We start from the raw sequence: 288,358 nt of genomic DNA on the forward strand, positions 1-288,358 counted from the left end.
TTTGTAACTAGTCTAATGTTGTGGATCACAGAAGCCATGCTGGACCCTCAGGTAGAATATGGATGAGTGCCTGGATCACATTGTCTACCCAATGGTAAAGCTTTATGTCTGAAGCCTATATTTTCAGTTTGTACAGTCATGGATTAATAAAGTGTGGATTCTGGATTGAATCTGGCTACCTGTTTATCTCTTCATCCAATCGGACATCAGCTCTGTAAACCCCACCCCCTCAAAGCCCTGGACTGTTGGACAAGTACTACCCCTTGAGTATGAGCTCTCCACGCCTTCATTTAACGACCCGGGATGAGATTTAGTTGCGTTCTTCTACCGGTCAAAACACTTAAAGTTAAAATATAGTATAACTCTAACCCTAACCTGTACATGTACATCACGTTCTGTGATGTGTATTTACATAAAAGGTTTTTCCATAGCGCTTTTGCGATACATTTCAATATTGAAACGTCTGAAATTCCTTCTCATGAAAGCGTAAAAACCTTTTAGCAATATTTGAGTGTTTTTTTTTTTCTAAATGCAGGTGTTTCCATTACCAGTTTTTATTGTGCTATTTAGATTTTACACATTTCCAAGGGTAATGGAAACACAGCTAGTGATGACAGATAAGCACCATACATTTACCTACGTGATGACATCACAGTTTATGCACTGGAGGTGTTTGTAAAATGAGTTTCCCTCTCCATCCCAGAATAGTGTGAACACTGTGTGGCCATACTTCTCGTCAGATTTCGGAAGCTAAGCAAGGCTGGGCCTGGTTAGTAGTTGGATGGGAGACCACTGAGAAGTCCAGGTGCCATAGTGAGGTGGCAGTATCTCTCGCAGTATCTGTTATTGTGTCCTTGGGCAAGACACTTCCCCCACATTACCTCGTATGAATGTGGTGTGTTGGTGGTGGTCGGAGGGGCCGATGGTGGCATCCTCGAATCCTGTGGCATCCCCAGTTAGACTGACCCGGGTGGTCTGAGGCCTGGGCATTTCTAGCCATAGACTATGCATTTGCGTTGGAACCTATGAGCCACTAGGGGGCCCTCAAGCTGAATCCTCCTCCTCATCTGAGAAGAATGAAATAAACTCCTAGTATAAGCGGTGGCTTGTGTTTTTAAGCCATAATGAAGTTAAAATCATGGTAGGCCAAAGCTTCACAGGATATGATGTCAGCCGACAGGTATTATGGAAACTGGTGCAGTGCCCGTAGGAAGAATGTATTGCTATAGAAAAGTGGGAGGTTAAGTAGCTTTTTCATGGATGGCCAAATGAGGTTGTGTTTGAAGGTAGGACGTCAGGGACATTTAAGTTTGTTGTGAAATGTATAGAGTGATAACTGTTGCGCTTTCATATATTTAAACGTTTAAATTGGGAAAAAGCAACTCACCAGCAATTACATAGATTAGTAATGTAGGTATTTAAACCCCAAACAGCCTCTTGAACTGAGCCCCAACAAAGTGAGAAACAGCTGGTCTGAGGCATCACAGGTAGAGCTGAGGGTCTGTTTAATGGGAAAGCACCAAGGACCAGGATGGATGAGAACAGCCTTGACACCCACTGATCAGTCTCACATCGACTCATCTCTGCCTTCATGAGCATTTAGAAGGAAAACTACCACAGAGGATTGCATGGGTCAATTGTTAAAGTTAAAAATGAAAACCAAAGATGTATTGTAAGTCCTTGTAAATGCACTATTGCAATGTTCGTGTGATTCTCATTGGTGTTTTCAAGGCCAACACACTCCCCCAGTCCATAAACAACACCACAGCCTTCCACACAGACCATCCGGCCCTAAATCCTCCTCATTAGATGTTGTGGCATAAACAACTGTTCTAACATGGCCCCTGGAACAGGTCACACTAATTAACCAGCACCATCGACCGACTATTCCTCATTATCCGCCCTCTCATCTGATCGCATATAGGCCGTCAAGACAGCTAACGATCAACAGACTAATTAATCAACTGATGAGGTGCAAGTGAAGCTCTGAGTTTCCTCTTCATTTGCCAGACACATGGGAGCTAATTAGTTCAATTATTAATGCATCTAATTAAATAGTTTCTCTGGATAATCACAGTAACGGTCTCATCCACCATCAGCAGTGGTGATAAATGGATTGGCCATGCCTTAGACCTCTTCTGTCCTTTATTTTGACATGCACTCTCTCTCCTATATGCAATGGCTATATCCAGTAGTAAACGTTACAGGCTTTTCATGGGCCCAGAATCCATTAGACTAATTGCACTAAAAGCAGTCTGTGGCTGACATTAAAGGTGAGCTGTGGTTAGGGCTCTAATTAGCAGTCTGTGGGAATAGGAAGCCTTTTGAGCCATCTGCTGCAGCTTGCCATTGTGTCCTCAGTGTGAAAAGGGCAAAGACAAATTTAGGGGATGTTTTGTTGAAGGGCTGTTTGTCTGATATAATGCCATCAGAGGCTGGGTCACAAGGGGCACTTTTCATGCAGCTCAAGTTTGAGATTTAGAGAAAGCAATACCAGAAAACTAAAGCAATGCTTGATGTTTCCTCTCGTAAGTGCGGCTGAAATGGAGCTTATTTAAGCTCATTTTCTCCCTGCTGTGTCAGAGTTCCCTTTTTTTGTTTATCTTGTTAGTGCATCAACCCAAATTGTGCCGATTCTTTAAAAACAACACAAAGATAGGAACGTACACAGTTCAATTCATCATGTGCTTGTTTGTACTGAGGTACGCTTGATTTTTGTTTGTGTGCATAGATTTTTACAACAAAAGGTGGAAGGGCAAGGGCATGGAAGTGGACCATGGGAGATTAATAGCTCCTAGTGTGGGTTGTTGTCCAACTTAGAGGTTACATCTATAGGTGTCAGTATACAAACATCTATTCATTATTACTCCACACCTGCTTTTTATATTCCAGGGCCTGAAACATTAAAAGAGCCTCACATCAGGTGTAGGGAAGGGTCGGGTACACCCTGGACGGGATGCCAGTCATACGCAGAGATAACTCACAATGTCTTTTACACAACCATTTGGTCCAACACAAACATTAACTTAAATAATTGATGTAAAATTGTCATGGTAATTAATCTATTGTTTTGTAAATCGTGCGCCAACACAATTTCCTCATGCTTTTCGTTTGTATAGGCGGAGTTTGAGATTCTGGAGGCTAAAGAAAAAATTTAATTAAATTAAATATATAAACCGTCTCAAGATTTGCACCAACCATAATGTGTTTAACATACAGTATACCATAAGGAAAACATTATTAGTAACATAATTGATATTTGACTACAAAAATGTGCGTTGAGTCGTTTAAAGCTGCTATCTGGAGTGTGTGAGAAACGTCTTGATGTCCCGCCCCTCACTTCCTCCAACTGCCTCTGCAATCTACCAGAAACCACACCTCTTCTTTTCTGCACGCGCATCGCGGAACATAATAAGGTTGCATTGATATGTCTATGGGTCAGGTAAGAGCCAAAATCATATTTACCTGTTTGCTGTTATGACGCACGGCCTTGTTTCCGTGCACAGTTCCGCATTCACTTTGATTGACAGTCTCAAAAAAAAGGAAGTCGAAGCCTATTGGCTGGGCACACTCGGCGCTCGTTCCCATTTGTATAAGGGTCTATAGGACGATTTATACATTAATGTATATGAAGAACCTTCGGCAGTAGACCATAGTAAAAGACTAGTTAGGTATTTTTTTGCATTTCAAAAGAATCATACATAAACATAGTTTTTCTCAGAAACTCCGGATATCAGCTTTAATGTTGTATATTCATGATAGAATCAGGCCGGCGGCCAATTTCTGCTTCATTCTTGCTGCAGTAACAAACATGAACTACGTCACCATTTACATCGTGAAGAAGAACGGCACAACAGAAGAAGAACCAACCTAAAGTCTCAGAGGTTTGGGGCCATTTCACTTAAAACTTATACTACACACCTGAGGTAGAACTAACATCTGTGGCATGAAACTAACAGTAATATGTGAGAATCACGTTTTTTTTTCTTTTAAAACTTCAACTAGTGTAGAATGAGGAAATTATGGTAACAGTGTTGAACAGACATGGGCAACTGGCGGCCCGGGGGCCACATGTGGCCCTCAGTCTAGTTTTTTGCAGCCCGCCAAAGCAACTCCCCAAAAATTGTAAGAAGTTGGAAGGAGTATGAAGCCCAACATGATACACAAAGTACACATAAAATTCCAAGAATTTCAAAAATTTCACAAAATGACTCATAAAACATAAAATAACAGCAAAGACAAACACAACAACCATTTAAACAAACAAAATGACTCAAAAAACACACAAAACATCATGTTTCAGTTTGGTCTCAAAAGTAAAGAAACTATCATGTAACTGGCATCAGCAGAATGTAGAGCAGACGTGGACAACTGGCAGCCCGGGGGCCACATGTGGCCCTCAGTCTAATTTTTTTGGACTTCAAAGCAAATCCCCCGACATTGTAATTCAAGAAGTTGGAAGTCCACAAAATGCACAAAGTACACAAAAAAGTCCAAAAATAACAGTAACAACCACTTAAACAAACAACACACTACAGAATAGGTCCAAAGACACAAACTGACAGGAACACACAGAAAACAACAACAAAAAACAGAAAGTGACCCCAAAAACGCACAAATTAACAACAAAAATGCAGAAAATGACAGAAAAAAAACACACAATTACACCATGAACACAAAAAATAACAAAAATACACATAATGACTCCAAAAACACACAACATTACTAAAAACTGAAAAAACATTAAATCCACAAAGTAGAAAAAAATAGGAAAAAAATCCTTTTCCCCCTGTGGTAATGTTCTGATTGATCATTATTCTAAATACTGACATGTATTGATCATGTGGCCCTTGGATCAGATACAATCACATGTTTGTGGCCCCCACTGTGATAGTTGTCCATCCCTGGTGTAGAATAAAGGACATATTTAGACAGTAAGATTTGATCTGGTTGAAAGGCCGATGTTATTTCACACTAAGGAATCGGATGCTTGTATGCATGACATGGTTGTTTGATCATCTAATTATCCTGATGTCCTGAACTTGACCCTAATTAAAAACAATAAGTAAAATGAACTCTTTCTACAGAAATAACTCCAGCTTCCAGTTTCAGATCCAAACAAAATAAAGAAGAGAAAAATCTACCGCCTAAAACATTTTCTGAGCCATGAAAGAATAAAGAAACAAAAACAAGTTCAGGATGTGTGGTGAAAGTCCATCAAAGCCACAGAAACATAAAAGAGTTGAAAATCCTTCTTTGTCATATTATGAGTCTTTAATATGTGCTGGGAAAGAATGGCCACCTCACAAATATTATATATCCACTCCAGATTTCATTCTATTCCCAGACGTCTTTAAGAAACTGTAAACTGAAAGTCTTGATAATTCAAAGCTGTTTATGAGGCCTAAAGTGACACCTACACGATGTTATGCAGATGGTTTTAATGTTGAGGCTGACTGGGGAAGTCAACAAAGCATGGATAGGCAAAGCTATACAGCACTAAATCATCCCTTGTCATATACACACATATATGTATAAGTGACTGCACACATTTCTTCTTCTTTATTGTCACATTAATCAATTGTGATGCTTCAGCTCGGCTGACATAAGGAGCTGGAGAGTCTCGCTGCGGTGTTAAATGCTTCATCAGACTCACTTTATTCGCTGACTGTTGGCAGCACCGATGCAGTCGGATTCCTACGTCTTACTAAACTGAATTCACAGTTTGCACTGACAGCAGGACTTTACATTTGGAGTAACAGGAGACGACAGGACACTTGGAGGGGCCGGATATATGGAATGGATTACATGATTTGTCCCTCAGCAATCTCCAAAAAAAATCACATTTCCTTTTTTTTTAATGTTTGTAAAAGCAGACGATCAAAATGATACCGTTTTTTAAAGTCTGGGGAATATACCCTGAACAAAAATATAAACACAACACTTTTGTTTTTGTTCCCATTTTTCATGAGCTGAACTCTAGATCTAAAACATTTTCTATATACACAAAAGACCTATTTCTCTCAAGTATTGTTCAGAAAAGTGTCTAAAAGTCAGCACTTCTCCTATGCAGAGATAATCCACCGCACCTCACAGGTGTGGCACATCAAGATGCTGATTAGACAGCATGATTATTGCACTGGTGTGCCTCAGGGTGGCCACAATAAAAGGCCACCCTGAAATGTGCAGTTTGGCTTTATTAGGGGGGTCTTGGGGTCAGTCAGTATCTGGTGTGACCACCATTTGCCTCACGCAGTGCAGCACATCTCCTTGGCGTAGAGGTGATCGGGTTGTTGATTGTGGCTTGTGGAATGTTGGTCCACTCCTCTTCAGTGGCTGTTCCAAGTTGCTGGGTATTGGCAGGAAGTGGAACACGCAGAGCATCCCCGACATGCTCAATGGGTGACATGTCTGGTGAGTATGCTGGCCATTTAAGAACTGAGATGTTTTCAGCTTCCAGGAATTGTGTACAGATGCTTGCAACATGGGGCCGTGCATTATCACGCTGCAACGTGAGGTGATGGTCGCGGATGAATGGCACAACAATGGGCCTCAGGATCTCGTCACGGTATCTCTGTGCGTTCAAAATGCCATTAATAAAATACACCTGTGTTTGTTTGTTAACATACGCCTGCCCATACCATAACCTCACCGCCACCATGAGCTACTCGATCCACAACGTTGACATCAACAAACCGCTTACCCACACGCTGTCTGCCATCTGCCCTGAACAGTAAAAAACTGTTTCATTCGTGAAGGAAACACCTCTCCAATGTGCCAGACGCCAATGAATGTGAAAAAAGACAAGATATAGGAATTTTTATAAAGTGCTGTGTAATCACATTTATTGGTGGGATTAATCTGGTAAAAACTACTTTTGTATTATCCTTTTTAATCCACAAATGTATCTTTTTTTGTTGATTCAAATGTACTGCTGTTTTGTTTGGTTTCTAAAATGCAATTTTTCTCTGGGTTTATTTTAAATCTGCTAAGTAAATCCTATATTTCGTCTGGTTTAAATGGCACAGTTTTTCATTGAACATATTTTGGAATTGTCAAATTTTCCTTGACTTTAGTCATGGATTGGTTTTAGCCAGTGTCAAACCCAAACTATTTGAGAACCTTTGCTTGACCCTGTCAGACCCCAGAAACTAACTTCCCCAATAATTACATTTATTGTAGACTACTTTGCTATAGCATCTTCGTTTGTTACAGTTGAAACTACTTAGTGATTGTTTGTGGATGTTGGTATTTTAACTGTGTGGTGTTTCAATGCACAACTTCCTATATTCTATAAACAAAAGAAAAGGATTAGAGACCATTTTTATTTTATGTTGCAGATAGCTGAAAAGAGTCACTGTATACACCGTAAATCACCCCATATGGTCAGGTTTTTTTTTTTTTTTTTACTTTACACATTGACAAAATGCACTTTTTTCTTCTTAAAACCAGTCCACCATGAGAAAAAGGTTGAGGACCCCTGACATGAGTGCAATACAACCAGTAAAAGTAATTATAACACTGAACCCAGGCAGGCCAACCTCATCTGGCCAGACAAAGCATCTTGTTACAACTTTGAGTTCAATAAAGTATCTATCTTCAACTAATATTAGAGATTTCATATTTACAAGTTTTTACATAATTTCAGTTTTAAAGAAGCGTTCACTATGATGAAGCAGCTCTTGTTTTCAGGAAGTCACGCTGCAGGTCTTAAAGGGGCATTATTATGAAAAAATCACTTCATAATGGTTTTCCTACAGTAATATACATTCCTTTAGCCTCATTCAGAGGGACAAAGTTGAAAAAGTTTGGAAAATCAGAAATGTGCTGTTCAGACTGTCTTTAACATAGACATAGGCAACTGGCGTCCCTTGTTCTAATTTTGTTCGTCCCCCAAAACAAAATTGTAATTCATGAAGTTGGAAGTTATATGAAGCACAACATAACACACGAAACTCCAGAAACACAGAAAACGACAGCAAAATGTGCAAAACGTCAACAAGACTACACAAAATGATAACAAAGAAACACTAAACAACCACTTACACACAAAATAAAGACTTCAAAGACACAAAATGCCAACAAGATTGCAAAAAATGCCAGAAAAAAGCACAAAATTACAAGAATAACATATGAAATATGACAAAAACACGCATAATATCTTGAAAAACACACAAAAAGGCAACAAAAATGTACCGTATTAGACAAAATGAATTCAAAAACTCAAAAAATACCAAGAAAACCCTTTGTTCTTTCCTGTATTAATGATCAGATTGCTCATTATTCTAAATGCTAACATAAATGTTGATAACGTGGCCCTCGAATCAGACAATTGCATTTTTGGGTGGGCCCCGCTCTGATAGAATTTGCCCATTCTCTGCTTTAACAGATCGGAAACAGGTCGTATATGGGATAGCAATAAGTTCAGGCTGCTGCAACACAGCAAACATCATGGCGACGTGTTCCTTTGTGTCACCTTTAGGTTTTGTTTTTGAAGAAAATCTTTTAATAAAGGAAATCCTTAAAAAATACTGTCAGCGACGCAAAACACACAATGGTCTTCAGCTACAGTATCTGGGGTCAGCAACAAACAGAATAAAAAGGATTAAACCACTATAACTTAGTTCCTACGTTAGGTGTACTCTCTGAACAACTCTGCTCTAAGCTCATGTTTTTCACAAATGACCCAGTGACCCCTGAGGTCTCCAACCTCATTGTGCAATTGTACAACAGTCTACAATTAGACAATCATTTAGTCTAACGGCCAATCTACAGACTCCAATTAACCTAAGTTTTTAGACTGACTGGATAACCTGCAGAAAACACATACAAGCACTGGGAGAACATGCAAACTCCACTCAGAAAGGACCCAAGTGTATATGTGACGCCTTACCTGAATTAAGTTTAAACACCAATGTCTTAGTTACAATCATTTTGCAATCATGTCCCAACTCTGTGAGCTAAAGAACCAACAATGTTAATACTGTTAGCCTGTTAGCTCGCCATGGCTAACAGATGTATTTCTCAAGACAGTTGGCTGAGTCCTTGTTGTTAGTCCTTAAAGGTGCAGTCCGCGACTCTCAGATCCCTCTCTCCCCCTCCCTCCCCTGCCTCCAAACTTTCCAAAGTCCCTCCCTCAGAGGAGCTAACATGCTAACGTTAGTCCGACAGCAACATCACAGTAATATAGCATGCTCTGTTAAAAGCATATTACTGCAGCGCTTCTCTCTCTCAATGTGCACACACCTCAGCAGCAACAACACAGTGTCACTTACAGCAGCCCACACAGAGGCTGCTGCGTGCGCATGAACAACACATGCACTACAGAGTTCTAGTGTAACAATTACAAATCAAACATAATGTAAATCAAGCAGCAGTAATTACCTTTCAACCAGAAAAGTTGCTAATTCCATGTTCTACTCCTCCAGACCGTACACTGTAAAAAAGACGGCGCTTCGGCTCCGGGAAGGGGGCGGTGCCTGTGAGCAACAGCTGTCAGACAGCCCATCAAACACAATCCTGGCTCTGAGTGGTTCTTTTTGCTCGGTCGCGGTCCATTCTGGCAATCTGCCAAAGGCTGCAGGAGCAGCAGGGGGCGGGGCTCAATGAGCCTGTTTTTTCACACAAACTACTAGTTTCATATAAAGCTGTCCTTACATAGTGACAGCTTTTGCAAATTTGCCAAAAAATCACTTTTAAAAGAGTTGCAGACTGCACCTTTAATGACTGAAAGAACAAAACCCTTCGCATTGGATGTATGAAATCACACGTCAAAGAAATATAAGCTACGCATTAGGTCGTAGAAGTTTGGGTAACACTTTATTTGAAGTTTTATACATAAGGCTGACATTACGCTGTCATTATATGTGATTAGCATGAATAAGGTGTCATGAAGGCTGTCATTAAATGTTGTTTGCTAAATTATGACTCCTTTGGAGCTATGTTGGCCTTTTTTGGGTTAGGTGAAGGAATCTAGTGGGGTTAGGGCAGGGGTCAACCCAAAGTGGGGCTGATCCGGTCAGATACGTTTTTTTGTTGTTGTTTTTGATGAGTGAGTGGAAGCAGACATGGCAACAGGTGGCCAAAGATGATCCAAAAGTGGCAAGAAAAGAGTGTGGAGTGACTAAAATGGGCCAAAAGCAGTCAAGAGTGGCCAAAAAATGGCCAAAAGCTGAGGAACCAGGTGGTCTGTAATGGCAAAAGGTAGCTTATATGGGCAAAATGTGCCAATCAATAGGGAGAAGAGGCAAAATGTAGGGAAACAAATGAAATAAGTGGTTTTTATTGAGCAAAAGTTCAATTATTTGGAGGAAAAAAGGGATATTTATTTGCAAAGGGGGAATAAAGTGTCAGAAGTTTTTAAAAATGGGACAAAGGAAGTTGTAAATAGTAAAAAGGGGTAAAAAAAAAATATTCTGGGGGAATAATAAATAAAAATTAAGACATAAAACGCCACATGTTGAGCATTAATGACTTAATAACGGCTTCTATGTGTTGTCGCTGATAATGTAGTGGGCTGTCTCTGGGCAGAAACGCCACTTAATGACAGCCTTCATGACACCTTATTTATGCTAGTGACACAACACAATGTTGAGTCAGAGATTAGCGTTAGCGTGTTAGCATCCAGGAGCCATCCTGCCACTGCTTTCAGATGCAGCTGATGATTTCAAACTCCTTAAAGCTGCCATTCGGAGTTTCTGAGAGAGCGTCTCGATGTCCCGCCCTCAACAGCTCTACTTCCTCCCCTGCCTCTTCCAATCTACCAGAAGCCACGCCTCTACGTTTGTGCACGTGGATTGCAAAACATAACAAAGTTGCATAACTACAAAAACTACACATTTATTGTTTGAGTGCCAAAACTTTTGATTAAAACACGTTTATTACCTGTCCCTGAGAAATGTCTCCAAATCCTGGTCCGTTCGGCATTTCTGTGAAGATGTACCTGCACATTTTTGTGAAAAAGCAGAAAAGGTTTAGAAAAAAGCGCGAGCATATCGCAATCGATCGTGCAAAAAAAATATTGCGATATATCGCCATATCGAGATATTGTCACACTCCTATCTGAAATAGGCTTAAAAATGACTGGAAATGTTGGAAATAGGTTCATCAATGTTTCCAAGTACCCCCTGCAATCTGTTCCAGTGCCCCTAGGGGTACACGTACCACTGGTTGGGAAACACTGTTCTATAGGATGAAGGAGGGACTTAAATTGTATATATTAATGTATATGAATGACCACCGGCAGTAGACCATAGTAAAAGACGAGTTAGGTATTTTTTTTGCATTTCAAAAGAATTATACATAAACATAGATTTCTCAGAAACTCGTGATATCAGTTTTAATTAAGCTACCTAGAAACCTTCAGTGGTGATATTGGGATCACGCTCAAAGAAATAAGAAGTCTGAAGATCATCAAACCACTCGTTGGAAGCATATTTTTCCGCATCAATTTGATGCATTTACATTCCTAAAATAAACATGAGTTTTCAGTCAGGATCCAAAGGAATCAGCTATGAATATTTGTATTTATTTTTTTACCAATCAAGATTACACGCAGTAAAGAAGTGTTTGAAGTACCATTTGATGTTGGGTATAAACTGTTCCTGCTACGAGCAGGATTCAAGTCTCTGGAAGCCCGCCAACCCTCTGTCAGTCTGTCTAAGCTGACGAGTTTTTAGATTGGAGTGGGGATGTGCTCACCAGCTGTGAGATTAAGGGGAACTGATCGATGGCCTTTCTGATTGGCTCTCGTGGTGTCCCAGCAGCCTCCAATCCCCGCGGTTTGGATGGTTGTCCACAGCCGAGCCAAAAGCAATTCTTCCTCGACACGGGGGCCAAATAAGATCACTGACCTGAAGCAACAAGGCAAGGCTTGGAAGTTCAGTCTCTATCCTTCTACACTCTACATTTCTTTAGAGAAATTGAGGCAAAGGAGAAGAGGCAGCAGGGATGGACAGATGGAATCAAATTATCTTATGTATGAAGAGATTTTTGCACCGTAACATATTTACGCACTCTAACTTTTATTTATTGTGCATTTTCATGACACCTTTATTAAGGCCCCATCGTCTGGAGCGTCTCTGCGCAGCTCTCTGCAGAAATTACCTGTCAGTCAAACTCAGTGGGGGGCAACATGATGTCTTTGTCCTTCAGCTTTCTGTTGAGTCTCTGTAGGTGGAGATCTTTTTATTTTTCCTGCCCAGCCACAGCGGTTATTCCTGCTTTTTCTATTTATTCAAAGGAAAATAGCAGCGCTGGTGCTGGGAATGTAAAATGCGTGGCTTCCCGTCAGAGTACAAAGAATTTATTTTTGAGGAGAAGGACACAGAGGAGTCTGTCCTGAGCTCTGTTGAATTACATTATGTTCAATTTGTTTAAAAACTGTTTACAGTTTAAATAATGAAGGGAGCATTAAAGGTAACTGCTGGTGTCTGGAAGTGTGAGTCAGGGAGAAGTAACTCATGGACTCTTTAGGCCAGTGTTTCTCAAATGGGGGTACATGTAGCCCTAGGGGTACACGATGGCACTACAGGCCCACTACAGGGGTACTAAATTTACAAATAAAGTGTCAGTCTTGGTCCCAACCCAGGCGTGACAAGACTGAAAATTATAAAATCTATAGCAATAAATCTATTTAGGAGCCAGTAAATCAGTATTTTTCAACCTTAGGTTCGGGACCCCATGTGGGGTCACCTGGAGTTTAAATGGGGTTGCCTGAAAATGTAAATACATTTTTGAATTTTTTAAAAACTAAAATAACACAATCTCAAACAACTGTACTTTCTATACTGGTACTTTCACTTTGTGAAATATTAACAAATGAAAGAATTAAAAATATGGGGTTTCATAATGTTTATTTTCAGTTAAAAATGATACTCACTATCCTAAATATTACCAGCAACTCACAAAACGACAACAAAGACACACTAAATGAGAGAAAAATGCACAAAAATAACCAAACGACGCCAAAAAACACACACACTGAGATAGAATAATTTAAATAATACCAACAACACAGAAAAATGACAACAAAAGCACATAAAATAAAGGAAAAATATACTGAATAATAAAAAAGAACACACAAACAACAACAAAATACACAAAATGACACAAAAAACACCGTATATGATCAAATCTATGGAAATAATACTGTTTCATTCCACTTATTTACAAAATAAGATTCTTTAAAATGTGTGTTCCACTCATTCATTCCATCATTTTGCTCTATTGTTGTTTTTTCCACAGAATTCTGAGCAAAATGTTCTCGTCGGACACAAGGGGGTAGTTGGATTCAAAAGTAAGAGAAAGGGGAACTTTAGCCAAAAAAGTTTAGGAACCACTGTATTACACCATTAGGGGAAACTCAACCATTTAACAGAATGTATATTATGTACAACCTTTACTATCACTAATGCCAGGGGGAAATACGTACGTTTGTTACAGTGGCTTCAAGTAGTATAAACAAAGTGAAAAGAAACACAAAGAATACATAGATGATTAAAAAGAAACAAGTAAACATAGAGACCAAGACCATTATTATATTAATATGGGAATAAAGTAAAGATTAAATATTAAATAATGATTAAATATGAATGATCAGGATATAATACAAGTGCAAATATGATGTAGATATTAGGGCTGGGCGATATGGCCTTTTATAAATACCGCGATATTTTTAGGCCATGTCACGATACACGATATATATCTCGATATTTTGCATTACCCTTGAATTAACACTTTGATGCACAAAATCACACCAGTATGATGATTCTATATGTCTACATTAAAACATTCTTGATCATACTGCATTAATATATGCCAATTTTAAACTTTCAAAAAAGGGGATATCACAACTAAGTCAAAGTTGACATAACTGTATTTATTAAACAGTGAGTGGCTCAAACATAAAATTGTCAACAGAAAGTGCACGTTCTGTGCAAAATTGTCACAGAGACATTTCAAAACAAGACATTAGTGCAGGATGCAACTCACATGGCATTTCAAAACACAAAATTAAAGTGCACTTTTTGTACATAATGCCACTACAATATTTTAAAACAAATAGTGCCCTTTTGTGCATGTTGTCATTAAGATGACATTTCAAAAAAAAAAAAAAAGTCCGCGAGTTTAACGGTATGGTCATTTTCAACACCGCACAGACTACAAGCTGCGATATATCGAGTATATTCGATATATCGCCCAGCACTAGTAGATATACAAATATACAATACTAATTAGGAATGTGCGATATTTTATGTCAGAAATTAGCGAGTGCCACGAGCCATTTGTCCCTCAATTTAGCCAAGAATGCTCCAACAAACAGAGTTCCACGGGCCAACAACTTATCTCTGGAGCGGAACGTTGTTTACGGGAGCTCTGCACGGTGTGCACCGCCACCGCCCCCCGCACACACCGCCGTCTGTGTGTGTGTGAGGTGTTCGTCACGGCTACCTGAAGCTGCCGTGCTGCGATACAACACGGACCGCTACTTGGTTAAGACCAGATAACAACGATTATGAACTGGAAACTCAACTAAAGCTAACTATGCTAAGCTAACACACTGAGCTAAGTGCTAACCATTGCATATAAGGAATAATAGACCAAGTGAAAAGACCACGTCTTACTGTCATCAAACCACAGAGAGACACCAATGTGTTGATGGTCAGATTTAACATATTTGTGCTTTTAATATATATATACATATATAATTTTATTTCAAGTGAGGAAATGAATGAATTACATACAATAACACTAATAGTGACCCACATGCACAAATATATTCCATAAAATATCAGCTCATGAGCTGTTTGAGTCAGCAGTTATTGTAGCCTTTTTAAATGTGTCTAGTGTTGATGTATTCACATTTATTTGTGTTTATAAGGAACCTGTTTACACTAAGTTGTGATTTTTTTATTTATTTTTTTATCTATAATTTTTATTTATCGTGATTTTTATCGTTATCGTGATAAATACTAGAAATGATCGGGATAATTTTTTTGTCAACATCGCCCATCCCTAATACTAATAACTTATTCTCATTCTAGCAGGATTTAGAAGTTGTATTTGCAATAAAAAAACGCATGTTTCTCGAGTTTTACCATGTTTGATAAACTGTGACGTGGTGATTACTCAAGGAAGTGTTTGGTTTATGTAACTTTAGCTGGTTTTGTGAGGTTAAGGTATCCGTTGCGTAGACGTACCTGTTTTAAAGTGTCTTTCCTGTTCAGATTAAAGGCATGAGTGGATTGGGTCCGTTTGACTTCAGATTAAATTGCTGTGTATGAGGCCACTGAGGTGAAATGAGTTTGACGCCCCAACATAGACAGTAAACATACAACCTAAAGGAGCCAGCGGAAATGTCAACATAGACTTGGTCACGTGACGTCACCAAGTTTATCATTCACACCATGAGTTATTTATTTAGTAAAAATGCTTTTTGTGCTGCTATTTTAAAGTGTCAGACAGAATCAACATTATGTTTCAACAATATGATGACGTCAAGGGAAGCATTGTTTCCACATTCACAGAAGAATTACATTTTGATCATTGTTTTTCGAAGCTAACATTGACATTTCAATTAATTTATATATGATAGCTGTAACAGTCAATCACGTGGTTTTACACTGTATGATCATGATCATGAAAAATTTAACTGGTAAAGTAAAATTAGCCACTTTTAATGCTACATCTGTGCTGCCATCTAGTGGAGTCTTTAGGTAAAACAAGTGTGTTTAAATGCAATCAGGTTTTTGTTTTTTTAAATTTCTAATTTCCTAGCAGGGTTGGGATTAATTAAATTTTTCTGTTATAATTACGTTTTCAATTACCCATGTTCAACTACAATTCAATTAAAATTACAGTGATCAGCATTTTTTCCAATTGCAATTAAAATGACATTTATTAATTTTTTATCATCAGAAAGTCAATTACAATTATGTTCTCATTTACAATTAATTACAATTACTGATCCTGTAATAAATAACCTAATAAAAGTTAACCTTCCTTATGTGTTAGTTTTCTGTTAGCATTTCCTATAAATCAGCTGTAAAATACACTAAAAACAAATATCTATCATCTAATTTCTTTCCTATCTATTGGTTATTTTCATAATTGTTAACTACACCTGTGTAGAACATTGTACAGTACATAGAACTGTAACATGGTTCCCCAGTTTAGTGTTAAATTATAATTGAGTATCTTTATAGAATTTTCATGGCAATTACAATTACAAAGTCAATTATCTAAACTAAATTACAACACCATCAGATTTTTAAAATTATAATTAAAACTAGGCAAGGCGAATATGTATTTGTCAAATGAAAATTGGCAAAAATGACCTGTATGTGGATTTGCTGACACGTTATATAATGCAGGAAAAACAGAAGGCTGACCATGAACTTAAATATGACCTTGAGCGAAGGCCAATGTCACACATTGAAAGGAAATGTTGTTCAATGGTACCAGTCTGAGCACTGTATCTCAATTTGTGGCCAAGTTATAGGGAAAAGGTTTTTTTTTTGTGTGACGTCATGAACTTTATCCCCTACCGATCGTTTTACAGGTAGGTCACACATTGAAAGGAAATGTTGTTCAATGGTACCAGTATCTCAATTTGTGGTCAAGTTATAGGGGGGGGATTTGTGACGTCATGAACTTTGACCCCTATCGATCTTTTTACTGATAGGTCGTACAGCTTCGGTCTATTTAAATAAAATACTCCACTTGAGATGAGATTTTCATAAATGTAAGCATCAAACCTGTACGAATATTAATGGAGATATGGAAAATTTTCAAATGCCAAATACAATTACGCGATTACAATTAAAATTCACCCCAACCCTGTCTCCTAGTATTTTTTAGTAATACACAGGAGCAATAATACACATAAGACAATGATGTAGACACTGTAAATGTACACAGTTACAGTCTTATAATTAAAGTTTAACCCAAAGTGAAACAGATGAACCCGAACCCTACAAACCCCCCAAAGCAGAACTCAAACACAGCATTTTTCTATTAGATAATGTTCAACTTTAATTAATACAAAAGCAGCATTCATCACAAGTCTTTATTCCACATGGTGTCACACTGATTTGAATCAATATAATTGATCTTTTTTCCTGCCAAAAAGGGCTTTAAGTATCAGTTCAGGATTTGAGGAGACCCAATCTAGCAATTTTTATACTTAAATAAGTCAATTCTAAGTAGAGGTCGACTGATATATCGGCCATTGGCCAATTATTTTTTTTTTTTTTTTTTTTTTTTTTTTTTTTTAGCACTTTGGAGCAGCTGTATGAATATACAACAACAAAAAAGTAATAATAGCATGTGCATGGGAGAGGTAGAAGCCAATAGGCTTACATAGAAAAAGCCGATATAATAGGATAAGGATATAATATAATATATTAGTACTGGATCAGCTTTTGAAAATCCCATATCGGTCGACCTCTAATTCTAACGTTATTGTACGTTAATTTAAATAATAATTCCTTGAAGGGTGTAAATTGATACGTGCACATAGAAATTCAGCAAAGCATTCAAACACCTGGATCTGAAGTTTACCTCATTTTCAGTGTTTTTTAACGTTATTTTTGACTATATTTCATCTTGTATTTTCACCGTCTTATTGTGAGAACACGTGATTGTGAGGAAGTGTTGGACACATTTTTTGGTTGTTGTTTTTTTTAGATAAGTGAGAGAACATTGTGAGTGTCGTTAGCTTAACAACAGCTGATCAGTCTTACTTCTTGACATGTTATGACACCACTTGGAGTTAAACAGATGAGCTGTGTGAAGAGAGAAAGATACGCGTATGACGGATATGCTGCTATAAGATACGCTCAGGCCTACGCTGTCTACACGGATGATTTCCAACATCAGGGTAAAGTTTTAGCGAAGCCTCTGCCTTCATTAAACACAATTTTGCTCATTATATGTGTAACTTTTATTGCAGCTGTATAAATCCAAAGCATAAAAACATATAAAAGTTTAAAACAAAGTTCAAACGTGCAAACTGAAGCAAAAACTCTACACAGCATATGAACAGGTTAACGTGAATACCTTGACTAAGGAATGAGGAAGGACGATGTAATGTAGCACAGTGAGCCATAAAAGGCATGGGTGACTGAGTGAATCATTACCGTTTGTTTTGTAGGTCAGAGTTAGCCTTCAGTGCTAAAATACAAACTGAATAGGATTGTTATGTTACCCTATCAGTGGTGAATCATCTCCAAAGTAAACAATAAGCAGGTCAAATTCCCTGTAATAATTAAGTAACCTTTCTCCTCCAATCAGTGATCTCCTTATAACCTTTCAATAAGTAAAGCGACTTCTTCTAACCAATGTTAAAGGTTCATTTCATTCCAGAAAGCTCATCTACTGTTACATGTTTTTATATTGATATTTTAACTGTTGCAAGAAGAACAAGGTTTTTATAAAATGAAATGTGGGTTTTTTTAATGGGAATTGTTTAGAAAAATGGCCACTTCTGCTTTTGAGCACATCATTTATTTACTTGACTGCATTTGATTAGTCACAGTGTAGAAGTTTGGAGGTAGATTTGTGTCGTTATTATTCAATAAAAAAAAAAAAAAAAACTTTTCAACAAAAAAATATATAATTTTCAATTAAAAAAAAGTTTACTTCAAACAAAAAAAGTTTACTTCAATCAAAAATAAATATTTTCAATTAAAGAAGAAAAAAGAAAAAAAAAGGTTTAAATGCAAAAAGATATTTGAGACCCAAATAATTGCATTTCAACACTTTTTTTTTTATTGAAAATCATTTTTTTTTTTTAACATTGAATTTTTTTTATTTTTTGATTGAATAATAAAGACACACATTACCCATAATATGGCCCAAATACAAAAAAGAAGACTTCAATAAAAAAATTAAGAAAAAACATTTTCAATCAAAGAAAAAAAGTGTTCAATGCAATTATTTGAGTCTCAAATTTTTCTTTTCGCATTTGAACACTTTTTTTCTTTGATTGAAAATATTTATTTTTGATTGAAGTAAACTTTTTTTTTATTGAATAATAAAGACATAAATCTACCTCCATAAAGAAGGCACTGGTAATTGTAGTGAGTGTTTACAACGTTGTCTGTTTGACCACTTTTCCCTTTATTCTGGTTCCTAAACCCTCTATTTCAACCACCCCTCATTACACTGACTTCCTCCTCTTGCCGAATACGTTGTTGATGAGCTTGGCCATGGACTTGGATCCGCTGTAGCGTCTCCTATCAGCGCGGTACTTCAGGTGGTCCATCACCTGCCGGATGAGCTGTGTGAAGAGGTTGGAAATGTCCTGGTAGCTCTCGGCTGCAGATACTTCCTGGAAGCGACAGCGGTTTTCTTGTGCCAGGCAGCGTCCTTCATCCTCACACACCTGGCGGGCGTGGCAAAGGTCCTGCTTGTTTCCCACGAGGCACACGGGAACATCCATCTCCCTGGAAACACAGTGCTAGTGAGGACTTTGAAATCTGACAGTTCTAAGTAGAGTTCTCAACATAATCACAAAGCTAGAAACGGCTCTAGTTCTGTATCTTGTCATTGGTCTGTTTAGGAATAAGTTACTGTTGAGGTTATTGATAGAACCTACTGTCCTCTCAACCCTCTACATCAGGGATGGGCAAGTCTATCACTGCAGGGGCCACAAAACTGTGATTGTATCTGATCCGAGGGCCATATGATCAATATTCATGTCAGCATTTACACGGAGGAAAAAAGTTTGTCTGTGGTTTTGACGTTTTGTCAATTTTTAGCCATTTTGTCTTTTTTTTGGTGTCATTACGTACGTGTTTTTTGTTACTTTTTGTATTTTTGTTGTTGTTTTGTGTATTTTCCTGTCATTTTGTGTAACAGTGTATCTTTGGAGCTATTCTGCAATGTGTTGTTGTTTTGTAGTCATTTTGGGGGTTTTTTTGTCATATTTTGAGTTTTTTTCTATACTTTTTTTTTCCTTTGTCAGTAGTTTTGACGTTTTGTCAGATTTTAGCCATTTTGTGTGTTTATGGAGTCGTGTTCTTTTTGTAATTTTTTGTGTTCTTGTTGTAAATTTGTGTATTTTTCCATCATTTTCTGCATTTTTGTTGTCGATTTGTGCATTTTTGGGTCGTTTTCTGTATTTTTGTTGTAATTTTATGTCATTTCGTGTAAATTCTGCTAACAATTTCTATGTCTTTGGAGCTATTCTGTAATGTGTTTTTTTGTAGTCATTTTGTTTGTTGTGTTGAGTTTTTTGTGTACTTTGTGCATTTTGCCGCTAATTTGTGTGTTTTTGTGTTATTTTGGGAGTTATTTTGTGTATTATTGTGGGTTTCATATTACAATTTCTTGGGAATTTGCTTTGGGGTCCATAAAAAATCAGACTGAGGACCACATGTGGCCCCGGGTCACCAATTGCCCACGTCAGCTCTACATTCTGCTGATGCCAGTAACATGATATTTTCTTGAGACAAACTAAAACATGACTGTAAGTTCCAACCCTTTGCAGTTGTCCACGCGTGCCTCTCGAATCTGCCGCAGGATGTTTTTGGCGTTGATGAAAGACGTGCGGTCACTGATGTTGTACACCACCACAAAGCCATCGGCCCAATCCACCGGCTCCTCCAGGATGCACCTGGCCTCTGAGCCCTGCCCACAAAAACACATGCTTTTATTTTGGTAAATGCCTTCACCCGCAGAGAAATAACTGATGCCAGAGTTTTATTAAATTGTATCTTTTAGAAACGGTGCACAAATGAAGTCATCAGCTGCAGTTTATTTTGCTGACAGTACAAAGTTTAGAAAGACTAAAAACACGTGAACTGTCAAACTTTAATCTGGTGAACATTGTTTTGACCTTGAGAAGATGCATGCTAACAGGACAAGAACCTTAGGATGTGTCTGAGTACTTTAAACCGTTGTGTTTTTATTGACTTCAGAGTTTCTTAAGCTGGTTGTGTCGGAGAGGCTGAACATTACAGTGAGTCAATAACCAGCACAGACAAAGAACGGCTCTTGTTCTGCTGAGCTTCAGGGTTTTCCAATAAAATAGTGACCCTGCAGTAAAAGGTCTTTAGTCTCCCTATAAGAGATTGGAGCAGGTTACGAGGCGCCTGTCTTCAATAGGGACAGTCGAGGTGTACATCGTCTCCAGAGACTCTCGTAAATAAACCCGTTTGGGTTTTAAACATTGTGTACTTACTGTACCAAAGGGAATGTACAAGCATGGATCATTCAGGGTTACATGCATCTATTCTACAGCATGAAAACCAGCCACATCTGTTGCTATCTTTACTCATTGTGAAGACATCAAAGGGTTAAGACAGATGTTCTCAACAGGTGGGTCAGGACCTAAAAGTGGGCCGTGGACCTGTTTACAGTTGGTTGCAGGGATTTGCATTGACACAATCACTAAAAAATTCAAAATGTACAAAAATACTGACTTATAAGAGAAGTGCATGTTATTCTTATATCTAACAGTAGGAGGCAGTAATATGGAATATGGTGCCTTGATTTTTTAAATTATTATTATGGTCCAAAGTCCCAGAATAAGACAAATAAACCTATTGTAATTGCTTTAATTTACTATTATTATAATTGCTATTGCTAGGTTAAAGCTAACACTACATTAATTTTAATGTTAGCTTTTTGCTAATGCTAAGCTATTGCTAGCTATTGCTAATGCTAGGTAAATGCTATTGGTAGGATAAAGCTAATGCTATTTTCAAGGCAAACGGTAATACCAGGTTATTGGTAATGATAGGCTAATGCTAATGTTAACCCAATGCTAATTCTAGGTCAATATTATTGTAAGGCTAATGCTAAGGCTACTTAAATGCTAATGCTCGGTTTATGCCAATGCTAAAGTATTGCAAGCTAATGCTAATGCTAGGTTAATGCTATCGCTAGGTTAATGCTAATATTAGGTTAATGCTAATGCTATTACTAGGTTTTTATTGCTAATGCGAAAGCATTTTAAATGCAATATCTCAGCTATTGTTTTTTACCAATTAGCACAAAATTTCCGCAAATTTACCACCTAACCCCCAATATTGGGTTACCAACCTCGGCCACTTCTTCAGACACTGCGACGGCCGCTTGCGGCTTTAATTATTATTTATTATTATTATGTATTTTTAAAGCATTTTTCATTATCCAACTCTTGCTAAAAAAAGATTGGAATTTATGATCTTTTTGAATTTCTGGATTAAAAATACTAATGAAAACTGTTTTAATATCAGGATAAGAGTGAGTTTTGTCAGTTTTATTTCACAGCTACTTATGTAATGCACAGTGATAATATGATACATATTTCAAATTCTTTATTGATTAAAGGATTTCTACCACTTCAAACAGGAAACTATGGAATCCTGCTGCAGCTTCTAACATAAATATTAGTTCTGTTTTTAGTTCTTCAGACAGGTTTCCATTGAGTTAGGGTGGATCACATCTGTCATAGAAAAGCTTTACCTGAGAGCAAGGGTCAAAAATTTCCAGATTCAGCTGCCGACCATCGATTGACAGTCTTTTATGGTACAGGGAGTCTGTGAGGAACAGTCAATATGATCAACAAATATGTTTATATTAGAGCAAACGAATACATTAAAATTACCTGAAAAAGTACATTATTAACATGAAATGGGCTGATAGATAACTTTTTAACCATAGTTATATTAGTTTAATTAAAATGTTCAAAAAAGTACATGAACTATTTTTAAATAGACAATACAGTAAAAAAAAAAGTAGAACAAAGAAAAAGGAGAAAAAGCAAATGTAGAAACAAAACAAAAAAATGCAGCAAATGTGGGTTGAACCGTTAAAGCTGTGAGACAGTGGTCATCCTATCGTACAAGTGTTTTAAGCTAATACTAAAAAATAAATAAAATGCATTTTATTGGACAGGAAAAAAGTTCTTGGGGCTCAAACTTCAAGGTACATTTTTGTCGAGATGTGTGACACTCACTGGCGTTTGAAGCATATTCACCAATGAAGCGTCTGGTCAGGAACCGCACGAGGACAGCTGAGGAAAGCAGAAGTGGTGAAACATATCTGCATAAATAATGGTACCATGTTACACTCAAAATAGAAAATCTTGAACTTCGCTCAAATGCTTAGATTTTCAAAGATTTCCTTGAGTCAAGGAGAGAAATTGTAGCCTAGCATGATAAAAGCTTTGCTGGCAAGGCGGTGTTTGTATTTGGCAAAGGGGACAGTTCGTGTTTCCCCCTGTTTTACCTCTGTACTTTGAGCTAGACATAAAACCCGTTCACTGGGCCAATTTTTGTCCAACAGACAATCTGTTCCAATTACAGTCTGAAGTTTTTAACGTACTGGGAGAAGCTCTTTGGTAAAAGTGGGCCTCCTGACAGAGGATATAGTTTGGGAACACGCAAATATGGATATGCACAGCAAGTTACTCATGCATGAACTCTGTAAAACACAAAAAGCTCATTCAGCATAATGAGGCCATCTGGTAATATACTTTGAAAGAGCAAAAACAACACAACTTGCCCAGAGACCAACAAGTAGAGCAGCAAACGAACAGGCAAACATAATAAGCAGACACACGCACAGCCTTCAGAAACTACAGCATCTCCACAGTAACAGCAGAGCCTTCCTGAATGGAGACATCCCATTGTTAGATGGACCGTGAATACAGTAGACGGTCCAACCCCCCCGCTGTGTGTAACGTTCTCTGCCATAGTTCAGCAACACAATGTAACTCATAGCCAACGACTACTTTATCAGGTACCCTCAGAGCTGTCTTCATTATTTGTTCCACGGATCCAACAAGTGGCTGAAAACTTCCTCACAGATGTTTGTCTCTATGAACAAACAGTATGACGTATTGGAGCTGAGTTTCTATGATGTGTTTTTCCTATTTCTCTACATCCCAAATGAGCTCCATAGGATAAAAATCTTAATAAGTAAATCAATTATTAAGAGCTCATTCATTTTAAAAGAGGTCATGGAACATCAGAGGAACTGGCCAATGGGTTGATTTTCTAGAAAGTGTCTGATTGTGGTTTGGAATTGAAAGGTGTCTATTGTCACGAATGTGTTGGAGATGTAGTCTGATAATACGTTCTTCCATTGTGGGATATTTATATTAGCTTTTGATTTCCAGTTTATGAATATAGTTTTTTGGTTATATTCTTTACCAGAGACTCTTTTTTAGTCATGAACACAGCTTTCCTACTAGACACGCCACAGCGGGGAAATTTGTTTTACCAAAAGTATAATCTAACAGTGTAAAAGAATATTTATCTACAGGAATGCATGCATGGGACATGCAACCAGAAACTTAACTGAACTGAAGATATATTAACTATGGCTTGAGGTTTGACACATAATTGTTGTATTATGCTAAGAATGTATTGATGATATATTGTGATCCAATGATATATTGTATACATCTGTATCTTAATGTATTTTTTATATGCGGACCCCAGGAAGAATAGCAACAGCCCTGCTGTGTTAATGGGGATCCCATCAATGAATAAAAAATAAAAATAAAAAATAAAGTTAGGGCTACAAGTAGGTATTTGCTCTCTGGGTGTAATAGATGATAAAAGTCTCCAAGCAGACAAAGTGAGGGGGCAGTGGGATGTGGCAGTCCAGGAGGGCAGAGAGGGATTCCATCATCCATCTCCAAAACTGGTGAACAGAACAATAAGGCGTGAATTTAAGTGTCTGTGGTGTTTTGAGTGCAGTTAGTGCATATCTGAATTTGAGTTAAAGTTTGACAGTTTTTGACCTGTGAGATTAGTTCCATATAGCATTTTGTATTGTATTAATTGTAGATTGGCATCGGGGGACATTTTGTAGATTTTTTCGCAGATTTGGTTCCAGAAGTTGGCATCAGGAGCAATTGCCAGATCTTTTTCCCATTCTTAAGTCTTAGTTCAGACCAGTGGACAACTATGGGATCATTCAATGTTCACAAAGCCAGTTGCTGCAGATTTCAGTTTTCTGACATGGAGCCATGGAGTATTCTTCAGAGTTAACCTTCAAAACTTTGTACACTGTGGTTTTAAAAGGCATGTGCATGGTCAGCAATAACACTCAGGTAGGGCCACGGTGGGCTAAATGCTGTATATCTCCAACACTGTGCACTATGTCGCCATAGGGGAATCCATGGTTTTATTGATGACAACAAAATCCGTCAATCTAAATTAAAATCAAGACAAATCTTTTGTTGGTTTGTCTCTTGTTGTCTGTCCGTGTATCCAACGTTTCTGTAACTGTAATCAAACTGTGTGAGGTTCAGACATGTTCTATTAAAGATTGTCTTTCCCATAACCAGAAGTTGTTTGGCATCAACAAGGCATTGATGCCAAGACATTAACCAGAACTTAACAATTCCAGTTGTATACACTAAAAGATGAAATTGACATAAAATAACACAGCTATTAAACCCCAACTGTCAAATGTTCTCTACATGCATTATGGGAAACTTCAATGTCATGTTTTTATTGACTAACTTTAAAGAAAATGTAAACCATTATTGAATTCTTCATGTTCTTCGACCCTAAATATGAAACATTCTGAACATCCTTGGGGAATGCTTCTGTTATTGTTCATTAATATGGAAAAAAAAAGATCTCAAAATGGCATCAAAGCATGCTTTTCATTATAACTCCAAAAGAACCGTGTGTTTACTTTTTGTGGGTTTAATCATAAAAACAGCAAAGCATGCACATCCAAATCCTAAGAATTTAACCAAGTTTTCAGAACTTAACAAAAACCAAAGACATTGCATTGTTCCTATACTCAGAGCAGTTCAATTATTATTATTTTTACTTGCAGAGGCCACTATAGCATCTAAGCAGCTTCCTAGTATTCTGAAAATTAAAATAAGCAGGAGAGGGGAAAGTAAATGCAACCATCTGCTGAGTTTATTTTACAGTTAAAGGAATTGTACCTCAGGAGGTCAGGTTGAAGTATGGGAGATGAAGAAAACTTTCCTATCTGCTCGATTTCAAGAAAAACAAACTCAGCCCATGGTCTGGCTACAAAGGATCTGCAGGGGGACCAGTAGCAGCAGCACATGGAGGAACCATCAAAGGGGTCTCCTCAAGTTCACTGTAATGGTTGTATAAATAACTGACATGTAAAATAGAGAATTCACTAGCTGCAATGAACAGAAATGTGTTTGGACAGAAACGACTTCAAGAAATGTGTTAGTATGCAGCCAGAAGTCTTAAAAATATCTGACTTTATTGGGCACATGTATTACACTCAAGGCCTGGTGGCCAAATGCGGAGTGTTTAATATTTATACAATGTAAAAATTTCCAGGGAAAGCATTGATCATCAAGTTATTGAGTTCCAGGGACTTGGGTTTGAATGTTTTGCACCTTAATTATTGGAAAGAGAGTTTTTAAAAAGGGAAATGTGATAAGTGTAATTATATTAGGGTTGCTTGGATTGCTGATAGGATTTTTCCTGAAGCTGGTTCACTTGAGAATAACTGAAGCCGACTGTGGCCCCCAGACTTAAACGAGTTTGACACCCTAGGGCCCTAGTGGGAGGATAATACCTCAACCAAGTGTGCTCAGGGCTTAGCTATGAGAGATGTAACACTTTAGCAATAATAAGAATCTAAAGCTCAGGGGTGGGGGTGGGGTCAGCTTGGATGCTTTACTTCCTAAAACAAGCATGTCAAACTAATTTCACAGACTTGAGCTCAAGTGGGCCAAACTGGAAAAATGACGACTAACGTGCATATATCAAACTCATAGCATGTGGGCTGAATTCAATCCATCATAACATCCAGTACAGTAAAGTAAACTTTTTGACTTTGATGTTTTCTTGGCAGGGTTCCTTTGATTTACATCTACATTTAGTTTCATTTAGTTTACTTTTTAAGCAGGGTTTGGAGCATTTCATTTTGATGATGTAGCAAAGTTGTTGACAAAGTTATTAAAACTGTTATTGTTTGTGTATAATGTTGGTTGGCCTGCCTGTGCAGCACTTTGTTTTTATGTTCTCTATGTTGCAAAAAAAAATGGCATTTCTTTGGCCATGAATTAAAATAAGTTTCACAAACCTTGATTTAATGTCTGATGTAATTGCTGGATGATCTGGCAGTTTGCCGATTTGGCCCAAAGTCCTTGAACTTGACACCTCTTTGCTAAAACAAGTTTGTTGTGTTATTTTTTGTCTTGCTTCTTCATTTTGTTTGTGATGTTAGGGGAAGTGTGGGAGTCTGTTGTCTTGCTTGTGTTTTTAAAGGAGGATAAGATGAACTCTGTGATCTTCTGTGCAGATCAAACCTCAATGAGTATTTGTAGCACAAGCAACAAGAACATTACACACAGTATATTGGTTTCCTCACACAGACCTAAAGTGAGTATGTTGGATCCATTACAGACTCTTAAGAGACTGCCGTATGAGTGTATGTGGACATTTCTAGCTTTGTGGGGGTCCTATGAAAGATACGGTTTGGGGGGCAATTTGCCAAACTACCTTGAGGGATTCTTAATCATTTAAAATTGTCCACGACCTGGTGAATGAAGCTGACTGATGGTACTTGTCAATGGTTCCCCTTCCACCCACTGCACAGCTTTGGGGTCTAACAGGGATGGACTGGGACAAAACTTCAGCCCTGGCATTTTGTGTCTAGACCAGCTCACTACGTTATCAATAATGCTCAACCTGTGGCTTTTTATGTCTTAATATTAATTAATATTCCCCAAAAAACTTTTAACGACTTCTGACCTTTTTCCTTTGTCCCATTTTTGCCCCTTTTTAAAAACTTCTCACACTTTTTTCAGACTTTACCTTCCTTTTGCCAATAAATACGGTGCCCATTTTTCTGTATTTTTTGTCAATTTTTGCAAGTTCTCTTTGATATTTAATCCAATTTTTGCCCTTTCTTAAAAAAATGTGGCCACTTTTCATGCCAATGAGCTAACTTTTGCCCAATAAATACCACTTGTTTCCTTTTTTCCCTACTTTTTGCCTCTGTTTGTTCCACATTTTTGCCTTTTTTCACTATTGTTGCCACATTTTGCTCATTTAAGCTGCGCTTTTTCATCACATACCACCTGGTTCCTCTTTATTTGCCCATTTTAGTCCCTTTTCACTCTTTTCATGCCAGGTTTTTGCCACTTTTGGACCATTTTTGGCCTGGGACGATGCCCAGTATGCCGTATAGCCAAATTTAAACAAAAGTATCTAAAGTAAAGTGCATGTTTACAGTTTATAATGTTAAAAATGTAGGTCAACGCTTATCCTCTGATTAGTGATGTAAATTAACAACCTAATGGGTATCATTAAGATATTTACATTTGAAGGTTGAAGTTAGCTGCACAAAAAGATTGTTGTTCAAAAAATGTTTTCGTAGAGAAACTCAAGTGAGCATAAATAAAACCTGTGATTAAATAATTTCCCAAAGCCATTAAGAACCTGATCACATCATTCACATATAAGTTCGATCAGTGGTTCTTGAACTTTTTAGGCTCAAGTACCCCTCTTACTTTTGAATCCAAGTACCCCCTTTGTCCGACAAAACAGAAAACAACTACAGAGCATAATGATGGAATGAAAGAGTGATAACACACATTTTAAAGAATGGTGGACTGACCTTTGAATTTTATGTTCATGTTCTAATAAAGATCATTTCTATCATAATTTTGTGTGTTTTTGGTGTCATTTTGTTGTTGTTTGTCTGCTCTTTCAATTATTCAGTATATTTTGTCCTTATTTTGTGTTTTTGTTGTAGTTTTTGTGTGTTGTATTTGAAATATTCTCTCTCATTTAGTGTTTCTTTGTTGCTGTCAATGTGTGTTGTTGATAATAGTAAGTATTTTTCTCTCTTAGTGCATGTGTTTTTGGTGTAATTTTGTGTATTTTGTTGTTTTTTGTCTGTTATTTTTATTATTCAGTATATTTTTCTCGAATTTTGTGTGTTTTTGTTGTCATTTTGTGAATCATTGGTAATATTCAGTGTGACTATCATTTTAACAAAAAAATATACACTATAAAACCCCATTATTTTTAATGCTTTCATTTGTTAATTTTCCACTTTTTAACTCTCTCGTATCCCCTGTAGTGCCAGCGCGTACCCTCATTTGAGAAACACTAGAAATGTGACAGAGAACTTTGTCATAATCTAATATTATTAAAATAGGCAGTTTCTGGACTCACAAACACCTGCAGGGATTCAAACATCTTTGTACACCATGACTCCTCTAGTTTATCTATCAAAGCTGATGTCTCAGCAGCTTTAGTAAATCCAGTTCTAGCCAAGCAGTCTTTCCTCTCGCCATTCCTGTCTTTCCAAATAGCTGGTATAAAAAGCAGCACTCACCTGACTTCCCAGCCCCCTGGCTTCCCAGCAGGGCCAGCTTGATGTCGTTCATTGCCTGCAGCGCTGTGTTAACTGCTCAGCTCTGCGTTGTGTCTGGTATTTGGAATGCACCACTGACTGAGTACTCCGTGAAAGTATACGCTCCGACCTCCTCCTCTTCAAAGGGCTGTTTCAATCTGAAGAGGTGGAGAAAACAAGGTCCCTCTCCACCCTTTCTCTGTCTCTGACTGGGTGCCAGGATCTTCTGTACTGTTCCTAACTCTCACCTCTTTTCACCCCCCCTCCCCTCTGTGTCCATATATTATCTCTCTGTCACTGTCGCCTCCTTTACAAAGGTTCTCCATAGGTCACGACTGACTGAACCAATTGTGCTGCCACTTTCTTAAAACACTGTTACAGTAGACCTTTTTACCATTTATCAACAGTTTGGACATTTGAGAAAAGAAGAAGAAGTACCAGCGTTCAGGGAACGGTGCACTTTAAGAACATTACTCCAAATGAATGAAAAGCTAAACTCAAGAAACACTTAACTTAGAATTTATTTTGGCATCATCTACTCTACATAATGCATAGTGAACATTCTTACCCTAAAGTTGGCTGAAGCTGTAAGAATAAATAAGCCCTAAGACAGGGTTGGAATGGGACAAAAATTCATCCCTGGCATTTTCTGTCCAGACCAGTCCACTACATTATCAGTGACATCACGTAGAAGCTGTTATTAAGTCAGTGATGCTCAACATGTGGCTCTTTATGCCTTAACTTAAATTATTATTCCCCAGAAAACTTTTTAACCCATGTTTATCTATTTCTTTTGTCCAATGTTTTCCCCTTTTCAAAAAGTTCTGACACTTTTTCAGACTTCATCTACGCTTTGCCAATAAATATCCCTTTTTTTTCTATTTTTTGTCCATTTTTGCTAGTTCTTTTTGACACTATTATCCAATTTTTGTTCATTCTTTAATTTTTTGGCCACTTTTCATCTGAATAAGCTAACTTATGCCCAATAAATTCCACCTGTTTCCTTTTTTTTCAGTTTGACTCTTTTTGTTCCACATTTTGGCCCTTTTTCACTATTGTTTGCCACATTTTGCCCATTTAAGCTACCCTTTGCCATTACATACCACCTGGTTCCTCTTTATTTGCCAATTTTTTGGCCACTCTTGACTCATTTTGGTTCATTTTAGTCGCTTAACTCTTTTCTTTCCATATTTTTGCTACTTTTGGAAAATTTTAGTCAATTTTCACTCTTTTCTTGCACGTTTTTGCCACTTTTTGACCATTTTTGCCCACCTGTTACCATGTCTGCTTCCACTCAAAATGGACCAGACCACTTCGGGTCACTGGCCCATCGGGACGATGCCCGGTATGTCAGATGGCCAGTCCACCCCTGCCCTCAGATAGAATTCAACTGATTCAGTCAAACCACATTTAGCTGACAGACACAAAATCTGAATCTTGTACAGTTCAACTACATTTCCCAGAAGGCTATATTCTAAAACAAAAAATGTAATGCACTAATAAAAAAAAAGGTATTTCTGCTCTTAGACAAGAAGTATACAAGTTGGTTATATCCATTTTTTCATTCATATCCATGTTTTCTAACATTTAAAGCAAAATAATTACATGAATTATGTTTTTAAACTTTATTTGCAAAACTGTTGAAAGCCATTTTTCATATCTGTGCCAGGAAAACTCGTGAAAACATGAGAAGGCTGGTGATAAAATCAGACGGATTATAGCATCACACTCTATGGACATCCGATAGAATTAATTCAGACAACCAATCTGTCACCTTTAGCCACAGCATCCGCTTACATACGACACTGCCAATAAATCATTGCGTTGTGGCTTGGATTTCCAACACTAAGTCCTCTGCCAACAGTTTTTTTTTCATCCAAAGCCTCATTTTTTGTCTCCACTGACCTGTTTACTGCGTGACATTTCTGGGCTGATGTCCAAACCTGCTTCCTTTGAACTTGTGTATTTTTTCCCAAAAAGTCAGAACAAATTAGAGCACTAATAGATCATGATGACTTTTTTAACTAAAGCTTTTTTTATTCGTATTACTTGACTGGCCTCTCTTTGTATTTTGTCTGCATTTATATTAGCACAGCTTAAAGCTGTGTCATAAGTTGTTTTCCCACATTTTTCTTTCTCAAACATGCAGGTGAGAATTTCCAAATCTATGTAATTTCAACATTGCAAATGTAAACAGAGATTGTATTGTTTGGACTGGTTTCTGTAGAGCAGTGACTTGACCTTGCTTAGAGTTAGTCTGGAATGGAGAAGTAAAGCGTCTCCTTCCGTCCACTAGCCTGGGTGTACGCTATGGATATAAGTGTTAGCTACCTTTTAGGTTTCCAGGTATTGGTCAAAATGACTTTGACTTGTGGGCGACTCGTGATAATCAAAGGCTAAAGGACTTAAAGCTTTACAGAAGATTCTGAATCCGGGAAGTCAGGTTTACGTCACAGATGACGTTAGTGCTAGTAAATAAATGGGAGCCATCTTGAAATGGGGGAAAACTCATCCTCCTCCTGTTCGTCCAATGACAAAAACGTCTTTATTTCAATACAGGAGTGATTTATATCTCGGTATGGTATACAACTATCAAGAAACACAACCAGAAGAGGCCAGGGGATGATATAAGGTTAAGTTATTAGTGCTAAGGATATTTGAGTGTCCATACAAAGTCCCAGCCAACACTTGGATGAAATCCTCACACGCCATTAATCAGAGTGTACTTAATTATAACGGAGCTACAGCAGATGTAAATATAAACATTTTGCCATCTAGAATGAAAACTAAAGCCACTGAGATGCCCCTAAAATCCTAAATTTTCATTTCGGATCTTAACTGTTCACTTACAGACTATGAAATGTAGAGAGCACACGTAGTAAAAGGACGTTTTTGGAGACCAGTTTTTACCTATTTCCACCCTACCATACTCCAGCATTTTCAACCATCCTTTAAATTATATCTGTATTTTTTTTTTGCATTGGACGAACAGTCAAACACATAACAGCTCTTCGGCATGGTGGAACCTTTTCTCTTACAACTGGAGTCAATACGTTATTAAAGTTGTTTTACCCCCAAACTAATATGGCGACTGGCTTTGCTAAGCAGAAACGTCACAACTTACCCGGATGCCTGACTTCCCAAATGGCTGCCTGTAGACGATCTGGTCTTTCATGTCTAGTTTCTATCAGCTACTGCAGCCAAGCTGACCCTGAAAGTACTGGCTTTGCCCTTTGTTTGGCCCTGACCATTGTGTCCAGGAGGATAGTTTTGTTGTTGGACTAGCCAGTCTTCCCGTACAACTTGCCCTGCCAGTAAGGTGCAGTTCCACCATGGTCCACCCGTCCTTTGTCGGTGCTGACAAGTGAATTATGATTTCTTTACATGCAGAACAACCATATCTGTAGTTCTTAAGGGTGAAATTGTTGCTCCACATTTGGCCTTTCAAACTTTCTTCAAAAAATATTCCAGGGGTGGCAAAACGACGAGCTGAATTTATGTACGTCGTCTCATAATGCCACAGATTTCTGTGTGTGGAGAAACCTATACGCCTGACTTCTCTTTATTTCAGAGTTGATTGTTGTCCACGTTTATTTTAGGATGTTGATTTTAACCTTTATACTGTATATGAAATAAAAAACAACTGACCTTCCAGTGTGTAAATCAATGCTCAGCATGAGACCTAAAAGGGACTTTTTTAATGTTTGCTAGCACGTGACAGTACATACTTAAAGGGGACATATTATGAAAAATACACTTTTGATGTTTTTTTGAACACATATGAGGTAACTTGAGTGTCCACCGTCACACAAAATGTGAAATAAAACCATCCAGTTGCTTGTTTGTGGTCTGTATAAGTCTTACAACACAGAGAAAAGTGCTCCATTTCAATATTTCTGAGTTTGTGACATCACAAGTTGAAGCGAGAAAGAAAATACAATCTCCTCCGCTGGTAACTCCACCCATGGACTCCACCCTCAACCTGATGAAAACTGTTATGTTTTGACCAAACCCCAGCACAGATATGTCATTTAGACCACAGGGAACTGTTAAAAGGTGAAAAATGAGTACAGTATATTATGTCCCCTTTAAGATCACATAGAATATCAAGTTAATGAAAAACAGGAGTCCTTGGGTTTTGGCAGATCAGATGAAATCGAAAACAGTGTATGTTTTAAAGCTCAAATAAATTATAGGCTAAAAAATATCACTTTGTTTCACAAACCATCCAAGCTTTTCACTTCAACTAAACACGAAAAATGGAATAGCTTTGCGACAATGAAAATTCATTTTTGATGAGTTGGTGCTGATCCCGTGGCTGTGTTTGATCAGCAACACCAGGAAAGTCTATTTTCTGATTGACACATGACTTTACTGGCATTCACATGGGACAGCATCATGTGCCTGCAACACACACACATGCACACACATGCGCACACACACACTTAAACGTTTCAACATCAAAGGGTAGCCTACTGCTTCACTATGTAAGCATCATTACATAAAGTCTGTGCTGGCCGGAAACGTCTGAGATTAACTCACATTAGTGGGTGGGGGATTTGTTGTGTTGGTTAGCTATAGTATGCATACCAAGACTTAACCATGACTGTGGAACTCAATCTCAATTAGAAACCAAGATTTTTTTTATGTTTGCCTCCTGAAATTCAAGCTTTTGATTTGGTAAAAAAATTATTGTGGAACTTGTCTTATTTCTAGGGCCAAAGAAATGTACTCTGTTATGTTTAACAGACAGCTCAAATCTCTATTGACACAGTCGAGTTCAACACACACACTCGGCCCCCTGGGGGGGTGGTTTGCTTCTGCAGTGTTTCTCAAATGATGCTACATGTACCCCCAGGGGTAAGAAATGGCACAACAGGGGGTACTTGAGAGAGAAAGAAAAATAACAAATGAAAGCGTTAAAAATATGGGGTTTTATAATGTTTATTTATTTATAAGTTGAAAATGATAATCACACTAAATATTACCAGCAACTCAAAAAACAAAAATAGTTGAAAAATATACTGAATAATAAAAAGAACAGACGACCAACAACAAAACAACACCGAAAACACATGCACTACGAGAGAGAAATACTCATCATTACCAGCAACACACAAAATGACAACAAAGACACACAAAATGAAAGAAAAACACACACCAGATCACTACAAAATACACAAAAATAACAGAGAAACATACAAAACAACATAAGAAACAACCAAACAACACCAAAAACACACACACTGAGATAGAATAATTTAAATGATACCAACAACTCACAAAAATGACAACAAAGACACACAAAATAAGAGAAAAATATAGTCTGAAAACTGCTATAAAAATATCTTTAAAATGTATGTACAACCCATCATTTAATATACATTCAGTTTTAATAATTTGTTGTAGCTTTGGTCAGAATTTACACTATTTTGCAACTAGATTTTAGTTATAGACATTTTAACATTGAATACTATGACCAAAGGAAAAATACTTACTGTGCAACAGACAAGGTGTAAATTTGAAATAGGTTCGAGAAACTCGCTTCAATGTTGTGCATTTCTGCACCAAACAAAGCAGAAAACTCCTTTCTCTGGTGCACATCAGGATCAGGATTTCCACATTCAGCTGCACATCATGGAAAAAATGACTCCATGGAAGGAAGAGAAAGATAAATATTAACAAATTATCTCAGTTGGGAAAGTTAAACACTAAAAACTCATGAATGGAATATTGGTTATATGAGAAAAAAAGTTGTGTAGCATTTTCCTTGGTTATCATTTCCAGCTAAATATATCAATGTGTCAGTCATGGTTCCTTTCAGATTACAACTGTAAACCATTACCCTGATAAGCTTTTATTTTGCTATATTTATTGTTTTTGTGGTGATTGTAACCATGAATTCATTTAGATTGCTTTTATAACATCTTGAACACGTTACTGTACTTAGTCAGACTTATTAGAGTAATGGGGACAACCACTTGATAAATGCAGAGCAGAGAAAGCTTTTATCAAACTTCCATCACTTGCCATTCTTCTTCTTCTCTTCTCCTACTTTGGGCATCTGGGCAGATGTTTGTACATCACATTTCCATTACTGAGATGTTGGAAGTGAAATGAATGATGATGGAGGGAGTGTTGGTGGTCTTTGGAAACATCATACACATGAAATAATCACAAAATCAGATGAAATGTTTCTTTTTAGAGAAACTTTATAACAGCTGTTTCATGCTGTACTAAGAAGGATTAAACTGCCTGCTTTATGCTCAGAGGTGTCCAAAAACAACCTTCCACACGACTAACTTCTGAAAAGTTGTTTCTTCTTGTACTGCATTAACTACTCACTGTTTTCTGCTTTATTTATAAAATCTCAGCTCGTACATTAGCATGATATTCAATGTGCATCACAAAAAGCAGTCAGTTCAAATTAATATAAACTAGAATGTTAGCATTTCCTGAAGAAAATGCAAGTGAGGATGCAGGTGCGTTCATCTATCAATTGCATTAGCCTAACATTACCATTAGCCTAGCATTAGCATTCATCTATCAATAGCATTAGCCTAGCATTAATGTTAGTCTAGCATTAGCATTCACCTATCAATAGCATTAGCCTAGAATTAACATTATTCTAGCATTAGCATTCACCTATCAATAGCATTAGCCTAGCATTAATGTTAGTCCAGCATTAGCATTCACCTATCAATAGCATTAGCCTAGCATTAACATTCATCTAGCATTAGCATTCATCTATCAATAGAGTTAGCCTAGCATTACCATTAGCCTAGCATTAGCATTCATCTATTTATAGCATTAGCCTAGCATTAACATTAGTCTCGCATTAGCATTTCACATATCAATAGCATTAGCATTAGTCTAGCAATAGCTTTAAACTAGCATTAGCTAAGCATAAACCTAGCATTAGCTGATTATTAGCAATAAGGTTGAAAAAAGTTGAAAAGGTTGAAATTATTCAGAGTAAAAAACTTTAAATTTTAAGTTGGATAAAATATTGATTTGGGAACAATGACATTATTGAGTCCATGTCAATTGAATCAACAGTTTTAATGCAACATATTAACTTAATTAACTAATGTAGGTGTTGCCAATTGAAATAATTAAATGAAGTCCAACTTGTATCTGATCCGAGGACCACATTATCAACATTCATGCCAGCATTAGAATAATGATCGATCTGAGCATTAATACGTGGGGGGAAAAGGTTTTATTTTTTTTTGTCTTTATGTGTTTTTGTTGTTTTATATGTTCTTGTTGTAATTATGATTTATCATTATATAATTTTCTGCATTTTTGTTGTCAATTTGTGCATTTTTGGGGTCACTTTCTAAATTTTTGTTGTTGTTTTCTGTATTTTCCTGTCATTTTGTGAACATTTGTTGACTGTGTGTCTGTAATGTGCTTTTATGTCTCTTTATTTGTTGTCATTTTGTATTTTATGAATAATTTTTTGTATTTCTGGAACTTTTTGTGCACTTTAAGTATTTTGCTGTCAATTTGTGTGTTTTGGGAGTTACTTTGTGTATTATGTTGTGCTTTGTACTCCTTCCAAATTCTTGAAATACTATTTTGGGGGATTTGTTTTTGGGCCCGGACAAAATTAGGCCCAGGGCCACATGTGGCCCCTGAGATGCAAACAAACCACAGGAAATCATCATCACAAGTCACAAACCAAACATGTAAATATAGAACTCAGAACTTAGAGCTTAGAACATAGAACGTGGTCCGTATCAATATCATAAAAGGTTGATATATAAATAATTATGGGTGAAAATTAGTCTTAGTGACTGAAATAACTGAAAGAGCAGCAGGAAACCGTGTGTTTCTCCTCTGAGATAAAAGGCAAATAAAAAGGATCCTATCTGTGCTAATGGATATGTTCGACTGTGCTCTCTAAACAATGCACGTAGGTCGTATCTTTTAGTCTCTGCTGCAGCTGGTGGTCCAGTTGCCTTTTTTTTTTTAAATTACTATTATTGTGTGCGTTTGTGCAGTAATATCTAAACGCTGTCTGCTCGGCCTTCATTTAGTAGATAAGAAGACTCTCCTGACCACCGTTTAATCTGCAACGTCTTTAAATCCACAAACCTCACTGCACCTAATCCCAATTTATATCATGAGGAATTCGATGCCCTTGTTCTGTGGCTCGATGACGGCGCTAACATCTCCTCCATTTAGCCCACTTTCCACATTAATGTATTTTATTCTAAACTGTAGCAAAGTGGTGCAGTGGTTCCATTAAAAAAGACATGTATGAAGCTTTCAGAACGCAACAAATATAACCAATTTGTATTACTATTGAAAAATGTGTAATAACAACTAGGAATGTAACGATTAATCGTAAGGAAGTTAAAAATCGATTCATAAGTATCACGGTTCATTTCTATACTGTGAAAATTGAATCGCAGTACTTTTTTTAAGCAGCAGGGGGTGCTATATATATCCTTCTCTTGTCCAGAATCCTAGGTGGCGCTCCTCTTTCTGGCCGCCTTATACTCTTAAACATGTTCATAAATGATTCCTTATCCCTTTAGCACCAAAAGAATATCTGTAATATTACGTGAATATCTGTAAAAGTCACGTTTTTCTATTAGCTCTGTGTGCTAGCATAGCATCTCTTCTTCACTGCTAGAATATCTGCATGCCAACCGACCACTGGCTTACCAGCGCCCTCTGCTGGTCCAAACAAATATCTGACGTAAATACAGTGCAATGACTGTTTTTTTTTTATAGTCTAATTGTTAAGGCACAAAATACATTTTCAGTTGCACTTTTAAAAAGAAAAGGAACTATTATGCAGTTTTGCATTGTTTACTATAGAACCAGAATTTAAATTAATTGGCTTCTTCATTTGTATTATTCCTTTATTTATTTCATACAGTATTTATATTTTGTTAAATTGCATTTTTTTGAATAGTTTATCAGGGGATTCTTTTGACAATGAAAAACAAAAGGAAAATAATACAGTATTTTCTATTTTTTTCCCAAAAAAAATAAAGGAATATTTTTCAGTCATCATTTGTCTACAGTCACATTTTGTAAAATAAATCGTGAATCATATCGGGAGTTGAGTGAATCGTTACATCCCTAATAACAACCCAAACCAGCAGTGATAAACTCAAGAAAATGTTTATTGTAAAAGTACATTTTAAAAAAAACTCATCATGAATTTTTAATGCAACCATAATCTCAATATCACCTATAGCCTATAAATCATATTGAAAGTGAAAGGTTCCCTTTAAAACTATTGGAATAAAATCATCATTTGTTGCATTTTATCTCGGTTTAAGGAGACAATTGTTGTTGTGACACAAAAACGTCAAAGTTTTAGGAAATAATTTCTGCCATGAAACATGACTTTCTTTTTCCTATGGCATTCTTTCTTCTTTTTGCAGAACCACTGGAGGCGGGCCTTGTTCGTTTTGTCCTGACTGGCCGAAGGAAACGTCTGGCCTGGAAATATCTCCCTCAGCTTGTTCAGGAAAAACACTTCCAGATTCCGTCCGGCTTGGGCCACCTCGGAGTCCGGCTGCACAGGGGACGAAAATAATAAAGTTACAAACGGTAACGGTTTATTGAGTTATTCAGTTTATCTTCAGCTGTACCATAAAATATCTTTAACTCTCTCGTTCTTCTGACTATTAGGATTAATGTGAAGCTCTGGGTCAGATTTTGGTTACCTGTACACTAATAACATAATTGATTCATTTGCATTCTAGTTCTGCTGACATTATGGAAGCTTAATGTAGAGCAGTGTTTCTCAAATGGGGGTACGTGTAGGGGGCACTACAGAAATGGCACTACAGGGGGTACTTAGAGAGAGACAGAGAGGAAAATGAATAAATTAAGTGGTAGTTTTTGTACCTCCGCAGGCATGAGATGACCGCAAATGATAGAAACTATAGAAATATATCTATTTAGGAGCCACTAAATAAGTGTTTTTCAACCTTGGGATCGGGATCCAATGCGGGGTTGCCTGAAATTTCAGAAAAATGTAAATAGATTTTTGAATTTTTTTAATTATTATTCCTTTTTTTATTACAACTGTATTTCTAAACTTTTATTTTGTGAAATATAAATCTAGTTCAACTCAAATTCAGTTTAAAAAAAAAAAAAATATATATATATATAGTTCAAACACTATATATATATATATATATATATATATATATATATATATATATATATATATATACATATATATATATATAGTTCAAACATGATATATATATACATAGTTCAAACATGATCAAAAACTAATTCTAGAAAAATGTCTTTGGGTTTGCCAGAAATTATTGATATCAAAAATGTAGAGGGTCAAAAAAGCAATAAATATAGTTTGTTTGGCCCCGATAACATACAACAACAGCAGGAGTTACAGTAAAGTAAGACAATAAGCACAGTTCACTGTAAAAACTCACGTAGTTAAAAGTCGCACAGTTCTTGAACATTAGAAGGACGTCATTCACAAACTGCTCAGCGGTGAAGTAGTGAAGAGTTTTACTCCTGTCCAGTTTTTTACGGATCACTGAGAGGTCAATGGGCTTCTTGATGATCTGGTAGTAGTTTTGAGCCTGTGGGACATAATAATTACATTTAAACAATCAGACATGTTTTACATCGCTTATAGTTTATTAAGTCTTCCTACTATATACACCTATTGTGTGTGCTGTATTAAAAAGCCAATTTGTGACTAAATTATTGCAAAGCCAGCAGTTTAAACAGAACCAAACAACGGGTGTGTGGGTTTTTGTTTTGGTTTCTTTTTACAAAAACTCTGACACCAACCTTTAAATGTTAGATTTATATTTTCACTTTTTTTTTTTGCCTTTTTGCTTTATTATTTATTATTATTACTTGTCATTGCTGTTCTAATGTATTCAATTCAATTCAACTTTATTTATATAATGCAAATTACAATAGTCATCTCGAAGCGCTATATGTGATTATATTTTTTTCTAATTTCAACTTCATTATTTTTCTTTAATAACAATATAATCATAATATATTAGAATTAATAATACAAACGTTCCCTATTAGATTATTTCTTATATTTATCTTTTTTATTGCCTTGAAGGCAACATCATTTTATGTTTATTTGAGTTAAATAAGAAGATAATACATGAATATTAATTTAAGAAGATGAAATAAAATAACTTTACTTTCTAATTATGGAGAATCATGAACACGTATGAGTGAGGGGTACTCATGGTTTGACAAAAAGGCTCAAGGGGTACACAAGACGAGAAAGGTTGGGAAGCATGAAAGACATTAAGTATTTATTTATTTAATACCAGCTGTCCACGACCCACTTTTTGGTCCCGACCCACTAGTTGAGAACCACTGCTCTAATCTGTTAGCAATTGTATCATATCAATTTAAGATTTAGCAATTAGTGTCTTCAATAAAAGCTACAAAATACCGGTAGTAGAAGATCCTGCCCTGAAAGTGATAAATCAGCATTTTTAATGTCATATACTGTATGTAAACAAACATATCACACTTACGTATGGTATTCTGTGTGCGTTGATCCGTTAGTTAATGTTAGTGAATCTGTTGGACTCACCCATGGGCTTACAGGTTCATGGAAAGGAGCGCTGAGCACGTGACAGTACAACAGCAGAGTCAACTTCTCACACCTCTGTACCGAGGAACACAAAGAAAACACAAAATAACACAATCTGGGAACATTTGTGTCAACACAGTAGTTTGTAACTTCCACTAAACTAATGGCTGGACTGGCCTCAAAGCCCCATGTAGCAAAGTAATGACAGCTGCTACTACTAATGCAAATGTGTAAAGGCTGCGCTTTTAAAAGCTTTCTGAGCAGTTTAAGTTCTTCTATACAATAAAATAAAAGCTACAATGAGAGTTTATGCCTTCTTGCAGTTCTGCTCACCCTCTGATCCTGGGAGCACAGTGTGTAAGGTACTTTGAAACCATCACAGGAGGGTATTTTCTCACAGTCGTACGCCTCTACAGGATCCTGGTCAGTTCTGCACAGCGTACACACCCAGTCGCCCCTGTAGAAGAACACAGAAAAACCACATTATGAATTAAAAAGCCCATTGTGGTTAAGAACACTATGAAATATTTAACTATAATAGAATAATAATAATTAGATATTAAAGAATAGTAAAAATAGATTTTATAATGATTTTACCTTATTTTACAATTTAATGTTATATATATTTGTCTGTTATTTATCAAAATGGTATTTATTTCAAAATGTTGTTTTTATTTATTGAATTATGAAACTTTTGGGAATCCATACTTTTAACCCTCGGGGCACATTTGAAAAAAGAATTACACTCTTACATACCAAAAAGGTACCCTTCATAAAACTGTCCTATATAATTATTTGCCCTGTTTTTCACATCAGATATTTTCAATTACTTCAAACCTAGCCATAAATATAAAGATTTTTATTATGTTTTTATACATTTTATTTTTTTTGCCCTTTTTGGCATTTTTTTTCAATGACAAAAATACAAATTATGTTGTTTGTTGTTTTTTTCCACAATTATAAGGGGCATTTTGTGTTTTAAAGGTGGAGGCTTAGATTTATTAGGTATTTATGGGAAAACCACTGTTATATGTCAGGATAACAGTACTGTATATCCAAAATATGTGATTATAATGGGAGTCACTGGGACCAAACACAGTGTTGGAACATTTTATATCTCCTGTTCTATACTTCTTGCAACTAAAGTGATGATGGAATTATGAACATGATGTTTAAAAAAACTCCTGTACAATGTTCATACAATTAGGAGATAAGATGAGATATTGAGAATTTTAAAAACTGAATAAGCAGAAGGTACACGTTTTGGTCCCCAAAGGTGCCCCGAGGGTTAATGCTGTGTTAGAAAACAAATAATAATGTTTTTAATATTCCAAATTGAAACTTTGGATTTTTACATCTGTGTTCACACAATACGTACGTTGGACAGCCAATGAGAGGAGGGATGTGACACACCAAGTGGTAAACTTTGGGGCAGCGGTCGCAGCAGAGGAGATGACCTCCATTCAGACAAACTGCACAGAAGTCTTCACTCTCTTTAGTCTCAGCTTCAGTCTCGCTTTTATTCTGCAAACAGCAAAGAGCTGTTTTTTTATCCTCACTGTCATCCATCTGAACTACAACCGTCTCGTGTTTGGCTTTAGATTCACTCTGTATGAGTCGACATCGAGCCTGGCCGGCCCCTGCGTCTGGGTCTAATTCAATCACAAGAGTCTGATCAGGGTCAGGGTCCAGATAAAATGTCTCAGAGTCAGTCTTTATGTGGTCAGACTCTGAGTCAAACAGGATGAAGGGCTGATGGAGGCTGGATTCACTGTCAAAGCAGAGCGCCTGTTCTGGTTCCTCAGGCGGGCAGATGTCAGAACTGTAAGACTCAGATGTTGCTTTGGTTTCTGTTTCTGTTTGACTGATATCAGAGCATTCCTCTGGTTTGGACTGTGGTGAAGATTCACTCTGCTGGCCAAGTCCAATCTAAAATAAGCAGTGAGAGCACAGAGATGACAAATTAAAACTCAAATACCAACACTGCAGTATAAGCCTGCGGGGTCATAGGTCAGACATAGGCAACTGGCGACGTCTCGTTTTGTGTGGCCCCTGAAACAATTCCCCAAAAATTGTATTTCAAGTAGTTTGAAGGAATAAAAATACACAAAATGACTCATAAAACACAAAATGACAACAAAGACAGACACAACAACCATTTAACCAAACAAGATGTCAACAAAAACATAAAAAACTAAACAAGACCTGTACTGGCAAGGCAAATATGTATTTGGCAATTGAAAATTGGCAAAAATTACAACCTTTATCTGGATTTGTTGACAAGTTATATAATGGAGGAAAAACAGAAGACTGACCTTGACCTTTGAAAGGAATTGTTGTTCAATAGTACCAGTCTGAGCACTGTCTTTCAATTTGTGGCCAAGTTATGGAAAAAAAAGTATTTTTGGGGGTTTTTTGTGACGTCATGAACTTTGACCCCTACCAGTCTTTTTACTGGTAGATCACACATTGAAAGGAAATGTTGTTCAATGGTACCAGTCTGAGCACTGTCTTTCAATTTGTGGCCAAGTTATGGAGAAAACAGTATTTTTTGGGGTTTTTTGTGACGTCATGAACTTTGACCCCTACCAATCTTTTTACTGGTAGATCACACATTGAAAGGAAATGTTGTTCAATGGTACCAGTCTGAGCACTGTATCTCAATTTGTGGTTAAGTAGGGAAAAAGTTTTTTGGGTGGGGTGTATTGATGTCATGAACTTTGGCCCCTACCAATGTTTTTACTGGTTGGTCGCACAGCTTCGGGCTCACAAATAAAATACTCCACTTGAGATGAGCTTTTCAGAAATGTAAGCATGAAACTTGTACGATAAATATTCATAGGGATATAGATTTTTTTGTTTTTTTACTCTTGACGTGACCTTGAACTTGACCTTGACATTTTGGCACCAAAAAAGGTCAACAAACCATGCTTGACATTGCCCTTATGAGATGATATACATGTCAGTAGTGCTGCATTAATAGCCTATGAGAAGTTCTGGGACAAAAGAGTTACGGCAGAAAAATAAGAACTCCTACGATTACAATGTATTTGGCAATTGAAAATACAATTACACATTACAGAATAGCTCCAAACTGTCAACAAAATTACAGGAAAATACAAAAATACAGAAAGTGACCCTAAAAAATGCACAGATTGAGAACATAAATGCAGAAAATGACAGAAAAATAGTCAAAATTACTACAAGAACACAAAAATAACAAACAAATAAATACTGACAAAACAGCAAAAACCACAGACAAAGACAAAAAAGACAATGACATATATATCAGATACAGTATATATATGATGATAATGTGGCCCTTGGATCACATACAATCACATTTTATGGCCCCTGCTGTGACAGAGTTGCCCATCCCTGTCATAGGGTCAAGAGGGGTAAAAATATAAAAAGGACGCTGTTAGTGCTATACGCTGATATTTTTAGTGCACTTTTTGTACAATAAAAGTAGTCTAATCTATAGGACATTCCAATATATTGCAAGTGCAACACTCACTCTGCAGTCACTCACTTATACCGTCTTTCGACGAACAAGTTTCAATGAATATCTGCGCCTCAATTTGTGCCTAGCATAATCTATGGTTAACTGAAGATTTTCTGCTGTCAGTTTTACTCGGAAGATCAAAATTTAAAAAAACCAAAAAGTCAAAATTGAGTAATTTCAGGAAACCACAAATACATTGGAGGAGATAACCTGGCCTTTCTGCCTTGGAGATCAATGCCAGGTTTGTGCAAAAAATCTTTTAAGGAAAAATGATCTAAATTACTGTCAGACTCGCTGCCCACACCATCAGCCATGGCCAGTTTATCCCTCTTGACCTTTGTACTCATGTGCGAGAACTGAACGAGAGAGAGAGATTTCCGAGAGTGTGAAAAGGCTTATTAACCAACGTTGTGACTTCCATACCTGCTCAGGAAGGTTTGTAACTGTTTTATTGTAGCGCTCAGCCTGTGTTGGACACTGCAGTCGTACGAGGCACACCACAGGCTGCAGGGACGAGGGGAGGATGGACTTGAAGTTCAGACGCTCCAGGCTCACTAATGCTATGCAGGAATTACCCAAAATCCTCTGGGCCTCAGGGGGAATCCTGGAAGAAGTAGTAAACGTAGGACATTATTTCTTTTTAAATTATTTTTAATGTAAACCTGTAAACTTTTCACTATGAAGGGAAATTATATTAAGTATTTTAATTATTTATTGTGCATTGAAATATAAATGAGAAAATGTGCACAGAAAAAATGATAACAGAATAGGTATAGACTGAAAAAGAGTTACGATGGTGAAGCTTTTTGCACCTTTAATTTCAGCAAGTTCATTCTGTCTTCTTTTTTTAAATATATTTTGAGGTTTCATTTTTTTCAGGAAATGTTGTCTCCTGACAGCCAGTCTTCCTCAGAGGTGACTGCTTTGATGTATCTCTATGAGTTATCTCATAAGGAAATAATAATATTGCATTGGATTTATATTGCACCTTATTTTTGGGCACTTTACATGGCATTATTCTTTCACTCCACACTTATTGGTGGTAAGCTACTAGTGTAGCCACAGCTGCCCTGGGGCAGACTGAAGCAAGGCTGCCATAGTGCACCATCGGTCACTCTGACCACCACGTATGTGGGTAAAGTGCCTTGCCAAAGGACACAATGACAATGACTTGGCTAGAGAGTTGGGAATTCAAATCCCTAACCCTTCGGTTGCTGGACAACCCACTCTACCACTGAGTCACGGTCGCCCACACAAAAGCATTACCTCTGAGGAGGGCTGACAGTTGACAGTCGAAACATGTCAGGAGATAGAATTTCTTGTCTAAATAAACAAAACCTCAACACATATTTTTGCATCTTTTGCGGAAATATTCAATTCTACAAAATCCACCATATGTTACTCTTTAAATTAACTTTAAATTAGTTCGATCAACAAAAATGTCAAAAGCCAAATTAAGAGTATTTCTCTGCACACATGGACGTGTTAGTCCAGTAGTCGTGATTTACCTGAGTTTTTTAAGAAGAGCTTTTACGTCATTGTTGGGACGCTTTTTCCATTTCTTAGATGATGTCGATGTTCCTTTAAATCTTCTGTTGTAACACCAATTTATTCTCTTCTCCTTCTCACAGAAAACACAACTGTTGGGCTGAAACACAGATGTCAATAGTATCATTATTATGACTCAATACTGAAGACATGAAAATAGTCATCTTGTTTCTCACTACCATGCATAAACATATTGTAAAGAATATACAGTATATTTCAGCTGCCATGTGTTTTACCTTTAAGTTGGACTCCTCCTCTGTGGTTGCCTGCTTTAAACTAGTCTTTGGGGACATGGTCTTCAGTGCCAGTCGTGCTCCCCACTTGGCAACCCGTGGTAGCAGAGTCGATTGCCTTTGTGGGGCGTTGCCATGGCGACTGCAGGGCGGCTCTGCCATCTCCAGGTGATAGGTCCTCGTGGGACACAGAAACAGGAAGAGAAAACACAGAAGCAGCTGCTTTGAAATCTCTTGTGTTTTCCGTGTTTGACGACAAACCAGCCCAACTAAGACGAACAGATAGGTATTCCCCAGCAGAAATAGGAAATACGGTGGTGATAGAGTTGCTGTAAAAATCTGGGTTCAAGTTTTGCACCAAGTTTTCACAATTCAAAAGGAAGAAAAGAGCATGAATTTAAAAAATAATAATAATTCTTATTATTATTATTATTATTATTAAATGTGTTTTCTTTGTTTTTTTGTAAAAGATCACTGATGTGTGTGTTGATGCTGTATGTATCATTAATATATCTTACCTGCAGGTGTAAGTACAGTGGAAAAAACAAGCTTTCTGCAGCAGGAAACAAAGTGAATGAGTCCTCAGGTGAGACGATCTGAAAAGAAAAGAGGTGGCACTGTTACATGTGTCCAATATCAAGGGGGACAGACTCAATTCTGATTGGTCGAGAGCTAGTTCAACTCCCTTCCCCTGACATTTCACTGAAAAGCTCCAAGAACCATTGTGGTTTTACATCAAAATCATATCATGCTTCAACCTATAACTAATGGGACTTTATTCATAATATTAATATTAATGTGTGTAGGAAAATAAATCTCACAAGACAATGTAGTGATGACCACTGAGAGGAATATATCTCACTTTTAATGGGAGGAAACTTCCAGAAGAACTATTGATATTATTCACCTCATACCGGTGGTTCTCAACCTTTTCAGCCCGTGACCCCCAAAATAAAGGTTCCAGAGAACGGGGACCCCCACTGTAGCTGAAGGTAGTTGAACACAGACATGAACATTGAAGAACAGTCATGTGGAGGCAAGACCGTCTATACAGGGGTATAAAGGGGAAAGCTTTTTGGGGCCCATCCAAAAAGTTATTGATCTGAATAATATCCACTGTTATCCAGGAAGTTTATTATTATTTGGGTAATAGTAGTATATAGTCATGTACGATGTAAATCCTTGTTTTAATCAGAAATTAAATGGGTTAAAAGGGACCAAAAAATGGTGGAAAAGGTGGTGAAATGGGATTTTAAAAACCACAGAAATTGGTTAAAAGTTGCAAATTAGAGTGGCCAAAAACGGTCAAAAAAAGTGGCAAAAATAACCATGAATATGGTGAAAATAAGTTAAAAGTGACAATAACAGGTCAACATATCTAACATTAGGTGGGAAAAGTGGTGGAAAGGGTTTATATTTGTAAGTGCTGAAAATTTCTTGAAAGTGGAAAGAAAGGTGCAGAAAAGACATTGAAATTTGATGGAGACGTGGCAGAAATGGCAGTAATATAGCAAAAATATGGCAAGAAAAAGTGATGAAAAGAGGTTCAAATGTGGCAAGTTTGGTTTAGTTGCAAAAGAAGGGTAAAAATAAGCAACAATGAGCTCAAATTATATTTTGAGTTTCTTAAAGGCATCTGGCGACCCCCTCCCAGTGTCTTGCTACCCCAAATGAGGTCCTGACCCCAAGGTTGAGAAGGCTGGGCAGGGCAAATTTATTTGTAAAGCGCATTTCATACACAAGGCAACTCAATGTGCTTTACATGATCAAAAACTCTTAGTCTTAGACCATAGGATTATTAGTAAAGAGCATAAAAGGGTGTACATAGTGCACACAAATTATGACAAATCCTTAATAATAAATAAATTGATACATCATGGGTTTAAAAAAAAAAACTGAGCGCTCCCCCAGAGCCAAAAGGTAAAGAAAGGGAGCAGCAAACATAAAAGCATTAATGACTCAGGGTCACCTGACTAAGCTGGAATTAATCAAATCTATTTTTGTTTAGTTTTGAGGTCAGAAAACAATGTTTTTATTATACTAGAAACCTAAATTAGTCACTAAATAAGAGCACATTGTGTGCTGTAGATGTAGCCTTGGGGTAATGGATAAAAAAATCAGTTTTCCAGTGTTTTTCCCAAAGTGAGTGTTTTCAGATGTTCATTTTTCCAGTGTCTTTCTTATCTAAAGGTTTCATCTCTCATCAGTGTGACACAAGTGGAGAAAAGGTGAATAATATAAACCCTTTTTAACTATGGTGTGAACATGACCAAAGCAAAGCAGCATTGTGAGTCTGATAAAAACCAACCATTTTTAAAAAATCGTTTTGGGAATGTGTTTTAAGAGGCATGATTTACATGCCATTGAGTGGTGAATAATTTGTCTATTATTATTATTATTATTATTATTATTATTATTATTATTTATATGTGGATTTTTTAAAATTAATTAATTCATTTATTTATTTAAGCTGATTGTTTTTATATGTAGTTGTTCCCCATATGTCCGAAGTGATTTTTGATCTAAAATATGTTTATTTTTACTCATAATTCCAATACTTCTGAATACCTTACAAATGTTTATTATGAGGTTTTTAGCACCAAGAAACGTAATTTCAACATTTACAGACACACTTCTTGCTTGATTTTGATTTTTTTCAAATATCATAAACTTGATTTTCTTCAGATAATTTGTTTAAATCAAGCCACTACTTATAATTTTAGCATTTCGCTTTTAATGACGATGATGATGTTATTATTCTCACCACCAGATGTCACTATACATTTTTCAGCCGAAACGGAAATCTCGCACAAAACCGCGTTGTTTCCAAATCCCGTTCCTCTTTCAACTAGCCTCCGAGATGGTAGGTGCTATCATGAATCTCTGAGCGGTGAACCGGTGTTAAATCTGCCCCCATCCTCATGTGGTCGTGCCTTAGAATGCCAGACATTGCCTTATTATTGTCTGTCCACTCTATTCGATCACCTTCCTGGTGTTATTCCTGTGTTTTTTGAGTTATTGTGAGGATTTCTGAGCTGTTCTTAGTGATAGCTCCGCTCCTCCTGGGCCTGGGACTATTCAGTCCTTCTCATTGATAGTGTTATAAACCACAAGTGTGGCCAACACATGTCTTATTCACGTTGAAAGTATAATAATGTATAAATTGAGCTGGATAATTGTGTGCCATATGTTGTCATTGTCATTGGTTAACACCGTATCAAGCTAGTTAGCATTAGTTAGCATCCAGAGCGAGGCTCCGTGTGTCCAGATGTGCAGTCAGTAGAACTTTTACCTGCTTATAGTATAAATTAGAAGCAGGTGCTTGTGCAGTCTACAGTAACTATTGTGGTTAATTGTTTTAATCGTTTTTTGACAGCCGACCAAGAAGTCCAAGACCAGGAAGCTCCGAGGGCACGTTAGCCACGGACATGGTCGCGTTGGTGAGTTAAAAACACGCATGGATTAAGATAAAGATAATTAAATATCATGGAATAATGAACTAATACCTTTATCTCTTTATAGGTAAACACAGAAAGCATCCTGGAGGTCGTGGTAATGCTGGTGGTATGCATCACCACAGAATCAACATGGATAAATAGTAAGTTTATTCTAACTATAGAGAGATATTAGTAGAATCAATGAATATATTTTTTTATTAGTCATTATAAGAGGGTTTTAATAGCATGTTTGTTTATCATGGCCACTGGTTATGGGTTCTAGTAGAGCTGGGCGATATATTGAGTTTTCTATTTGGGGGATATAGAAAATTACAATATCACTTATAACAAATCGATATACATATATATTATTTGTAGTATCTAGAGTGCATGCACAATATCGTCACTGCCAGACCTTCCTACGTAAGTGGCGTAATGTGCCTATGTTACCGCCATGTCGGGATGGCCAAGTGGTCTAAAAGGTGCCACACTCCAGGATTCTTCCTTCCGCTGGAGGGGGCTCAAATCCCACTCTTGACATATATCTTTTTAACATATTCAAAACGGCAAATTCTGCCTTTAATAATACTTCTATTGGAAAAAAAAGAAACATTTAAGGGTATTTCCTCCTGGGTTAGGGCTAAAATAAAACTGACATAACTATAGCTAGAAGGGGAAGGGTCCGCCAGAACTATAGGCCTGTTTGTCTGGGGCCCGAGTCCGGAACTATAGCAACAGCCTATATTCTTTTGTAGCTTGTTTTGTTTTAAAATACATGTTTGAGGAGTCTCTGCCTTTGCTACAAAGCATGAAAAGCACAGTTAGATTGCTGAGTGTGTCTTAACCCATACCTTCCCCTAAACAAGCCACACTACAGAACTCACTCACATGTGCTGTCCCTTATAAGAGAAAAAGCCAAAAGTGGCACATTGTGCAGCTGTTTAATTAAATAGCCTGTGTGGCATTTTGCATCAGTAAATGTAACCCTGAATTCTTTCTGGTAAGAATTTGAGTTAGAAAATATCAAGATTTATAACGTATATTGCCATTTTGAGAAAAAATATTGAGATAAGAGTTTTGGTCCATATCGCCCAGCCCTAGGTTCTTATACTTCGGCATGTTTTCTATTCAAAAACATTTACTGGCACCAGTCATACCACAGCGTGAAATACTTTTGATCTGGCATTAAATAAACAGCTATATTAACAGTACGATTAAAAGCATGTTAGTTTGCTACCTTATTGCTGACTGTATAATGCTGGATAGGGCCAAGTCGTCAATTTCGATATCCTAGGTGAATTTGTTTCATTCATTAATCTCAGAGAACATGACTGGCCACAGTAAACTTAGGTTTGTTTTGATATTTTTAGAGGAGAAAAAAAGGCTGCTGGGGAAATATATTAGCTACTTGAGGGTATGAGAGAGGTCATATACTGTAGGTATGAGTTGATTGCTCCAGCAAGGGGAATCCTGCATACGCCATTGAATCATAGACTGTAGAAAGAATGTATTAAACTGAGCAGAGTTCAAATGACCAAAGTGGAAATGGAAAGCCACCACAAGGTTATTCTACACTTTTAATTACACAAATGCCAAATTAATTAGACAACGAAAGTAGAAGTTGAGAAAGTTACATTTCACAATGTGTGCCGCCATTCTGATCGACTTGGGCTGCTTGGATCCTGCCCGAATTCCCGAGTCGGGGTCCCAAGCTCAAGGACACTTTTCCGATTCATTTTGTCAGATTTATCCAGGTTCCTAGTGCAATCGAACGCAGCATAATCTAGTTTACTTGGTTTGCTTTTTCAAGCAGGGTGTCTGAAAATCTCACATTACTTCAAATTTAGCATTAGAGTAGATTGTTAGATCTTTTTTGATCACGTGAGATTTCTGTCTTGGAGAAAGATCAGTGGTTGGACAGAATCGTGTGTGTGCTGTGTGGAGATTATCGGAGCACACACAATCTGAGCAAAACTGTTCTATGCTTGGTTTTCTGCGCGGGGTCTGCAAAAGATTTTTAAACAATCTCAAATTTAGAAAGCCCAAGTATTGGATCCTCTCCAGAGGTGGGTGATGACATAAAGGTTTATCAAAGGTGTTAAACCTGCAGGACAGCAGCTTTGTTTGGTTGTAACTGTGGAAAGACAATGAATTGTTTTGGGGTTTTTTCTGAAATCTACTTCACCTCTCCTGTCTGTGTAAACATACTGTTGTGCACTATTGTGTAGAGACTAGAGTCTCACCTTGACATGCATTGTTGTCTTGGTGTGCTAGAGTACTCTTAGAGAAACTACTGGTCCTATTCACCGACTGGCCTCACTCATTGTCCAGTCAGCCACATGGGCAGTTACAAGTTTTTGTCATCATTGGTGTGAAATAATATAATTTTCACTTCATTATAAATGTAATCTGAACCTGAGAAAATGTTGGTAGTTACATTCTGTGCCATCTGTCACAATTTGAATTTGTGAGTTTAAAAAAAAAGTTCATGTATTGTGTGTATTGTTTACTCTATAATTCAGTTGGTAGTTAGTGTTTACTTTTCATAACATAGTAAATTAATATATGATCCATCAATAAAAATACTGCATTGTTTGTCTTTAGTTGAACTCAAGCAAACAATGGCCAAATGGTTTGCTCTCATTTCAGTTGAAATGTATCTGACTCTCTTTTTTTTCTTCAGCCATCCGGGGTACTTTGGTAAGGTGGGTATGAGACATTACCATCTGAAGAGGAATACGACTCACTGCCCCACCATCAACCTGGACAAACTGTGGACACTGGTGAGCGAGCAGACTCGGGTCAACTACGGCAAGAAGCCTGAGGGACCGGCCCCCATCATTGATGTCGTACGCGCTGTGAGTACATGACCGTCTTCAAAAGCAGAGTTCAATGAATGTCTGCACAGTAAACCTTGATGCAACTGTTACACCTGTGAGTGTCGCTAAAGCACAAATACTGACATGATTCATTAGAAAAAAGTCTTGTCTTGACTTGTAAATAACTCAGATTTTTGTGCATTGTTTGGTTTAAAATGAAGTTTATAGTGTATACAAACTAGAGCTGGGTGCCATGGAACATAATTCTACCTCAGTATTTTGTTTTTTTTTTCTCCAAAATCTCAATACACGGTATAAAACTCAATATGTAATTATTTTTTTTCTCTGAGGATTTTGATGCAGAATATCAACATGTACCACTTTTGGCTTTTTCTATCTATTAGGGACAGCACGTGTGAGTGAAGTTTATGTGGCTTTTCTCAGGGCAGCTCTAGGTTGTGTTTTTAAGGGGTGGGATTTAAATATGATCACAGGGACTGCGATTTGATTATGAATCGATGCATTATATCAAGTTTTCTATAGGCTTTACACGATCAGGATTTTTGGACCGATCAGTGAGTTTAAAAAAACGATCTCCGTTCATATTTTTTTAGGTAACAACCTAACTCCTTTGGTAATACCTAATACAGATTAACGAGGGGAAAAAACTATTTTTCGGGACCTAAAAGCAGCCTTGTGACTGTGAGGGAGTGGAAGAGTTGAAGAATTTCCATAACGTAACATTTGTTGTCAGTGTGCGTGCGTGGCCCTTTAACTGCGAATGAATGCCCTAGTCACTCGATCGTGAGAGCGCGTGAGAGACCGGAGCAGATCAATTATAAGCAACTACGAGAGAGTTGGAGATGAAGCTGTGGAAGCAGACCACGCTGGAACTATGTGACGCCTCCACTAGCATTAGCGTAAGCATTATGAGCAAATACATATTTACTGACTGTGGCATCTCAAAACCTACTACTGCTTATAGTCCGTATTCACAGGGTGGGGCGCATGCACAAACACGTTCTTCTGTGTCGTCCACTGCAGTGTAAATGAGACGATAAAACAATGCAATGGGAACGTCTACAGAGTTTCATCACGACTATGACGTCGTTGATCGTATTGGCAAATTAAGACATTACAGCCGATCACATTAATTGCATAAAATGCATAATATCAGCCACTTTGGTATAGCGATCAGATCAGCGTAAAGCCTAGTTTTCTATTTTGGCGATATAGAAAATTACAATATCACCTGTATCAATATATTTTATAGCTTGTTTTTATTCACATACTAATTTTCATATTCCTCAATTGTCATTTGCATATTGTTTTTCCTAATTTGTGCATGTCCTACAGCCTTTAATATTGCATTATTATACTATGTTGGTGGTTATTTCTGTTACTGTCTGTGCTTCTGTTGTGCAGTGGTAACATGCAAATTTCCCCTTTGGGGATCAATAATGGTCTATTCTATTTTAGGACTCTCTGCTTTCTCTACATCTCAGAACAGCTTAAAAAGCCCAGTTAGATGATCAATGTCCTAACCCAGACCTTCACCTAAACAAGCCACACCACAGAACTCACTCGCACGTGCTGTCTCTTAGAGAAAAAGCCAAAAGTGGCTCATATTGTGCAGCTTTTTGGGGAAAAAATATCAGTTTTGGTCCATATCACCCAGCTCTAATTATGCACATTCTCACAGTATTTTTTTGTTTCTGACCATTGATGAATTGCTGTTTAAAAAAACATAGTATTTGTATTCAAACACGAGACAATTCATTATAGATTATATACAATTTAATATGTATAATCTGAATCAGCAGCTCAACCTGTTTTGAAAATATCCTTTAAAATGTATAAGTATTTCATTTATAATCTACCATTTGAATGAACAATATTTGAAAATTAGTGCAATATGAACATATTCAAAAGTTGTGGATAGTTTAAACCCAGTGGTTGGTTTGTTAATAAATGTTAGTGGTTGGTTTGAATGCAGTTCTAAGTTTATGTGACTGATTTTGTTGTTCCAACTAATTTTTGTTTTGTTTTTTTTTTGTTTTTTTTTTGCAGGGCTACTACAAAGTTTTGGGAAAAGGCAAACTTCCCAAACAGCCCGTGATCGTCAAGGCAAAGTTCTTCAGCCGTCAGGCCGAGGAGAAAATCAAGTCTGTGGGCGGAGCCTGTGTTTTAATGGCATAATGCTCCAGTCAGTATGTTTTTTTTGCAAAAATAAACTGTATAAATAGATTATTGCCTGTTGTGCTCACTTTTCAATTAAACCAGTGACGCAGGTTGTTTAATTCTTTTAGGGGGGATAAGTTGAATAATATCACTTTGTTTACTTTACGTGAGTTAGTGGGGTGAAACGGCTGATGTGCCATCCTGACCAAATTACAGCCACACATTAGTAAGAGTGATCAAAGACAATATTGTAATTGCACTCCTTGCAATGACAAAGCATCTATTCCTCCTAATGAGTATAAATAAATAAATTGGCTCTAATGAACGAAAACAGTTGTAATGAGATGTTCAATGGGAGCTTTTTGCTTATTTCCAATATTGTCCAGTGCTTAAATTCTGATATTAACCAATAGAGATACTGTACATGCATAGACACCCCAATGTATTTATAGGTCATTATCTATTTTCTTGGAATAAACATTTAGCCTACTTTCAATGTAGTGCCCCACTTCATGTATTCTACATAAAACCTCATCTATGCAAAACAGGAAAACCAATTAAACTTAATAGGGAAAGTGTCATACTTATTTTTAACCTAAAAAAAAGTGCACATACGTGGTTTTCGGTATTTGTGGACAACAAAAAACTGCCTGTCAGAAAATGACACTACATGTTAAACATCAAGATGACAAATGCAGAGAAATGGCACAATAATTAAAAAAATTGGCGCTAAACCGATACCAATGTCAGTCAACTGATAGATTTTATGGCTAATATCGCCTCCACATCCTTAATTTTAAGCTTAATTGATGACTCATGATGCTTTGCTTGAAATTAAAGCTGTCCAGTAAAGCTTAAGTTTGGACATCCTTCTAATTTCCATTTTAAAATTATATATTGCTGCTATTCACAAAGTTTAATTGTATTTCAAGTCTCTTGAAATTTAAAGGTAAGAAATCAACATTAGATTCATCTTTATTAGTCTGACACACCTGTGAAATATGACTTGCTGTAACACCTTGGAAGCAGTGTGCAGATGTTTACATGGAGCATTCATTTGGGGGAGGGGGTCACGGTGGTGGAGATCCAAGCATGGCCAAATTATTTATTACAGCTGATTAATTCCTCATGTTACGCAGGTAATCTGCTGTATCCACCTTATTACTGGGGACACTACTTCCTAATTATGGGTGCAGGCAGCTTTCCATTTTCTGAAAAATCCACAATGTGGATCTGTGGCACTTTGTAAACTGAACTCAGCTCAACATTTACCACAGTAAGAAAAGAAAAAAACCTTAACGTTTCACTTCATGCTTTTCATGACAAAATTGTGATAATTTGTAAAATGAAAAAATACAACTACCGGGTTGAGCCAGACAAAGGCAGCTTAGACAACGTGCTCCTGACAATTTGAGTCAAAAGTTATCCACAGCAACTCAAGATATTTAAAAAAAATAGTTTTCAGTTTGTTCAAAGTTAGTAAGCCTTAAGTATGGACGGAGGCCAAGAATCAGATACCAGTGTTTGCAGTATATCGTTCTCCCGTGCTTTAGATTACTATATTGCTGCTCAATGGAGGCCATTGTTATGCTGGTGGAACCCAGGATACGTTGCTAGATGGAAGGAGATTGAAAGTGATAGAAAAAATTCTGATTAAGGCTGCAATTGGGGATAAAGGCAATGATGACTAATTTAAAGGTTGTGGGTAACCCATGGATATGTTTGTCACTTCAGATGTGGAACAAGGTAGTAGCTGAAAATCACCTGAGAGAGGACGTACATGATCCAGATTTTATTCCTGAAAGTATGGACGCAAGACTTGTGAGATGGGTTTCACAAGGTTTAACAGCATACTCCACATTTTTATGAATAGCTTCCAAAATCTGAAGAGGCAGTTTGGCTTGGATAAGGATGATTTTTACAGGCAACTTCAGGTCCGGCATTATATTATCTAAATGCAAAAGGGATTTTTACAAGTAGGCTGGGACTATATTCTGTTAAAAATGTTTATAGAGGCTTATTGAGCTGATTCTAACCAGAAACTCACCTCAAGATTCTACGAGGGGTTACAACAAACCAAATGGAGTTCACTGTATGTAAAACAGGAAGGAAATCTAGTTTTTAAAAAAAGAAGATTGGGAGGACTTCTTCTTCCTGTAAGTATAATCTATGGATGTGTACGCAGCGATGCTGGGAGCCCGATTTTCAATTTGGGCCCCCAAAAATAAATAAAACAAAAGTCGATTTCTCATTTATTTGCGAGTCAAATATTACGATGGTTGGTGGTACAAAATAATTGGCACATACCAATATATAAATGGGGCCCATTACCCTGTACGTGTCACGGGGGGGCCCATTTTTCAAATGACTACTCCTCCGTTAGTTCTCGTTAGATCGAAATGCAGTTTGGTAAGAAGACTATGAATGAATATGATGAGACACTCGGAGCCCTTTTTTTTTCAAATGGGGTAGGGGACCCCGGGGCCCACCCCCTTTTCCGGTAATTTCTAAATTTATCGAAACATAGTCGTGTGATATATCGTTTCAAAGGCAATTCAACGTAGATTACGATTTTATGTTGCACACTGTGATTTGTTTTACTCTGTGAAACCGAGTAATTTCACTGAACTCTCGGGAACGTGGTATGTGCTATTTGGCGCGGAGTCGTTCCGCGGGCCCGACCGTGGTTAATCAGAACTTGTTTGAAAAGATGGGAAACATGGATAACGTATGTCACGCCAATACGACCATCATTTGTCTAAAGTGGACTTTTGTGTATTTTTTTTATTGTACTTTATAAGTCATTGAGGTTTACCCCAACATGTTTGTGACTGTATGGACCTGGAAAATCATAATAAAAAGGAATTTAAAATAAAAATAAAATACATATGTATATTTCCTCAAGTCCTGTTCACTGCTAAAGCTTACATTTCATTAAAAAAGCATATTGACTAAAATAAAGAATATAGGAAAATTGTTTTACATTTAGTATATTGTGTCTTTAGTTTTCCGTTTGTGTTTTTGTGTGATTCTGTTGTGGGCGTGGCCTGACAAGCACGACTTCCGGTTGTATCATTAAAAACTGCCTCGCTGACGGCGACTTGATTCATGAGGACGCACAGACGAGGTAACAACAAGCCGAGTACAAAACCTACTAAAAACGAACTGGTTTTGAAAATAAACTACGTCTGCTAACGCTAGCTAACTGTATGTTTGGCGCATTCTTTTAGTTGGGATGTAAACCGGAAGTAAAGTTTCCGCGCACAAAAACACGTGCTTCTGTTATCTGTCAAAGGTTTTCTGATGCTTTCAGTCAACGAGTTAATCAAAGCTACAGTTCTTTACTGTTAACCTTCCGTGATTGTAAATTAGCAACAATGTATCAATATTCTGAAGGTTTGTTTTCACTGAGCTGTCACCGACATGACCCGGTAGTGACGTCACGCCTATACCCTATGAGTGATATTTGCTGTACAATCAGTAGATCTTTACTGCTTTTGCTATGTTCCGGTTTTATTTATTCAAACAACGTTTTTCAGTAAATTGACTTCGAATTCTTCACGTTTCGGCTGCCAAGTATCAGTCTTCCTCATAGGCATCTACTGATCCTTGTGTGTTCTTTCTGGGCGTGGCCAAACCTGTCATTTAAAGACTAAAGGAACTTGTTGGAATCTTTAGTTTTATCTTACAGTCCCCGATACCTTTTTTTTTTTAAACGTTATTTTGTTGTTTTACGATACATGTTACTAGGTTTAAGTAAATGAAACTTAAACCCATTCATAAAACACTTATTTTATACGTAATATATATATATATATATAACTTAATCCTGCCTAAATTATTTGTTATTTATTGACTCCCACATTAATTGTAATAAATAAAGGCTCTTTATATTGGTGAGTGGAGGCTTTACAATCTATTTAATATAATCTACATATGGTATTACTATCATTTTATGTATTAAAATGTAAATGCATTTGTACTAATAATGAAAAAGACCATCTGTGTTTAATATTAAATGTTAGCTGCAGATAAAATGTAGCATTGATTCTAAGTAACTAACACAAAATAAAATGTATAGATTGATTGTTCTTTCTTTTGCTCAGGTTGAAGGTCCTCCAGGTTCTTTCTTCAACCTGTTTATGGCAGATCGAGGCTGGCTGGAGACCTCCCTGCGTCGCTCTGCCAGGTTGGGTTTGGAGGTGCTGGAGCGAGCCTCCAGGCGTAGCGTAGACTGGGCGACCATCACTGCGTCTGTCAGGGAGGAGGACCCCTCACCAGCTGCTGAGGTACATTTGATTGATTGAATTTTATTTCTAACATGAACACAACAGCAGTGTATCTACCAAAATAAAAAAGTAATAGTAATTTAAAAAATAATAAATCAAACAAAGCAAATAGTGAACAAATGGTTACAGAATCGTGCTTGTGAAGCCTGTACATGTTCGAAAAGGAGTAGGAGGAAGTATAAACTTACAGTATATGATCCTACACTTTGTAATATCTAGTACTATACTGTACATATATACACCTATTTACACCATAAATATATATATATATATTAGGGCTGGGCAAAAAAAATTATCTAATTGATTTGTCAAATTTGTAGATAAAAACGATTTTTATTTAAAAAATATATATATATATATATATATATATTTTTTTGGATTAATTTACTCATTTTTTAAATGTATTTATTTATTTTTTTTTTTTTTTCCCACCACAGCTTTTCGGTCTTTTTTGCGTTCCGTCCTTGTGGGTTACCGTAGTGCGATGTGAGCCCGCCCCCTCTTTGTTTACACGTGTTTACCCTTTGAGTAGCTATGTGTGTGCCACAGTCACGTTTAATTTTTTATTCACACTATGCTGAGATGCTAAGGGATGAGTTTATTATTATTTTTTAAATTGTATATATATATATATATATACACCTAATTCATTGATATATATCCATATAATTATACAATTCATGTAATCCACTATACATTCATTCATCCACACATACACAAGCATATACACGCTTGTTCAGAATTTTTTTCTCTTTAACACTTATGCTTTGAGCAGATAAATGTTATGTATTTATGTTTAAATTGCTTTAAATTCAGATGTTTTTTTATTATTTCAACACACAAACTGTTCCACAACCTGGTACCACTCACTGACACACAAAAGCTTTTTTTTTTTTTTTTAGTGACATAATGTTCATTTTGTCTCAGCTTTTTCATTAAATAGTTTCTGAATATTTTTAGGGAAAAGTTGTGCTTTAAATGCTATTTTACTTGTTTGAAAAGCTACAATTTCTGTTAATGTATGTAATTTAGATTTATTGAATAGTGTGAATTGTGTTCTATGATCAGGATTGAAGTTTCTACCTTCTACAGTTTACAGATTATTATTATTTTTTTTCTTTTTTAAGAGAACCTCGACAGAGCTCAGTGATGCTTTTACCAGCATTGCAGAGTTTATGGTGCAGACAACACACCAGTGTCAGGTTAAGTACAGTACATACATATTAATCTACCACCTTTGTGTCAGTCCCCCCAATGTCTAAAATGTCAGTTGTGTGTTTATTGCAGCGCTTTTACAAGTCTGGGTGCTGCAGCGAGCCCAGTGAGGCTGAAAAGAAGCACGTGTCCAGATTCCACAGTCAACCTGGAGCTGGAAACATGACCTCGGCACCAGCAACAAAGAAACATGTAAGAGACAAACTGAAACTACAATAAGAGCTCAGAACAATTTAAAAAGTGGGGGGAAAAGCACACAAAACAAATATTACTGATTATACAGTCTGTGGTTATGTAGAGGTGATGATTTTGAAAGAATTTGGAATTATTTATCTATCTCAAACATTTGGGGCCTGTACTACGAAGCTGGATTTCCTCTTATCGCACTAACTTCCGGTATTTAATCAGTGTGTGCAGGACTATGAAGCTGTCTAACGCTTTATGGGGCTAAATCACCATGGTAGCTTAGGCTGAACGACTGACCTGGTCGGGTTTCCCCAGATTTCAACACAATAAGACAGATATGGTAGAATAAATGCACCTTATAACATTATGTAATGTTTCTTGCTTCAGTATTTATCTATTCCAATGCTTCAAATGAAGCTAAAGGTTCTGGTGTAGACCAAACAAAAGCTCCTGTGTGCTATTTAGTAAAGATGAGTAATTTTTACCCCAAGTCCAATGAACAGATGGGAATAAACTATACTTTGTGTTCGTAGAACTTGTCTGATCACAAGATGGACCATGACTCGTATATATTCTACCAAGTAATTTTTTAATTTCACGTCTTTTTACTTGTGTTTTGCAGCGTGTGTCAGCGGTAGATGAAGATTTCTACATCGAGGTGTCACCGGGGACGTACGCGGTCACTGCCAGCATCCTGGAGTCACCGCATCAGACTCAGCTGGTCAGTGTCAAAGCTGGAGAGAGCATCAACCTCACCTTTGATCTGTGACCTTTACCCAAAGAGTCACCTTTGAACCTTTTAAAAGGAAAATCCCAACAGTGCTAAAGCTCAGTGTATTTATTTTATACTCTATGTAAGACATATCTTTGCACTTTAAGTGTTTTTTTATTGTGCCAAATTCTGCACTAGATTATCATGAGATTCATATACTGAAATAAAATCTATTTTTTAAGTCATTTATTTCTTATTGTATTGTGTCTAAACGTGTTGAGGACTGGTGATCAGAAAGAGAGCGTCTTGGGGTTTAAAGTTGGCGTTTCTGGCGGGGTTTTTCCGTCCTTTGGCACCAGGAAGGGACTGGAACAGGGAGCTGGTGTTTGGAGATCTGCTGACCAGTGAAATAGGAACTATGAACTTCACTGGTTGTGGTATCTTCTGTGACGTGGGGCTTCCTGCAGAATGAAATAGGAATGTTCTCAATCTTACCAAAGCATGAACATATTTGCTGAATATCTATAGCAGGGATCACCAACATGGTTGGGGGTTAACTATAATTGTAATTACAATTATTGTGTAATTATGATTATAATTTTAGTAATCTGTTGCTGTTTTAATTGTAATTACATTTTAATTGAGTTTAGATAATTGACTTTGTAATTGCCATGAAAATGCTATAAAAATTATAATTTAATGCAAAACTGGCAAAAACATGTTACAGTTCTATGTACAGTTCTACACATATGTAGTTAACAATTATTAAAATATGTTTCAAATCATGCATTCCCACATTTTACCATTTAAATAATAAATAAATAAATCTAGGGGTATACTGACATAAAAAAGGCTTAGACACCCACACCAAAATGATTAAAACCTATATTTTCATTGATTAGGAAGCCTAACAAGGTAATCAATAGATTCGTATTGTTTTTAGTGTATTTTACAGCTGATTTAGGACCCGTTATCATTAGAGATGCTAAGGTTAACTTTTATTAGGTTATTTATTTCAGGCTCAGTAATTGTGATTAATTGTAATTGACTTCCAGGGGACAAAAAATAATTGTAATTGGAAAAAAAATTGCTGGTCATTGTAATTTAATTGTGATTGAAGATGGTTAATTGAAAATGTAATTGTAACTGAAAAATGGAATTGACCTCAACCCTGGTCACCAATCTTTCTGAAACTGAGCTACTTTGTAGATACTGTATAGTCTGAAGGATTACCAGTTATAAAAGCACTTCATAAATACATTTTCACTGTTTCACGGTACGATAAGGAAGGTTAGCCGTAAGTTGAAAAGGTATCAAATCTTGAGGTTTTCTTGCCTTTTTAAAAAATATATATAACATAGCACTGACCATACACAAAATCTGCAACACCTAAAGGCATTTTTCACAGTGAAATGAAACATTTAAAGATGGTTCATATAATAAATGGTAAATGGACTTGATTTATATAGCGCTTTATCCCCACACTGAAGCAGTCTCAAAGCGCTTTACATATCAGCTCATTCACCCAATCACTCTCACATTCACACACCAGTGGGACAGGACTGCCATGCAAGGCGCTAGTCGACCACTGGGAGCAACTTAGGGTTCAGTGTCTTGCCCAAGGACACTTCGACACATAGTCAGGTACTGGGATCGAACCCCCAACCTCTCGATCAGAAGACGACCCACTACCACCTGAGCCACGGTCGCCCTAGAATACTAATACTAAAACTTGACCACATGCAGCAGTAATAAAACTATTAAGTACAAACTGTATCTGTCATATGTATTTATCTTTGTGAGTTTGAATCCTTGAAAGTTAATCAGATTTGAAATGAAGCTCATTGGTGACTAGATCTCCTGAGGGCCCCTCACATGGTCCACGCTGGCTACCTGTGGCCTGCAGGCCTTGTGTTGGTGACCCCTGATCTATAATTTTCCCTTTTCTGTTCTCACCTGGCTGTTTGTGATGTGGTTCTGGTCCAGTCCTTCTCCAGTACCTCCATGGAGGGCGCTGCTGTTTACTTTGAGGCTTCACTGCTTTAGATTCTGATGATTTGGTTTCATCCACCGATGAAGAGGAAGAGGATAGATCTTCAGGATTACTCCTCATTCCATCTTCCTCCTCAAGGTCTACCAGGTTATCATTTCTTGTCCCATCAAATCCATCCATTCTTTCAAACATGGACCTACAGGTGAGGTGATTTGAGACTGAAGATGATACAGACGGGCAGCAATCATTGCAGATCATCCGTGGAGTGTGGGAACAATGGAAGCTGCAGCATGGACTGGGAGCGGGATTAAAGCTTCGGAGTTCCCTGACAATTCTGTCATAGTGAGAAGAAGAAATGGGCAAAACGAGGATGTTTGGAACCAGAGACACAGAAGTGTTCCACATCAGCACCTGCAGACTTCTCCCATCTTCAGGAGCATGAAAGAAAAAAAACATCCAAGTGATTTTTAAAGATCAGTGAAAATGCTTTACACAGTCCAGGGTTGGGGTCAATTATAAATGTAATCAATGATTAATTACAATTACGGTGTAAATGTTCTCTTAGGAGGTATTATTTTTCTTGAACTCCATTGAGTCTCCTCCTAGGCTATTAATGCAGCACTAATGACACGTACTGTATGTCATCTCATAGGGCTCATAATGTCAAGGACGGGCAGTCGACCATTTTTGGAGCCAAAATGTCAAAGTCACGTCAAGTGTCAAAAACCAAAATTTTCCATATCACTACCAATATTTAGCGTACAAGTTTGATGCTTACATTAATGAAAAGCTCATCCCAAGTGGAGTATTTTATTTAATTGGACCGAAGCTGTACGACCTACCAGTAAAAAGGTCGGTAGGGGTCAAAGTTCATGACATCACAGAAAAAAACAAAAACATACTTTTTTCCTCATAATATTTAATATTTGGGTCAATTTCAGTCTTCTGTTTTTCCTGTATTATTACTTTCAATTCATTAAGCAAAAAGAACAACATAAAGGGACATTACTCAACAACAATATGTCCCCCATGTGTTATTGTCTTTCATGTTTCTTGGTTGGGATGTAACTGAAACTGAATTTCCCCTCAGGGATTAATAAAGTATAATCAATCAATCAACAAAATACACAATTGTAAAATACGTATTTGCCTTGCAAATGCAGGTCTTGCCTAGTTATCATTGTAACTGTAATTGAAAATACTGCTGCTGTTGTAATTGTAATTGACTACGGCAAATTGACTTTGTAATAGTAATTTGAGAACCATGTTACTGTTCTATGTCTTACACATACTGTATGTAGTTAACAATCATTAAAATATGTTTCATATCAAGCTTAGCTGAGGATCATTTTACCATTTTAAAAAGATAAAAGGCTCAGACGCACACACCAAAAATATTAAAACCAATATTTTAATTGATTTAGGAAGCCTAACAAAAACCAATTAGATGATAGATCATATTTTTCTTTTGTGTGTATTTTACAGCTGATTTAAGACATCGTTATCATAAGAGACGCTAACAGAAAGCTAACACAGGAGGAAAATTATATTTCAAGGGCTACTTTACTTCAGCCTCAGTAATTGTAAATGAAACTTAAGTAATTAAGGACATAATTGTAATTGACTTTCAGGGAGAAAATAATAATTGTAATTGAAAAAAATATGCGAGTCACCGTAATCATAATTGAGTTGTAATTAAACATGGATAATTGAAGATGTAATTGTAATTTAAAATGTAATTGACCCCAACCCTGACACAGTCCAGTTTAAAGTGTATAATAGTTGTGGTTCTCATACCACTCCAACCATCTCTGCCCTCTGCAGCTGCCAACACTCGTCCAGGCCCGTATTTTCTTAGATCCGGTTGCCATGGCGACAGGACAGCATCCCCAGCTACCAGACTGTGAGCTTGAGCTCGTGTGTCGTTGACCATGTCAACAGAGCGAACCATCTGGTGCTGGGAGGGGACGGCGCCCAAACTACCAGTGGGTGGGTGGTCAAAATGGACAACCCAGACGTCCCTGCAGCCCTGAGTTCATCATAATCAACGTCATTACTATTTAAGTAATCTATATGTCACTGAAACATTGTTTTGTTTTTGTTTAAAAAACAATAAATAAATAAATAATAATAATAATTTCACAAGCAACAAAAACAACAACAAAAGAACTAAGCAGACAGTTTGTATCTTAAATTACATGCAGCAAATAGTGAGACATATTGGGGAAAAAAGAAACAGGAGACCAAAATGCTTGATGATAGAAAAGTGTAAATACAGGAGTGAAAGTCAACATCTACAAAATGGACGTTACATGGGCAACACCATATATATATAAAGACAAGTAAAATATTATAATGGTCATGATTTCTTTACATTCCTTACACATTTCAGTTAATATACAGTATCCACCAATAACAAGTTTAGGAATATAGATAAATAATTCTCTGAGGTAATGTAAAAACGGGGGAAACAGGTTTTCTTAAATGATGGCGTATTGTTCTTTGTGGAGACTGTTCGTTTTTCAAGATTTAAGTGGTCTGTGAATAAGCCTTTATAGATATTTTCGTTCAATCTTTGCAATTTAAAAGTATAACTTTTTCTTGTAATCATTAATAATATTAGCATTAATGGAATGCAGGGATTGGGAACGGTTAACAATGAGATATCTCCAAGTATTGCAGTAATGGGGCAGAGAGGGATGTGGAGGATTTCAGACAACCTGCTCGCCACCTCTGACCAGAAGTTATAGAACACCACACTATTTCCATTTTTTTTACTGAAAATGATTCAGTTTATTATGTCATTGTACTCTGAAATGAAAGCATAGAACAAAAAGGCAATATGAGTTGAAAAATAAATGATGGGATCCATGAACAATACTGTTCAGTTGATGCTCATGAGGGTCTGGTACCACAGAGTGGGCCAACACTGCTTTATGCAGACAGAAGGGTTTGGAAGGAACACCTGTAGGAATGAGTAGCACCAGCTTTCAAGGCTGATTCAACCTTCAGAACAGCTTTAAATTATTAACCCACTTCATGTTCCCTGAAAAATACCTATTTGTATCATTCTGAAATGCACATTATTATTCACCTTTGGGTAACCAAACCTTTTTTATCAACCTATGTCTGTTCAGTTCTTACCTTTGTGACATTTCAAGCTGTTCATTGGACTAAATAACTGGAGAAATGAGGGTGTTCTAAAACTATTGACCAGTTGTGTATATATGGGCAGATCCAGAGTGCATGAAAGTCGTCATCAGTTATGATTGGACAGTGGGGACATGAAGCCCATTCTGAATGCTTTATGAGTGGTGATGTGTGCTCCGGGCAGGAGTTTGTATTGTATCAATTGGATTTAATGGACATAAAGAAAGTATTGTTGCATATGGTTTTTCTGTTGTTAGATCTGAGGAAGTCAGTATTTTGTAAATCTGTGATAAGGTCTTTTGAAGTTTTAGAGAAAACATTGTTATTCCTAAAACTGATCTACAATTAGGTCAAAGTTAGAGAAAGTGCAATAACAGCTTCTACAATACAAAGATATTTATAACAGAGATGTTTCACTATCAAAATAATAAGTCGCACATTTGTCCACTTCTTGTATTTTACTTTCCTCTAATTGCTCTGACTGTAAACCATGTTATTGTATGTGTTGTGTTTCACCTGCACTGGTTGTATTACTGTGCCAACAGAATAAAAACCATCCAGTTGTCTCTTGGCCAGCACTCGACATCCTGGAAAGAAGTTTGGGCTGCACAGATTTTCTTTCGATTGTACGCTGGAGGAATGTGGACGGAACACATCATTACCCATACTGCATCTGGTGAACAGATTCAAGTCAAAAGTGTGAATAGGAATAAAGAAATGATTGAAACCCTGATGACCAACCTCAGAGATGTTGAAGGCCTTTGTTGCACGTGTGGTGCAGAGACGGAGGTGGAGGAACAGTGCTGGCACTTTGTTGGAGAGACTGTTGGCATTGATGATGGACTCACAGTGGCATACATAGGAATCACCTGACAACACCCACAAGCAGAGAAATCAACCTTTGATCAAAGGGTCTTTGGTGGGTTAGAGTGATGGTGGAAGCAGGTTTGTAATTGGAGGGTTATTGGTTCAAATCCAAGCTGGGTCGTCATTTTGGGATGTTGAGCAAGACCCTAAACCCTACCTGCTCGTGTTGTACGTCGCCTTGGAGAAAAGGTTTTAGGTATTTTTTTATTAGGCACTAGCTTTTTCTGTTGATCATTACATCTACCAAGGAGGATTTTTTTTTTTTTTTTTGCCAGGGTTCATTTATTTGTCTGTGTACAGTCTAAATAAAAAACCAATGAATGGATTTGGATGAAATTTTTAGGTAATATTTAAAACAGGATAGGGAACAAGTGATTCAGATCAATATCCCGGATCAAACATTTAGGTGACAATACAATATGAAGGACTGCTATGGTGTGGTGGATGTCTGCCCTCTCTGAGTGCTTGCTCATTTGTTTGTTCGTCTGTTAGCAGGATTACGTCAAAAGTACTGAGAAGATTTTAACCAAACATAGACCTTACACCATTGAAGATTCCACTAAATTTTGAAGGGGATTCGGATCAATACACTGATTCTGGATCAATTTCAAAACTCAAAAAATTGGCAAAATTCACTTTTTTTTTTAAATCTCAAATTTGACTCAGTAAAGTTGAGTTGGTTTCTCAGCTACCTCACTGAGTTTCATCCAGATCAGATCCGGATTGTGCATTTCATTGCAATTTTTCATAAAAAACAGGGTTGCCTAAACATTTGGACCTACTATATAGTTATTAATGGGCATAGACATTTCTTTCAAGCCTTTAAAGTGTTAATAATCATGGTACCATGATCAGGATCACTGATCTAGATAACAGCCGATGTCTAATATTTGGAGCTAGGCTGAGGTTTGCCCTCTCTGAGTGCGCTTGTTGTTACTGCACTAAATATCTCACAGAAGTCACAGAAACTGATGAAAATGGTTCGTTACATTTTGCCTAAATTAAGGGAGGTAGATTATATTTATTTAATTTTATTCAAATTGTTTATGTGATCTAACATTTTTCTATAACAAGTTCACATGAACTACGGCCAAGCTCATGGAAAATGTCTCTGCGCCGAATAGCACGTACCACATTCCCAAAAATTCAGTCAAAAAACTCCACCAAGTAAAACAAATGAAATTGTGCATCGTAAAATTGTAATCTACGTTGAATTGTCTTTGAAACAATATATCACACGACTATGTTCCAATAAATTTGGAAATTACCGGAAAAGGGGGTGGGCCCCTAATCAAATTGTATGAGGCATAACCATAATCTACGGTGAATTACCTTTGAAATGATATTTCACACGACTACTGTATGTTCCCATAAATTTGGAAATTACTGGAAATGGGGGGTGGGCCCCCGGGCCCCATTTTAAAAAAAGGAAAAGAAAGTAAGTGGCATTTTGAGTCTGTTAGCCCAGACTAAAAGTAGTAAACATATCCTAAATAATAAAAATGAAAAGCCTCACCTTTCCAAATGTTCCCTTCAGGTCATAGAAAATGATATGACCGCTTCCTCCTGTTTCCTGGGTCAGACACTGTAAATAGTTCCTAGTTTTGTTGTTAAGTCCCATGTTGGACTCCTGCAGGTAGAACATATTCACAGGCTTCCCAGCTGTAATCACAGGCAGGACACTGAGCACAACCTCAGGCTGCTCGGGGGGGTCGGTGCAGAGCAAATGGATGACATCACATGTAGGGTCTGTGGAAGCTACGCTCAAAGCAGCGATGAGGTCCCTGTCTGAGCCACAACTGATGGAGTGAATCCAGGACAGGGCCCCGTACACTGTGTGGGGGGCACAGGGGAGCATGTGTGGGGACATGCAGGTTACCTGCAATCAATACAAAGCGGATCAATAATCGAAAGTGTAACACAGTGATCAACACTGGTTAGACAAGGTCAGCAGGTCATTCACGTACTGTACAGATGGGTTGCTTTTATCACAGCGGGGGGCCACACAAATGTGATTGTCTGATCCGAGGGCCACATATTAATATTCATAACAGCATTTAGAATAATGACCGATGTGAGCATTATTACAGGAAAGAAAATAGTAGGGCTTTGGATGTTTTTGTTGTTTTGTGTACTTTTGAGTCATTTTGGGCATTTTTTTTGGCCATTTTGTGTGTTTTTTAATTTATTTTGTATATTTCTGGGAATCATTTTATGTGTTTTTGATTCTTTCTGTGTATTTTTGTTGTTGCCTTGTGTGTTTTTGGATTTATTTTTTGTTTTGGGAGTCATTTATGTGTCATTTAGTTTGTTTTTTGTAGTTATTTTTGCGTATACTAGTTGCCATTGTGTGTGTTTTTAGGGTAAATTTGTGAATATTTGCTGTCCTTTTGTACATTCTTCAATAATTTTGGGTATTTTGTTGCCGTTTCGTGTGCTTTTTCAAAATTATTTTGTGTATTTTGTTGCTGTTTTGTGTGTTTTCTAGTTTGTTTTGTGTATTTTTGGGATACATCGTATGTGTTTTTGATTCATTTTGTGTATTTTTGTTGTGGTCTTGTGTGTTTTTTTATTTATTTATTGTTTTTGGAGTCATTTTTTTTAATTTTGGGAGTCATTTATGTGTCGTTTTGTCTGTTTTTTGTAGTTATTTTTGTGTATATTAGTTGTTTTTAGGGTAAATTTGTGATTATTTATTGTCCTTTTGTTCATTTTTCTATAATTGTGTGTATTTTTTTAATGATTTTGTTTGATTTATTTGGAGGTCTCACAATATTAGACTTAATTAGGACGCATTTGGCCCCTGGGTTGATGTACTGTATTCAATAGACTAAGTGTGCTTTGTCTGACTTGCTTTGGTGTAATAATAGAAGCATAGAACAGGTCAACATGGACATTAAAAACCTCTCTAAGCAATCACCTTGTTGGAGGATTGTATGAGGTTGAAAAAAGAGTCTCGAAGAGATGCTTTCCTCAGCAGCGTCTGAATCAGCAGACTTTTAACTGACCCCAGAATGGTGTTAATGCTGTCAGAGACATCCAGGACAAACGTAATGTTACATCCCTGCGTCCCCAGAAACAGAGGAATCAGTGTCCTCCACATGGACTCCATCCTAGCATTAAAATAAAGAACAGACATAGATTATTGCATACATTAACAGCATTATTCATTTATTTTCATCATCTTCCACTTGACATACACAAAGAAAATAAATTACACATGAATTCTGGGGCTAAATACTAAATACAGCTTTTTTAATCATTCTTATCATAACAGAAGTAATGATTTAAAGATCTTGTGATACTGACAACTACACATTCTATTGAAACATGTATCCGTGTTTTTTAGGTTGTCTGTAATGTATGTTGATCCATTTTAACATGATATAGACCAGTGGTTCTCAAACTTTTTCACCTCACGTACCCCCTTTCTCTTTATTCTGAATCCAAGTACCCCCTTTGTCCGACCTCATCATTTTGCTTAGAAAACTATTTAAAAACATAGATCGTAATGATGGAATGAACGAGTGATGAAACACATTTTAAAGAATCTCATTTTGGGAATAAATGGAGAAAAAAAAAAACAATATTTAGTGCAGGGGTTCACAACCTTTTTTGGATCGTGACCCCATTTTTTTTTCTCGATTTAGTTTTTGATCATGTTTAAGCTCAGATTTTTTTTTAAATGCATTTTAGTTAAACTAGATTTATTTTTCACAAAGTTAAGATTGTTTTGTTTTAATGTTGGAAAAAAAAGAATAATAATGAAAACAAATCAAAAATGTATTTCAATTTTTCAGAAAATTTAGGCAACCCCATTTAAAGTTCAGGTAACTCCACGTGGGGTCCCGACCCCAAGGTTGAAATACACTGATTTAGTGGCTCCTGAATAATTATTTCTATATTTTTTATCATTTCTGGTCATCTCTCTCTCTCTCTCTCTCTCTCTCTCTCAAGTACCCCCTGTAGTGTCATTGCGTACCCCTAGGGGTACACGTACCCTCATTTTAAAAACACTGATGGAGACACATCTATCAATAAAGCAAGAAATCTCTGCTTGTGTGTGTGTGTGTGTGTGTGTGTGTCTGTGGCTCAAATATCTCTGCGGTTCAGGGACAGACAGAGCTGAGACTTTCAACATGGCTGCTGCTTGGTTCAAAGGTGTGCAAGGTCAGATTTTTTGCACTGCAATGACACTGTTGATGACTTATTTCATAAAATTGTCCACCGAGAGCAGAGCAAGCACAGTCACTTGCCCGCCAGAGCCAATCACTGGAAAGCTAGGACTGATGACATCATCACTGTGGATGAGCCTTTGCTGGCTTTGATATTGGCCCTGTTAAAGTACTTCAAACATTAATTTGCACACGAGCACGGATAAAGAATGTTATGATTTTGACATACAAACCAGCATGGGTTCGACTTTAAAGAGAGCTGCAAAACTAAACAAGTAAAGGTGTACAACTGAAATCGTACACTTTGTCTGTAGCGGAGTTGGTGATGAAAACAAATCAACAAAATGATGGAGTGAACTTGCTCAGATTAGATTTAAAACATATTATTGGAGTTAATTCTTCTTTTTATTCCAATGCTACCAAAACCTAATTGTCATCTCAAACATAGATAAATATTGCAAATTAATTTCTGTACATTTAAGGGAAATTGTTATATTTAGTTGAATGTCGTACAACGATTCAATAACAGCCTGCTTCTCAGGAAAGTTTATTATTTTCGTGAATGCCTATATATATTATAATGCAGCGAATAAGCAGTAGATGAGATCAAACCATATAAAACTGATATAAATAAAACGAAAGTATATCCAGAAGAAAAACAATGAAGGCTAAAAAGCAGTGTGACCTTATATCAGTGCATTCCATCACATAGCAAAAGTTTAGAAAATGGCAAAAAAAATAATCTGCACACAAGCCTTAGTCTTATTATATTATTGAATGAAATGAAATGTGTCATATAACAGAGCTAGTACACCTACAGTTCTTTGGCTTCCACAGGCAGTTGCAGGCGTCGGTTTCGTCCCACTGTTGACTTTGGTTTCCACGGAGATCCAACCAGTCTGTGTCATGATGTCGACTGGAGGGCTGTTCACCTCCCAGCTATCAGCTCCTGTAACTCTAACCTTTGGCTGGTAAAAGAAAGTTTATTTGTTTTTACAACCATGTAAAGAACATTAAAAAAAGGTGGTGTTACATTACCAATGCTCACGTTTCATATTTACCTTTAATTATGTTTTAAGTTTGGGGTAATTGTTTGTTTGGTACAGTAGACGACAACAGAAAGCATGCAGGAAGGAAGTCTTGAACCCAGAAAAAACTTTAATGAGGAATATGACGTGTTTGCTTTTTAAAATCTGAATTAATAAGACATTCAAAATAAAAAATACTCAACTCGGGTATTAAAACGTTCTGGCGTAATCTATCCAACACGCTATTATCATGGTTTCCAACATTTTTTTGGGTTGTGATCCCATTTCTATATCCCAAATTTCTGGCAACCCCAGAGACTTTTTTTCCTCTAGAATTAGTTTATGATCATATTTGTGTTACTGGTTATACTGAATTTCACTTGTGAAAGTAAAGAATAATACAGTTGATTTACAGATTGTGTAGTGTTTTCATTTAATAAAAGAATAATTGTTATTTAAGCTCTTTGAGCTTTCTGCCTCATCCTCCACTGTATGTCTAATTCTGTGATATTTTGTATTGGTTTTTTTTTTTTTTTTTCAATTGTGCAAAATAGATAAAGAAAAATAGAGATACATAAATCCTTTTTTAAAAATTATTTTATAAAATATAATTTTAAATCTGAATTTTATTTTATTTTTATTATTCCTGGACATTTCAGGTAACCCCGTTTTATTTCCAGGCGATCCCAAGGTAGAAAAATCTTGTATTATAACATAAATTTTAGACATGATTAGTATTTCAATTATTATTATTATTAATAAAACAAATAACAAGGCTTTTGTACTGGGATGGAGACCTGGAACTTTACTGTGTGTGGTTTGCCGGTTCTCCCATGGGTTTTCTCCAGATACTCAGGCTTCCTCTCACAGACGTGTTATATTGTTGTACATAGATTGTGTTTTTCTGTTGTTGTTGTTGTTTTTTTTTTTTTTACATATATAAACAGTTAAAATAGTTATGCACTTTTTAAATAACTATTTAACACTTAAAATAAAAAAAAAACATTAATTAATGTGGAAATGTAACTTCTCACTGATTATTTTATAATTTAGAAAAGGACTCAAATTTTTGTGTTAATACTGGTTTATGAGTTTTTTTTATTAAATAACCTAATTTTGCGGGTGAAAAACATGGACAAAAAAAGGACACATTTTGGCTTCCTAAAAGCTTTTTAAATCCAAGTGTATGCCTCTATTGGGTGCTTTTTAGGTCTGTATAAAATGTCTTTAAATTGTTTGAGGGAAAAGTATGTTAAGTATTGATATGATATCGCAGAGTTGTAAATTGCGTCTTTAAAGTGTAGTTTTCCTCAGACCAGCTCATTTCACTGCATTGCCCACATTGCCCTGTTTTTTCCCACACGACCTTGTTTTCAACATGGATGCCGCAAAATCTCCACGCACATCTCTGTTTATGTCACCAAAGAGCTTATTTGACCGCGTCCAGTTGTTCACATGGAAACGAAATCCACAGTTTAGACCTCCTTTCTTCTCACGGTGAAGTTAAAAAGCTAATTTTTCATTGCAACGAGGCTCTTTTTCAGATTAAAGCCCGAGACAATGCGAAAACGGACGCGGAATGGCGTCTACCAGGGGCCCTGGAAGCTGAATAGTTACATGCACTTCTTTGATGGGTACACGAGTTAACCAATGAGGTTAGGACTTGTGCATGGATAACCAATAATTTTCTCTGTTTGGAGAGTAGGCGGGACCATGCGCTGAGGACCGGGCCGCTGTCCGCGTTCCCGGCTTGTGAACGCTGCTGATCGTTTCCTGTACTGTTGCATGGCGGTCGAACAGGAGGGATTGTTGGAAATTTTCGGAGGTTAGTATATAAATTGGTTTTTTACCCAGTGTGCATTATTCCCTGAGCCTCCTCTGCTGCTAGCGGGACTCACAGGCGAAGGCTCGGATATGGGGAACGGATAGAAATTTGTCGTAAAAGGACAATAAAAGTGACCTGCTCCGAGCCGAAATGCTTATGTTATCATTAATTAGCTCTTGTTGCGTTGCTAGTGTTTTGAACTTGCCTGGAAGCTTCAATGTGTAGAGCTAGCTAGCCCGCTGCTCATTGACACCTATGGAGACTCTACCGAGCACCCTGAACACAACTATAATGTTATTTGTTACTGTCTTGACGATTATTATTATTAGAATCTGCTCGTAGGCCTAAGTGTGAATTCACAGTTTAGATGCGGCTATTAGCATAGTTAGCTAGTTAGCAATGCTAACGTGTAGCAGCTGCAGCGGTGGGTGTCATGATGCTGTGATTATGAAGCCCAGCCTGTGCTGCACTAACACTTGGGATGTTCATATGTTCACATTGGATTTTTATAGTTGTCATAACTTGGAAATGTTGTTGGTTTTTACACGCGTTACAACAAGCGTGCTTTGCCATGTAAAATGATTAAAAACAACTGCAAAATTGCTGACAGTAGATGATAAACGCAAGTGTATGGATCAGAAAGAGTTAGAGGTTAAATTACAAGAAATATCAAACTACATAACTCCACGTGGGACTGAGTATTAATTAAGGATAATCTGTTTTTGTGAAATATTGTTACTTTGCTAGGTAACATTATGTAAACACAACCACAAAAATGCTGACAGTAGGTGGTGATGAATGCTCGTGTATGGATCAGAAAATTATTTTTTTTCTTACAAATTACAATTACAAGAAATATCAAAGTACATAACGCCACGTGGGAGTGATTAGTAATTAAGAATAATCATCTTTATTTCAGACACAGGATGATCCATATCACAATAATTTATAAACACAACACCACAGCAATATAATTTATAACATTAAAATAATGTATTTAATATTCACAATATTGAGCCTGAAGTAAATAACCTAAAAAAGCAACTTCTTGCGTTTTTTGTTGTTTTTTTTCTCTCCTTAGCATCTCTTATGGCAACTGGTCCTAAATCAGCAGTAAAATACACTAAAGACAAATATCTATCATCTAATTTATTTCCTATCTATTGGTTACCTTGTTAGGCTTCCTAATCAATGAAAATATAGGTGTTAATCTGAGCTTTTTTTGTGTCAGTATACCCCTAGATTTTTCAATATTTTTTTTAATGGTAAAATGTGGGAAAAAAACGTGATTCGAAACATATTTTAATAATTAACTACATATGTGTAGAACTGTAACATTGTTCCCCAGTTTTGCGTTAAATTATAGTTGACCATTTTTATATAATTTTCATGGCAAATCAGAATCAGAAATGTTTTAATGGCCAAGTACAGCTTTTAGGACAGTACAAGGAATTTGAAACAACCCAGCAACAGTAATAATAATAATGATAAATATAAAGGATGAGGGATGAAAGTCAATTATCTGAACTCATTTACAATTTATTATGATTGCAATAGATTTTTTTAGAAATACAATTATAATCACGCCATAATTGTAATCAGTTATTAATTATTTTATTACACTTAATGATCCAGCTGGTTTGAAAATGGATGGATGTTTAACCAAGAAGTCTCGTTTTTAAGGGACACCTGGCCAAGATAGGCAGCAGCAAGCATACGAGTACGCAAACAATTTGTTACAATAGTTAAAAATGCATGTTCAAACAATTATAAATTAACAAAATGTAGACGGTTTTAAGAACAAGTGCAAGATATGGAATCGTCCTCATAACTACTAATTACTATCCAGTCCCACATGAAGCTGTGTACTTTTTTTTCGTTGGGAAAAAAGTATGCAACAGATTAACTTGTGGAATAATATTGTTGAAAATGCATTTTCTTCATAAATCAAAGATCCAGATATTAAAAAGACACTGGTTGTAATCCATTTACTGCACAGAATAAAGGATCCTCTTCACATTTTATTATATTAGACTTAAAATAGATGATTTACCATGGTAATCCATATGTCTTTGCGCCTGTTTTCCTGCTGCTGTCGAACCATTTCCACATCACTTCTTGAGTTGTCGTCATATTTACACAAGGAGGGTCAAACTTATTCTAGTTCATAAGGCCATATTTGATCTAATTTGATTTTAAGGGATCAAGGGAAGAATAATTCTTGCATTTTGGTAAAACACATAAATACAAACAAATATTTGCCATCATATACAGCGGTTTGTCTGGGAGACTAAACTGTACTGTTAGTGTTTAATACGTTTGAAAAATAAAAACATAATGCTCAACATACTAGTTTATAAGGGAAAATAGGTGCACATTAGCCAGTATTACTTCTGTTGCTTAGGGAGTATGAGCAGCCTGGCTGCCAGTTTATTTATTGTATTCAGAGACTAAATATGCCAAATTTATTTGTTTAATTCTGATTTTTACTAAGGAAGAACATATAAACTTCACTAAAAACACCTGGGTAAGCAGAAAGAAGACCATGCTACCTCTTCCAACATCTTTTTCAAATAGAATCATTAAATAAAAATGAGACCTGCCACTCTGGTTGAAACACAAGGACTAAAATAAGATGGCATGAAATTGATTTATTAAAGAAACCAAATATAAATCAAAATTGCTGATTAGTCAATAAAGTTTACCAGGTTGTCATTCTAAAATTGATCCCTTCACCACTGTGATGTACCAGTATTTTAAATGTTTGCCTATTCAACTCATGGTAGTGTGCACACAGTGTGCATGGTTTAAATTGTTCAAATTATTCATATTCATCCTATAAATATAAGATTTGATCTTCATAGTACTATTGTAGATGCATTTTTTCTTGATAAAAATTCAAATCACGTCTGTGTTGAGGTCTTTCTTAAGTGTAGTAATGAGGAACATGGGCCATGAAAAAGTCCTTGTTTGATTACTCATACCTTATTTAAGTGTCTGAGTACATTCTATGATTCTAACATAAGTGGTCTTAGTATAATTTATAATAGCTGTCAAAAATAATAGGATCCATTTTTAATGTTCAGTATTTGTGTTCTGACGTGTTCTCCTGCATGTGTCCACCCAACAGCTGAAGCATGCTCTTGGCTCAGATAAACCGGGACTCCCAGGGAATGGCAGAGTTTCATGATGCAGACGGGCAGCCGGTCACTCTGTGCCTGACGGAGGCTGTGGCGGTGGGAGGTCAGCAACTTGTCATAGATGTCGTATCTTTATAGCTGATAGTTTGTAACCATTGTGAAATCCTTTCCTAGATGGTGATCATCTGGAGAGCATGGACACAGTGAGCCTGCAGGCTGTCACTCTCGCTGATGGATCCACCGCGTACATCCAACATGAGTCCAAGGCTGCCTTTTCAGACGGGCATATCACGGACGGTCAGGTGATCCAGCTGGAGGACGGCTCTGCTGCCTACGTACAGCATGTGTCTGTGCCTAAAACAGGTACAGATCATATCCTCATCACATATCAAATCATATTCACATCATATCTGTTAGTGCTCGGCCGTATACTGGTTCATACTGAATACCGGTGTATATTTTTGTTATGATATGAATTTTTAGTATACCGCCGTACTGGTGTATTTGATTACACAACATTCAGAATGCCACGCCACGCCACATTTCAGACTGGACCCTTTTCATAGGAATGGTGCGACTGCGAGGCGGGGGGAAGGTAAACGGTAGCGTTCTGCTGTTAGTTACGGTGTAAATGGATAAGAAAGATGTTGAAAGCTCTGAAGCTGCAGAACTAGTAGAACATGATGACGCAGAAGAACTTGTGCCAAAAAGAAGAGCCGTGTCTGTTGTTTGAAGCTTTACTGTTTTCGGTTAGCTCGGCAGTATTTGTGCTTCCCTGGGGCCGCACTCAAACCAGATGCTGTAGACCGTCTGGTTTTCCTGCCTCAAAATGAGTAAATGTTGAAAAATGTGTGATTATTGTTTCTATTATATATAATAATCCAGTGAGCCAAGGTGCACTTTATATTCCATTTATATGTTCAATACTGGTTTCGAAGCAATACTTTTGAAGGAAGTAATAACTACTGCAAGTTGCATAATTTAGTTTTACCATTTTATTTGTTTGGATGTGTATTATTATATAGACATCAAAGCAATGCAAGTTTTCTTTTTAGATTTACTTGAATACGTGTGTGATGTACCTGGGCTTGAACTAATGCAAATTCCACACCTTTTTGTGTTTATTATGTAAGCCTATGCCTATGCATGCTATTCATTTCACTTTGTTTTGCTATTTATTTGAATGCGTATATACCTCAAAGCCTATATTAATGCAAATTTTCGATTTACTATGTAATGTTCCTGGGCTTGAATTTGAAGCAAAAGTATAATATTGCAAGTTGAACTACTTTTTGTGTTGGTTTTATAAAAGATGTTAAAGATGAAATTTGCACAGTAAAAGTTCTGTTTTGACTGAAATAGTGTTTGCATTCTGATTCCTCACTTCATTAGAATCATAAGTGGCTTTTCTTTGTAAACAGCATCATTTTCTGGGGCCATGCAAACTTGTATTACTACTAGTGTGGAATTATTCTACAATATTCACTCATCATAACAGTAAAATAGACCATCTTAAGTCAATCTACTGCAGTAATTCATCTCTCAACCGGTAGAAAATGCTGGGAACACTTGATTATACATGAAAAAAACAAATACCGTCATATACTGTGAAGAAGTAATTTCCTCCTGGGATAAATAAAGTATTTCTGATTTTGATCATAGGCATTGCAGCTTTGAGATGGATTTAGTGATGGAGTTTCTTTTGTATTTAAGGAGGTGACAGTTTACAACTTGAAGACGGGCAAGCGGTTCAGCTGGAGGATGGAACAACGGCCTATATTCACGCACCCAAAGGTAACACCATTATCATATTAGAGCTGGGCGATACGGACCAAAACTCATGTCTCAATAGTTTTTTAAATCGACGATATACGATATAAATCTTGATATTTTTCACTCAAAAAAGTGTGACCAGAAAAACAATTCTGGTTAAATTTGCTGAAGCAAAATGACACTCAGGCACATTTATTAACAAACAGCTGCACAATATGTGCCACTTTTGACTTTTTCTCCTCTAAGGGACAGCACGTGTGAGTATAGTGTGGTTTGTTCAGGGCAGGGGTCTGCTACCTGTGGCTCTGGAGTCACATGTGCCCCTTTGACCCATTTGCAATGGCTCCCCATAGCTTTAAAAAAAATATTAAAATAATGAATTGTCTTTTCTTACAGAGGGCATTGATGATTACTAATGACATTAACTTCAAATAAAATTATGAGAAACCTATTTGTTAACCTAAAAATGAATCACATTGTGTAATAACTCTGCCACCTTCCTACTTCACCTCCTTCAGAGGACAAATTGAAATTTCAAAACATCCTATTTATTATTTATTATTATTAGTGTTTTTGCACATTTTCACTGAAAAAAAAAATTGCAGTGTTACACACTGCCATCATAAAATAAAGTGCAACAAGTTTCTTTTCACCGAAACTACTGTGTAGAAGTTTCAAAGTAAACACAACGGCATTGTAACAACTGTAAGTGAGAACATTAAGGATCAGTCATCCTGAGTTACTGACAATGCACAAATAAGAAAAAATATTAATCCTATTGTATCAGTTTAAATACTGATCTGAACAGATTATGTGAAAATAAAATGTGCATACATAAATATTGCAGGCATTACACACTGCCATCATAAAATCAAGTACATCAAAAAACCATTGCAACACATTGAAAGCATTCTTACCACCACTGAAATATTGCACAAATACACAGAAATATTGATTAAATATCACAAAAATCAGTACCCAAAAAATCACGACATATTGTGAAATCAATTTTTTTTCACACCCTAGCCAACATGCTACGTTGCAAGAAATGAGCAATTAGCATGTGTTGGCCGACGTGATCGTGTGTTATCAAATTCAAGTTATTTTTGGTAAATTTCGAAAAGCTCCTAAAGCATGGATGAGGCTCCACTGCAACAATTGTGCCATACCAATAATTTTCTATAGCATTTTAAGACCAAAACTTATTTCCCCTAAAATCTTGTAATCTAATAATTGCTTCTATTTTTTCTTTGTGGTTTTAAGTAGATTCATACGATCAGGGCAGCCTGCAGGAGGTGCAGCTGGAAGATGGCAGCACAGCCTACATCCAGCATGCAGTCCACATGCCCCAGACCAACACCATCTTAGCCATTCAGGCCGATGGCACCATCGCAGACCTGCAGGCTGATGGCACAGCCATCGACCACGAGACCATCAGCGTGTTGGAGCAGTACGCCACCAAGGTAGACACGCTGCAGCTTCACAACCCTTCAATGTCGTAGCTGGAAAAAGAGACAAACAACGATTCCTTTTAAAGAGTTTCTTGTAGGGATGTAATGATTCACTCAACTCCCGATTCTATTCACGATACTAGGTTCACGATACGATTCTCTCATGATTTATTTTACAAAATGGGACTGTCGACAAATGATGATTGAAAAATATTCCTTTATTTTTTTTGGAGAAAAAACTACAAAATACTGTACTGTTTTTCTTTTATTCTTCATTGTCAAAAGAATCCCTTGATAGACTATTCAAAACAATGCAATTTAACTAAAAATAAATCTTGAATGAAATAACTAAAGGAATAATACAAATGAAGAAGAAGCCTATTAATTTAAATTCTAGTTCTATAGTAAACAATGCAAAACTGCATAATAGTTCTTTTTCTTTTTAAAAGTGCAACTGAAACTGTATTTTGTGCCTTAACAATTAGACTTAAAAAAAAAAAAACAGTCTGCATTGTTTTTACGTCAGATATTTGTTTGGACCAGCAGAGGATGCTGCTAACCCAGTGGTCGGTTAGGATGCTGCTATTCTGTGCAGTGAAGAAGAGATGCTACGCTAGTAGACAGAGCTGATAGAAAAACGTGACTTTTACAGATACTCACGTAATATTACAGATACCCTTTAGGCGCTAAAGGGGTAAGGAATCATTTATGAATATGTTTAAGAGTAGAAGGCGGCCAGAAAGAAAGTAGTAGCAGATTCCGCCCGCCGCCTCAGCATTTGGACAAGAGAAGGATAAATATATAGCGCCCTCTGCTGTTTAAAAAAAGTACTGCGATTCAATTTTCAGAGAATCGATGTGAACCATGATACCTATGAATCGATTTTTAACTGCCTTACGATTAATCGTTACATCCTTAGTTTATTGTGGTTTCAACATTTTAAAAGTAGTAAACGGTTACCGTTTTATTAAGTGAATTTACCATAGAGATCAGTTAATGCATATATGATTAAACACTGAGTACGATAGTTAATGTACTGTTGTTGTTTTTTTTGTTTTTATTTTTAACACCTGTCAGTGTTCAAAAGAATGACGATGCACTGAGTCATAATTAAATATTATGTAATTCATGAGACTTGTGAGTGTTTTGAGGAAAAGTTAATGCACGATTTCCTTATCTAGTCATATTACTGATTGAAAACCCATAGGAAACTGTGATCATCTCATGAAAAAGTACGATTTACATTAAACACAATGATTTTCTGATTAATAGGTACTCATTTGTATCTATTTAAAATAAAACATTTATCATGATAATCAGTTTATTTTCCTTTAAAAGGCCACTTTATAACCGTAGATGGTGAGGAAATGTATGTATGATGGTTACATTAGTGTGTTTTTGACTTATTTCTGAGTGTCTCAAAGTGTCACAAATTAGGATTGTATGATTTTAAATGACATCTTTGATTAAAAAAAAAAATAGCGAGATTTCATATGAGTGTATCTGCAGACTAAGCAGTAGGTAAACCAAGCCGACACTTAAACCTGGTTTGGGAGCAGGTTTGCAGTACTGACTTTGTTTCCATGGCAACTAAGATGTTTTCTATGTGATGAAACTGTTCCAGTTACATCCTGGCTTAACTGAGCCGGACCCTTAGGTTTAATCCTGAGCTGGGTTTGATGAAATACACCCTGGAAAAATGTCAGGCCTTGAAAACATACCCAGAGTTATGTTTGTTGATGTGATGCTTTTATCCAACAATGTGGCACGTCATTAGCAGCAACAGTCTTTTATTATTATTACACGTCCCTGTTCTTAATAAGGAGCTACAGTATTTTGATTTGTTTTTCAGGTGGAGAATATTGATAACTCTTTAGGGTCCTATGGGAGAGTGGAAACTGACAGTGGTGTCCACATGCGGGTAAACATAATTTTTTTTTATTGTTATTTTTCCTGTTTTATTTATTTAGTTGCGAGTTAGTAATTATTAACTTCTAAGTTAATGTTCTTGTTCTTCAGATTGTTTTACAAGGTCAGGACAACAGGCCTGGAAAAGTCTCACAAGTAGGAGAAAAGTCATTTCGCTGCGAATACGAAAACTGTGGGAAGCTCTACACCACTGCACACCACTTAAAGGTAACCGTGGGGGGGGGGATGGGTGTCTGCCAGTATGCACAGTACCGAGTGTATCTATGTGGGACGTTTGTGTGTGTGTGGGGGATATAAGCTCACTACATTCCACATGACTGTCTTTTTCTTAGTCAATTATTTGCTTTCCTTCTTAGTTTCTGAGAGACTGTTTTGTGTTTCCATGCTGCAGGCAGGGTTGGGGTCAGTTATAATTTTTAATTGTGTAATTGATAATTAATTACAATTATGGCATAATTTTAATTATAATTTTTAAAAAGATGTTGCTGTCGTAGTTGTAATTGAGTTTAGATACTTGACTTTGTAATTGCCATGTGAAAAGTCCATAAAATATGTTATTTATAATTATAATAATTAATGTTATGAAAATTAATAATTAGAATTTAACGCAAAACTAATTGACTTTTTGAGGATAAAAAAATGGTTGTAATTGGGAAAAATGCTGGTCACTGTAATCGTAATTGAAAATGTAATTGTAACTGAAAAATGTAATTGATCCCAACCATGCAGGTACACGAACGCTCCCACACCGGAGATAAACCGTATATCTGCGACTGTCCAGGGTGCGGGAAAAAGTTTGCAACAGGTAATGTTAAGTCTTTTTTGGATTGTTTTTTTTTTCTTTCTTCGTTTTATTTTTTTCTGCAATAAAACACATGAATACCTTTAACAAACCTTTGATTAACTGACATTTTAAGGGTATGGACTGAAGAGCCACTTACGCACGCACACGGGTGAGAAGCCATACAGATGTCAAGAGTTGAACTGCAAAAAGTCTTTCAAAACATCTGGAGATCTACAGAAGCACACACGCACTCACACGGGTATGTAAGCACTTCAAGTGTGTATTTTTTTAAATCCTTCTCTTATGAAAGCATTTGAGCTGTTTTTCATCCACGTGTTCTAATCATAGCTGTAAACATGGCATGTCATGTTGCAATGTGGTCCAACTGACAGTGTTAGTGTATAGCCCTGTTGTTCTATCTTAGTTAAACTTATTTTTATGCATCGACATGGTGTTTTTTCACAAACAGCCTGAGGCCAAACTGATGCTTGTTTTCCCTCACATTCAATTTTTTTTTTTTTTTTTATGCTGTCATTTTAAAACAAGCATTTTAAGACTGGATGAGGAAATTTCATGTACACAGTGAACAGCGTAGTCCTTAAACCAGTGGTCATACATATCACACATTTCTGGCGACATCGAGAGACATTTTTTCTCTAAAATTAGTATGGATGCACCGAAAATTCGGTGGCGGACTTCGGCCGAATATTGCAAAAAAAGCCACATTCAGCTTTTGGTTTGGTGAGGTAAAAGCAAGGCAGAATAGTAGCGTATGACGCAATCAAACAACGTACAGTGATTTTTGAGTCGGAAAAGTGTGTGCGTGTTGCTGCAGAACCAGCAACAGCTCCTAATTTCCACACAAACACAGCCAGACTCTCTCCTTACCGCTCTCCGTCGTCTGTCACCGCATAAACTGTCCATTTCCGTAACCGAGTGTGTTGTTAGTGCTGGGAGCCACGAATCCGTAAACATCCCCATCATTTCCTCCCTTACACTGCACCGGGTCTCTCTGCATAGACTGGTGTAGCATTAGCACGGAGTGCTAACAGCTGATGTGTGTAAACAAGGGGTTCGTGGCTCCAAGCAGTGACTCCTAACACGATTGGCAGCAGAAAAAGTAGTGCAGTTTGTATCTCCATATATGGCAATAAAGTATAATATATATTCTATAATAAACAGCAGTGTTTGTTTTAAGCTGTTATGGGAGGAGCTCACATTCTAGGAGGCGTGTTTGGTGACGTCACCTACCAACGTGGGCAAAATCCAACTCGCCTGTTTAAAGGTGACTTTGTTTTTACAAAATGTGGAATAACAAGGGAGGGAGTAAACTTTTTCAACTCTGTCTGAATGAGGCTAAAGGATGTATATCACTGTAGCAAAACCATTAGAAAGTGATTTTTTTCATCATTCCTTCCCTTTAATGCACTTAAGTTTTTTTGGGATGCGTGTTTTGTTTTATTTGAAGGGCTAATATAAAGGAAAAACATCGTTGTACTTTTTTTGAAAAGCAAAGGCTACTGGAATATTTAAAAAATGCCATAATATTCAATAAACATTTACTTTATTTAAAAAACATGTCCATAAATGTATTCTAGGCTATTTATGCATTATTAAAAAAAATAGTGAAAAACTTAACAACCGTATTCGGTATTCGGACAAGCGTTTATATTTTATTCGGCCTCAAATTTTCATTTCGGTGCAACGCTAAAAATTAGTTTTCGATTGGGTTTGTGATACTGTTACAAATACAGAATAGCCAGTATTAATGTACAAAGTGGCAATATGTGCTTGCTCAAATATTTTAACTAATTTATATTTGAGAAAGTATAGAATACAGTTGTTTGAGATTGTGTGGTTTATTTGAAAAATAAATTGAGCTTTCTGCTTCTTCCTGCACTGTATATCTATTTCTGTGATATTATGTCTTGTTTTTTTTAATTCTGCAAAATAGTTAAATACATATAAATATATATAAACAGAAAACGTGATTCTAATCAGTCATTCTTTTTAATTTATTATTAGGCAAGGCCAGGCAAATTAATTTGTATAGCACATTTCATACGCAAGGCAATTCAATGTGCTTTACATGATCACAAAGTTCAACAGAAAACATTCAGTAAATTAGTAAAAACATTAAATCAAAAATAACAATTAAAAATCTCACTCTCAATCATACGCGGTAGAGAAAAAGTGCCATCACTAGACATTTCAGGTGACCCCATTTTATATCCAGGAGACTCCACATGGGGTCACGATCCCAAGGTTGAAAAACCCTGCATTGATCATTTCAATAAAATCTACATTGCTTACTTGCAGGAGAGAAGCCTTTTAAGTGCCCAGTTGAAGGCTGTGGCCGTTCATTTACCACGTCTAACATCCGTAAAGTCCACATCCGCACACACACCGGAGAGCGACCGTACTACTGCTCTGAGCCCAGCTGTGGGCGCTCCTTCGCCAGTGCCACCAACTACAAGAACCACATGAGGATTCACACAGGTGTGTTTAACTTTATTATTTAAGACTATAGGTGAATTTTTGCTTTCAAATTGTTCAAACTGAAAGCAGAAGTGTTCTGCAGAGGAAGTTTAATAATCACTGCTGTTGTAATTTATATATTAATTAATGAGTCAATCTGAACAGGTTTGGGGTCAACTATAGTTGTAATTGATAATGAATTGCAATTATTGGGTTAAAAATCTGTTGTTGTCATAATCGTAATTAAATTGTAATTGAGTTTAGAAAATTTACTAAAATTGTCAATTATAGTTTAACGCTGCACTGGGGAACCATGTTACAGTTCTGTGTGGTTCTACACATATGTAGTTAACAATTATTAAAATATGTTTCATATCAAGCTTTCCCACATTTTACCTTTTAAAAAAATCTAATGGTATATTGACACAAAAATATTCAAACCTATATTTTCATTGATTAGGAAGCTTTACAAGGTAATTTACAGCTGATTTAGGACCCGTTATCATAGGAGATGCTAACAGAAAGCTAACACAAAGAGGAAGGTTACCTTTTATTAGGGTGTTTTATTTCAGGCCCAGTAATTGTGATTAATTGTAATTGAACGTAATAATAATTGACTTTCTGATGATAAAATATAATTGGAATTTAATTGTAATTGGAAAAAATGCTGATCATAATTGAATTGTAATCGAACATGTGTAATTGTAACTGAAAAATTAAATTTACCCCACCCCTGGTTCCCATCGTTTACAATGTGTGAAATAAATAACAATAAAGCTGAGAACCCGTGTATTATATTAAGACAGATTTTTTACAACGTCTCAATGAAGACTTTCACAAACAAACGGAAGTAATTGTGAATGCTCTGCTTGTTCCAGGAGAGAAACCCTATGTGTGTACAGTGCCTGGCTGTGAAAAGCGCTTCACGGAATACTCCAGCCTCTACAAACACCACGTGGTCCACACGCCTTGCAAACCTTACAACTGCAACCACTGTGGGAAAACCTACAAGCAGATCTCCACGTTGGCCATGCACAAGCGCACGGCGCACAATGACAACGAGCCCATCGAGGAGGAGCAGGAGGCGTACTTTGAACCTCCAACAGGTCCGTCTGAACACAAGCTGCTTTGGCGTTTTTTTTTTTTTCTTTAAAGAGTAACTAAACCCCTGTTTTCTCCTGACCTGCCACGAGAAGGAAAATTTAAAAAAAATGCTTTGATTATGGGCGGGGCTTCTGGAGCAGTTAAGACACGTCCAGTCTATAGTATTAAAATCTTTAATGAACAATTTACACTATACCTCTCTATTCACTCTTTTCTCAATCCAACCCACTCACAGATAATAAAGCCCACAGATGATAGTTTTCATAAAAAGTGCTTGTTTGTGAGCAAGATGGTCCTAAAACGTCACATGATCTTGTTCTCAGCAAATAGCAAAAATCAATTGCAATAGCTGGGTTTCAACCCATAGAGGGCAGTCACTCTGACATTTTACAACAAAATATGCCAAATTAAAATATTTTAACTAAAATGTTGAGAGTTGGACCAGGATCAATAAACGGCACTACTTCATACTCAAATACATTTGTAATCAGCAGAAAAAAGTGATTTAGGGGTTTAGTTCCTGTTTAACCATGATTTGCGGAATTCAAAATATTAAATAATGACAGAGTATTGATGAATTATTGTCCAAAAAGAGCGTCATGTTGTAATATTTTGCTTTTGTTGGTTTACGACAGCGATAATCTTTATTTATTTGTTGATATTTTGAATGACAAATATTTCCTTTTTGAATTTCAAAACAGATGCCATTGATGACCCAAATGCCAGTTACGCAGCGACTGTGGTCGACTCCGAGGAGTCCGGTTTGGATCAGGGTCCAATGGATGGCACAGACATGGTTTGTCAGCAGCACGTTGCCTTGGTAACGCAGAATGATGGCACCCAGCAACAGGTGAGCGGCAAACTTTAAACATTGATATAAAATGAAGATTTGTAAAAGGCAGCTCGGTGATGAATGATGATCTTTGTTTTACCCATTAGGAAAAAATAACCCTCTACTGCTAGGGTTTGGTAGCATTTGGATTTTAACGATTCAGATTGTCAGTTTCGATTCCTGTTCTAAACGATTCTCGATTCCAATTCTTTGATTTGTGTAGGTCAACAGGTCACAGATTGCACAGGATACATTTTTCATTTAAAAAAAACCTTTACACAGGCCATTTTTATTAATCCACTTAGTTGATAAAGTTTAATTTGGTTGCTGTACTGTAACTAGGGTGTTCAATTACAAAGGTCCCCAACTGCTACTGTAAAACTGAAACTTGCTGAAATACAGTAACTCTACAAACAAGTTGGCAGCAGTTTAAAAAACAAAGAGCTGCAGCCCAGGTAGATGTATATGAAACAAAATAAAACAAACTCAAACCCTGCCTCAAACCTCCACAAAGTTTAGAGGCTCAAAGTCACCAACAGGTGGTGCTGTAGAACCAGCCAAATATCCACATTATGCTCCAATAATTGTTCTTCATACTGTATTCACAATACCTACCAGATCATCTCCAAAATCTATAGCGTTCTGCCTTTTAACATTGTTTATAGTTCACAGAGAGAGATCACAGAGCCGCGTGGAACATGATTGGCTAGGTTAGATCTGACAGCTTCTCAGGGCAAAATAAAGCAGTTGCAACTTGAAAGCAAATGAGGTTCATTAATAAAGTTTCTAAAATCTAATTTAATCTAATCCAACACGTGAGATCGTTTGCAGTGGAAACATGTTGTGGTTTTTCTCTTCCATCAGTCCACAGGGTGTTGTTGCTTTTCCACTCATCCATCCGTACATTCATTTTCAGACCCACTTATTCCTGTTTTGTCAGGTTCGCGGGGGTCTGCCCATGCCAATCTCCAGCTCTCATTGGGCGCTGGATCGGGTGCCAGTCTATTGCTTTTCCACTCAGTAAAGCTAAATTATCTTTATATAATTTGTTTCCTCTCAGGTGAGTATCTCCGAGGCTGACCTACAGGCAATGGGTGGCACCATCACCATGGTAACCCAAGAAGGAACAACCATAACCATTCCGGCCCACGAACTGGCGACGCAAGGTGCTCATTCCGTTACCATGGTAACAACAGACGGCTCAGAGGAACAGGTAAACGAATGCCTCGAGGCTCAGTGGACTGAACAGAAATAATCTCAGATTTAATCCCCACCCCCCTTAAATAAAATAAAAGCTCAAGTTAATATCATTGTGCAGGTGGTCACTGTGTACAACAGTGGTTCTCAACCTTTACGGTCTGTGACCCCCAAAATAAAGGTTCCAGATATTGGTGACCCCCACTGTAGCTGAAGGTGGTTGAACACAGACATGAACAATGAAGAACAGTCATGTGGAGACAGGGCCATCTATAAGGGGGGATAAAGGGGAGAGATTTTTGGGGTCCATCCATAAAGTGAGCTAAATAATGGTCCATTGTTCTATGAATCTGTGATAACCACATTTATTTATTCATCTGAATAATATCCACTGTTATCCAAGAACGTTTATTATTATTTGCACCATAGTATATAGTCATCTTAAAGATGTCAAGCCTTGTTTTAATCAGAAATAAAATGGGTTAAAAGTGACCAAAAATGGTGGAAAAGGTGGTGAAATGGAATTTTAAAAACCACAGAAATAAGTTAAAAGTTGCAAATTAGAGTGGCCAAAAACAGACAAAGTGTTAGAAATTGTTCAAAGTGTCAATATTGGCTTAAAAGTGGCAGACAAAAGTAGAAACAATTAGTTTAAACTGGCAAATAATGGGCATGACAAATGATAAATGTGGTTAAATTGGCACAAAAATAAGCATGAAATGTGGTGAAAAGGAGTTAAAAGTGACATTAAATGTCTTCAAAGTGGAAAAAGTTGTGCAGAAAAGTTCTTGAAATTTAATGGGGAAGTGACAGAAATTAGAGCAATGTAGCAAAAATGCATTAAAAGGAATAAAAATATGGCAAGAAAAAGTGATGAAAATAGGTTAAAATATGGAAAGTTTGGTGAAGTTGCAGAAAAAGGGTAAAAATAAGCAAAAATTGACTCAAATCATTCAAAAAAATATTCTTAGTTTCTTTAAGGCATCTGGTGACGCCCTCCCAGTGTGTCACGACCCCAAGGTTGAGAACCCGTGGTGTACAAGTCACCAACCTTTCTACAGCTGTGTGAGCTCAGTGTGATGTTTGTGTCGCCCTAAGGTGGCCATCATGACCCCCGACATGACCGCGTTTCAAACGGTGGAGGAGGCGAGCTACGGACAAATGCAGGATGATATTCAACCCGTCACGTTGTTGGCCACCTCCAATGGCACACACATCGCTGTGCAGGTTAGTGGTCTGACAGACTGGTGGGCTGGGCTCAGATTTATTAGCAGCACAACTGGCTGCAGCTGCATTTAAAAGGCAGAGAAATGTTGTATATTTAAAGTTAGTTTTTTTTCCCTAACATGATAAATTATTTTGTTTATAATTGTGATTACAATATTGATGAAAATCATTGTGATTATTATTTTGGCCATAATCGTGCAGCCCTAAGCCCAACTTTGGGAACATAACAGTGTTTATGAGTTTAGAGAATAGGTTAAACATAAATAAATAAAATAGAACAACATTCTTCTTTTTTGGTTATTTGCATGTTGCAACCAACTTGCATATCGCCACCTACTGTACAGGTTCATGTTTTATTTCATTTATTTCCATAAAAGAACATTGGTAACCGTGTGAGTTTATAAACCAACTGTAGAAAAACTGTAATAGTAATTGCCATGGAAATTCTATAAACGCTGTCATTAACAATTTAATCAAACGCAAACTGGATTAAAACACGAACCCCAAAACTATTAATACCAATACTTTCATTGATTAGGAGGCCTAACGAGGTAACCAAGCAATGAAAAACAAATTGGATGATAAATATTTTAGTTTATTTTACAGCTGATTTCAGACATGGTTTAAAAGGTAAAAGATGCTAACAGAAAGCTAACACACAAGAGGAAGGCTAAGTTTTATAGGGTTATTTATTAAAGGCTCAGTAATTAAGAATGAAATTGTCATTGACTTTCAGAGGAAAAATAATTTAGATTTTATTTTTTATTGGGAAAAAATGCTGGTTACTGTAATTGTAATTGAACATGTATATTTGTAATTGACCCCAACCTTGCATCAAATAAACAATAAATAATAAGTTAAATGTTTGTTACAGATTGTAAATAAATGTTGGAGATGCAATGATAAATTTAAAGATGTGTTCCAGAATAAAAAATAAAAAAGACCTAAAAGTGATAGGATGGGGCTTCTTGGAGAGGTAAATGATTTACTTTGATTGACTAATGAAAGAAATGTCTGAGCTGCTCAGCTTTGATGAGGACACACAAATGTAATGAGTTTGTTTGTTTACCACAATTTCCACTTATTCATGGCATATCTGTTTTATTGTAGAGAGAAAGCCTGTTTTCTTCTTTCTCTCATGTTAATTACAATGGGACCATTTGCCTCCCACTGTGTTCCCTCATGTGATGGTCATCCCTGATCATTCAGAGCTCATATTGTTTCCTAAGTGGACTGATGGGTCGCCTGCAGTGGTTTATGGTGCTCACATGATCTCTTTGTTTCCCTGTAGCTCAGTGATAAACCTTCACTGGAGGAAGCCATCAGAATAGCGTCGAGAATACAGCAAGGAGAGTCACCTGGTCTGGATGATTGATGGTTTTACCAGTGAGACTGTTTCAAATGGAGTTCATTCATTAAAAAAATCACGAGTCTTCCGCAATCATTTTTTTTGTTGTCTTGAAAAAGACGTAGCTTTTATGTGTACATAGGATTTTGATAAATGAACGTATGCTATTGTATATTGTCCCTCAATTAAATAGAAGGGACTGGGAGAAAACGCTTTCTAATGTCTATGTTGCACATTGAGGTGCAGTGTACAGCTAATGCTATTTGTAATAAAAGAAAAGTGTGAAAAATTACATTGTGGATTATTTTAAAGGGTCTGGCTTTGAATTGTGCATGTTTTTTTTTTTTGTTTTTTTAAATTTTTAATTAAATTGACACCAGCTATAGAAATATTAAAAACAAAGCATTATGTAATTAGTCGAATATGAGACAGTGAAACATTTCAAATAGTAAAGATGATGAGATGCACACTGAAAAAAACCTGTGGGTTTGTTGGTGAATTTTAACCATTAGTGTAAAGTGTTCCCCTTAAACCAGATTAACTCGTTCTGTTGCTTTTGTTATTTTAGATAATCCCTTTTCTTCTAGTTCACTGGTTTCCACAGACAAACAAACCTTATAAACCCTATTTTTACACTTTCCAACATTTATTATCTTTAAAAAAATGTGATCATGTTCTCATGATCACATTTATACAAGCTGGTAGTATCCTGCATTCATAACCTTACAATCCCAAACTAATAATCACAACAATTTAGTGATTGTAATCAATAAATCATGAAGGGATTTGACAAATCTATGGTTTATGTGACAGAAATATGTTTTTTTTTTTCATAATTATTTGAGGTTAGTTTGTCTTGGTTTATTGACAGCATGAATATGTTGGCCATATTGACAATCTAAGGGATTCATCCACGACTCATTCACATGATGAGATTATTTCAGACATATTGAAATACATTACAAGGTTTGTAACATGTTTATTAATGAAGGCAATTAATCTACTATAACAGCTTTGCAAGCATAGAAGAATGAGTTTAGATTAAAAGCTTAATTCAGGACAGAAGCAAAAAGTCAGAAAATAATGAAAGACTTATGATGACAGTTTTTTTTTTAAGTTTCACCTTTAACATCATATAGCCTTCTGTGGCTTTGGGAATCTTTACAAAATATTGTGTATTTTCCTGCATAAAATTATTATTATTAATAATCAAAATGCTGAAAACCCCTTTTTAGCTTTTTCTTCCGATTATGTAACAATATGTAATAAATGATTATGGGACAATGGTGAAAATTTTAATTTTCACTTTGCTCTGTAGTGATATTTTGTTTTATAGAAAAAAGTTGTATATACTGTAGTTCAATATTTAAGAGTAAAAATTATTTCTGAGTGCGAACTCAGATGGTTAGTTTTTCCAACCCGAATCAGAATCAACTTTATTGGCCATGTAATGTATGTGACAATGTAAACATTAAATAATAATCAACTTGAAAAAAATATATAAACAGTAGTTAAAGACTAATATGTGTGTCAAATTAATATAATATTAATTTTTGCTTTCTTTGATGAAAGCCGCCCGTGCTCATGATGCGTGGACTTAAATGTGTTTTAACTGTGTCAGCGCGGATCTATATTATACACTAGTCACCTTGCGCCAGACCCGAAACAAGGCCGATGACGTAACCCCTTCTGGGGAAAAAAACCCTCCGCCATCTCCTTCATTCAAACTCCTGAGGTCGTTCCTGATTGGCTGTGTGGGACCATGTGACCAACGGTCGCGGGAAGTCCTTCGCCACGCGCGTGATAGAGAGAGCTGCCCGGACGGTTCAAACTTTACTCTGGTAAACATCACCGAGTGCTTTAACGTTGCTCACACGGATTGTAGCGAAGCTGAGCGGCGGAGCGCTGACGGCTGGTTATTGTTACCGGACAGGACGACGGACTTCTGGGCGTCTACGGCGAGGTTTGGGACTGTTTACGGCCGCAGTGGAGCGGAGCTAATCCGTAGCCATTTCTCTGCTTTGGATGGGCGTGTGGGACTGTTGGCAAACAACGCGGCTCTAATCAGCGTGTTAACGCAGATTAGGGTTTAAAGCTCCCGTGCTGTTAAAACTTTTTCCTCTTTGCAGTTGTTCTTTAAAACATTTTGGTTATTTTATTGTGCTGGAATTTGACTAACTCCACTGGGACTCCAACCGCGTGTCTTTCCGCAGCAGAGGCCGGGGTTTAAATCCAAACATGTCGTCCTACAGTCGGCAAAGACGCGGCTCTCCGTCTTCCAAACCGGGACCAATTCGCCAGAAGTTGCAGTTCACTTTCAGCGACGGTGAGGACGAACCCATCGAGGATGCCAACAGCAGCACCGGGGGAGAGTCGGGCTTCACGGAAATAGACTCCCCGATGCCAGTGCGACGGAGCTCCGTGGATAAGCGGCTGGAGGTCGGCAGCAGCCCCCTGAACCAGACCGGGGACGACGACGTGGAGCTGTGGGACGAAGAAAGCTTCGGGTCCCCGTCTCACCTGCGGTCACCGACAAGTGCCCTGTTTGCGAACTGTTCACCGTCACCGAGGAAGAGCCCCAGGCTGTACCCGGGCTCCCCGGAGCGGTCCTACTGCCAAGAGGACGGAGAGGGGTCCAGCTCTCCCATCCCGGACTGCCCCGACACACCTCCGCACAAAACCTTCAGGAAACTCCGGCTGTTTGACACGCCGCACACACCAAAGGTTAGCAACCATTTATTTAAAGCGGAAAATCAACAAATTAAAGCAGTAATGATATAATTGATTTATTAACATATAATACAACATTTATCGTCCCTTTGTTTATGTATGAAAAAATTAGTGTAATGACATGAACAAAACAGTTATGATGGAAATGTTATCACTCATCATTTATTCCGTTATGAAGCGCTATCCTGTTTTTTTTTTTTTTTTGACGTGTTAATTTTAAAGAATATGTTCATTTTTCACCATTTTGAATTAAAAGTTAACATTATTAGATGAAACAACCATCATTTTTACTCTTTCCTTTTTCTATTTTCTTTACTTTGATTTTAGTAAATCTACCAAACTACACTGCCCCATAATGTATAGATCAGTGTTTTTAGCTGTTTTCAGTGTGTTGCATTGAACAGAAAATTTGAATGGGAGGGTTGGATTTTGCTGTGTCAGTTAACGACCCAGTGACCCACTTCATGTACAACTGTTACATAATAATATAATACAGCCCTCTGACTAGTTCTATGTTCAGACATGACTCCCACCAATCACAGCATGGCTTTTTAACTTTGAAATCAGCTCTGCAAATGATTAACTGTGTCTGGTTTCCTTATGTTTAACCAATTCTCTGTAGCTACTGTTTAATAAGTGACCAGGCTGTGCTTCTTCTACTTCCAGAGTCTGCTTTCCAGAGCCAGAAACCCCGGGTCATCAAGCAGGAGAGTCGCCCTTTTTAGAAGTTCAGACTCTTCTGGAAAGGCCACCACAGATAACAAGAGACAGCAGACCCCACTGGTCAACTTTAACCCCTTCACCCCAGACTCGCTCCTCATCCAGTCGGCCACACAGCAGAGGAACAACAGGAAGCGGGCGCACTGGAATGAGTACGTTGCTTACATTTTACTCACACATGTTAATGATTAACACTTTCACGAAGGAAAAGCTGCATAAGGGTCAAGAATCTTCACTGATCCATGTCTATGTGTATTTATTTAATCAAACTTTTTCTTTGTTTGTTAGTAACAGGTATTAGTTTCTGCACTGCTGGTAGTGCAGAGTAGAGTTGACTGTGTGCTGTCGCAGACAAAGCTTCAGTCCTGATCGTATCTAGGAACCAGATACAGTTAAAGCCGTTAAACAATCCCAAGAACTTGGCTGGGAACCAAGACCTCATGGTTACTGGTGAAATGTGCCATGTGCTTGTGAAGCCCCCCCTTCCCCGCCCCCCCTCCTCAGTGCCGCCCCCTGCTGTCCAGAATGCTGACCAACGTCTCTTGTTTTGCATTTCTCAGCTCCTGTGGAGAAGACATGGAGGCCAGTGATGGTGAAGGAGAGGAGGAGATTCTACCACCATCAAAGGTAAATAAGAGCTGCTGGAAAAATGGAAATATTACACAGGTTTTGTCCACAAAAATATCATTTTCTAGGAAAAAATGTGAGTTTTTAACTCATGTGATAAAACAAAATAAATACTAATGAAAAAAATCTATAATTAAACAAATGTAAGTCAAAAAATAAAGTAAATATAAATTGTAGTGACATGGATCATTCTGACTGCTCCTTTTTAATTATTTATTTCATATAAAGATGTATGAACAGCATTAATGTCACCATATTTCCCCTCAAAGATCAATGGTTTACTGAATCTGAGCAGCTTTATTGATTAAGTTTTAATCAACTTAATTTAAATTAACCTCATTTAAAATATTTTGATGATCATTCCAGACTGTAATGATTAAACCAAAACCAATGGTTCTTTGGGATTCTGATTGGTGAACATATATATCACTGAAATGATGGAGACGGAAGAAAAAAGCCTCTGATGTTACGTTATCGCAGTAGTGAAAACCTCAATATCGGTGTGATTAAGGTTAATCGTTCAGCATTATTATGGAAAGATTAATTTACATTTTTTTTTTTTTTTTTTTTTACGTCGAATCAAGTGACCGAATGTCTCAAAAGTGTAGCACACAGACAAATATCTTCAATTCAACCGAAAAAACTGTTTAAAATTTTTCTATGTATGTAATGATTGAGTAGTGATCATGTTATTCTGTGATTAAAAATCAATGCAGAACTTAATCTGAGGGTGTTTTTTTTAATGTGTTGGGGTTCAGATTAATTAAAGATTTTACTAATAATGTTTCTTCCTGTTTAATGTATGATTTTGGGCTTGTATTGTTGCGTGTGTGCTTCGTAATCTTGTGATTTCAGTTTAGACATCCAGACTTTGGAAATCAGTAGTCGACCATTCACTTTATTTAGCATGTTTAGCACTATTTTAGTATGGCTGAACTATCAATTGCATTTGTGATCATATTGCGACATGTTAAAATTAGATTTCCTAACTGCAAAGTCTGCGAATTAGTTTTTATAAATTAGTGTTAAATTAGTTAATTAATTAATTAGTGTTTTTTTTTTTTTAACCTAAAAATGCAATTTATTTAAGCACATATTTGCTCTCTTTACTTTTCCTGCACTTTATTTTTTAATTCTCTCTGGCAGAATTTTGTTACATTGCTGTGGTGAATGTTTAGACTGTAAGTCAAAGTATTTTAAGTTTACAACTGTAATTGAAGTAGATAAATAAACTGTCTTTAATATTAATTCATGGTTAATTTTCCTTTATCTTAACATAAAACTGGCCTATAAGAAAGAACATTGTATGTATAATACATCTAATATTGTTTATTAGAACACAGTACATTGATTTATTGATTATGTTTGTTGGAAAATGGGGAAAAAAGGACCTTGAAAAAAATAATTGCAATTAGATTTTTTTCCCCAAATTGTTCAGCTCTAGATTTCAGGAAGTTTAATCACCAGTAAAGTCCTAAACAGGAAGAGATGATGAAACAGACGTGTAATGGGTGAAACCTGAAACTAAATTTGAGGAATTTTGAAACGGAAAATTTCAGAGCCCCTCCCCATGTTAAAATTCTTCAGTTCTTTTGTGTTTTCTCTCTAGTTTAAGTGTCTGTACCACATGTAAAGTTTAAAGGTGTGAAGTGGTGAAGCCTGGTCGACCACTTGTTCTAAAGATCCACCCTTATACTGGTTCCACTGGTTCTTTTGACCTGTGAGGCACCAGGACCAGAATGAAATGCATTGTGAACCAAAGATAAGAGTTTGTGTTGAATTAGTTTCTAATGCTCCCCCCCCCCCCCCCCCTTCCCGCAGCGGATCACCATGATGGAAAACAACAATAACATGATGTCACGCTACACGTCTGAGTTTTTGGAGCTGGAGAAGATCGGCTGTGGGGAGTTTGGAGCCGTGTTCAAGTGTGTGAAGAGGCTGGATGGATGTATTTATGCCATCAAGAGGTCCAAGAAACCTCTGGCAGGATCTGTGGATGAGTGAGTGTGCACTTTAATATCCATACTAGGGTTCTCACCAGGAATTTTTCACAGCGTGGGTGAATCGCAAAATGTATAACTCTGTGAGGGTCAAATTTAGTGAAGTAAAGCTTAAGTTTAAAGGTCCAGTATTATGCTATTTTTTACCCATCTCCATTTGTTCTAAGAACTCCCAAAACATTGTATGAGATTTATTTTCCAAAACCCGCCTGTTTTCTGGAGTTTTAGCCTCTGAAAAGTCACGTTTCTGACCAATTCTGAAATCGTGCTGTGTGAGTGCAGCGGACTCCACATATGACTTCACACAACAGTTGATCACTAGTAACTTTCTTTTTCTATCTACACATTCTGAAACAGTTGAAACTGCTTCTTTTGCTGTTGAAAACACTTACCAGAGCTGCTACGTTACTTTGTCATCATCTCATGTAGAGATTACAGGAATACTCCATTCAAGGTGATAGTCAGCTGTTTTGTGCAGAATAGAAAACTCAGTATATCTTGAATCTTGATATATCGCCCAGCTCTAATCTGAGATCAACACTATGTGGACACGTTTAGTTTTGAAGGTTTCTAGTGTAAAAAAGTGATGAAGTCTTGACCATATGTTGACATCTCCACAGATCTGATTAAAAGAAAAAAAAAAAAACCCCAATTGTTATTAAAAGTTGCCTTTTATCATCAGTGTAATAATTTTCCTCCTCCTGTTCTTGTCTTTCAGACAGAACGCTCTGAGGGAGGTGTACGCCCACGCCGTGCTGGGCCAGCACCCCCACGTGGTGCGCTACTACTCAGCCTGGGCCGAGGATGACCACATGCTCATCCAGAACGAGTATTGCAACGGTGGCACGCTGTCTGACGTCATCTCAGAGAACTACAGACGCCTCAACTTCCTGTCTGAGCTGGAGCTCAAAGATCTGCTGCTGCAGGTCACACAGGGGCTGAAGTACATCCACTCCACCTCCCTGGTGCACATGGACATCAAACCCAGTGAGTCGTCAGACTAAGGCTGCACCATTAATCTGTAGAAAATTAAAGTAAAATTATTTATTGAGATGGATTTAAAAAAAAAAAAAAAGTCAAGATTGGAAAATTGATTTTTCCATTTACGGTAGAAATTGCGTCACCCAAGCAATGTGGAAAAGGATTCCAGATGAGGTAGCATTCCTTGTTGCTAAGGGCAAGCAGAGGTTGTAATCCCTTTACAAACTGTTGTTTGTAAAGGGATTACAACCTCTGCTTTTTAAATGTGAGTTTTGTTTGAGATTCTTTAATGTCAGTTTTTTTTCTAATGCAAGTTTCTTTTTTTAAAAATCCCAAGAGATTAATTTATTTATGTTTGGGCAGATTGGTAATTTATCAATTCCACAGGGAATTTAACATTTTTTATTAAAGCTTTGCACTTGAACTTTATTCCCAATATGAAGATTTCTACAGTAAATGTGACTAAAGATTTCCTGTAGTCAATCAAGCTAAACTAAACCAGTTCTGTGATACACACACAGTACAGTTTCACTATCATTTTATCACTGTAAAAAACCATCAACCATTTTCTCTCTTGATCTTCCAGAAACCCAATTTACAATATTGTGCAGAAAACGTTAAACTAAAACGGTTAAGATTAGTTCTGTTAGTATAAATTAGTCACCATCTCAAATAAAGTTTTCATCTAAATAAATTCAAAACCCCAGAGAAACATTTCAAACACATGTAAAATATATCTCTTATAGAAAAAAACATGTTTAACAAATGTAATTTATCAAATGCCATTTGGTAAAATAAACCTTGCAAATCAACCTTTGAAGTTGTAATTTATTCCCATTATGGAGATTTATTTTCACTTTTTAAGTTGGAAGAAAATACTTGAAATAATTTCATCCAGTGTCTTTTTTTTTTTTTAAGGGGGAAAAAAAATCAAATATCGAGTTGTCAAAGTAAAAAAAAAAAAATCTGTATTTTGTTTTGAGCTAAAATCTGCTCTGAAGCTAACACTGTTAGCTTTGTTTCCCAGGCAACATCTTCATTTCCAGGAAGTCTGTGCCCAACTGTGACGAGTGCAACGAGGACGACGAGCTGACCACAAGCATCGTCTACAAAATTGGTTCGTTTCGCCCACATATTCAAAACCTCATTTATAATTGGATCCAATAATTAACAGTCTCCTCCCTCTGCAGGTGATCTTGGTCATGTGACCAGAGTGAACAACCCCCAGGTGGAGGAGGGTGACAGCAGATACCTGGCTAACGAGGTCCTACAGGAGGTCAGTGAGACTTTAAACTCAGAGAATGAAAAGTCAGTGAGAGTTTAATGTAGAACCTTTGTTTACAAACATCCTTTGTTTCCTGTAGGATTACAGTAATCTGACCAAAGCAGACATCTTTGCTCTGGCTCTGACTGTGGTCAGTGCCTCTGGAGCTGAGCCTCTGCCCACCAATGGAGACAAATGGCACGAGATCAGGCAGGGAAAACTACCTGCCATCCCCCAGCTGCTCTCCCCAGAGTTCCTCGGCCTTTTAAAGGTAACAATCATCAGGGTTGGGGTCAATTATAATTGTAAGTTTATAAATCTGTTGCTGTCGTCTTAATCGTGATTGAGTTTAGATCAATGACTTTGTAATTGCCATGATAATTCTACAGAAATTGCCAATTATATCCTAACACAAAACTGAGGAACCGTGTTACAGTTCTACACATATGTAGTTCATGATTATTAAAACTAGTGCAGTGTCCGTAGGAAGTACAGTATGTCTATAGAAAAGTGGGATGGTTTATATGGGAGCTTTAATTCAGAATAAAAGACCTTGTAAAAACTTAATTCCTAATGCAAATTTAATTCTGAAACACACATACGGCGCCCAGGGCCGCCGAGGCGTTTCTGCCCGGGCCTGCTGCCCCTAACCTGGCCAACTGTTCTGTGTGATCAAAGTCAGCAAATGGCTCAGTCCACAGTGATGATGTCACCAGTTCTAAAATATAATAAAATTGTCTGCTCCCATTGGACAATTTTATGAAATAATTCATTAACGGTATCATTGCAGTCCAAACAAATCAGACATTGCACACCTTTGAACTAAGCAGCAGCCATGTTGAAAGTCTCGGCTCTGTCTGTCCTTGAACCACAGAGATATTTGAGCCACACACACATAAAACATATCTATCTATAAAGCAAGGAATCTGTGTCTCTCAAGCTTTCCCGCATTTTATCATTTAAAAAATTTAATCTAGGGGTATACTGACAAAAAAAGGCTCAGACGCCCACACTAAAAATATTAAAACCTATATTTTCATTAATTAGGAAGCCTCACAAGGTAAACAAGACATGTATTTTTGAGTTTATTTTATAAACTATTCCATAATGTTCTAGATGTGCTAGCACTCTGTCATACACAGATGTTACTTATACGTTCCTCATGGCGGTTTCTTTCAGCTGATGATCAGCCCTGACCCGAGCAGGCGACCTTCGACCTCTGCCCTCATCAAACACCCGGTGCTTCTCACTGCTGCTAGGATGAGCGCCGACCAGCTCAGAGTGGAGCTCAACGCTGAGAAGTTCAAGAACGCTTTGCTTCAAAAGTGAGTTTCAGAGACAAGCAAAGAAAATAATCTATGGATTAGATTTAAATTGTTGTGACATCAGTAGGCGTTTCAATTTATTAGATGAGGTATTACTGGAAGTAAAAAATACTGATGTAAGTCGTCTCCTTAGTGATTATTAAATGTAAGATATTACTGAAAGAAATTGTTTCTCTGTTCACCAATGTTTGAATCATTTGGATCGTACACACTTAGTGAACATTGGAAAAAAAAAGCTACTGTTAGTCATTTTAATTAAAGGTCAAAAGCCTAAAATAATGAATGTAACATAACTAGACAAGGATTTAAAAAAAAAAATAAGAAATGTAAATTTAATTAATGAAGAATAACAGTCTGATACTTTCAAACTATTAACAGATAAATTAGGGAAAAGGTTTTTACTTGGTTTAGTTTTCTATATTTTGGTTGTTGTTGTTGTGTCCAGATTGTTAAAAGATCAGAAGTTAAAAGTGCGATATATAGTTAAGATTATTTTAGGAGGGTAAAATCAATAAAGACCTGACTTTTTCAGAATTTGGATCGGAAACATAGACTCAATGTTAACAAGGACAAAGTTAGGGTGACTGGATTATTTTAAAAAAACAAGTTTGGATGAACTACAGCCAAGCCCGCGGAACATCTCTGTGCCGATAGTATTTACCACGTTCCTGAGAATTCAGTCAAATGACTCCAGTAAAAAAAAAAAATGGGGGCCCCTGGTGCCCCCGTGGCACATATGGAGTAATGGGCCCCATTCATATATTGGTACGTGTCAATGATTCAGTAACACCAGCTGTCGCAATATTTGACTCACAAATAAATGAGAAAATTACTTTAATGAAATTGACGAAAATGGGGGGTGGACCCCTGATCTAATTGTGCGAGGCATAATCGTAATCTGTGTTGAATTACCTATGAAACGATATATCACACAACTATGTTCCCATAAATTTGGAAATTAGCAGAAATGGGGGTGGGCCCTATTTCAAATAAAGTATTCATACCAAACTGCATTTCGATCTAACGAGAACCAACAGAGGAGGAGTCATTTGAAAAATGGGGCACCCATGACTAGGAGTGTGACGATATCTCTATACGGCGATATATCACAATATTTTTCCGCACGATCGATTATCGATATGCTCCCAATAAGTATCGATTTTTATTTTTATTTTTCCCAAAACCTTTTCTGCTTTTCACTAAAATGTGCAGGTACATCTTCACAGAAATGTTATCACTGTTTGTTGAAGGAACCAGTATATTATTTACTGGAATATTGCACTATAATGATTTCACTGGTAAGAAAGACCCTTTTTCTTTTGGGACCCCAAATTGAAAATTGGGCTCCGGACGTCGATGCGTAGACATCCATAGATTATACCTATTATTTCAGTCCGATCGGTTCAATAATAACGGTTTAACTCGTGTACACAGTCCAGTAGCCCGTCCTCGTAAAGCCTGTAAACTAACTAATACCGAGTCTTGCTGGTGTTTTACTGGTTTCTTTAATTCTTTGTTTTTTCCTCAGAGAACTGAAGAAAGCCCAACTGGCTCGAGCCGTGGCAGAGGAGAAGGTTTTATCAACAGACCGGATCCTGACCCGTTCCACGGTTCAGTCCAACCTCAGAACCTCCAGACTCATCGGAAAGAAGATGAACCGCTCTGTCAGCCTCACCATCTACTGACGCTTTATTCTGAAACAGGAAGTTGGAACATGCAGAACAATGGACATGAAGAGCAGAGCTGCTCAGTTGAAAGTTAACTTTAAAAAAAACAACAACAAAAAACATGTTGCCCTGGACGGCAATTTCTGCCACAACTCTACCAAACTGGACCTGGCCTAGTTCTTGCTCCGCCCACTTTCTCAGACTTTTTTCCTAAAAAGGTAACGATGTTTACCTTTGACACTGTCTTTCTTGGATTTTGAAGTCAAACGCTCCAGCTGTGTCTGACCTTTGCACTTCCTTCTAAATCCAGTTGGATCAACGCCACAGCGGAGCTCAGTGTGAATGTACTTACCGTCTTCATGAGCACCTTACTGCCTGTCACAAGCCTGATGCTGGGTACCAGAGATGTTTGAGTGTGTGTGTGTGTAACGGAGCACTTTGGAGGCCAAAACGTGCGACATGTCACGTTTCAATAAGAGATAAAAACAAGAGACTAAAAATCTGCTGCTATTGATGTTTCTGTTTGTTTGGATGTTGGTGTTAAAGTAGCAGGAGTTCAGTCCCTCTGTGCTCTGTTGTTCTGGGTACAGCTAATGGATCATGATATTTGTGTTTGGATCCAGTAAATAACTCACGTTCCTGTGAATAAGCTGCCAGCCGTGCCTGTAGCATTAGAACAATCATTGTCCTGTTCTTTGGATTCTCATTTGTTCTCGTCATTGATCATTCTTCATCCCTGTGTTCATGTAACATGTTGTACATATGTTTTAATAAATTCTACAACCTTCACATACTCATGTTTCTACCTTGACTTAGCATCAGAAAAAGCTTAACATTTAATTAGGACTGCAAAGACTCCTCCATTCCAAAATATTTGACTATTTTATCGTAGATTTGTGACTTTTTGTTAATACAACATAGTATAATCTTTTTCTACTTTGTGTATGTGTATATATATATATATATATGTGGTACATTTTATAAGACAAACTGGTTGGTTTTGAGTCAAACTAGTTTTGAATAATTTCTTGAGGATCATTTAACCATTTAAAAAAAAAAAAAAAATAAATTATCAAGTCTAACAAGGAAACCAAAGATATGGAATTTGCTGTGTTAAATATGATAAAATGAATAAAAGTTATTTGTGGAACTGGAACCCACATTATGGGTGAGTGCGGCGCCTTTTACCACTCCGTTATCGTAGTACGGTGATGACAACGGCACATTGCGCTTAAGTAGAAAAGCTCCGGAAACGTAGCTACGGCTACGTTTAACGTATCTCCACTTTCTAATTAAAATTAAGACATAAAGAGCCACATGTTGAGGATCACTGACTTAATAACAGCTTCAAGATGGTGTTTCTGATAATGTAATGGACTGGTCTGGACACAAAATGCCTCGAGCGTCCATAATTTCTACATGAAATTTGGGTTTTAAAAAAAATGATGCGTGGCCACGAGCTAATAAATTCGTGGGCACAAGTTAATAATTGCGTGGCTACCAGATAGTACTGCGGTGAAGTGACATATTTATGCGAGACTCATTGGCCACGTTTACATGGGAGCTTTAATTCCTCTTTAAAGCGGAATAAAAGTGAATTCCTCTTGAACTTGACCTTGTAAACACATCATTCCTAATGCCAGGAATTAAAGTTAATTCCAAATTAGGTGGCTGGTTTATTTCATTTTCCGGAGCCAATATTTGTTTTAAAAAATATTATAATAGTGTTGTAGAGGACACTCTCTAGTATCACTGTGATAAGTTTCATGAATTTTGACTGTAGAATATCAAAGTAATCTTACATTAAAACTGACCCTGACGTGTTTAAGAAAGTGTCCTTAATTCATTATTTTTGTTTAGCATTTAAAATTTTCTTAAAATATCACTTTAATTATCTAAGTTTACGTTTTGAAGATTAATTTAAAATGATCCATACACAGAGTAGTTGTTTAACAAAATAAAAATATTCATGAATAACACATTGAGAACATAATGAACAAATGATAAAACAGCTCCACATTGTCACATTTAACAGTAAAAAAACGCATCACAGTGATACTAGAAAGTGTCCTCTACAACACTGTGGTGGTTGTTTGTCTTGACATTCTATTTTTGATTTTATAATTTTTTTTTTTTAAAATATTGGCTTCTTTGCTGTCGAGATCTATATTAATTATTTTAAAGATCCTTAAAAAAAAAAGAAAAAAAAAACACTTTTCTAAAACTTTTTTAAATTGAAATATGCTTAAATCGAAAAGTAAACACAAAACCATGTTGCTATTATTTTTATAACACTGAAATGTATTGTATGAGTTTTTACAAATTGTTCCTGAATCCATCACCAACAAACCTTTACCGTACGTGCTAGAATAGACGCGCGGCATTATTTTGAAACCACGCCTACAGGGGGCGCTAAAGTTTTATTATTTTTAAAACTGGACATTTTTTAATAACTCAGTCAAAACTCATTCAATCAAACCCAGTCATGTGAACACGCTGCCCCCTGGTGGTGATAGAAAGCACTTTTTTCATTATTTATTGCAATTAAACTTTGAGATGTAATTGACTTTCATGGATAACTGTAATTGGAAAAAATGCTGCTCAATAATCCTAAATGAGTTGTAATTGAACATAAATAATTGAAGACATAATTGAAAAACGTATTTGATCCCCATCCTGCCTGCAGCCTTCCATCAAACAATGAATTATTAACTCTCATAAAGAACGTGTTTATAGAAGAAAAAGGATTCATTAGATCAGTTAAACATTAACAGTACTTTAATGAACATACGGTTGCTTTCAGGCCCAAAATGAAAGAAAAGGGACCGACATTAATTTGCACTTTCGTTTTTGACACACTGGGTTTCCATGAAAAACAAGCTGTGATTGCATCTTTTTAAAAAAAACAAACATGTTTGTGACGTCGTACCGAGCACCAGGGTTGATTTCATGTTGAACAACAGCAGATTGAACAAAAAAACAAACAAACATTGAGTTTAAAAGACGTGTGAGGTTGGATTTGCTGCTTTTCTCGTTAACGTCTACATCCAGGAGGAGGAGGAGGAATAATACATCCTTTGAAGCGTTCACATTCTAGTCCATGCTGAAGTAAAGACAGTTGTAGTTCAAGGGCCTCGAACACATGTTGTGCTGCTCTTTTTTTTTTTTACAGCAAAGTTCGAGCGACGTATCTGAGCAGTCCTCCATGTTGGAAACAAATCACGTCTGTTTGTGAGTCGAACAAAGCTGTGACGGTGAAACTCTTCTCTGTGCTGGTCTGTAACACAACACACACACACACAGTCAGAATGACAGACACACTGAGGAGAAAACAGGGTTTTTTACCTTCACAGTGAGCTGCTGCCTTGCCCCGAGGTTCTCCGGCAGGATGATGGTGAACTTCTCCTTCCCGCTGAGCTCCAGGGCATCTGCGTTCTGTCCAGGCAGGAACTGGAGGGGCATGATTCCCATTCCCAGCAGCTGGTTTTTATGTAGCTTCTCAAAGCTCTCAGCGATGACAGCACGCACGCCCTGCAGCATTAATACACAAAATAAAAGCATAAAAAAATACGAAGAATTACAACAGTAAAATACATGAAAATACTCCAAAAATACACAAAACTACTACAAAAATGAACAAAATGACAAAAAATATACTGAATTACAGAAAAAGACAAGAAAAACACAAAATATTACTCTGCAAACCCAAAGTACGACAAACAAGCAAAACAACAACAAAAATTACCGAAAAAAAAAAAAAAAACAGCAAAATGACAACATGTATACACAATGACTCGAAAAAACAAATTTTACATAAAAAATGAAAAACAGAAATACACAAAATGCCGCATAACAAGCAAAACAACAACAAACATGCAGAGAATGACAGAAAAACACACAAAATCACTAAAGTTGTGTCTTTATTCTAAATGCTGACATGAATGTTGTTAATGTGACCCTTCCATCAAACAAATGTGGCCCCACTGTGATAGAAGTTGCCCACCTCTGGATTAGAGCGTGCTAGTACAACTGTTAGTTTAATGATTTTTTTTTAAAACCAAAGTTTAAAATTTCTGTTCATTCTAAGACCAGGGTGTTAAACTCATTTTAGTTCAGGGGCCAAATACGGTGCAGTTTGATCATAAGTGGGCCACAGATTTAAAGCAAGAAAACGAGTTATTTCAACATTATTGTGCCTAAATATGTACTAAATATGTAAGAAACGACAATATCCAATAAAAAAGTGACAGATATTAGTCCCAACACTTTACATTTCATAGATTTTGTGATCAATTTCCATTCAAGTAAGGCAAATATGTAATAATTTCAGGAAAATTGCCGGATTTTGTAAGAATTTTCCGTTTTTTCAACTGTTTAACATTAGAAATGACTGTTATTAAGTGATATGAAAACTGTGAGGCAGCATCTGCAAATATTGTTTAGTTTAATTTACACAATGATTCATGTTTTTTTCTGTCATTTTTACTTTATCCTGTGGGCCGAATTGGATGCTCCAAAGGGCCGAATTTGGCCCCAGGGCCATGAGTTTGACACGTGTTTTAAGACATTCATTTAGTACGTGTTAATACACTAAGGGGAAGTTTGTGGTTGTGATAATGGCTCTATGACAGAGGGAAATCCATCTATCTTTATGATAATGATAATTATTATTATGTACTGGTGAATATATGTGATGTCAGCTGTAATGGGAGTGTACCAGTAGGTAAGGTCCTTTAGCCACCCAGTCCCTGGAGCTTCCTGAGCCGTAGTCTTTTCCTGCTAGAATGATGAGATGAACTCCGTCTCTCTGATAACGATCGGCTGCTTCATAAACATCCATCTGAGAGCACGGAAAATATTATTAATAATAATAAATGCTGTGTTGAGATGAGATGTGCAGCTCTGATGTACTCACCATCTGTCCTGAAGGAATGTGCAACGTCTTTGGACCTGCTTTGCCCACAAATCGATTCTGGAGTTTGATGCTAGCGAACGTTCCTCTAGTCATGACCGCGTCGTTCCCTCTGCGAGCGCCATACGAGTTAAACTCTCGAGGAGTCAGTCTGAGGAGAAAACAATAAAACCAAAATCAGTGCAAATAAACATTCAGACTCTAACCTGCTCTCTTTGAAACTTTAGAGAACTTTATTTAAAATGACATCTTAGTTTTGGTTTTAACGTTAAGAGCATTTTTGTGACCAAAAGTGACATTTTGGGTGTTTTTATTTGTTTGCCTCTCAATATTTCGCTCATTTTAAAGGCTAGCTGTATGATATTTTACATTTTTATTTGCTTACTTCCAAAGTCATGTGTATGGGAAGTTTAAGGAAAAGAAGATGTGCATCAAACCGACAAGTCTGAAGAAGTTGAAAATAAATAAATAAAATTCTTGGATGTACGACGCGTATGTAAATGACATACACTTGGACACCTTGTGTACACAAACAGTCGGTCTCATAAAAGTTCAGTAAAAATGTATTCCATTAATTTAATTTGTACTTCTACCGCATCAGATTTTTTTTTTTACTATTTCAAACCTATCCATAGATATAAAAGTTATTATACATTTAAAATCCTTTTTTATGTTTTTATGGACTTTTTATTAAATGAGAACCTATTTTTTTCAGCAGGAAAAACACCAAATATGCAGGATTTCCAAAAAATAATTGAAATGGAAACTTTACAGCATTGACTGTCATTAATTGATAGTAAAATTTTAATTTAATGCATTATTATTACAAAATACACTTGTACACCTTGCATTCTCTAAAATGTCCCTAAAACTTTATGCAGTGGTCTCTGGTTGGAAGGAGGTTATTACACCTAAAACATAAGTTCCCTTTATTTTGAAGGTAGAAACTTAGATCTATTAGGTATTAATGAAAAAGCATTATAATATGTCACGAGGTTATTACCGTAAGTGTCGGTATGATGCATATTTACTTTTCTATAAACTTCCAATACACATAAGTTTGGAATGAAGCAAATAAAAATGTAAAAACAATGATGGTAAAACAAATAGCCTTAAAAATGACCATAATATTAAGAGCCAAACAAATAAAAACACCCAAATTGTGATTTTTGGTTACAAAGATGCTCCGAGGGTTAAATATTTTACTGATCCAACAGTTTGGACAACTTTCCTCTATTATGTAACGTTAACTAAAGTCTGTCCTGTGTATGTCAATATTGTTCTCTGTGACTGAACGTACACACACAAAAACACACTGATTCTGCAAAATGTGTTGATATTCTACAGTCCATCATTACAGTCACACCTCCTTTTATATATATTTATATATATATATATTTAAAAAAAAATACTTTCAGGAACATAAAGTTTGTCTTTAACTCTCTCTAAAGGTGCGTTCACACCGAACGCAGCGCTGCAGTAGCTTCCATCGCCCATGATGTGTCGTTTGTACATAGCGGTGCTTTATGGTCACTCCATCACTTCATCGCACCAGTGACGCGATCACCAGGGAACAGTGTGTGTGTGTGTGTGTGTGTGTGTGTGTGGGTGTTGAGCCGGTGATAAGGTAAAGAGAAAGAGAGAGAGGGTTGATCACTTCTTTTCCTTCTTGCTCCACTTTTACAGTTTAATTGATCAATTTACGGAGATATTAAAGGATGAGTTCACCTAGAATGTGTTATGATCAGGAGTTACTGTGGTTTTCAAGAAGTTAAACTTTAATTTTACCCTGATAAATGGAGGAAGTTGTACAGCCTCTGCAGCAGCTGTCTGCACTGAAGCGGGAGGGAACAGGGAGGGGCTGCTGCCTCGGCTCTACAGACAGTGAAGGACGGGGGATTTGTCGCTTTAAGTCGCTTAAAAAGTTCCGATTTTTCAACGCGTCGTTTTTCAACCTCGTCGCTCAAATTACACGTCACGTCACTATAGGGGAGATAACTTGAGGTCGCGTCATTTACATTGATTTTAATGTAATCGAGTTACTTCAATCACTTCAGTCGCGTTCGGTGTGTAAGCACCTTAAGAGTTAGTGTGATCTATGATGAAAGTAGTTTGAGAAAAAAAACAAACAAAAATCATCTGTATCATTTATCTTAATCAAAGTTGTGATTCTGTTACTCTCTATAATAACCACTTATTGGTTTGATCATTGATAATATTGATCAGTGCTACTGACCGTTTACTCAGCAGGTACTTAGCAGCAGCGCTAACCCTGGCTATGCTTCCTGCAGGTGAAATATGATCCGTGGTCACTTTGTCTCCGAGGAACAATAAGACGTGAGCGTTTTCTACCGACTGAGGGACGGGCATCTCTTTGCTCTGCAACAGAAACAATAACAACAACATGTGCCATATTAAATCAAAAAGGAAAACAAAAACAGTCTTTTTTTAAAGTTAAAACAACATTAAATCAAAGATTAGAGCACTTACAAGTTTGTTAAAGAAGTTTGGTGAACGTATGTATGTAGATTTGAGATCCCAGGGAAAAACAACAGAGTCTGGACACTCGAAATTGTTCCAAAATGTGTTTCCTTTCTGCAAAAGAAAAAAAAATAAAATAAATCATTCAAATCAAAGGAAAAGACAAAACAATCACAAATAAGGATTTCATCAACTTCAACCATTTCTCTGTGTTTGTGTTAAAACATCAAGACCTGTCTGAGTTTATCTGACAGGCTCCTCTAGAAAAGCTTCTACTGTGTGAAAGTTTAGGTAAACATGCTGTTAATAACCTGTGGTTAAAGGTTTCTGCAAAGTCACATCTATTGGTCAACATGAGAGGGAGGGAAACGTCTGACAGAAACACTTAGTGTCAAAGTAGTAAAAACCAAAAACACCAAACAATCACAGTTTAGTCATAATTGAAATCACCATTATTTGTCAACCAAAAATGTGTTCATTTTTTTGTACAAAACAATGTAAAATATATCCTTTAAACATAAATAAAATCCTTATATTTTGTGTACCAAGTGTTTTTGCTGCGTATCTCTTGCCATGTTTCAACACCGCTAGCAACAGATTTCCTGGTGTTAGCGTGTAGGCTAGCCTTAGCGTTAGCTTTCATAGGGGCGGGGCTTAGGAGCTTCCATGCGCATGCATTAAACAACTCAAAGTTAGTATCAATAATGGGGGTTTTTCTCGTGTGTGCCGAGCTTTATTTTTTTGTAGATATCTGGAAGTTTGTTTTATTTAGCAAATAAACATATCTATCTTCTATTTTTTTTCTGGATTATGTTATTTTTGTAATCGTAGGAAATGTAATAAAATTTCTATTAATTGCACAGCATTAGAAGTAAATATTAATGCTCAAACCAGGGTTAGGGTCAATTATAATTGTACAATTAGTAATTAATTACAATTATGTCATAATTTTAATTGAAGAAACATATTGAGTTGTAATCATGATTTAATTGTAATTGAGTTCAGATAAATGACTTTATAATTGTAATTGGCATGGCAATTATATAAAAACTGTCATTTACAATTTAATTAAACGCAAAACTGGGGAACCGTGTTAGAGTTCTATGACTTACACATACGGAGTTAATTATTAAAACATGTTTCATATCAACTTTATCGATTGGTTCTCTTGAGGATCATTTTACCATTTAAAAATAATTTGAAATCGAGGGGTATAGTGACAGAAAAAAGGCTCAGACGCCCACACCAAGAACATTAATACCAATATTTTCATTGATTAAGAAGCCTAACAATGTAACCAATAGATGAGAAACAAATTAGATAATATTTTTAGTGTATTTTACAGCTGATTAAAGACATGGGTCTAAACCAACCCGTTATTATAAGAGATGCTAACAGAAAGCCAACACAAAAAGGAGATTAAGTTTGATGGGCTTTTTTTTATTAAAGGCTCAGTAATTGTGATTGTGATTACTTAATTGTAATTTACTTTCTGGGGAAAGATATTTATAGTAATTTAATTGTAATTGGGAAAGATGGAGGTCAACATAATTATAATTGATTTGTAATTGAAGATGGATAATTTGAGACGTAATTGTAATTTTAAAATGTAATTGATCCCAACCCTGAACCCAAACACTTTCAATAGAAGAGGAAAAACTAAAAAGGATTTACTAAATTTTAAATGCTGTGTTTTTATTCTAATGTGGAATCCTGGTATTTAAGTAGCTCAGATAAGTGTTTTAGCTCTACTAGCTAATAGTGGCTAAGCTGTTATAGGATGCACATGGGATGCTTCCTAAAACAAAGCAAAAATATTCTGTTTATAACTAATGTCTGTATGTAAGAAATGAGAAGTTTAAACATAATATGTAAATAAAAAAACAAAAAACGTGAGTGTCCTAACCTCCATCCGCCCCCTGAGATCCTTAAAGATGGAGGCAATGATTGTGGCCTCCTCCGTTTCCTGGACTTCCTCTCTGGAGGGCCACACGTCTCGTAGAAACACTTTCTTTCCCTCCGGCGTCACACCTGACAATAAAAAGTACTTTAGCTGATAAACGTACATAATCACAACTACACAATCTACACAACAACAAACAATCTACTCCTCTGCAACATCACAACAACATGTGATCCAACAACATCTCTAACTGCTTTGATTACACACTTGATGTAGACATTTAACAGTGTTGGTGCAGCTGTGAGTGAGTGTTTTCTGCTGGTTGCATTTGTGTATTAATTTATTATTAATAATTCCTATTAGTGATTTAAAAGCTTGGTGGCGTTGGGTGTGTTTGGACGTTATTTTCTTATTTCATGCTCTTTTAATTCTTCTCTTTTTCTTTTTTCCATCTCTTCTCTCAATGTTATTATATTTACTATTATTACTATTATTATTATTATTATTGTTGTTAGTACATCGTTCCTTTCCCCCCATGTATTTGTCTATTATTAACTTGTTTCAGTTTTCAGTTTATTTCAGTCTAACAAAAACTTTTAAAACAATTTAAATACATATAACAAGACTAAAATGCTTATATGCCCAACATAAATCATAACATTCAAGTTACCTTTTCCAATAATACACACAAAAGAAATGCAAGCATTCAACAAGTACATTTGAGTAAAAAAATAAATATATGTACTTTCTTCACATAATTCTCTAAAATTCACATAATTCTTGTAATATCTCAAACACACACACAGTATTAAAATGTATAATATTCGTAAATACTTTCTATGATAACCTGTCAGCATTTTTTTCTCCTTGCCTTATTTTCTGTATTTGTCTTTGTCTTTGTGTTTTATGAGGCTAAAAATAAAAATTGGTCTGTTTAGTCCTTTCTGTTTGACTTGGTGCCCTGTTCCTCTCCACAGTATTTAGGCTTTAGCCTAAATTAGTTAGATTAAGTTCTGTTAGTTATATTTAGTTCCCGTCTGTCTCTCTGTGGTAATAAGCGTAGAAAGTTGTAACGCTAACTGTGAGAACTGGCAGGAGTCAGTAATCCTGGTCTGTGACGGAGGTTCCAATCCTTACCCAAAGGCTCTGTTTCAAAGTCGATGGCCACTGTCCCTGCTATAGCATAAGCCACCACCAGGGGGGGTGAGGCCAGATAGTTGGCACGCAGGCAGTCACACAGGCGCCCTTCAAAGTGCCTGTTACCAGATAACACACCACAGGCCACCAGATCACCCTGGATAAGAAGAGGATATTCAGGCAGTTGTCAAAATATACAAAGGTGGCTTTGAAAAGCAAGACATTTCTAGAAAAGTGATTCACTCAAAAACAATAAAAACAGCCTCTTTTGACCAATCAAAGGTGGATTAGAATAAATCCCAACACACACTGAACTAATTCACAGGAATGTAACACATCATTTACTCTATTTACTAAATACAAAATGCTAACTTGTGGAAGTTTTCACATGAGAGGACATGGAAACTGTTACACTGTAAACCCGAACAATCAAAGTAATTAAAGGGGCAGTATTATGAAAAATTCACTATATAATGGTTTTGCTACAGTGATATACATCCCTTTAGCCTCATTCAGACAAAGTTGAAAAACTTCTGTTTCCTCCTTCCCTTGTTAGTCCACATTTTGTAAAAAGTCAGCTCCAAACAGTGGAATTGTATTTTTCTCGCTACTTGACGTCACCTAGCGGAAACTCCTCCTCCTACCCTATAAGAATGTTAGCTCCTCCCTCTCAAACTACCTCACAACTAAAATAAACAATGCAGTTTAATATAGAATATATATTATACTTTACTGTCACATATATAAAGCTATATACACAAAATGTGTTCTCTGCATTTAATCCTTCCCTGAGGAGCAGCGGGCAGCAACGTTGTAGCACCCGGAGCAGTTCCATTTTTAGTATCTGCTACATCGCCTCGTATCTCCTTTGACTTGATCTGACGTGTGTGTGACACAATGCGATGCAGCAGTTGGACAAAACAGTGGACTATCATCTTGATATCTATCCTTTATTTATCCCTCATCCTTTATATTTATAATTATTATTATTATTGTTGCTGGCTTGTTTCTTTGCTTTTTGTTCCGCGCACCGACCACCAAGTCAAAAATTCCTTGTGCTGTCTCAAAAACTGTACTTGGACAATAAAACATTTCTGATTCTGATAGGACTATTCCTGTAATAAGTAGTGGAGAGGAGGAGAAGAAAGCGACGTAGCAGCTCCGGTGAGTGTTAGAAGCAGCTGACTCAGCTGATTAACTCCAATGCGGCTGCCGCACACACACCCCGACACGGTGTTTGTCTGACTCACAATCACAATAGCCGCTTAAATATCCATGTGTTTTACTGTAATGTGCAGTTTTTTGGCTGAGAAAAATAACGAGTGTTTTGGATAGCAAAAGAAAATCTCTAGTGATCAGCGTCTATAGACACGTCTACTCATGAATATGCAAGTAGGCCCCAAAACAGTCTGTTGTTAGAACTGCTCAGAGAGTCACTTTTTAGAGGCTAAAACTCTGGAAAACAGGCGAGTTTGGGAAAATAAACCTCAAATACTATGTTGTTGGTTTTCTTAGAATAAATAGAGATGGATGAAAAATAGCATAATACTGGACCTTTAAATAGATTAAAGTAGTTTATACTCGAAGTTATAGAAAATGTTCTACTGACTTAATTATGTCAAGTTTGTGTAACATTTTTTGAGTAAAAGGAACTTTTAACTCATTTGGGTTTACAGAGTATGTTGGGTTTTTTGTATCTTTTCAAAGCTAAACTCTACAGTTGCTTAGTGTTTTTTTCTCTCCTGTCAGGCAAAAACAACAACAACAACTACAACTTTAAACTACCATTCTAAATTGAAGAGCATAACTTTCTTCTTTACATTTGTTCTTTTCTTCTTTACAACACTTTTTTTTTTCCAATCTCCACTCTGGCAGAAGTAACCACAGCTCTTACTTTGGCACTTCTTGCACAAATTCCCACAGAGATTAGACTGTCCATGTCACAGAAACACTAATTAAAAGATCAGAGCTATTTGATTGGTCCAATATGATCAGATAAATGTTGATACTGTACATAAGGCAATGTTAATCAGTTCAGGCTCTTATTGGATTGTTCAGGCTCTGTATAACTACAGAACAGATTGGAACACATTGTTTGTGTGTAGACATTAGGTAGAGGTGTATAGAGAGTGAGTTTTCAAGATGCTTCAGTGCATGTGTTAATATGATGAAACGAGGTGTGACGGAGCTCTTGCCTGCTTGATTGCGTCCACGACAGCTTCTGGTAACGGGGCTGTGTTTCCCACGCAGGTGGCGCAGCCGTATCCGATCACCTCAAACCTATAGAGCACAGAACTTATTGGTATGATGGAAAAGACTTTAAGTTACAGTACAGAGCTGTTTCTGCGCTCGCTCTCATTTTATACAACACGTAAAAACCATTAGTTGCACAGAAGTGGCAAGTATCAGGGCAAAAATACTCCGTTACTGTTTTTCCAGTAGTCTGTGCTTTACTTTGTATTTTATTTTGATGATGACTCTTTACCTATTACATTTTTAAACAAATTACTCTACTTTTTACTCACATTTTGTTTTTTTTAAAATGCCTCATTACAATTTCTTCAACTTTAAGAAGGAAAAAAGACAAGAACGTAAAAAAATAAATAAAAATATGGAGATAAAATGTGAAAGCTAACCACTGGAGAAACTGTGTTGCCAGGTTGGGTCTTTTGTGTCCAAAGCAGGCTGTTTAGGTGCAATTTCTTTTGAGTTTTGGGAAGTTTGAGCTGAAAATTTCCAGCTGTGTGTGGCAACGCAGAGTAGATGACTTTGTCTTAAGGACAAACCAAAGGAGTAAACAGATGTTACTCACTCATATACTTCTTAAAGAGTTAGTTTACCAGACTGTTGGTGAGTTTAAAGAGTTTGATACGATAAATTAAAGTTCTGCATTGCAATTCATCAAACCAGGAACTGTTTGCGGTGACTGTTTTATGCGCCTAAAATAGTGCGACTCACAGGCAGGTGCAAACACACAGATCATCACTGCACGGAATACACACAGCGGAGAAGGAATAAAAGACTCCAGTTAACCTTTCTAGTAAAAGAATATAATTTAAATAAAACAATAGTCAATATTAACAGCCACTGAAAAAGAAAATGCAAAGTGTGAAGGAGAGAAAAAGGCGGCGCGTGTGGAGTCCAGTGGCTGAGGTGCAGAGGATGCTGTGCACAGAGATCAATGGATGTCGCTCCGGAGTCAGACGCACCGCTCCAGGGAGCTCCTGCGTCTTCCTTTCCATGTTTTGACCCTAAAACCCTCGTGTCGCGTTGATGCCAGGCCAGAATCAGCTGAGCTGCTGCGCAATTTATGCAAAGATGGTACAGTGTTCACATCTGAGTGTGTTCGTGACAAGTGTGCTGCTTCGGAGCTCAGACCTGCTGGATGACGCTCAGTAGATCATCTTCAAATGGTGCTGATTGACTGACTGACAGACTCTGTTGCTGCATTAACTCAGATCAATGGCATCAACAGATCAGTAGGACAGTTTCTGTCCAAATCTGCCTATTTTAAGACTAAAGTTACAGGACCTAGTGGAGCACCCACAGTAAAGTTGGGTACACCCACAGTAAAAAATATAGATTAAAAAGTTGTTTTTTTATTTTCTACATTATTGAATGTTTGTGCAGCAAACAGAGAAGTCCACCAGTTTCCAATTTCAGTTCTTCAAATGTCCTTTGAAGAGCTGAAATAGCATGGTCTCCACCACATCTACACACACAGCTATTAGTGGAACAATGTTAGTGAATGTGACAACCCGTGTTAATATCAAAAATTATGTTCTTTTCAGTTTTGTATTATGTACATTTTTGAACTTTTACCTTTGCCACTTTTTCCTTCAGTAAGAAAATGAATCAGTACTTTTACCAAAGTAAATCTTTACACAAGTATGATGAGTACTTTTACTTAAGTAAAAGTTGTTTTATTTTGTGACGTCTGTAGATGCAAAAGTTCGTGCATCATCAAAACGACACAATATAACTTTAATATTCCAACACACTTGTTCTTTTAAGTGAACAGTCGTCATATTGGTAGTTCAACAAGTTTCTGTTCATACAAAATATAAATATATATATATTTTTTTACAAAACATTTAAATTGAGAAAAAATGGACCCCACAAAAGAAGGAATGATGATATGAGGTGTGTGTGTGTGTGTGTGTGTGTGTGTGTGTGTGTGTGTGTGTGTGTGTGTGAGAGAGAGTTTATACACAAGCTTACCCCAACTGGCTAAAGTAAGGCAGGACTCCGCTGGCATTGAGGTAGTGAGTGACCATACCGCTTCCAGGAGCCAGGCTGGTCTGAATGTAAGGCTTTACCTCCAGCCCCGCCTCCACCGCCCTTTTAGCCAGGAGACCTGTCAATCATCAACAAAACTGATTAACAATCAGTCCAATCATCTAAAATGTAAAGACTTGCCGGAAAATTTTTTTGCAGCAAATAATTTCATCACATCTCTAACTCTCTTATGTCACGACCATGTGAACTGTCCTTTTCCTGCACCTGCTTTGATGAATCATTTTATGTTGTAGGTAAATTACTTACTCAATATAATTATCAGGGTTCCTACAGCTTCAGTCAAATCCAATTCAAGACTTTTTAAGGCCATTTGAAATTGAATTTAAGACCAACTCCACAGTAAACACAAATGGGGAAAAAAATACCAAATCTTATTTTTAAATTCATGAATTTAATGCATTTTAACCCTGATTATGGACATTTCTGCAAGTAAATTTAAAGTTTTTCTTTAAGGAGCCATATGCCGTGGATTTTGTTCTTCAGTGAACTGGACCAATAAAATCAAAGCCCATAAACCAAGGCATACATTTGATTTTTGATTCCAAAGAATACAAATCAGAAACATTTTTTTTAATAATGGTTAATACAAAATTGCTTTATAATTTCAAAGCTTTTTTCTTAAATAACTGATCCTTGTAAACAGAATCATTCAGGTTGACAAACAGTTTTTAGGCCTGTTTTGTAAATTGTGAACAAACGCACACCTACTTCTGAATCCAATGACACAAACAATTCTTCCACGAGTAAAACAAGTTTGTACCTGCAGTCAACATGACTGATGGATTGCAGTTGTTGGTGCAGCTGATGACGGCAGCGATCACCACAGAGCCGTGTACCAGCTGGTATTCCTGACCCCCATGCAGGAAGGGAACCCTGGTCTCCTGTTTCTCCTTAGCGATGTGGAAACCTTTGAACCCAACCTGAAGACGAGAATTACACTCCAGATTTAATCCTTACTACCACAATATCAGCTTCACCTTATAATCACAGCTGCCTAAACAAAGACTACCAGTACCTTCTCATCAAGACAGCTGTGGAAGTCTTCCTTCATGCTGTTGACAGCCACTCTGTCCTGTGGTCTCTTGGGTCCGCTCACATACGGCACCATGGAGCTCAGGTTGATCTCTATCACCTGTAACAATGTCAGTGCTTTTATTTCAGCTCTTAACACTCCTAACCTCTCACAGTCAGTGGAATTTATGAAAACAAAGTTAGGGCCCCTGTAAAATCAATTTAAATTTTTTCCAAATTCAGTAGTATTTTTTTTTCCAAATTCCGTGTTTTCATCATACATTTTCATACATGTATGAGAGCAGCATTAATGTAACCCAATTTCCCCTTAATGGTTTACTGAATCTGAGCAGGTTTATTGATGAAGTTTTAATTAATTTGTTGTAAATTAATCTAATTAAAATGATCCTAATGACGACATTCCAGACTGTAATGATTACATAAAAACAAATGGACACAAGGATGCATCAATTATTTCACCACTAGGGGCCTGAATATTTTACAGTATTGGAACCTTTAATTAGCCTATGATAATTCAGACTCTACAATCCCTGGCATCGATGGTCTTGTCCACAACAACAGAACAACTTTTCCCACGGCTCTTCTGGAGCTCTGATGAGATGTTGTTCAAACACTCGTGTTTTTATAAAGCGCTGCAGCGCTTCACAAGAAACGGGTGGAGCTTCACAGACACATTAAAATTAAGCGAAAACTGGTCGACTCTGTATTTATGTTTTTTGGCAGTTTAGACGGTGTTTCGGGTGGTTTAGACGGTGTTTGAAGCGGCCAGGACAGGAGGGGGGCGGACGGTGCACTTAATGAGAGATCCCCTTAAACATTTCCCCAAACAAAATCATTCTTTGCCTCACGATGACAGCACTTCATCCACACAATGTCCATGATTCCGTCTGCGATTCCGTTAACGGAGAAATTATCGGGCCCTACAAAGTCAACCCTTATCTTCAAAGCTTCTCCTTACCCATGGTATTAAAAGTCTAGTAACTCACCTCAGAGAACACAGGCTCATCTGAAGGTTCTCCATAAGTTTGGAAAAGTTTTACAGCTTTCATGTAAGACTCCATCAGTTCAAGTTTTTCCTGGCTAAAATCTGAAAGGTGAAATTGTGACACATTAGCTTCCAACACTTTTATTATTGAACTGAAAACAATCGACCTCAAAACATGAGCCTAAATCTGCATTTCCAAATATTCTATATTCAATAATATTGAATATTCAATATTCTATCATGCACTGTATATCTTAGTAACAGCAGCTCATAGCAAACTCACTTGTTTTCTTAAAGTGCTTGAGTGTGACATGGTCGACAGGAAAGAAGCTGACAGTGGCGTTGTACTCTGGGCACATGTTGGCGATGGTTGTCCGATCGGGAACCGACAGCTGGGACACGCCGGGTCCGAAAAACTCCACGAACCTCCCAGCGATCCCAGCTTGTCGCAAGTGCTGCAAAGACCAAACGATGACGTGTGAGCTTGTGTTTGTTTGTGCACGGTTACAGTTTCCAGCCCTGGGAAGAGAGAGAGCTGACCTTTGTGATGCCCAGCACGATGTCGATGGACGTGGTCAGAGGGTTGATGGAGCCCACCAGTTTACAGCCCACCACCTGGGGGAGGCTCAGAGACACGGGCTGGCCCAACATCACAGCTTCAGACTCAATGCCCCCGACACCTGGTAGGAAGAATATAGTGCATTGTCTGCTTATCGTACAACAATGGTTGGAGTGAGGGTTGGGATTAAATTACATTTTGCAATTACATCTTCAATTATCCATGTTCAATTACAACTAAAACTATAATTATTATTTTCCCCCTTAAAGTAATTTACAATTATGTCCTCAATTACTAAATTTCAATTACAATTCATCATAATTACTGAGTCTGAAGTAAATAACCCCATGAAACTTAACTTGTGTTAGCTTTCTGTTAGCATCTCTTATGATAGCAGGTCAGTTTTGATCCATGTCTTAAAATTAGCTGTAAAATACACTAAAAATATCACTCATCTAATTTGTTTTTCATCTCAGCTTCCTTATCCATGAAAATATAGGTATTAATAGTTTTGGTGTGGGCGTCTGAGCCTTTTTTCTGTCATCATACCCCTTGATTTATTTATCTATGTATGTCTAAATGGTAAAACTTGATATGAAACTTATTTTAATAATTGTTAACTACATATGTGTAAGCCATAGAACTTTAACAAGGTCCCCAGTTTTGCATTTAAGTAAATTGCAATTGTCAAATTTTAAATAATTTCCATGCCAATTACAAAGTCAATTATCTGAACTCAATTACAATTCAATTATGGTTACAACAGCAATATATTTTTTCAATTACAATTACAATTATAATTATGTTGTAATAGTAATTAATTATCAATTACACGATTACAATTATAATTGACCCCAACCCTGGTTGGAGTCCTGTAGGAGGTACTTTATTTTCCGCCACTCTGGCTGAACCAATCAACACACATTATATTTATAAAAAATACTTAAACGTCTGAAGAAAATATGAAAACCACTGCAAAAATAGAGACAAAACAAGCAAGTCAAAGATGGAGTGACTCAGCAGAAAAAGAGAATATCTCCCGAACGCTACAAAAGTGTACAAACATTACAACCAATTTAGACACACTCAACATTTGTTAAAAAAAAACCTGCAAACTCCACATCCATTAGACCACATGTGTCAAACTCAAGGCCCGGGGGCCAAATTGGGTCCTTTAAAGTTCCAAATTCAGCCAGCAGGAGAAAGTAAAAAATGACAGAGAAAACATGACTAATTGTGTGAATCACTAACTCATTCAGTTGTAGATATCACAGTAAATAATCTAAATACATAAATTCAATGAAAATGCACAATTCTTTCCAGGGATCACAGTTTTCCCTTGTCTATATTACATGACCGCAGTGATTTTTAAACTTCAAATTGTTGTAAGTACTCTCAGTGTTTCTCACATTATTTCCCAGAATTTCCCCAAATGCAATAAAAAAATTGGCCACAAAAATCAAGGAAATTTAGGATCCTGCAGGGACTCATATTTGTCACTTATTGTTTGGATATTGTCGGTGCCGTAAATACTTTCAATACTATTATAGTTGGAAGTGCAAACTACGGCACATGAATGATAAAACTGCTAATTTTACCATCTATAATCTGCAGCCCACTTAAGATTCAACTGGTCTGTATTTGGCCCGTGAATTAAAATGAGTTTGACACCAATGCATTAGACCAACGCGATATGTCCAAAATATAAGAAACATTGAGAATGCAAGCAAAAAAATAATAGTTTTGGTTTAAATAATACAGACCAAACTGTCCGAGTGTAGATAAATGTATGTAAAGTAGAGAGAAATAGAAGCTGAGCTAACAAAACATCATTTTACCTTAAGGTCTCAAGTACAACAGCTGATAAAACACAAATTAAAACAACAGAATAACATTTAAAATAAGACATTTGAAACTATCAGTGTATGTAACAAAATGTATAAATCATCCATATGTTGAACTGAAATGTTTTACCCCATCCGAGGATGCCCAGGCCGTTGATCATGGTGGTGTGAGAGTCCGTTCCCACGACGCTGTCGGGGTAGATCCAACCGTCACTGAGCTGCACCACTTTGGACAGATACTCCAGATTCACCTGGTGGACTGCACCCACATCTGGAGGAACCACGTTTACATTCTTGAAAGCCTTTGAACACCACTGTCAAACAAGAACATAGTTATCCGATAATGAAATGACATTTACCAAAGCATGTGATTGTAAAGTTTGTCCTTCTTCACGGTACCTTAAAGAACTGAAGCCTTTCTTTGTTTCTGATCAGCTCTAATTCCTGATTCTTCATTGCTGTATCAGTTCTGCAGGAACAAAGGTTATAAATGGCATACAATGTGACTTTCCCGAACAACCAATTATGCAACATCATTTAAAAAAAAAAAAATCATAACATTGGTAGCCTTTCCACAGACAACAGTCAGCAATTTTAATGTGCATATTTCATATTTTCTGTTTTCATTGTGCAATGTCCTCTCTTGCACCAATGTCTTACTGTGTACAGGCCCATGTGTATATATTTTACATTTTTATTACGCTGTCTTATTTATCTGCTGATGCAAACACTGCACATTTCCCCTTTGTGGGACTAATAAAAGTTATCTTATCAAACTTTTTGGCACAAGTCCTCCTTTCTCTTACTGTATTTCTGAATCCAAGTACCCCTTCTGTCCAACTACAATATTTTGCTAAGAAAACTATTTAAAAACAACTATAGAGCATAATGATAGAATAAATGAGTGATAACACACATTTTAAAGAATCTCATTTTGCAAATAAGTGGAAAAAAACAGTATTTAGTCAATGTTTATAAAATTTTATTCTCTCTCATTCTCAAGTACCTCCTCTAATGCCATTGCGTACCCCTAGGGCAAAGGTAAGAAAATTTTTATCACAGCGGGGCCACAAAAATGTGTTTGATCAGAGGGCCACAGGATCAACATTCATGTCAGCATTTAGAATAATGACCAATCTGAGCATTAACACAGGAAAGAACAAAGTTTTTACAGTAACTTTGTGTGTTTTTCTGTCATTCTGTGCATGTTTGTTGTTGTCTTCCTCAATATGAGGCATTTTGTGCATTTCTGTTGTCCTTTTGTGTATTTTTCCTGTAAAATGTTACTTGGAGTCATATTGTGTAGTTGTGTTGTCATTTTGTGTTTTATGGAGTGACTTTTGTATATTTCTGTTGTCATTTTTGCTTGTTTGTAGTACTGTGAGTTTGCTGAGTAATTTGTCATGTTTTTCCTGTCTTTTTGTGTACTTTTGTTGTCATTTTCTGTAATCTTGTATATTTTTCTGAGTAATTTTGTGTATTACTGTCGTTTTGTTCATTTTTGTAGTAGTTTTCTGTGTTTTTCTCTTGCCTTTTACTGTATTTTCCTGCAATGTTGTAATTCTTTGTATTCTTTATGTATTTTGCTTTTGTTTTGTGTATTTTTCTGTCATTTTGTACATTTACTTTGGGGGCCACCAGTTGCCCTAGGGGTACATGTACTCCCATTTGAGAAACACTGCGTTACATCAACCAATCTCCCTAAATAATCAAACAAACACATTAGAATGGAAATGACTGAACTCCACCAGTTAGAGAGGTAATTATTATGCATACTTGTTGAAGATTGAGCTATGATGGCGATGGTCACAATTATGCAATAAAATAAATTAATTTATTTAATTGCAATAACAAAACATGCATTGGTGTCCTAACAAGATTGCACTTCTTGTAGTGTTGACCTTTGACAGCATGTGCAGACAAAGTAAAAAAATAAATAAAAAGAAGATGATTAAGAGCTATGAAAACTAGTGATCCCATCACATTTTGTAACAAAAACACACGCTGAGGCCATTAGTGAGCTTAAGCACAGTCTCTATCATTCCCTGGCCTCTGTGGACTTACTCAGAGACCGGCTGCAGGTGGAAGGGGCAGAGGAGCGGCGTATTCTCAATCTGCTGGACAGAGGCTGAAAGTGGACCTGAGGAAGCTGGGGAATCGCTGCATGCTGCTTTGCTGCAGGAGCTCCGTGCACCTCCACACTGTGATCCACCTCTGGATGGAGGCCTGCTTGGTAAAGCACGTGAGGTGGACTGGCTCGGGTTTGGACCGTCACCTCCACCGGGATTGGGAGCGTTTTGTATGGCGCTGGGTCAGAGAACAAAAGACTTAATATCAAACAAATATCAATGTGTTGGAAAAATAACACATGAACAGCCTTCTATAAGAGGTTACATCAGTGGTTCCAAACCTTTTTTGGATTGCAACCCCTTTTTGAAATCATGAATTTATAGCGACCCTAAAGACATTTTTTTCCAGAAATACTTTTTGATCATGTTTGTTATACCGTACTAAATACAGAGTAGCTAGGAGTTGCGCAACCTCAGATATTTTTTAAACTACATTTTTTTTGTCAGTGAGGATGTAGGAGGCATCCTCACTATTGTTATTGTTATTGAATTTTGGCGCGTTTCAACTCCTTCAGCGTTTGACCGATTTTGACAATTAAGATCTCTAAAAATGTGTCAAAACTTCAGCACAGGGGTGCCTGTACTTTATTTTTATCTTTTTTTTTTAAATATTTTTTTTGTTCAAAAATGTCCCCATTCGACTAGGAATTTCAGCATTTAAGATGGAACGACTTTAAATTTGAACTTTAGCTGTTCAGCCATTCTTCAACTTTTAAAATATTCATCTGTCTGTTGTCTTTCAACTTAAATCTTTAACTTTCCTCCACTTTCAACTGCAGTGGGTTTTCAGCTCAGATCCCATTTTTAGAGTGGAGAGCTTGTTAAGTTAGGGTAGCGCTGGTCCAATTTTTACCTAAAAATGTTTGCGAATGGAAAAAATGGTCATAACTTCCAAAAAATTCAACCCAGAGTCCTAATTTACACAAAAGTAGTAGGTATATCCATCAAGCCGCTCACAATAACACATTTATTAGTGATAGGTTAATTGGTTTTTGAAATATCAATCCTTAACTGGACGTAACCCCACAAATCTGCAGGTCCTGTTGCATTGGAGATTTGTCAGGCTACTCCTTGAAATTTTAATCCTAGGCTAATGTTAATGCTAGCTATTTCTAGGTTAATGTTAGGCTACTGCAGTTTTTAATGATGCGGGCCAGTACCTGCATCCTCATTTGCATTTTCTCCAGGAAATGCAAATATTCTAGTTATTAACTAGATTCATATTTTACAAAGTGAAAGTATAGAACACAGTTGTTTAAGATTGTGTGTTATAAGTTAAAAATGAATAATAGTTTTTAATAAACATTTCAGGTGCCCCAATTTAAAATCCAGGCAACCCCAAAGTTGAAAAAATACTGATTACACAAATTCATACATTCAAACTGAGTTTATCAGATATATTTATGTTCAAACTAATCCAATAAAGTTTGACCTAAAGGCAAACACACCATTTGCTGTAATCAATCTGTAACAGGTGATCGACTATGATGTCTGTGGGACATTTAGGGTTCACTAGTCCGGGGTCCACTCCATGTTTGGCCAAAGCGTCCCTCATTGCTGCAAGATCCACCATGGCAGGAATACCTCTGTCAATGAAACGCCCAGAGAGCATGTTATGTTAACGCAACCTCGTATAGGGATTTATTCTCTGGAATAAACATTCTGCCTAAATTAAGTATAAATGTATGAAGCCAGTAGGTCTGATCAAACTTACGTGAAGTCCTGCAGAAGGACCCGTGCTGGGGAGAACGGAACCTCTGCTTTACACTGTTGCCGCTGCCAGTCCAGAATGTTTTGGACATCCTCTTCTTTTATGTAAAAGCCATCACAGTTACGTATCGCTGCCTCCAGTAAAATACGGACAGAGAACGGCAGCTTGTCTGCACGGAGCAAAACAACATATTCGAAAAATTAAGCTGTGCATTTTTATTTATTTGGTAAAGCAATGATACACATTTATCATTGTAGATCAATATTACATACAAACTATATACATATGCTTCTTACATGCCCTTCTCTGAGCAAATTCTGGCAAGAGGTTAAAGAGGTACTGATAAATATCTTTGAACTAAATCAAAACCTGAAATAAGAAAACCTTTTGGGAATACATTTATTATTAATAACAAACAAGGCGAATTTCCTACTATTTAATATTTGGTGACAAGGATATGGAAACAACAATTCTCACCCAAAATAAATCTTTGGTTGAGAACGGTAGAGCAAACTTTAGATGATGAACAAATAACATTAAAGATAGGAGATAACTTTCAAAAAATGAATAAAATGTACTCTGGAAATAGACTAAGTAGACTGCACAATTACATAATTTATTCAAGATATGTGTGACAAAAAGGCACTTACATTATTTATCTATCAACAATTTCACATGTATGTTTTTTCTCTCTCTAGATTTATTTATTTTCATTGTTTTCTTTGTTTTTCTGATTTGGTCTGTTTTGTTTTATTAAAAAAGAAAATAAAAATGCAGTGTACTTTTGATGACAGTTGTCTGTGAAAATGACATTTTGTTGGTAATTAATGCAATAAAGTATTTATTTTAATGAACACATAATGGTTATGTATAATAATAATAATCATAATAATAATAATGCATAAATTTTATATAGCGCTTTTTTTGGACACTCAAAGTCACTTTACAGAATTAAGGGATTATTCTTTCACTCCACACAGTGGTGGTAAACTACTATTGTAGCCACAGCTGCCCTGGGGCAGACTGACGGAAGCGAGGCGGACAAAGTGCTCCATCGGCCCCTCCGACCACCACCAACACTCACACACTACATTCATAAGCAACATGAAACTATGTGATCAAATTAGCAAACACATTTATTGTAAACAGGTTTTAATTGTTGAATCCTTTGATTATATTCATTAAACAAATAAGCGTAGAGCACACAAATGTTTTTATCATCCACTGAAATAAACATACAAATCATTTATTCTTTCTTACTTATAGATTAAAAAATCATGTGATCTTTTGCAGCCAATCAGAAGAGAGCAAAAATCAACATTTACTGTCTATACACACAATCGTATCCTGCGTAATACAAGTAATGAAGGATATTATTGTGTATTAACTCAGTAATGCACAAGAAATCAACATAATTCACATAAGGAAAATCCTTAAACTCACCATATCTTAAATCATTTATTTTATGTGGATTAAAGAACTTGATGGAGCCATCATCCAGAGTGTCGATTAAATGTCTGTATGGATGCTCTGCAAGAAGAAGACGAAAAGGACCAGTCATGTATTTTAAATTATTAGAAATAAATAATCCTCAAACACTGGCTATTGGCCAACCATCTTATCTCTCTGAGCTTAACCCCAAGTGAACCTGCACTAAGCAAACTAGGACAAAGACAGGGTGAGGGAACCTGTAGGTAAACCAGATTATTGTTACGCAACACATCCTGTGTTCACAAAAACTATACCATCGGTTTTGCACAAGTCCTAAAAAATATCAGTGTTCAAATAGTATTTCTGTATCATGCACATCATGCAAAACAGTGGCAATTCATACAGGAATTAGAAATTCCCTTTTCTGGTCTCTTTCTCTTTTATACATGAAGATTCAAAGTGTTTATTGTCATGTGCACAGTAAGGAAACATGTTTCCCTGTACAATGAAATACCTGCTTTGCTGAATGCCACAAAGAAAAACAAACACATTTGAAACAAAGAACAAAAACAAAACTAAGAAAAGTATAATAGTTTAAAAAGAAATAAAGATACATATGTAGTCCAATAACTATAAAATGAGTGAAAATGTTAGATTTTCATTTAAAAATTGAACAAAAACTAAACTGGACACATTTTTTTTCTTAAACTGGTTTTATATACATTAAACAATCCATATTTTGAGTCAATGTGGACTTAATGTAGCACACGTGACCATTAGATGGTTCATCATGCTGTAGCTTCATAGCTCAGGTTTCCAACAATGAGAGAAAAGATAAATATTTCCTCTAAACGTAGATCTGATCTAATCCTCATCCTCACATGATCTTCCTCTGCAGGTATGATTCTCATCAATAGTTAAGTGTGCAATTGAAAAATAAATTTAAAAAATATACTATTTCATTCAGATAATTGTGAAAAAAACTGCATTCAAAACTGGTTCGGTGGAATTCCTACAATTCCTGATAACGCACTAAAATAAATAACACACTGGGGATCTGCAGCATTTCCTTTTTAACATGTTCACTACTAAAGTGGGACTGTAGCCAGTGTTTATATCACTGTTTCTGGAGAAAATTGACTCATAAATAAGCACATTGTAATATAACCCCATTGGGTTATACGCACGGCACTTTTTTCAGACTTTCTTGGCAGGGAAACCACAATGCAATATTGTACAAGTGGCAACAATTTAAGGCCTCAACAACATCTCATATTTGTCAGACCTTATCAGAATGCTTAAATCACTTATGTGTGTTTTAGTGTAAACTGATAAGCCACAACATTATGAAAATCTAAATAATAGCATTTAAATGCTCCTTTTCATGCCACAAACACTCAGAAGCTGTATTATGACCTCTGCCTATTACAATCAGCATTCATTTCTTTAAAATTTTAACAATAGTGTATTACTACATAAATCAGTATTTGCCCTCTGCATAAATGTGGAACTAACCAAATAGTGACCTTGTTACTGGGACGCAGCTTGTCCATAGATCCTGACCACCGCAGACCACACAATGGGTGTCCCGGTCCAACACCGATATTGTATCTTTGGCTATTAGCCGATATCAATCTGATACGATATCAGCACATATCATAGATACTTTTATTACTTATATTCTGTAGAGTGGAATGTTAGATCTGTTTATTATTAACCAATGGATTTCATAAATAAACATAAACTTAAACATAAGAATATTCTACAATGGGAAAAATAAATACATTAAAAAATTAGAATACCCTGATAAATAAAGTCAATCCAAAAGAAAAAAATATAAAACGTATAAAAACATAAAACATCCATAATCCCTCAGATTCACACACAACTGTTCTGTTTTGTATTTGAAAGATATTTTTTATAACTGAAGACATGATTCTTTGTATGTGTAAAACATGAATAATTTCTTTGATAGGTATGTTTCTTATATGCAAAATAAAATGCAATAGTTTTTTTTAATTATATTTCTCATTTTCAAACCACACTGAGTTTGTTTATGAATCATTGGGTGAGATTGAAATATGTTTTGTGTGGTTTAGGCATTATTTTAACTCCATAATAAGGCTACCACTTTATCTCTGTAGAACATATTCAGTATATATAATGAGACGTAAATCACAAGCAACTGTGAGATGAGAAAAGTGGCAGCATTTTAATGGCTGCCAATCATATGTTAATAAGCTTTTAAATCCTTCCCAAAAGTTTTAGAAAAATAATGAGATCTTGTGAGGAGCCCAAAATATAGCAAAACTTTATAAATATACTTTAATACAGTGGTTTATTTTTTTTATAATCCCAGCACATCAAAGTGCCACAACACACAAGGAAGCACATATAATTGAGAAAATATTAGTAGAGTAGATATATTAACTACAAAACATTTGAAAGTTAAATATTAATATTACATAAATGGAATAGGAACAAAAGTAGATTACATAAATTGGTGCAATATTAGGAAAAAAAAAAAAAAAAATACAAAAGCAATCATGAATGAACAAGTGTGCTTCATATAACTATTACAATTGTAATATTTGACCAATAGAATTAAAGGCAGAATAAAAGAAAACAACTTCAGAGAATCGAATGTCTGTTTTACACAGTATTTTTATTGTTAAACTCTGGTTTAATCTGTTATGAGTGTTGCTGTGGATCTGGGTAAATTGTTAGATAATTATATTTTATTATTACTCTATTATTTCTGAGCTACATGCTAACTCATCCATATGTTCATACTTGCTCTGTTTGTGCATTTCAACTAAACGACTGAGGTGTAATAACTTAATAAAGGTTTTTGGTATATCTTGATATGTTAAGACGTAATTTGATTAAACAAGTGTTATGGAGCATCACCTGATTGTAGACACGCTAAGCAAAAAAGCAACAAAGCTAGCCTCGAGCTCTGCTCCTTATCATCAAACACACTCGCTAACCAGCTACTTATCGTTATTCTACACGAACGAACAAATGAGATAAGCAACGAGAGAACAATTACGTCACACATTAGCGTAAAAGTGTGTACAATGAAACACAACAAGCAGAGCAAACACAAGTGGTTGGTTTTTACAACCCTTACTTCGTTGGGTTTTTAGCTTTGCCATGCTAGCTAATGTTAGCTTTAGTGTCCCTGACATCACAACGCCGGTACGCGTAATATAGCATTGGTAAAAGCAAGCGACATGCCATAAACTCAGTAGAAACACATGAGAGGCTATTGTAATGTGGTTCGGTAACAAGTAGACAAGCTGACAGCTGACAGTGGACATCCTTTACCTTTGAGTCGGAGAGTGTGCGCCATGATGACTACCGAAATCAACACGACTCGTTATCGGCACCTCTCAGCTAGCACCGAGCCGACCAATCAGAGCGCCCACAGCTGGGGCCACGCCCACCACAAACCTAAACAATTAAAACGTCAAGACGCGTTTGATAAACACGTCAAAGCACAATTTATACACATATTTTAGCAGCACTGATATATCATACACAAGTAGAAACACTGTTCATTTGTTTAAATTGTGCACAAGTACAAGTAAGTCATACATAAAATACTCAAGTAAAATTAATAAGTACTCAATGTAAAATTTACAACATAATTTCATCCAGGGATGCAATTAATTACATTTTTCAGTTACAATTACGTTTTCAGTTACCCATGTTTAATAACAATTCAATTACGATTACAGTGCCCAGCATTTTTCCCCATTACAATTAAATCAAAATTATTCTTTATCCTCTGCCGGTTCTGTTAGCATCTCATATGATAACAGGTCCTAAATCAGCTGTAAAATACACTAAAAATAAATATCTATCATTTATTTTCTTTTATATCTGTTGGTTACCTTGTTAGGCTTCCTAATTATTGAAAATATAGGTTTTAATATTTCAGGTGTGGACATCTGAGCTTTTTTTTTGTGTCAGTATAGATTTAATTTTTTTTTAAATGGTAAAATGTGGAAAATTTGTGAACAAGATGGTAACTAGTCATTTTACCATTTCCCTCCATGTTCTACCAAAAGGATTAAGATGTGAACATTCATGTACAATAAAACTAAACCTAAAAAAAGATCACAAATCAATACTGTTACAAACAACAATAAAAAAAAAACAGAGGCCACATTAATTACTTTATGTAATTGTGAACATTTTGTGACAAGAGAACCAATTGTTTGTTGCACCAACATGAGTGGAAACCAGGAAACTGTCAAATATACATTTCACAGAGATGGCTTCATAAAGGTCACTGGAATTCAAAGTTTTGCATGAAGACGTTTCTAAACGGCTTCTTCAGATCTTTAACAGACCAGTATCAGTGCACTCAGGTATGTTGTTGCTGAGTCCTGAAGAACAAGTGTTACCAGATGCAATGTTTCAAAACCAGATTGGAGCATTTCCTATAAATGTCTTTAAAACTAAAAAAAGTGCAGTGGTGACATATCCCATGATTACCAATAAATAAATGTCCCCCTGAGTATTCAAAGTAATTCTAAGGTATCGACTAATATATGCATTAACTAATCTGCTTTCTCATCAGTAGTTGTGTGTGCAAAATGGTAAGTTTCAAAGACACACAGAAAATACATTAGACAACCTTACCAAGCATATGCAAGTTGAAGCACTGAAAAGCTCCTAATGTTGGAATTCACACTTTAATTTCTATAAATGACTTTTTTTTTTTTTTTTTTTTTTTTTTTTAGATTTTTCTCTTTTTAGTAATAAACATGAGAAATCACATTATAGAAAATTCCTCAACAGCAAGACAGCATATACATGACAGTGTAAAAAACAAAACAAAACAAAAAAAAAACTAATAGTAAACTATAACAAAATGAAATACATGTTGGATCCCAGAAAAGCGAACAATGCTGACATGAGACAAATACAAAAATAAAATGATGGGCCATTAAGACATTACAGCAGAGTGTAGGTGACCCATCAGTTACACAGGTAATTTTCTATAGGTAACCATCTGATTATACAGACCTCAGACTTCAACTGTAACTTTGTTGTTAAAGCCTCCATTCCACCTCTCTCACTTTTTGTTTCCATTGTTGGTAGCTGTGAATTCCTCCACTTGATTGTCACCATTTTCCTAGCAGTCATCAGGAGTACGTAACATGTGCCTTTGATCTTTTGTATACATGTTTTCAGGAGTCAAATCAAAAAGAAACTGGCTTGGCGTGTATAGTAAATCAACTCCCAGAACCTTATCCATCTCCATCTTTACACCCCTCCAGAAAGGAATAAATGACTTTTTTCGATCAAAGTCTACAATGTAATACAGATTAGTCATTTGTTTGGAAAAAGTTTCAGATACATTGTATGATTTACAATGCGTTGCATACATCACACTGCAGACGTTGAGTATATTGAGTAGGAATATCGACAAAAGAGAGACAAATGTTTTTTCTTTTGCTTTTTTGGGGGGACCCACTGACTTGTTGTAACATTTGTGTCTGAAGAGATTTGAATTTCTATGCATTCAGTTCTCCCACACAGGAATTTTCTAAATGTATAAGTTAGCTTCTTTGTGCACTTTTTTTTTAATGGACTAGCTTTTTTTTTAATTATTTATTTTTATTAAGATTTCTGGTAATAACAGGCTAACTAACAGAATAACAATTACAGATTACTTGTCATTAAATGAAATGAAATTGAATTAAACTTTATTTATATCCATCCATCCATTTTCAAACCCACTTGCTCCTGTTTTACAGGGTCGTGGGGGTCTGCCGGTGCCAATCTCCGGCTCTCATAGGGCGCTGGGCGGGGGTACACCCTGGACAGGGCACCAGTCCATCGCAGGGCACTTTATTTATATGTTATAATAATTTCGTAGCGCTTATCAAATGAGGTCAAATCTTTAGGGGTGTCCTGATACACCTTTGCCACTTTCGATAAGATACCAATATTGTTCCCTTTTGAATTGTATGCGCTACCGATATCAATCTGTTACGATATCAGCACTGATTATACATACTTTGATTACTTTTTTTTAATGTGTAATGTTAGAAGAAGCTTGATCAAGTGATATGACTCAGAACATTAGTCAGCAACAGTAGTTATGAGTAAAACTGAACAATTTATTATTAACCAATGGGCTACAGTTACATACATTTTAACCTGAAACATAATAAAGAATATTCTACAATTGAATAAAAAACATTTTTGTTAATATTTCAAATATCCTGAAAAATAACTTCAATAAATCCAATAAAAACAAATGATCTATCGGAGTGCTTGTATCAGAGATTTTAGATGTAGCCCAATATAAACCGATACTGATGTATTTGCTGATATTAGATAGGGACACTGTTACTAATTTTCCTGACCACTATGGAATAGCCTCTGGGATTTTTAGGGCAGATATTGAGCTTTTTAAAAAGCAGGTATCCAATGTATCTGCTGATAACTGATTTATGAAATAAAAACAATGATATAGTGTACACACAATATATAATCTTCTGTACATGAAGAAAAATTCTTATAATACCCAAAATATGCTTAATTACAAAGACAAACAGTACTAAATTAAAAAATAGGCAACATTAATTAGTAACACTATCAATATAATGACTGTAAAGATATTGATAAATAAAAAAGGGCAATCTTGTGCAAGCTGTATTTCTCGAAAATAATTGAAAAAAAAATTTTGAAAAAAAGAAGAAGAAACATTTTTAAATAAAGTTGCTTGAATCGCAAACAGTATACATAAATAAATCAAGAGGGAAAATGTATGTATATATTTGTTTGTTTGGGAGCAAAACTTTCTTCTTTTTTCTTGATTACTGGTGCGTTTCAACCAACTTAAATAGGTGCACATCGCCACCTACTGTATTTGAGCGTGTAATATCAAGGTATCATTATGTACTTCAGGGATAAAGAAAAAAAAATGCCCCCCCCCTCCCCCCCCCCCAAAAAATAAATAAAATAAAATAATAATAATAATTTAAAAAGGTATAATAAATTTGAAATAAACTTTGTACAGTCACTAACATTTTATAGATTTTTCTTTTGCTTGACATGGAAACCCGTTTCCGCCACTAAAAAAAAAAAATCACCAAGGAAAGTCATAATTATGAGTTAGTGAAGTCATAATTATGAGAAACAAAGTCATAATTATGAGTTAGTAAAGTATCCATGGCACTGACCAGAAATCTCCATTTGTTGTTCAGTAAACTGTGCTTCTTCAGCCACATCAGTTTTATCCTTTCGACGCCAGAGCCTCTTTTTGCTTAGTATCTTTTCAAGGTTGCATTTACTCAGCATATTTCTATGTGAATTTGCAAGCAAACAAAGCATTTTATCATTTGTAAAGCCCCGTCTAAAGCAGTCTTCAATAGTCTTGTCAGCCATCTCTCTGTGTCAGCTCACCACATGAACAAGTAAATGTGTTTAAGTATCTCATAATTATGACTTATTTCTCATAATTATGACTTTCTATCTCATAATTATGACTTTCTTTCTCATAATTATGACTTTATTTCCCATAATTATGACTTTCCTTGGTGATTTTTTTTTTTTTTAGTGGCGGAAACGGGCTTCCATATGTATGTGTTAAATTGTATCATAGTGTAATATAATAATTTAAAAAAAAAATAGGTTGTATTCGTTTCTAAATGGTTTGTTTTGTCACAGAATTGCATTGTTTTGTCTTTTTTGGGGGGGGGATGCAAAGACCACTCCTGCCCAGGGCACCAAATGACCTAAAGCCGGCCCTGGGTGCTGTAGTGCATATATTACGTTTTTAAATTACAGCTAAACTTTCTTTAAATACATTTTCCTTTGTTAAAAACACGTGTCAAATACACGGAGCACACAATGTGTATAAAAACAAACCTCATGACCTTTCACCTTCCCACGGTGGAGCCGCACCCCCTGCTGCCGTAATGGACGCTCGACGGAAGGAGGCTCGTAGCAGACGGTGCTGTGCCTGTTTACCGGTGGAGCTCACAGTGAGAGCGGGGACCGTGGACATGGAATGACTTCCACAGGTTAGAACTCACACCACACGGTGCCATTGGCGTTTGTAACTCGGTAAACTCGCCGTCGTCCTCGTGGTTTTTTTTTAGCAGCGCGCGGGTCGGCTAGCTAAGCAAGGGCTCGCGATCACACGGTGACACTGCACGTGCCTTCCTCTCGGTTTAGACGCGAGAAGAAAAAAAAAAAAACACATTTAAGTGACCAATAGATAGATTGTGGACTCTGTTTTATCCCCAAAACAACAATAATAAACAGGGGTCGTATTACTTGTGTCCTACACGTTGTGTACTTGTGTTATTATGAAACCAGCACACGCTGTCCTTCTGTGTCCACCTTTAATGTATGTTTAACAGGAGCAGCAGACTCTCACATGTGCTCTACGGGTCCCAGCAGTATCCTGGAAGAAGGTTGTGTCAGTCATTTTGGTAAAAAAACCCCAAATATAAACAGCTCTGCATCTAACCTAGAAAACATCATCATTAAATCAACCCTGTCATTGTTTAAAAAACGACTAAATCTAAATATTTTTTTTATCGTTACTACTAAACACACACGTTTGGTTTCTTGTGTGTTTGCATCATTATTACTATCAGGAAATTAGTTTGGGATTTCTACTGTAAACAAGAACCTGTTTATTATTAACTATTCAGTTAGAGGGGGAGGGGGGATAACATATCTTTGATTTGCTATGCTCAAAATTCAATTTATTACGACGTACCTAAATAAGTATAACTCGAATATTTGCATTTCCTGAAGAAAATGCGAGTGAGTAAGCAGGTGCTGGCTCGAATCACACTGCATTAGCTTACATTAGCATTAACTTGCATTAGCATTAACTATCATTAGTTAGCAAAACATTAACATTAGCCCAACAGTAACATTAACATAATGTTAGGCTAATATTAGCATTAGTTAGCATTAGCATAAGTATAATTTCTAATTTGCTAGAATGCATTAGCCTAGCAATAACATTAGCCTGCATTAGCATTAACCGAGCATTGGTATATCATTAGAATTAACCAAGGATTCACCTAGCATTAGCACTAACTTAGCATTAGCCAAGTAGTAGTATTACTCTATAATTAGCTAAGCATGAACCTCGCAATAGTTTAACATTAGCAATAAGGTTGAAATAGATTGAACGTATTAGCTGAACATGCTAAAGGTTGAATAGTTTGTAATTTGTTTGCAAAGATTTGAAGGTAAAACCTGGAGCAGTTCCACTAAAAATGGGATCGGAGCTGAAAAGTCAATGCAGTTTCACCAAAAAATTTAAAGTAAAAAATTATAAAAGTACAAGCACAAATCTCGGGAACTTATTGTTTTGACAAAATCGGACGAACGGTGTAGGAGGAGTTATGCTGTGTTCACATTGGACACGGCACACACTTTCCTGACTTGTGCTCCGCACGAAAGCTTCCGCAGAATCGAAAAAAAGCGTTTTCCCCATATTCGCTTCATATGCGCATCTGAAGTGAATATAAAAACGCCGCGAACCAGACTCCCTTTCTTTTCAACTATGGAGGACCTCATTAAAATTGATGTTCTTTACCTTCTGTGGAAGCTGGAGTACCATCAAAAGGATTGACTCCATCTTCCCTGATTCATCACCAGGTGAGTTTCACTGTTTTCTTCAGGAGCTGCACAAAATCCTTCCTGATCCGGGCCGGTAAAAAAAAAAAAAACTGGCCCTATCGTAGAGCTCTGGGTGGTCACACATTGCCACGATTATCTGCTCCATGCTGAAATGTAGGGATGTAACGATTAATCGTAAGGCAGTTAAAAATCGATTCTTAGGTATCACGGTTGATATCGATTTTCTGACAATTGAATCGCAGTACTTTTTTTAACCAGCAGAGGGCGCCATCCGGAAGTGTTGGCGGTGGGCGGAGTCTGCTAATACTTTCTTTCTGGCTGCCTTCTACTCTTAAATATGTTAATAAATGATTCACTACCCCTTTAGCACCAAAAGAATATCTGTAATATTACTTGAATATCTGTAAAAGTCCGGTTTTTCTATTAGCTCTGTCTGCTAGCATAGCTTCTCTTCTTCACTGCAAGATATCTGCATGCCAACCGACCACTGTGTTACCAGCGCCCTCTGCTGGTCCAAACAAATATGACGTAAATCAGTGTAATGACGTTTTGTTTTTTTTTAAGTCCAATTGTTAAGGCACAAAATACATTTTCAGTTGCACTTTTAAAAGAAAAAGAACTATTATTGTTTATTATAGAACCAGAATTTAAATTAATAGGCTTCATTTTCATTTGTATTATTCCTTTATTTATTATTTATTATAAGATTTATTTTTAGTTAAATTGCATTGTTTTGAATAGTTTATCAAGGAATTATTTTGACAATGAAAAATAAAAGGAAAATAATACAGTATTTTCTAGTTTTTTTCCCCAAAAAAAAAATTGTCTACAGTCCCATTTTGTAAATGAAAAAATCATGAGAGAATCGTATCGTGAACCCAGTATCGTGAATCGAATCGTATCGGGAGTTGAGTGAATCTTTACATCCCTACTGAAATGGGTGAAAAGACCAGTGTTCGTGTTGACGGCCTGACGTTATTGTCAACAAGGCGTCACACGAAACATTTATTGGAGTTCAATATTTTCAACTCAGATTAATGTCACGGAAAATTGGGAGCGCGCATGCCGCGGCCAACGCTCTTGCATCAAACCGCACCGCCCAACAGGAGAAGAATTTGCCTCTTACCGCGTCTATCCCATTGACCTTTTATGTAATCTGGTCACACAAACATTTTGTAACGCGTCCGGTTTGAACGCAGCATTACCGATCAACGGAAGGAATTACATTATTATATTTTGGACAGCATTTATGTTTTCATTGCAGCAACTAATTCCAGTTAAAATGCTTAACTGTCTGTCTTTTTAGCAGACATAGCTTGTCTGAAAGCATCACTTCCTGCACAGGACTGGACTTATTCTCAGATTTGTGTGTTTCAGATCTCATGGCAGGATCATCGTAAATGAGAAATAATCTGCCGCTTTAGGGGCCGTGCTGCGCCTGCTTCGCCCTGTCCTCCTGGCACCATGCAGCAGAAAGGTGCCATCAAGATTATTGAGTGGGAGGACTTGGACAAAAGGAAGTTCTACTCCCTGGGTGTGTTCATGACGCTGACCACCAGGGCCACCGTCTATCCTGCCAGTCTGATTCGCACTCGTCTGCAAGTGCAAAAAGGAAAGACCCTCTATTCAGGCACCTTGGATGCTTTCTGCAAGATCCTGCGCGCGGAGGGCGTGCATGGGCTCTACCGCGGCTTCATGGTCAACACGTTGACGTTGATCTCTGGACAGGCTTACATCACCACCTACGAGCTCGTACGCAAATACGTGTCCCAGTACACGCCTAGCAACACAGTGAAGTCGGTGATGGGGGGCGGGGCGGCGTCCCTCGTGGCTCAGACCATCACCGTACCCATCGACGTGGTGTCACAGCACCTGATGATGCAGGGACAAGGAGAACATCTGACACGCTTCAAAGCCAAACCCAAGATGATGCTGGCGGCGTCCAAACGCGGTCTGACTTTTGGGCAAAGCCGGGACATCACCGTACAGATATTTGCAGCAGATGGCTTCAGAGGGTTTTACAGAGGCTACGTAGCATCGCTGCTAACCTACATCCCCAACAGTGCACTGTGGTGGCCTTTCTACCATTTTTATGCAGGTAAACATACACTGAAACACCACCAAGAAGTAGGGCTGGGCAATATATCAAGATATATTGAGTTTTGTATTTTGGCGAAAATTACAATATCGCCTATATCGATGTTTTTTATTTTATTGCTTATTTTGTATTAAAATATCATTTTAGGAGTCTCTGATTTCTCTACTCCTCAGAACAGCATGTAAAGCTCAGTTAAATGTATTTCTTAGTGCATACTAACCTAGACCTACAGAACTCACTCACACGTGCTGTCCCTTACAGGAGAAAAAGGCAAAAGTGGCACATTTTGTGCAACTGTTTGTTGCCATTGTGTGTTTTGTTTCCTCCTTTTGTCTATTTTGTTGTCTTATGTATTCTTGTTGTTCCTTTGTGTATTTTTCTGTAATTTTGGATGTCTGAGTCGTTTTTGTGTATTTTTTGGTATGCATATTATTGGATTTTCTCTTTTTGTGTATTTCTCAGTTTGTTTTTTTTGTGTGTTTTTTGCTGTTGTTTTGTGCATTTACCATTAAGCTACACGCACATTTAAAAAAAAAAAAAAAAATGTAAAAATGTTTTTACTTAAAGCACCATGATGTTTTTTTAGCCTGTGTGGCATTTTGCATTAGCAAATTTATCCCTGAATTTTCTTTCTGGTAAGACTTTATTTGAATTAAAATGATCAAGATTTATATTGACATTGCCATTTTGAGAAAAAAATATGGAAATATGAATTTTGCTCCATATTGCCCAGCCCTACTGAGTAGTGTTAAAACTCTGGCTAATTTCAAGGGAAGGAAAGAGTGTGTTTATTAATGAAATAGAACTGTGACTCTTGTGCAACTCAACATGTGGCTTCCTGTTTTGCCAGTAGAATCTGACAGTTTTTAGTTTTTTCTATAATCATGTGTTTGCAGAGAGGCTGTCTTTATTAGCACCCAGTGAGTGCCCTCACCTCATCCTGCAGGCTTTGGCTGGACCAATGGCAGCAGCGACCGCCTCCACCATCACCAACCCTATGGACGTGGTCCGAGCCAGAGTACAGGTAGACTTGAACATGCTCACAGAACAATGTTCATAAAAGATGAATTCCTTATTCCACAGTGCTGCCAGCTGTCATACAACACCTAAGAAATAAGAACATGATTGTTTAGATTGTTCTCCAACACCCTCAGATAGTAAATATTACTAAAAATAAATAGTTAACAGATAATCAGTATTAAAAATAAATACAATAAATAGGAAGAAACTGAAACCTATAACATAACAAATTTTTAGTTTCTCACTATAGTGATATTATCACGATACGATAATAATCGATATATCACGTAAAATTTCATCCATGATATATCACGATATTTGTCACTGAAGAAATTCAGAATTTATCTTTTGCACTGAATCTATTTCATAGGAATTACAAAATAGTTGTCAATCAATTTCAAATGAATGACAGGGAAGTAAATAAAGTGTATACTGCACAGTAGCACTTAACACACACTGACCACAACTAGTCATGTTGTGTTATGTTTTAAGTCTTTATTTTTTTTAAGGGAAGACTGAGACAAAATAACGCATACCCAAAATATTGTTAATGATGTTTATGCAAATTAACTTTAAATCATTAGTGCTTGATGAGAAACGGACGGGGTTTCACAGGCACAGCAAAGTCAAGCAGGCACTGGTCGGCTCTGTATTTAGGAGTCAGTGATGATTTGCGTAGTTTTTTTGTCAGTTAAGATGCTGTTTCAGGTGGTTTAGGCTAGGGATGTCCCGATACAACTTTTTCACTTCCGATACAATACTGATATTGCGGCCTTGAGTGTTGGCCGATATCGATCCAATATGATATCAGCACGAATCATACATACTTGTATTACTTGTTTTGTAGTGTGGAATATTAGAATAGACTTGATCAAGTGATGTTACTCAAACGGAGAACAATAAGCAGCAACAGTAGGGATGAGAAAAACTGACCCATTTATTATTAACCAGTTGGTTACATAAAATATATATCAAAGATTTTCAATGCAGTCCGATAAAATCGGATATTTTTCTGTCTGATTTCGAACCGATATTATCAGATCGGGACACCTCTAGTTTAGGCGGTGTTTAATGCAGCCAAGACAAGAGAAGCACCTAATCAGCGCTCCCCAGAAACATTTTCCCATAAAAAAAAAAAAAAAAAAAAAAAAAAAAACATTGCTTGCCGCACGGTGATGCACGTCATGCCAATTTTGTCCGTGATTTCGTTAACGTGGATTTTATAGGGCCCTATATTTGTAAACAAATTAAATTAAAGTAAATAAATATCAATATTTGGTGCCAGTGAATCGATAACCTACCGCTAGGCGAAACCTCGCGATATATTGTTGTGCTGATATTTTAGCACACCCTTAATTAGCAGCTTTAACTCTCTGTCTTTGTATTGAACCTCATTTAATGCTTCTATGGAAGTGATTAGTCATGCTCTGCACATTGAACATAAACACAGTTGCCATGTTGTCAGTAGGAACAGTTTGTTTCAGTAGGAACAGTTTGCTCTCTGACGCAGCAGTCCAGAGTGGGAGAAAGTTCGGAAAGAAATAGGGGAAGGTGCAACTCCTAAAACTAGGATTTTAGTTCAAAATGAGCTTTAGAATTAAGCTGTATCTATAAATAATATGGATATAGATTCCTGTGTGTTATGGGAATTAAATTTCAACACAATTTGAGTCTGGATATATTGTCCAGGTTTATCATTTCCATGCTAAGTATTACTCAGACTAATGCAAGACAGAGACATTTTTGGTACACAACAGTAGAGTAATTATTATTAGTAAGTAATGGATTACTAGTAGTACTCACATTACTGCTGTGAGTGAGTTGCTTTTATGGGTACTTGTACTTTTGAGTATATTTCTAAATCATTAATTTTAGTTGTACTTAAATAGTTACATTTCTACACCCAACCATTCGTGAGTAAATAAAAAAAAAAAAAAAAAAAAATTGTCATTTTTTTTGTCATTGTGCAACTAGAAAAAAATCAAATGACCAGACAACAATCAAATGCATCACATCATAGCTGACCAATCAGATTAAACGTTATGCACGGTGCTAAAACGGCATTGAATGCTGGTTATTTTCTCAGTTTTACAGTTCATAAATGTAGCTATACTCAGAGCCTGAGAATGATGATGATATAAATAGAATTATATGGTGTTCTTTTATTTTAAAAATAAGTGTACATTTTGATAAACCTTTTATTTTATACAGATGCCTTACTTGTAGTTGAGTACAATTTCAATCAAGTAACCGTACTTCTACTTGAGTAGGATATATCGGTACTCTTTATACCTCTGCGTAATAGAAACTGTTCTTAAAGGCCACACATGCTGATGTGCTAAAATAATAAACAACCAACATAATCAGATTATTATATCAGAAAGTTAACACTGACACTGTTACTTGTTGCAGTCTGAACTAGTCTCAGGAATAATGTCTATCTCTGTAATTTGTCAAGTTAATCTGAATTATTTTAGATTTTGTTATTGTCTAATAAAGAATGATAAATTAGTTCCCTGTTGTACATGTGTGGACCTTATTCTTGTATTAAACGTGTTATGCTTTGTGTTACTTATTCTTTCGTACATACGTTGTATTACCCATTCAGTCCACTGGATGGCATTCAAACAATCCATACAAAGCTGCAAAAAAAGATATTTTCTGGACAGTATCCAGGAAATGTTAAATTTTATGTTCACCTTTACAATTAATTGAAAGAAAATTATGTTTTGTAGGTATTACTGTGTCTTTAGAAGGAGAAAATGTATTTTACCTTGGGTTGTTTTTTAATATTAAGAATACCATCTATAGCTTTTGAGACATTGTTCATGTTCCTAAGGTGGAGGGTCGATCGTCTGTCGTTGAGACGTTTAAGCAGCTGCTGGCGGAGGAGGGCGTCTGGGTGATGACCAAAGGACTGTCGGCTCGCATCATCTCCTCCACGCCGACTTCAGTGCTCATCGTGGTCGGCTACGAGACTCTGAAGAGACTGAGCCTCCGGGCGGATCTGGTCGAGTCCAGACGCTGGTGAAAGGATGAGTGGGAACCAGAGGAACGAGACACACACACAAACTATCCAGTAGCACCAACTGAATGGCTTTATAAAGACTCAGGACAATGCCAGCTTTTTTGGAAACCTTTGGACCTGTTAGCGCTAATTCATCTTCTAGAGTAAAGACGTTTATAAACATACCCACATAAATGTGACCCTTAAAAATGACGATTTATTGCTACTGATCAAGCACCAGTGTGTTGGGATGACTTTAAAAGGCTTTTGAGTATGAAATTATTTTTATTGGATTTTTAATCTGAAACCATTTAAAGTTATTGCCTTATCAATGCGCACCAGCCTGTTGTGTTGTATTCATTGTGCCAAAACTAGGACTGTGTGCATTCCAGGTGTAAATATTTTTGTCTAAAATTTAAATAATTTATCTCCTGTAAACGGGGTGCACGGTGGCTTAGTGGTTAGCACGTCGGCCTCACAGCAAGAAGGTCCTGGGTTCAAGCCCTGTGTGGAGTTAGCATGTTCTCCCCGTGCTGCGTGGGCTTCCTCCCACAATCCAAAAACATGATTGGAGTCTCTAAATTGCCCATAGGAGTGAGTGGTTGTCTGTGTTGCCCTGTGATGGACTGGCGCCCTGTCCAGGGTGTACCCCCGCCCAGCGCCCTATGAGAGCCGGAGATTGGCACTGGGAGACCCCCGCGACCCTGATAAACGGGAATAAGCGGGTATGAGAATGGATGGATCTCCTGTAAACTAGGGCCAATGGGGTTAATTATTTGGAAAAAGTGACCAAATCAGTTTTTGGCTTAATTGTTTTTTTTTTTTTAAAAAAAGGCAAGTTTAACACTTTAAACCTTGATAGTGAAGTACTTTAAACTATAGCACTGCCCTGTTTGATTATTGGCAAATCAGTTAAAAAATGACCATGTGTGCAAAACATTGAATAACCCACTGTTATGTTCTGTGAGAACATGACATACATGCCGTCATAATCCAATTACTGCCATAAAACCTCTTTGCTCCATTTCACACTGTAAATACAGAACACATTGTGTCAGGTGACCTCGACCTATTATTCACGCTGTCTGAAAAGCACAATAAATGGTTTATGTACACATTTATCAACTACGAGTTGGTCCCTATTAAAAAAAACTGTTAAAAGCCAGTTTGGTATGTTTTGAAACTTGAAGACATGTCAATGTTTGAGGGAAAGTAATAAACATTTCTGAATCAGTGAAGTATTGGCTAGCTCAAAGCCCATTATCACTCAGGTGTCTAATTATCAACTCTTATGCATATCAGTTCAAATCTCTTATCGTTAATGGTTACTAGATGCAACTATTTTAGTAGATTCAGAAGAAAAAACCAGACAGAAAACCAAAATCTACAAAAGAAAAGTTTAATTGACCATTTTTTGGTCAGCGGTGGAAAGAAAAAGAACGTGAATCTTCCTTCCAAATGAAAGCTTGTGTTTTAATCAGGGGCAGTCGTATATGTGGATGGCGCGGTCGTCTCCAGCTGAGATGATATTTGATCCCGTGCTGTTGTACTTTACACTCCACACCTGAGATAGCATGGATAGTTGGAATCAGAGTTATTACAGACACATGCTGTTACACCCATTTATCAGTTCTCTGTACACACTTATTCCAGCTGTTTCAGGTTGTCAGACTAAACTGAGGTTTAGAAACCAGTTCAGAGATCCAGATTTGCACAAGTGTGTAGCACCGCAACGAGACTGGTATAAGTTTAACAGCACTTCTGTTTGCATAAGTATTACCGTATAAAAATTAGGCTTTACACAATCAGAATTTTTTGGCCAATCAGTGAGTTTAAACAAATAGATCACCAATCTGATCTGAATCTTTTAGGTACCGACTGAACTCCTTTTTACTACCTGGCACCGATTTATGTAAAATCCAACAGTCCCATGTTTCGGTACCTATAGACGCATCCTTGTGACTGTGAGGGACTGGAGTAGAAATTTCCCTCTTCACAGGTACATAGCAAAGGTGTGGGGCGCGCGAGTACACGCACCTGTGTCCACCAACCTGCTGAAATGGACAGAAATGTCCGGTATTAAAGATAAAGTATAAGGGAGCGCCTCACTCCACTCTCTGCTCTTTAATCAGACCCTCCTTTTACTCCACGGCTGCACTGGTTGAATAAACAACTAGCTCCAGCACACACACACAGACGCTAACAGCAGATGCTGACTCCGCATTCACAGCCAGTGGATCCAGGAACAGACCGAGCTCAGCGCTCCACTCTGACCAGCTGATGTGAGTGAAGTACCATAAAGCCATGTCACGTAGAGCAAACATTTCAGTGTAAATGAGACAATGAAACAATGCAATGGACGCATCTACAAAAAGTTTAATTACGACAACGACATCATTGATCTGATCAGTGAATTAAGACATTACAGCCAATCACAATAAAACAAAGTTTGTTTTGATCTCCACCGTAAACACTTTCTTATTGAGATTGTCAGAAAAACATCTTTTTTTTTTAAGCACTGATCTTTGACTTATTGATCTATGAGACAAACTGTCTTTACCTGATAAAAAAGTATCGTCTCCGGTAAATTTAAATATTTAAGCAGAATTAGTTGACTTATGACATATGGCTGTGAACAGGCTGTTGCTGTAGGACTTTAATATACAGTCACATGATGAGGAGGAACAAAGTGATAGGCATTGATGTTATTTATTTATGATCAAATAAATCCAGATAATTGTGTTACCTGGTCTTGATGATCAAAGAAGGTGTTAATACACGCTCTGGAGCTGGCGTCCCAAACCTTCACGCTCTTGTCAGATGAGCTGAGAACCCAAACAGAGAGAAGTTGTCAGATTGTCTTTGTACAGAGAGGTGAAAAACAGCTCCAGTGAAAGAACAATCGTGTCAATAAATCAAGTCCAAAAACAAGTCAAATTCCTCCTGATTCTACACACTTTTTGACACCTTTGTGTTGTTCTTTTTTTGTTTGCAAAAGCAGCATTTGTCAAACTAAAATGTAAATCTGCCACATGCTTAAGACTAATACTGTAGTATTTCCTAGTATACATTTGTTCTTTTAAATTATACAGTTTGAAGGTTTCTTTTCACCTTTTAAATCAGACTCTCAACTATGAGTTGTAAACATGAATGCAACTTAAAGTGTAATGACTCTCATAAATACATAAATCAAATGTCCTCGTGTGATTAATGATCAAATTTTGATTATTGCTGATTAATAAATCTCCCATCTAATTAGTAAGCTGCTGAATTATGTGACTTCTCTTTTCAGTAACACATCACAGCACCTTTAATCATGTATAGCGTAATTAAAATACACAAATTACCTAGAATTATCTGGGTTTTCTTACTATTTGAAAAATGTTTTTGGGAAATTTAAAATTCGATTCATAATAAAAACACGATTAATTGATTATAGATCTGTTTCCACCAGCCCTAGTGATAAGTTCTTCCTGATAATGCAGAAGAAGAAGAAGAGCATCTCACTTACCTGGAGACAAAATGTGTGTTGTCTGGTGAAAAGGCCACACTGAGGACCCAGGAACCATGACCACTGAGAGTTCCTGCCAGGTTGGCGTGTTGCCTGAGAAAACAGTTCACAGACAAGTAACATTAGATCTTGTTTTTTCACATTCAGAACTCCTAAAGTTTATTATAAGGAGCACAATTAAAGTAACACACTACAGTACAAACTTAGTTACAGATAAATAAATTGTTTCCCGACCGTCGGACGAAACCTTTATTCTCTTTGTGAGAGCTAAATATTTTAGACTGCACTAAAACAAGTGATGTGATGGTTTATCTTACTAACTAACTAGGAGTAACTAGTACTCAGCTGTCACCATGTGACTGAGGTTTGGTCCCATCTTCCATTAAAGAGTATTTTGTAACACTTTACTTGAAGTTTTATTAAGTAAGTTGTATCGTTAGATACCTTAACCCCACTAGATCCCTCCACCTAACTAAAAAAATGCCAACATAGCTCCAAAGGTATCATAATTTAGCGAATGACAATTAATGACAGCCTTCATGACACCTTATTCATGCTAATGACACATGCCATGTCATAATAATGACAGCGTAACATCAGCCTTATGTATACAACTTCAAGTCAAGTGAATAATTAAATCCTGAGGTTTTAGCTGATGAGCTTGACTATGGGTGGAGCTCCTGGAGCAGTTAAGCCACACCCAGTCACCCTCTAACAGCTAACCATGTCAGTCAGTCTACAGGTGCTAGTTTTTATAGAAGGGGGGGGGCCAACAGTGGTGGTACAGGGACACAAGAATGAAGCCACCAAAACTTCAGAAACCTCCATTCTCGTAATAGCTGGGTTTCTACCCATAGAGGGCAGTCATTCTTACACCTTCCAACAAAATACGCCAAGTCGAAATATTTTAACTAAAATGTCAAAAGTTGGACTACAATCATTCAACAATACTAATTCATACCAAAAACATTTGTTTTCAGCAGCAAAAACTCTTTAAATAAAAATGAATAAATTGAATTGCAAAGACATGATCAATTCTGGGAGAAAGGATTAAAAAAAACTCACACGTCGTATATTTTGATGTAGCCGTCGTCAGATGCTGTGACCAGGAGCTGAGAGTCTGGAGAGAAGGTGAGAGATCTGATGGGCATGGCGTGACCTGTGGAGACACCCTATTATTATTTTTCATTGTGGACATGTCAACATCCAGGCGCACCAGATACACCATCACGTTCTATCCCAGTGCAATAGTTACTGAACACAAAAGAGGTGTTTAGATAATTTGTAACTGTTATGTGTAATATATTTATCCTTGTTGTTCCCACTGTATGTTTATTTGTTTATTTATCATTTTAGTGGCTCCCCTTTGTAAATACACTTAACTATCTTTCTTCTTATTTTCTTGCACCACAAGAGTTGTCTCTTAATTTTGTTCTACCCTTTGTGTATAATAATAAATGCATTCTATTCTATTCAATTCTATGTGTACCACACTACAGCAGATGTGCTGTCACACATTGTTACTAAATTAAATGAAGCATGATTTTAACCATAAAGCGTACCTTCCAGTGTATGGAGAAGCTTTCCTGTGGCAATATCAAAAATATTGATGATTCCATCGATAGCACCGCTGGCCAGATACTTTCCATCAGGACTCTGAGGAGCAAAGCCACAATAAACCAGTGGATCATTCCAAATAAAAGAATATCACTACAGATCCTCTTACGTAAGCGATACTCAGAATGAATTTCCCTCGAGTGTCCAGGGAATATTCCTTCTTGCCACTTTCCACATTGAAGATGTTGACTTTGCCCACGTGACTTCCTGTGGCGATGTATTTAGAGTCTGGCGAGAAGGCGACCGTCCACGCATCAACTACAGAGAGGGGAGAATTAGTAAAGTATCACATACAGCTCAAAGTACAACTTACACCAAACTGAAATAACCTGACTGATGTCTATAGATAAACCTTTATCACGGTTCCTACAGCTTCAGTCAAATTAAATTCAAGACTATTAAAGACGTTTTATTGCCATTTGGAATTAAATTTAGAGCCAACTTCACAGTAAACACAATTGGGGGGAAAAACCGCCACATCAATTATATAAGGTTAGGGTGATTTTTTTTTCCTATTGTAGACATGTAACTGGCGGCCCCCAAAGTAAAAACAAAAAACTAAAAAATAATACCTTAAAAAAAAAAAAATTTAAAAAAAATACACAAAATGACTAAAATAATCAAAATCTCTCTAAAAACACACAAGATGATTACAAAAATAGCCACAAATCTATAAAATAACAACAAAAATACAAAAAACAAAAACCATTAAGAAAAATCTTCATTGGACATGCAATTTTTGTAAAAAATTAACATTTCCCCATGTTGTTGAAAGTCCTGCTGCAACCACGTCACCGTTTGTAGTTGGCTCTGCTGTCGTCAATCCACAATGTTATATTAAATTATAAAACTAAATAAAAAATGAATGTTACCATTTATTTTGAAATGTGAGACTAATTACAATCATAAAATCATACCTGTGTGTTAAAATGTAAGACTTTTCAAACATTGATTTAAGACATTTTAATGACAATTCAGGCCTTTTAAGACTTTTTAAGGATCCGCAGGAACCCTGTTTATTCTCTGTGAACACCAAACATCTGTGTCACATCTAGAACGCCCTTACAGCCTGTGTCCTTAAATACACACAGTGAACAAAATGAGAATGTGTCACTAATCAAAGGGGACATGTAGGATTCTGGTTCCACAGAGAACTGGTGTTACCTGGTCCAGCATCCATGGACTTGATCTGTTTCCCAGACTCGAGGTCCCACAGTCGGATGTGTGCATCGAGCGAGCTGGATGCGGCGATGGCTCCGTTATGGCTGATGTCTACAGAAACCACTCCCAGCTGGTGACCTTCCATAGTCCACTGCAGCTCCAGCTTCTCATCGAACCTGTTGGAACATAATTAAAAAAAACTCATTAACACTGAGTGAAGTAAGAAACCTTAGAGGATTGTTCACTAAAATTAAGCTAGGAGTTATAGAAAAATACAAAAACAAAAATCACCATTTCCACACTTTGACCGTATCATCCAGTGAACCGGTGATGATGGTTTCTGAGTTGTCAGCTTCACTTTTACCCCATGCTGCCGTCCAGATGGCGTCATCATGTGCTGAAACCAACACAATAACTAGAACTTAATGTTTGGTTGATAACAAAGCTATTTAGGGGCGTCTATCAAAGAATTAACATTGACGTGAATACGACAACAACAGTTTATTCCTAAAGGTGAACAAGCAGTGACCCAAACCAAGGAAACTGTTAAGTCAAACTAAATTCATGACTTTTTTATTGCCATTTGAAATTAAATTTAAACTCACAATTGTGGGGGGAAAAAACACAACATCAATTACATAGAGTTATGGTACATATTTTCCAGTGTCCAGTGCAGACATGCAACTGGTGGCCCCCAAATAAACAAAAAAACAAACTAAAATAATCAAAAACACTCCAAAAACAAACAAGATGATTACAAAAACAGTCAGAAATCTATAAAACAACAACTAAAATACAATAAATAAAAACCATTAAGAAAAATCGTCGTTGAACAGGCAGTTTTTGTGAAATGTACATTTCCCCATGCTGTTGAAAGCAACCACGCCACTGTTTATTAGTTGGTTTCGAAGTCGCAGTAAATTATGTATGAATGTTACCATTTATATTGAAATGTGAGACTAATTACAATCATAAAATCATACTAATTATGTGTTAAAATGTAAGATTTTTGAAACATTGATTGAAGACATTTTAATAACAATTAAGGCCTTATTTTTATATTCATGGATTTAATGTTTTGTAAGACTTTTTAAGGATCCGCGGGAACCCTGTCTATTGTCTAATTATGTATAAAATGAAAGATCCATCAGCCAGTGTTGTGCCTGAATGCGCACAGTGAGCGATCGTTCATTAATTTATTCCTTCATATTTTGGGCGAAAGTAAAGTGAACGTACTGTATTTCTGCCTGATAAACATTATTACGGTATCTCCCTATGATCGCTTACAATAATTTGATGATAATGTCACATCTATTGTTTGTAGAACCTGCCTGGAATATTTTTCCAGTATTGCTTTCTTTAAATTTATTTTTTGTAAGGATTGAATTTGATGTGAATTGTTTCCAGGTTTGAAATGTATTGAAATGGAAAAACATTTCCACCTTAAGGAACATTATCCACTATCCAAAGGTCCATTCAAGCTGCAGGTTTTTTATTGTGTTTTTTAAAATATAATGTACTATGGTACTCAGCTGCTGCTGATGACTGAATGGGGTTCCACAATGGCTGTACTAGCTCACAGCAATATATTGAGAAAAAAAAAAAACAATCAACTAGTTCATTTGTGGAAAAAAGAACTTTGTTACTAAATATTTGAATTATGAACTATGAACAAAACTAGTTCGTTCTAAAATTTGTGAACTGAACTTTCAACTATTTAATGTAGAAAGTGAATTATTCAGCCCATCTAAACATAAAAACAAAACCTAAGTTTAGGATAAATTGTCTATGAGGTAATAATGTAAGACAGAACATTTCCAGCCTCAATAAACTGCCTTCAATCAAAAAACTCAAAATTACAATTTAAGAATAATAAAAGTGAAAAAAAATATATAAAAAAAGTTAAATTTAAAAGAAGAAAAGTGTTGATAATGTAGTTATTTTCTGATTATCTTATATCGACTTGAGGTTTGCATAATATAAATGAATGAATTCACACCCATGCATAAATCCCATTATTTTATCACTTTATATTCTGTAAAACAAATAACTTTTGTCGAAATAATGTTTTGAAAATCAAGCAGCGTTGGTCTATAAAAATGGTGTACATTTAACAGCAAAATATATTTATGGTGTATGCCATATATATTTAATTTAAATGTAAATTATTAAAAGTGTCCTCATGTTGAAAACATCTGCTCTAACATGCCTGGCTACTCGAATAAACATAATCACAAAACAAACGAAAAAAAATATGACTCACCTTGTTCTTGCTTTAACAAAATACTGTACTGAAATTAAGCACAAATTGACAACAAATTAAAAAGTGCATCTTGTTATAATCACACAGACATTATATTGATATTAAAGGTGGATTTGTCTCTTACCTGCGTGCTCATTGTTTTGGTCCCGGATGTAACTTCACTTCAGCCTTAAAACAACAAGTTTAACACTAAATGATGGAATCAATAAAATTTATCCTGTCACACAGAAATTAAGACAGGCACACAAAAAAGCATTAACTTTTTAAACAATTTAAATTCAACGCAAAACGTAGTTAAGCTAGTTAGCTTAGCTTAGCTTAGCTAACTAGCTTAATAGAAAAAACAGTTCAGCGCTCAAATAAACTGTTCTAAGATGTCGTACAATAAACTAGCGTAATCAACCACTAACCAGTTAACTATAACGCTAAACTTTAACTTGTATTGTAAAGTTTGGACGCAGTGTTTGCTAAATTTCAGCTTCATTGATTTACACTAACGACGCCATGACAAAGTCTGACGTCACTTCCGCGGCTAGAGTTTTTTTTTTTTCTCATCTTAATTTCTGAGCTCATTAGCGCCTCCACTGGACGGAATACAATCACCCACCAATCCATGTATTATAGTGAATCAGTTTATGTAATATAATGTATTATATTTGACAGTGCAGAAAATCAACAAGAAAATACAAAAAAAAAAAAAAAAACACTTGTTTCTAAGTGTGCGCAGCTACACTCTATGCCAGTAATTCTCAACTGGTGGGTCGGGACCCAAAAGGGAGTCGCGGATGTGTACTGGGTGAGTCGCAGACAGCTGGTCAAATATAAATAAATACTTAATGTCTATATTAGGCTTGTCTTTTATTTTGAAATAAACTTTTCTTTTGACAGGCATGATGTGAAATGCATGTTGCACAGGAAAATATATAGATTTATGTTTTAAAAAAGATTTTATACATTGGTTTTCAACAGCTGTTTTTGAAAAAACTAAATGTGATTGGTTGAATTCTTAAAAAAAAAAAAAAAAAAAGAAAAAAAAAGTGGGTCGCATTTTAACGACCGTGGCAAAATGTGGGTCCCAGGGTGAGACCAGTTGAGAACCCCTGCTCTATTCATCCATCCATTCATCCATCCATCGGGATGTAGGATCATGACTGTCTGCATATCTCTGAGCTCACTTCCTTTTAAAAGTGTGCTGTGGTATCTGTACCAAGTTTATTAAACTTTCACAGAAAACTGGTGTATTTAGAGACAACATAAACACCTGGGACTAACTGTGTTTTACCCAGTTTTGCTTTGTGTAAGAACATATTATCCAACTGAAATCCACCAGTGTTGTCAGAAAATCCTTCTTTATCACAACACAAGGTAGGTACCCATCCATCCATCCATCTTCTCCCGCTTAGCCGTTTCCGGGTCGCGGGGGCAGCATCCTCAGTAGGGAGGCCCAGACTTCCCTCTCCCCGGCCACTTCCTCCAGCTCTTCCGGGGGGACCCCGAGACGTTCCCAGGCCAGCCGAGAGACATAGTCTCTCCAGCGTGTCCTGGGTCTTCCCCGGGGCCTCCTTCCGGAGGGACGTGCCCTGAACGCCTCACTAGGGAGGCGTTCAGGGGGCATCCTAATTAGGTGTCCGAGCCACCTCATCTGGCTCTTCTCGATGCGGAGGAGCAGCGACTCTACTTTGAGCCCCTCCCGAATGACTGAGCTTCTCACCCTATCTCTAAGGGAGAGCCCAGCCACCCTACAAGCGGCCAAGGTAGGTACAAGGTGTCAAAATACATGTTAAGGGCAGTAACCAAGTTTCATCAGTCCCACCTGCCTCCACTGGCAAGCTTTACTGATTTAGAAATATACTGAAAAAGTACAAACACCCATAAAAGCGACTCAATTACAGTAACGTGAGTACTTGTAATCAATAACTTTCACCTCTGCCATTTACTTGTTCTTGCAAGTTTAAAAAAAGGAAAACAAATTGTATTTCAAACCATTTTGTACTTGTAAAGGTAAAATTTGTAATTATTGATATTGCAACATATCGCAATGTATATCATATTGTTTGCTATCGAGATATATCGAGATATATCGTATCGTGACATGCAAATTGTGAATTGTATCGTATGGTCAGATTCATGACAATACACATCCTTACTGTAAAGTTCTTTGAGGTTCTCTGAAAGGCTCAATAAAAATCCAACCATTATTATCATCAATGCAGTGGTGGACGGCCATCTGGCATACTGGGCATCGTCCCCGTGGGCTGGTCTGCTACGTTTTTGTTTATTTTGATGAGCGAGTGGAGGCAGACATGGTAACAGGTGGCCAAAAATGGCCCAAAAGTGACAAAAACATGGCAAGAAAAGAGTGAAAAGTGACTAAAATGTGGCAAAATCAGTCAAGAGTGGCCAAAAAATGGGCACATCAAGAGAAACCAGGTGATATGTAATGGCACAGAGGAGCTTAAATGGATAAAATGTGGTAAACAAAAAGTGAAAAAGGGCAACAATGTGGAACAAGAAGAGGCAAAATGTAGAAAAAAAGTGGCAAAAGTTAGCTTATTTGGATGAAATTGGCCAAAAACAATTTAAGAAACGACAACAATTTGATAAAATTACAAAAATGGACAAAAATAGGGAGAAAAAAAAAGATATTTATTGGTAAAAGGATGTTAAAGTCTGAAAAATGTCAGAACTTTTTGAAAAGGGGCAAAAATGGGACAAAGGAAATAGGTAAAAAGGGGTTCATGGTTGATGTCAATCCACCCCTACATCAATGTAAGTGTGTATAATGTGAAATAAAAAGACTTCACTGTTCAATGTATCTGTCATGTTGACTGCAGTAGGTGTTTAATCTGTATCTTAATGTATTTTAAAGGGATTTTGATCAATTCTGATTAAGAAACTGATTAAAAATGTGATGAATGCTTTATAAACTTTGATTCTATTCATGCTGACATCTCAGTCCTGCTCCACTGTGTTACCAGACTGAGCTTTTCTGGGGGAGGGACCTGCTCTGCCTCCTAATAAAGACAGTAGCTTTAAGGAGATGACTACACTCAGTGTGAAGAGAAGCAAGGGAGTGAGCGTATGATGACTTATTGAGATACAAACATAGAAAAGATTGATTGGGGTGTTTTATTTGTAAGAGGGATTGGAACTACAGCAGAGGAGGACGAGAAGGAGCGTGAGAGAGAAGTGGAACAGGTTCTTTCTGCAGCATCAAGCCTCAGCAGACATGACTAACTTCACCGGTACCTGGAAAATGAAGAGGAGTGAGAATTTTGATGAACTTCTCAAAGCTCTTGGTAAGATCTGCTCTTCTTAATCCATCCATAGTGCATCTCTGTACGAAGGTCCCATAAAACAACACCAAGTGATGAATGTAGAATCAGGGTTGGGGTCAATTATAATTGTAATTGTGTAATTAATAATTCATTACAATTATGACATAGTTATAATTGTAATTTTTTTTTAAATCTGTTGCTGTTGTAATTGTAATAAAATTGTAATGGATTTTGTAATTGTAATTGCCATGAAAATTCTTTAAAAATTGAACACAAAAGTGAGGAAGCATGTTACAGTCCTACACATATGTAGTCAACAGTTATTAAAATATGTTTCATATCCAACTGTCCCACATTTTACCATTTAAAAAAAATTTAAATCGACTAATATACTGACACAAAAAAGGCTCAGGCGCCCAAACCAAAAATATTAAAACCTATATATTAATTAATAACAAGGCAACCAATAGATAGGAAATAAATTAGATGATATATATTTGTTCTTAGTGTATTTTACAGCTGATTTAGGACCCATTAGCATAAGAGATGCTAACAGAAAGCTAACCAAGAGGGTCAAAGTTAGATTTTATTAAGTTATTTATTTGTTTAGTAATTGAGAATGTAATTGTAAGTGACTTTCTGAGGATAAAAAAAATATAGTAATCTAATCGTAATTGGAAAAATGCTGGTCACTGTAATTGTAATTGAATATGGGTAATTGAAAACGTAATTGTATCTGAAAAATGTTATTAACCCCAACCCTGTTTAAAACGTTGCTTTACAGCCAATGATAGAAGATGGTGGAGATACGGCAGGAGATCAGAAACATTGGATGCTGAATTCCAGCTGAAACAGACAGTATTGTCTGATGAAGGGATGAGGAAGAGGAAGAGGAAGAGGAGGAAGAGTAGCAGGAGGAGGATGATGAGGAGAAGAGGAGGGGGTAGAGACAATTATTCATATCAAGCTTTTATAAGTAGGACATGAGTCACCAAAGCCAGGGGAGGTCTCAGCAGCTCCGTGTTGATCCCTCGTCTCCTGTTCATCTTTCTCAGTCCCCAAGTGATTGTTTTGCAGCTTTGTATTTGGATCAGTTAAAACTGGGTCACCCAATTGTTCCACAGCGCGTTGTTATGCCAGTAAATAGTCTGGAGTCTTTAGAATACATTTCGGGGAATCTTCAGCAACTGTTGGCATGAAGGTTGATCTTTTTTCTAACCCAGAATGCAACAAGCTTATAAGGAAATAGGTTTTGTGAAGTGAACCTGAAACGCTCCGTGTGCCGATGTAGCACGATAAGGAATTTCAGATTACTTGAGTATCTGACAGCATTTTGCTTTCAGTGTAACTAAAAGGTCAGGACCTCTGTGAAAGGGATTTCTGTAGATTTCAGGTCACATGCAATGACCTTTTTTTTGCAGCATATACTATAAATATAGAGCAGGAACCCTACAGAGACAAGGGATGCTTTTTGTTCTAAAGCCATCAAGGCTAATGCCAAAGGCCAATGAACACATGCATGTGCAGGAATGGATACGCCAACACTGTGCATTGCACTTCTGCTCTGAGTAATTATAAATCAACTGGGTAAAAACATGTTTCTTTACCATGAAACACCCCTTTTGGTTCACAGTAACAGAGTCACAGACAGAGGTGGACGGGCCATTTCCCATACCGGGCATCATCCCGAAGTGGGCCGTCAACCCAAAGTGGGCTGGTCCGCTACGTTTTTTTTGTTTACGAGTGAGTAGAGGCAGACATGGTAACAAGTGGCCAAAAACGTTCCAAAAGTGGCAAAAAACGTGGCAAGAAAAAAGTGTAAAGTGACTAAAATTGACCAAATGCAGTCAAGAGTGGCCCAAAAATGGACAAATAAAAAGGAACCAGGTGTAATGGCAAAGGCTGAGCAAAATGTGGTAAACAATAGTAAAAAAAATGGCAAAATGTGTCCAAACAGTCGTGACAAAAGTAGTGAAAAAGATAAAGAAAATGTGGAACAAAAAGAGGCATAGTGGAGGGGAAAGGGGAAACAAGTGGTATTTATTGGTATTTATTGCTTATTTGGATGAAAAGTGGCCAAAAAAAAAAAAAAACTAAAGAAAGTGCAAAAGTTGGATAAAAGTATCAAAAAGAACTTGCAAAAAATTGACAAAAACAATCAGAAAAAAGTGATATTTATTGACAAAAAGTAGCTACAATCTGATAAAAAAAAAAAAAAAAGTGTCAAAGAAAGTTGCAAAGTGGCCAAAGAATATAGCTAAAAGGGGTTAAAAAGTTCCCACCTTTTAAGTTTTTTTGGGAGAATAATAATTAAAATCAACACATAAAGAGCCACATGTTGATCATCCCTGACTTAATAATATCTTCTACATGACGTCCTATGATAATGTAGTGGGCTGGTCTGGACAGAAAATGCCAGGGCTGATTTTTCGTCCCAATCCTCCCCTGGTCACAGATAATGTAAAATATAGAGCATAGATCACACGTGAAGTGTAAACATCAAGGTCACCGCTAAGGGCAAGAGCAAAAGAAAGTATGTAAAATGACTGCAAATAATTTCTAGAAATATTTGAAGCTCATGCATCAGCAGGTCGTCTGTTATCAAAGTACATTAGCCACATTAGCCGGAGCGGATCACTCAGTAAGATTACCATAAGGACTCTGCTGCACTAGCTGCTATTGTGCATTGCAGCACAGCAGGGACGCTACTCTCCATCAACATCTTTTTAATTATCTGTTGACTTGAATGATCCCCTACAGCGGGAGGTGCTGGGTATACCCAGTTAGCAGAGAATCGTGGCAGGTGAACAGTGTCTGTATCCTGATCCAAATCAGGCATATGTGACTGCTTCATGACCCATTTCACCACTAATTCTAACCATCAGCCACAAAAAACATGTATTGACATGGATATTGATGTTTGCTGGAGCTGGATTTTATTGTGCAAATATTTGTTGGGTTAATTATCCCAGGAAGCATTCAGCATATTCATGTTTATACCATCGATCGACCCTTTATAACCAAAGAAAAGGTTTTGACTGCAAAATGTTGCAGTTTTAAACAGATGTATGGGCCAACACAGACATCAGATCACATAACCAAAGTTAAAAAGAACTATATTGATACAAATCAGAATCACAGGAAGTTGGTAGAGCTAGAATGAGGTTCATTCTCACTGTTGTACAACTGTACAATAACACAGCAGGGCATTGTACTGTCTGTAAATATGTAAATATATCTCCTTGCCCCACCTGTAAATATGTATATATCTGTATCCTTTATTTTTGATATATATATTTTTTCTATTTATATTTTTCTATTCATATTCTGATTTATGTATAGCTTCTATTATTGTATTGTTTATTTTATTTTTTATCTACTGCATTATTTTTCGGGTGTCTTTGGGGTTTTTGAGTGTGTTGCCTTCTGTTGTCTTTTTTATTGCATTTTATTTTTATTGAGCTGTCATGTCAGTAAATTTGATGAATAAAGAATCGTCGACTCTCAATAGGTGTAATCCCCATCCATGTTCAGAAATACATTAAAATACATGATATATTCAGAAAAAGGAGCAGAAAGAATCAGACTTCTGTACAGGTGAAATTCTTGCAAATTCTGACCAATCCCTGTCACTCAGTTTGAATTGAGCGAACCAATCAGATGCCTTCATATTTTGTCCTGTCCAATAACTTATTTAAAACAAATTTCACAGAAAAATGAGCACTTGAACACAATGTATGGTGAAAATAACTAATGATCACAGCAGAGTTTAGGCCTGAAAAAAAGTATTTTAACTTTACAGTTTGACCCACATCCCATCCATTATCATTGAGGAGGCGGGGTTTAGGATCTATACTACAGCCAGTCAGCAGGGGGAGCTGTAAAAATGAAAGCTTCACTCCACTGGAGAACTTGTCCCGTCCATTCTTTTCATAGTCTATGGTTTAAGATTGTAGCTTTAGAAGGAGCCCTGGTGGGAGGGGGAGGAGCTTAGAGGAGATCCTGTAAGCTCAAATCTTTGCTAGCTTTCTAACATTGCGGACTGCAACATTTATTTGTGTCTTCAAATTCTAAAACGAGCAAAACATCAGAAATAAATTAATTAAAAAAAGCCTAAATTCAAGATTAATGTTTGACGAGACACAGAAAAGAGTTTATATGAGCCTGTAGACACAAATAAATAATATATAACATGAGCTAAGCCAAGGGGTACTTGTGATAAGAAATAAAGGCTAAGGGGTACATGGGGCAATAGAGTTTGGGAAACACTGGGCTAGATTAAGTTGGTTAATCAAGGTTAGGTTAAATTAGATTAAATAATAAACTAATAAATCATCCTTACATATACATATATTATGCAAATTATATCCTGATAAGAGGTCACTTTTGTTGAAACAGGCACAAATAGACCTGCTTCTCTGATGCTTTTTTTTTTTACAGATACGATATTAAAACCAAGCTTTAAAGCTAAGTGATATTGAAGGATCCAACCAAGCATGCAAAAGCTGTGTGAGCAAGTTCAGGTTGTGTCACTTTGTGTCAAATGTCACAGAATGTCTAAAAATCCTCCCTGGTCTCCATTTTCCCACTGTTATGCAATAAAACCAGTGAATCGCCTCCATTCAAGGATGTTTTGTTTTACCACATTTTTCTAATTTCCCTCTTGGTCTTTAATTCTTGGTGGAGATGGACAACCCATCCATCCATCCTTTCAAAGTTATTTTTAAGATGTTTGGACTGATCTCCATCTCTTCCTGCGTCTTGTCTCAGGAGTGAATGCCATGCTGAGAAAGGTTGCCGTGGCAGCAGCCTCCACTCCCCATGTAGAGATCCGTCAGGACGCAGAGCAGTTCTACATCAAAACGTCGACCAGCGTGAGAACCACAGAGATAACCTTCTGTGTCGGCAAGGAGTTTGATGAGGAGACGGTCGATGGGCGAAAATGCAAGGTAGAGAAATAAAGAAGGCTTGAAACGTTTAAAACTAATGAATAGTGTGAATGGTGACGTAGGTCATTCATTTATCACACATAAATATTACCATCACTTTGTTAATGTATTTTCTGCACAGTGATTCTCATGTTTCGATGAAAAATGAATTCCTGCTTGTAGTTTCATCCATTTGTATTTGTATCATCCTCACGTCTGAGCACAGAGTCTAAGAGGCAACTTGAATTGATCTCTCTGAACCTCCTCACGCCTCACAGTGGGACTCCCTCAAAGCCTTCAGCACTCTTAAAAAGACTTCTTTATCTATTAATTTATAGAAGAATGGAGGATAAGCAATATACACTTCTGAACCAAAGACCAATTTCTACTAAACCAACTGCAGGGTGATCTGTTGGTCAGTCACTATTTTATGGGGCGCCGGTTGTTAAAATGAACAAACAGTGAAGAGTGGCCAGAAAATGGGCAAATAAAGAGGAACCAGATGGTATGGATTAGCAAAGGGGAGCTTAAAGGGGCAAAATGTGGCAAACAATAGTGAAAAAGGGCAAAAATGTGGCACAAAAAGAGGTAAACTTTACGGGGAAAATGAAACAAGTGGCATTTATTGGGCAAAAGTTAGCTTATTTAGATGAAAAGTGTCAAAAAGAACTTGAAAAATGTACAAAAATATAAGAAAAAATTGATATTTATTGGCAAAGGGTAGCGAAAGTCTGAAAAAAGTGTCAGAACTTTTTGAAAAGGGGCAAAAATGGGACAAAGGAAGTAGCAAAATGTAAATAGGTAAAAAGGTGTTGAAAAGTGTCCTCCTTTTAAGGTTTTCTGGGGGAATAATGATTCATATAGAGCCACATGCTTCTACGTGGTGTCCTCTGATAACGTAGTGGGCTTCATTTTTGTTCCAGTCCAGGTGGATTTTTCCTGGAAAGTATTAACTTTTTTAATGACGTTATTATCCACTGACTATCAACATTTGGGAAAAACAATAAATAACTGTAGAAATTATTTAGTCTTTGAGAGTTTGTTTATTCCTATTCACTTTAAATTTAAAAAACTCAAAGTGCTGCGAAATCTCATAATACAGACATGTGTTAATAAAAGATACTCAATATATCTAAGATACAATGTACACATTTCCTATCGAGCAGGAAATGAAACCGTCGACCAATAGTTGACTCACTATTTTCTCTAAGATGAAACCAGAGACTACTAAGCTGTGGGCAGGAAATGCTCATCAGTTAAATGTAAGAAAATCTCTCCAGTCAGAGAATAGTGGCTGAAACGAGGCCGTGTCTAATCGACTCTCTGGGTTGTGGAGAAAAAAAATCACAAGTAGAGCTGTTGGAAAAAAAGAGCCCTGCTGCTTTTCAGCTTGGCAGAGTGTGTGAACTGCAGCCACTGGGATCAACTGTAGCCTTTCTTACCTTTGATATGGTGATTACCTTTTTCTTCAGAGAATGTGGAGCTGCTGCTTGATCCAAACTGAACAGCGAAGCTTTTGAATACAAAATAGGTGAAAACATGAAATTACAACAATTTCAGCTACATTAAAATTCAGGGGGGAAAGCGTTTGGAAAGCTGCACTTCTATACATTTTCTAGACTTTAGATGTTGAGTTGGACAAAGTTGACTAATACTGTATCACTTCCAGGCGATGGACTCGTAAGGATGCAAAAAGAAATGACTGCTGGCTAATTGAAGTAATGAAATTTAAGGACGGTAGGGTGCTATTATCCCTGTAGGTGGCTTAAATTAAACCTTTTTGCCTTTTTGGCCTATAGATTAATGTCACGTCATCACTTTGTTTCAACATTTTAAACTCCAACATGGAAGTTAAGTTTAATATTTACAAGAATTTATTTTAAAACTGGCTAATCCTGTTGAAATTATTCTGAAATCATTGTTTTTCTAGTATTATTCATAGAATAGGGCCAATTTTGCTAATAAATGTTGCTAATTTTGTTGTGTTAATCCCCCTGTGTTATAACATCCGTAGTATGAGATAAAACAGAAACTTGGCTAAATGAACAAAAAGGTATGAACTTTACGATAAAAGGCATTATACATAAAAGATAACAATGAAATGGAGAATGTGTAACAGTAAAAATAACGAGACCAAAGGGAGAGAACATATTAATCTGTTGTTTGTATCCTGATTGCAAAATAGACATATTTAATGAGAACCTAACCAAAATGATAGATGGAATATTAATAAATGACATCTCCGACCATTTACCAATACTTACAATATTTAATACTAACGACAACATCCACCTAGAAACATATGCAAACACATGCAAAAAAAAATAAAAATACATTATATAAAAAACATCTTAAAGACAAAACATTGAAAACAGAACTACATCCTATGGAAATTACAACAAATACTACATACCAAAACACTGAAGATAATCTATTCTTCCCTTATTGGGTCACATTTAAATTACTTAAATTACTGCTTATAAACTAAGACATAGTAATGTGTTTATACGAGAAAGGGTTAAATCTAACATTGGAAAACACAGCACTGTCAATAGCTATTAACAGCTAGAATAATCTTGATGCAGAGACAAAACAAGGAACTTTGAAAGACGATGAAGTTTTCTTTTGAACTGGAGGAACGTAAACAAAGTCGGGGAATGAAATCTGCAGGGAACAAGGACGACACGAACAACGATGGAGAGGAGGAATGAAAAAAGACAACACTGACTACAGATGAAAATAAATCCTACATAAAAAAGGACAAAAAAAAATATGAAATTGTGTTCAGAACAACCTAAGACTGTTTGACCAGAGAGACAAGCTTTGATGTAAATTTTCTGTGTACAAAACAGGGGACGGGACTTAGATAAGCAAAGTGCTTCTCTCGTCTCCTTTTTCGGCATGTACAAAAAAAAAAGAAAAATAAAACTTCTGTGAATGCAACCATGTCGGAAATAAACTGAATAAATAAATAATAAAAATAAATAAATATGAACAATATTATAATGTTTAATTGGATTGAAATGACACAATATTTAGCAGACAGAAATGGTAAACATGGGTCATTCATGTCTAGATAACTTTGAAAATTAATTTACAATTTGTAGTTCTTGTCTTGGATAGCCTCACTAATATTTTGACTTCTCCAAATTGTAAACCTGGACAATTCAGTAATGACCAACACTTTTTGTCTATTAATAATTCATTTTAATTTACTTCCTAGATATGGGGTTTTCTTTATGTATTTTTTTTAAAATGAAAAGTTTATAATAACAAAACTAGCCAATCAACAAAAGACCAGTTTGTATAATGGGTTGTACTGTAAAAAATCCATTGTGATTGACATAAAATCAGTGTAGCCATCAAAGAATGTACTTCTCTATTTGATGAATCTCGAGGTCTGACTTTAAAAAGGTAAGGCGTGTCCTTCTCTGCGGCCCTGAGACATCTGTACAAGTGTTTAAAGAAATAAAAGCCACAATGTTAAGCTGTATTCACTGATTAATTCATTGGACTGACTTCACCACCCCAATCCTGTCGTTCCTGCAGAGCCTCCCTACCTGGGAGTCGGACAACAAGATCTACTGTCAGCAGACGCTGGTGGAAGGTGAGGGACCCAAAACCTACTGGACCAGAGAGCTGAACGGAGACGAGCTCATCCTGGTGAGTACAAAGCTGTGACTCATCGTATTACTGAAGATACTACAAATAAACAATATTTCAACAGCCAATTACTGCCTTTTAATTTATGAAAGGATGTAAAACTGAAAACTATTAAGGAATTCAAATACATTGTACTTTTGAAACTGGTCTGTTGAACATGGAAATAAATACAATTCATTGATTGATCATGATTGATCATGATCATTTAAAGCAGTGGTTCCCAAACAGGGGTACGTGTACCTGTTGGGGTACATCAGAAGTCAGAATCCTTATTTTGTCATTGCACATGTTACAGAGCAACAGAGCATTGAAATGTCATTTCAGTTTCATCTCGTCCAAGAAAACATGGAAAGACAATCACATACAACACATTTAACATGGGAGGACAGGAGCGGTAGAACTGTGGATTGCCAGAAGGGCGTCGCCTCATGTTTTAGAGGAGAAAATGGGGGAACCACAGGAGGAGAGGTGAGGGGAAAAGGCAGACTTTGAACTGGGTTCCCTATTAGGGGAGGACAGTATAAAACTAGGAAAAAACTTACGGCGCTTTGCCTCCTGCTGCCAACCGTAGGAAGGAGGAGAAGTTGGGGCCAGAGGAGACGGTGAAAAAAAAACGGGTCGTGTGTGAAAGTGTGGGAGTGATCAGTGTTCATGTGAGCGTGTGCCTATTTTCTGCTGCAGTCTCTCACAGTTCATCTAGACTGAATCACAGTATTTATCTTAACATAGGCAGGAGTCAATGGGTCCAAAGCCTTCTGAACAATGAGGCTGACGCACAGGTTGGGAAGTCCTCCTTGATTTCACGCTCTCACGCTTTGCTTTGTTGTTCCTTTAGTTATTAAAACAAGGTGTTGAAAGTCCAAAAGCTGGAAACTCTACCAAACTAGATGTTGAAACATTCATCAAAATATCTTTCCTTAGATGTTCTTTGAAGACCAAAACACTGTTTGGATTAGATCTTTAGGGTTCTACTAAGTATCTTACTGGAAGCTCTACATGGACTCAAGCTGTGAGACCCCTCCTCTGGTGTTTTGGGTGCTAGAAGCAGAAAGTGTTGCAGTGTCTGCCCTGCTTGTGACACTTTGGCCCCGTCGTCTCAGAGGAGCCGGAACCTTCACGCTCCGGTGGAGATTGATTCGTGTGACTTATGACAGCAGCTCAGTCCCTATGATTCTCTGCTTTTATCACCCATGTCCTCCCAGCATGACACCACACAGCTGCTGCACACTGATGTTTTTTAATCTGCAAAAGCCAACACAAAGCTGCACTTCTTCAAAGTTTGCAGCTACAAGGAAAGTAGTGAAATATTTCTGACTGCATATGAGTTGTGTTGGTCTCCATGACAATGCCAAGTGAAGCTTGTTATTGTTCACCTGAGGCTTCTGACCTTGTTTAGGTGCCACCATTGCGTGACAATGTTAGAGTGAGCACGAGGAACAACAGGAAACATCCATCTAACATCCGTCATCAAAGATCCATCCAGTATTCATCTTCTAGCATAGATGGGCAACTTTTACCACAGCGAGGGCACAAAAATGTGATTCTCTGATCGGAGGGCCACATTATCAGCATTCATGTCATCATTTAGAATAATGGCTAATCTGAGCATTAATACAGGAAAGAACAGAGTTCTGCATATATTGGTTGTCATCTTGCCAAGTGTTTTTGTTGTTGTTTTGTGTTTTTCTGTAATGTGTACTATTATTATTGATGATGATGATGATGATTCAAGTTCAAGTTCTCAAGTTTATTTCGAACATGTGCAATTAGTGCAAGAAAGTAAACTGAAAAACAAACAACAATAAACAATAATAATTATAATCATCATAATAATGATGGCTTGAATTCATATAGTGCTTTTTCAGAGGAGGCTCAAAGTGCGTTACAGAAAACATTATTCATTCACACCAGTCAGTCACATCAGTCATACTGGTGGTGGTAAGCTACATTGTAGCCACAGCTGCACTGCGGCATACTGACAGAAGCGTAGTTGCCATTTTGCACCTACGGCCCCTCTGTCCACCACCAACATAAATGCATAATTCATACCCATTAACACGAGGCAACGTGGGTAAAGTGCCTTGCCCAAGGACACAACAAAAATGACTTGGATACAGATTTAAACCCCAACCTTTTGGTTACTGAATGACCCACTCTAGCACTGATGATTTTGTTTATTTTTGTTATGATTATGTGTATTTATGTTTTTCTGGAGTAATTTTGTATATTTTATCTCCAGATTTTTTGTTTTGGATGTTTTTAGGGTCATTTTGTGTGTTTGATTTGGGGGCCACACATGCATGGCCCACGGGCCACCAGTCGCACATACAGTATCTGCTCTATTCCTTTAGGACTACCTCCAAAACCACCCACTTCATTCACAAACTATTATTCTTGTTGTTTTGTGTGTCTTTGAAGTCATTTTGTGTATTTTTCTTACGTTTTGTCTTAAGTTGTGTTTTTGCATAATGTCCTGTATTCTTGGAGTTGTCTTGTGTATTTTTCTGTCAATTAATGTATTTTTGGAGTTCTGTTTGTTTTGCGTTCCACACATGATTAAACCAACTGCCGAATGTGGCCCACGGACCATCAATTGCTCATGTCTAATACTGAGGAAAAGCATGTTTACACCTGCAGGGATCTGAAGTGGATGGATGCTAATCTTCAATCTCTCCTTACAGTTGTTCATTTATTTTATGCAAAAAGTATAGAGAGCTAATGTTTGAACACTTGTTTTTCTTCTCTCCAGACTTTTGGAGCCGATGACGTTGTGTGCACACGGATTTACGTCAGGGAATGAAGATTTGTGGCCTTCATCAGCAGTTCAGCGAGCCCACACATGTGTGTGTGTGTGTGTGTGTGTGCCAAAATGATACAAGCAATCCTCAAATCCTACTTTGTATTCTCTCAACATCAATCTGCATAATCTCATAGTCACTAGCAACGCATCTGTAATCTGGTTATCTGTAGAGTTTTGTGGCTGCAGCACAGTAGCTTGATATTTCTGTTCCCATGTGCAACCCTGGTTTTATCTAAGAGTGTTTTGTTTTTTCTTCTTTGAGTGTATTATGGATGATGAATGCAAACAATAAAAACAAACTGAAAAAAAGTCATATTTCTGTCACAAACTGGCTTGGAGGATGTAACAAAGACCTTCACACATGCACACGTCATGTATTGCTTCGCATTATCAGCTAAAAAAGAAAAAAAAAATGTGGAAAATGTCAACATATCTCGATGAAAACACAAGTTACTAGAATAGAAGGAGATAATCAGAAGATTCCCTCAACAGTTCAAGCATTGCACTCAGTGAAAGAGAAAGGTAGAGACAAATACTGAAAAAAAATTATGAATTTATGACGTCACAAATGGACAGACCAAAAACGTATACTCAGCTCTTTAATGTTTGGTGGGTAGGCCAATATATCGCATTTGATTATTATTGCTATTGTTGCTATTGTCATTATCACTGGTATACATTTTATTATTTTTATTATTGTTATGAAATTTATTTTAACTACCACTCTAATTATTCTAATGTTGTTTAGCAGTTTAAAAAAATAAATAAACAGTGAAAACAGTGGAAAACATCCTGAAGGAGACCTCCACCAAAGGGAAGGTCACCCCGTCCCCTACCCAGCCTCTCCCATTGACCACCCTCTACTTTGGGTGCGTCCAAATAGTTTCTCCTATCTCCTTTCCTATCCACCTTTCCTTAACCCAGTGGATGACGTCACAGGGTTAAAGGAAAGGTGTTAGGAGAGGAGTACGGAAAAGGCCATCATGTTTGTTTTGACAATCAGATGCACTGTTAGTGACGTCTGCCGTGATGAAAAAACTTCAAATTTCCAAAAATGGACCACAAAAATCACATTTATAACACTTTCCCCTGATATAATCTCAAATATCACAATGTTTAAATGTAAATCAAAGGAAAAGAGGTTACCAGTGGTTGCTCACATCACCTTCCACTCAGAAATATGAATTATGTTGAATAAAACATAATGTGGCTAAAAATGTCTCTGATCCCTTTTTCTTGAACGACAGTGTCTGTTTTATATCAGTTATAATCTTATAATATGTCCTACATATACAAAGATATGTGCTTTAGATTATTTAAAGATGTTCAAAGAATATTATTGCATTGGTAACTTATATGATCTCCATACCTTGTTGGTCATCGTGTGTTTCCCTTTAAATGTCGTCGCCGCAATGAATTGTGGGTCAGCAGTATGTGGTCTCCTTTGGTAAAGATGCATCAGTGTTTCCTAGGCTAAAGGAGGTTATAAAGGAAGCCTCCTTTCCTTGGCTTTTAGAGAAATTGAACAATCTTTATCATGGCCACCACTTAAGCACTTCTGGGGGTTAAGGAAAAGTGGATAGGAAAGGAGATAGGAGGCACTATTTGGATGCAGCCTTTATCTTTTCCACCAAATACTTTTAAAATGAAGGACACCATCAGGACCCAGCTTCCCACTAACTGATGCTTCTTTGAAGACACTCCAGAGACTCAAATATTTGCATCTGATTCAGTCCAGAGGAAAAAAGATTAACGACAACACTGGGTGACAAAATGAGACCAGGCTGAAGCTGAAGCATCCGCTCAGTGAAAGGATTCTGTCTAACACCCTCTGTCAGTCACACATTTACACATATTGACTGTTCAAAGACAATGTTGTTTTTATACTTGAGATTCAAAGTGTTGGGGGTGAAGCTGGGAAACAGTGTGACCCCCAGTCTGGGCTCATGATGGAGAGGAAACTTTATTAGAAGGAGCTGAAACAGTGACGCTCTCATCATCCATCTGACCTCTTTTGCTCCACTTGTCCTTCTAAGCTGCTTGCAGGCTGATGCAGGCCGCCTCTTGTTTTGTCAACAAGGTGATCATCTCGAACGAATGAATGCCCTCATTATCAAACGCAGTGAAACAAATGGAGGATTTTGTCCACAATGTTTCTCAGTAATCCAATTCATCGTGTATATGGAAAAATACGGTAAAGGCAACTGAATCTGTTTGCTAAAGCTTCTCTGATGGCCTCCTGGATGACTAAACACACATTTACAGATCAACACATCCACATGTAGAGGTGTAAAGAGTACTGATATATCCTACTTAAACAGAAGTACTGTTACTGGATTGAAAATGTACTCAAGTACATGTACACATAAGTCATAAATAAAACACTCTAGTACAAGTCAAAAATAGCTCAATTAAATAGTAGTCAAAGTAAAAGTTAATAGTTACTTTTACCCAGAGCCGTATAGAGAGAGAGAGTTACGACAACGGAAGTCCAAAATGCTTGACCATCATGTGATTCATGTAAGACCGAATTTTGTCCCGGAAGTTAGTGGCGGGTCATTCAAATTCATTGTTTCCTAGTGACATAACTGGGATTTTTGGTAGTTTGTTGTCAATAACTGCATTAATGTATGTTAATGTGTATATACAATATATGTTTATGTAGTTCCATAAATATATTTTTGCCCCTAACATAAATTTGTATTAATGATTAGTGTAAACAACTAGCTTACCTGCTTTTTTGACATTAATTTGGTTCAAAAATGTGTTAATATGTATTGTATACAGTGTGTATTGCTTTGAATTTTCTTTAAAAAAGGGGTCATTAAAAAACACCAGACGTTAATGGGTTTAGATAAGCTGATAATAATAATAATATCCAATATGATTACCGTATTTTTCGGACTATAAGGCGCACTTAAAATCCTTTCATTTTCTCAAAAATCGACAGAGCGCCTTATAATCAGGTGTGGCTTATGTACAGTATGAAATTAATGTCAAAATGTTTTAGTACAACTTTGGTAAACTATGAAGCTGCACCGCTTGATGGATTTTTGGCGCTTCAGGGCTACCGTAGTCAGACGTCTCGTGGAGTGATGTGTACCTGTACTGTGCTTCAACATACTGAACTGAAAAAGTCAGTGTAATGTTTTATATTTTATGTGTTAAACCTGAACAATGTTGAGAGTTATTGTTAATGATTTGAATAAAGTTTGGCTTATCTGACTATTTTGTTTCGCTTAATGAGCCTAAATAATAATAATAATAATAATAATAATAACAAACCGGTGCGCCTTATGTATGAAAATAGACCCAGTCAGACCCATTCATTGATAGTGCGCCTTATAGTTCGAAAAATACGGTATTTAAACGTCTTAAAGTTCAAAAGTGCATCACAAACGGTCACTGATCACTTCCGGGACGAAGTGGAGTGAACGAAGTTGTCGCAACTCATTCTCGATACGGCTTTGCTTTAACACCAACATTTATTTTTGGTAATAAATCTTACCACGGTTCCCTTGCATACAATAAACATCTCATGAAAAAACTTAAAAAGAAAGAGACCAAATATTGGAACTTAATTTATTTGTAAAATAAAATATATGGTTTGTCAAATTGTACAGTTCTTTTTTCTTTTTTTTTTTTTTTTATAAAATAACACCAATTAATTCAATTCAAAATAATAAAAAAATATCAGGCTAAATTTATGAACTCCAAAACTGAGAAAATGACCAGTATTTAATGTTGTTTTGGCTGTTTAGTTTGAATGATTGGTCAGCTATGATGTGATGCATTTGATTGTTGTCTAGTCATTTCATTTTTTTGTAGTTTCACAATGTCCGTTGATCATTTTAAAACAAAAAAAATAATGATTTATTCAGTAACATTTGGGCGTAGAAATATAACAAATTACTTTACTTCTTTTAAAACGCACTTAAGTAGAAGTAAAATTACTGTTATAGAAATATACTCAAAAAAGTACAAGTAACCATAAAAGCGACTCAATTACAGTAACGCGAGTACTTGTACTTCAACTCTGTCTACAAATGAGAAAAGATGGGACGTTTCAGAAATCAACCTGAAACCTATGGGGCGCCGATTGTAAAGTTAAAATAAACAGCCACATTCAGCAACAAACTACGTTTAAAAATGTGATTTTTTAAATGTTACTTTTTAGACCAGATTTACAGCAATATTTGTGAAATGTGTGATATTTTTTTCTCATTAAAATAAAATGTCAACGTGAAATCTAAATGTTAAATATTAGATCTAAATCTAAATGTTAAATCTAAATCATACATTCAAATATAAATTCTATATATTAAATCTAAATATGTAATTTTGAATCTAAATGTTAGATCTATATGTGACGTCACGGGTGGGGGGTGGGGGGGGGACTAAATATTTAGCTAATATGCAAATTCACCGGAAGTACCAAAATAAAAGCTCAAAGTTTTAGATTTAACGCTTACCATTTAGATTTACCGGTTAGGTTTAAATGTAACATTTAGATTTAACATTGATATTATATTTTTAATATAACGGTAAAAAAACAAAAAAAATCACCAATATTGCTGTAAATCTGGTTAAAAGTAACGTAAAAAATAAAAAAAATTACACATTCTTAAACGTGGTTTGTTGCTAAATGTTGTTGTTTATTCTTACATGCGCAACTTTACAATCTGCACCCCATAGAAAGCTGCTCTAGCTATCAGGACTCTATGTTAATACAATAGTAGATACAGTTTTGTTGACAGAGTCAAAGGTAAAACTAAGAGGTCAACTAGAGTAAATTAATATTTTACTGCTTCAATTAGATGATTTTAATGTGGTTTAAGGTTTGTTTGTAAACACATTGAACACATTCACCTGTGCCCAGGGTTAAAATAACATCCCAGATTCCACTTCTCACGTCGTCCAGAGCCATAAAGTGGACCACGGTCCTTCACATTGGAGTCGGTTTAGAGAAAAAGTGGCACAACATGAAAAACAAAAAGTCAATCTGTCTTTGTCTTTCATAGCTGCCAGGGATCTAAAGGTTTGCCTTTGGACTTTTGTGCGTCCAACACTGCAGCATGGTGACTGTTCCCATCCCTCAACGCCAAGGCTTGTAGGCCGGATCCACGCCACCCCTGCTTTTTGACCTGGTACCCATGAATGACTTTCTTCCTGAGTGCATCACAATGTCCCGAGAATCAAGGGCCAGGGCGCGCGCCTGCTGTGATGTTAATTTAATGAGGAGCTGCTGTTCAAATGGCAGGTCCAAAACAACAGAATAAAGGGATTGTTGTGTTTGTGCATCATTTGGTTAATGAGAAGGGGCCCCCAAAGCTTCTGCTACTGCCCCTTTTCCAGGCTCTGAACAGAAGAGCCTCTGTGAGTACATGGGGGGGCACAGCAATCCTCACTGTGGACAACATATCAAAAGCCTGCTTCCTTTTATACGGTGAGTTTACATGACCAGACCGAAACATAGTCAACACACAACTAGCCTTCATTTTGTCAACAAACTATCATTTTTTTCTTGAAATACATAGATTCATGAATATATGGGGCACCGATTGTAAAACAAACTTTTTGCAACATTTAGCAACAAATCACGTTTAAAAAAACAAATATGAAATTTTTTTGTTACTTTTGACCAGATTTACAGCAATATCTGTGAAATGTGTGATATTTTTCACTCATGAAAATATAATGTCAATGGTAAATTTGAGTCTTTGAGTTTTCTTTGAAAAGCGCAATAAAAGAAGGACTTATTATTATTATTATTATTACTTTTTTGATTGGTTTGTTCTCGTCCAATGTTTCCCAAACTTTTTTGCTCCTTTAGTCTTATTGCAAGTACCCCTTTTGTGTCTACAGGCTCGTCTAAACTCTCTAGGGCTAGGATTAGGGGTTAGGATTAGGTAGGGTTAAGGTTAAGGTTAGGTAAGGCTAGCCTTGAATTAAGGCCTTTTTATTCATTTATTTCTAACGTTTTGCTCATTTTAGCATTTGAACTTCACATTTTGGTGTATTTTAGAGTTGTGCCACAAATGAAGGCAATGTTATTATTAGCCCTTCCCATAAGGTACAGTACTGTGAAAAATAGATTACTCCATTTTAAAAAAAATGTAAATGATTTTTATAAGATTACAATCACCAAAATGAGTTAAAAAAACAAGCTCCTATTACTTTTATTACTGTTGTTATTAACCATTTATTGCCATCATTGATATATAACAAAACAACATGTTTTTCCAAAGATCAGGGATAAAAAAAAAAACAACTTGTTTAACGCTGGCAGATGGTGCTGACACTGCACCACTTACGTATATTTAATACAAACTCCATAGGGGAAGGGAAAAGGTCAAAATCAAGATGTGGTTAGTGTTGCTGTCACATTGAATTATCAAGTATGCTTTCTGCCTCTGACGCAACAGTGACTCTTCATCATGGAATATATTTAGCCACGTCTCAAAAGACACGCACATATTTACATCGCTTCAATGATCACAGATCAGCTAAACCTTCTTTACTGGGGAAAACAGGAAAACACAAAGCAGGACCAGTTACTGTGGGTCACGATTTATAACAAATACATTATTTTAATAGATTTCCCAGTGAAGTGCTGAAAATATCACACACTTATTTACTTTTGCTAACAATGTCATGCTAGAGCTTTGACAGCATCACCAAATCTAAAGTACTTCACTGAAATCTGAGTCTTGTCATGTGACAGCAGGTGTTTTATTCATTAAACCTGCAATTGTTCAGGATATTAAAATGGGCTAAGATTGTTAAAAAAAAAACACATTGATAACACTTTACTTGAAGTTTCAATAGTTTTGATGGCAAAACTATTATTATTTTGCTATGATTCAGAGTTGAATGGATTTCTTACTGTATTTTGGCGTTCCTCCAAGTTTCTCTCCCGTCAGTCTGCACACACGCAACTTCATCTTCCTCCCGGACATACAGAGTGTTACTGCGTTCCCCGTTCTTTTTATTGTTTTATCTCACCATCGCCACATTATCCATGAGTTACACATATGCTCTGGTCGAGTGTGCGCTGCTGGGAACGTCAACCCTGTACGTAGCGCCATTTTCTATCTTGTAAACGCCTTTCCTCTTCTCCATCTGAGCTCGGCTGAGCATGGATGATCTCTCATCCAAAGATGCGCTGCTACCTCCTACATGTCACCTATTATTTTGCTATCTGGCTCACAGGCTGGGGGTATTTTGTACCCCCCCTCCTCCCGAAACGCAGGGATGACCCGTTTGGCCCGACAGTTGATGGTTTTATTTCACCATCTCAACATTATCAATAATCTACTCATGTCCACACATGTTCTGTGTTAGTATGTGGAGCTGTGAGCTGCTGGATACGTCACAATATCACTCCGTAGCGCCATAATCTCACTCGATCCTGTTTCTTCCTCCTTTGCTGGGTAGCATCAGTGGCTAATCTCTCATCTACAGGTTCACTGCTGCCATTTTCAGGGCACAGTTGGTCACTACAACACCCCACAGCTTAGATATTGATGAGGGACCTCCGCCAGGGTATTTTCTAGTAATGCCTGTGAAAAAACGCAAATGACGAGTAATCTCGTCAATGGCACTGAGTGAGTTAAGTGTCGTTCGCCAAAATTATGACACCTTTGGAGCACCTATGTCAGCATTTTTTTGTTTAACGTATCTTTAGACACTTTTGCTATACACACACTATTGTAATTGTTTTCAGCCAAAAAACTGCACATTACAGTAAAACACATGGATATTTAATTGTGATTGTGAGTCAGACAAACACTGTTTCATGATGTTAAGGTGGATCTTCATCCTCAGCCCCAGATTACACCATCAATCATTTCCGCTTACCGCTCTCCGTCGTATGTCATTGCGTAAAAGTTGGAAGCTGTCCAATTCCACAACCGAGTCCGAGTTTCCGGTCGGTGACGTAAACAACCGGGGAAAATCCAACTGTCCCGTTTAAAGCTGACTTTTTATAAAATGTGGAATAACAAGGAAGGAAACAGAACTTTTTCAACTTTGTCCCTCTGAATAAGGCTAAAGGAATGTATATCACTGTAGCAAAACCATCAAAAATGGATTTTTTTCATCATACCTCCCCTTTAACATTAACCTAGCATTAGTCGAGCAATAACATTCGCCAAGCATTAGCATTAATCTAACATTAGCATTAGCTTTAACATAGCACTAACCTAACAATAGCATTAGCATTAATATAACATTAGCATTAGTTGCTTTTGATTTTCATTCACGTACCCACTATGATAATTTACGTACGCCTGAGGGTTCTCGTAACCAACTTTGTGAACATAGGTTATAAAACATTACCGATTTTGAAGTATTTCTATATTGTTTTCCATCATAATATTCATACAAACCTTGCTGGATGATGCCCAAGTTATGAAATACCATGCGGTGAAATTATTGTACGTCATTGACCCTATTACAGGGTGAAAGTACAATACATGTGTGTATTCAATAAACATGCACACAGACATGTTTCAGAAATCCTGAAATGTCCTCAATTTATGTTGCATCTTGTTATCAAAGGATGACGGAGAGTCCTGCAGTCGTATTGAGTGTAGTGATGGATCCTGTGCTAGTTGTAAATCTGGTCCATTCTTATTGAGAGGATGCAGGCACACATTGTGTGTGTGTGTGTGTGTGTGTGTGCGCGTGGGGGGGGGGATAAACAGTGGCCCACTTGTTTTTGAAGGCCTCTGTAGCTAAAAGAAGAGAGTCTGTCAGTCTAAGGTGGTTGAGCTGAGCATGCAAAATTCTTTGTTGAGCTCAGAAACTGGCAGCGTTTATGTACGGGTGCCAGAGCTGGGCTAATCCGTTTCAACTAAAGACCAGAGTCGGCTGCAGGGTGGCACTTTCTCATCATTGACATAAATCAGCCTTCACACCTGACAACTTCTCTACGCCTTCAAGTCTACACAAACAATAATAATAATAATAATAATAATGCTCCTAAACACAACACTACTGTGTAAAGCAGTGGCTCTCAGACTATTTTGGATAAAGTTCCAAGTACCTCTTTATGTCCTACTACTACATTTTGCTCAAAATTCAGTGAAACAAACAACTTTAGATCATAATAATTGAATGAATGAATGATAACACGTTTTAAAGAATCTCACTTTGTAAATAAGTGAAATGAAACAGTATTTAGTGCCTCCTGATTATATTTATTTCTATAGTTTTTATATTTTCCTGTCATCTCTCTCCTGATTTGGGACCAAGACTGATTCTAGTATTTTCAGTTTGTGTTCTAATCATTTCTATCATCATTTTGTGTTTTTTTGGTGTCATTTTTTGTATTTTGTTGTCGTTTGTCTGTTCTTTTTATTATTCAGTACATGTTTCTCTTATTTTGTGTGTTTTTGATGTCGTTTGTTTGTGTGTTGTTGGTATTATTTAAATTATTCTCTCTCGTTGTGTGTGTTTTTGGTGTCGTTTGGTTGTTTTGTATGTTTCTCTGTTATTTTTGTATATTTGGTAGTAATCTTGTGTATTTTTCTCTTATTTACTGCGTCTTTGTTGTCGTTTTTTTTGTGTCGCTGGTAATATTCAGTGTAATTATTATTTTTAACTAAAAATAAGCATTATAAAACCCCATATTTTTAATGCTTTCATTTGTTTATGTTTCTCTCTCTCTCTCAAGAACACCCTATAGTGCCATCATGTACCCCTAGGGGTGGTACACGTACCCCCATTTGAGAAACCCTGGTGTATGTACATTTACAAAGCTGTGAGACACATTCTCTGTGTTTTACCAAATATCTGTGCTTAGGGTCTTTAAATCCAATAAAAGTGTATGTTTCAGGCCATATGAAGCATTTGGTAATTCCACAATCACCCACAATGCACCTGTGAGAACCTGCCATCATACAAACTCCAGTGTGTGCCACGGTTGCCAATATTATTTGCTCCAGTAGAGACTTTCTGTAGCCCTGACAGTCGCTGTAAATGCTTTGAAAAAGCGGAAAAGTCTTGTTGCACTTGGAATCTCAATGTGTGAGTAATGAGCAGACGTGCTGTTCACAGTGAGACAATTGCTGTGATGTGTGTGAGCCAAGGCCTCTGAGCTGCACATACAATAGCAGCTCTGTGGTTGTGACAATAAGCTGTGCTCTCTGAGTCACAAGTTGTGGAAGCTCCAGTTTGAGGGTCGGAAGCCCAAAATCTCCTGAACTCTGTGGAGTGTGCACATGTACCAAGGAAGTAACTAAACATAAAAAGAACCCTGTGCCCTCTCTCTCTCTCTGCTGGCGCTGCCTTTGAGAAAGTCATTGTTCATGCAGTCAGCGGGTGATGTGGCGTTGCTCTGCTGATGTGTCAACCTCGTTGCTTGTCAGGGCAATGAAAAGGGCTTGAACTGTATGTTTAAAAAGCTCCAGGTAAAATGTACACGTGTCTATAATAACAATAGGTGTGCAGTTTGTTGTTAGCATTAATATTGAAGCAGTATATTGGCTTTTTGAGAGTTATTTAGATCAGGGGTTCTCAACTCGTCTCACCCTGGGACCCACATTTTGCCGCAGTCATCAAATTTTTTTTTTTAGAATTCCACTGATAAAATTTTGTTTTTTTTTTTTTCAACTATAGCTGTTGAAAACATGCATATCGAACCTTTTTTAAAACATAAATCCATATATTTTGCTGTGCAACATGCTTTTCACAGCATACAGTACCTGTCAAAAGAAAAGTTTCTTTCAAAATAAAAGACAAGTCCAACATGACAAACATTAAGTATTTTTTTTTTTGGCCAGCTTTGCGAGACCCACCCAGTACAGGCCCGCGACCCACCAGTTGAGAATCACTGATTTAGATCAGTGTTTGTCAAATCAGGGTACGTGTACCCCTTTGGGTACACAATGGCACAGCAGGGGGTACTTGAGAGAGCGGAAAATTAACAAATAAGTGTCAATCTTGGTTTCACCCCAGGCATGAGATGACTCGAAATGATCAAAACTATAGAAATAAATCTATTCAGGAGTCAGTAAATCAGGGTTTTTCAACCTTGGGGTCGGGATCCCATGTGGGGTCACCTGGAGTTTAAATGGGGTCACCTGAAATTTCTAAAAAATTTAAATATATATATATATTTAATTAAAACAACACAATCTTAAACAACTGTATTTCTATAAATATTTTCTAAAACAAAAAACTAACCTCAAACATGATCAAAAACTAATTATAGAAAAAAACATCTTTGGGGTCGCCAGAAATTCCTGATATTAAAATGGGGTCACGATCCAAAAAAGGTTGGGAACGACTGCACTAAATACTGTTTCTTTCTTTCTTATTTACAACATGAGATTCTTAAAAATGTGTGTTATCACTGGTTCATTCCATCATTATGATCTATAGTTGTTTTTATGTCGTTTTCTAAGCAAAATGTTGTAGATGGACAATAGGGGGAACATAAATGTGTTTTTTCCCATTTTTTCCACATCAGATCTTTTCAACAACTTCAGACGTAGTCATAGTTATTAAGTTTTCATTATATTTATGTTTGTTTTTACCCTTTTTTTTTACTGTTGTCATGGAAGCACCTTTTTTCAATAAAACACACACAATATGCTTCTTTTTGTTCTCAGTAAATAAGGTGCAAAGTGAAATATTTGGTATGAAGTTATTACAGCCTTGAGTAGATCAATAATTGATAGGAACATTCATTTTGAGGCATTAATCCTTTTTTATGAGCATTTATTGAAAAAAAAAACCTACGCTCTGTGATCTATATACCAAAACGCTGACCTTCATAAAAATCCCCCATTTTTTCCACATCATATATTTTTAAAAACTTCAGACCTAACCATAAAATACATATTTATATCTTTTGACATTTTACTTATTTTTTGCCCTTTTTGTCATAAAAACATTTTTTTTTTCAATGACAAAAACACAAATTATGCACCCCCCCCCCCCCCCCCCAAAAAAAAAAAAAAAAAAAAAAGGATCATTTTCTATTTTGAAGGTAGAGGCTTAGATGTATTAGGTATTTATTGGAAAACCATAAATGTCAAGATAACAATATATCCAAAATGTGTTGGACCAAATCGATCCTGAACACAAAGAGTGTCGGTACATTTTTCAATAAAAGTGATCATAGAATTATGAACATGATATTAAAAGAAAACTCCTGGCCAGAAATTGAAAATTTAAAAAACTAAATAAGTAGAAGGTGCACGTTTTGTCCCCAAAGGTTAACAGTGTAGTTTTGCTAAATGGCTCCCTCTACAGGAAATAAAGGGTATAACATTCAGGAAGTATTTCAATTTAGCACCAAAAAACCCCCTTTTTTCCAGAATTAACCAATAGAAACAGACAAACACTGACTTGAATAAACCAACTCTACAAAAAGGTTCAGTAGGCTACAAATGTCATTTTATTACTTTAAATAATGTCTAAATAAAGGGACTAAAGACATGCTTGTGTGACTTCCTCCAATATCAAAAATATGGCTGGCTGTGTGTGTGTGTGTGTGTGTGTGTGTGTGTGTGTGTGTGTGTGTGTTTATCCAGAGAAGAAAATAAACATCCGTCACAAGGTCAGACTGTGAATTAGAAGTTCAGCGTAGAAAGGAGTCCGACCATCACCACAAACATGTGGGGTAGTCATGAGTAAGATGGGGGGGGAGGGGGGGGCAGATATTTTTGTCACAATCAAGAAGAGGGAAAAAAATAATAATAATAAAAACTCAAAAGACCTGGATACAATTCCAACCCTTGAGGATTCTACTATAGAAATGAAAGGAGACATAAAGGAACACACAAAGTATATAATCAACTCCCTTTGGTAAAAACTGTAATAAATGGTCTTGCATTTGTCTTTTTTTTAATATATATATATGTATATGTATATATATACATACTAACTTTAGCCAGTCGTCACTAAAGTCCACAGTAAGCTTGGAAAGGATTACTAGTACAACAACACAGATCTGTCATAAAAAGTCTGAGACTATGTACAGTGTATTTACAGCAGGAGGTGCATGTGACATAACAAAAAACAAACAAACGTGTGTGTGTGTGTACGTACAGGCTGGTGTGTGTGTGTGTGTGTGTGTTGGCAGAGGGTATCCTTTAAAAAAAAAAAAAAAACAGAAAGGTTGACCCAGGGCAGCGAGGATTGTGAGTATTAATAGAATTAAATATAATATGTACAACACACGACACAGACACTGGAACACAAAGCTCTACAATTTTACACCTAACAGTGTTGTGAGGCGACTGTGTGTTGTTTTTGTTTATCGTGACATAGGATCTGATAGGGTTTGGGTTTCCACGTGTCTGTTAAAAGAAGAAAAAAAAGCCTTTTTGTCTGCTTTTGGTGACGACACATGATTTGTATAATTTTAGGCTGTAACAGGAATGTTAGAGCTCTCATACGTCACTCACACCTCTGGAACGCTGCCGTCTAATAAAATAATTGCACTTGTCCATCACATTGTTCTACAGAATAACCCTTTCAACCAGGGATGTCAGTGCCATGGGTTTGGAATAAAAGCTTCTTTATGGAGAACTTTCACCAAACCTCGGTTGGTGAAAAGGTAAAAAAAAAAAAGCACCGCTGTGTCCCGGCCCCAGGCTCACACGCTCCAAGCCCTGTTTAAACTACTACTACCAACCGCTCCAGAACAGTTCGTGACGTGGCTCTGATTGCTGGTTAGAGCTGGGATTGGCGCCCGGAACGTCACCGTTCCCAGGTTTTGGCACCAGAAGACCCTGTGGACAATGGGGCCCAGCTAAAAACGCTGGTAAAAAAACGAGTAATCCTGCCGCCCCGGGTGCAACACAAACACACACGGCAGATAAACAATTTGTGCTTCCACATCGATCTTTAAAAACACACGAGCAGCTCAACCCCCCCACACCACCCCCCAACCCCCCCTCGGTTATGAGCTGTATTTGACACGGTACTTGTTAATGTTCATGAAGTGGAGGACCTCGGGGTGGCGGGTGGTGCTGCAGGGCAACAGGCCCTCGCCGCCCTCGCCCATCAGCCACTTGTTGGTGTCGGCGTTCATGTCGCGGGTCACGTGATCCTGAGCCCACGCGTCCACCCACGCTTGGAAGCGATTGTGCAGCCGCGTACTCACCCTCTCGTGTGACTGTGGGGTGGAGAGAGCAGAAAGATGGTCATCATAGAGCCTCGATAGACGCTGTCCTGCATGTTTCAGACTCCAACACACCTAGATCTAATGGTGATGTCATGGTGCAGCTCTACAGAAAGCCTGATAACGAGCGACTCCTAACGATCAGATATGGTGGACCAACATCTAAACATGCAGGACAGAGGCTCTCTAGGACTGGACATGCCCCCCACCCACCGGTCTGCACATATTAACTTATAGAGTAACTAAACCCCTGCTTTCTCATGACCTGCCACTAGGAGGATAAATTAAAAAAAACACCTTGATTATGGGCGGGGCTTTTGGAGCAGTTAAGACACTCCCAGTCTATACTATAAAATATCCAGTGAACTATCTATGCTATGCTAACTAGCTGCTCATTAATCAATATACCTCTATTCACTCTTCTCTCAATCCAACAGATTGTAGAGCCCACAGGTGGGCTTTTTATAAAAGGGGCGGGGCTAATAATGCTTCTTTGTGACACAAGACGTCCCAAAATGTCACATGATCTTGTTCTCAGGTAATAGCAAAAATCAACTGTAATAGCCTGTTTCAACCCATAGAGGGCAGTCACTCTGACATTTTACAACTAAATACAACAAATTGAAATACTTTGACATACATTTGTATTCAGCAGAAAAAAGTGATTTTTGTGGTTTAGTTATTCTATTTTTTTTGTTGCATGTATCACTGTGTCCACTAACCAGTAAAATACATTCAACATGCCTCATATTTGACTTCAAATGGTCTAAGAAAATAATCAATTTGGCAATATATTGTGATACTTCACCATGTGATTATCGTATCGATCCAAAAAAACTTTCAAATCAATTTTTTTTAATTAAAAATCATATCGAGGCATGTAAATCGTGAATTGTATCGTATCGTCACATGTAATTTAAAGGTAAATATAATCCGTCTCCTGCTCTACTTTAGTCACAGTATTGACCCGTCTCTGGTACGTACCTGGTGAGCTCGCAGCAGGGCAGTGCGCCGATACATGTAATCCTCCGACTTAAAGACGTACACCATCTTGTACGAGTTCAGTTTAAACATGCACTCCATCTTCTCCTTTTCCATGGACTTCTTGCCTCCCTCGCTGGCCTCCTTGTCTATCTGCTCTCGGCCTTTCTGGTACTTCCTGATCCGTCTCAGGTTCCTGGTTAAGAGAGAGAAAAGATGTCATTGGAAAAGCAGATGTAATAAAATCATCTTAAATCGCTGACGTTCAATGAGTCGATGGTGAAACGGACCTGGGAAGAAAGACAGGCTTCTGTGCAAGATGTTCCCTCAACTCAGGAGTGGTGGAGTCTGGGTTTAAGTAGCGCCCGACGTAATCGGACCAACGCTGCAATTAGAGAGGGAGAGAAAAACACAAGTTGTTTAGTTTGAGGAAGTGGCTGATGGAATATGCATGTGCTTAGAAATAAACTACCAAAATGAAGCACGAGTCAGCAATGTCTTACTTTACACTTATTTTTCTGCTTTTTCTAACATTGATACAAACACTGAAAAAAAACACATTCCACATTTATTTTGAAACTGATTTTTAAAAACTGAAAGGAAAATGTAAAAAAAGAATAAAAAGTGATAAACTATTGATTATTTAATACCTTTGACCAGAGGTGGGCAATCTGAGCATTAGCACCGGAAAGAACAAAAAAAACAATTGTTTTTAATCATAATTTTTTTTGTTTTTGTGCATTTCTGTTGACTTTTTGTTATTTCTTCTGTAAAATATGTTTTTTGGAGTTAAATTGTGTATTTCTGTTGTCGTTTTGCTTGTTTGTTAGAACTGTGGGTTTGCAGAGTAATTTTTTTAGTGTTTTTCTTGTCTGTTTGAATAGTTTTGTTTTCATTTTCTGTAATTTTGTATATCATTTTGAGTCATTTTGTGTATTTTTGTAGTTGTTATTTGGTGTAATTTTGTGTATTGCTGTTGTTGTTATGTTCATTTTTGTATGTTTTTGTGCACTTCTGTTGTCCTTTTGTGTATTTTTGTATATCATTTTGAGTCATTTTGTGTATTTTTGTAGTTATGTGTTATTTGGTGTAATTTTGTGAATTTCTGTTGTCGTTTTGTGTATTTTTTCTGTAAATTATATGTTTTTTTGGAGTCATATTGTGTATATTGTGTGTTCTGTTTTTTAGTACTGTGGGTTTGCAGAGTAATTTTTGGAATTTTTTTTGTTCTCATTATTTTGTGTATTTTTTGTGTTATTTAGCGAAATTTTGTATATTACTCTCGCCGTTTTGTTCATTTGTTCATGGCCAAGTATCTCATGACAGTTCCTGGGTTCATTAGCAGCTCACTCTCTCACCTCTGCCTCCATGGGCTCGTCGGAGTTCTCTTCCTCGGTGTCGAGCAGCTCCACACTCAGCTGCACTTGGCCTCGGTTTTTCAGAAACATCACCTGAGAAAACGTCAGCATTAATGTCAGCCAGAAATGTATTAAAGTATAAAGCAGTAGCACAGACCACAGATGCTCAGGATAAAACACACAGGTGCCTGAAAACGATGTTAAATGGTCGATTCAATCTTCAGTCCATGAAGGTGCAACAACAACAGTGAAAAGATGAATGTTTGAATTCTTTAGTAACAGACGCGTAAAGGGAGAATGGGTATGTTTGGGTCTTTTGGATTCAAGCCCACAGCTAAGGTTGTGTCTCTAACCCTTTGCTCATCACAATTAGGCCTGGGCAATATATCATGATTGAAGATATATCAAGTTTAATATTTTGGCGATCTCGAAAATGACAATATCATCTATATCGCGATATATCTACATATTAATTTTAACCTGTTTTAATTTATACAATAATACAGTACAAATCACATCAAACAAGTATTTACTATTATTCATAGAGTACAGTCGAACAGTGTCTTTCTTTACAATATTTCCATATTTCATATATACAGTATTTTATAGCTTATTTTGTATTAAAAAACTTGTTTTAGGAATCGCTGATTTCACTACTTCTCAGAACAGCATGAAAAGCAGTTAGATTCCTGACTACGTCCTAACCCCTAAACAAGCCACACTGCAGAACTCACTCACACGTGCTGTCCCTTAAAGGGGAAAAAGCCAACATATTTTGCAGCCGTTTGTTAATAAATGTACCTGTGTGGCATTTTTCATCAGCAAATTTAACCTAGAATTATCTTTCTGGTCAGACTTTATTGAGTTAAAATTATTGAGATTAATATCGTATATAGACATTTTGAGAAAAAATATGGAGGTATGAGTTTTGGTCCGTGTCGCCCAGCCCTACTCTCATGAGCTCTTCAGATGTTTCCCTGATGTGTTTACCTTGAAGCAGTTCTCGTCAGACATGACGTGCTCGGCTTTGCGTTGATAAATCGTCTCCACGGCGCATCTCGACGACTGCGTGGACAAGGTTCCCCCGCTGGCCCCGTTGTTGCTCTCGGACAGGTAAAGGTCCGTTACCTGGATGCAGATCTCATCGCTCACGATGTGCTGAAGCTAGAGGAAGGACAACGGGAGTAGGGAAAGACTGAGTGAGCGATTACTTCTCCTTAAACGACAAAAGTGGAGGAGAGAGGGAGGATAATTCTACCTGCCGGACAATGCTTTGGATGAGCTTGTCCATGGTGAATGCGATGTAGGCGTGAATAGTGAACATTTCCCTCAGTGAGTCCTCGTATTGGGAAGCTTCCATGTTTCCATCCAGGAGATTCCGGATCATCTCTAAGAAAGCCGAGTAATAATCCTCCACCTCAATCTCCACTGAAAGGAAGAGAAGAGCTTTCAAAGGCCGGTTCTTTAACCCAATGCTTCTCTAATGGGGGTACGTGTACCTCTAGGGGTACGCGATGGAACTACAGTGGGTACTGGATCGAGAGTGGAAAATTAACAAATAAAAGCATTAAAAATATGGGGATTTTAAAATGTTTATTTTTGTTTAAAAATGATAAACATGAACTGAAAATAGAAGGATCAGTCTTTGTCCCACACCAGGTGGAAGATGACCGGAAATAATAAAAAATATAGAAATAAATCTATTCAGGGAAACTAAATACCGTTTCATTCACTTATTTACAAAGTTAGATTCTTTAAAATGTGTCTTATCACTCTTTCATTCCAATTTAGGGTCACCAACACGTTGTCCACGGCCACCATGTAGGACCATGTGAGGGGCCCTAAAATCTGATTTACTTTCCAGGATTCAAACTTGCAAAGACAAATACATATGACAGATATAGTCAGCACTTAGTAGAGTTAAACATTGCTGCACGTGATAAAATTTTAGTATTGAATTACCATCTTTATATGTTTATTTTCACAAAAACATTCTGACCAATGTTTTTAAGTGCTGCAGATTTGGTGTATGTTAAATATAATATAATATAATATAATATATATATATATATATAATGGGTTCTCTTTAAAAAGCAAGGTGTATTTGCATAAAATATATATATGGTCTTGAAAGAATGAAAGAATTGCATAAATTGGGAGAAATAAAGTGTTGCATGTTGAAACTTAAACATTCTCTACCTTTTTAAGTTACTGCTAGTCTTCCAATTAAAGTGAGACCGTGAACATTTAGTATTTAACTGGTTGACATTCAGACTATACAGTACCCACAAAGTAGTTCACAGCTTCAGAAAGGTTGGTGACCCCTGGTTTAGATTAGTATTCTGAGCAAAATGTCGTATCTGGACAAAGCGGGTACTGAGATTCATAAATAAGAGAAGGGGGTACTTGAGCTAAACAAGTTTAAAAACCACAGCTTTAACCTAATGTAAAGTGTAAGGGGGCGTGGCTACTCACTGGGCTCCTTTAGGCGGAGCTGAATGGCTGGATTGTTGTTTTTCTCCCTTCTAAGCCCCAGCACTTCCTTCTCCCAGTCTCGTTCTCGCACGTCCTCCTCGATCTGCCGCTCCGCCTGCCCGTACAGCCTCAGCAGACGCGAGCACAGCGTCTGGTGCAGCCGCAGGAAGATGTACCAGTTGTTGTTGACGTAGAACAGGTTGTAGGCGTCGTCGCAGGAGCGCAGCTCCTGCGCCGCCATGTTGCTGAACAGCAGCTTGGACTTAGACGGGCTCCTGGATCCGGGGACACCGTTGTGCTTTTTGGAGACGCCTTCTTCTTGCTCCATCTCCTCTTCCTCCTCTTCCTCCTCCACGTCTGAAAGCTCCCCCCGCTGGGAGAACAGCATGTCGGGGATGAAGTGGTAGATGATTTGCTTGATCTTGTACTTGTCCTCCTTCTGAATGCTGGTCTGCCGCTTGACGTGGTGGATGATGAGCGAAGCAGCGTCCTCCAGGATCTGGTTGTCTTCGTAGGCCAGGGTCAGGTGGGGGCCTGTCGGTGGGGTGGCGTTCTCCTCTGATGCCTGCTCCTGCCGCTGGAAAGAAAAGCGTGTGTTTCAGCATTCACGTACAACGAGCACTTCAACACAGAACGGCTCTGATGAAAACCGACCTCATCGTAGATGCTTTCGATCTCATTCAGGAGCGACTTGGATCGAAGCACTTTGGTGTCGTTCTGTTTGAAGTTGATACCTTGATGGTCCAGAGACTTGAGGTAATACTTTTCATTCTGTTCTCTCCAGATCTTGTTGAAGCCTCGCTGAGCTTCCCGCCACTCTTCCTCCTTTGTCTTTAACCTGGGCCAGAGAACACAACGTTAAGATTCACACACACATGATGAGACTTAGGGATAGAAAGACTGACACTTAGACGATAAGAACTTAGACTTTTCTGAAAAGTATCCCAGGGGGAGGAGCTACAGAGTATATAAGCAGGGGTTCTAAATATTGTAAATACTCAGGGTTTTTTCTGCATTATAAATACACTGCAACACTGTCGGGAATGTGGAGCTGGAAATAAAATCAGCTAAATTAAAATTTCCCTTCGACTGAGTCATCATTTTTAATTCTTGGGAAGTGAACCCGTGACATATCACAACACTGAAAGCCACATTTTCAAAAATAAGTTTTAAGCTTTTTACTTTAACGGTAAAAAAGGTTCTTTTATCTACTTTAAGATCGAACACAGACCTTCTTTTAATTCCACAAATCATCTCAACATAAAGAGATTTCAAGAATAGGTTTTTCATTTGCATACCTCAAGAATCACAACGCAAACAGCAAAGTAAACTGAAAATGAGAGAACCAAGGCCTCACTATTAAAGCATTGTAATTGCATAAATTAACATTGATTCAAAGAATAAATCAATTAAAAATATATGAAAAGATTTATTTAGCAGTGCTTGCTTGCGTCATCAGATCTTGTTTTGGCGGGATGGTTTCAGTGAGTAAACCATCATTTGTGCTACAAAGAGGAGTGAAACAGAAATAGACCAAACAGGATTTCCTCCTGTTTGGTCTATTTCTGTTTCACTCCTCTTTGTAGCACATGAAGCTGGTGTGACAGCACAGTGCTCGTGCATGTCTCACCTTTTCAACACGATGGGGACAGAAACAGCAGGATTCTTCTTCAGGCCATCCATGATGTCGGGCGACTTGTCTCCGTATATCCTTTGGATGGCTTTGCGATGGATGACCTCCGAGGAGCCGCCCAGCGTGTTGTCCAGACGGAACTTGGGCTGCTCTTCTGCAGACATGCGTGATAATTTCCGCTGCACTGTCTCCAGGACTCGGATGGTAGCCAAGTTTGTCTCGAGAACGACGTCCAGCTATGTGGAGGAGAAAATACAAGTTTGCCAAAGGTTTCTTAAATATTATCCACCAGATTTTCTCGATATGGCACCTGCATGTCCACCCTCTTACCTCAAAGCGCTCGTCCTCACACCTGTAGATGTGCTCCTCGTACTGAGTCTTCTTGGAGCTGACAAACGTGGAGTCCTCAGACCAGGACGGGAACGAGACCCAGGTGTCGTTTAGGACCTGAAAACAAAACAATTGAGTCATTAGCTTTAAGGCAGTGGTCCCCATCCCCTGGGTCGTGAACCATTAAGTACAGGCTGCAAAAAAAAAAAAAGTTACAAGATTTTTAATTTTTTTTAATTCAATTTCTATGTAAATTCCAGTAAATGTGTTTTTAAAAATTATCACTTCCATTTTGCGCTCACACTTTATGTCGCGGTATTTGATTAGTTTCCGTTGCCACGGGAAACGTATTTACTATGCAGGACATGTAAGGAAAACACCCACGAGACCGACACCCAAACACAAGCACCACCAACACCACGCTACTCTTATACCACTAACTGCTATACGTGGGTTGAATCTAGGTCAGTGTTTCTCAAATGGGGGTGCGTGTACCACTAGGGGTACACGATTGCATTACAGGGGGTACTTGAGAGAGTGGAAAATTAACAAATAAAATATCAGTCTTGCTCCCACCTCAGGCGTGAGATGACTAGAAATAAATCTCTTCAGGAGCCACCAAATCAGTGTTTTTCAACCTTGGGGTCAGGACCCCATGTGGGGTCACCTGGAGTTTAAATGGGGGTGCCTGAAATTTCTGGAATAGTAAAATAGATGTTTTAAATGGTTAAATTGTTCTTTTTTTTTTTTTTAAATTAAAACAACACAATCTTTAACAACTGTATTTCGATACTTTCACTATGTGAAATATAAATTTAGTTCAACTAAAAAAAATTCTGGGACGCCAGAAATTCTTGCTATTAAAATGGGGTCACCATCCAAAAAAGTTTGGGGACCACTGCGTAAATACTGTTTCTTTCCCCTTATTTACAACATGAGATTCGTTAAAATGTGTTTTATCACCCATTCATTCCATCATTATGCTTTATAACTGTTTTTAAATGGTCTTCCTAGCTCAATGTTGTAGTCGGACAATAGGGGGCACTAGTTTGAGAACCACTGATCTGAGTAACTGGTCCCTCACCTCTTTACAAAGCGGCGTTCTCCCCGTGCACTTGGGCTGCTGGTAGCTCTTGGGCAAGGCTCTGTAACTGAACCCCAGCCTCTTACACGAGGCATAGTCGATCTCCATGGCGATGCCCTCAGTGGCTCGTTCCTTGGGGTACGTCTCAAGGTGGGACATTTCTCGATATCCCAGGAAGTTTTTGAACCAGTTGAAGAGCTCAGGGAATTTTCTGTAAATCATAAACACATCTATAGTTTAGACATCTACGCATCACGCTGCAGATCTACCGACACTCTGACGGAGATTTAAAGCCAACTCACCCTAAAAATGGCACCACCAGCTGGACCAGCTCAGCCCTGGAGATCACCTCCTGGTTAAAGATGACCAAGCAGCGCAGGAAGTTGTCATAGGCCTCTGTACTTCGCAAGGCTTTACGAACCTGAAATTAAAAACATTAGAGCATTAATTATTGTTTTAATCCAGACAAATATTTAGCACAAGTAAGAAGTACTAAGTAATTTATTTATAAAGCGCTTTTTGCAGATAAAATCACAAAGTGCTGTACAGATCTGTGGTAAAAATACAAGTGCAACATCATATCAATGGGTGCATAAATAAGCAATAAATAAGAGCAGCAACATTAAAGGATAATAAAAATTTAAAATCCAGTCCACACAGTTGAGCTCCCTGAGAGACTGGTGTAGGTTATTCCAGAGTCTGGGAGCTACAGCCTGGAACGCCAGGTCTCCTCGGGTTTTAAATTTCATTTTTGGGTCTTTAGGAGACCCTGACCTGAAGATCGAAGGCTTCGACCTGATGTGTAAGGGCACAACAAATCCGTGATATATTTAGGGGCCTGACCATGTATCGCTTGGAACGTAAGTACTAATATTTTGTACTGTTTTCGAAACTTAACTGGAAGCCAGTGCAGAGTAGAAAGAATGGGGGTAATGTGGGATGTTCTAGTTAGTTAAGTCCAGTTAAAAGTCTGGCAGCAGCGTTCTGTACGATCTAGAGTCTGTTTAAGGTCGACTTAATAAAACAAGTAAAAAGAGAATTACAATAGTCAATGCATGATGATATAAATGCATATACTGAAACAATAACGTATTTGTTTTCGGTACTTTTAAGTTTTTTTTTCTTGTTTTTTTTTTTTTAAGAGTTTTGACAAAATATATTTTCCAGCTTCTTAAGGCTGTAAATCGATGGGAAACACTGCTCAACTTTGAAGTGTTAAACAAAGGCTAAATCAATGCTAGTATATAGTAAACATCACACACCTTTGAGAATTCTCTGTACACGTCTTCTGCTTCTTTGAAATAAATAAACTGGTCTCTACAGTGTAGTTTTATTCTTTTTGGTGTTACAATGAAGGAAGAAGTTTTTATATAAACTATAAACTAGCATTTCTTTGCTAAATCCGGCATGTTTACATCACTGTATTGTGTATGTTCATTATTGTCCCTCTCAAAAATTAATAAAACTAATACTAATAATAATACATTTTATTTATAATGAACTTTACATTTAAAACAATTCTAAAAGTGCAACAATGGGTGCATAGGAATAAAAGCAGGTTTAAAAATATAAAACAGAAAGTGAGCCGTAAACTGTATCATTTTATATTCAGACTAATATTTTGTGTTTCAAAGAACAAAAAAAAAAAAAAAAACAGAAATCAGATTTTGTAGCAATAACCTTAAATATTTGTCAACCCATTTAATTAATTTCTCAACATTACAAGTACGAGTAAGACTTCATTTATATTTTATATTATAAGTTCAGTAAGATTCTCTGTGACAGGATAACGCTTCAGCATTAATTGTGTGAATTAGCCTCACCTTCTCAAAGAACAAAGCTTCTGTGCCGACTCCATGCTTGCTGGCCTCGGCCACGGACGGATCCTTCAAACTCATCAACTTCGGCTTCTTCTGCAGCAAAACCATAACAACAATAAAATAGACAACGATCAGAAACCACATATTCAATAACAAGTTTGGATGAACTACGGCCGGGCCCACGGAACGTCTTACCTTACCTTTGAAACAACATATCACACGACTATGTTCACAAAAATTTGGAAATGACTGGAAATGGGGTAATGGGCCCCATTTATATATTGGTATGTAGTAATGATTCGATACCACCAACCGTTGTAATAGTTGACTCGCAAATAAATGAGTTTTTTTTTTCTTTTGGGGCCCCAAATCAAAAATCGGGCACCGAGTGTCGATGCGTACACATTCATAGATTATAGCTACCAAATCTCAGCTCGATCCATTAACAAATAACAGATGAGTAGTGATTTTAACTCGTTTACACAACAAGAGAAAAGAAGAAAGTCAGTGGTGTTGTGAGTCCAGTAGCCCGTCCTAAAAACAGCATGGAATATTAATTAGTAATAATACGCCTGTACCTTGACTGGGGGCGTGGATCCCGGAGTGGGATGGCGTCGGATCTGGCAGCCGTTCTGATTGGGCCTCTGCTTGTTGTTGAGCTGGAGTTTTTTGGCGGTGCCACCGTGGTCGTTCCGTACAGACTCCGCCTTCTCAGCCGTGGTTTTACTGAGCAGCTAAAGTAATAAACAGGTTTGAGTTGGGACCAACATGGGGGGGTCAATAACATTTTTTCAGTCTTTCAGTTTTCAATTACCCATGTTCAATGGCAACTGAATTACAGTGACCACCATTTTCCCCCAATTACAATTTTTTTTTATCCTCAGAAAGCCAATTACAATTACGTTCTCAATTACTAAACAAATAAATAACTTAATAAAATCTAACTTTGACCCTCTTGGTTAGCTTTCTGTTAGCATCTTTTATGCTAATGGATCCTAAATCAGCTGTAAAATACACTAAAAACAAATATATACTATCATCTAATTTATTTCCTATCTATTGGTTACCTTGTTAGGCTTCCTAATGAATAAAAATATAGGTTTTTAATATTTTTGGTGTCGTCATCTGAGTTTTTTTGTGTCAGTATTCTCCTCGATTTCAATTATTATTTTTTATTTTTTAAATGGTAAAATGTGGGAAAACTTGATATGAAACATATTTTAATAATTATTAACAACATATGTGTAGAGATGTACATAAAACTGTAACATTCTTCCCAAGTTTAGCGTTAAATTATTATTGACAATTTTTATAGGATTTTCATTCACATAAAGTCAATTATTATCACATTTTTAAAATTACAATTACAATCATAATTACGCCATAGTTGTAATTAATTATCAATTACAATTATACCCTGGTTGGGAGACAAATACAACTTCTGAGCAGGAATATTGAACAGTATTGCTTATGTCCAAAATATTAATAAAATCATAATCCAGCAGTGTTGACTGGGCCTGTGGTTGTGTATGAACTCACCACTGAGCTGTTGGCATCTGGCAGAAACTGTCCAAACTCTGACAGAAGGTCCTCTTGGTTCTTAAAGAGTCGTGCTACCTGAGCATACACCTCCTGTTCAGTCAGGGCGGGTGTGTAGTTGCCCCCCGCCTCTTTAGCGTTGCGTTGCTCTTTCTGATGAAGATAAACACAAACAAATGTAAATAAGGACACTGTATTCTGGTTGAGCTGTAGTTTGGTGACTCTCAGTTTGAGAATTATGGAATTATTCACTGTAAGACTTTGAAATGTTACAAAAGACGTCTTGAGAAGTTTTTGATTGCATGTAACTCGCTTTGTGGTATATTTCATTTTTGTTCAATCTAAGCTTTTATTATTGGATGAGTATTCTGTTGAATTATTGACACTGAGGTATTAACAAACCCTTTATAATAACATGTTTTTATTGAATCTTGTCATATGTTTAGTAATTTTAACCATTTGTCTTAGGTTATCTTTAATTTTTTTAAATATATATCAGTCAGGGTTGGGGTCAATTATAATTGTTATTGCGTAATTGATATAATTACAATTATGGTGTAACTATAACTGTAATTTTCAAAATCTGTTCCTGTCATAAACTTTGTAATTGTCATGAAAATTCTAATAAAACTGACAATTATAATTTAACGCTAAAACTGGGGAACCATGTTACAGTTCTATGTACAGTTCTACAAATATGTAGTTAACAATAACCAAAATATGTTTCATATCATGCTTTCCCCATTTTAAAATATATAATTCTAGGAGTATACTGACACAAAAAGGCTCAGATGCCCACAACAAAAATATTAAAACCCATATTTTCATTAATTAGGAAGCCTATCAAGGTAATGCAAAGATAGGAAATAAATTAGATGATAGATATTTGTTTTTAGTATATTTTAGAGCTGATTTAGGACCCGTTATTATAACAGATGCTAACAGAAAGCTAACACAAGAGGAAGATTAACTTTTATTAGGTTATTTATTTCAGGCTCAGTTATTGTGATTAATTGTGATTGAACTTTAGTAATTGAGAATGTAATTGTAATTGACTTTCTGAGGATAAAAAATAATTGTAATTTAATTGTAATTGGAAAATATGATGGTCACTGTAATCATAATTGAATTGTAATCAAACATGGGTAATTGAAAACTTAATGGTAACTGAAAAATGTAATTGATCCCAATCCTGATGCCGGTATGTATGTATGTATATATATATACACAGTATATACTGTATATATATTTTTTTTAATTTAAGTTCTGTTGTTTTTGTCAGTGCTTTACGGATTACTATTTAAGCTCTTCGAGCTTTCTGCCTTTTCCTGCACTGTTTATCCATCTCTTATATGATAATGTGTTATATTCTGTAATTGTGCAAAATAAATCAAACAAAAAATAAATAAGTGCTGACCTGGTACGTGTGCAGGATCTCCAGGAAGGCCTTGTAGATGTCCGGCTGACCCTGGAAGCGGTTCTTAATTTTATTGACGTAATTGATGGCATGGTTGAACTCCACAGGTTGGTTATTTTGAATGGGAAGGCCAGTTGGGGTGCTGCTGAGGGGTGGGTGGAGCTGCATTGGCGGGGAGCGAGGAGAGGTGTAGGCAGGGATGGACGGACTGCTCTGGCTGCTCGGTGTCAATGGCAGTGGCTGAAGGGGCTGCAGATCAAAGTGTTACAACAGGGTTCCTACGCTTCAGTCAAATTAAATTCAAGACTTTTTAAAGACTTTTTAAAAGGGATCCTCCACTGTTTTTACAAATGTGGCCTAAAACCTTTGAAATGTCCTCATTAGAAGATCTATGCCTAACAAAACACATTATTTTGCACCATATTTGTTTTATTAACTTTTTAAAATGGGACTACTTTACCCTGTGCGCCTCCATGTTGAAATGACGTCATTGATGACGTCTTACGCCTCTTTTAGACCATTGAGTTCTATAGGAGGTGAATCATTCAGGATCATTTAGCAGCTTTTTTACTCAAAATGACAACTTGTGCTGCTTTGGGTTGCTCTAAAAATCAGTAAAAGGTAAAAAAGTCAATGTAAACCTCTTTTGTTTACCAAAATTTGATAAACAAAATCCGTGAGCCCCCGTGACCACAGCGGGCGACAGTTCCCACTTCCAGAAGAAGAGCTCTGTGCATGTAAACACAGGCAACCAGATCCACCGCTGCTCATTAATGTCGGCCCAAGTTGAAATTGTCTGCTGCAAAGAACCGGTGTTCTTGTCAGAAATGGTTGAAGGTTTGGTTTCATGGTTTAAGTCTGGATTTTTTTTTACTTTTATTGAGTGAGCGCACAGGCTCTCAAACGGTAAACTAGTCCCATTTAGTTAATGAAACAAGTACGGTGCAAAATAATGTGTTTTGATAGACATAGATCTTCTAATAAGGACATTTCAAAGGTTGTAGGCCACATTTGTAAAAACAGTGGAGGATCCCTTTAAAGCTATTTGAAATTTTAATTTAAGACCAACTTCACAGTGAACACAATTTGGGGAAAAAAGCCACATCAATTCCATAAGGTTAGGGCCAATTTTTTTCGGTGTCAAGTGTAGACTGGCGGCCCCCAAAGTAAAAACACAAAAATACACAAAAAAATAGGCTAAAATAATCAAAACCACTCAAAAACACACATGATGATTACAAAAATAGCCAGAAATCTATAAAACAACAACAAATATACAAAAAATGAAAACCATTAAGAAAAATATTCATAGGACAGGCAATTTTCATTTACATTTCCCCATGTTGTAAAAAGAGTCCCACTGCAACTGATTTGTAGTTGGTTCCTCTGTCGTGATATTGAGGTAAATTATATATTTTTGTGAGACTAACTACAATCATAAAATCTTGCTTATTATGTGTTAAAATGTAAGACTTTTGAAACATTGATTTAAGACATTTTAATGACAATTGAAATCTTTTTTTTTTTTTATTTCATTCATTTAATGCATTTTAAGACTTTTTAAAAATTTGTGGGAACCCTGTAAAGGGAGGTGTCAACTTTCTGCACAGCGGTGCATTCAAACTGGTGCTCTTACCTTGCTCATCTTGGCAGGGGTGGGCTGGGTCAGGAGGGGTGGGGCGCTGGTGGTGGTGATGGCAGGGGAGCAGAGCTGTGGTGGATGTTGGGGGGCAGCGCCCGTGATGGGGATGTTCTGAACTGAAATGCCGTGAGGGGTGATGTGGTGGATCTGACCAGGTGTGGTCACGTTGACCAGGTCATTGGTCTGGACTTCAATTTTGTAGCCGGGGGGCAGGAAAGTGTTAAAGCCCATGATGAGGTCGGGGTGACCTTTGAAGAGCTGCGACACTCTGCTGATGACCCCAGGAGTGTCAATACTGAAACAACAACAACAAACACAAGGGGTCAGACGAACTCCTGAATGGAAGCAGATTAGATTGAATGTCACTATAAAAGCGGCACGTGATTGGTCAATATAGTGAAGGGGAGGGGCTACACACACAGCATGGTGAACAGAAGTCAGGAGGAGCGAGTGAGAAACTTGGCACTACACGTATTCACACACACAGAAAACACTGTGTAAATATGAGCTTGTTAGTTCATTTGAGGGTGAGGGAAGTGAGTGAAATAAAAGTTTAGTTATGTTTTAATGTGATGGACAGTTCCAGAGAAGAGTGTACACTGAGCAATCTAAACATTTCACATCACACAGGCTCCATAAACAACCCACAGTTCTCCCGCCCCTGTCCTCCCATGTTATATGTGATTGTCTTTTCATGTTTCTATGGACGGGATGAAACTGAAATGAAATGTCGTTGCTCTATAACATGTGCAATGACAATATAAAGCTGATTCTAATTCTAAACAACCTGCACAGACACTGGCGAGCAGGCCATCCTTCAGTGACACTAACTGGACCTTTAGTATTTCACCATTCATTATTGTAGCACCATATAGCACTTGCTATAATGAATGCTTTAAATAACTATTATTTTTGATTGATTACTTGAGAGGGGCGGAGCTACGGACACGAGATGTTGCACTGACTGTACACCGAACAGGAAGTAGGGAGAAGGAGGAGTAAAAAAAAAAAAACAAGTTATTTAGGGACTACGTGGTAAAGGTGAGGAAAATGAGTGAAAGAACATGGAGCAAAGTTTAAAAAATCATAGATCGTACATTGAGTTTACAGACATTTCATTTGAAAGTTTCATATTCTGTTAGGAATAAAAAAGATCAGCAGCTTGTATGAGTGAACTTTTAAAGCAGACACGGGCAACTGGAGGACCGGGGGCCACATGTGGCCCTTGGTCTAATTTTGTGCGGCCACCAAAACAAATCCCCAAAAATTGTATTTCAATAAGTTGGAAGCAATATAAATCCTGACATAATACACAAAACAACTACCAAAACACAGAAATCGACAACAAAATGCACAAAGAACACAACACATTCCAAACAAAAACACAAAATGACAACAAAGACAAACAAACACTTTAAAAAATGACTACAAAAACAACACATTACTGAATAGCTCCAAAAACACACAAACCGTCATCAAAAAATTGCATAAATGACAAGAGAAAATAGAAAACTACAACAAAAATATAGAAAGTGATCCCAAAAAATGCAGAAAATGACAGAAAAACACACAAAATTACAACAAGAATACAATAAAAAACACACATAATGGCCATTATTTTAAATGCTGACATGAATGTTGATATTGTGGCCCTCAGATCAGATACAATCACAATTTTGTGGCCCCCACTGTAATAGAGTGGCCCATCCCTACTTTAAAGAATTGCCCCAGTCTCACCTTTGCGACTTGAACTCCTTCATAATGTCCAAAAAGTCATTGTAGACCTGAGGCTGGTTGCCAAACTGCAGTTTCACTTGATCCAGGTAAGACAAAGCGTCTTCCACCTAAAGACACAACAGAGACACTTAAATAGATTTATATTTAGAGTCTAATGTTAGAGCAGTGTCACTGCTGCACAAATAACCTCCTGACCACATGACCACACACACTGTCAACAACAACAATCACTGGTCTTCATTTGATCTGACAAAATGCTAACAAACAATTAGCTTAGCATTGAACACATGTTTGCACATGTAAGGTTTGGTTGCTGGAAGGCTTTAATTATCAAGCCTAAGACCAGAAAAACAACATTATATTACTGAGGTTTTTACCTTCAGCCACTGTTAGAGGACAGCATCTTTACATTTGAAAATCAACCTAGGGTCAAACCTCTCATTTCCTGCTTCACAAATAAGAGCCATTTTTTCAAAATAAAAGTGTGGAAAAAATAAATAAATACATAAATAAATACCAGCTGTTTAAGGGATTATATTCTTTGTAATTCTAGGGTCAGAAATCTTTAAGAGCTAATTGCAAGGATGTCAAACTCGTTTTTAAACGGGCCACAATTTGCCCAGTTTGAGTTCGAGTGGGTCAGAAAATAATAATCCAAGTTTCTATGAATAGGAAATAATTGCAGTTTCCACAATAATGTTCCCAAGTGTATAATTTAGAGATGTAAACTGCTGCTTGCAGATCAAAGATAATCTTTAGTGGGAAATATATCACAAATACATCAGATTATGATTTATATTCTTTGTTTACTTTATAAATTCCACTGTCTAATAGCGTCTCACCTTCACGAGAACTGTATTACTGTAAATATTAAATTTGTACAATGTAGTTAAACTTTGCAACGTCTCATTTTTGCCGGGGTGGGGGGGTGAGATCAGCACAACACCGCTCAATGGAGACGCTAGCTTTATATCCAGACAAGCGCACGCTGATCGCAGGGTTTGCGCGTTCTCTGTTTCAGCCGCTTATTTGATTATATGAGTCTACGAATCACACGTGGTGTCCGCCATGTTGTAAACAAAGCTCTGAGCTGCTACGGGAAGCAGGAGGGTCAAATGCCATTGTGCCGCTGAACTCCTTTAAAACCTTTATTTTGTGAACCTTTTAATTTTATATCGCGAACATGCGTTACATTCCTAGTGCTAACTAACCTTAAGCCTCTGAAATTGTTGCTGGCCCTGTGCAGAGGTCTGAGGAGCCCCCGTGTGGCTGTGGCTCGACATCACCGTGGGCACGTGTGACTGGACTGCTGAACTGTGATGGTGGGACCCCCCGTGGACAGCTGGGCTCGGGGTGTGTCCGTGCCCGCCACTGTTCTGAGCCACGGTGGAAACCTGGAAAAGCACAGATTAAATTATCTTTGATGCTGGGGAATAAAATCAAATAAATGCCCCCCACTACAACATCATTCTGGAGTTGTAGCAGCAACTGCAGCATTGCAGAGAGAAACTGAATGTACCTGGTATCCCTGTGGGACGGAGTACTGGACGCCTGCTGTGGGCTGCATGGTGTCCGACACGGCCTCATACACAGCCGGGGCCGGTGCAGGGGCCAGGACACGGTGCTGGAAAGCCTCAGCGTTGCCAGCAAGGCGACGCTGCTGCTGGGTAGCAAAAACTGTTTCCTGATCCTCCAGACGCCGCTTCATTATGAACTCATACTCATGAGAGCTGTGAGACCTGTGAACCATAGAGCAGCACATTAACAAGGGAACAAATGTGTCTAGGAACTATCAGAATAACTCGTCCTTAACATAACTTAACCTTCTAATACACTGGTTCGGGGACACTGGTAGCACTGGTCTCTTACTAAAGAAGCAAAGCAACATGACGGTAAAGAAAAAGTCTTTAAGAAAACTAGGGTTTTTTTTTATGCTGAAAAGATCTAATAACTACCTGTACATCTTTCTAAATTTCAGCAAAATAACAAACAAAACTTTCCATGAATCATTAAAACACAGCTGACAGTAATTAAATACATTTCTTAAGCACATAATTATTAGTTTATTTGTTATTTTTAAGCTGAAAGACTCGGAAATGAGGGTGGTGGGTTGGAAATTTGACAATTTGACACTTACTGGTTTCAAGTCTTTATACTATGATACAAACCATTATTTCCAATGAGCCTTTTTATTATTCAGCTTTGACAAAAATTACTAAAAATAATGTGAGCGTAGTTCTAAAGTACTGATAAATTGTGGCATCAGAAGGAAACCACACATCTCTCTGTTCCACAGGATAAACTGGTCATTATATGGATGTTTTATCATGTGACGGTTTTGACTGTTCTGTGTGATATTTTTAATGTCGTCTTTTTAACATGTCTCATACACCACAAACTACAGTACAGACTCATAAAGAATAAGGTGACCAAAGTCTTGAATCCCCATATGGCACATGCGTCAAACTCAAGGCCTGGGGGCCAAATCAGCCCACAGGGGAAATTAAAAACAATAGAAAAAAAAAAAAGAAATCATTGTGTAAATTACCAAATAATTCAGTTGGAGATAGTTCAATCCCTTTGAACTCACAAATTTAATGAAACACAAATTTTAATGTTGAATGAACTCCCTAAAGATTTCCTGCAATTTCAGACAAACAATCCCACAAAATTGTCCTAAATTATACAAAAATTTGTCGCAAAAAAAAGAAAGAAAAGAAAATCGAGAAATTTTGAAATAAAGATTCCGCAGGGACTGCAATTTGTCAGTTATTGGGTGATACTAGGTCAATTCTGCCCCTTACTGCATGCACATGGTATTTTTTATTATCTATTTATTTTTAATTATAATTATTTAAAAAGTTAGCCCATTCAGCTCATTCTATGTATATCTTCATAACTGGAACTAAGCACAATAATAAATAAATATAAATAAACTTGTAAACATGCAGTAGGAACTATTCGCCTGTAAAAAAAAAAAAAAAAAAAAAAAAAAAAAAAAAAAAAAACAAATCCCCATTATACTCCGGAAAACAATAACCAGGAATAAATATTTGCTCCCTGGTAAAGATAGTAGCTCTAACAACCAGTACTGGCCTGTGTCTCCAAAACGTTTCCAGGTTTTAGTTTCTCCCTCATTTATTGTTTGAATATTGTTGGTGCCTTATATGCTATACATCAGCTATATGTGGAATTGCACAATAATGTTGAAATTGCTCCTCCCCTACCTAAATGATGTGGCCCAATTCAGTTTATATTTATCTGGAGACCCACTGGTGAAATTAAGTGGTAAAATAAACATGTGAAGATATTTATCTGGTATTGAAAAACCTGAACTGCTAAAAACGAAGGCTGCTGCTGACACAAGGGAAAATGAAGACGAAAGAGGATCTGAAAATAAGAAGAAATTGAGGAGTTTTAATACTAAATGGATGTCGGTTTCTAAGTGGCTGGTATTTGACCATTTGTTCGCCTTTAAAATGTGCACTATACAGTTTGTGGGGAGTGGGATTTGTTTACATTTGAAGAGCATACACGTTACCATAGCGCGATGTGAGCCCGCCCCCTCTTTGTTTACCCTTTGATTATGCTATATGTGTGCCACAGGCATGTTTATTTTTTTTATTTGCACTATACTGAGATGCTAAGGGAAGAGTTTTTTTTATTTTTTTTAATCGTAATGTTATTAAATACGTAGTTATCTGATTTCTTAATCAGAAAATGTAAGATACTGTGAAGTTGCTGTTGCACTTTTGCTTAAACCTGGGTTAAAGCTTGAAATTGTTTATACTGTTTATTTTGGGATTGTTCTATGCATTTTAACTCTTGAGGACAATCACAGCAATAAAGTTGTACTTTTGACAATATATCTGATGTCTGCAGTCATTTTTAAGTGCATTGAAAATATCGGAACAAAACTCCAATTTTTCTTTAAAAAAATCAGAGATTTTTTTTAAAGGCAAAATTTTTTTCTAACTTCAAACAGTGTTCCAGGGATCCAATGTTTATTTATTAAGTTATGAGAATATACTTTATAAAAGGTTCCCTTCTCCGACACATCCAACTTCCATATTGCATCTTTATGGCTGATTTCAAATGAAATATTTATATTTTTATCAGTTTAATGTATTTCTGCAATCAACTAAAATAAAAAAATAAAAAATATTTAAAGAAACATCAACGTTTAAATATATTCTGTGGCACTAACAATATAGTTTATTTTCGCTGCGGAAAAAAAATTGGCTGGTGGAAAATGTGGTTGGCTGCTAACTTTAAGCATCTACTAACCATGCTGGCTGCTGATCTATGGAGTTAATTTAAAGCCCCGCCCACCTACCATGAACCGATGCACAATATTCCTCAATGAACGTGAACGCATCCTGCAGCCCTCGCAGCCAATCAAACGCAGACACACTACGTCACCAGCGCAACAAACAGGTGCAGTTTGAACGTGGAACACCATCGTCTGCCATTCACAACTTCCTGGTAACAGCTGCGACTGAAAACAAGCCAGGGCACCTCACAGATATGATACCAAATAGCGTCTAAAAGTCTGCACGTTTGACCAAAGTGACACATAAGTGATAAACCGGATAGTCTGAGTGTTTCTAAACCAAGTGAGAAAATGTCCACCTTAACCAGTCGGAAGAACGCTACTGTATAAATATAAATAATGTCGACTACAACAGTGAGCTCAGTGACGCTACAGGCTGTACACACTGCTGTGTCTGTGTGTGGCCTAGCAACACAAGCACCGACCTCGAGTTACAGCGAAGCGCTTCCCCCCCACGCCCGCCATTTAGAGCGTGGTGCTCGGCTCCGCTCCGGCTAAAAACACCCCGGCTCACACAGGTAAGACCGGGAAGTGGCTGGTCGCCATGCGGACTCGTATTCAGGCAGAAGTTTCGCGTTTTTTTGAATTGTTATGAGAAACAACTTCACCCGGAGCATGTTTGTGTTATCGATAAGGGGCGGGTAGGCAGCCACATTAGCTGCTAGCTAATGTAAACAACATTAGAGTGCCCGTGCACCGTTCTGGGCTCGGAGGGAAGCACATGCAGCTAACCTTTAGCGAACTGGACAAGTGGCTAAACAAGGGCTATTACTAGCATTGTTGTAGCACATATGTGTCAGACATGTCCCGTGAGTAACTGGCTTGTAAAGACAAATTTTTCGCACAGATAATTCACTTCTCACGTCTGCTGGCGACATGTAGCGTTGCTAGCCGTGTTAGCTTTGCTGAATGAATCCAGTAGAACTCACCCCTCTCCCAAACAGAAGTTCACAGATCGAAATCCGCTATTTTTTTTTTTTTAATTCAAATGCTCCCGTTCTGACTGCAGAATATGCTGAAGCTCCGTAGACCTGGATAGTTACTTATCGGAGACTAATGGCTTTAAAATAATAAAAATGAAGCAGAGGGATAAAATGAAAATCTTGACCAAGAGAGGAAAACAATCTCCGATCGGTTAGATGCAGGGGGCGGGGTTTCTAACCTGGGATCCCGCCTACAAAGTAACGCTATTGGTAAGGTTGCACAGAAGGGGCGGGGTCAATGATTCTATTTGGTCATATTTCTGTCAATCATGGGTTTATTGCCGATCACGCCCATTTTGACTTGAGTGAGAGCGCGACGAATGTCAGTACATCACTGAGCACAGATTCAGACTATTATAATAATTAAAGACATTTCACCAGATTTTTGTCAAAACTATTCGGACAATATGTGTTTAGCTAAAGCGATTTATTGTAAAGTGCTAAATTATATCTACCCGTGTAATGATTATATATATATCAAAAGTTTAATATTTATGTGATTACACGTTCTTTTTGTAATGTTCATTGGGAGAATGTTAAAACAGGACTGGATTTCTGGTCAGCATTTTGGTTTTCTATCACTTGAGTTTGGTTTAAAAAGTTAAAGGTAAAATACTTTTTTTGTACAACTCAATTTAAAAAAGAAAATTCATTTATAAATGTAGATATTAAAAAAGAGCAGTGTTTGTCACATTTTTTGTAATGTTTAAAATATTTAAAAATAATGTTAAATTTCTTATATTCTTTTCCCCCGCCTTTATTTGATATGGGCGTCACAATTACATTAGTTAGACTGTTAGCACATGTGCTAATTTACGACACCTGTCCATAGGAGGCTTTTAAAAAGGTTAAAATTAACAGAAATAATAAGAAAGTAAGGATGAAATATGCACTGCACAAAACATTACAAAAAGAAAAGCAATATTCAAAGTTAAATACAGTCATTACTAGTTATACGGCAGTGGCAACACGGGCAAGCAAGAAACCAGGTAAAACTATTAATGTGAACACTGTTGTTTTGATTTTAGCCATTTTTTTAGTCCAATCTAAACCTGTGGTTAAGATTTTCCCAAATTACTGGATATTTGTCTTTTGAGTGAATCCTGAATGATTTTGGTTTTATTTTTATTTCTGTTTGGATCTTGATTGTCAATGTTGTGTATTGTTCATGTATTTTTTTTGTGTTTAAAGAAGAAGAAAAATTAGAGATCTAAAGAGGGTTTAAACCAGCTATTGACAACACATACTAGTTCGTTGACAAGTTTTAGTTTTATTTTATTGAGATGAATCACAACATTTTTTCAACCAAATTTCACAATCTGAAAGTGCAAGTTGAATGTCGCTTTATTAATGTACTATGTATTATCACCTGAAAAGTAGTAGTAGCGACTGGAAGATGCATTGGTTTTCTAAACTTTATTTTTTTGCAGTTACATTATTGATTTAATGTGATGTAATGCCACATGATCATGTGTGATATTGTAAGTTACAGATTTTTTTTGTGTGTGTTTCAATGCAGAGAAAATCCTGATGTCCAATTGAGTAACTTACTTGATTGTGCTGGTGTTGTGTCAGCCATGTCTCATGATGCAATTCCCTGAACAGCAAATAGGAGAACAAGATATATGCAGATTCTAACCACTTCCACCTGGAATGTTCTGAATATAAGTCCCATCAGTTATCAGGAAACATAATGTAACAATGTAAACTTTAGATGTTATGGCTGGTAATTGAACTAGTCACCACTGCATTGACACTCATAGTTGGGGAGTGCATTTGTTTTGGTATGAACAAAGAAAAAAAAAAGTTGTACATTGTCATTTAATGTCATCTATAACATAATTATTGTTCTTGCATGGTGATCAGGTGTGAATTCTGTGTCAAATACGTAAGCCATTCTCCCGTCAACTTGGAAGACTAAAATATAACTTGCGGTGGTATGATAATGAGATAAGGACATTTTGTATTTTGCACTGTACACTGTTAATACATTGTTGTTTCAAAAGTAGTGCATAAGAAATACAGATTTTTCACTAAAATGATAAATAATTGTGATTATAATTTTCATCAAAAACAATCGTGATTATTATTTTGTCCATAATTGTGCAGCCCTAGGGTGAAGGTAACTAGTAGCTTTTACTTTAAGCTAATTTTTACTTGTAGTTGAGTTTTTTATGTACGACTTATTTGTACTTATACTTGAGGAGGATATATTGGCACTCTTTACACGTCTGGATAATATATGTTTAATGTTTTCACCTCCTTCTTTGTCTGCATCTTGTTTTGAAATTCCTCGTGTAACCAGTGATTCATCTGTCCATCAACCCACTCATCCAATCGGAAACGGGCCTGACTTCTAGCCCCATCATTGGCCACTTTTCTGGAGGTTGGCAACACGTGACGTGGGAGGAGGGGACTCTGGGAGGCTCCGCCCATCAGATGAGTTAAGAGGGACCTCTGCAGCCAATCATTTTGCAGGTCCGTCGTTACAAATCCCCAAAAGGTGGAACTTCCAAAATAAACCATCGCCCACGACAGGCGGAGCCGCGACGCAAGCCCCGGGATTCCTGCCTCCTTCAGTCCAGGAAAAGAGGACCTAGCAGTGCTTCTCCTGGTCCCTCCCCGCACGGTTACTGAATATGTGCTCAGCAGCGTGCACAAACAGCACACAGAGCCAATGGAAGCTCGTCCCCGCTTTATATTTACGTCAAGTTTTCGTGCAAACGCACAGAACGCTCCCCCAGGATGGGTCTGCACTCCGAACAAAAGGACGCACGAAAACACGCACCGCGGACGCGTGCGCTGGACTCGTGCGGGAGCGAGCACGGGCATATTAGTGAAAGAGGCGACGGAAGCTCGAGCCCGGTCGTCCTTTCTAAACAACACCAAAGTCAAAGCGACACGGCTCCGTGTTTCCGTGTGGACACATCGGTTAAAAACAAAAACAGAAAAAAAAGGCAGAGCCACGCTACGCCATTCCCGCAACGCAGCTCAGCGCGCGCACAAACCCCATCCAATCAAAAGAGCACCACGCGATTAATCAATCGTAGCCTTTTGTTTACTTCAACGCCCAGGAGTAAAATGTCCAACCTGTCTCACCACTACAACACAACACCCCCCCACCCCCGATCCCCGATCCATGGGCAAACAAGCCGTGCACACACCGCTGCAGAGCCCGTGTCCAGGCTCCCCCTCCACCTCCGGGAAAACGTCCCAACAACCACACCACCACGTCCCGCTTATTACTCCTCCACCGTCCACCACGTTATGCTGTCTTTTACAAGCACATATCCCCCCCCCCTCCATACCTCAATCCATTAAAGCACGCACAATCTGCAACTAACCATAAAAATAAACCCCACCCCGTGGTTCACACACATCGCCCACCCGCTACAGACCCCACCAGTGTAAACATTATATAGTTTAAATAGCTGCTACATACCCAGGAAAAAGGACTCCTTACTCCGGATTCGTGTTTGTAACAAAATAGTTGGGCACGCCCCCCTCTGCTGCCATTGGTGTACACACTCTGACACGTCACTGCGCTTTGAATATGGCCCGCGAAAACCTCTGCATCATGCACTGGATATTGTCTGCCAGAGGTGGCAAAAAAGTACTAGTCTTCAGTACTCAGCAGCAGAGGTGACGAAGTACAAATACTTTTCCTGTCCTTCAGTAGTTTTTCCTGGTATCTTTACTTGAGTATTTGTTTTTTGGGGACTTATTTTTACTCCGTACTTTTTAAAAATTTTTTATAAACAAATATTTGTGCTTTCCACTCCTGACATTTTAAAAATGAGCTCGTTACTTTTAAAACCTTTGAAGATGACATCACAATGTAAAAAGATTTTGGTAATTTGAGCTTTTTTCTGTTAGGCAAGTCCCTTAGTTTTATGATTAACATTATCAAGTTTTTAAAAATATTTAACTCAGGGTTTAATTAAGCATTTGTATTTTAGCATTTTATTTACAAATGTTATCTATGAGTGCTAAATTCTCCAGGTGTTCATAAAGGATAACAGATTTAATTTATTCCCATATACCAGTGTTTTACACGTTCCTAAAAAAATTAAATATATGGAATTTGGTAACCGTCTTATTTTTAAAGGGACATTGGTTTTACTTATTTACTTAAGTACATTTAGTAGCATGTACTTTTTTTTTTTTTACTTAAGTATGGTAGCAACTTCAATAATAGTTTTTTTATTCAAGTATCTACACTTTTGCTTGAGTACTGGATTCTAGTACTTTACAAAGTTACAAATACTTTGTTAGTGTACTTTTCTTTGCATTTTAGCACAAGATTATTTTTAAGCAAATTTTAGCCATTCATAATAAAAAAAAAAGTGCTTCACATACAGATGATATGAAAGTCCCACATTTTTTCTCTGTTTATTGTGCATCTCAGTAGAATAAACAGAGAAAAAGTGTGGGACATGTTTTTGAAGCAATTTCTTGATTATGTATGGCTAAAATGTGCTTAGAAATAATCTTTTATGCTAAAATGTAAAGTTGTGTTCTAGAAGTATATCGGTGGTCCATCGTCTACTTCCAAGGGGCATTAAAAAAAAAAGACAGAATCATGGTGTTATGAACACTTTCTTTCCCCCTGATTTAAAGCGACAGATGTTAAGTGGGAACAGTTTATTACTAAGGATTGATGGCAACGTTTTTCATGAGTCATTGCATCATTCTTGTATTCCCGTTTTTCACATCCAGGGCCGTGGCCAAAGGATCTTATTCTAGATCATTCCAGGCAGAATAAAGCATCAAAATAAATATTGAAGATTGCACTTTAGTCTTTGCGTTTTGATAGTTTTCTAATGATACTGTAAATGCTAGTTTCTTCATTCACTAGGGTTCAATGCTACATCACATATAACAGTGTTTCTCAAATGGGGGTACATGTACCCCTATAGGGGTATGCGATGGCACTACAGGGGGTACTTTAGAGAGGGAGTGGAAAATTAATGACGTGTTAGTATTGGTTCCACCCCAGGCGTGATAGACTGGAAATGATAAAAGCTGTAAAATTACTAAATCAGTGTTTTTCAACCTTGGGTTCGGGGCTCCATGTGGGTTGCCTGGAGTTTAAATGGGTTCGCCTGAAATTTCTGAAATGTTTGCGTGACCAGATTACATACAAAGTCAATGGGATAGACGCGCTAAGAGGCGACGTCTTCTCCTTTGATCTGCGCAGCGAGAGCGTTGGCCGCGGCATGCGCGCTTCTGATTTTCCGTGACATATTGAACTCCAGCAAATGTTTTGATTGATGCACAGGCGTGAAAGCCAATCAGAATCCTTGTTGACAATGACGTCAGTCCAGTGATGATGTCATCAGTCTTAGCTTTACAAATCAGTTAAGAGATCAAAGGAAAGTTAGACATCAATGAAAAATTCATCAACTCAACAAAACATAATTTTCATTTGCCAATATTAAACTGAATCCTGCAGTTTTTTTTTTTGCAGTCCAAATTTATATTCACCTGTGCGACGTCGGATTTGTTTGAACTTTAATGAATTATTTCATAAAATTGTCCACCGAGGGTGTTCAATTTTATCAAATTTTAGGACTGATGACATCACTGTGGATTGAGCCTTTGATCATGTGGAACAGTTGGCCGGGTTAGAGGCAGCCTGTGGGCGGACCAGAGCCAATCACTCTGTGGGCAGCAGGGCAAACCGTGTGCGTTTCATTCAGAATTAAATTTGCATTAGGAGTCAAGTGTTTACAAGGTCAGTTTAAAGAGGATTTAACTTTTATTCTGAATTGAAGCTCCCATGTAAACCATCCATGAAAAAGCTACTTAACCTTCCACTTTTCTATAGCAAGATATACTTCCTACGGTCACTGCACTCGTACATTTAGATGGTCCACTTAAAAATACTGTATATTCCTTAAGTTTACATCATTTTGCTTTCACCTTTTCATGTTTTCAGTTGTGCTTTGATGTGTGCAATACTTGTTAAACCAAGCTAATAAAGCAACCCTTTTTTTTTTCCAACAACAAACTATGCTGGCCAACCCAAAGAAACGTCTTGATTCCAGATCGAGTTTACAAAACCATCTTTGCATACATCAAGAAACACATTTTCATCAATTTGCATGTAGTTTAAATTTATTAAAGTATAGCTTAAATCAATATTAATTTGAAGAGTAAAGTAATAGGTTATAATAAAGACAAAAAAAATGTACATAACTGTATAATTCTGGCTATGTTTGTGAGACAGTAGTTTAAAAACCATAGAAAGAAAAAAAAAATACAATTGAGCACATTGTGTCCATTGAAAAAGAATATAGTAAAATGAATGTTCATGAGATGGTGAACTTAAATGCTTCTAGCAAATTCAATATGAATTCTGTAGTAAAGTGGACACGCGACTTATATGACACAGACGTAACTTTTTTGAACAAGTGGTCAAGAACATTGGCAAGATAACGAGACAAGACACAAGCTTGAATTTCAACTAGTCAACACAGAAACGACCAGAATATACTCAAACTTTGTCAGCTGCAGACAGACTTGTGCTTGTTTAACTATTTTCACATCAATTTTCTGTTTCTAGTATAATTTATCATGAATCCCCCCCAAAAAAAGCTCTATGCGTGTTCATTTGGTGAATGTCGTCATTTGTCTTATATCTAAGCATCACAAGACTTAAAATAACAATCAAGTTATCCCAGCATCACATTTAAAGACTGACAGGATCACAGATACGACATATTGGTCCTTCCATCCCACTGCCATGTTGTTTAATCTCAGGGAGTACTTGTCAAAGTGCAAAGATGACATCTGTGTAACAAAGGAAATTAAAAAAAAAAATGTATTGCACTACTCATGATACACAGACATGTCAGTAGCACAGCCACTGCAGGCTTGGCTGTTCTACACAATGGTGCCTATGTGTGTCTATGGAGGGGGAGCTTATTATTGTGTTTTTTTGTTTTAAAGCAAAACTAAGCAGATCACAGCAAGGAAAAAAAGTAGAAGTTTTTGAAGAAGTTCTTTGAGTTCTTGATTCGTTTGATAACAAATGATGACCTGGTATTTGATGACCTTTTATTCTACAGATCACTTTCAATGTGCTTTGCCAATTGAAGCGTCACCTTTTTGATTTCAGTGGAACAGTTTATATACGAGGTGCCGAATGTAAAAACTTTTTCATAGCCGACATATTTTGAACATATAGCTTAGTTTTCTTTCATTTCAGACAGAAATTCATGTAAAACAGCATGTTCTATATCACTGTTTAGAATGTATACACATGAAAAATAAATCTAAAGGTTAAATATAAATCAAAAAATGCAAAGTGGGAAGGTCAGCTCCTGTCAATCAAGAAGCCCCACCCACACCATCGACTTTGGCTTCGTGAGTAAGGAGAGGGGGAGAACGAGACATTGGAGGGTTGGGCGTGTGGAGAGTGGGCGGGGCCTCGTGATCGACAGGCATTGACCTGCCCACTTTGTATTATTTCTAAACAGTTAGCCACCGATTTTACATTTAGATTTAACTTTCACATTTAGATTCATTTTTCATGTTTACACATTTTTAATAATGAAATAGAACATGCTGTTTTTAATGAATTTGTCTCAAATGAAAGAAAAATGTTCTAAATATGTCGGCAATGAAACAGTGACAAAGTTTTTACATTCAGCACCCCATAGTTGTAAGCCCAACTTAAAACTATATTTAATACAATTTAACTCTGTGCATTCTCAGGAGTGGAGATCAGGAGTCTTCATTTATAGGATCGAGTGCTATTCTGAAAAATTCTCCCAAAACAGAACCAAAACTCCCATAATTTGAAAACTAACAGAAACTGTGTTAGTTTAAATACTCAATGTGAGCCACCACAGTTTGAGCACAGCTCGTGTGAAAAATGTTACCAACCTGGGGGTGGGGTTTAGACTGCACATAGGAATGCTGTTCAATAGTGTGCAGGTTGGTGACACTATTCTGCACCAATAAGTCACTTTCTCAGCTTAATTTGCCTATTCTGAAAAAACATGCATGTTTTTTCCACAGGACACTGATACGTTCCTTTGGTTAACTGATTCTTAAATCACAAGTTGATCAAAGAATTGGCATCTCTGCACTCAATAGATGTATATGGCAAGGACAAGCATCTGTTTCTAACCTGTTAATGTTGTGCTAGAGGAATGTTATGTGAGTTTGTGTCCTTATATGATCATTATATTATAGATTTACTCAAACTGTGGTGGCAATAAGCTTTTTTTAAGGTCTTTGAAACCATGATTGACAAATAAATAAGTGACAGTCCAACCGATGATGCCTTTCTTTACCGTGACAACACACACACAACAACAGAACTGCACAACAAAGAGCAGCTTTTTCATTGTGACATTAAAAAAAAAAAGATGTTCAGCAACATGTCCCATTGACAGCTTGAGAAGAAATCAATCTAAATGTCATGTCAAAAAATGGAGTCAGTCATTGTCTCGTTCTGCCAGTGGAGAGTGGCTTAGTTTCAAAAGGCAAACCCCTGTGAGGAGGTTAGTTTTCTCCTGGACTAACTGGTCACACAACATGGCTTGGAGGAGAGGAGGGGGGGATGACGCACACCAGCTGCAGAAATTCCAGGACTGGCTCACTGATTGGCTGGGATCAGGCCCTGTCTTTGAGCGTGCTCCAAAACAGCATTGTAGCAGAAGTAGTACTGGTCTGGGGTCTGGATGCTGAAGGCTCTCTGCGTTCTCATCTGACGAACCGTCTGACACACGTTGAGCGATCCCACGTCTTGTAGCTGAGACAAACAGATGTCCAAGGCACAGAAGGTACCTGCCAGAGGTGAAAGTAAGCGATTACAAGTACTCGCGTTACTGTAATTGAGTTGTTTTTATGGGTACTTAAAGTCTGTGTAAAGCAAATTCAGCCATTTTCTTCCAAACATTAAATAGGTCATAAATGTTTTCCTTAAAACATGTAAAAAGCCATTCAACCATTTATAATGTAATTGTGGAGCTAGACTTCAAAAACTGTTTCACATTTCTGTGTTCAGAATTTAATGGGCGGGTCAGAAATCATGGCAGCGTTATGTAACAGCCAAGTTTTCAGCTAGGGGTCTCCAGCGGGCCAATTTGACCCCTAGCTGAAAACAAACCACATACAGTATTTGGACTTGAGGGAATAAAACGTGCCTGGTGCCCAATTTTCCATGAAATGAGCATTTTTTTTTGCACCGTGATTGTGTGTTTTGCCTCTAGAGGGCGCAGTTCTCACTCTACCCAGGAGCAGACCTTTCCGCTGACACAACCTTTTCGTTTGGTCTTGATCCAAGCACTTTTAGAAAACCAATGGGAGAAGCACTATCAACGTTGGAGCCGCTTTCACACTGCTCTCTCCCATAGACGGTACACGGAGGCACACTGTAAAAACCAGGATGTGAGACGTGAGAGAACACCATGCTCCGCCCATACGGTGCCTATAAAAGGTCCGGTGAACGCCCTGAATGAATATGAGGTGGAGGTATAAGTTGTTGAGGCGGACACACGCAGGAGAGCGGAATTTGGTGACACAGTAAACATTACAAATGATAGAAAGGCAGATCACGTTGCATTGCCTCAAAGGGTCTGACCATTTCCTTTTCACCTCAGTCACAGTCTGACATAGAAGCGGAGGAGAAAATGTGTATGACTCCATAGGATGAGCGTCTGCCTATAGGTCTCGCTGGTCTCTGACGATCCTCTCCCTCAGGAGTTTCCCGTGCACATCGTCCTCCAGCAGTGCCTGATAAGCCACTGTGTGTCTTTACGCATTGTGTGCGCGTTCCTTTTTATAACAGCTACAGGTGTTGTAGCCAATTGATCAGCAGTTTTGTGCAATGATTGTGATTTTGATTACAATTATAACTGTATATCACTCCCTGTGGCATCAGTATAATTTTTTTCCTCAGTTTTTGCAAATATATCGATTATTTCACACAAATGTATCAATTTCACAGAGCTGTCTTTAATTTCATCCCTCTCCTGTTAAGGGCGGAGTTTCATGATTTTGTGCGTACGGCAGGGTCAGAGCTGCCGTGGAGGTGTGCACATCATCTCGCCAGGTTTTTTTTTTTTAATAAGTCCCAAACGTTGCTTATAAGTGGCGTACGCTTTCTTTTTTACGTACAGAGGGTTTATAAAATAAATGAGGCCCTTGGTCTTTTACTTTGTAACATGAGACGTTTACTGTATGCAAGGGAACCGTGGCAAGATTAATTACCAAAGTAACTAGTAACTTTTACATTGAGTACTACTTAAATTAGGTACTTTTTACTTGTACGTGAGTATTTTATCTATGACCTACTTGTGCTTGTACTTAAGTACAATTTCAATCAAGGAACAGAACTTCTACTTGAGTAGGATATTTCAGTACTCTACACCATTTCATCACACTATGAATGAGACCAAAGTAAAGCCGTTACCTGTTCTCCCAATCCCTGCACTGCAGTGGACCACCATTGGAGGTCCCAGCTGGTGTCCAGTCCACTGAGCTCCCAAAGCTTTCACCATTTTTCTCTGCTGTCGCTTCACGGCTCCCAGGAAGTCGATGAGTGTCACTGCTGAGGTGGGAACGCCGTAGTCAGGCCAGCTGAGGTACTGGAAATGACTGACTTGTCTTTGTTCACAGGTCTGACCAAATCAAAAAACGATGTTAAATCACTTAAATTAACACTAATCACAGGTAATAAGTTGTTCAGGTGAAACTTAAAGCTGCCAGAGACTTTTTAAAAAAACTTTTAAAACAGATAAAGACAACATAGGCCTCGTAGATCACGAAAACTTTTTTTTCATCTCCAACATAAATACTTCTAAATGTTTTGTGCATTGCATTGTGGGATGTGGAGTCCCGTATACCAGTGTTTCGGTACCCCTAGGGCTATACGATTCCACTACAGGGGGTACTTGAGAGTGGAAAAATAACAAATAAAGCATGAATAGAAAATTTTGCCACTATTGTTTTTCCATTTTTGTTAACCCTCGGAGCATATATGACCAAAAGGTTAGTGTGTTTTTATTTGTTTGCCTCCCAATATTTCGGTCATTTTAAAGCCTAGATGTATGAATTTTTGCCACTATTGTTTTTTCATGTTTATTTGCTTACTTCCAATGTCCTGTGTATTGAAGTGTATAGAAAAGGAGGTATACATCATACTGACAGTGACCTCGTGACCAAATTTGCCCCATTGACTCCATTTGTAACCACATATTTTCCGTACACTGTAATCATGACCTGTCAATTAACACCTAATAGATAAAAGCCCATGCCTTCAAATTAAGGGGAAAATGTGTTTTCAGCTGTAATGACCCCCCTAACAACCAGACACCATTGGATAAAGTTTTAGGGACATTTCAGTGAAGGCCAGGGGCCTCATGTACAAAAGGTACATACGCCCAAAAACGTGCGTATGTCAAAACCCACGGCAAAATCCTGAGGTTCAAAAACTGGAGTGAGCGTAGAAATGTGCGGTCTTTCACGTCAAGTCCTGAGGTGGCGTACTGTACGTATGCTTTAAATTCTAAGGATTTACACACTACCAAAATAATACAATACATTCACACATGAACCTCTGAGCTGCTGTTCACATGTATCATTTACACATTTTTTGTGAGTTACAGTTTAATTTTTTTTTTTATCTGTCAAACGAGTGTCAGACACATGTTGTTCACTACCTGTCAAAGCTCTGTGAGCTGATCTCCATGCAGGTGGTCAGACGTCCTCTGAGTAACTGACACTTAGGTCTGAACACTTTAATGCTTCCAGTCCAGCCATCATTAGCAGCCACACACACTCCAACAGGCAATAGACTGATCACCGCGCCCGACTGATGCGGTGTGTGTGTGCTTGTGTATTTGTGTCGGGCAGAGGAGGGTGGCAGTGGGGTTGGCGATTGACATATAGGTAAACGGACTTCACTTTCATGGTTCGCTTTAGAACTTAAGAACCGTATCTTCCTTAATCCGCTATGCACTTCTTAACACACCCACAGCCAAGCATTCAGCGTGTGCCTATATTAACGTTTATCTTAAATCTAGTATCTTCGGTGTTAAATCATCTCCGTCTTACATGTTGCCGTCGGTGTAAAAGGTTTAAAATCTCTTCTTTTCTGTGTTACTGGTGGTAACAGCCTTTTCTGATCAGCTGAAGGGAATCCTGGTGCCGGTCTCATTTCTATATGATTTACATATGTAAATGTGGGCGTGAACAGAGAGGGGACATATGTGCTCTCACATCTGCGTTGATTCAGATGTTCAAATGATAGACGCGTGGAAATAATCCTACGCACAGATTTAAACATCTGAATTTTTACGAGCGTACGCCTGTCTCTGCATTGAGACGCACGCTTTTTTCACACCATTTTATACGCGAGGCCCCTGGTTATCTTATCTTGCAAAATGTATAGCGATAAATGATAATCATGAACTGAAAATACAAGAGTCAGTCTGATTTCTGGTCATGTCCCATACGAGGTGGGGAAACTGTAGAAATAAATCTATTCAGGAAGCACTAAATAGTGTTTCATTCCATTTTTTTATTGGTACAAAGTTAGATTCTTGTGCACACTCATTCATTCCATTATTATGCTATAGTTGTGTTTTTATATAGTATTCCGAGTATGATGTAATATGGGGGACAAAGGGGGTATTTGGATTCAGAAATAAGAGAATTAAACAAGTTGAAGAACCACTGCCGTAGACGGATGCATAGACGTGTTTTTAACTTCTACGCATCAGTCCAGTACTTCTTCCATTAGAAAACAATAAAAGGAGATTACATTTCATTTAAAAACAATTACCTCAGTGTTGTGCAGTTCCAGAGTGGTGTGGTTGTAGTGGGTGTGGTGGTCCACCCTCTGGTTCACCACTGCTATGTGGCCGTAGACCTCCTGACCACTTTCCTCCAGAGGCCAGTACTGTCCACACTTCCTCCGACTGCCTTCTTCTGTCCTGCAGTTTCAACGAGATCCTCATTCACTCAGTGCATCCTCACATTTAAAGGAAAACACAATAACCTTTATCTAGACTTATTCAACCTGGTTGTCATGACGATGACGAGAACGTTTTGCTCCCAGACCATCCTCCAGAAGTCCCCATAGGTCCTTTCCAGTGGCCCTTTAACACAATAATAGAGATCAAGTCGGGTAATATGGCATTTTCTTAATTTAATAATCAGTAAATATTGCTAACAGACATTTCCCAATTACAATTATTGAAATGCAGTTATTGAAATTGTCAAAATTAACTTATACTTGTGCAAACATTTTAATAAACTGTTTGATTTTTTAATTTGTAGGTATTATAAATATAATCTTGCTCCTTTTTTCTGCATGTGTGTATAATTATTATTAGTGTTTTTTTTTTTTTTTAAATGCCGTTCTAATAAGCCCTTAGGGTTTAATAAAGTATTTTTTGATTCAGATTTATCCTGTTTTTTCCTTTGTTATTTTAGTCATAAACTGTAGAGATGTGCCGATACCCAAGTTTGGTCAAAACCTACTCCATCTATTTATGGTATCAGGCTATTTCCATGTCATACTGACTGAAGTGAAGGTCAAAGTCCAACATATCTTGTTTACCAAGGCCTCAAAAACGACACTAAAGAAAGTCATTAACACAGTGAACATCTATTTGAGTGTACTGTACTGATCTCATAACATTTATACTAACGTTTGCACAAAGGATCACGTGTTGGTTTTCTCATCACTCATTGGTTCACTCATCTCAATTGCCGTGAGTTTACTGGACCCAACACTGTTTACTTTAAAGTTTATGAAAACAGCTTTAAAGTAACATTAGACACTCTTTTTCTCTACTGCGTATGATTGAGAGATAGATTTTTAAATCATATTAATGTTGATTTAATGTCTTTACTGCCGATTTTAATGTTCTTATTGATTTTTAAGCTGTTGAACTTTTTGATCACGTAAAGCGCGTTGATTTGCCTTGCGTATAAAATGCTCTATACAAAAATGTCTACTTGAACACATGAGTCTCAAAAGTAAAATAGTGTAGTGATGCAATAGTTTTGAAAAATCTTTACATCCAGAATTTAAAGCTGCTGGATGGAGAAAGAAAATTCAGATAGACATAGTGTAGGCCTCATACATCCATAAATTGAAGATAATTTGCTTTAAGATGTAAAAGTTTGAAATTGTTGCCTGTAAACTGTCTCTTACTGACATTGTTGGAAGAGTTTTGCCTATTGTGGGATTTCTTCCCAAGACGAGGAAGATGAAGAGGATCCCCTTGACACTATTTTATTTATCACCTCACTCTGCAAGATATTCAATTTTAGACAGAATCGAGTTTTTCTGAGTAAACCCGAAAATAAACATCCGTCCGTGTTTTTCCACAACTTTCAGTCCGTGAAAAAACACCAGAAACCTTTTGGGAAGTCACTTTGACAGAGTTTTTAGAGGCAAACACAAGAATCCACAATAAGAACGAAGTAAAGTCACTTCTATGTCTATAGGACTCCACATCCCATAATGCAATGCGTGAAACTTTCCTGACAATGTCAATAACAGAATGTTTCCAAACTTTTGCCTATTTTTTTTCAAGCAAATTATTGATCTATGAAGCCTACACTACAACTGTGTTAAAATGGCACACTATGTACTGCAAACTCAATGAGTATACAGTATACTGTGTAAATACTGATAGTATATACTAGGGGTTTTGAAAAAAAACGATTCGGCGATATATCGTGATTTTACGTCACGTAATTCTCGGTTTGATTCAAAATGCATCCATATTGATTTATTTTTTACCTTTATTTAACGAGGAAAGTCTTTTCCACTACAGGAGACATTGTAACTATACAAAGAAGTGCTCTGAAACCTGGACATGTTGACCAGCTTGTGCTTTTTTCAATAAAATAAAAAAAAAAAAAAAAAAAAAGTACTAACTTTCTGCATTTATTTGTTGTTCTAGGTATATACCTCAGTTAAGTTGCACTAAAGTCAATGTTAGTTTAAAAGCCACAGGCCGATTGTAGGTTATTTTTTTAATTTTATGTTGTTGACACATGGCAGGTTAAAGCCAATGTTTTTAGTGTAAAATATGCCAATGAAATATATTTCATACATAACGTTCTCATTGTTAAATTAAATTTACAGAATAGTTGTTCCTTAAGTCATATGTTAAAAATAGAATCGCAATAATCGCCTTATACTTTAATATGACTGCAGACGAGAACTCATCACATAGAAAAGGAAAAAAAAAAAAAAAAAAAAACATAAATGAAAAGATGAAATTATGGTATGAAGAAGATAAGAATGTTTGACCAGGGAAGAAACGAGGTTTGATGTAAAATTATCTGTGTTCAAACCAGGGGACGGATCTAGATAAGCAAAATGCTTTTTTCCATCGCCCTTTCCAGCATGCAAAAAGACACACAAAAAAAAAAAAACCATGATGTGATTTTGCTCTGAATGTAAAAGTGAATTTCTGTGATTGCAACCATGTCGGAAATGAACTGAATAAATAAAAAATAAAATAAATAAAAATAAAATATCGGGACATATCGTATCGTATCATGTCCTATCCATCGGGATACGTATCGTATCGCCAGATGCCAGGCAATACACACCCCTAATATATACTGTCTAGTACATACTATAAGTATGATTAGGATGATGAGCGTTCCCACTGAAGTATACTTAGAAGTTTCCTAAGATGTATTTGGAACCTACAACGACTAAAACCTGAATCACACTGAGGCTAAATATCTCTGTTGATTCTCCACTTTTACTTTGAAAGTTCTGAAAACATTTGAAGTGAGAAAGTGACCAAGTGGAATATCAACATGTGCTCATTTGATCCATAAAACACACAGAAACATTTCATTCTGCTATTTTGGAGTTTCTGTGCTACTGACAAAACTTCTGGTTAACTTCAAAATAAGAGCCCTATTTACAGAAGCTTTAAAAAAACTAATTTTGAAAAGGGGATGTTTGATTTTTAGCTTGAAGCTGGTCCCAGGACTTGCAATGCATCATGGGGTGGTTGAGTATGACTAGTGTGTCCACCGTGCATAATTATAAATATATTTCCATATCAGTGGCGGATGCTTTAAGACTACAAGGGAACCTCAGCTTCCCCTAAAATCAGTGGTCAAATATGTAGTGTTGTGTGTACATTTCATTGACTAAATATATGACAGAACACATGTATGTTTAGTTCAGAATCAGCTTCTTATAACAGGAAACTGACAGTGACAGCGTGACGTTCTTCATTCATTACCGCAGCGTCACAGTGTTAATAAACAGTGGTGAAGTTCAGCTTCAATTGACTTCAATGGGAGATGATTTAGGGGTTGATCCACTGCAGTCAAACTAGACGCTCATTGGATAAATGCTCGGTTATGACGCACTTAGTCCCGCCCATCGGACGCCGGGCTTCACAGGAGGTCTATGGAGCAGTGGGCTGGATCTGTCTGTTCCGGACGCTGGAATAATGGATGATGATTGGATGATCTGTCTCAGGCTAATTCAATTTTGATTGACAGCGAAATGAGCCAATCAGAGAGTATGACGTTGTAAGCACACAGGCGGGTTTTTCAAATATTTCAGTCCGTTGCTCTGTGTTGACACGGAGACTTTGCTGATCCTCTCATAGCGAATCAACTTCTGACAAACCTAGTGTCTGTTTTTGGTGTTTGTGGAGACTGTTACTGCTTGTGTTGTGCGACTTTTGACCAAACACTCACACTCCAGCGCGCGTGCGTGTGTGATAATCTACAAATAGTTGTTGACAACAAAATGTGAATTCTACTAGAATTCACATTTAAATAAACAGATACATTTTCTGAAGTAGGCAGAAAATGAGCTTCCCCTGCATGAAAGACCAGCAGCCGCCACTGTTCCATATAGTATACATCCTGGTATTTCTCGCGTACTCAATCTTTTCATACTATCTAATGTGAACGCGCTACATAACAGGGTTGGGCTTAATTACAATTATGGCGTAATTATAATTGTCCTTTTAAAAACCTGTTGCTGTCAATCATAATTAAATTGTAACTGACTTTGTAATTGTCATGAAAATGATATAAAAGGTGTAAATTATAATTTAATGCTAAACTGGGGAACCATGTTTTAGTTCTACACATGTGTAGTTAATTATTAAAATATGTTTCATATCAAGCTTTCCCACATTTTACAATTAAAAATGTTGAAATCTAGGAGTATACCGACACAAAAATACCAATATTTTCATTGATTAGGAAGCCTAACAATAGATAAGAAAAAAATTAGATGATAGTTTTTAGTGTATTTTACAGCTGATTTAGGACCTGTTAGCATAACAATAACATTTTAATTGACCCCAACTCTGCTACATACTCATTTTGACGTCAGACTCAGTGTGAGTCGTACGTTAATGACATTTCAAACACAGCCCATGTCTTTATCTGATAAAAAAAAGTGTAATGTGGTTAAATAAATAATAATAAAAACATTAAACTACTTTCTCTCTCTCTGCCTATTTGACAGTGTGTGACATCACTCGTACCTTGAGTACCGATGTAGGCATTCTTCTGTTTGTAGCCGTCCATAAAGCTTGCATTAATGTAGTCTGATCTCTATAATATATTAAAAAAACAACACATTTGGTCACAAAAATGGAGCGGATTTGAAAATAAAACAAGATCCATTGGTTTGAATAAAAAAAAAGAGCTCATAAGACTTCTCAGGAGCAAGTGAGATAGAATGTAAACACTCGTGTTACACACAGCGAGCTTATGGAACCAAACAGCTGCCTTTCTGGATTCTAACCCCTGGAACATTCCATGTGAACATTCATCACAGTTTACAAATGAAACCTGAGACTCGTACTTAACAATAATAATAAATGAATAAATAAAGAGTTTACCTCGTTTCTTCTGGGTTTCAATCGGACTCTTGTTTGATCAAGGCACAACACATCTCCATAGCGATTCCTCTCCTGGTTGTAGGCCGCCCTGTGGACAAAACAGAGTATATACAGTAGCTAATGCTATTTCTCAACTCCTGTCCCATGTTGAGCTTTTCCTTAGATACAAAATGTATAAAAGCACAATTTTAAACACATTAACAGTGATCTAGCATTTATACTTTCCCACATTCAACTCGTACTATTAAAAATATTTGACTTTAGATGAGAAACCCTAAAGCACAGGTTGATCTCACTTTACAAACATCCAGGTTAAAACAAATACTGTATATCAGCCTTTGTATTTATTCCATTATCATATATATATATATATATATATATATATATATATATATATATATATATATATATATATATATAGGCAGAGTCTAAATTATTTCTTTTACCCCCCCCCCGCAAGAATCTCAATTACTGTAAATTTAGGCCTATAAAGCGTCTCGAGATTTGCGTGTGTAACATATACAATAATACGAAAATGATTAGTGGCATAATTGATAATGTTGATTATAAAAACGCGTTGTTTAATGTTGTAAATTCAAATTAGACCGGCGGCCACTTTCTGCTTCATGTTTTCCTGCTGTACCATACATGTGACGTCACTATTTACATTGTGAAGAAAAATACCACAACAGAAGAAAAACCAACCTAAAGTCTCAAAAGTTTGGGACCATTTCACTGAAAACTTATACTACACACATGAAAATTTTTTAACCACTAGTTTATTACATTAATTTACTAAAAATCATAATAAAGCTGTTATTAAGTCAGTGATACTCAACATTTGGCTCTTTATGTCTTCATTTTTATTATTATTTCCGCAGAAAACCTTAAAAGGGGGACATTTTTCAACCCCTGGTTTTGACCCATTATAGTGATTTTTCTAAAAAATTTGAAAATGTTTGTTTTTTCAGATTTCAGCTACCTTTTGTCAATAAATATACAGTTTTCCTAATTTTTGCAAGGTCTTTTTGACACTTTTATCCAATTTTGGCGATTCTTGAACCATTTTTTTTGCCACTTTTCATCCAAATGAGCTACCTTTTGCCCAATAAATATCTTTCCTTTTTCCAAACATTTGTTTTGTTTTTGCCCTTTTTCACTATTGTTTGCCACATTTTGCCAATTTAAGATATGTTTTGCCATTACATACCATCTGGTTTCTCTTCTTTCTAAATTTTTTTTACCACTCGACTGCTTTTGGCCCATTTTAGTCACTTTTCACTCTTTTCTTACCAAGTTTTTGCCACTTTTGGACCATTTTTTGCACCTGTTGCTCATTTTTTGTTACTTTACTCATCGCTGATAACTCTTCGTTAACCCCCCCACCAGGAAACTCTGCGTATCTATATGTACATAGATATGGTGAGTGTGATTTGCTCACTGGGCACAGTGGAAGGTTCCAGGCGGCGTCTCCCTGCGCAGTTCTTCGTACTCCTGATGGACCCCCGAGCGCTGTAGCCTGCCGAGGTGAACCATCAACTCCTGCGGGCGCATGGACTCGGGTCCAGGCACGTGGATGGAGGCGTCTTCAACAGGAATGGCTACCAACTCGTCCACTGGGTCCACTCGGCCGTTCTGACCGGCCAGGAGCTGCTGGTTCCAGCTGTAGGCGTCGAGGGGCAGCAGGCCCCCCAGGTGCTGGGGGAGACAGTCCCTGGGCAGGTGCTGTCGTAGCTCGGCCATTTTTACCATCTGGACCTGGGTTAAGAAGGAAGGAATGAAGGTCTACTACAGTGATGGGCAACTCCATCACAGCGGGGGCCACATTATCAACATAAGAATAATGACCTATCTGAGCATTAATACAGAGAGATTTTTTTTTGTCGTTGAAAAAAAAAATGACAGAACAACAAAACCAGAGTCATTTTGTGTTTTTATTTTATTTTTTGTGTTCTTATGGTAATTTTGTGTATTTTTCTGTCATTTTCTGCATTTTTCTGTCATTTTCTGCATTTTTCTGTCATTTTCTGCATTTTTGTTGTTTACTATTGTTGGGTTTTTTTCTTTCTTATTACGAACTTTCATATTTTGTTAAGTGCATTGAGACGACTTTGTTGTAATTTGCGCTATAAATAAAGTTGAATAAAATTGAATTTTCCTGTTATTTTCTGCATTTTTGTTGTAAATTTTGTGCATTTTTTGGGTTACTTTCTGTATTTTTGTTGTTTTCTGTTGTTGGGTTCTTTTTTTATTACGAACTTTATATGTTATTAAGCGCATTGAGATGACTTTGTTGTAATTTACATTTTACATCAAATATGTTGATGTGAAAATGTTTAAGTGTCACATTGAAAACAAACGGCTAAGTTTATTTTCATTTGTGTTGCTTTTTCTTACGTCTAACCTAGGGTGACCCTACACCCCAATTTACCCAGGACAGTCACGCTTTTCAGAGTTTTTCTCCAAACCATTGATTTGTTCCTAGTCCCGTTTATTAAAAAATAAAGCAGCAGCGTAACCTTGTGATTAATGAGTCATTTTGTTGTAAGCATTTACTAAAAGAACGTTTACGCTTTTTACCGCTGAATTTAAATAAATAAAATGACTATTACTTACCCTTTCCCTAAGTTTCTCCTTGAGGATCAGGCTCAGCAGATTGTAGGGCACACGAAACCAAACTGGGGCTCCAACAATCAACACCTTCTTCAGCCTGGCAGGGAACGCCCCCTAGTGGAGACACCAAAAACATCAGCATTTTATACAAAAAGCAAAAAGTTGCACAGACTGATCATTTTTCTTTGTGTGTGCACTTTATAACCACTACTTCCCCATTATGTGTGAAACTAACTGTGACAAATTGTTAAAATACAAATTTAAAAGAACTTGACTTGCAAACCCTGGCTGGGCTTTCACAATAAAAGTCTTGGCATTAGGCTATACACTTGTAATAAAGATTGCTGCAACTTTATTTTATAGTTTTATTTATTTATTTATTTATTTTAAAAGCAAGTAAAACCAAAATTGTATTTTATTTATTTTTGTTTTTTTAAACTCAAACCCCTATCCTATGGGACGCTGATTGTTAAGTTGCGCATGCTAAAATAAACAGCAGCTTTTGGCAACATTTAGCAACGTTACTTTTGACCAGATTTATTGTAAAAAAAATAATGGCATTGTTAAATATAAAGTCGATGTTAAATCTAAATGTTAAATTAAAATATGAAATGTTAAATTAAAATATGAAATGTTAAATTAAAATATGAAATGTTAAATTAAAATATGAAATGTTAAATTAAAATATGAAATGTTAAATTAAAATATGAAATGTTAAATCTAAATGTTAAACCTAAATGTCTTGGGTGAAACTAAATATTTAGCTAATATAATATGTAAATTTACCAAAAAATCTCATTGACGTGAATGAGTCCCTCCGCGGTCTATTTAGACGGAGTGATTGCGCTCCACATTTTGATTTAACACTTAATATTTACATTTAGATTTCACATTTAGATTCCATATTTAACATTTAGATATAACATTTAAATTTCATATTTACCATTTAGATTTAATATTTATATTCAACACTGATAATTACTTTTCTTGTAAAAATATGTCAAACATATTATTCTCAAACACTGCTGTAAATCTGGTCAAAAGCAACGTAAAAAAAAAAAAAAAAATCACATGTTTTTCAAACGTGGTTTGTTGCGAAAAGTTGCAGTTTATTTTAGCATGCGCAACTTTACAATCAGCGGCCCATACTATCCCACAGGAAATTGTGTCCATACTCTTATTTACAATTATGCTGCAATGAATAAGAATAATAGTAATAATAATAAAAAAGTAAAGTAGTGAGTTTTTTTTATTAATTGTGCGTGTAAAATGAAAAATTGTGTTTCCAACCTTGAGCAAGTTGAGGATCTTCTTACTCAGGTCCATCTCAAAGTTTGTGTAGTTGGATCCTGCCATGTCGTAGATAAACACCAAACCATTCCTCTGGGTCTCAAAGCTAGCAGCAAAAACAAACAAACATGTTTGTAAATACCTGTATTATCGCTATATTATGATATGTGAACAAAATGGGTTTAGTTTCGCTTTAAGTGGCTCCGATGGCTCCGATCGATTTTCTCACGATTTATTTTACAAAATTGGAATGTTGACAAATGACTGAAAAATATTTCTTTATTTTTTTGGGGAAAATACTGTACTATTTTCCTTTTATTTTTTATTGTCAAAAGAATCCCTTGATAAACTTTTCAAAATGATGCAATTTAACTAAAAATAAATCTTGAATGAAATAAATAAAGGAATAATACAAATGAAGAAGATGCCTATTAATTTAAATTCTGGTTCTATAATAAACAATTCAAAACTGCATAATAGTTCTTTTTCTTTTTAAAATTGCAACTGAAAATGTATTTTGTGCCTTAACAATTGGACTTTTAAAAAAAAAAAAAAAAAAAAAAAAAAACAGTCATTTTACTGTATTTACGTCAGATATTTGTTTAGACCAGCAGAGGGCGCTGGTAACCCAGTGGTCGGTTGGCATGCAGTTATTCCACCAGTGAAGAAGAGAAGCTATGCTAGCAGACAGAGCTAATAGAAAAACGTAACTTTTACAGATATTCACGTAATATTACAGATATTCTTTCGGTGCTAAAGGAGTAAAGAATCATTTATGAGCATGTTTAACAGTAAATGGCGGCCAGAAAGAAAATAGTAGCAGTTTCCGCCCGTCACGTCCGCTTCTGGAAGGATTAATATATATAGCGCCCTCTGCTGTTTAAAAAAAGTACTGCGATTCAATTTTCAGAGCATCGATGTGAACCGTGGTACCTATGAATCGATTTTTAACTGCCTTACGATTAATCGTTACATCCCTACTCCCAACTGTATTCCAGTTCATTATCTACGTATGTAATGGCAACATGGAGGTGACGCAGGATTTACAAACGCACAAAATATGACATTCTTTGTCTTTTTTAACAATAACGTGTTTCGGCCCTAAACAATTTAGCCTCTCACACAAAAACCTGAATATCTTTGTGTTTCAGCAATTCTCTTGTTTTAAAAAAACAAGAACACAATCAAAACAGTTAAATAAATAATGCACATGAAAGAAAAAAACACTTATCATTTAACACTAAATATTTAACATCTAAATAAAGTATTTCAAAAACAAAAATGTAAAATGAATAAATAAAAATCAAACAAGCAACATAAAGATAAATAATATGTACAAAATAAATAAGGCACTGCATAAAATATCATTATAGAAAACAGTATAGTATAGTAACAAAACTACATTACACAATTTATTTTCTATACAGAGACCTCTAGTGGTGCATTCTGGGGTCACATTAGAGCAGGTACCATCCAATCATATTGTTTATATTAATATTTTCCAGGCTTTGTATTTCATTAAGTACCCTCGGTTTTTTTCATATTAAATAGAAACAAACTACTTTTAATATAAAAATATTTGGATGAACGGCACCCTTAACATCTGCCTATTAGAGCTGGGGTCACTTATAATTGTAATAGCGTAATTGATAATTCATTACAATTATGATGTAATTATAATTGTTACTGTAATTTTAAAAACCTGTTGCTGTTGCAATCATAATGGGATTGTAATTGAGGTTAGATAATTGACTTTGACAGTTTTTATGGCAATTACAATTACAATTTAACGCAAAACTGGGGAACCTTGTTACAGTTCTACGCATATGTAGTTAATAATTATTCAAATGTGTTCCATATTAACCTTTCCCACCTTTTACCATTAAAAATTCAAATTGAGGGGTATACTGACACACGTAATTGTAACTGAAAAATGTAATTGACCCCAATCCTGCTGCCTATGCCACAGGCCAGCTGTGACTACATCATCTAAAGCACCTTTCCACTGCTCGATCCAGGAGGTAGAAGAGAGCCTGGAGCACCACATGGTTTCCTGTCTTGTTGGGATGATGGAGTTTGGCTGTGTACAAGGCAATAGATGCACCTGATGGGTCCCGCACGCTCTGGAAATACACATTAGACACAGGTACCATTAACACCAGACATGGGCCACATGCGGCCCTCGGACTAATTCTGCATTGGAAGCAATATGAAGCCCAACATAATGCACAAAAAAAAGTTTCCAAAAATGCAAAAAAGACTCATAAAACATACAAAGAGACATCAGAAACACAAAACAACATGTACATACAACATACAGCAACAAAAACACATAACGACTCATAAAATACACAAAATACACAGGAGGAATTACCAAAACAACAGATAAATACACAAAACACACAAAAAAGAACAAACAATGAAAAAACCCTTTGTTCTTTCCTGTGTTAATGCTCAGACTGGTCGTCATTATGGTAAATGCTGACATAAATGTTGATAATGTGGCCCTCAGATCAGACAATCACATTTTTGTGGCCCCGCTGTGATGGAAGTTGTCATCTCGGTCTTACACCATCTTTAATGTCAGTAAAATCACTTCATACATTTAAATAATCAAGTGTTGACGGCTCTAACAGTGACATCACTGAAATGGAGACTCTACAAAAGTTACCAGGGTTGGGGTCAATTACATTTTTCAGTTACAATTACTTTTCAATTTCAATTTAATGACGATTACAGTGACTAGTATTTTTTCAAATTACAATTATTTTTTATTCTCAGAATGTCGATTACAATTATCTTCTGAATTACTGAAATTCAATTACAATGAATCACAATTACTGGGCCTGAAATAAAAAATAAATAACCTAATAAAAGTGAACCTTCCTCTTGTGTTAGCATCTCTAATGATGGAAGGTGCTAAATACATTTCTATTGATTACCTTGTTAGGCTTCCTAATCAATGAGAATATAGGTTTTATTATTTTTTTGTGTGGGTGTCAGCCTTTTTTGTGTCAATATACCCCTCAATTTATTTCATTTTTTTAAATGGTAAAATGAGGGAAAACTTGACATGAAACATATTTTAATAATTGTTAACTACATATGTGTAGAACTGTACATAGAACTGGAACATGGTCCCCAGTTTTGCGTTAAATCATAATGAAAACACTTCTAGAATTTTCATGGCAATTAAAAATCACAACTCATTATCTGAACTAAATCACAATTTAATTACGATTATGACCGCAACAGATTTTTAAAATTACAATTATGCTATAATTGTAATTAATCATCAATTGTAATTGACCCCAACCCTGAAAGCTACACATTCACCACAGGAGGGCACCTCAGCTCATAACCTGCACACACGCACACAACTTAAACTTGAAAATGTTATCCATAAAACTTAGGGACCAGAGTAATAAACCCCGCCCCCCACCCCTCCCTCTGGGAGTCGTTTTTTGTTGGTAAATAAGAGTGTTTTTGTTGCATGGCGGCTAAAAATACATTGGACAGGATATGAAGCCTCGCTGCTGAGGCTGGAGACGTCAGACAAAAGGATGTGCAGCGTCAACGCCGCTGTGGCACGTCAGAGGGGAGGGAAGAAAGGAAACACGGGAGTGTGTGTGTGTGTGTGTGTGTGTGTGTACGTTTACTGGAAGAGGAGATCTTTATGGTTCTGACCTGGCTGACGACAGGCTAAGTTTAACTTTCACAGGAAACACACTTTAAACATCAGTCGATAAGTTGCAGCGCCCGTAAAGAGCCTCACTACACCCTGAGCAGAGCTTATTAGCTTTCTATTCACTGACGACTATAAAACCAAACATCTTTATATACTGTAATACATTTGCCATTTCATTTTTTTATGTAAGTAACTGATATATTTCCCCATTAAAAAAGGTATTCTTTGTACCTCAAATGAAACAAGCTCAGTGTGTGTAAATAGCATTTTGAATTAACCTGCAGAAAAAATTACTGACAAAGCAACTTTTTTCTTTGAGTTTACATGATAAATTCATATGTAGAAATATACAGAAAGTGTCTATTTGTATGGTTGCCGTACGGACAACCCTCGGTGCTATTGGTACGTTTACCAAAGTGCAACAATTTTTAGGGTTAGGTTTAGTCTTAGTCACGTGACCAAAACTGGCCAATGAGGGGCACTGCGTACGGATAGAATGTCGGCATATTGATATGGCAATAGTACGGATAGCCACTGCAAACTATATATAGAGGTTGTTTTTTTCATTTAAAAAAGGGTGTCCATAATAATAATAATAATAATAATAATAATAATTCATCTCATTTAAAAGCACCTTTCAGGCCCACCAAGTACACTTTACAATAAAAACAGAATAATAAAAACAGTGCAACACATTAAAAACAGTATAATACAAAGAAGACGGTACAGGAGGATTTTGAAGGTGATTCTGATTTTGATGAGGAGCCAAAGGAGCTGCTGGAGGACAGGGGAGATGTGGTCAGAGGAGGGGTTTCCGGTGATGTTACGGGCTGCAGAGTTCAGGACCAGTTGGAGTTCATGGAGGGATTTGTGAGGAACATCAAAAATGAATGAGTTACAAAAATCCATCTGGGAAGTAACGAGGCTGTGAACCATGACGGCAGTGGAGTGAGGAGTGAGAGAGGGGCGTAGGTGGAAGTATGCAGACCAGGTTATGCTGGGAAGTGAGTTTTGAGTTGGATGAACTGAGTGCGACCTTAGTGGTAGGAGTGGGACCAGTGAAGGGGGGAGAGTCTATTGAGGAGGGTGAGGATGGAGATTAAACCGAGTGCAATAATGCCATTTTAGACACAAATATCATAATAAAAAAAATGTAAAATATTTATAAACCCTTCCAACTCAATTAAATGTATTTTACCACGTTTAATTTATTATACTAATTTTTCTTGAATACGTAATTAAAATTGGGAATTTTAGTGGGTTGCACGCATCATCGTATATATGTTTTAATGTTTTTGAAATCCTTTTTTTAGCCTAATTTTTTCACCTTTTAGATAAACCCTACAATCACAGTTTTGAAGATACATTTTTCCATTAAAAACAGCAGAAAAGGAAAAACTTCTCCCTATCGTCATCACCTGTTGACAAAAACATTTCATTAAAGTTTTGCCGTATAATGTATTGTGTATTATCACAGCTGAGTTCTCAGTACAAGTTTGAGAGTTTAGACATTTTCCTCGGTCTTGGCTTGATATCAATGAACGTTAGTAAGTCCCAGAGCTAAACTAGTTGTGAACCATTGGTCTACTGCATGTTAACAGTAAGTACCATAGTTCAAACAGACCAGGAAGCACTAAAGCCATTACCCAGGGTCACAGTGATAAAGATAATCAGCCCTGTTTATGTGACCTGTTATGGCTGAAGTATTGACTTTGTTTACAATAGATAAAAGCAGAGGAACATCCCTGTCCTTGTTAAGCAGACATGGGCAACTGGCGACCTGTGGGCCACATGTGGCTCTCGGCCTAATTCTGTGCGGCCCCCCTGAGACAAATCAACCAAAAATTGAATTTCAAGAAATTGGAAGCAAATGAAAGTAAATAAAGAAAAACAAAAATTACAAAACAACAGCAAAATGCCCAGAATGTCAACACAAACACACAAAGCAACAACAATAATACAATAAAGTTTCAAAAAATGCACAAAAATGACTAATAAAACATACAATGGAACATCAGAAACACTAAACAACCACCTTAACACACAAAACAACCACGCATACATGCATATACATACAAAATGACTTCAAAGACGCACACAACGCAACACAATTACACATATTGTGCACAGATTGACAACAAACAATCTTAATGTATACATATTTTTTTTTTTTTTTTTTTTTTTTCCTGTCGTGTAATGTGTGGGATCTTTGAATGACCTTAGATCTGGATGTTCACAATGACCGAAGAAATAAACTAACTAACTAACAATAAAAAACAAAAAGGAGAAATTCCCAAAACAACAAATAAACAACGACAAAAAAGAGAACAAACTGATAGAAATCCCTTTGTTTTTTCCTGTTAATGCTCAGATTGGTTGTCATTATTCTATAAATGCTGACATGAATATTGATAATGTGGCCCTCAGATCAGACAATCATATGTTTGTGGCCCCACTGTGACTGAAGTTGCCCATCCCTGTTGTACAGTAAGTATTTAAAGATAAGCATTGTCTTTAATACCAAACTCACCAACACGGTGAACTTTCCACTGAGCAGCTCCGAGCGCAGCGGCTCCTCCTGAGGCTGAAGTCGCACGATTCCCTCCTTAAGACGCGTTTCCTGAGGAAGAGAGAGATCAGAGCCAGCTGGGTCAGGCAGCAGGGGAGCTATACCGCGCCGTCACTTTGAGGTGAAATCCTGCCGACGAACAATAGAGAATCCACGGCTCACTTTTCACTGCACTCCCTCCCCACAGCCCCTCAATCCTCCTCTGGTTTAGGAGCAGCTCAGGAGGCTGCGTGGGAGCTTTGAACCCATTCCTCAGGTCAAACTTAGAAAGAGTCATTTCAGGTCAATGTTTTACTGGCAAAACTCAAATCTAGAATTATCACACACACGAGTCAAACGTGTTTGTTTTTAGCCTGAAGGAGGAAATCAGAGAAAATATATGCACAGTAGGGTTGGATGACATATCTAGATTCAAGATACATCAAGTTTTAAATCCCTGGTAAGAAACTAAACCAACAAAAACACTATTCTGGAAGAAAATATTGATTTTAATTGTGTGGGAACAGATTCATTTAACCACCAATGTACAGGTTAAATATGCATGTTTTATGTGTGCCAAGAAATGATCAATTAGCATGTGTTGACCAACATGATCATGCATTATCAAATTCAAGTTACTTTTTTTTTATTATTAGCTCTTCAAATACATTAAATAAAAAGAAAACCTTCTTTATATAACATTGTATTCATGTAAACTGAGAAATTTGAAGATGAAAGATACCGTTTTGTTGTCATTTCTTGATGTTGATTTATTTTATTTTAAACTGTTTATAATATATAAATATAAATCAAATCAAACATTATTCTATATAATTTTAACTGTATAGAATTTAATACACTATTGTCTTCATTGAGAAGGTTTTTTTTTTTGGCTCTGAAAGGACTTTAATCCAGGTGAGATTAGGCAAAACGGCAAAATGTTGACACATTATTCATGCTAATGACAGCGTAATGTCAGCCGTATGTATAAAACTTCAAGTAAAATGTCACCAACTTTATCAAATATAAATCTAGCTCAAATAAAATTCATAACATGGCAACACACACACGATAAAAAACTAATTCTAGAAAGAAAAAAAAAAATGATCTGTGCTCCCCAGAAATTTGTGATTACAACCATAAAAAGGTTGGGAATCTCTGGCCTAATCCAACACATCTACAGTTCAATGAGTGCAAAGAAGCCTGGTAGTTTTCCTTCAAGCTTTCAGCCTCGTCCCAGGGGACAAACTAGGAGTTTTTCCCATTCACTGAAGTGCATCATTTATCTGTTGCAGCTGGCTGTGCAGTCACCTGATGACGTGCATGATATTTATAGCAGAATAACAGGGAACGACTGGAGTGAGGAGAGACCGGAAGGAGGACCGAGGAGTTTTTAAGGAAAACCATGGAAAAAAGTGACTTTTCCTAATTGTTGCTTCTCCCATTATGATATTTATTAGAATATAAAATTATTTACAGTCATTGTGGTTATAATGAAGCTGGGATGCAGCTCCATGGTTTGTAACAGAAAAGAATATATTATGAATACACAACATATACAAAATGCAACCGGTGAAAATATTGGACTAACTAGGCAAGTCGTTACAAATTGAAAAAAATTGACAAAAATAACCTGTATCTGGATTTGCTGACAAGTTTGTTCTTTTTACTAATTTAATTGACAGTAATAATGCAGGAAAAACAGAAAATTGACGTTGACCTTAAATATGGCCTTGAGCGAAAGTCAAGGTCACACATTGAAAGGAAATGTTGTTCAATGGTACCAGTCTGAGCCCTGTATCTCAATTTGTGGCCAAGTTACAGGGAAAAAGTATTTTTTTTTTTCGTCTTCCTGAGAGCGTTGAGGCCTCACTTTGTTCACTTATCTGAGGAGTTCTTGACCTAATATATGACCTTAAGCAAAAGTCAAGGTCACACATTGAAAGGAAATATTGTTCAATGGTACCAGTGTCCAAGTTACTGTATAGGGAAAGACGTCATGAACTTTGACTCCTACCCATCTTTTTTCTCGTAGGTCGTACAGCTTTGGTCCAATGAAATAAAACACTCCACTTGAGATGAGCTTTTCATAAATGTAAGCATCCAACTTGTACGAATTTTGGTTTCTGACACTTGATGCAACCTTGACATTTTGGTTCCAAAAAAGGTCGACTGCACATCCTTGACATTATGAGCCCTATGAGATAACATACGTGTCATTAAGCAAAGCAAGTGGCAAAAGAAAAATAATAAGAACTACGAGAACAATTTTCAATTGCCAAATACAATGAAATAAAACGCTATAAGGTACACCATAAACAGATGACAGAGAGGGAAGTGTTATGATCCGACATATGAGTTATGCGAATTTTTTTCAAATACAAAAATCACTAATATTTGCCATAAGCTGTAGATGTAGAAGACTTATAGATCATGTTATTCAATAAGTTGCAATTTCCTCCCAAATAGATTAAGTAGTTTCTACTCAAAGTGATAGAAAAAGTTCTACTAACTTAATTATGTGACGTTGGTGTAACATGGTCTTCCTTTTTGAGTAACTTAAAACACATTTAGCAATAACACAAGTTAATAGAATTAAGTTATAACATGCTAAGAATGATGAAGTCCTATTGTTTCAAAATAAACTTCATTCATATACTGTAGCACTTTAATATAACTGTTATCAAGAAGTACAAGTAGCCAGTCATCCAACCTTTCAAGTTCTGGAAAATTTTGACTTTTAAGTTAATCAACTTGTATATAAGAGCAACTTATGGCTAAGTAAAGGGTTGAATATTTAAACTAATAAACAGAGTTCATCAAAGGACGATCAAGGCTTAAAACATTGAGTTTGACTATATTTGAGTTAAATGAGAGATTCACCAGAATTGATTAGAGTGATTACAGGACATGTAACGATTACACATCAGTTGATATCAAACTGAATGCAGCACTAAAGAATTAATGTAGACAGAAGTTGGACTGGAATGAGAAGTTTAGCCATCAGCCAATCAAAGCATCAGCTTTGTTCATTTTCTTCAAAGGCTGATGGATTAAAAAGTGGATCCAAACACAGAAATAAATGGAGTAAAAAGGATGCTTCACTTCCAAAAAGTTTGAGTTACAAGACTGATTTAAAAAGAGCCTCAACTGTTTTTACAAGTTTGGCCCCAAAAGTGTCAGTTGAACACTGAAGAAAACTGGACCAATAAACCTTTTATTGCCTTCTTTAGGCTAAAGAATCAGGGGGCCACCATCTTGAATGGCCCGCAAAGCATCATGGGTTGATGATGTCATCCAGATTAACTGCCTCTGCGATTGATGGAACGGAGCATTCAGCCTGCTTTCCCATATTTTTGCGTAGCTTATGGTTGCAGTAAATAAAACAGGTAAAAGGTAAATATCTCGATCCAAGTTTTAAGACAATAAAATACGCCGTGTTTGGATTAATGCTGTCGGAAAAACACCGCATGCTTAAAGATCCCCATCTGTCTTACATCGAAGACGCACCACAGTGAAATAATAATATTTTACATGTAGTATGTTCATATTTCCACTGTTGTTTTTCCTACTATGCTGCTGTGATTTCCTTTCATGATTGAATATGTTATAATTAACTACTAATTAGGATTGCAACATATTCAGCTTGAAAAACATCTACTTTGGTGAAACTTGCATCCATAAGGCAATAATATATGAAGTATTGTTACAAAATATCATGTTTATACACCAATTCATTGTTTCAATATATACAGTAATTATACAATATATCATGTTTGTATGATGTAATTATTGGGGGTGGGAAAAAAAAAAATCGATTCACATAAGAATTGTGATTCTAATCAATTCATAAACTTCAAAAATCTATTTTTTATTTTCATTTTTTTCAAGAAAAACTCTGATTCAGAAGATCCGCTTAGAGTCTTTACTCTGGAAACACTGTAAACTGAACATACAAATACATATTAGTGTTCTTATAAATAGAAAATACCACTATACAAAAAGTCAGCTAGCTTCATGCTAACATCTATGGGAAAACCAATGTATATGCTCATGCTAACATTTAAAGCGATATGCGGTGATTTATATGACACACCATTTATGCTTAACTTTCACAAACAGTCTTATTTAGGAGTGTTATCACACAGTACACTTAAACATACTCAGTATTAGTATTAGTATTAGTAGAGACTAGTAGGCCATGGGCTTCTGATTACTACGGCAACAGTGTTGGGCCAAAACACACAAACTCACCCAGACCTTTAGAGTCTATGACACGATCCCAAATGGAGACAACAGCGACCCCAACTTACAATGTATTACATAGACCAGGGGTATGTGTACCCCAAGGGGTACTTGGACACATTGTAGGGGGTACATGGAAACATTGATGAATCTATTTCTAACATGCCGAGTCATTTTTAAGCCTCAGACACTGTACATGCTCATCTAACATCTTTTCCACCCGTTAACAATAAACGGCATTAATAGAATAAACACTATTGTGGCCTTTTTATTCTACTAAATTGTTACTAACAAGTTATGCAGATTAGATTTGTTTAGCATGAATAAATGTTGCCTTTTGTCTTGAGTTTGCCTTTGTGTGATTACATCATTGGAATCAGTTCATTTAAAATTATCTTATACAAACTGTATTGTTTTGATGCCATCGTTTGCCTTAACACAGTGTGCATTGTATCAATTTTTGAATCGAGAATCAGTTAAAACGAGAATCAATTTTTAATCGAATCGTGACCCTAAGAATCGGAATTGAATCGTGAGACACCCAAAGATTCACATCCCTAGTAATTATGTCTGTAAAACTTTGGTCGGCATTAATAACTTTGCTCACAAAGGCTTCAATATTTGTCTGAAAAGTGATCCAGAGTGCCTGTATTAACATGCATACTGTAGATAGAATGGCTAGTGTGTAGTGTTGTAGCGGCTAACAAAGCAAAATCCCCAAAAAATTAAATAAAATGTTATAGTTTTAGGCGATCGTGTGATATATCACTGATATCAATATATCACTGATATCGATATATCACTGACATCGATATATCACTGACATCGATATATCACTGACATCGATATATCACTGACATCGATATATCGCCCAGGCCTCCCGCCCATCCAACAAAAGTCAGATAATATGAATCTACTGTAAAAGCAGGCGTCCCATGCTTTATAAAGACAATCAAACACCCTAAATATGAATCACAGTAGCGTCCTCCCCTAACGTCTGCTTACCCTGTATGAGTGGAACAGGTCGATGGCTCGGAGAACATCAAACTTGCGAGCCATGAGGAACTTGACGGCCAACTCCCTGGACAGCGGCGACACTCCATGCAGACTGGTCCACTTGTTGATTTCCTCCAGAAACTGCCTGGTCGCCTGAAACAAGACACACGTCACCAATGTTGTCCTGTCCTAATGGAAGGGTCACAGAGGAAGGAAGTGAAACCCAACTCTAAACTACTTGATACATCCACGACTTTGCATATGTGGTGGGAGTCGACTAAGGAAGGGGTTCTCAACCTTGGGGTCTGGGAGGGGGGACGCCAGATGACTTTAAGAAACTAAGATTATTTTTTGAAGAATTTGAGCCATTTTTGCTTATTTTTTTTTTACCCTTTTTCTGCAACTACACCAAACTTGCCACATTTTTGCTCCTTTTAATGCATTTTTGCTACATTACTCCCATTTATGCCACTTTTATATCAAATGTTAATACCTTTTCTGCACATTTTTTCCATATTCAAGACATTTTCAGCACAGTTAAACCCTTTCCACCACTTTTCCCACCTAACATTACATATGTTAACCCATTAATGTCACCTTGAAATCCTTTTCACCAGATTTCATGCTTTTTTTTTTTTTTTTTTGACAATTTAACCACGTTCACGATTTTTCTTGCCCATTATTTGCTCGTTTAAACTGATTGTTCCAATACTGACACTTTGACTCTGTGGTTTCATCACATTTTCCATCATTTTTGGTCACTTTTAAACCATTTTATTTTTGATTAAAACAAGGGTTTCCATCTTTAAGATGACTATAATAATAAAGGTTCCTGGATAACAGAGGATATTATTCAGATGAATAAATAAATGTGATTATCACAGATTCATAGAACAATGGACCATCATTTTACTGACTTCATGGATGGACCCCCAAAATCTCTCCCCTTTATCCCGCCTTATAGATGGTCCTGTCTCCACATGACTGTTCTTCAATGTTCATGCCTGTGTTCAACCACCTTTAGGTACAGTGGGGGTCCCCGCTCTCTGGAACCTTTATTTTAGTCTAAGGTGTACGAGAACATAATTTTCACTACATTAGTTAGAAAAAAGTGACAGAACCATTCTACTGCTGCAGAGCCGAGGTAAAGGCAGCGGGATGAGTCAGCATAATAGACTATCTTTGTTAATGGATATATGAATATAGTTTAGAGGTAAAGAAAACAGGTCTGTGAACTCCTGTTGATGACACCGTGCTGACATATTGATTGGGGCTAAACACTGAATCTTTTAATAGCATGAGACAGTGAAGCACTTCTGTTGCTGCAGAGCACTGGGATAGAACCCAGTGGGGCTGGTCACTGGTTTGCTACCAGGAAGACCCTGCATGCATGGGCCAGTAAAAGCTAAAGAGCTCATTATTTCATATTAGTGACTGTAAATCTGAATATTGACAGCTTGTGAATGAAGTGGTTGAGGTCACGGTAAGGGAATAATGTACAACACTAGACATGGGCAACGTGCAGACCCCAAAACATGCACGAAATGACCCCAAAAACATTTAAAACAACAATTATTCACAAAATATCAAAAATAATCAGACAATCACGATTTGTGGCACCATTGTAATAAAAGCTGCTGTACCTTAGAACAGTGTTTCTCAAATGGGGGTCCGTGTACCCCTAGAGGGTATCACAGGTGTGAGATGACCGGAAATGATAAAAACTATAGAAACTATAGACCCCATGTGGGGTCGCCTGGAGTTTAAATGGGGTCGCAGTAAAAAATAAATAAAAATCTGAGCTCAAACATGATCAAAAAACGAATTTTAGAAGAAAAAAAAATAATGTTTTTGCGGTCGCCAGAAATTCTTGATATCAAAATGGGGTCACGATCGAAAAAAAGCTTTGCACCCACTGCTGTAAATACTGTTTTTTAAACATTTTTTCAAATGTGTGTTAACACTCGTTCATCCCATCATTATGCTCTATAGTTGTTTTTAAACAGTTTTCTATGCAAAATTTTGTGTCGGACAGAGGGGGTAACTGGTACAGAAATAAAAGGAAGGGGGTACTTGAGCCAAAAATGTTTGGGAACCACTGTCTTAGAATATAAGCACCTTCTTTTTTATCCACTTTAGTATTCTCCCACAGTCACAACCTCATGCTTTAGTTTGTCAGAGAATATTTGTTTCTGTTCTGTTGATTAGAGTATCGGGAAAATGGGTGATCATCACGACAACAAAAATACGATTAGTAATGATTGTTGCCATAGTAACCACAATTGATCTGATAGAGTCAATAGCCTAACACAACCATAATGTACAAACAGAGGATTTTTCAAGGAATGACCTATTGAGACATGATCTGTTAAAATACACTGAGCACATAAGTCAGTAAGAGAAACACACAAATACAGCTGAAATGTAATGTCTCGCTGAGTAAAGATGTGTCACGATAAACAAACCAGAATGATAACGACAGCATGTGAATCACTGTCTTCTTTGTCTGGCCAAGAAACACAAGAAATTGAATGACGAAAAACCTCTTCTTAAATATTACTAGGGATGTAACGATTCACTCAACTCCCGATACAATTCGATTCATGATACTGGCTTCACGATACGATTCTCTCACAATTTATTTTACAAAATGTGACTGTAGTAAAATGATGACTGAAAAATATTACTTTATTTTTTAGAAAATACTGTACTATTTTCCATTTATTTTTCATTGTCAAAAGAATCCCTTGATAAACTATTCAAAACAATGCAATTTAACTAAAAATAAATCTTGAATTAAATAAATAAAGGAATAATACAAAGGAAGAAGAAGCCTATTAATTTAAATTCTGGTTCTATAGTAAACAATGCAAAACTGCATAACAGATCTTGAATGTACTAATTGTTAAGGCACAAAATGTATTTTGTGCCTTAACAATTAGACTTAAAAAAATAAAATAAAAAAAAACGTCATTGCACTGATTTACGTCAGATATTTGTTTGGACCAGCAGAGGGCGCTGGTATCCCAGTGGTCGGTTGGCATGCAGATATTCTAGCAGTGAAGAAGAGATGCTATGCTAGCAGACAGAGCTAATAGAAAATTGTGACTTTTACAGATATTCACGTAATATTACAGATAGTCCTTCGGTGCTAAAGGGGTAAGGAATCATTTATGAACATGTTTAAGAGTAGAAGGAGGCCAGATAGAAAGTAGTAGCAGAAGCAGATTCCGCCTAAAACCTAGTGGTCACACGACCATTTGTCAACAAACGCCATGTTTGTGATGTAGTTAAAAACAATCTTGCACGTGGCAATTTCAACCAGTGCCCCACATTCCAAGATATACAATAAGATCATGCATCATGGAAGTTCAGATAGCTACACCTAGCGCCTCCATGCTATAAAGCAGCTGATGATAAACAAAAAACAAGAATGGAAAGGCCAGCGCAAACTATTTTATAATAGCAGGCGTACCCAATATGTCAGTTGTGTTCTGCCAGTAAGCAGTGGTGGACTGGCCTTCCGTCATAGCTGGCATCCTCCCGGTGGGCGGTCGACCCAAAGTGGCCCGGTCTGGTTTGCTGCTTTTGTTTTCTTGACATGGTAGCAGGACAGGTAGCCAAAAAATGGTCCAAAAGTGGCAAAAATGTGACAACGTGAAGTGGTGGCCTAGTGGTCAAAGACAGTGGGCTTGTAATCGGAAGGTCGCCATTTTGAATCTCACCCGGGCCATCATTGTGAGATGTTGAGCAAGTTCCTTCACCCCCAACTGCTCCCTGAGCGCCACACCATGGCTGCCCACTGCTGCTCAAGGGATGGGTCAAATGCAGAGAGCAAATTTCGTGTATGAGTAAACATATGAGACGATAAATAAAAGTGAAAGCCCCAGTTCTTCTTCTCAAAAGCAGTCAAGGGTAGCCAAAAAATGGGCAAATAAAAAGAAACCAGGTGGTAGGTAATGGCAAAGGGTAGCTTTAATGGGCAAAGTGACAAACAATAGTGAAAAAGGGCAAAAGGAGTGGTATTAATGGGGCAAAAGTTAGCTAATTTGGATGAGTTATTTTAAGAAAAGAACAAAAATTTGATGGGGGTTCAAATGTTTCCCCTTTAAGGTTTTCTGGGGAAATAATGATTAAAATTAAGACATAAAGAGCCACATGTTGAGCAACACTGACTTAATAACAGCTTCCACATGATGTCGCTGGTAACGTAGTGGGCTGGTCTGGACAGAAAATGCCAAGGCTGAAATTTTGTCCCAGTTCACCCCTGCCAGTAATCCTGATGGTTATGTTTCTATAAGGTAACTTTGACTGTAATAGTAAAGGCCGTAAAGTAATAAACCCATGAAATGACAATAACGGTATTATTAAGATTGTAAATATTCAATCAGACGGACAGGATGGGCCATTGGTTTGTTCCTATAATGATGAGAGAGCAGCAGCCGTCAGCACCCAGTGAATCTTCAAAAGGCAACAGAGGATGCAATGAAACCTTTGAACACAGGGATCCTCTTCTCTGCAAAGGCACAGCAATGGCAGGGATTCATGGGAGACAGGAAGTCAAGTTTCTGGGAGTCTTTGGGAACACAAAAACTGTCAGTGGCGAGCACCGGGCCCAAAGACAGGACACCACTGTCTAGGCTCAGGAAAGCCAGCGTTTTCAGTAACAGGAGGGCGGAGGATTTAGCATTCAAGGGACGAGGGAGGTCTGCACCTGACGGAGCAAAGACCAGCTTATGTCCGCTTCTCACGACATCAACATAAATAGAGAAGTTACCTTTTATCTCCAGAAAGATGAGATTTGGCAAAACCAACTGTAATAGACATTTGAAGAAATGATTTCACAGACTTGGCCTGGAAAAAGTGCTGCTTTAAATTTTGAAAGCACGGACAGTTTTTAAGGAAAAAAAAAAGGGTAATAAGTGCAATAGGGTCTCTGATTTTCTGCGATGATGGAATACAAACGAAAATGACAGAATTCACTTTCAGAAGCAGAAAAAGCTACATGACAAGGAATAAACAGTAAACACCTTAATAGCACGATAAACTGGTGATGAAACACCTGAATTTTGAAAAAACACTCAAATACTGTATCGATCAAAAGCTTTTAAGCTTTCATGAGGAAGAATTTCAGGCATTTCGATAATGAAATGTGACAAAAAAAATCGCTATGGCAACACTTTTTCCGCAATTACACATCACAGGAAGTGACGTACACGGTCACATGACCACTTCTCTCCGAGAAAACATGACACGGTACGTGTAAACAGAAGAGGAGACTGAAACATTTCTTAGCATTATACTTTAAAATTATTAGTGCCACATTAGACGTGAAACAACAGAGGAAAACGAGTGTTATAAGAAGGTTTGGAACGTCCGTCTTCCTGCAGCGAAGACTCGCGGGATGAGATTTCACGGGAGTTACGAGGCTCTTGCCCAAAGCAACGTTCAAAGCGCAATTATACTTTGTCGACATTAAAAAAATACTGCTTTTATTTTGTGAAAATCAGGAATGGAAACCCAGCTACTTACATGTTTTGGGAAAATATCACGATATTTTCCCCAGTAAAACATTGGTTGATTGTGTTGCAAGTGTTTATTTAGATGAGGTTAAAAAACAGACAATATCGAATCTCGTGCAAAATCTTGCGTAGCCGCTGTGGTATGAGATTTCGTAGTGCGTGATTTGAAAGTGCCCAACCATTCAGCACTTCTGAAGCATTGCATGAATACATTTTAAACAAGTGTTACATCAATGGCACGATTTGGGGAAGTTAAATGCGACAGTAACGACTTTAATTTGAAATGGAAAACTGGAGGTCCAAGAGATCTTTGAACTTAGACATTTTTACTCTGCAAATATCCAGAGCCATTCAACAACCAACTTTTACCAGGTGGTGAATGGGTTGAGATGACTGTCAGATTTTCCAAAATAGCCACATTTACTAATTATTATTACCCGACAAGTCTAATATCAAACTACTTTGGACAGAAGAAGAAGCAGCAAATGCTTTTCACATCCCCTGCTTTCTGTTAACACTCGTCCACGGACAACTTCCTGTCACATTCGCTCAGGTTTCACAAATTTCAGCTGTTCATTTTCTTTTTCTTAGCCTTTTAAGGATTGCTTGTCATCTCTAGCCAGTGGCCCTCTGTTTCTGTAGAAGTCAGTGTTGTTTGTTTTTCTGCACTAGAGGCCATTTCCGCCTGAGCGGAATTCGAGGATTTTTTCTGGTGTCGTTTTTTTCTAAATAAATGACAGAAAATGGAGGAGCTGAAGAGGAGTCTGATCACTGTGAATATTGCACTACATTTTAAAAAGAGATAAAAAAAAAAAACAAGGTTAAATCTTTTGAATACGTGATGACTGAACAAAATGCTGTGTGTGATTGATGATAAACAAAATGGCAAAACAGAATGTTTTGGACATAATGAGTAGTAATTCTTTAGCGCTGAAATCAGTCACGCCATGCTGAGCATTCCTTAAATCAGGGTTTCTCAAATGGGGGTACGTGTACCCCAAGACTTACGCTATGGCACTACAGGGAGAGAGAAAGTGGAAATGATAAAAACTATAGAAATAAATCCATTCAGGAGCCACTAAATCAGTGTTTTTCAACCTTGGGGCTGGGATTCCATATGGGGGTCGTCTGAAATTTCGAAAAAAATTCAAATAGATTTTTGAAATTTTGAATATTTTTCTTTTTTTTAATTAAAATAACGCAATCTTAAACTTCGCTTTGTGAAATATAAATCTAGTTTAACTAAAAAGCAGTAAAATAAATAAATATCTGAGTTTAAACATGACCAGAAACTAATTCTAGAAGAAAAAAAAAAATGTCTGTTGCCAGAAATTCTTGATATCAAAATAGGGTCACAATCCAAAAAAGGTTAGAAACCACTGCATTAAATACTGTTTCCTTCCACTTATTTACAATATGAGATTCTTTAAAATGTGTGTTATCACTAGTTCATTCCATCATTATGCTCTAAAGTGGTTTTTAAATAGTGAATGAATAGTTTTCTGATGCTACACGTCGATAGATCTTTACACTATTATTCCAAAAGAAGAACCGTCATATAATAGAGTAAAAGTGCAGCTTCAAGGCTTTACGGGAACCTTCTGACTTTTTATAAATAGACTTTTATATAAAAAGACTCCAGCTAACAAACAATACAGGCTTTTGGAGAGTGGGAGAAAATACCTGAGTACCTGGAGAACCAGCACAAGCATGGTAGGAACAAGCAAACTGCACAGAAAGGATCCAAGGGTCCATGCGGTGTGGGCCGATGTATCCTAAAATACGCTGGTCTCTGAAGATCTGTCAGATCATTGTAATTAAAAACAGATGGAGGCTACATGGTGGTATGGAAGCAACTGCATGTTATTCTAAATAGTTTGCATGTGCTCCCCCAGTGTGTGTGGGGGTAATTACTTCTTGCCAAGTCTAAAAATATGCATGGGTTCACTTCATTCTCTATCTCACAATTGACCATAGGAGAGATTGTGGGAGTGTGCGTATGATTTATCTGCATGTCAGCAATGTGATAAACCAACAACTACCCACGCAGTGTGTACCTCGCCTTGCTGCAGTCTAAGCAACTGGGATAGTTTCCACCGCCTTCACTAGATGAGCAGGGGTAACAGATGGATAGAGAAACAGGAGGGAATGGTAGGAGTTACCGTCATCGCATGGGTGGAAGAATAAAAACAGTTTGTTTGGTGTGAAATGAAAAGGTTTCACCAAGAAAACCACCCGTGTGTGTGTGTGTGTAATCTCTCAGACATGTAGCACGAGGTTACAGAGCAGTAGGGGTGTTCCATCTAAGGAACCTCACGATTCCATTAATCAACAATTATTACGATATTAACAATTATCACAAATTTCAATGTATCCAGGAAATGTTGTTCAATGGTAACAGTCTGAGCACTGTCTCACTTTGTGGGCACGTTATAGGGTTTTTTTAAATTTTATTTTATTGTGACGTCATGAACTTTGACCACTTACCGATCTTTTTACTGGTAGGTCGTACAGCTTCGGTCCAACAAAATAAATTACTCCACTTGAGATGAGCTTTTCAGAAATGTAAGTGTCAAACTTGTACGATAAATATTCATAGAGATATGGAAAATGTTTAGTTTTTGACACTTGACGCGACCTTGACCTTGACATTTTGGCTCCAAAAAAGGTCGACTGCACATCCTTGACATTGCCCCTATGAGATGACATACGTGTAATTAGTGCTGCATTAATAGCCTCGGAGGAGATTTAGGACAAAGCAAGTTGTGGAAGAAAAATAAGAACTCCTACAATTACAATGTTTTTGGCAATTGAAAATACAAATACAATTTACCCAAAAATGTTTAATTTACTATGGGCCAACTATATACACACTGTTAAGAGTGCAATACTTATAAATAAAAGTTAAGAACATTAAGCCTAAAGGTTTTGAGCCAGAAACAGCATTTTGTCAACATGTTCTGTCTTGAGTGTCCGCTGGATTAATTAATTCTAACTAATGTAGGGACAACTCATGGGGTGTCCACCTAAAATAACCCTAAAACTGTCCAGGTTTCTTGACTGTTGCGCACTTCTACGTTAAATTAAAGTATTATCACTAGTCAAACTAATTAAAAAATAAAAAGCAGCGCTGCAGGTTGGTCGCTCGACACACATCGCTTTCATCAGTCTAGTTTACCGATTAACGTGAAGCTGATGAGCCGCTGAAGTCTTGCTTGCTTGTTATTAAGGCATCTTAATGAAGCCATAGTCATGTGTTCGCCCCCTGGTGGTTGGCTGACTACTGCGGTTGAGAAAGTGCCTGGTTCGATATGCAGCAGAGCCGCATTTTAAAAGTAAAAATTACTGATGATCAGGTTCATTTAATCATGGAGGCCATAATCCTTATCACAGTTCATATTAAGTCAAATTTTACTTAAGTCTGAACGATTAATAGCATTTGTGATGTCATGAAACGTGATTTTCTAAGCAAAGTTTTAGTTTCATTCTTTTCTTGTCCTGTCTTGTTAAGTTCAGAGTGTTTAAGAAGTGCAATCCACATGTTTACATGAAACGTGAAGTTAGTTAGATATGTTGAACAGGTAAAGCCACATTTGTTTGCTTTATTGTTGTAATCTGTGCTTTAAAATGTATATTTTATATTTATTTAAAGTTTAAACAGATCTGATTGTGTTTATTATGAAACAGATTGATTTTTTTGCTTGTGTTCATTGAAAAATACATGACAAGAGGCCCTTGAAAAAAAATAATGGCATATTAAATCGCAATATTGAGGAAAAAAATTGCAATTAGACTATTTTCTAAAATCATTCAGACTTAATGTGAAGAGAAGTTTCCCTGTAAGGAAAGGGCTTCAACTTATAGATATGTTGCTATTTTTGATAGTCATGTAAAATGGCAGCCCAACGAGAATAGTGAAAGTTCTAGAAATATAGATCCTTGATGATCATTGAATCCTCTCTGTGTTCTTCAAATATCCATCTGTGGCTAATTATTAAGTAACTACTGACAGATACGCCTACTTTGTAACTTAAAGCTCTGGTACCTCCCATCAGCGTCTTCTGACTCTTTCTGCAGCCGTTTCCGGTTGGAAGAACATGTACATTTAGACGTTTTTGTTCTTCATAAATTATTTGGCTTCTCGACGTTGATCATTTTGCACGGATAACGTGAAATTATCATTCCGTTCCTCCAGGGAGGACACCGTACTTAGAATTGTGCACATTCACTATGGGATTCAAAGTAGTGCAACACGAATCCAGGATCTCACACACACACACACACACACACACACACACACACACACACACACACACACACACACACACACACACACACACACACACACACACACACACACACACACACACACACACACACACACACACACACACACACACACACACACACACACACACACACACACACACACACACACAAAATAATATCTCAAGAAAGTGTTTGAGTGCCAGTGCTGTTCTAATCTGCGTACACATGCAGGACTGCTGAGCCAAAACCAAAACAGGAAGTCAATAACGTCACTATTTCCCAATTCCCCATTGGCTTTCACTGCATTGCTTATGTCAGTCAGTCAGTCAGTCAGTCAGTCAGTCACAGCTTTCTCTGAAGCACATGATGCACACATGGACTCTGAAACAACCCCCCATCCCCCAATCTAAGGAGAGTGGAAATGTTTTCAACAGCTGCCTTTAGATTGAAGTTCCACTACACCAGTGCGTGTTCCCAGTAGAGTTCCTGTACTACAAACCAACGAGGCAGATGCAGATGTGATTATGGCATCAAGCACCAAAGCAGGAAATGGAGTAGGCAGATAAGGAGCGCTTTGCCGACCAGATGCCGAGTAGAGTCAGCAGTAGAAACCAAGTGAAGTTGAGGAACTTTAACTACTCTTCCACCACAACAAAGGCTTGGCTCTACTGGTTTTTGTTTACAGCTTTTCCATGTTATCCCCAAAAGTGCATGTGTTTCCTCTGAATACTCCAGTTTCCACCCCAGTCCATTAAAATGAATTATGGGTAACTGGGAGTTTCTGAACACACCATCACAGATTGTGTAGCGCTAATAAGAGGATTTGAAGTAAGCATGTAAAAGTAAAATGAATCATACAACACTGGAGTACCTGCAATAAAACCACTGGAAAACCACTGCACTGCTTGTGAAAATATCTGCATGGGAATGGAAACATGCACTGGGTAAACTGGGATTGTTGCCTGTGTCTAGTGCAATATCGACCAAAATTAATATCTCAAAATGGCGATAGACGATATAAATCTTGATATTTTTAGCTCAATAACATCTGAGCAGAAAGACAATTCTGGGTTAAATTTGCTGATGCAAAAAGTCACGCAGGTTAAAATAACATCACGGTGCTTTATGAATGATTAACAATTAAAAATAAAGAAATGTGTGTCTCACAAACATGGGCAACAAGCAGTCCCCAAACGTAATGCACAAAATGACAGCAAAAAATTACTAGGAAACAAAAAAAAAACAAACAGAAATATTTATGGGACAACAAATACACAAAGGAAGAATAAATGCACAATGGGACAACAAAAATACACACAGAAAACTACAAAAACATACAAATGAACACAGAAATACACAAAAGAGCAAAAAAAAAAAAACCACATTCAATAAACTACAAAAACATACAAATAATCAGAGAATTACATGAAAGAACATTAAAAATAAATTAAAAAAAACTACAAACACAAAAAAGAGAAATACACAAAAAACAACAAAAATATACAAAAAAACATACAAATACACAAAAGAACAAAAAAAATACAAATGACAACAAAATGCACAAAAAGAGGAAAAATGGGACATTTATTAAAAAACAGCTGCACAATATGTGCCACTTTTGGCTTTTTCTCCTGTATGGGACAGCACGTGTGAGTGAGTTCTGTAGGCTGGCTTGTTTAGGGGAGGGGCTGGGTTGGGACGCACTCGGTAATCCATCTAGCTTTGTTTTTCATGTTGTTGTGAAAGGTAGAGAAAACAGTGACTCCTAAAACGAGTACAAAATAAAATATACCAATATAAGCAATAATGTCATTTTTTATATCACCAAAATACAAAACTTGATAAATCTCAAATGTCCACATATTGCCCAAGCCTACTAGTAAAGTAAACCAGATAGAGATAATATGACTTCAAAAATACTGAATCATCAGAAGGGCAACCATTGTGATATGTATTTATTAAATACAAAATTATATAATTTCACTTTAATTAAAGGGTAGAATAATGAAGGAAAACTAGTCGTAATTATAGGATCATTTAGATTTTAACATGCAACTTTATTTTCCTTAATTTATGCAATTGTTTCATTTCTTTTTTTATTACATTTCATAAGAAATCATTATGTATTTCTTTTATTAACCACTAACCAACAACTTTAACCAATGGCAAAGAAGTAACATGTATTTTACATTTTTAAAAGTTATGTATAATAGTGTATAATAGCAGTATTTAATTTAACTCTACTAACGCATTGACTGTCATCTTAACCTTTGTAAGTTTGAAGCCTGGCAAATAAATCTGATTTATGATGGAGCTCATTGTTGACTCGTGCTACTGTTAGAACAGGCCTGAGGGCCCCTCACATGGGCCACGTGGGCTATCTGGTGCCCACAGGCCCCATGTTGGTGACCCCTGCATTAAATCCTTTGGTGCTTATTAGACATGAGATTTTAGAGCAAAACTCTGATTAGAATCACCTCACAGCCAATTCTTAACCTTCAGTTATGTAACCCCTTACTTGGAAAATGATATTATATAATAGAAACAACTGCTGAGTGCTCATCTGTGTGACTAACTAAAATCAACTAAATCATTCTGCTCTGATAATCAGGATCTTTTCCATCGTGGAATAATTGTCCCATTCTTCTTCTGACTTTGGGTTCATGGGGTGCAGGAGAAGCTGCTCAGAGCTTCAGCCTTCACTGAGGAAATGGAGAGAAGTTTTATCATTTCTTTTGTTTTATTATATTTCCAGGATCCCATATCTTTGTTTTTGATCATTTATTTGGGTACTGGGGACAAACACCTTTGCCCTTCATATGGTTACGTTACCTACCTCCCAGACGGGCGCATAACATAAATTGGGGGCTTGTCCAGGATCACTTTGGGGCCCCCCCCCCCCACCATTCTTACTAATTTAAATAGAAACAATCCCCATTTATAAAGTGGTTAAATTGGTGCATTTACACAGATGCGTTTAGGGATGTCCCAATACAACTTTACTACCGGTATTGATCCAATGCAATACTGGCACAAATCATACATATTTTTATTACTTATTTTGTAGGGTGGAATGTTAAAGTTCACTTCAGTTATTTTTTACTGTCAGTATATGGTGGGAACAAAAACAAGCGCTTATACCTGTGATTTTAGATGCAGTCTGATAAAATCCCATATTTGTTTCCTGGTTGATATCGGAACGAGACACCCCTAATGTACGGCGCCCAAAACAGAATTGAATGCCAGTTATTATCTCAGTTTTAGAGTTCATAATTGTTTGTTTTTTTAAAGAATTGTACCAATTTTCTCTTTTATACAGATGCCTTTGTGAAAAAATAAATCAAGTTCCAATTGCAAGATTTTTTTTTTAAGTTTCTACATGAGATGTTTACTGTACGCAAGGGAACGTGGCAATATTTATTACCAAAAAATGGCAAATATTACTTTGAGTAATAATTAACTGAGCTAATTTTTACTTGTATTTGAGTATTTTATGTATGACTTAGTTGCACTTGAGTACAATTTAAATCAAGTAATAGTACTTCTACTTGAGTAGAATATATCAGTACTCTTTACACATCTGGTGGTTAAGATGATTATCTTATATCTATATATCTATCTATAATGCAAGAAAGGTCTGCATGCGTGTGGAACGAATTTCTCCTTGACGTGATGTCTGTTTGACCGGAATTTTTTTTTAACAGATTCCACCCCAAACAAAAAAATATATAAAAATGAGTAAAAAATAAATAAAGATTTATTTTACTTTGCACCTGCAAATGTATTCCTTTATAACAATACAGAGTATGTACACCTCTTTGTACATCTGACCTTCATTTGCCCATAATTGACAACTCTACTTACGCCCCCATTACATGAATACAGACTTCCGATGGGCACTTTACTAGTTAATTAAATGGGTTTAAGTCTAAATAAACCCATATCAGTATATGGACCCCCTAGAGCAGTGGTTCCCAATATTTTTTATCCCGTGTACCCCCTTTGCATTTTTGTCAAATCATGTGTACCCCCCTTCATATCATAAGTACCATCCCCATAATTTCATATGCATTTTTATAAATGGAACAGCGGGCTCTCCTGAACCCCTAAATGTGACTCAAACACATTGGTTCCCTAAGGCTTAATCTACAAATTCAAAACAATGTGTGCAAAGTGTAACTTATTGAAAAAAAGAATATATTACGCAACTTACATTTGATTACTTCAATAGTAAATAAAGATGGTCTCCATTGTTAAATGCAGGTAATTATTGTCTCCTATTGTCAGAACTGTGAAAAAATGGCCTCAACGGCATAAAAAAATCCTGTTTAAATAAATTACAGGAAAATATAGTATTTTATTGAGCAATATTACTGGTAGTTTGTGGTGAATTGGCAAAAAAAAAAAAAAAAAAAACGAACATTTTTCAAGTTTTTAATCATTTGTTAAATCTGTCCTGCAATGTGCTCATGTACCCCTGATTGGGAACCAGTGCCCTCGAGAAGTTTAGTTACGCCACTGTTTGAGACATGATGGTTTTTTTTTTTTTATTTTCAGATTTTATGGCTTTATTCTGGCGCCATTAATTAAAAGCATGGTAGGTTTCACCAGGTCACAGACCCCTCCTCGTGCCCGGAGAGGAGCTCACTTTTCCGGCTAGCAGACTCGGCCTGTGTCGCAACAACACGGCGGCTGCTGGAGGAACTGACGGTGATGCAATCAGAGCTATAATGTGGCCAGAAATCGATACAATGTTTCCGCTCCGTTTCGCAACACAGCGAGCCATTACGTCCAGCAGCTGGGCCCACAGAGGTACAGGGCTGGAGGCCTACCTGTTCCTCCTCTGCGGATAAAGTCGCTGCCATGGTTGCTTCTCCGTCTGGTTTCCGATCTGCCGTTTACTGAGACGTGTCCGTTCCGTCCCCAGCCCCCCTCGTGTAAACACGGGGTTCAGGGCTTGTAGCTGAGGCTGGAAGTTACAGGCATCTGTCTGATGGTGCTGGTTCTAGTCCTGGTCCTGGTTCACCTCCCCAGCACAGCTGCAGGTCCGGTTCAGACGGAGAGTCCAGCTGATGCTGTGTCAGGAAAAGGGACGTGGCTTTGTTTGTCCTCAGCCTATCACCATCACACTGATCTACAGCAGCTCACACACATCACAGACACCATCCATGCCATGAATCTCAAGTTTTCACCCTGAACGTCGCCTTTATGCGCTGTGAGCGTGACACACACACACACACACACACACACACACTCACAAGGAGGCTGGACTGGACTCTCTCTGTGGTTGTATGTGTTCTGCCCCCTGGTGGCAGAGAGCAGAAATACACGAGCTCTACAACTACAGCCCCACCTTCATTCATAAAAAAAGGAAGAGTTACAGCTGCTGCGCAGCAATGGTCAGGGCCAGGCAATTTCTGACCAAATTAGGTAATTCTGAGTGTAGTTAGTAGTAGGGCTGTAGTCATCCGAGGAAATGGTTGGTCGACCATGACATGATGTGTTGGTCAGTCACAGAAGCACCTTCAGCACCAGGCTGAACCAACCACAGAATCAAACTGTATAATTCATCACTGTAACCTCACAGCTTTATTGTTGTAAATATCTGTATCAATATTTGTATATAATTTGTATTATTATTAGTATTATCTATCCCAGGGGTTCTCAACTGGTCTCATCCTGGGACCCACATTTTGTCATTGGGTACCATTTTTTTAAAAAAAATTTTTAATTCAACAAACCAAATTTAGTTTTTCAAAAATAGCTGTTAAAAACACACATATAATCTTTTTTTAGAACATAAATCTATATATTTTCCTGTGCATTTCACAGCAATAAAGTTTCTTTCAAATTAAAAGACAAGTCCAACATGAGACAACAAGTATTTATTTATTTTTGACCAGCTGTCTGCGACCCACCAGGTACAGGTCCATGACCCACTTTTGGGTCCCGACCCACCAGTTGAGAATCATTGATCTATCCTACTTTATTTTCTACTACTGTAATGTGTGTATCTGATCCCTTATTTATTTATTTTAGTTTTTACTTAATTTTACACTTATTTAACGTTTCTTCTTACTTTCGTCTTTGTTAAACGTTTTATTCTTTTATTTGTGATTATTTTCTGTTTCTGTAACATAAGCAATTTCCCCTGGAATTAATAAAGGAATTCTGATTCTGACTATGACACATGTAGTGATTAGTCAAGAATAAATGTTTCGGTGCAGAGGAGGATGAGGAGAAAGAAAAAGAAAGACACATGTTTAGTTTTGGTTTTTTTGGTGCTTATTTGCTTTTAAACACAGACTATTTATGATCCAAACCTCATTCAAGCTTTGACGAGAACAAGTATAAGTGAAACCTACAGGTTGGACAGACATGAGGTACAGTATTTACAGTTTATCAGAGCCCGACCTGAAACCGACAGCTTCACAAATTGACTAAGGCAGTCACCTGTGTGCAAGACAGCAGCTGTTAGTGTTTAAAGGCAGATTTCAAACAGCTGTTAAAAATTCAGTTATTATGTCAAAAATCCCAAAATACACATATTGTGCCGAGGCAGCATAGAGATGTTGGTAATTTGTTTTTTTGTTTTGTTTTTTTGAACAATGATTTATTGGCTCCATACGTGAAAAAGAGATGTTTTAAAATTGGAGAGCAAAATTCAAAATGCTGTAGAAAATCATCATTAAAAAAATCAGTTTTTGAGCTAAATTTCAGATATTTTTCAAACATTTACAATGACTCAAAATTAGTTGTAATTTTTTCAAAATAAAAATTAAAAAAAATTTAACATGAATTACATTTTTTTTTTTTTTTTTAGTATTTGCTTACAACACCATTTACAGTCAAACATTTTGACGTGTAGGCCCAATTTTTTTATAAATCAAAAATCTGTGTGGATCGTTTGTGTAAAAAAAAAAAAAAACATTAAACAAAACAAAACAAAAAAAAACAGAAAATTAAGCCATTCATTATCCCAAATGTGTTTTAGTTAAAGTGGTTTTATAAATGATTAGGAAATATATCACTGCGTACAAATCAATTGATAACTGTGAAGATACAGTTAAGAGACAGGGCATATAGAGTGTAATAGTCTTTTGTGTGGCTTTTTATTGATTATTTATTACCTTGCCTCATATTTAAGATAATTTACCTTATTTTGAAAAGATAAAAGTCGCTTGGTTGCTAAGAGGAAGTTTTTCTCAGGTTATTATCTTAGTTACGTATTAAAATTATACAGAAAAATGTTTAAAAAAAACCCCCCAACTCTATTGTTAATTGGAAATTAAAAAAACAGGATGAAAATCCATCCATCCATCCATTCATCATGCTTTAGACCCCGCCCACATTAGATTTGAATGTTTATTAATAAACATTATTGCAGGTATAAATGTCTGAATTAGTTAACGTATCAACACATATTTGTGAAACCTTAATTCTACAACAGAAACATGCATCTGTATGAGAGAAAACACCAAGAATAATGATACATATGCATGAGTAAAAGGTTCAATTCCTGCCTCCTCCTGTTTGTGTTCCAAACCATTACACTTTACAGGAATCACATGATCTCATTGGAAGGAAAGACAGAGTTGACAGTTTGGTCCAGTCATTGTAATCTGAAGCTCAAACACACTGTTGCTCTATAATCAGGGAAATTACCGGCTCCTGATATTCATTCTCGTGCCAGTCACAGGGTTGCATTTCCTGGAAGGAATAATATTGACGATCCCCACTTCATGACTTGGTGTGTGAGAGTAATCTGATGCTCGATTCCATTATGGTGTCTTTTACGTAGCATTTCCTCTCTTTGGCCTTTCCTTGAAAGCAAAGGCACTCCTCCAAATATAAGTAGAGTCAGATAGTTTTTTTTTTTGTTTTTTTTATCCCACTGAGAATGTAACAATAGGGCAACTGTAAATAATGAGACGTGAGAATGTGTGGCTGAAAAAGAAGAGGGAAGAGGGAGTGGACAACAGTTGACTTCCTGTCGAAGCAGCTGACATCATGACCTTTGAGAAAATCTTTGCTAAAGCCTCAGTCCAGCCCTGGCTACAAAAACAAACAACTGATGTCTATCTAAGAACATCAAAGACCAATTCAACCCAGCTGGAAAACCAGCGAGCTCCAGGGAATGATGATGATGATGATGACGAAACCACATATGAAACATTTGATATTAAGGAACAAACACATAAAGGGGCACCGATTTTAAAGTTGTGTATGCTAAAATAAACAGCAACAAACCACACTTAAAAAACATGTGTGAAATTATGTTACTTTTGACCAGATTTACAGCAATATTTGTCAAATTTGTGATATTTGTTTTCTCATAAAATTATGTCATTGTTGAATCTAAATCTAAACGTTAAATATTAAATCTAAATCTAAAGGTTAAATCTAAATCTAAAGGTTAAATCTAAAAATGTTAAATCTAAATCTAAAGTGCCAAAATAAAAGCTCATTCCGATGTCATGGTCTGAGTTCACATTGTACTGAGATTGTATATGCGCATGCGTGCACATGCGCACTACCAAAAAATTTATCAATTTTTCTTTCCAAAGTGAACGGACACGTGTTTTATTTGTTTATTGGATTATGTTAAGGTTAGAATGTCAGTACGGAAGTAAACTCAGACGGCGACACCGGTCCTGCCACTAGAATGGAAATTCAAAAAAAGGTGCTAGTTTTTTTTTTAGATGGTCATATAAAATGTCACATGATCTTGTTCTCAGCCAATAGCAAAAATCAGATGTAATAGCCTGGTTTTAACTCATAGAGGGCAGTCACTCTGACATTTTACAACTAAATACAACAAATGTAAATACTTTGACTAAAATGTTGAGAGTTGGACCAGGATCAGTCAACAGCACTACTTTATACACAAATATATTTGTATTCAGCAGGAAAAAGTGATTTTGGGGTTTAGTTACTCTTTAATATTTTTTAAAAGTAGGATATCGTTCAGGTGGTCTTTAAGGATGTGTGGCATTCCGACTTTATTCCTTTTTCCCCCCCGACATGGATCGTTAGCTTGAGACGTTTTATATAAGTTTCAAGATAAGTTTGCAGTTCTTTTTTTTTTTAAATACATACTTTTTAGTTATAACGGAGCTATGTCTGTAGTGTGTGGATGAGTGACAGTAAAATAGGTTTATTACCAGAATATAGAGCCCACAGGTGCTAGTGTTTTTAAAAGGGGCGGGGTTAACAGTGCCTGTTTGTGACGCAAGATGGCCCCAAAATGTCACACGATCTTGTTTTCAGCCAATAGCAAAAATCAATTGTAATAGCCAGGTTCCAACCCATAGAGGGCAGTCACTGACATTTTACAACTAAAAACACTAAACTTAAAACTAAAATTTTAAGAGTTGAACTAGGATCAATCAACAGCACTACTTCATACCCAAATACATTTGTAATCAGCAGAAAAAAGGCATTTCGTTACTTTTTGACTAAGTATTTTTTACCGTTTTAATTTCTATTTTTAAACTTCCTTGGGGAAAAATTAAAAATGAAAGTACAGTGGGCTACTAGTGTAGAAGAGTGAAAAAACTAACCCAACAACCTTTATTTAGAAACATGTTTAAAAACAATTCAAAATAATTTTACATTGTGAATGTAACTGTAAAAGTGTGAGTCAGTGATCAAGCGTCAGGATTAAACACTTCCTGTGCATCAAGAAGAGCATGAAATGGATTTTCGTTCCTCTGAAATTCATCAACACATGATCTAAAAAAAAAAAAAAAAAAGGCGTGCTTGCAGTTCATTGGCTGTCTGATAGGCCATGTGACTACAATGAACAGGGACAATGTGCAAATATCAGGCTGGATTATTAGTCCCAGATGAGAGCAACATGGCTCCAATAATCTGCAGTGATCAGGTTCTGCCATCCTCACATCTCCATCTGCGCCCCACGCCTTATCTTTGGGTTCAGGGAGTTTGGAGAGGCGTCGCCGGCCGGGCTGGGGGTGGACAGGTGCTCCAGCTCGTAGCCCCCGCTCCTGTTGGCCGGCCGCACCTCCGTGGATGTCTTTTTCTGCTCCAGGATCTGCTGCAGTTGGTGGCCGGCGTACTCCGGCTTGGCGGTGAGGGGCCCTAAGGGGACGTCGATGCCCAGGATGTCGGTGACCATGTAGGGGCGGAGCCAGCCGACCAGAGGGGTGCTGCCAGGGGTGTAGTGCGTTTGACGGTGATAAAAGAGGAGGCCGTCCACCTATTTGGGCACATAAGAACGATCACACCTGTTTTAATAACTGATACACAGTATATTGTGTAAATATGACGAGTAGATGAAGTGCTCCTACATTGAAGCTGTACTCTGCTGCCAGGCCTTTCTGAATGGACTCTGATGTGCACTCAGTGCTTTGGAGGCTGATAAACCTAAACTGTTGAAACACAGAGAACCATAGAAATGTCTTAGAATGGACTGGGATGTTCCTCTTTAAACATTACATCCAGATTAGACGTTACAGAAACATATCACACTACAACTCAGAGGTGAACCTTCAACCAATGTGTCACACAGGCTTCATATTCAGCGGAAGTTATTAAAATAAATGTAGAATGATTTGTTTCGGCACACACAGGGTTACGTTTGGTGATATCTGAGAGGCTGTCCGTCTCCTGGACTTTCGACTGCAGCCAGTAGAAGCGGAACTCGGTCTGTGTATGAAAAATAAAGAGAACGTCAAAAAAAGCAAGGAGCTCATCTATTTGATTTTCAAGTCAATCTGATAGAAATGATTGATCTATTCTTAAACAAAGATGACGAGGTCTTACTGGGCAGTCGTAGACGGGGTGGCCTCTCCAACACATGACATCCAGGATGTAGAACGTTCTGTCCATCTCACTGTAGATACAGTCCAGAATTGTGTAGTCTGTAGAAACAGGACGATAATCAACCATTTGATTAGTTTGCAACATTACATTTAATGTAATTACATTACTAGTGATGCACAGAAATTCTGGCCACTGAAAATGCCCTTTTGAGCCATTTTCGAACGAAAACATTGAAATAGGATGTAGTCCAGGAGCCACAAGGGTGGACGTGGTTTAGTCGGATAAAGCTTTTCTCTCTTCTTTCAGGTAGTTTTGGGCATACATATCATAAATCGGGGGGGGGTGATGGTTGACATCTGTTATGGCAATTATTATATCAATCATCATATCATCAAATGTGTGTTCATGTGTACAATTTGTCATGTGTTTATACACGATGACTGCATTATATCGTTGTACGTCTGAACAGAGATGATGCTCCTTTGCTGAGTCATGTTAGATTAGATTACCCGCAGTACAGACAGATTGTGCTGCATTCACAGTGTCAGCAACAAACAGTCTCTGCTCAAGGTCTCACACCAAAACTCTGATAAGCACCCCCTCTTTCTGTCTAATCTTAGGGTGGGGCTCTTACTATCTGTAAAAAGGGGTGCTCTGAAAACTTTCCGTTAGTTGCTGGCCGCCTTTTCCCCTGCAGGGAAGATGCCCTTTTATGTACTCCTTTTCATTTAATTTATAATAAATCAGTTTTTTTTAAAAAACAATAACCATCCTTTGACTGGACTTCATCATTCAACCAGAGCACAAAACATGTTTTCAAACGAGGACAACCGTAAATTTGCCGTGACACATCCTATGGGCAATTTTAGTTATTAACCCCTTCATGTCCGACACTCCCAAATCAGCAGAACATGGGAATTTCCTATGATTCCATGGTATTAATTTGCATTAAACACACCACATTTGTGAAACTTAATATTTATTTATACAATGTTTAATGCTGGATGACATATGAATCCCAGTAGAAAATAATTAACCCTTTTCTGGCCATTGTTACAAAGCAAATTATCAGAATTCTGTCAGCAAGACTTTGAATACCTGAAGTTAAAAGGAAGGAATAAAGCAAAAATGTTGAAGACAGTAATATAAAGTTTCTACCTATTTGTCAAAGCCCAGAAATCTAGCAATGGTTTAGCGTATATTATGTATTCACTAGGCCTACAATGTCTCATTCCTTGGGAGTGAGCAGGTGAACATGGCATACTCACTACATTGGCAGATTGTAAACAGGAATGGCATTAAAGCTGCAGTATGTAGAATTGTGAGACTTGTATAAAAACAACGCGCCCCCTGTATCCGATAGAAATGGGTTAATATCATGAGTTGCCCAAAAGACCAATTGTCACCCCACGATTCATGATCAGCATGCCCTAGACTACCAGAAAAAAGCGAGAAAAAAACTTTATCCAACAAAACAAAGTTCACTGAAATTTAGGGGTTTGGCTCCAGGATTAATGTTGTAAAGACGCGAGCAAACACTGCGGTCAGCGCGCACGTATTTTGGACATGGGCCAACTTGTCCGTGGACTCAACGTCTCTATTTCAATACATCTGATCAATATGTTTCACGTCGACACTGTAGTTACATGTAGCCCTCCGTCAACGTGGACCCCTACACTGCAGCCTGACGCGTAGAGGCGCATCAGCAGCATGAATCCGGTTTTACAGTGTCAGCTCACGTTTCACAGAGATCCTCTGATATTCATCACGACTGTACTTGGTCCAAATTATAAAGATCATTACTTGATTAGGATTAAAGCAGCGAGCACAAAAAATGATGCACGCCACAATAAAAGCACACAGAGCACATTTTATTATTTTTATTTTATATTGTGCATTGTTAGAATATCAGTGGTAAATAAATATTTTCATATTTCTAATTAATTCTTTAATTGAAGCATTAATATTAATTTACACAATTACAATGTTTAAATAATAATTTGCATTGATCGCATCGATTTTCGGCCTTGGTTTTCTCATTTTCGATTTCGGCCAAAAATGTTCTTTTCGGTGCATCCCTATTCATTACATTAACGGCAATTTTAAACATGAATCAATGTAAAGCACATTGTAACTTTGTTGTGTGACCTGCTGGCACCACATTATATGAAGGAGAGTTCAATCACTTAGCTTATTGATGCTAAAACTATAAAAAAATTTATTTATAAATGCGTGCATCTGTTTGTATGGGTTGGCTGGTCTCTATAGGTCATTGGACGCTGTGTAATGTGTACATGTGCACGCATGGCTGAGGCTAACGCAACTGTACTTCCTGCTCAGCAGCACCACTCACCTTTTCCCATGGCAGAGTTGTGTCTGTTCCCACCGGGCAGCAGGGACGGGAAACGGTTCACACAATAGCCACTCTTAGTGTACGCTGCTGTGGAGCCCTTCAGAGGAGAAAGAGAAACAAAGGGAAGGAACACAGTTATCATTCAACCTACTGCGTGAATTAAACAGCAGCTCAGTGTAGGCGTTAGAAATGGAGTTTCACAGATTAACAACAGAGTGCATGGAGGCAAAGAGCAATTCATAATAAAATACAGTGATATATACAAAGAGAAACCATTTCATCTGTTACTGATGAAGTTCAAAACCGTACATCAAACTTAGCTTAGCGTGTGCAGTGGGCTACATGTTTATTTACTTGTCAGACGTCAAACATCTGAACCGATAAATCCGTATTCACCACTAAGTAAATAAATATCTACATATGCACACAATGAGACAAAAGAAATTTAGCGCTCCATAATACAAACTGTTTAAAGTTACTTTTTGCATTGATTTTCAAAATCAAAGTGAACATTTAGAAAACAAATCATCTAGTTTTCCAAGTGCTGTTTACGCACTACCATTAGATCTGTTGTTTTTTGGGAAATAATTACATATGATGGGTTTGAAGGTGTTGAACAAGTGTGTGATTTAATTAAATGATGATTATTATCTTCAGTTTAGGACACTATTCACTAAATCTACCTGAAAATGGTTGCATAAAACAAAAAAAAAGAATGACACATAACCTCTTCATCAAAAAATAGGGTTGTTGAGATACAGCTTTAGTCAAATAAAATAAAATAAAAAAAGTTAAGACTTTTTAAGGCCATTTGAAATTAAATTTAAGACCAATTTCACAATAAACATAATTGAGGGGGGGAAAAAACCACCACAACGCATCGATTACATAGGGTTAGGGTAAGTTTTAAGACATTTTAATGATAATCAAGGCCTTATTTTTAGATTCATGAATTTAATGAATTTTAAGAATATGTGGGAACCCTGAGGTAATACATAACCCTGACCAGAGACACACATGAATAAGTCAAACAGGGATGGATGCATGTGCAGTGCACGTATTCCTACCTTAGAAGCAACGATGAGGGATCTTTTCCCCACTGGACACACGACCATCAGCCAATCGGTGTGCAGCTCTGACGGCACGTCCACAAGCCACTCTGAAAGCATGAGCTGAGGAGGATCAAATCTGTAATTAATTATTAGGAATGTTTCAGGTCATCTCAGGTCACAATAACACAGCTTTAAGAGCAAACCAGCTGCTCCCTCTGCTGGCCTAGAGAAGCATGGCAGTGGGTCACTTCATTAAGATGGCACAGGATATGGAAAAGGTTTCTGCGTTGATGATGATACCAGATGACTGACCGACATCTGAAGGAAAAACAGTGGCTGTGTTTGAAATGGAAAACTCCATACTACAAACTCAATGAGTATTTACTGTCTACTACCCAGGTTCCCAAAGTACAGTACAAGTACTAATGCTAGGTTAATGCTAAGCTATTTTGAATCGTCACTTTAATGTACAAATACATATGCACTTACATCTGGGACGGCAACAAATAGTATTAAGAACTGAATTATGCAATAACTGAATAGTTTCTCAAATACATAAGTGATAAAAAAGGAAAAAAAAAAACAACAAAAACAAAATAAAATAGAGTGTGTGTGTGTGTGTGTGTGTAAAAGAAAAAAATATATAAAATGCATGTCATGAATTTGATGAGGAAGAATAGCGACTGAGATTTCAGAAGCTAATGGGGATCTCAATAAAATGAAATGAATGCTACATTAATACTAGCTAATGCTATATATTAAGTTAATGCTAGGCTAAAGCTATGCTAATGCTAGCTTATGATAATGTTAATGCTAGGCAAATGATATGCTAATGCTAGGTTATTGCTCATGCTAGCTAATGTTAATACTCGTCAATGTTAATAACAATGCTAGGATAAAGCTAATGCTATGCTAATGCAGTGTTCAATGACGCGGGCCAGCACCTGCATCTTCACCTGCATTTTCTTTAGGAAATGCAAATATTCTAGTTATATATGATTCCTGAAAAGGATAGGTAAAATTCAGAGGCATTTTTCATCATAGGGCAACACTGTATATGACATTACATTATTATGTTTATTTAAGTGTGCAGGAGTAGGGGGTACATGGCTTCAGGTTAAATGTCTGAAGGGGTTAGGGATCGTAGAAAGTTTGGGAACCACTGGTCGACTATTTATACTATAAGTTTGGTTTGGTGGACTAGGATGATGAGCGTTCCCACTGAAGTATACTTAGAAGTTTCCTAAGATGTATTTGGAACCTACAACGACTAAAACCTGAATCACACTGAGGCTAAATATCGCTGTTGAATCTCCACCTTTCAAAGTTCTGAAAGCATTTTAAATGAGAAAGTGACCAAGTAGAATATCAACATGTGCTCATTTGATCCATAAAACGCATAGAAACATTTCATTCCGATGTTTCGGAGATTTTCGAAAACCCGCATTGTGCTACTGACAAAACTCCTGGATAACTTCAAAACAAGAGCTCTATTAACAAATGGGTTAAAAAAAAAACTTTAGGAAGACAAAAAGAGATGCTTTTATTCTGAAGAGGATGTTTGATTTTTAGCTTGAAGCTGGTCCCAGGACGATTTTACGTTCTGCTCGCAATGCATCATGGGGAAGTTGAGTATGACTAGTGTGCCCACTGTGCATAATTAATGCACCGATATCTAGCATACATCCTAGCCTTATCGCTCGGCTGCGGCGGAGCTCACGGGCATTTACACACTTCTTAAAGGGACAACGTCCTGAATGTGGTTTAGCAACACTACAGAATTAAATCACACATTTCAGCCTTAATGAAGGGAAAAACTCAAAAGTGCCTCAAAATGTTGATATTGTGCTGCTAGTGATTAATAAAAGGATCTTTGTGGCATTTTTATCCGCTGACTTTGACCCATTATTGTTTTTTCTTCTAAAACTATATTGAAAAAAAAATAAATTGAGTTTATATCACCTATCATCATTTTGAAGAAAAATATTAAGGTATGAATATTGGTCCATATCACCCAGGCCTAATGTAACCAAAGCAGAAACGCTCAATGAGTGTTACCTCAAAAACAAATAGAAATCACTCGATTGATCTGCTGCCTTGTTATGTAGCAAGTGTTGCTACACCACTTTATTTAAACAAAGGAAAAAAACTGTGTGAGTTTGATAAATTGAAAATAACCCTGACTTAAATGATCTTTTATTGCTTTTTGGTGATGATTTTAAGTAGGTGAATGTGTTTGTTTTATTGTCAAATAACTTCAAAAAAATTGTGATTGTGATTTTACAAAGAAAACATTGTGACATGAAGTTTTTCCACATCGCCCACCTATACCTTGTATATCTGACCTATTTTAAGTACCGGTATGTGATCTCGAACACAGCCTGTGTCTCTTTAAATAGAACTCTCTTTGCATACGAACCTGGTTTGCATAATGTTTTGGAAGCCTCCTCTTCTCAATCTCCATCCCCTCTTCTTCTTCTATGGTGTCATCCTGAAGCTTCTCCTCTTCCTCCTGTTTCTCCATGTCTTCCTCCCCTTCGCTGTCTGCCCCCGTCCAGTCCCCATCAGCCAGACGCCGCGCATGGTTGACGTAGTTTAACCTTTTACTGAGATTAGTCAGAGGAAATGAGAAATTCAGACTCAGATTTGCTGTAGGAGTAGCTATAAAACAAGGTTCCTACAGCTGCAGTCAAATCAAATTCAAGACTTTTCAAGGCCATTAGAAATTTAATTTAAAGCAAACTTCACAGTAAACATAATTGGGAAAAAAAATGCCACATGAAGGTTCAATTGGCACAACTGGCGGCCCCCAAAGTAAACACACAAAAAGACAGTAAAATACACACAAAAAACAGACTAAAATAATCAAAATCACTCAAAACACACAAGATGACTACAAAAATACAAAAAAGACAAAACCATTAAGAAAAATCTTTGAAGAACAGGCAATTTTCTTTAAATTAACATTTCCCCATGTTGTTGAAAGTTGCTACAAGCACGACGCGCATCTGCTCAGAGTCGCGCTGCGACCACGTCAGTAGTTTGTTACGCTGTCGTGAATGTCGGTAAATTATATATTAATTTAAAAAACTTTACCATTTACCTTATTTTGAAATATAAGACAATTACAATCATAAAATCATACCAATGTGTTAAAATTTAAGACGTTTGAAACATTGATTTAAGACGTCTAAAGACAATTACAGCCAAAGTTTTAGATTTATTAATTTAATTTAATCTAACTTTTAAGATTTTTTAAAGATATGTGGGAATCCAGTAAAAGTTGTTAGTGTAATTCTCTTCAGATATCAGCAAGGAGAATGTGAATATCTACATTTTGTGTTTACATTTGTCACATTGTAGTGATTAGGGAAGACAGAGGGAATCGATCCCTTTAAAAGTCAGAGACTTAACATGTGGTTTTGTTCTTTTTCATGGATCAGATTTGATATTATTGCTTATATTGGATAGAAAAAAAATTCAAAGTGCATAATTGCCTTTTCTGCAGTTCCAGGAAGCGCTGCCGTCGCTCGCTCTGATCCAGTGAGCTGTACTTGCTCTTGTACTGAGCCAGCCGAGGGTGAGGCGCTGCAGTGCTGTTGGGCTCTTTGGACACAGCAAAGCTGGCTGAGAGGGCTTGGGTCAGGTCGTCCATGGGGGCACTGGAAAATAATACACATGATATATTTTTACTATTTGATGCATGGTAAATGTACAACAACTAGCTAGTTATACTTTAACACAGACAATGTGAAGACCCTCATAGTAGTTAACGTGGAAGCAATATCATTATCATCTTTCTTTTACCTACTAAAACTACTTATCCTATGACTTTTGATGTTACAATGGCTCTTAAAACTTTCATTATTACATGTGTGGAAGTCGACCAAGAACAGACGTATTCTTTTCTTTTTATCATCTGTACTTTCACTGTAAAGTAGAGCTGCACAATTAATCGTATTTTAATCATCATCACGATTTTGGTTGCCACGATTAAATCAACCTTATCGTCAGCAATATTTACATTTAAAATATGGGCTCTGCAATTCGTAATAATGTATTTATTCAGTTAGACTTTGGTACATTTTAAATTATTGGGTTAATTTTTTTTAATTTTGTTTTAGTATAATTGTGAGTTAAAGCTTCAATTTGCACTGTAGACTGTACACATATTGTTAGTTTAAAAGTAGTGTATTAAAAACACATATTTTTAATAACATGACGATTAATTGTGATTATAATCGTGGTTACAATATTGATGAAATTAATCGTGATTATTATTTTGGCAATAATCGTGCAGCCCTACCACAAAGTGTCTTTGAGAAATTATTATTTTTCATGATAATATAGTAATATAAACGTGACCCTGCTTCTATCTTTGAACCGAAGAGAAAGCCTCTTGGTGCAGATACCACAGCACATCATTAGATAGATATTTCATAACCCCCAAATGGGTTATATTTAGGTCTAGAATAGAAGTATACACCTTGCTCGATATACAAAACTTTTTTGCATCTAATTTCACTTCTAGGATTCTATCTGGACTTTGGGAGTAAAACATGTTTATATGTTTTGATGCTAACCCTGCTAGCACACAGGGCTAACAATCGGTACTGTTCCCACGTGCCTTTAAAACACAGTAAATAGGGACTAAACTGCTAACTAAAGTAGAGCTAACCCATTAATGAGCCGGAAGCATCAGTTATTACTGATGTTAGGTTCATACAGATGCTAATCTGCCCACTGCACTGCCTGACGGAGGAGTAGTTAGCATTTAGCTAGCATGATGCTAAGTCTAATTACAAATCAACGTTGGGGGAGCGGCAACAACGATACATTATTAATTTTGCCAAAACCTCGTGTTCGGAAATGCTCCACGGAATAAAACAAGCCCCAGATAAGGATTTTTGGCCTTGCTTATCCGTTATAATAAACAAAACCTAAACCAATACCTTTAACGTGCAGGGAGGAAGAATGATGCCGAAACGTGACGTCACACTCTGAGGTTTTCCCCACAACAGTTATTAGTTACAATAAAATAAAAACAATAATAATAATAATAATAATAATAATGGTTAGTTACTTTTTCATACAAAAAGAAAAGCATCAAAACCGTGACAATATACAACTACATTTTTTTAAGTGGAACAATGATTAATTTACCTCTTTTATTTATGTCAATTATTCTTATTCTTATTTATTTATTTATTTATTTATTTATTTATTTATTTATTTATCATATTATTTAGAAAATCCCTTGCACATTCATTTTAATACTGTATTCATTCGATTGGTTTATGGGCTCAAATGGAAAAATTACTGAAAGTGCAGGATTAATAATATTCAATTTAATTGTAAATGTATCATTATGTACTTTGAACATAAGAAAATGAAATTGATTTCATTGTGAATCTGTTCATTTTATATGATAAATTCTACATTCACAAATGTAAATTCAGCAAATCTTCTCCCCTCTTGGAAGCTTTCTGTGTGAATTCAACAATTATATCAAGACTTTATCCCTTATTCATACAAAAAAAAAAAAAAAAAAAAACAGTGGAATGGTGGCTGATTTACCCCTTTTATTTATTTTTTGTTTAATTTTCTTTCATTTCTGTATGTATGATTCTTGCTTGCTTGTCCCCTATCTGTATATTTGCATATTGTAAACTTCTGACATGTTGGAAATTTGTATTAAAAAAAAAAAAAAAAAAAAAAAGAAATCTTTGGTGACCCTTTATCAGAAAATAAATCATGCGAGACTTCTTATCTCCCTCTTTGCTTCATGATAAAAGAAGACATTTAAAAAAAACCATATGGTTTAATGAGGCTTGTTTTGATTTCAAAATGTTCCTGTATTTTTGTAACACTTTTATGGGCTTTAATATTTAGTACATATTCCTCAGTTTTATTATATAACAGTACCAACCCCCCAACCTCAAATAAATACATAAGTAAACAGACAAATAAATAGATAAGTAGATATCGTTAAAGACAAACTGTAGCTATAGAAGTTTTATTGTCATTGCACTGAAAACAATACAATGAAATGTTGTTGGCAGTCAACCATCATACAGCAGAAATATATATTTCCATGTAAGTGGATCAAAGGATAAAATTAAATAAATAAAAAAAAACTCAAGTTTCGTCAAGACTAAAAATCAATCATGGAATTTATACATTTTAAAATTTTTAAATGTATGTATTATTATTTATTAATTTTCAAATTTATTTGTTTGTTTTTAAATGTATTGATTTATTATTATTTAAATCAATAATTAATTCTTTCTAATTATTTTTTTTATGTATTTATACATTTTTAAATTATCAATTTTTATTTTTAATGTATTAATTATTTTTGTATTAATTAATAAAATATTTTTAAATGTATGTATTATTTTTTTAATTTATTTGTTTATTTATTTTCAAATGTATGTATTTGTTTGTTTTTAAATGTATTTATTTACAATTTTTTAAATCAATAATTAATTAATTATTGTTTTTTAAATATTTAATTTTTTTAGGTATTTATTTTTTTAATTACATTTGTTTTATTGATATATTTTAAAAAAATGTATTTCTTTATGTATTTTTATTTGTAATAATTTGCTTAAATGTAATTAATTCCTTCGCAGCCAGGGTTCTACGTAGACCTAGTACCGGGGGGGCCCTGCAGGGGGTGCTGTCCGCTCGGTGCCCGCTCTCTCTGGGGGAACATAAAGAAGCTGAAGGGGGAACCAGCTAAGTTGCTTCCAATTGTCCGAGCCTCTCGTCATGGAAAGAGTTACTTTGTTGCAGCGCGTTCAGGAATAAAAAGCACCAACACAATAGCGGTCTGAGACGCTTTTTTTGGTCTTCGTGGAAACGGATTAATGACGGTTTTACGCTCGAGGAGACCCGGTGAAGCCTGAGGACTGAGTGAAGATGCGCACGGACCTGTTTACAAGGAAAACGCAGCAAGTTTGGAGTGTGAGGGAATGCGGTGCAGGCTCACATTAACTCCCCAGGAACACCATTACTCACCCGTCTGCTGGTTCCCCCCAAGCCTGCTTTGTGTTGGACGGACTTTTATTATCGAGAATTCATCGTAGGATCGTCTTTCTGGAGAATAAACAAGTGTTAATAACAAGTGATCGGCCTGAAAGCTGCAGATTGAGGATTAAATCCACCAGGGGGTGTTTTGTGTGTTTTTGGGGCAGATTTTTGTCTAATGTGCGGTTTGAACCTGCCTGTTCTCGCCTGGTTATGAAGCGTCTCTTGGATTATGGAGCATTTTATTGCCCCAAAGTAGTTTTTTAAGTCTCAGCAGGAACAAAGCAGTAGCCTCCATGGGCTGAGGATGATGATTTAATATTCTCTCTCAGGTTCATGATCATTAAATTTACATGGAGCATCTTGTGCTGTGGCACACCTGATCCATCAGCTGCCATGTAATTTGAGAGGAGTTTAAATATTATAGTGAGCCAGAGGAAGATTTTTCCAAGACATCATGCATAATTAGCATTACCTAGACACTATGTGCATGTAGAGTTTTGTGGGTTTTTTGGATCAACTGGAGTGTCAAGATGTCAGTAAAAGCCAAAGCCATCTACACTTTTTTGAGCGAGAACAAGGAGGAAATCAGCATCCAGGAGAATGAGGAGCTGGTGATCTTTGATGAGAACTCAGTGGATGGCTGGTTCCAAGGGGAAAACAGCCGAGGGGAGAGGGGTCTGTTCCCCGCGTCCTACGTGGAGATTATTCGCACTCGCTCCAACTCCAACGTGACTGACTGCTCCATAAGCCCTGCTGGTTCTTTAGGTAATGACTCCTCCTATTTCCCTTCCACACCAAGCACACCTCTTCATTTGCAACCCAGTTACTATGACGACGACGATGACGATTGGGACGACTGGGATGACCGGTCCACGGTGGTGGATGATGCTGATCCCGTTAGGAGTCCTGGAGCTAATGGCCATGCCCAGCAAAGCCCTCTTTCCAACAACCCTAACGTGCACTATCGCGCAAAGTCGGTGTCTGGACAGGACAGCATCTCCAGCTCCAGGAAAGGAAGCATGGTGGGAAGGAACTTGAACAGATTTTCCAGCTTTGTCCGCTCAGGGGTGGAGGCGTTTGTGTTGGGTGATGTGCCCATGATGGCTAAAATAGCAGAGTCTTATAGCATTGAGATGGTTCCCCACGGCCCCCAGTGGAAGGAGAGTCCCCAACCTTTTGCCTGTTCCATTGAAGATCCCACCAAGCAGACAAAGTTTAAGGGGATCAAGACCTACATTTCCTACCGGGTCACCCCAAGCCATACTGGGCGTCCCGTCTACAGGCGCTACAAACACTTTGACTGGCTGTACAACCGCTTGCTGCACAAGTTCACTGTGATCTCAGTGCCTCACCTGCCCGAGAAGCAGGCCACGGGTCGATTTGAAGAGGACTTCATTGAAAAGCGCAAGAGGCGACTGATCCTGTGGATGAACCACATGACCAGTCACCCCGTCCTGTCCCAGTACGAAGGATTTGAGCACTTTCTCATGTGCGCAGACGACAAGCAGTGGAAACTTGGCAAGAGACGAGCGGAGAAGGACGAGATGGTCGGAGCCCATTTTATGCTGACTCTCCAAATCCCCAACGAGCACCAGGACCTTCAAGATGTTGAGGAGCGGATCGACAACTTCAAGGTCTTTGCCAAGAAAATGGATGACAGCGTTTTGCAGCTCACGAATGTAGCCTCTGAGCTGGTGCGCAAACATCTGGGTGGATTCAGGAAGGAGTTCCAGCGGCTGGGAAATTCCTTCCAGTCCATTAGTCAGGCGTTCATGCTGGATCCTCCCAATAGATCGGACACCCTCAACAACGCCATTTCCCATACGGGCCGCACCTATGAGAATATTGGAGAGATGTTTGCAGAGCAACCTAAGTATGACCTCTTTCACATGCTGGATAAACTGTCACTCTACCAAGGCCTGCTCGCCAACTTCCCAGACATCATTCATCTACAGAAAGGTAAAGAGGTCACCAAAGATGTCTGTGGTGTTTTCAACTATCCAAACCATATCGGTTTATTTACAACTCCAAATTAGCTGAATTTGTACATAAAATGTTGTCTTTATTGTTCTTAAAACTACTCGTTCTTTACAGCTAATTTTGTTGTGGTTGAGGGATCAGGTCAAGTTGTGCCTCTAGCATCTTTTCCTTTCACACACACGCACACACACACACACACACACACCCTAACATGTTTAAACACACCATCTGAAATAATGGTCAGTATGTTTTATGTGTCAGGTCACAAACGCTCCATCCCATTCTTCCTTGTAGACAAAGACCTGCCACTGTTCTTCAGCAACAAGACTTTCACTGAGGAGGAAATATTCATTGAAAAGTTTGAATTTAAGAAAAATCCTTAAAATTAAAAATAAATAAGAGAATCTATTAACAAAATCTATTAACAGTAATGTTCCTGGTTTTCTTAGGAATAATGGTTTAATGTCCAAAGAACTGAATAACACATAAGTGTCAAAACATTGGAGTAAAATGCTATTTCACCATAGACTTTCTATGGGAGTAGAAATACGTAATTATGAACTACCGAGAACATGATTTGTAAACTCTGATTGGCTGAAATCTCCAAATTGGTGACGCCCACAGGATACTCTATGCATTTGAAGGCTAAAATTTGATATTTATTAGTGATGCTTTGAAAATTTGACCACCAAAGATACAATTACAAAGCTTTAATTTTAGTCAGGTTAGTACACATTTATAGCCAGAAATGCATTTGTACTAATAATTGGCGTAATCATTTTTTTTGGTGTTTCGTTTTTCTCATTTTTGGTTTCGGACAAGAATTTAATTTGACTCCAAAGACATTTCTTATACAAGTTAGTAACAAAGTTTAATTACGTGTATTCAGCCTTAGACCTGTTATCTAAAGCAGGGGTTCTCAGCTGGTCTCACCGTGGGACCCACAGCCACGGTCATTAAATCACAAACCACTTTTTTAAATAATTCAACGAACCAAATTAAGTTTTTCAAAAATAGCTGTTGAAAACGCACATGCAATCTTTCTTTAAACATAAATATTCATATTTGTCTGTGCAACATGCATTTCACAGCATGTCTGTCAAAAGAAAAGACAAGTCCAACATGACAGACATTAAGTATTTATTCATTTTTGACCAGCTGTCCGTGACCCACCCAGGACAGGTCCGTGACCCACTTTTGGGTCCCAACCCACCAGTTGAAAATTGCTCATCTAAAGTGCATTTGTGTGATGGGCTGCGTATCACTTTGAAATGCTTTTGGTTCCCGACCCACTTTTTAAGACCGACTGCTTCAACACAACAGAAAACTGCTTCATCAGGTAGTTGAACAATAGCTTTTCACATGAAATGTCCGTCTAGTTTGAGTCCCGACACAACTTTTTTATTTCCGATATGATATCAATATTGCAGCCTTGCGTATCGGCCGATACCGATATTGAGCTGATATCAGCATGAATCATGCATACTTTTAGCTCCTTTTTTTTCTTTTATAATAAAAAAAAAGACTTATTTTGTAGTGTGGAATGTTAGAAAAGTCTTGATCAAGTGATGTCACTCAAACAGGGAACATTAGTCAGCAACAGTAGAAAAAAAAACTGACCCATTTATTATTAACCAATTGGTTACATGAATTTTAACCTTCAACACAATATCTACAGTATTTTACGATTGAATGAAATAAATAAAAAATGAATAAGAAAAAAAATGTATCAGAAATTTAAATCCGATATTCGTTTTCAGGCTGATATTGGATCGGGACACCCCTAGTCTGAGGTGGCGGGATGAACTCATAGTTATTTGGTTGTTATTACTATTAGATTATTTATTTAGATCAGTTTTTTTCTCAACAAATTAAGTGAATAGTAAAGTTTGCATCTGATTTTCACCAACCTTTCTGAAACTGTCAGCTACTTCATAGGTACTGTATAGTCTGAAGGGCTTTTACATTGAAAAGCACCTCTTATATACTAATTGTTTATGGTTTCACTTTAATTAGAGGGTAAGATAACAACAAAAAAAGTGGGAAATGTTTAAGTTTCATCATGCAATACTTCTCCTAATTTATGCAGTTTCATTTTCATTGCATTTTATAGAAAATTATCATCTTCCTATTTTACTAGCCACAAACAAACAACTTTTAACTGATCGTATAACGTAACATTTGTAAAATGTAACAATGATGTCATATTTTATATTATATATAATAACATACCACAACCCATACACCAAACCTGCAGCACTTAAAAACATTTGCCACAATGTTTCAGTGAAAATAAACATTTAAAGATGGTCATTTAAATGTTATTTAACTCTACTAAGTACGAACTACATCTGTCACATTCAATTTCAATTCAACTTTAGTTATATAGCGCATATTAAAACAATAGCCATCTCAACGTGCTATCAAAATCTAAAATTCTTAAGAAAAATCCCAACAAATCCACATGAACCCATATGTATTTATCTTTGTGAGTTTGAATCCTAAGTAAATCAGATTTTAAATGGAGCACATTAGTGACTAGAGCTCCTGAGGGCCCCTCATATGGTCCAAGTGGGCTACCCGGTGCCCACGGACATCGTGTAGATGACCCCTGATTTAGATATACCGAGCACCACTACTTTATATCCATGTTTGCTTAATGATTTGATGTAAATTTCAGAATTATATGTTATATGTTATTAATTTACCACACACAAAACCAATATCTAATGAGCTATATATACACGTGTGTGTGTGTGTGTGTGTTTGTGTCTGAGGGCATACTGTACGTGTTGTGAATATATGTGAGTTCTACCAGGAGCCTTTGGTTGACCCTGTGGGATTCAGCATCCTGCATGAGTTTCCATACAAACACTACATCAGCTGATGTGACTCAGTGACCAGTCTGTGTGCGTGTGTGTGTGTGAGTGTGTGCGTGTGTTTACTGTTGTTAGCTTCTTCACCCAGCTGGCACTCATTATCACTGATGTAGCTCACATAGTTACATTCCACTCAGGAATACGGTAAATTACAGCTTCAGAGCCATGTGACGCAAAGTGAAGGGCTGATATGTGCAGATAACAAAAAAACAAACTTATGTACATAAAAGTTCCTTCTTTTGATGACTGACGGGCTCAGAGTTATGTTTTTTAGATGCTCTTAATATAATTTATCCGATATAAAATGCTCCGTAAAGCAGATTAATGTTTGTTATTGAATATTAACCAGCCAGCCAAACACAAACAATGGTTGTGTTTTGGCTGCTATGTAATACTAATAAACAACTGATTATAGTTATTCTGTATAATCAAATACGCTATTTTTCCTATGCTGTTTCTTGTAAATTATGTGTCCATGATTTACAATCAGTGGCCCCCAACCTTCAGTGTCCCACGAATCACCATCACACCAGACCACGTTTCCCTGGAAATGTTGTTCTTTTTAAAAACATTATTCTGTCCTTGTAGCCCAGCACCAAATGGTCCGACCACTGCACTAAATGACCAAAATGAATGTATAATTTAAAGGACGTGTAAAGCAATTCTGTTTAATAAAATCACCTAAGTTAACTTTTTTTTTTAACTTTCAGAAGTGGGTAACAAAACAACAAGCTCAAATCATGCCAAATTCCTAAACTCACAAAACAACAACAATTACACAAAATTACTGAAAAAATACCCAAAACGACAAAAATATTGAAAGAATCAAATGAGGCACAGATTGACAATAAGTAAAATGCAAATATAACACACAAGAAATAACAAAAACACAAATAACGAATACACAAGATACCAGCAGAAATTTTCAAAATGACTAAAAACTACATAAAAAGACAAAAAACAACAACAAAAACCCCTCTGTTCTTTCCTGTGTTAACCCTCAGATTGGTCGTTACTCTTAATACTGGTGTTAATGTTGATAATGTGGCCCTCGGATCAGAAAATCACATTTTTGTGTTTGATAGAAATTGCCTATCCCTGACCTACATGGTGTACTCTGTATGCAAACTGAATTCAAAGGAAAGGCTTCTCACTTATCTTTTTTTTTTTTTTTTTTAAATATCCCTTATATGGGTCCAAATACACACAATGGCCTTTTATGTGCAGGAATGAAGTTTACCCTTTCTTTGAGGGAATTATGTGTTTTTCCTTGTGTTAGCGTAGTTTCTGCTTTCTTCTTTAAGACTTATTCAGTTTGGGCATTTAAAAAACTGGATATACTTCCTTAAACTCTCAACACTTGGAATTATAGGGCTTATGTCTTGTGGAAAATTTCCGAAACGTTTCTTTTAAGCAGAAATGTGTTGGACCTGTCAAACCACTGTCATTGTATCAGCAGCAGAAGTGGGGAAAATAAGGCCATGAGACAACGGATCCCATACATGAAGTCATCGTGTAGTTTTGTTGTTTTCGTACAAAGGCGCCTTCTCCTCTTCTTTGCTGGTCCAGATAACTCCCTGTGATGTGAGCCACATACAGCTGTGGCAACACTGAACTGAGCTCAGCCTTTTCTGGTGCACTGCTCCACCTCTTCATCCTCCTATTTCCTTGTTTCTGCCTGACTATATTCTACAGGAATGTTAACTGGCTTTAAGATGTGTTAGTCGGCAATGGTCTTGCTGAGGCAGAACTTGGTGATGGTTTAGTTATGGGTCCAACTGGAAAATTACAAAGTGTGCTTCACTGTCTCTCACTTAAAAAAAAAGCTTTTGCTCAATCCTTTTCATGCGTGTCTGTGTTATGAAATCAATATATTCAGCTGGTTTAAATACGTCCTTCAGATTCTTTTTCATCTTTTCCCTTTTTCATCCTTGACAAACATCTAGCTTTGTTGGAGAATAATGGGCCTTTGTTTGCATATCTAAGTGATTTCTTATGGGGATTTAGTTTATCTCAGCATCATTAAATAACTGGTTCCAGCTTTTCTTAAGGAACATTGAATACCTTGTGTCTATATATAATCCAGTCGATCGTAAATCAAATAAATCAAGAGTTAAAAATCTCAAATTTTGCAAGTTGAAATGCTTTCTCTTTGTCCAATTTGTATGTCCTAATGCTAAAGACATGTTTTCCCATAGTACATACGTAATAACTCACATTTGACCCTTTCAGTTTGAATATATTATCTCAGAAAGGTGATATATGATGATATTCTGATGTTAATAAATACACACAGTTACAATACTTCTTCAAATTTCTATTCAAATCAAAGAATTGTCTTTGGTTCATCAGCGAATATTTGTTTTTTTTTAAAATATGTACTACATTAGGCTACTAACAGCGAATGGCAATGAATTTCATTATCGATTTGTTGCGTCGTGGGATTTATGTCACTGAACGTGACACAGAGCCGTTTGCTTCACCTGCAGAGCTTTGTGTGTGCACGCACCACAAGTGTTTGTGTGTGCCTACGAGTATTTGTTTGTGTGCGCACGAGTGTTTGTGTGTGTGCGCTCAAGAGTGTTTGTGTGAGGGCACACAAGTAATGGTGTGTTTGTGTGTGTGTGCGCGCATAAGTGCTACTGTGTGTGCGCACAAGTGTTTGTGTGTGTGCGCTCATGAGTGTGTGCGTGAGGGCACACAAGTAATTGCGTGGTTGTGTGCATGTACACGCACGAGTGTTTGTGTGTGCGCGCGCATAAGTGTTACCGTGTGTGCGCACGAGTATTTGTGTGAGGGCATGCAAGTAATTGTGTGGTTGTGTGCATGTACGCGCACAAGTGTTTATGTGTGTGCGCTCAATAGTGTTTGTGTGAGGGCACACGAGTAATTGTGTTTGTGTGAGGGCACACGAGTAATTGTGTTTGTGTGTGTGTGCGCGCATAAGTGTTACTGTGTGTGCGCACGAGTGTTTGTGTGAGGGCACACAAGTAATTGTGTGGTTGTGTGCGTGCGCACGCACGAGTGTTTGTGTGTGCGCTCATGAGTGTTTGTGCGAGGCCACACAAGTAAATTGTGTTTGTGTGTGTGCGCGCACGAGTGTTACTGTGTGTGCATACAAGTATTTGTTTGCGTGCGCACGAGTGTTTGTGTGTGTGCGCTCATGAGTGTTTGTGTGAGGGCACACGAGTATTTGTGTATTTGTGTGTGCACGCACGAGTGTTACCGTGTGTGCGTACGAGTATTTGTTTGTGTGGGTGCACGAGTGATTGTGTGCGTGCGCGCGTTTGTGCGTGAGAGACACTTTCATTTCAGTTTAATCAGCTTTGCCTTTCTAATTATCCCACGGGGATAAATACAGTTTTTTCTGACGCTGATTAAGCAGGGTTTAAATATGCTTTATAAATAAACTGTTTTTTAAAAAAAAAAATCTGATTCGTCGATTAATAAAATAATCGTTATTTGCAGCTTTAGTACTACACAGTATTCACACACTGGTCAGGTTTTTTTTAAAATTCTTTTATCAGACTCTAAACAAAGTCCTTTTTCCACCTGGTGTTTTACTGCATCAATAGGTATCATGTTCTGTGTTTGTACTTGTTAAAAGCTGAGCACTATCGGAGAAAGAAAAACATCCACTGAAGCTTTGAACAGTAAAAATTTAACACAATAGACTGAAACCAACTGGTCCCACAGTGCGAGTATCAGTCTAGTTTGATCACGTGTTGCGTAACATGAGATCCAAGTATCTGCATAGAGTTTGAGTTTGTGTCGCATGTGAATTCATGTTAAACAGGAACTGCATGATTATATTTAATCTTTTCGTGATATGTAGAATATTTTATTTTCAGTTGTTGCTCATACTTGGATAAAACCAATTACCAGGGCAGGGCTATTATTCAGTTTGACAATGGACCAACTCTCCTGGGGTGCCTTCAGTGCACTCCAGACTTTTAATGTGGAAGGTGTTTTAGCTGTTCTCCACATGGCAACAGATCACAAAACCATATGTTTTCTCGATTAACTGGAATATTGTCAGCTTCCTCCTCAATTCCTTTGGAAGTTTATGGGTTAAATGCCTCAGGGTTGATTACAAATCATTGAAATTCCCCAAAGATAGTTTTGAATGTTTTAATGTTTTTCCTGTATTTTAACATTGTCGTACGGGAATACATTGAATTTCTTTGAATTGTGATCAGGAGGAAGTACTGTGCTTTTACGATTCAACATGTTGTGTATTAACATTCCATTCGCTCACATGTGTCTGCATGTACACAATAGAATGAGTCGTTGGATTTACATGCCTGGAGAGGTTCCACTTATGCACCTTTTCAACAGTGATAGTACTGATTGCAATCCTTGGTGCCGACCATGACGACTGTAGGGAACAAACTTTGTTGTACTTCCAGTAAATCTGAACAAAGGCAGGGTCTTTGCACTCTTCCTATCCGCATGTTTCTGCATTCCTGTCCAAGTTGGCCCAGGACGGCATAGTTTCACATGAAGCAGATCACAGATATCCGAGAGCAATCCATCTACCGCCTTCCACTACACTCCAAAAACGCTTAGAAACACAGAAAACCAATGTTATTTCACATAATTGCTACCCAAACATGTGTCTTGATGTTTAAGAAAAGACTGTCAAGGTTTCCAGTCATCCACTTCTTGTTAATTATTATTACACTTTTTGAATGGTGAAATGCCTTGAAGCAAGTTCAGTGACCTTAACTACACAACTATGTGATGTGACAAAATAGTCTTTAAATGTTTAGCATACCTAATTGTTAAACGCTAGTCATCCGGAGCAGTGGTTCCAAACCACCGGGCCATGGACCAGAATCGGTCAGTGGACCTTTTGGAGTCTGGCCACAAAGAATTTAAAGTTGTTTTTTTCCCCTCATATGTAGCTGGGTTTCTATTACAGATTTTTGCAAAATAAAAGTGACATTTTCTAAATGTCGACAAAGTATACAGTAAATGCGCTTTGAACGTGTTTCTATTGAACGTTGTTTTGGGCTGAAGCCTCGTAACTACTGTGAAATCTCATCCAGCGAGACTTCGCTGCAGGAAGACGGACACTCAGAACCTCGTTGTAACACTCTCTATTCCTTTGTTGTTTCATGTCTAATGTGGACATAATGATTTTTAAGTATAATGCTAAGAAATGTTCCGGTCTCTTCTTCTGTCTACACGCACAGCGCCATGTTTTCTCGGAGACCAGTGGTCATGTGACCAGGTACCTCACATCATGTGACCATGTACATCACGTTCTGTGACGTGTATTTGCAGAAAAAGTGTTTCCATAGTGTTTCCATAGCTGGATAATTCTGGAATTATCGGCATTTTCGCTTTTGCATAAATCACTTTCTCGCTTGACTCGATGCAGGAGGTACACCCTGCACTACTAAATACACCCATTTTTTCCCGTATGAAAGTGGTTGGAACTTGGAAGCACACAAAAGCATATTTGTCAAGAGACAATGTACAATATTAAGCATAAATGTTTTTATCTGATGCTTTGTCCCAGATTTATCTTAGAGCTATTTTACATCTGCATTCCATAGGCAAGTCACACTTAAAAACATATTCTGGTGTTATTAAACAATTATCAAATACTGTAGTTATTAAAAACATCTAGTACCAGTAGTTTAGGATAACATTGAAATATTTGCATGACTGCTGTTGTTACCACTGAGTTACTGGTACCTCTCATTTAAATCAAGCAAAACTGGCTGTACATTCAGGTATTTTGCGTAAGGAGGTTGTTTTGTTTCCATTACTGTGAACTAATGTAAAAGTAGGGACTTGGGAACAGCCGTAATAAACTTCCCCACCCAAAAGGGCTGAACTCACTGCACCCTTGAGGGGAATTAAACCTCTCCCAGCATGCCACAGTTTTCCCTGCACTGCAAAAACTGCCTAGCAGATAAAACTGACAGGGGAAAACTCAGAGAGGAAGCAGCCCATCTGTTTCTTATCATAAGAAGTTGTGCTCTTATATAGATTAATTAAATGCACACTCAATAAATAGAGAATGAAGCCTTGATGCTGTGAAATCTCTCCTTAAACAATGAAATAACCAAGCCAAGATGATTACAAAAGTCATCTTTTTATTCATGACTCAGTTTTCAATGTTAAGGTAATTAGTAAAACACAACACAGTATTTCAATAACTTTTTGTGCAAAGTAATTAGGTAAACAAACTATTTACAGTACATCCTTTGCTTTTGTAGCAGGAAATGTTGCTGTGGGAACAATTATAGAGAACAGCAAATGTGTAAAAATACTTTGTGAGCACTTCTTCACCCTCCCATCCACCAGGGGGGCGCTAGAGCAACCTTACTAAAATGTTTAGCGAGAAAATAAGTATAAAACATAAAAACGCTGGGACGGGTATTTAAATACAAATCTCAAAGGTCCATTTATTACATTTCATTAAGCCACAACTCATAATAATGTTTTAATCAAAACAGAATACAAAACATGATAAAATAAAACATCCCTATCAGTTTAACAAAAATACACCCTTCAATAGAATCTTTTAGTAAAGAAATATATAAAGATTTCATTATGTCATACTGATGTACTGTTTTAATAAATTATACTCCTGTTTATTGAGATAAATAGCATTCTGTGTCTGTTGCCAATCTGTTGAACTTTGGCACACATGGTTTTTATGGCCAGGCAGAAACACTGATGCAAGTGCTCATTTATGAGTCGACTGGTACGAATGTTCTTCATTCAATCTGGGCTCCGAGTTGTGTAAAATGTTAATGAACAAACCCCTGGGATAATGGCTAAGGGAGTGGGCTCGTTGTAATCAGAGGGTCACCGATTTAAATCCAACCTGGGCCATCACTTTGGTTGGTCATCGTTTGAATCTGAACGATTCCGGTTCCCATTCAGATTCCTTGTTTCGATTCCGATTCCTGTTTCCATTTTTTTAAGAGGCATGGTCAAAAAAGTTTGCATGTTTTAAAGGAGCTAGCTAACCAGGGGTTTTTCTGGATGTGCAGAGTACGTAAGGTAACGTAGAGGTAATGCAAACACTTCCGGTGGATTCTTCTTCGTTGGTGTTCAGTAGCTGCTTCTTCCGTTCGGCGGACTGGGCATCAAAAGTAGGGATTGAAATTTGAAAATTTTAACGACTCGAGAATAGGAAAGTTAGTCCCGTGACGAATCGATGCTCGATGCCCAACCCTAGCCATCACTGTGGGATGTTGAGCAAATCCCTTATCCCAAACTGCTCGTGTTGTACGTCTCTTTAGATAAAAGCATCTAATAAATGAAATTGTGATTGTAATTAACTCTAAAAACAAACCCGCAAACAGCGTCTTTCAGCTTTTTCCCTTTTGTGAGGTCACCACAGAAGATGACCGTCTCACACAGTCTGATCACCATTTATTCACCTGACACAACCCTCTGATTTACTGTATCCTAACCAATTGAAGGCCATTGCACTAGGTCTAGGACGTGGCAGGATTGTCTACAGTACTTTGAAGTTTAGGGTAAAATCAGACTAAAAGTGGAGGACAAGTTACCCATAACAACGTACAGAAGATGGAATAATAGTAATAAAAATACATGATCTCAATAGTGAGAATGTTTACAGCACTCTCTCGATAATCCAACAGATGCGAGTCTGTCATCATGATGACATCATGATAGCATTCATGTCTAACACAATAGTGGATTTATAACAACATCTGTTACGTTATAAAGTGAACAATATATATAATATTGAATCAGTTTGTTTCAACAATTATAAAGAGTATCTCAGGTTCTAAGTCAAGCTTGTTCAGCTCTGTTGTATATTGGTATTTCACTGCTTGCTGTAAACTCTATTAATGTTTGCTTACTCAGCAGTAGGAACCTTTTTTCATCTTTGTCTTTGAGTCTGTTTTTTTTTGTGCTGCCTATAAACAAAGGCAGATATTTTGGCCCTTTGACTCATAAATTCTTCTCTCTTTTCTCACAACTGATAAGCTAATGAAAACTACTGTATGCTCCCATCCATGCATGAACAATACAAGAACTCTACTTGTTTTTACCATTAGGAGAATAAAAACTAAACCAAATTATGATTGTTTTGGTCCTTTTGGACGAGTGAATATCCTATTATATACTAAGTTTCAGAGCACTGCTGTGTTAACGACTGGAACAGATGTACATTTGTGTCAGCAGAAAAAAAAATATTGGGGAAGACATTGACCTCTGGCAAAGTAAGCAAAATGCCTCAGTCTAGACTTTGACTTACTGGTATACTGTACATTTGTGTTGTCTTTCTATTGCTTTAGTGCGTTTAGATTGTTCAAAATCAATTGAAGCAAGACACAGCATTAATAACGTGTGTTCTAATGTGCAAAGACTAAATAATAAAAACTAGCAATGCCATTGACTCACAGCTTAGAGACGTGTATAGTAAGGATTCAGAAATCTTAGAACTAAGCTGAGATGAAAGAAGTCCAGTGATAAGAGACAGTTAACATGGGAAAACTCTAGATATCCTCGTAAAACATACACTATCTATTTTTTTTTCCAAGGGCAGCTACTTCCTGATTCTGGGTGGTACAACTTCCTGTGTGATAAACAGATACATGGATAAAATACCGAAAAAAAAGGTGGTGATTTGTTCAGTTGTATCTCTTGTATTGTACACACTGTTAAATCCCACACAAGGAAGACCAATTTCAGTGTTTAAATGTAAAGCTGTACTTTTGTAATGAACAGAAAAATCCTGTTTATTATTATGTTATTGAAATTAAATTCAAACAGGTGTGATCACTAAATTAATTGTTTTTGAAACTACAATTATCAATTCCCTAGGGAATGGGTACCTTTCACATTTGAACTAATATGGTACCTGGAATCTGTACTCAACAGTACCAATTTCTGGTATTTTAGTATGTGTTTGTGTGTTTATAAATGCTAAATAATAAAATCTCTAAATTTTTCAGTTTACCATATTTATTCTTATTGTAACATCGCATACGTTTCACAAATTTCTTCAACATGAAAACCCTTAACTACAACTACGCAGTGTTTTTCCGTAATAATGCGCAAGAACGCAGCTGTACGTAACACTCATCAGCCCTTTGATGGAAAAAAGCTCTCTTTGCCTTTTGGGAGTAACCATTGCAGCTCTCATTTAAACTTTAGGGCAGGTTGACAATAGCTGTGCTTACAGATTTTCACAAAATAAAAGCAATGTTTCTAAATGCTTTGAACGTGTTTCCATTGAATGTTGTTTTGGGCAGGAGCCTCGTAACTCCTGTGAAATCTCATCCCAAGAGACTTCACTGCAGAAAGATAGACGCTCCAAACCTCCTTATAACACTCTGTATTCCTTTGTTGTTTCACGTCTAATGTGACTAATCATTTTTAAGAATAATGCTAAGAAATGTCCCGCTCTCCTCTTTTGTTTACTTGTATAGCGCCATGTTTTCTAGGTGAGAAGTGGTCATGTGACCAGCTACGTGACGTTCTGTAACGTGTATTTGCGGAAAAAGTGTTTCCATGGCGCTTTTGCGACACCTTCCAATAGCAAAAGTGTAATGGAAATGCAGCTATTGATTTAGACAGCCCTGTTAAGGAAAACAACCTCTTCCATTTTTATCATAATGTACGAAGAACTGATGATTGTCGCCACCAAATGTTAAGGCCATTCCTCCTCCCACTTGGCTGGCTGCAGACGACGTGTCGCTAACCTGTGTTTAACCTTGCGATCTTGCACTTTGTGTTACAAAAATTGGCAGCGAGTGTTTTCTGCATTACATTTTGAAAATTGGAGCTTTTGACGGCTTTCTATCAGCCATTCTTGCTGAACCCTCATTACGCTCTTGTGTGTGCAATGCTGTGTTTTCACCAACATTAAAAATCGCCTACTCTTCCACCCCCTCACATTCTCAATGCGTTTAATTCCGACACATGGTACCGTTTGATTTTGCTTGAATCGTACCGGTAATGTATTATTGAAACTTCAAAAGAACCATACTCAAACACCCACACAGACATGTAACCTTTTCATAAGAGGGTTAATACACATAGTGAACCATTCAAAGGAAGATCAGAACACACCCACTTATATATTACGACATACAGTGTTTGCCTTTGAGGAGTGCTAGAATCAAGCTGATGCTCTTGTGCTAAGCAAACATTTTTAGTACGCTACCCTTTGTGCTTATACAAGTGGTCACGAGGAAGAATTCTTTCTATTGTAGAGCAACTATAACCAAACTCTGAAGAATTTTGACATCAATATGTGAACAATGGAACAGTTTGAAGGTTTTCTATTTTTTTGAGAGAGAGTTTTGAGTGCTTGACAAAAACAATGATTTCATCAGTTCATTGTAGTGCTTGACACACACACACACACACACACACACACACACACACACACACACACACACACACACACACACACACACACACACACACACACACACACACACACACACACACACACACACACACACACACACACACACACACACACACACACACGTTTACTTGAATGTGACATTAGAAAGAAAACCTTGGTGTAGATTAAATTATAGGTAAATTAATTTAGGAAATAAAGGTCACCTAAAATGACAAGCCTCCGGTGGTTCAGGGCATTTTGAGGCTGATTGTCTTTAAGGCGCGATCTCTTCGAAAGTGTCAGAGTGCATCGTTGTAAAGTGTTTTAAAAGAGACATATCATGCATTTAAATCCTTCCTTTTTACATATAAATCATACAGTTGTGGTTTATATAAAGCGGAACTGCAATGCTTGGGTCTGAATTCCTCATTATTATAGCTCCACCCCTTTTCTACCCCTTTTCTGATGTGCTTCTGAGAGCAACTCGTTTTGGTGCGGCCTCTTTAAATGCAAATGAGACACTTCATTCCCCGCCCCTTCTTCAGATTACAGCGGTGACACTCGGTTCAACTCCACCCTGTTCAGCCATTTTTGTAGTTTGATAGAAGAGATACGATTATGTAGCGGCGCAAAAAATGTTCATTCACATGTTATTTACAAAATGTCAACAACAGAAGACTTGTCCATCCAGCCTTACATGTTCCAGCCAGAGTCTGACCCAGTGGAGCGAGATGAAAATGATGATGAACCTGCAGAACCCTAACAAGTGAGCTAACACAAGCACTGAGCTAACGCTAGCGCCAAGCTAACGTCACGAAATGCATTTTAATACTGGAGACTAAAACGGCAAAATGAAATGACTAATGAAAACTTTAGACTTAAATTGAATCACGTAGGCCCTATCATCAAGGATCTAAAACTAGCACACAGCGCTAACAAGACGGTGCAACTGCTAATGCTAACAAAACAATGACAGGGATGTCTTATCATCACACTTTTTAGCGTTATTTACAGCTTACCGAAGTTCTCTGTTCGTCGTCTCCAAAGATAGAAGGAATTGAACCCTCAATCAGACTTCGGCATCCTTGAGCTTGGACTACAAAATAAAAGCGAGAAATAAAAATGGCGGATTGCTCGAAGTGTTGGGCCTGGAGTCGATGTCCTAATTTGCCAGTTCCACTGCAAATACTGTGACGTCATTGTTCAAAAAACATAATAGAGAATCGAAAAATCTTAACAGATTGAAAAATATGACCAAAACAGAATATAAAGATATCAACGGAGCACCTGAAGAGACTAATTTGAACTTTTCTGTACTTCTAAACACTCTAAATATACAACAAAATGCATTTAAGGGCTAAAAAAGTGGATTTAGCATGATATGTCCCCTTTAAGAGGCTGTTAGACTTGCTGTGATCCAGAACAATTTTATTGCAGATGGAACAGATTACATTGGCTCTGGTCTTTGGTGGAAAAATGGACCTACCTCATACTTTTATGAGGTAGGTCCATATCCACGCTACTGCTGTGATTAGTTAAGATAAGACTAAGATAATGCAGTGTTACTTTTGGTTTGATATGAGATTGGATGCTATAACCATGTTATAAATAACACCTAATATGCCCTCGTTGGAGAGGTGGGGCTAGGCCACATTGTACCCAAGAGATATTAGTGTATTTGATTTTCAATGAAGATACATTTGAACAAAAAGAGCCTGGATTTGAAACTGTTCACATTTTGTGATGACTTCATTCTTCTTAGTTTATTTATTTGCAGCAGAACAACTAAAAGATGCTTCATCATGTTTGGTTTGAACTCTGGGCTCCACTATTTCACCTGTGTCTATAGAACATTACCCTTGGAAATACGCAAAATCTAAATAGCACAATAAAAAGTGGTAATGGAAACACCTGAATTTTGAAAAAACATATCGCAAAAATGTTTTTACGCTTTTATGAGGAGGAATTTCACAGAATTTCACGTTTCGATATTGAAATGTGTCGCAAAAGCACTATGGAAACACTTTTTCCGCAAATACACGTCACAGAACGTGACGCACATGGTCACATGACATTAGACGTGAAACATCAAAGGGATACCGAGTGTTATAATGAGGTTCTGAGCTTCCATCTTCAGCAGAGAAGTCTCGCTGGATGAGATTTCACGGGAGTTACGAGGCTCCTCCCCAAAACAACCTTCAATGGAAACACAGTGCAATTATACTTGGACGACATTTAGAAATATCGCTTTTATTCTGCGAAAATCTGTAATGGAATCCCAGCTACTGATGGATCTAGTGGTTTATGCACCAGCAGCAGGACTTTAAAGTTTGTTCTGAGTCTGACTGGGAGCCAGTATAAAGGCATTTAAACTGGAGTAATGTGCTGTTGTAATGACCTCTTTGTTTTGGATAAGACTCCAGCTGCAGCGTTCTAGACCCATCGTCCAACCTCTAAACTATGAAAAACGCTCCAATCTTTCATCATAATAACACAAAAAAGCATTGCCAGTCATCTCCAGATCAAATAATAAAACAACAAATTCAAATGCAGTTACACAGGGAGCTACAGGACCTCTCTCTGTGCTTCATAAGAAATGTGAAAAGGGAACTGGGGACATCACATTGTCAAACTTCCAACTGTTAACCAAACAACACAAGTGTTTTTAAGAATTTCTGAACAAAAATGTTTCAATGATGGAGAAATGTACTTTTTTTTTAGTGTAGCCTGCAATGACCCCAGACCTGAGGTGAACTGTGAGATTTGGTTATCAAACAGATGTCTGAGCTCAAATGGCCATAATAATTAATCCTACTTAACTCAAGCTATTCTCATTCATCTAGATTTGTTTTCTTCTTCTTTTTAGTCCCTCTTTTCATTTCTACTGCTTGTGTGCTGCACAGGATCCCTGCAGCAAGGGGAGTACATTTTAATATTTCATATAACAGTAGGGTTTGGATTTAATAGTTCTTTTTTTTTTCTGTAAACATTTCATCAGTATATGTTCAGCTTTTCTGAGCCACAGAAAAGAAATAAATCATGCTATCGTGAAGTCATTATACACCACATTACAGCCCTATATGCAGTGTCCAACAAGTGCTGAAGTTGTTGATGGCATTCTATGACAATATAACTGCAATGACACATTGTTGAACCAACCCTATAAAAATGGAAAGTTGCTCACAACGAAACAAGACATAATCCAGGTGAGAATCTTCTGTGAACATCATGGATTAATCCTGTCTTGTATCAATGACACAGGGTAGTGTGTACACGAATAGTGGTTGTGATGCTTATTGGGTCACTTTTGGCCTTTATTTTAACAGGAAACTAATATTGGGGGACACCACAGCCTAGTCAGAGAATGGTTGCTGTTCATGTGTGAATACAGTGTACCTATAGTTTTGGTTATTTCCAGGCAGCAGTGGTATTCCTTATGTTACTACAGCTTTTATTGTTGTAATAATAAAAGTACAGTACTGAGAGAATTGATCCATTATGGGACTTCATAGGTGCAGTACAGCATTAATTCATATTAGCATACATTAGCAACAGATTCTAATGATAATGTTCATAAACAGTTGTAGAGGTATTGAACTGGCTTAGAAACAGAAAAAAACAGCTGCTTGGGTGAGGTTGTGATACACATATTCATGTTACTGGGTATGGTGATGGTAAGATTAGGCACAGCAACAAGACACAAGGAAGTGAGACTGCATCAGTATGGTTTCTCCAGACAAATGGCTAAAAGCAAGGTTGTCTGTCAATGCGTCATGACTAAATGAATATGTGAAAATGGAGTTAAACCAGAATATTAGATGATCGACAACAATTTGTAGCTGTAAATTTGACTTTTAAAATTCTTTGTTTGAATTATCTTTTTTCAAAGTACAAAGTATAATTGCGGATTGAACGCATTTCCAGTGAACGTTGTTTTGGGCAGGAGCCTCGTAACTCCTGTGAAATCTCATCCCGTGAGATTTCACTGTAGAAAGACGGACGCTCAGAACCTCCTTATAACATTCCTTTGTTGTTTCACGTCTAATGTGGCAGTAATTATTCTAAAGTATAATGCTAAAAAATGTCCTGGTCTCCTCGTCTGTCTGCACGTACCGCGCCATGTTTTCTCGGAGAGAAGTGGTCATGTGACCAGGTACCTCACGCTCTGTGATGTGTATTTGCGTAAAAAGTGTCTCTATAGCATTTTTGCGACACATTTCAATATCGAAACGTCTGAAAAACCTCATGTTTTTTTAAATTCAGGCATTTCCATTGCCAGTTTTAATTGTGCTTTTTTTAGCATTTCCAAGAGTAATGGAAACACAGCTACTATTGGTTTGAATGCACATATAGATAAAATATCTGTTGGTCTATATTTCTTCTAAATTATTGCATTAGCTCTCTCTCCACATAAACAGCTTTGTGAAAAAATGTCAGGCAGGTTTAAAAATCAACATGAGCGAGTGGCTCTTTATGGCTCTTAATGGCTCACTGACGCTGTGTTGTGATGCATATTCTTCCCTCATGTGGAAAACCCGAGTGCATGAATGTAGGTCAGCGCCACAGACTGCCATCCGCTCGCCTCCTCTACTGGAACAGACTGCAAGTGCTATTCATGCTTTCCCACACCTCTGCCAGGAATTCCATACAATACCCACTGTGGCATGATCTCACGGACCCCGTTATTGGATAAGCTGTCGCAGCAAAGAAAAAAAAAAAAAAAAAAAAAAAGACTGGTTCTGCTGGTTCGATTTAGCATCTGATTTAAAATTTGACCTCCGAGTATTAAATTCAGGTTATCCAAGAATGTGATGCACTGACTACAGTTGTCTGATGTGAAAAACAGAGTGGCTGCATACCTTTGGGTTGCCATGTTCTGCCCTTAGAAACCGACTCCATAGCCATCTGGATGAATGTGTTTTTAACTTGTCTTCATTACAGTACATCTAGACGGTTGGTATGCAACATTAAAAAAAAACAACGCATGATGGTGTGGCATGTACCATTGCAGAGCACCACTTAGTGAGGACAAGTATTTTGTGAAAAATTGCCATGTTGGAATTGAGAGCAAGAATAACAGTTTAAAACAAGTAAATATGACAAAAAAACATTAATCAAGATACATTTCAGTTGATCATATTTCATTTTTCATTTGAACTCAAAGTGCTCCAACATTCAATCCACAATCCCACCCCACAATCTCTATTTTTCACAAATGTAATGCATGAAATCTACTTCTTTGTAGCTATTATGAACAGACATTAGACAATGTTAAGCTCAAGTCCCCATTTAGGATGTTTGTCATTAAACACCACATACCAGGATCAGGACAGAGTTTCTATTTTTTGTTGTTACGACTACCTGCAGGATTTACTGTAAGGCTTGCCAGGGAAGGACACATCATATTTACAACATAAAAACAATGCTAAAAATAAAGTGGTTTCCGAGGGGAGTTTGGGAAATAAAAAAAAGCAAAGTAGCAACCACTTCAAGAAATAAAAGGGACTGGAGACCCTGACCAAACTCAACAAAAGTAGGAAGAATGCATCGTTGAGGTTATGAGTGGTATCACGAGATCTACAACACACCACATTGTTGTGGTTTGTTTTAAATTTTTGAGTTGAAAAAGTCAGAACAAGAGTAACTATATGTGTAGATTATGTTATGAGTTAAAGCATGGTTCTTTTTTCAACTGAATTTTTTATCCTTTCCAAAAATATCATATGGTATTGTTTTCGTGAGCCCATTATCATCTCACCACTACCAACTAACATATGTCATGAAAGTGTAAAACCCATATTAAAAATCAACAAGATAACAGCCTGACCAGTAACATCAACTAGTCCAAACAAAAAAAAAAAAAAACAAGCAGGGAAAGGCATATGTGCCTCTCTTCCCCTCTGTTTCTAAACCTTTTTATCTACCTCCCCCTCCCTCTCTGCCTGATTGCTGATCGGAATCAGGTGTTCAGCCGAGAGAGAAAGGAGGAAAGGGAGGCTGAGAGGAAGAGAAGTTATCAGCAGTAACACTAGCTGTATTTCTATTACCCTTGGAAATGCGCAAAATCTAAATAGCGCAATAAAAACTGGTAATGGAAAGTTTGGAAACACCTGAATTTAGAAAAAGCATTTGCATATCGCTCAAAAGTTTTCACGCTTTCATGAGGACGAATTTCAGGCATTTCAATATTGAAATGTGTCGCAAAAGTGCCATGGAAACACTTTTTACGCAAATACACATCACTGAACGTGACGTACCTTGTCACATCACCACTGCTCTCCAAGAAAACATGGCGCAGTACGTGTAAACAGAAGAGACTGAGACATTTCTAAGTATTATACTTAAAAATGCATGTGTTATGAGTGTTATAACGAGGTTTGGAATGTCCATCTTCATGCAGCGGGATGTGATTCCAAGGGAGTTACGAGGCTCCTTCCCAAAACAACCTTCAATAGAAACACGTTCAAAGTGCTGTTACGGCCACAAAAAGGTGGACCGTTACTGAACAAACCAAACACAACAACGATATAGTGCAAACAAGCCTTTTATTTATTGGCAGTATACTTAGAAATGAATATTTGGGGGAGGTAGGGACCCACAGGTTATACCAAATCAATGTAAATAACAAAACAAAACACCAGCCTATCAACCTCTCTAGTCTTAGCAGAAAAAAAGGAAAAAGGCTGACTAATTAATCTACAAACAGAGTTTTAGTAAAAGTACAGCGGGTGGCACCAACCTCTTACCTAATATGTATAGACACCAATTTACCTACGTACATATGTAGGGTACCCAACTTGCCTGAATCCCATTCCTCCTTATAACAGAAGCTTCCTAAACCAGTGTCAGGAGATTGAGCCAATCTGGCAGTCCTTTATCAAGACTGGCTCCAGAGACGATTGGTACAGCCACAGCAGAGGAGTCCAATCAGCAGCCCAGCAGCTCCTGACCAGGGGGCTCCAATCGCTCGTTAGTCATTGCAAGATAGGGATAGAAAACAGAAGATACCTACAGGCCTGTCAGGCCCAGCCTACACATGACAGTGCAATTATCCTTTGTCGACAATTCGAAATGCAGCTCTTTAATCAGGGGTGAGGAACTCTAGTTCTCAGGGTTCTGGTTCCTGAGACTTTAAGATGTGTCCCTGCTCCAACACACTTGGTTGAAACCAATGTGTTGCCATCAAGCTCTGCAGAAGCATGATAACGAGCCATTCATTTGATTCAGGTGTGTTGGACACATCTAAAAGTCTCAGGAATCACACCCTCGAGGGCTGGAGTTCCCCAACCCTTTAATAGTCAACTGCACTTGCAATCAACTCTCACAACTTTTTGCATTTTTATCAAT

At 37.1% G+C, this 288,358-nt stretch overlaps 14 protein-coding genes, 1 long non-coding RNA gene and 1 other non-coding gene across 23 annotated transcripts in view; 8 read left to right on the plus strand and 8 right to left on the minus strand.

Annotated features, from left to right (window-relative positions):
- Nucleotides 1-19,012: 19,012 nt before the first annotated feature.
- Nucleotides 19,013-29,529, minus strand: rerglb (RERG/RAS-like b). The gene is made up of 5 exons (XM_028450668.1): nt 29,302-29,529; nt 22,949-23,005; nt 22,456-22,529; nt 20,486-20,634; nt 19,013-19,448 (listed from the first exon to the last, which is right to left on the minus strand). The coding sequence occupies exons 1-5, from the start codon at nt 29,351-29,353 to the stop codon at nt 19,163-19,165; spliced, it is 618 nt and encodes a 205-aa protein (XP_028306469.1). The 5' UTR covers nt 29,354-29,529; the 3' UTR covers nt 19,013-19,162.
- A 9,113-nt stretch (nt 29,530-38,642) lies between these two features.
- LOC114465568 (tripartite motif-containing protein 66-like) lies at nt 38,643-46,777 on the minus strand. Its single transcript, XM_028450667.1, has 9 exons — nt 46,705-46,777; nt 46,190-46,364; nt 45,914-46,053; nt 44,829-45,009; nt 42,279-42,829; nt 41,234-41,357; nt 40,901-40,975; nt 39,756-39,908; nt 38,643-38,863 (listed from the first exon to the last, which is right to left on the minus strand). Exons 2-9 carry the CDS (start codon nt 46,346-46,348, stop codon nt 38,654-38,656), a joined length of 1,593 nt encoding a protein of 530 aa, XP_028306468.1. The 5' UTR covers nt 46,349-46,364; nt 46,705-46,777; the 3' UTR covers nt 38,643-38,653.
- A 2,206-nt stretch (nt 46,778-48,983) lies between these two features.
- rpl27a (ribosomal protein L27a) lies at nt 48,984-54,690 on the plus strand. Its single transcript, XM_028449672.1, has 5 exons — nt 48,984-49,049; nt 49,563-49,626; nt 49,709-49,784; nt 52,307-52,481; nt 54,513-54,690. The coding sequence occupies exons 1-5, from the start codon at nt 49,047-49,049 to the stop codon at nt 54,639-54,641; spliced, it is 447 nt and encodes a 148-aa protein (XP_028305473.1). The 5' UTR covers nt 48,984-49,046; the 3' UTR covers nt 54,642-54,690.
- On the plus strand, nt 51,848-51,978 carry LOC114466280 (small nucleolar RNA SNORA3/SNORA45 family). The gene has a single exon (XR_003674429.1). It is a non-coding gene; the product is annotated as a small nucleolar RNA SNORA3/SNORA45 family (small nucleolar RNA).
- A 2,964-nt stretch (nt 54,691-57,654) lies between the features above and the next one.
- Nucleotides 57,655-61,203, plus strand: akip1 (A kinase (PRKA) interacting protein 1). 2 transcript variants are annotated; one of them, XM_028450809.1, is made up of 5 exons: nt 57,655-57,750; nt 58,730-58,912; nt 60,040-60,114; nt 60,200-60,319; nt 60,936-61,203. In XM_028450809.1, exons 2-5 carry the CDS (start codon nt 58,766-58,768, stop codon nt 61,080-61,082), a joined length of 489 nt encoding a protein of 162 aa, XP_028306610.1. In that variant the 5' UTR covers nt 57,655-57,750; nt 58,730-58,765; the 3' UTR covers nt 61,083-61,203. The 2 variants fall into 2 exon arrangements, with proteins under 2 accessions (XP_028306610.1, XP_028306612.1); XM_028450811.1 differs by lacking the exon at nt 57,655-57,750 and adding an exon at nt 58,113-58,519.
- An 8,829-nt stretch (nt 61,204-70,032) lies between these two features.
- Nucleotides 70,033-73,817, minus strand: LOC114465803 (uncharacterized). Its single transcript, XR_003674348.1, has 3 exons — nt 73,643-73,817; nt 72,029-72,178; nt 70,033-70,148 (listed from the first exon to the last, which is right to left on the minus strand). It is a non-coding gene; the product is annotated as an uncharacterized LOC114465803 (long non-coding RNA).
- Nucleotides 73,621-91,618, plus strand: znf143b (zinc finger protein 143b). Of its 2 annotated transcripts, none has more exons than XM_028451059.1 (15): nt 73,621-74,063; nt 77,194-77,306; nt 77,378-77,566; nt 78,917-78,997; nt 80,240-80,439; nt 82,280-82,348; nt 82,447-82,563; nt 83,086-83,161; nt 83,274-83,399; nt 85,460-85,639; nt 86,497-86,724; nt 87,424-87,572; nt 88,615-88,767; nt 89,850-89,978; nt 91,270-91,618. In XM_028451059.1, exons 2-15 carry the CDS (start codon nt 77,201-77,203, stop codon nt 91,351-91,353), a joined length of 1,887 nt encoding a protein of 628 aa, XP_028306860.1. In that variant the 5' UTR covers nt 73,621-74,063; nt 77,194-77,200; the 3' UTR covers nt 91,354-91,618. The 2 variants fall into 2 exon arrangements, with proteins under 2 accessions (XP_028306860.1, XP_028306861.1); XM_028451060.1 differs by having other exon boundaries at nt 80,243-80,439.
- A 1,472-nt stretch (nt 91,619-93,090) lies between these two features.
- Nucleotides 93,091-103,373, plus strand: wee1 (WEE1 G2 checkpoint kinase). Of its 2 annotated transcripts, none has more exons than XR_003674228.1 (11): nt 93,091-94,050; nt 94,723-94,928; nt 95,337-95,403; nt 97,225-97,403; nt 98,122-98,390; nt 99,412-99,501; nt 99,575-99,660; nt 99,749-99,919; nt 100,828-100,973; nt 102,502-102,858; nt 102,951-103,373. XR_003674228.1 is itself a non-coding variant. In XM_028448817.1 (11 exons), the coding sequence occupies exons 2-11, from the start codon at nt 93,565-93,567 to the stop codon at nt 102,656-102,658; spliced, it is 1,857 nt and encodes a 618-aa protein (XP_028304618.1). In that variant the 5' UTR covers nt 93,091-93,289; nt 93,540-93,564; the 3' UTR covers nt 102,659-103,373. The 2 variants fall into 2 exon arrangements, 1 of the variants encoding a protein (XP_028304618.1); XM_028448817.1 differs by having other exon boundaries at nt 93,091-93,289; nt 93,540-94,050; nt 102,502-103,373.
- A 2,023-nt stretch (nt 103,374-105,396) lies between these two features.
- On the minus strand, nt 105,397-135,213 carry ireb2 (iron-responsive element binding protein 2). Its single transcript, XM_028448816.1, has 23 exons — nt 134,960-135,213; nt 130,394-130,519; nt 127,076-127,162; nt 125,636-125,801; nt 125,370-125,507; nt 123,857-124,099; nt 122,192-122,261; nt 121,923-122,106; nt 119,930-120,069; nt 119,673-119,844; nt 119,391-119,491; nt 118,388-118,504; nt 118,133-118,292; nt 117,295-117,430; nt 115,269-115,353; nt 113,074-113,230; nt 111,940-112,064; nt 110,043-110,147; nt 109,789-109,931; nt 107,556-107,703; nt 107,358-107,480; nt 105,986-106,171; nt 105,397-105,917 (listed from the first exon to the last, which is right to left on the minus strand). Exons 2-23 carry the CDS (start codon nt 130,416-130,418, stop codon nt 105,807-105,809), a joined length of 2,922 nt encoding a protein of 973 aa, XP_028304617.1. The 5' UTR covers nt 130,419-130,519; nt 134,960-135,213; the 3' UTR covers nt 105,397-105,806.
- slc25a44a (solute carrier family 25 member 44a) lies at nt 134,970-143,352 on the plus strand. The gene is made up of 4 exons (XM_028448818.1): nt 134,970-135,114; nt 138,077-138,797; nt 139,694-139,821; nt 142,657-143,352. The coding sequence occupies exons 2-4, from the start codon at nt 138,164-138,166 to the stop codon at nt 142,846-142,848; spliced, it is 954 nt and encodes a 317-aa protein (XP_028304619.1). The 5' UTR covers nt 134,970-135,114; nt 138,077-138,163; the 3' UTR covers nt 142,849-143,352.
- Nucleotides 143,353-144,207: 855 nt separating this feature from the next.
- skic8 (SKI8 subunit of superkiller complex) lies at nt 144,208-151,899 on the minus strand. The gene is made up of 10 exons (XM_028450576.1): nt 151,501-151,899; nt 151,377-151,404; nt 149,405-149,510; nt 149,117-149,289; nt 148,062-148,210; nt 147,898-147,991; nt 147,401-147,494; nt 146,336-146,428; nt 145,571-145,649; nt 144,208-144,388 (listed from the first exon to the last, which is right to left on the minus strand). The coding sequence occupies exons 1-10, from the start codon at nt 151,510-151,512 to the stop codon at nt 144,302-144,304; spliced, it is 915 nt and encodes a 304-aa protein (XP_028306377.1). The 5' UTR covers nt 151,513-151,899; the 3' UTR covers nt 144,208-144,301.
- On the plus strand, nt 147,828-166,280 carry crabp1a (cellular retinoic acid binding protein 1a). The gene is made up of 5 exons (XM_028450577.1): nt 147,828-147,839; nt 154,414-154,675; nt 159,425-159,603; nt 163,132-163,245; nt 165,995-166,280. The coding sequence occupies exons 2-5, from the start codon at nt 154,606-154,608 to the stop codon at nt 166,043-166,045; spliced, it is 414 nt and encodes a 137-aa protein (XP_028306378.1). The 5' UTR covers nt 147,828-147,839; nt 154,414-154,605; the 3' UTR covers nt 166,046-166,280.
- Nucleotides 166,281-178,431: 12,151 nt separating this feature from the next.
- Nucleotides 178,432-205,018, minus strand: sin3aa (SIN3 transcription regulator family member Aa). Of its 4 annotated transcripts, none has more exons than XM_028450295.1 (21): nt 204,960-205,018; nt 197,721-197,940; nt 197,413-197,595; nt 196,202-196,308; nt 194,459-194,759; nt 192,823-193,071; nt 191,406-191,558; nt 190,445-190,600; nt 189,870-189,959; nt 188,349-188,467; nt 188,047-188,257; nt 186,963-187,079; nt 186,630-186,868; nt 185,654-185,837; nt 185,000-185,576; nt 183,783-183,952; nt 183,515-183,688; nt 182,525-182,617; nt 181,457-181,551; nt 181,170-181,362; nt 179,964-180,179 (listed from the first exon to the last, which is right to left on the minus strand). In XM_028450295.1, exons 2-21 carry the CDS (start codon nt 197,907-197,909, stop codon nt 179,964-179,966), a joined length of 3,816 nt encoding a protein of 1,271 aa, XP_028306096.1. In that variant the 5' UTR covers nt 197,910-197,940; nt 204,960-205,018. The 4 variants fall into 4 exon arrangements, with proteins under 4 accessions (XP_028306099.1, XP_028306096.1, XP_028306098.1 ...); XM_028450297.1 differs by lacking the exon at nt 204,960-205,018 and adding an exon at nt 203,069-203,114; XM_028450296.1 differs by lacking the exon at nt 204,960-205,018 and adding an exon at nt 201,464-201,660.
- Nucleotides 205,019-207,619: 2,601 nt separating this feature from the next.
- ptpn9a (protein tyrosine phosphatase non-receptor type 9a) lies at nt 207,620-249,844 on the minus strand. The gene is made up of 13 exons (XM_028449992.1): nt 249,400-249,844; nt 234,786-234,929; nt 229,518-229,607; nt 225,298-225,422; nt 223,300-223,405; nt 222,013-222,123; nt 220,838-221,154; nt 219,397-219,484; nt 219,037-219,106; nt 214,557-214,635; nt 214,320-214,470; nt 211,947-212,154; nt 207,620-210,319 (listed from the first exon to the last, which is right to left on the minus strand). Exons 1-13 carry the CDS (start codon nt 249,430-249,432, stop codon nt 210,129-210,131), a joined length of 1,713 nt encoding a protein of 570 aa, XP_028305793.1. The 5' UTR covers nt 249,433-249,844; the 3' UTR covers nt 207,620-210,128.
- A 4,263-nt stretch (nt 249,845-254,107) lies between these two features.
- Nucleotides 254,108-265,914, minus strand: snupn (snurportin 1). Of its 2 annotated transcripts, none has more exons than XM_028450916.1 (9): nt 265,781-265,914; nt 262,255-262,419; nt 261,177-261,363; nt 258,773-258,877; nt 257,706-257,802; nt 255,353-255,450; nt 255,158-255,235; nt 254,878-254,958; nt 254,108-254,786 (listed from the first exon to the last, which is right to left on the minus strand). In XM_028450916.1, the coding sequence occupies exons 2-9, from the start codon at nt 262,410-262,412 to the stop codon at nt 254,466-254,468; spliced, it is 1,125 nt and encodes a 374-aa protein (XP_028306717.1). In that variant the 5' UTR covers nt 262,413-262,419; nt 265,781-265,914; the 3' UTR covers nt 254,108-254,465. The 2 variants fall into 2 exon arrangements, with proteins under 2 accessions (XP_028306717.1, XP_028306716.1); XM_028450915.1 differs by lacking the exon at nt 265,781-265,914 and adding an exon at nt 263,710-263,764.
- snx33 (sorting nexin 33) overlaps nt 265,474-288,358 on the plus strand; it is a 24,501-nt gene continuing 1,616 nt past the window's right edge. The window contains exon 1 of the mRNA XM_028450914.1: nt 265,474-267,751. Coding sequence (XP_028306715.1) covers nt 266,323-267,751 — 1,429 coding nt within the window. The 5' untranslated portion in view covers nt 265,474-266,322. The remainder of the gene's footprint in view (nt 267,752-288,358) is intronic.

The sequence above is a fragment of the Gouania willdenowi genome, chromosome 6, assembly GCF_900634775.1.
Source record: "Gouania willdenowi chromosome 6, fGouWil2.1, whole genome shotgun sequence".
Taxonomy (NCBI): Eukaryota; Metazoa; Chordata; class Actinopteri; order Blenniiformes; family Gobiesocidae; genus Gouania; species Gouania willdenowi.

Bases quoted from the DNA above. Each gene is read 5' to 3' on its own strand.
- rerglb (XM_028450668.1), bottom strand. From the start codon at position 29,353: ATGAACGACATCAAGCTGGCCCTGCTGGGAAGCCAGGGGGCTGGGAAG. The intron at 23,006-29,301 runs GTGAGTGCTGCT...TGCTTTCCTCAG, and splicing joins CCAGGGGGCTGGGAAGTCAG to CTGTCCTCGTGCGGTTCCTG. The intron at 19,449-20,485 runs GTTGGAACTTAC...CTGTGTTTCCAG, and splicing joins CGCGTGGACAACTGCAAAGG to GGAGATGGATGTTCCCGTGT.
- LOC114465568 (XM_028450667.1), bottom strand. From the start codon at position 46,348: ATGGCAGAGCCGCCCTGCAGTCGCCATGGCAACGCCCCACAAAGGCAA. The intron at 41,358-42,278 runs GTACGTATTGTG...GTTCTTCTACAG, and splicing joins CCTCTCATTGGCTGTCCAAC to GGGCGACTGGGTGTGTACGC. The intron at 39,909-40,900 runs GTGAGTCCAACA...TATGTCCCACAG, and splicing joins ATGAACCTGTAAGCCCATGG to GCTCAAAACTACTACCAGAT.
- rpl27a (XM_028449672.1), top strand. The intron at 49,627-49,708 runs GTGAGTTAAAAA...ATCTCTTTATAG, and splicing joins CCACGGACATGGTCGCGTTG to GTAAACACAGAAAGCATCCT. The intron at 52,482-54,512 runs GTGAGTACATGA...TTTTTTTTGCAG, and splicing joins TCATTGATGTCGTACGCGCT to GGCTACTACAAAGTTTTGGG.
- akip1 (XM_028450809.1), top strand. From the start codon at position 58,766: ATGGCAGATCGAGGCTGGCTGGAGACCTCCCTGCGTCGCTCTGCCAGG. The intron at 58,913-60,039 runs GTACATTTGATT...TTCTTTTTTAAG, and splicing joins ACCCCTCACCAGCTGCTGAG to AGAACCTCGACAGAGCTCAG. The intron at 60,115-60,199 runs GTTAAGTACAGT...TGTTTATTGCAG, and splicing joins AGACAACACACCAGTGTCAG to CGCTTTTACAAGTCTGGGTG.
- znf143b (XM_028451059.1), top strand. From the start codon at position 77,201: ATGCTCTTGGCTCAGATAAACCGGGACTCCCAGGGAATGGCAGAGTTT. The intron at 77,567-78,916 runs GTACAGATCATA...TTTGTATTTAAG, and splicing joins TGTGTCTGTGCCTAAAACAG to GAGGTGACAGTTTACAACTT. The intron at 80,440-82,279 runs GTAGACACGCTG...TTTGTTTTTCAG, and splicing joins TGGAGCAGTACGCCACCAAG to GTGGAGAATATTGATAACTC.
- wee1 (XM_028448817.1), top strand. From the start codon at position 93,565: ATGTCGTCCTACAGTCGGCAAAGACGCGGCTCTCCGTCTTCCAAACCG. The intron at 94,929-95,336 runs GTACGTTGCTTA...TGCATTTCTCAG, and splicing joins AAGCGGGCGCACTGGAATGA to CTCCTGTGGAGAAGACATGG. The intron at 97,404-98,121 runs GTGAGTGTGCAC...CTTGTCTTTCAG, and splicing joins CTGGCAGGATCTGTGGATGA to ACAGAACGCTCTGAGGGAGG.
- ireb2 (XM_028448816.1), bottom strand. From the start codon at position 130,418: ATGGCGCACACTCTCCGACTCAAAG. The intron at 119,845-119,929 runs GTCAGCTCTCTC...TGGTCTTTGCAG, and splicing joins TCGTGCTGGGCATCACAAAG to CACTTGCGACAAGCTGGGAT. The intron at 119,492-119,672 runs GTGAGTTTGCTA...TTCACCTTTCAG, and splicing joins CAAGCACTTTAAGAAAACAA to ATTTTAGCCAGGAAAAACTT.
- slc25a44a (XM_028448818.1), top strand. From the start codon at position 138,164: ATGCAGCAGAAAGGTGCCATCAAGATTATTGAGTGGGAGGACTTGGAC. The intron at 138,798-139,693 runs GTAAACATACAC...ATGTGTTTGCAG, and splicing joins TTTCTACCATTTTTATGCAG to AGAGGCTGTCTTTATTAGCA. The intron at 139,822-142,656 runs GTAGACTTGAAC...CATGTTCCTAAG, and splicing joins TGGTCCGAGCCAGAGTACAG to GTGGAGGGTCGATCGTCTGT.
- skic8 (XM_028450576.1), bottom strand. The intron at 149,290-149,404 runs GTGATTTTTGTT...ATGTTCCAACAG, and splicing joins ACGGTCAAAGTGTGGAAATG to GTTCGATGAGAAGCTGGAGC. The intron at 146,429-147,400 runs GTGAGTTTTTTT...CTGTTTTCTCAG, and splicing joins TACATCAAAATATACGACGT to GCAACACGCCAACCTGGCAG.
- crabp1a (XM_028450577.1), top strand. From the start codon at position 154,606: ATGACTAACTTCACCGGTACCTGGAAAATGAAGAGGAGTGAGAATTTT. The intron at 154,676-159,424 runs GTAAGATCTGCT...GTCTTGTCTCAG, and splicing joins TGAACTTCTCAAAGCTCTTG to GAGTGAATGCCATGCTGAGA. The intron at 159,604-163,131 runs GTAGAGAAATAA...TCGTTCCTGCAG, and splicing joins TCGATGGGCGAAAATGCAAG to AGCCTCCCTACCTGGGAGTC.
- sin3aa (XM_028450298.1), bottom strand. From the start codon at position 197,909: ATGAAGCGGCGTCTGGAGGATCAGGAAACAGTTTTTGCTACCCAGCAG. The intron at 196,309-197,412 runs GTTAGTTAGCAC...TTGTGTCTTTAG, and splicing joins AACAATTTCAGAGGCTTAAG to GTGGAAGACGCTTTGTCTTA. The intron at 186,869-186,962 runs GTAAGAGGGTGG...TCCTCCACATAG, and splicing joins GTGAGGACGAGCGCTTTGAG to CTGGACGTCGTTCTCGAGAC.
- ptpn9a (XM_028449992.1), bottom strand. From the start codon at position 249,432: ATGGCAGCGACTTTATCCGCAGAGGAGGAACAG. The intron at 219,485-220,837 runs GTGAGCAAATCA...TTTTGTCCACAG, and splicing joins GGAACCTTCCACTGTGCCCA to GGCGGCCTACAACCAGGAGA. The intron at 210,320-211,946 runs GTAACGGCTTTA...CACCTCTGGCAG, and splicing joins TGCAGGGATTGGGAGAACAG to GTACCTTCTGTGCCTTGGAC.
- snupn (XM_028450916.1), bottom strand. From the start codon at position 262,412: ATGGACGACCTGACCCAAGCCCTCTCAGCCAGCTTTGCTGTGTCCAAA. The intron at 257,803-258,772 runs GTAGGAATACGT...TCTCCTCTGAAG, and splicing joins CCCTCATCGTTGCTTCTAAG to GGCTCCACAGCAGCGTACAC. The intron at 255,451-257,705 runs GTGAGTGGTGCT...CTGTTTCTACAG, and splicing joins CAACTCTGCCATGGGAAAAG to ACTACACAATTCTGGACTGT.